This window comes from Mastigoproctus giganteus, chromosome 12 (assembly GCF_048544385.1).
Source record: "Mastigoproctus giganteus isolate SK-2022 chromosome 12, ASM4854438v1, whole genome shotgun sequence".
Classification (NCBI taxonomy): Eukaryota; Metazoa; Arthropoda; class Arachnida; order Uropygi; family Thelyphonidae; genus Mastigoproctus; species Mastigoproctus giganteus.
This window is the reverse complement of record NC_143586.1, coordinates 50,868,974-51,100,212: the sequence shown is the minus strand read 5'-3', so window position 1 is coordinate 51,100,212 and position 231,239 is coordinate 50,868,974. Positions and strand designations below refer to the sequence as shown.

Here is a 231,239-nt window from a genome sequence, read left to right as displayed (position 1 = left end):
ATGGCACCTGATCTTATTTCAATTAGTTCTTCTTGAGCTAACCAGAAAATATGGTTATATTTTAAAGAAGCAACAAATGGCATTCTTATTCAGCCAGTCTCTGTTCGCATTTAAATTTGGAAATAGATGGAGAAAAAAACTTTAATTTGGAAGTATGATCAAGTATAACCCTTTAAATTATAGTAAAAAGTGATATCATTTCACTTTCTGCTTCAATAGTAAGAAAATTGTTAATGCATACTTATGAAGTAAAAGAATCATTAAGGCATGTAAACATAGATATGTTTATATGCCAAAATGATTGTGTATCCTCACTCAAAACCTTTTCACCATGATGAAAGCTCATGTTCAAATGCCTGAATGTTACAGTTTAGGGTTAAAACATTGCTACCTCCCCACAAAGAGGAAGATTCATTGCATTTATTTTATTGCAGCTATTCATGAAATATGAACAAAAACAAGCAAATAGACCTGGTCTTGTGTTGTAAAGTAGGCAAAGTTCATTACTCTTCAAAACCTTTCCACGAGACATTATCCTACTTTGGTATGATACAGCAGTTTCACAGATAGACTCTGCATAAAGTACTAAAAAGTCTTGAATTGATAGCATGGATTTTTACAAACTTGACCAGACAGAACTGCACTTAATACTATAATGAGTTCTCTGTGCAGGAAGCTTCATTCCCAGCAGGAAGGATTGAGTATCCTTAACATTAATTCTTGCATCTGACTGCCAAGAACTCTTGGACCCCAATCTCTCTCTGCAATGCAGTGAACATTTCCAACCAGGCAAGCTTTTATCCTTTTTGCCATAAATCACAAACTCTCTCCAATCACAGCTGCAGCACTATCTTACATACATTATTATTTTGGCAGTTCAAATTCATTTGAAAGGAACTAGACTTATCTATGCCCTTTGAATGAATTTTCTGTTTATATTCTAGAAGAGTAAGTAAAATATGGGTAACATGGCCAGTAATAGGAGGGGCTGTGTTTACAGCAATGGAATATACTTAAATTGAAGAGGTGCAAGAAAAATTTGCCAATGCTACTGCAGCAGTGTTTGGAGGATAAAAAATTACTAGTTGGGGGTGGAGGATACAGAGACTAATAAATAATGGGCAACCATAAGCAGAGGTGAAATCGATTCTTGCAATAGTCCTGTTGGGACATACAGTAGCCTGGAAAGCAGGATGTGGGGGAGTGCAAGGCCTGCTGGATGAAAAGTTCTCAAGGGACAAGCAATTATATGGGCTGTGATAGGGTTATCAGCAAAAATAGGCACATCTACCCTTTTTATGAAATGTAGTACTCCAGTAATGGCATAGTGTTTGTATACCATGCAATATAAAGCAGGTTAGTATATGTATAATTCACTGTGATAATGGGTAAGATAAAAGATTTAAATGACAATCCAGCATGCTACATCTCAGAAACTGCAACTTTGCCAGGATTTTCACATGCAACTGTCTTGGGAGTATATCAAGATTAGGTCTAATAACATGTAGCCATTGGAAGCAGCTCAATGTGAGAGGCCGTGAGGCTTGTGCAGCATAACAAAGGCTAGGCAGTCAAAAACACAATAACTGGTTGTTATTTGACAAAATGGTGTCACTCCTGTCAGCAAAAATGAGATATGGTTACAATGGGCTCAGGAACACCAAAAAGTGTTGCATGTGACGAATCCTGGATCCTTGCTGTTCAAGGCTGATGGGAAGGGGAAGGCAGTACGGTGAAAATAGCATGAATTCATCCTGCCAGGTGTCAATGCAGGCTGGTGATTATAGATTATAGTGGTAAAGGATATGATCATTGATTCCTGTATTTTGGGGAAGATAATCACTTTTTTTGGACCTTTTCATCAAATTCACTCATTACACATGGCAGTTTTACCCTTATCCACCTGTATTCTATAGCATTTCTCAAGGGCCACATGTGTGCTCTCTCTCTCACACACTTGCAATCTTTTTATTTAAATGTCTAGATATTTACATTTGCTAATTTATGCTCTCAGTATTGCAAAATCAATATGTACATTACATAATTTTGAAGTACAAGGAAAAATAAAAGTAAAATGCAGTAATAAAAATGTAACACATTAAAAGAACCTGTTTATTGTCTTTGGTTTCTGTATTGCAATACAGTTAACTCAATTATGAAAATCCATAATAGGTGGCATGTATATATATTTAATCAATTTGAGTTTAAGGATGACTATTAAAACATATAAAAAAATAGACCAATTAAACTGACATCATTACTGATACTTTAACAATCTATTCCTTTTCTCACTTAAATTTGAGAGCATTAAGTAAAAGCAATATGTTAAAGATATACAAATCAAAAATATTTTATCTGAATTCTTTTTTTTTTAATTCTTGAGTTCATTAATAAAGCCATGCTTTATTTATAGCATTAATAAAGCCATTAATACTACTAAATATCTAGTCAAGCTATGGAGCCTATAACATACATTTTTTTATAACAAACGATTTAAAGCTGCAATGTATTTTTAAACTCAAGTTACATATAATATTGCACACATTAAACAATTCCATCAGTTAAAACAACTTCACATAGAATTACATTCTGCTGGTTTCCCTATCAAAATAAAGATAATATTTACTATTTCAATAATGAATTCTAAATATTTGATCAAGCTCCAAAATGATCCCAGTAGTATCCATTCATGCAAACTTGAAATTTAATTATCATAAATTAAAAATTAGGTGAATTACATGTGAATGACATTATGAAACTTATGTTTTTAAAGTCATTGTATTTACGTATGATTTTTCATTAAAATAAAAAATTACAGATAAGTACATGTAACACTGTATTGAAATTATTTAATAAATTGTAATAAATTGAATTTTAATATATGCTGAAATATTTGTTAAATTATACAACCATTTAAATTGTGTGATAAGGTGTGTTATCCTTCCATAATATACATTGCAGAATCAGACCTGTCTATAAGTTCCAAAAGGCTGAGAACCACTGCCCTAAAAAAAATTAAAAAAAAAAAAAAAGTATCAAAATTGACAAATTAAGTTAAGGTAAAACAGTTAGCAGTCATTGTGCATATTGTACATCAATGTTGATCAAAATCGAATTTGGTTAAGGGCTTCCAATTACTGAAGTTCATCAAAAATCCATTCAGCTGCTCAAACATGTGAACAGATGATACAATTAAGTGCCACAAAACACACCAACGATATAAGTGTGAATGAAACTTTAAAAACTATTGATGAGAAACTTTTACATACTGGACAATTTCATATTGGGTATGGCCGGTTGCTGTTTAATGAAACCACAAAACCATATTGTTGAAATCTTTCAACAAATATTTTGGAGGGACAACAAACATGAGAAAATGGAATGAAATTCTAAAATCAACTGGACATGAGTCAAATGCAATATACATTTATTGTGTGCTTTTAAATATCCTGTCAGATGACAAATTTTTGAAGTTTTTATGTATGCTAGCTGCTTCTAAATATAGTATCAAAATCCCTGCATTTTAATTGAACAATAACTTTTTTTTGTTAATGAAATCCTCTTTTAATGAATTTTTTTAAATATCATCTATTTCTCATTAATGCATGTTGAGTAAGTGCATGAATGGTGAAAATTTTGGGAAAGGTTGGTGCTAAACGAAAGACTAGACATGGTGAGAAACATGATTAAGTACACAGTATTAGACTGGCACAGCCAGGTAAAACAGAAAAAATAAAATAACAAATGCTATCTTCCCCTACCAAAAACTGGACATTTGAATTCTCACAATTGGGCACAAAGAATTGTGCCTATTAAAGAACACAGCTTGATATATATACTCACAAGAACAAGGTATAAAAGCAATTTTCATTCTTATTGATTTATTTTGGTTAGCAGCTAAACAAATATTCTCAATCCTATTTCACTGAGGCTAGCTTTACCAAGCAACCTAGCCTCGGGGGAATGCAGTTAACCATAGGAAAATAAACTCAAAGATTCTGTCTAGTATTTTGTGAACTGTACAAGAAAAAGGAATGATATATAAAAAATTAAACAGCTACAATTTCTTTTTAGAAAATTAGAGTAGCCATTTTTTTTTTTTTTTTTACTTGAAGAAATTAAGAAACAATTTATAAAAAAAAAAGCATATTTTGCAAAACTGTACAAGAAAAAGGAATGATATAAATAATGAAACAGCTACAATTTCACTCTTTAGAAAGTTAGAGTAGCCAGTAGGGCCCCCCCCTGCAAAAGTCTCAGAATTATAGACAGTATACAATAAAAGTATAGCCACCTTACCTTCCATTACATAATATCAATGGTGTATATATCAGAACACTAATAATGATGACATTAAGACATTTTAAAGAGTATTAGCTAAGGTCAGTTGACATATTCTTTTTCATCTGAAGAAAGCACCTTGAGGTAGCAGTAATGGCACTTGATCACTTGTTTATCAATGTTTATAAAGGTTGATATCAAATCATAACATTAAATATGGATGCACTGCTTTCTTTCAAATGATTTTTGCATTAACAAACAGTGTGCATCATTCCACATTGCTTGAAAAGAAACTATTTTTGACATCTTAAAAATGACTAGATCACAATTTGTTCATTTTAAAGTGGTAACAGAGCAAATTCCCAAGACACTTAGGATAGCTGAGGGTTAAGCATTCAGTAAAATGAAATAAACAGAAATATCTCCTTCAGCTTGTACAATATAGAAACTACAACAATTTCTTTTATTTATTTGTTTAAAATCATAATGAAGATATACTGCTATCACCCTTAAATTACAGTACATATCATAATCCTAAGTATAAGAGTAGCCAGTAGGGCCCCCCCCCCCTGCAAAAGTCTCAGAATTATAGACAGTATACAATAAAAGTATAGCCACCTTACCTTCCATCACATAATATCAATGGTGTATATATCAGAACACTAATAATGATAACATTAAGACACATTTTAAAGAGTATTAGCTAAGGTCAGTTGACATATTCCTTTTCATCTGAAGAAAGCACCTTGAGGTAGCAGTAATGGAACTTGATCACTTGTTTATCAATGAAAAGGTTGATATCAAATCATAACATTAAATATGGATGCATTGCTTTCTTTCAAATGATTTTTGCATTATCAAACAATGTGCATCATTCCACATTGCTTGAAAAGAAACTATTTTTGACATCTTAAAAATGACTAGATCACAATTTGTTCATTTTAAAGTGGTAACAGAGCAAATTCCCAAGACACTTAGGATAGCTGAGGGTTAAGCATTCAGTAAAATGAAATAAACAGAAATATCTCCTTCAGCTTGTACAATATAGAAACAATTTCTGTTATTTATTTGTTTAAAATCATAATGAAGATATACTGCTATCACCCTTAAATTACAGTACATATCATAATCTTAAGTATAAGAAATGTGTATACACATCAGAAATTAAGAAACATAATTTATAAGGATGTGACAAAAAAAAAAAAAAAAAAAAGAAAAAAAAAAAAGAGCATATTTGGAGATGTAATTTTTAAATCTAAAATTTAAGACTGAAATTTATTTTGTGATTACAAAAGGAGACATTTCAGCCGATTGGTGCTGCTTGAAATTACACGAATTATTCATGAGAACATGATGGATTGTTGCACAATACCATGGAAACATTTAAAAGGAGAATCTAGAGACCTTGTGCAAAGAAGATTTAGGGGTGCATGATTTTGCATTATGCGGAGCCATTAACAAAAAAAAAAAAAACAACCATTGTAAGAAAACATAACCTGAGATAAACAATGTCTTTAAGACAATTTTAAAAATTAAAAATTTACTGATAGCATGAGATGTCAGTTCACATATACTATCTACTCAAAATGAGTCTCTTCGCCCCCACACACACACACACTGTGGATAAAAACTGCATTCACAATTTCTTTCACCATGAAAACTACAGTCCACATAGCCTCACATTTAAATTTTAAATATAAATATATTTATAATGCTGTGAATGCTTCTACTCCAGGTGGCCTTGCTCTTGGTGAATGAGGATCTGCAATTCCATGGCCACTTATTCTTCTTTGTGGATAGAGTCTTGAACGAGGTGCATAGTATTCGGAATCAGAATGGGAGTAATGTCTTGCTGGTGAAGGTTCTGGTCTAGCAAAAAGTCTATCTCCATGGTAATGATAGGATTCAGGTGTTATACCACCTCTACCCCTGCCTCTTAGATCTCTACTTTTGTGGCTGGAGCGACTAATCCTAATAAGCTTAGTAGACTTATCTGTTGGTACTCTAAATGGCTGCAGTTTCTAGAAGAAGAAGAAGAAAAAAAAAACCATTCTGATCTTTTAGTACATCTGGAAACATATGGAGAGAGATTCATATGGCTTAGTTATGTATATATCTAAATTTTACTTACTACTACTCAGATCTTTTTTAAATATTAATTCTAAAACTAGATTACATTCAGTTATTAACACAAGTTTATTAGGAAATACCTTTTACATGCACAAGTGCTCATTCATAATTGTACTCTCAGTATGTGTTTTACTTTTTTGTGTTTATATGCATTTTACATAGTTTTGTATGTTATTTAGGGTATGTATATATATCATTTAAAGAGTTTTATAGAAATTTCTCCATAAAACAGATAACTTTTCTTGGTTAAGAAAAAAAAAATAGAAGTAACCACAAAGCAGGACAGCATGAAAATGCAACATTTGGCAGGACTGAATCAAAATTCCAGTTAGATTCAATGTCATTTAAGGCAATTAGAGTTAAAATGTCCCAATGCCTCAGCTTGTAAAATGTAAGAAGCTTATTTTATAAGTATCTTACATTTTGCCTTTGCAAAAATCTTAAACTTTTAGTTACATAAATAAACATATTAGTAAAGTAATAAGAGGAGTTTACCTTAATATAGTGCGTAGAACACTTCCGTATGGTACCCTCCAGAAATTAAAACGGAAAAATCGACAACTTACCGGTACAGTAGAGTAAAATATAAATAATTAAATAATCAATTTAACACAATTCAAATCAATTTAAAACAATTAAAAATCAAATTAACACAATTAAAAGAATCTAACGAAAATATTCAAAATGATTTTCGTTAGATTCTTTTGTGTTAATTTGATTTTTAATTGTTTTAAATTGATTTGAATTGTGTTAAATTGATTATTTAATTATTTATATTTTACTCTGATGTACTGGTAAGTTGTCGATTTTTTCGTTTTTTCAGTTTTAATTTCTGGAGGGTATCATACGGAAGTGTTCTACGCACTATATTGAGGTAAACTCCTCTTATTATTTTACTAATATTATTATCAACATAGAACATATTGAGTAGTACAGCTCTGATTCATACTATAAATAAACATAGTATTAAAGTAAAATTCTTATCAGATATATAAAAACAGCAAATTAGAAAGAAAAATTTAAAAATTCTAAAAACAATTTGAATATACAATATTATTATACTAAATATATTCTATATAATAAGCATGTTATGTTTTGCCACATCTCATGGTCATAATTCTTGTGGTAGCATTTGAGTGTATAGGTATGTGTGTGTTTTTGATAAAATATAATTAAAGTTATATTTGAAGGCTCCTGTTGATGTCAATGAGCTTTGCTACTAGTTTTATTTTAATATCAAGAAGGAATGATTCCACCAAATACAGTAATGTTACCATATCACTGATCTCTGCAAGGAAGGTCTCTTTTCTGAAGGCCAATTCTGATATATAGATCTCTCGATCTATATATCAGAATTGGCCTTAATCCTAAAATTGCTAAAACCAAATACAGTATATTCTCATTAACCCCTTCCAGGAACATTTTTTTCCCTGAAAATGTGCCATAACAGATCAACTTATTTTTATTTTACAGATTAAAAGTATGCATCATGCTAATACTCATTGTATAGTTTGTGTTTTTTATACTTTTTTAGTAGTAAATATATAAGCAGTATCCTCCCGCCACAAGCGATAATCATGAACTAACTACATTCTGACACATGGCCGCCGCAGTTAAGTGTCGCTTATGGGTGGCAGTTCAAGAGGGTGCCGAAATATTTTTTGATATTGTTTTCTTATTGGTTAACGCTTTTCAGTATTCAGCATTTAGGATGGCAAATTTTATTTTGCTTACTCGCGGCACATAAGAACGCACACTACTGTTCTGACATTGCTGTACAATAAGAAAAATGAAAGCCAGTCGTCTGCTGCCAGCCATAAGAAAATCCCGAGAAAATATGTTTCAATTGTATATTTGGAGGTAATATTGTTTTGCTTTGGGTATTATTGTATCCTGAGATATTTTGTGTGGTTCCAAATAACTTTTAAAACTAAAAAAGAGATATCGCGGGATAATCCGTGAAGGGGTTAATTCAATACTAGACTCAAAATGTGATGTATTTTGAAGTCACCATTGTAACCTGACCAATGATTAATATAGGATTTTATATACATTTTAATACAGATTATTTAAAATATGTCCACAATGAAATTTGAATTTTGAATTGGGTACTACAATTCGTAAATAGCTTGTTTAATTCAAAAAGACTGCCAAAACCAATTACAGGCAAACATTTTTACAATGAAATTGAATGGTGCTATAATGAAAAGGTATCAAGTAACTATGGGTAGCTTCCATTTATGCTTTTCTGTAAACAGCTGCTTATTTTATATGCACACACACAAAAAAATAAAATAAATAAATCATAATAATTACATACAACCAGGTTATACAGTATGTGGTATTTTAAATTTGACATTTCTATTCGCTTTGCTGAGAATTCTATGTGAATTCTTTGAGATTTCACAAAACTTGCATTACAGGTGTATGTGTAATCCACTTTGCTGGAGAGAAAGAGGGGGGGGGGAAATGACTGTAATGATACACAAAACATGCCATTACCCACCACAGGTGCTGTGCATCTTCAAGTCACTACACATACACACTCAATTTATGAGAAAATGATAATGAATTTGTTTCAGTAAAAAAAAAAAAAAAATTCATGGGAGGATTAAGAAAAAAAATTAACAATTTTTCTTAAGAATTCATGAGGAAGTACATGAAATCTCTTTCAATTTCTCAAACACATGATGACAAAGATTACTGAGTCACTTTTTCCACCAGAACAGTCATTAGGCTTGATGTATATGGGCTGTACATTAAAACAAGTGTTACGTTGTTTATTATGTATAATCACGCATACCCTCTAAAGAGAGAGAATCCATATTTTAGGATATTATTAGGAGTAACAATTCTCTCTTCTAGTACTGCAGCTCATTCAGTAAACTCTGTATCAAAGCACTATCTATTTCTGCTAATTATAGGCTATATTAGTTGGTCACAGAGCACTTTATATGAACTGATGTCTAGTTTTATGTTACTTTAGAGCAGCTGAGAGAAAGGAGAGAGTATTATTTGTGTGCAGAAATCAAGTAACTATGGCCAGCTCCATTTGCTCTTTTCTGTAAACAGCTGCTTATTTTATTTGCACCAAAAAATAAAATAAATAATAATAATTCCATACAACCAAGGTAAAATTTCGCAAATATATTTTTTTTCAGCTGTACTCAGACACTGGGCATTTCCTGTTTACCATTCTTGGCTATTTAAAAGTATTGTAAAGCTGGTAACTGGTAGTACTTAGTTATTAGGTTTACTGAAAATGATAACAAAAAAAAAGAAAGAAATGTCACCCTTTTTTGCATGGATTACAAATATTAAACAGCATAAAGCACCTACTACGGATATTCACTGTCATTCTCTCTCTCTAGCAAATATGTACAATTATACATAATAAACAATGCAATACTTATTTTAATTATATAATATCAGTGTAGATACACCATAGTTTACTCATAAATTTAGAATAAATAACAGTAGTCTCCTCTACTAGAGCAGCATTATTTATTCAAAGTAGTGCAATACTTGGTATCTCGTTGTGAAGGCAGCCACAATATGAGATAAAATTAAATGCCTTTACACTACATATGTAGTTAAATTTATGGGTAAATTACAGTGTATCTACACTGATATTATATAGTTAATTTAAACCCATATCATATTATGCCTTCATTTAATCTTCAAATACTTATTTTAATGTATTAATGTACAGCTTGTACACATTCAAAGTGTATGATTAATTAAAGCAAAAACAAAACTTTGCAATCATGTTATCACATGCAACTTATTGAATTTCTGAATAACACAATTGTTATTGTTCTCATACTGACTAAATTAATGCAAGAACTATTCATGAATGTCTACCACAACTAAAAGATTATTACTATTTTAAATGAGAATTGCAAAAATTTTGCAGTGTTGTATCTGATAAAAAATTTCTCATAGCAAATACAATTAATACAGACATGTTCTCAACATGTATTGATACTGCAAACATATCTAATTCCAAATACTGTAGTCATATTTGCTCCCATGAACGTTGAACTAATTAGGTTTTACTACAATATGGAGCATTAGCATTAGTAGAGGCATATAATGTAAGAAAGCAAACGTATGCAGTATCAGCCAAAAGAAAAAAAAAAAAAAATACCTCTCATTTCACCCCTCCATTTGTTCCAAATTCCTGTTCAGCTCAGCCTTAAATTTATTTAAGCTATCAATTTCCACAACAAAAGATGGAAGTCCATTCCACCAATCAACTACCTGCTGGCTAAAGGCAAATTTCCACACATCTATTCTACAACTATCTTTGCTCAATTTGAATCTATGCCACCTCGGGTACTTAATCTCAGCAAGAGGAAGAATCTCATCAGCATTCAGCTTGCTCAACCCATCCAAGGCCTTATACACCTCAATCAGATCACCTCACAGGTGCCTACTCTCCAGGCTCTGCAATTTGCAGAACTTAAGCCTTTCTTTGTAAGAGCACCCCTTTGTTCCCCCTCACCAATCTTGTTGCCCTTCTTTGTACTCGTTCCAGCAACTCTACATCTTTCCTAAAATGAGGCCTCCAGACCTGTACACAGTACTCTAGGTGTGGCCTGACCATTGCCTTATATAACGGGATAATACCTCCCTGTCCCTGCTAGCAAAATTCCTATATATCATTGACAAGACTCCGTGACCTGCCCTGGCAGCCCGTCTGCACTGCTCAGCGAACTTCATATTTGACTGAACAATTACCCCCCCCTGGGTCTTTTTCACTTTCCACTTCCCTGAGTGTAGCACCACACAGTTGGTACATTTCTCTTGGGTTATTGCTACCCATATGCAGTACTTTGCATTTGTCAATGTTAAACTTCAGTTGCCACTTCTCAGCAAATAAGTTGGGCAAATGAGCCCAACTTATCTAGATCCAGTTGGAGTAGCATACTGTCTTTACTGTCGTCAACAACCCTGCCAACCTTTGTATAAACTTGACCATTAATCCTGATATACCTTTATCAATATCATTGATGAATACACAAAACAACAATGGGGCCCAAGCTGCTGGAAATATTAAAGTAAACAGTTCTGCATTCATTTCTGAACGTGAAATGGACATCTGGGTTGCCATGTGAGTGCACTGAGGATAGTGAGATAAAGTGGACCAATGTCATCACCGAAGGCAACTATATTTTTATTACAGACAACCACAAAATTAAAAAATAATTTTTAGGTTGGTTTAGTTTTTAATGGCACACTGGCAGCCTAGGCTATAATGCACCAAGTCAATAAAATAAAAACATCAATGAATATGTTCAGTAGCCTGTTAACAGGTTACCAAGCCAGAAAAGGTAAATACAGTGGAACTTCTCTATTACGAACTTCTATTTAACGAATTTCTCTATATTACGAATTTTTTCGCGAAACATTGCACCTTGAAACGAAATTACATGTAAAATTAACCCCATATAACGAAGTGTTAGTCTCTCTATAACGAATTTTAAAAAAAATTAGTAAAAGCATTTTTGAAGATTTTCAAGCATTTACTGCTAAACAGCCGCTCAAATATACTGCCTCCTTCCTTCAGAAATTGCACATTAACATCCGGAATTAAATGATCATCCTTTTAGTGAACACTTGTGGCCATTGACACCCGTAGGGAGGGTTTTTGTTTCATTTTTGTTACAGTTATTAAACCAAATGGGTTTTCTTAAAAGTGGTCGTAAACTTTACAATAAATAGCGTAGATTTGTAAATTGATGTTGACTCAGGGGAAAACGAAATTCGCTGCGGTAAACCTTTAGCATGCTGCGGCGGCAATGCATAGAATGCTACCATAGTCGGTTTTTAGTAACGCCTACTGAGTGACATTCGCTTCTCACCTCAACTGTACCACGTGACCTTCTTGTCAATCATTATATGATATGTCTGTTCTCGTCTAACTGGACTCCCAGTAGATGGTTTTCATGATTTTTTTTTTTTTTTTAAATTTCGTTTGGACATAAAGAATTTAATGCGAGCACTGGGTGGCTAGATAAATTTAAGAAGCGCCACAGAATTGTGGAAAAGGTTATTTGTGGAGAAAGTGTTAATGTAAGCGAAGAAGATTGCAACAGTTGGAGGAACAATACCAGAAGCTTTTGGAAGAATATGAGCGTAAGGATGTTTCTAATGCTGACGAAATGGGTTTATTCTTTAAATGTTTACCGAATAGAACACTTGCTTTTAAGGATGATAAATGTTTTGGCGGAAAACAAAGCAAAGAAAGAATCACTGTGCTAGTTGGAGCAAATATGACAGGAAGTGAAAAATTAAGACTTTTGGTTGTCGGAATATCAAAAAACCCAAGATGTTTTAGAGGCACAAATTCTTTGGAAGTTGACTACACCTTTTAATAAAAAAGCATGGATGACAAGTGATATTTTTGAAGAATGGATATTAAAACTAGACAAGCGTATAACAAAAGAAATCGTGTTGGTAACTGACAACTATCCGGCACATCCTGCCAATATTTCTGCCAAACTTAAAAGTGCGAAGTTGTTTTTACCACCAAACGTAACATCAAAACTCCAGCCAGTGGACCAAGGCATTATTAAAAATTTTAAATTTCATTATCGAAAGAGAATAATAATGAAGATTGTCAATGCGTTATCAGAAAATAGAAACTTGGAGGTTACAATTAATCTTAGAGATTGCATCTCTGAACTGGCAAAAGTTTGGACAAATGATGTCACCGAATATACTATTCAAATTTGTTTTTCGAAAGCGGGATTTGCATTGAATACAGAAGTCGAACAACGACTGGACGAACAAGATGAACTGCCCCTTTCACAACTGAAAAACTTTTGGACATTATTAGAATCATCCGGAAACATCGAAAATGAAATAACACTGGATAGTTATGTTTATGTAGGTCACAGCAGAACATCCAAATGAAGATGAAATACTGCTGAACAGTGTTAGACGCGACCATGATCACGAAGAAATTGACGATGACGCATCAGAACAACCCGTAGAAAAGCCAACTCGCGAAGAAATGATTAACACTTGATTAACGGTTCGTATGGGTCTACAGTTTTGTGAAAATGTTCCTGATAATGTTTTTAATGCTCTGAACAAATGTGAGGTTTTCTTTGAGAATCAGACAATTTTTTAATTGTACTGTGCAAACGAAAATTACAGATTTTTTAAATTTGTGATATTTACCGGCGAAAATTGTGTAAACGTAATTTAAATAAGTATGTTTTTGAAATAAAATACATTAAAAATAAATGTAGATTCGTTTTCATTCTCTAATTAGATAACAATTTCTAATAAAAAAAGAATTTCTCTGTATAACGAATTTTTTCGCCGGATTTATCGAATTCGTTATAGGGAAGTTCGACTGTATATATAAAAAAAAAATAACAGGATAAATTCAAATAAAATATAAAAGGATAAATTCAAATAAAATATAAAAGGATAAATTCAAATAAAATATAAAAGAATAAATTCATGCATCAAGAATCTTCGGATAAAGGAACCACTAGGTGGCAGTGATCACAGTGTTCCGAAGTGGGATTTACTCAAAGAGGTAACTACGATCAAGGGTAAAGGGAAGGGTTTTTGCTTTCGTAAAGGTGACTACAGTGGTCTGAGACAGTATTTAAATTCTATACAGTGGGATCAACTGAAGATGTTAACAGCAAATTTAAAATGGGAAGCATTCAAAGAATTAATCTTGGATGCTACTAGGCTTTTCATACCAACTAAGAAATATAGTTCAAGATTTAGGCCTAAATGGATGTCAGATGAACTAATTAGACATGTGACAGAATAAAAATGCATGGGATACATATAAAATAACAGATGACACAGAAGCCTATGATAGATATAAGCTGATCTGTAACCAAGTCATAAAGGAGGATCAAAGGCTGACACAAGTAATTATAGACCCGTTAGTTTAACTTCTGCTCCAGGGAAATTAATGGAGGCACTGGTTAAAGAAGCACTGCAGGATCATCTAGATAAGACTTCAGTTACAGCTCGGACACAGCATGGTTTTGTTAAGGGGAAGTCTTGTCTGACCAATTTGATTGGATACTATGATGCAGTCACAAAAGAACTGGATGCAGGGAATAACTTTGATATTATATATTTGGATCTTAGAAAGACTTGATACTGTTGCACATGGAAGACTGCTACACAAATTGGAGCAGTGTGGCATTGGAGGCAAATTGCTGCTATGGATAAAGGGATGGTTGAGTGGGAGAAGACAGAGAGTGGTAATCAATGGACACTGCTCTTCGTGGACTAATGTTATTAGTGGAGTCCCTCAGGGTTCAGTGTTGGGTCATTTGTTGTTTTCTGTATTTATAAATGATATTGATGATGGTATATCAGGTTTAATGTCCAAGTTTGCAGACAATACAAAGGTTGGCAGGGTTGTGAAGGACACTAATGACAGTACGCTGCTGCAACAGGATCTAGAAAATTTGAGCAGATGGGCTGAGAAGTGGCAAATGAAGTTTAACATTGACAAATGTAAAGTGTTGCATATGGGAAGCAGTAATCCCAGAGTAACGTATCAACTCTGTGGTACTACACTGACAGTGGTAGAGAATAAAAAGGACTTTGGGGTAATTGTGCAGGCAGATATGAAGTTTTCTGAGCAGTGCAGACAGTCTTCAAGAGCAGCTCATGGTGTCTTGTCAATGATAAGCAGGTGATTATCCCCTTGTATAAGGCAATGGCCAGGCCACACCTTGAGTACTGTAAAAAGGTCTGGAGGTCTCATTTTAATAAGGATGTAGAGCTGTTGGAACGAGTACAGAGAAGGGCAACAAGACTAGTGAACAGAACAAAGGGTTGCTCTTACGAAGAAAGGTTTAAGTTTTGCAAATTACAGTGTCTGGAGACTAGGCACCTGCGAGGTGATCTGATTGAGGTGTATAAAGCCTTGAATGGTTTGAGCATGCTCAATGCTGATGGGATTTCTTCCTCTTGCTCAGAATAATTGCGCGAGAGGGCATAAATTCAAATTGAGGAAAGATGGTTGTAGGATAGATGTGCGGAAGTTTGTCTTTAGCCAGCGGGTGGTTGATTGGTGGAACAAGCTTCCATCTGTCGTTGTAGAAGTTGATAGCTTAAATAGATTCAAGGCAGAACTAGACAAACATTTGGAGAGAGGGGATGGGTGAAATAAGGTTTTTTTTTTTTTTTTTTTGGCTAATGCTATATAAGGTTGCTTTCTTGCAGCATGTGCCCTTGCTAATGCTAAATGTATTTGTGTAGATTAACAAACTATAAAAAGTTAAAAATGTCAGATGGAAATTTGAGAGAAGACAAAGATTAGTTGGCAAACATTCCTCTTTATCACCCAATCCTCATTAATGAGTCATTTCAGTTTAGGAGATAGTATTTTAAGTAACAAATAAAAGATTTTCCATTACTGCTGATAGCAGTAGCATATGTCACTGACATTAAACAGTAAGGCAAAAATCATCAGTGTAATTTTGCTACAGGAAACAAAGTAGTTATTACATGCACAAAAAATAGTAATAGTAATCGTGGCATGCGAAGCAAGAAAGCAAGCGTATGAGCTTGTGTAGTATCTACCAAAAAAAAAAAAAAAAAAATCCACACAAACATTCCGGTCTAAATGTTTGTCCAATTCCTCCTTAAATTAATTTAACCTATCTACTTCCACAATGACAGATGGAAGTTTGTTCCAGCAATTAACCACCCACTGACTAAAGGCAAATTTCCGCACATCTATTCTACAGCTGTCTTTCCTCGATTCGAATTTATGCCCCCTTAGGAAGGCCTCTGTAGCCGGGTGGTCAGGAGCGGGAGTGCAGTAGCACACGCTCTTTGAGTAGACTGGGGTTCAAGCCACTGACTGCTGCATACGGTCGATCTGCCAACCCGCACTGGACCAGTGTGGTAGATTATGGTCCATTTCCCTCAGCATGAATTGTCGAGGAGGCTTCCATCCTGCAGTGGGTATTGGTTGCACTTTACCTTTTTTTTTTTTTTTTTTTTTTAGGTTCGTAATCTGAATAAGTGGAAGAATCCCATCAGAATTCAGAATGCTCAACCCATTCGAGGCCTTATACACCTCAATCAGATCACCTCGAAGGTGCCTAGTATATAGCCGGTGCAATTTGTAGAACTTAAGCTTCTCTTGGTAAGAGGATCCCTTCATTCCCCTAACCAATCTTGTTGCCCTTCTCTGTACGTACTTAAGCAAATCTACATCCTTCCTAAAATGAGACCTCCAGACCTGTATGCAGTACTCAAGGTGTGGCCTGACCCTTGCCTTATACAAAGGGATAATCACCTCCTTTTCCCTGCTAGCAAAATTCCTGTATATCATTGAAAAAACCCCATGACCTGCTCTTGCAGCCTGTCTACATTGTTCAGAAAACTTCATATCTGACTGACAAAACTTCACATCTGACTTTGGTCCTTGAGGTTGTCACAGACATTCTCTCAGATATGCCAGACAAGCTGTATTTGCTACCTGGGAGTCTAAAACGCTGATGGAACTGATATTCGGGTGATATTCAAGTCAAGTGGATCCAATTTTGGTCAAGTCTGGATGGTCTGTGACAGCCAAATCCTTTGCTTGCACCTTCATGATGGTGGGACTTTTAGTAACCCTGGGTGTAATCTCCATGCACATGCACACTGTGGGTGACTACCCAGGTGTGAACCAACATAAGCAGGGGTCCAGGTGTGGCACCCACACCACATGGAGGAATGCCACCCCTCTGTGTTACCAGGCATTACTAGGTGGTAGATGACTCTCATCAACCGGTGAAATACCACCACTTTGCTTATTGGAGGCTTGAAGTGGTGGAACCCATGTTTAGTCTCCAGAGCTAAGTTGCGGTCAACCCTTTCCCATCTCTTCCATCATGCTGTATGACTGATGACGTTTGAGGTTATGATGAAAATCATGGTGAGATCCAATCTTCCTTACATTTCGAGGGTACAGCTCTAAAATGGTATTCGCAGGCCGGCCGCTAGTTAGCACACCGGACTGAACCTATTGGTAACTCTTTAGGAGACTTCCAGATCAGCTAGTGTATAATCTTGCTACCTCTACTCTGCCAGACAGTGACTGGAGGGAATTCGAGTAGTGTGTATGCGGGGGGGCATTGTCGAGGCCACGTTACGTCAAGGATCTGGGTGTATTCTTACCATGTGTACACCATATCCAAAAATTTCATTACAGCATGTTGCTCCCACTTTTTATTACTATCGAATACACCACGAATTGTCAAACTAATAGAGTAAGCTTATCTGCGAAAAGATCTAAACCTCCTTAACACTTCCTAGTTCATTTCACAAATATACGTGATCTCAATTCTAATCTCAACGATGTTCATTTCCATTTGCAGTCGGCCAAACCCCATGTACATTTCCTGACAGAATCTCTGTTGTCTCTATCGTTCTCCCAACTCCACTAATCACTTGGAGCTCTTTGACTTCCTCTCTTTGCAACTTTACTTTCTCCAGTCCAACTTTCCTAACAGTGAGGTAATTTTCCTTGGTGATTTTAATATTCACAACTCCAGCTGGCTTCCGTTTTCTAGTCACACTGACCCAGCTGGTCGAGAGGCTGAGGCTTTTGCAATTACAGTCAGTACTTGTATAGCACGATAGTTGTGTTCCTAGAAACCCTCGTGCAATATAAACAACAGGCCCTATGGGAAAAATAGGGTTAGGTGCCAACCACCCAAGATTGAACACACATTTCTAACCAAACACAATAAATAATCGTAATAAAATACGTATTTTATTACGATTATTTATTGTGTTTATACGTAATATTTTATTACATAATAAAATATTGCTACTGCTTTTGCTTCTATCATAAGCAAACTTGTTTTTTGTTTGATTTTCTATCCAAACAAATGACAGCTGTTCCATCTCTTCCAATTTTTTGTGTCTTAATCTAATGGATTTTAATTACACTTTGAGTTGTTCATGCTATGAAAGTTTTTTTCTCTGCATTCTTTGTAATTCTCGGCATTGCCTCATTTAGGCCTGTAGCACGTGCAATATCACATGGTCTTTCATTTCGCTCAAAGCATTTCACAATTTCATATTTTTTCTCTATCGACAGAGGCCGACTGGCCATAAGCCCTACCGGAGGCCGATGTTATTTTGGCCATAAACGCTAGTATGAGGCTACTACAAATTTTCCCGGGTAAGAATTTTTGACCCAGTCTGCCTCTTTTTATCGATATTGCTTTTCTTTTTCTCTCTGAATCTGTAGTGTCTTCACCAGGACGCTTCCTGTTCACACCTTTTAAGAATTTTACTGATTTTTAGGGAATAAAGAACAATTACAAAATGAAGAGGCAAGCTTGATACACAAACAAAGTTGCGCACGTGTAGCAACTGAATAAACAACACCATAAAGGCAGAGATACACTATTAACACCTCACATTTTACTAAAGCACATTTCTAGGGGTTACTACCTTAAAACAATAAAAACAATTTCCAGTTGCATTTCTGCCAGTGGAATCTGTTATAAACTGATAGTAAACTTGATCTAATTGCATTTGTGATTATACCAATAGCTGGAATTGTGTTGGTTTTTACGTTATTATGGTGAAATGTGTTTCCCCTTCACTGATATAAAAAGCAAGTAAGTCTAAGTGAGTGGTCCTTTAGGAACCTCAGATCACAACTTGGTGATTGTCTCTTCTCCAATGGAGCCTTTATCTCATGGCTATTCTCAACTTTGTATTGTTTGGAATTACAAGAATGCAAAATGGGATGACTTGCGAGATTTCTTTTCTTCTTTTCCTTGGTTGGATTACTGTTTCAAAACTTCTGATGTCAACATTTGCTCAGATCGTACCAGTGAAATTATTCTTGTAGGAATGGAATCCTTTATTCCACACTCCACTTTAAAATCGTGTCCTTTATCTAAACCTTGGTTTTCCAATAAATGTGCTAAGGCTGTTTGAGGGAAGAACGTTGCATATCGTAATTGGCTTATTTCCAAATCTTCAGCTTCATTTTCTGCATACACCAAAGCTCGCAACAATTGTAAAGCAGTTATTAATCAGTCCAAACTAGATTTTGACCAGGCTAAGAGTAGAAAACTTGCTTCTTGCCCTAATGGTAGCCGAGAATTCTAGTCTCTTGCTAAAGCTATTGGCCGCAACTTTTGCCCATCTTTGCTCCCACATCTATCAAAACCAGTTGGTTCTGTTGTCACTTCAGCCAAGAATAAAGTTGAACTGCCAACATCCCATTTTTCTTCCAACTCATGTATTAATGATCTTGGTAAAACCCCTGCCACCATTCCCAACAGACTCCATTCAATGCCTCCTGTGGTCTTCTGTCAAAAGATTATCAGAAGGATTTTGACGAATCTTGATGCTAAGAAAGCTCCAGGTCTTGATGGTATTTCTCCACTTGTTCTCAAAACCTGTGCTCCTGAACTTACTCCTGTTCTTTGCCACCTTTTTTTACTTTCTTATTCCAAAGGTGTTTTTCCTTCTGCTTGGAAATTTGCTCATATCCAGCCAGTTCCTAAAGAGGGTGACAAATCTCTCCCATTCAATTATCGTCCCATTGCAATCACTTCTACTCTTTCTAAGGTAATGGAGAAATCAATTAACCTCCAACTCTTAAACTACCGAGAAACCTTCCGTCTGATCAACGATCGTCAGTATGGATTCCATTAGTGTCGATCCACTGGTGATATTCTGGCTTATGGTACCCATTTATGGATAAATTCAATGGAAAAGTTTGGTGAACACAAGAAGTTGCTCTTGACATCTCAAAGGCTTTTGTTCGTGTTGGGCATAAAGGGCTCCTGAACAAGCTTCCATATTATGATTTGCCAACCGTTTTTTGTAATTGGTTATCCAGTTTTCTCTCTGATCACTCACTGAAGGTGATGGTAGATGACACTCTGTCTTCTAACTTTTCCACTAATGCTGGTGTCCCCCAAGGTCCAGTTCTTTCCCCCATTCTTTTCCTCTTATATATTAGTGACCTTCTTCCATTGACCGGAAATCCTATCCATAGTTTTGCTGATGATAGCACATTGCATTCCACTTTCCATTTTGAGAAACCTTGCCCTGCTCAATCAGCTTCAACTTCTCGAATATCTGCTACCAATTCCTTAAATTGCCGACCTCCAGGTAATTCTCCAGTGGGTCAAAGACAACTTAGTTGATTTCAATCCTTCTAAAACTGAGTCTTGTCTTATATCTCGCAAAAAGTATTCTTCTGCTCTTATGCTTTTCTTTGGTGACACTCCAATTTCTAGGCAAAATGATATATTTCTTTTGGGGATTACTCTGACTTCTAATCACACAAGCACATTACAAACGTTGCTTTCTCTGCATATAAAAAACTTGGTTTTCTCTTTCACTCTCGGCGTTACTTTTCTTCCAAACAGCTGTTCACTCTGTACAAATCGCAAATCTGCTCTACCATGGAATATTGTTCCCACATCTGGGGTGGTGCCCCCAAAACCTCTCTCAGGCTTCTTGATTCCGTTCAGAAGAGGGCAGTTAGGTTAATTAATGATTCATCTCTAACAGAGTCTCTCCACTCGCTGTCTCATAGATGTACTGTTTCTGCTGCATGCCTCTTCTACAGATATTTCAATGGGCGCTGTTCTTCTGAATTGGTTTCTATAATTCACACTCTGTCTTTCAATACAGTCCGAACACGTGCCGCCACCAGCCAACATCCATTTACTGTCCAACTTCAAACTCACAGAACCAACTTTTCATCTTCCTCGTTTATTCATTCAACTGCCGTTTTCTGGAACAACCTTCCTTCATACGTATTTCCTGAAAATTACAGTCTAAATGTCAACAAATATCTTCTTTTGTCTTCTCAACCTCCAACCCGAGCACGGTACTCCCAGGTCTTTTTCATTTTCTACCACACAGTTGGTATGTTCCTCTGGGGTTACTTCTACCCACAAGCAGTACGTTGCATTTGTTAATGCAAAGTACTGCATAGATGGTTCCCCCACAACTCAACTCATTTTCTGAACAATTTCCATATACACTTTACTTCTTTCTTTACTTCTTACTAAGTGGTTTTAACATCCCTATCAACTAATGTTCCTGCTGTATTTCCATTTTCATACTATTATAACAACCTCTTTTTTACAGTTATTTATATCTTTGTGACATTTTGTAATAAAAATTCTCTTGAAAATTCAGGTTGAACAAGGAAATAGATATTGAATAGTTTATTTTTGATGGACTGATTAAATACAATTAAAATGTAGTAAATTATTAGCATATATCAAGAGTGACAACAAATAAAAAATTCAAAACTAAAAACACAAATCAAAGAGAATTAGAATATATTAAAGTAATAACTAACATTGCAACAATGAAATTACTTTAATATGTAAGGGAGTGAGATTTCACAAAACATAATTTAGCCGAACAAATTAATCATAAAAAGCCTATATATAAATACCAAGTTTCCATAAAGGAATGTTGGCATTTAAATATTTACTTCAACCATTTGATGACAGTTACTTAATAATGATTACTTCCCCATTCAATGGTTAATGCATCTTGGGGCTGTGCTGCAAGGCATTGTGTGGCCCCTTTAATTCAAGATGGGGACAATCCAACAGAGCTTAGTGTTTTATAATATGCTATAGAAATTTAGGTGTACATATTGAGCTAATACACCTGATGATAGTATCACATCAATATAGTAAATTTAAAGAGGCTGGAAGCTTTGAGAAAGTGGTTTAGATTTATGTTTAGAAATCTAAAACCAATGACTGTATTTGTGAGATTCTGATATACAGGTACAAGAAAAAATTTTGATAGCTTTACCACCAGTTGGTAAACAATGCAAAACTGAGACTGACACACAATTACTCTGAATTTGCTACAATGATGTGTGTATGAAGATAAAAGAATAAAATAACCATCTACACTGTCCTGTTATTTTCAGATAGAGTGAAATTCCACATGTTAGGGATTGTAAACAAATATAACTGTCAAATTCAGGGTTCTAGTTTACTCAATAAAAACCAGAGATAGTGCTATCTTTGGTGATTTGAGTTATCATTGACTATCACTGCCAGTTTTCAAGAAAATTGTTGCAGGTCCGTCACAACAGAAAAACTTACATTCTCCACTTATAGAAAGTTGGGTTCTTTTCTTAGGAAGTATATATCATTTGATATTGTACTTCACAATAATTTAGTTTATAAGATTTCTCCAGAAATCCTATAAACTAAAGATCTTATATCTTTTATAAGAGTGACACAGTTAAATATCTTATCTTGGGTCTACTGCCATTACTTTTAAAAAATAAAAGTAAAGTAAATAACTATTTATCTTGTTACCAATTAATCAACTAAAAATAAAAACATAAAATTAATTGTTTTCACTTCCTTGTACATACTCCCCACCCAACATAATGTCCACTCATGCTTTCTTCATTATATTTTATAATGAACAGCGTGAAATGCATCATGTAGTTCAGACTCTGTGATTTAATTAATCAAACTGTCATAGTGAACTTCAACAGTTTTGTAATGCAGTTTTACTTATTTCTTGGTTTTAAATAACAACTGAAATATAAAACTTATTTAATGTTTCTGCTGTGATTAATATAATAAGCAAACAGAATAATTCATGACTTATGATTTATTAAACTGATAAAAAAGAAAAGAGCAAGAAAGCAACAACTTTCATGTACAACTTTTATGTAGCAAACACAACCAGTGCTTCAGCTGAAATATATGGTATATGGATAGCCTATGTGATATGTATATGAAAAAATGTAATATGTACAGTAGACTCGATTTTCCGGGATAGATGGTAAAAAACAAATCCTGGATAATCAATTTTCTAGTTAATCCAAAAATACAAAAGTCCCCGATATATGTTCCAGGACTTCTTACTTCGTCGAGTTTTACGTAACTCGGGAATGACTAACAACATATTGCTTACTATATTATTATTGACAAATCTGAATTCCATGCAATACTTGTTAATGTTTGGCCATTTTCATACATCCTTATTATTTTCTGATCCAAATTGATGGCTTTCCTTTTCTTGATAGATATGCTAGTAGTGCTGTCACTTATTCTCATAGTCGGCACTATGATAACGGTCAAAATGAAATTTTCTGAAAAGAACTTCACAGGGTTAAGGGGAAAACACACTATTATCACTTCATATGAACTCACATTTCTGGAAGTCACTGCCATTAAACAATTTGCACCTTCCGGGTTACTGGGCTTTTCTGTTCGTGCATCTAATTATAAACGGGTAGTAAACTCATATATATATATATATATATATATATATATATATATATGAGTTTACTACCCGTATATAACTTATATATATATATATATAAAAACCATAAATAAATTGTAAGAATCTTCTCTTCTTTCCTATTTTTTTTTGCTTGTTATTACTCCATATCTCACTTGTGCAATTTGTGCATGCCGTGATCGTCGTTATTGATCGCTTATTTTATTTATTTATTATTTTTGTTCGTTTTAAATTTCACAATCCTAAATTGAGTGAAAAAAAAATTTACGTAAATCCATAGTTGCATTAGCTGGGGACTTACCATATCGAAAAATGTTTAGCAACCTACGTAAAAAATATGACGATAGATAAAAATGAAAAAACTTACCACGCACTACTTGCGTGTCCAATACGATGCTTCCCTTTATTTTTTGCGATGTCGATTTGAAGTCTAATAGCTTTTGTATATTTTTTACGATGTCAATTTTAAATCTAATAGCTTCCCTTTATTTTTTACAATGTTGCATATGGTTTGGTCACCAACATTATGTTTCCTTAGAGATTTAACAGATGCACCGTTTTCAAACTTTTGAATAATTTCAAGTTTTTGTTTAACTGAAAATGCAACTCTTTTGGGTTTACCCATCATTTTCGTGATAAAAAAAAAATTTTACTATAAAAAAAAAATTCAGACATCCCTGACATAAATAAAGAAACAAACTTCGTCCTTTTGTGCTGCAACAGAACACAACAATCGATGCGACGCACTAAAACACACTAAACATTTGGGCTCTTTTTTTTTTTTTTTTTCTTTTCTTTGAGTGTCGGGGGTGAAGACAGCAGGGACTGCAAGATAATAGGTACACTAATCTCCCAATGACGACTTATAATGCCGCTTGTTGCTTATTTACAACTTGCAAAACATCTGTTTATATCTATTCTAGTTATTACTCGAATTTTTTTTATTTCTGGTTGATTTTTTTTTTAAAATTTGGAGTCGAAATGTCCCAGTTAATCCGATCCCGGTAAATCGAGAGTCTGCTGTATATGAAATCAATCATTCGCTTGAAAAAATTTGTTAAACAGAAATTTCGTTATAAAGAAATATGACTTTTGAACAATGAAAAGGACTGTAGTTCAACATTCAGAAATAAGTGGGAATGAATAAATTTTCTAACATTTTAAAACAATTAAGTTATTAATACATGCATATAAAGAAATGACTACTTCCATGATGCACAAAATATATTAGTACGCTTTTAAGAATTATTTTGTAAAATATTTGATTATTTTTTTTGTACATGGATTTTACTATCCATCATTCATAAAAATGTTCGCATTTATTTAAACACTCAAATGTATTTTCTGTCACATTTCCTTCACACTGAAGGCCTTGACACAAAGTTTCAAATGTTCCCAACATTTCATTAACATAGGCACATGATGCAAGAAAGCAAGCTTATATAGCATCAGCCAAACACTCCTCCCCCCCCTTATTTCACCAATCCACTCGCTCCAAATGTTTGTCAAGTTCTGCCTTGAATCTATTTAAGCTTTCAACTTCTATGACAGATGGAAGTTCGTTCCAGCAATTAACCACCTGCTGGCTAAAGGAAAACTTCCGCACATCTATCCTACAACCGTCTTTCCTCAATTTGAATTTATGCCCTCTCAGGTGATTATTCTGAGCAAAAGGAGGAATCCCATCAGCACTGAGCATGCTCAAACCATTCAATATACCTCAATCATATCACCTCGCAGATGCCTAGTCTCCAGACATTAATTTGCAAAACTTAAGCCTTTCTTTGTATTTTTTTTTTTTTTTTTTTTTTTAAGGAGCATTAGCAACTAAAGCCATATTGCTCTGGGAATATGCAGTGGTCATTCCCTGACCTTTCCACATCCTCTGTATTTGGTAGTGACGAGCCTTTCTTTGTAAGAGCAACCCTTTGTTCCATTTACTAATCTTGTTGCCCTTCTCTGTACTCCTTCCAACAGCTCTACATCCTTCTTAAAATGAGGCCTCAAGACCTGTATACAGTACTCAAGGTGTGGCCTAACCATTGCCTTATTATCACCTCCTTATCTCTGCTAGAAAAATTCCTGTATATCATTGACAAGACACCATGAGCTACTCTTGCAGACTGTCTGCACTGCTCAGAAAACTTCATATCTGCCTGCACAATTACCCCCCAGGTCCTTTTCATTCTCTACCAATGTCAGTGTAGTACCACAGAGTTGGTACGTTACTCTGAGGTTACTGCTTCCCATTTGTCAATGTTAAACTTCATTTGCCACCTCTCAGCCCATCTGCTCAACTTCTCTAGATCCTCTTGCAGCAGTGTACTGTCATTAACAGCCCTGCCAACCTTCATATCGTCTGCAAACTTGGACATTAAGCCTGTTATACCATCATCAATATCATTTATAAATACAGAAAACAACACAATGGACGCAACACTGAACCCTGAGAGACTCAACTCATATCATTAGTCCACAAAGAGCAGTGTCCATTGATTAACACTCTGTCTTCTCCCATTCAACCATCCCTTTATCCATAACAGCAATTTGCCTCCAATGACACACTGCTCCAATTTGTGCAGCAGTTTTCCATGTTCAACAGTATCAAAGGCTTTTCTAAGATCCAAATATATGATATCAAAGTTATTCTTTGCATCCAGTTCCTTTGTGACTACATCATAGTATCCAATCAAATTGGTCAGACAAGACTCCCTCTTAACAAACCCATGCTGTATCCAAGCTATAACTGAAGTCTTGCCTAGATGATCCTGCAATGCTTCTTTATACAGTGCCTCCATTAATTTCCCTGGAACAGAAGTTAAACTAACAGGTCTGTAATTACCTGTGTTTCCCTTTGATCCTCCTTTGTGGATTGGGGTCACATTTGCACATTCTAGTCCATGGGTACCTCCCGAGTCCAGGGAAGCTATCATAATTATGACTAAGAGTTTGCTTACTTCCTTTGCCACCTCTTTTCATATAACTGGATAGATTCCATCCACCCCAGGTGCCTTTCTTATGTTTATCTTCAACAATTTCTCCTCCACTTTACTCTCAGTTTTTACAAGATTATCTAGCTTACTTCCAGAATTTAATACACCTCTGGCATTCCCTTCTCTGAATAACTCCTCATGTGTGAATGTAGATGCAAAATATTCATTTAGTTTGTTAGCTACCTGAGCAGGATCATCAACAGTTGAACCATCGATATCAAGTGGACCAATCTGATTCATCCCTTCCTTCTAGAGTATACATAAGTAAAGAACTCTTTGCTGTTTATCTTTACATCCTTTGCCAAAGATTTCTTGTAATCTGCCTTCACCTGTCTAACCTCCTTTATGACTTGGTTACAGATCAGCTTATATCTATCATAGGCTTCTGTGTCACCCGTTATTTTATATGTATCCCATGCATTTTTCTTCTCTGTCACATGTCTAATTAGTTCATCTGACATCCATTTAGGCCTAAATCTTGAACAATATTTCTTAGTTGGTATGAAAAGCCTAGTAGCATCCAAGATTAATTCTTTGAATGCTTCCCATTTTGAATTTGCTGTTAACATCTTCAGTTGATCCCACCGTATAGAATTTAAATACTGTCTCAGACCACCATAGTCACCTTTACAAAAGCAAAAACCCTTCCCTTTACCCGTGATGGTAGTTACCTCTTTGACTAAATCCCACTTCAGCACACTGTGATCACTGTCACCTAGTGGTTCCTTTATCTGCAGATTCTTAAAGCATGAAGAATCACTACTGATAATCAGATCAAGAGTATTACTCCCTCTAGTTGCCTCCCAAACATGCTGATGTAGAAAATAATCATCCATTAAATCCACAAAAGCCTTGCTAGTGTGTGAGTGACCAACCTAAAAATTCCAGTCAATCTCTGGGAAATTAAAATCCCCCATTATAAGACACTCTGATTTACTGGCCCACTCTATTTCTCTGCACAACTGCTTATTATACTCATCAGATTCATTAGGCCTGTAACACTGGGAAGCATTCAAGGAACTAATCTTGGAAGCTACCATGCTTTACATACCAACCAAGAAATATTGTTCAAGGTTCAGGCCTAAATGGTTGTCAGATGAACTAATGAGACATATGGCAGAGAAGAAAAATGCATGGGATACATACAAATTAATGGGTGACATGGAAGCCTATGATAGATATAAGTTGGTCTGTAACCAAGTCACAAAGGAGATTAGGCAGGCAAAGGCAGATTATGAGAAATCTTTGGCAAAGGATGCAAAGAAAAACAGAAAAGAGTTCTTTACCTATTTAAACTCAAGAAGGAAAGGGATGAATCAGATTGGTCCACTGGATGTTGATGGTTCAACAGTTGAGGATCCTGCTCAGGTGGCTAACAATCTAAACGAGTATTTTGCATCTACATTCACACATGAGGAGTTATTCAGGAAGGGGAATGTCGTAGGTGAAGTAAACATTGGCAGTGAGCTAGATGATTTTCTAATAACTGAGAGGAAAGTGGAGGAGAAATTGTTGAGGATAAACATAAAAAAGGCACCTGGGGTGGATGGGATCTATCCAGTTATATTAAAGGAGGCAGCAAAGGAAGTAAGCAAACCCCTAGCCATAATTATGAGAGCTTCTTTGGACTCAGGGGAGGTACCCATAGACTGGAGATGTGCAAATGTAACCCCAATTCACAAAGGAGGATCAAAGGCTGACACAAGTAATTATAGACCTGTTAGTTTAACTTCGGTTCCAGGAAAATTAATGGAGGCAATGGTTAAAGAAGCATTGCAGGATCATCTGGACAAGAATTCAGTTATAGCTCAGACACAGCATGGTTTTGTTAAGGGCAGGTCTTGACTGACCAATTCGATTGGATACTATGATGTAGTAACAAAAGAACTGGATGCAGGGAATAACTTTGATATTATATATTTGGATCTTAGAAAGGCTTTTGATACTGTTGCGCATGGAAGACTGCTGCACAAATTGGAGAAGTGTGGCATTGGAGGCAAATTGCTGCTATGGATAAAGGGATGGTTGAGTGGCAGAAGACAGAGAGTGGTAATCAATGGACACTGCTCAACGTGGACTAATGTTATTAGTGGAGTTCCTCAGGGTTCAGTGTTGGGTCCATTGTTGTTTTCTGTATTTATAAATGATATTGATAATGGTGTATCAGGCTTAATGTCCAAGTTTGCAGACGATACAAAGGTTGGCAGGGTTGTTAAGGACACTACTGATGCTATGCTGCTGCAACAGGATCTGGAAAGGTTGAGCAGATGGGCTGAGAGGTGGCAAATGAAGTTTAACATTGACAAATGTAAAGTACTACATATGGGAAACAGTAACCCCAGATCAACGTATCAACTCTGTGGTACTACGCTGACAGTGGTAGAGAATGAAAAGGACCTGGGGGTAATTGTGCAGGCAGATATGAAGTTCTCTGAGCAGTGCAGACGGGCTGCAAGAGTAGCTCATGGTGTCTTATCAATGATATACAGGAATTTTTCTAGCAGGGACAGGGATGTGATCATTCCCTTGTATAAGGCATTGGTCAGGCCACACCTTGAGTACTGTATACAGGTTTGGAGGCCTCATTTCAAGAAGGATGTAGAGCTGCTGGAACGAGTACAGAGAAGGGCAAAAGATTAGTGAAAGGAACAAAGGGTTGCTCTTACGAAGAAAGGCTTAAGTTTTGCAAATTACAGAGCCTGGAGACTAGGCATCGGCGAGGTGATCTGATAGAGGTGTATAAGGCTTTGAATGGCTTGAGCATGCTCAATGCCGATGGGATTCTTCCTCTTGCTCAGAATAATCACCTGAGAGGGCATAAATTCAAATTGAGGAAGGACGGATGTCGGATAGATGTGTGGAAATTTGCCTTTAGCCAGCGGGCAGTTGGTTTGTGGAATAGACTTCCATCGCTTGTTGTTGAAGTTGATAGCCTAAACAAATTTAAGGCTCAGCTGGACAGGTATTTCGAACGAACGGAGGGGTGAAATGGGAGTAGTGGTGTTTTTTTTTTTTTTTTTGGCTGATGCTGAATAAGCTTGCTTTCTTGCATCATATGCCTCTACTAATGCTAACACACACATACTCTAATTTTTCCTTTCCCCATGCTTATATCACACCAAACAGACAACATTGCAATGTCCACCAACATCAATTGGATGCACTTCCTTAGATTTTATGTGTTTTTTAACTAACAGCATAATCCCTCCTCCCTTTCTGTCCTGTCTATCCTTTCTGTACACATTGCACTCCCCAAATTCCAATTCTGCACTGCTTATGTCTGTGTGACACCATGTCTCTGATATCCCAACAATATCTGACTTTGATGTTTTAACTAGCACTTCAAGCTCATCAAATTTATTAACTATACTCCTAGCATTGGTGTACATGCAAGTATACATGCACCTGTTTCTACTCTTAGTTACCCTAACACAGCCCATGTATTTACTTGTTCCACTATGACTCCCAGCAGTCCTGGAAATCCCCACTGCCTTGGTTTCCAGGCTGCTGCTCAATTGCATTTCAATAGAAGCAGTACAAGAATCACTTTCACCTCTGCCAGCGGCTACTATTAATCTATTAGTCCATGTATCCCACAAGCTAGCAGTTTTCCAACCCACCTAACTCTGCCTCGATAGCATCAGCAAATATTCTTGCACTCTTTCTATTTAAGTGTATCCCATCCCTGTAGAAGCAGTCTCTCCTGTTAACAAGTACAGACCAGGCTGAGAAAAATTCTACCCCTTGAGCCTTGCATAATCTCTCCAGGGCCGAATTGATCGACAAGGCTCTGATCACATACTCCCTCCTATCGTGTCTGGGAAATTCTGCCCAGACACGATATGTTTGGGAGGTTTGAATATTGTCCTCATTTTCATCCAACTAATCGTCAATATTGTCACTAGTTCTTTGAATACTCTCCAAAATGTTTGAGCCACTCAGATATTCAGCTACTATGACATCATTATCAACTCCAAAAAATTTGTCAAGAACAATTTCTCCACTGATCAAACCTCGCTTGGAATTCTTCCCAAGGTTGCTCAATATCTTGTAGTAGTTTATCGCTCTCATTGCTGTTAATTGGCATTTTAGCAAAACCTGCTTTTGCAAAACAATTCTTAATCATTGTTTCCATCACATTTTGACTCCACACTTTCACCAACTCTGATATGCACATCTGCAAATCTATAACAGAATCTATACATTGGTTGGTATTCTCAGTATTTTTTTCAGTAATTTTTCACTTTCAAATTCTTGATAATGCCTTGGTCCACTGGCTGCAGTTTAGATGAGGTAATCGGGGTTCAGAAAACAAGCTTGTAAGTTTTGAAATTACCAAGTGAGCAGGACAGTTGTCAACAATCAATGCAATTTTTCTGTGTTTCATCTTTTATTGAAATTTAAAATTCACTGTTCAAAAATTTCATTTGTCATACAAGATTTTTTGTTGTAGTCCAACTCTAATGACTTTACTCCTTTGAAACATTGTGGTTGTTTACTTTTGCTTATTATCAAGAGCTTCAGTTTTTCATTACAAGCAATATTTGCACCAAACAAGACTGTAAATCTCTCCTTACTATTTTTTCCACCTAAATATTTATCACCTTTAAAAGTCAGTGTCTTGTTCGGAAAACATTTTAAAAAATAGACTCTTCCATCAACGTTGAATATGCCTTTGGGCTCGTAGTCTTCCATAATTTTTTTTTTCAAAACTGTTTCTTTCCAGTGCATACAATCTTCTTCAATTACAACTCCACTTTCACCAAAAATAACTTTTTCAAGTAAGCCATAATGCTTTTTAAATTTGTCTAGTCAACCAGAACTTGCTTGGAATGTTTTATGCCCCAGAAAAGATGTTTACTCCATAGCCTTTTCTTTTATTAATGGTCCTGATATCAGCATGTTTTGGTCTCGAATCAACTTCATTCACTTAAAAACGGCTTCATCTACATCTTCATACAGGCAGAATTGAAACCCAGTTTTTCAGAATGGTTAGCACACTGCTGGCAGGGATACCAAGTTTTAAAGCAATTTCTATTAAGCAATCCACTTTTTCCACTTCACTCAAGGATTTCCTCTTAGACATTGTAAGGTTACTTGCACAGCAGCTAAAACAAAACTGATTTTGAGGCCACTTGTACCTAACAAGTAAACAGGTACAGATGAAATTTAGTGAAAGTGGATGACTCATATTTGTGAAACAACAGATGAATTTCTGGAATAAAAGAAAATCACTCTCTCCAGATTCTGTAATAGGGTGCTTACAGTAGAAAACAAGTTGACCAGAGCCAATGTCCGTGTCAGGAATATGCCTTAATCTTTGCCAATGGCTCTGAACACATAGATAGCAGTTGACCAGCACTACTTTGATTGTATACATTCTTATGGGCACCATTAAGTTTGTGCACTTAAGAATTAATCCTTTTAGCTCTTAATTCATGCTTTCTGCAGCATCAGTTCTATTGCCTAAAGGCCAGAGGTTCAAACAATGCATACCCAGATCTCTTGAAATCGGTTCATTATATGGAAATTTTCTTCGTTATACGGAAACTATTTTCAATGTAATGATCAAGGGGAAATAAAAAAAAAAAAAAATTCGCTATATGAAAGTTCATTAAAGAGAGGTCTGACTGTATTTCTATTGGTCTGATTTTAATGAAATTTGTAATGGCTTGACAAATCTTTCTAAAAGAGCCAGATATAAAATTTTGTGAAAAATCTATCCATTGGGAGTGAAGTTTATCACATGAAAATGTGATGGATGAACATGGTGAAGACAATACATACTTTACATGTACAGGCTAACATGCCTAAAACCATACGAACTATTGCCACTTGTATCTTGACGGTCATTACTATATCACAGATAGTATGAGATATTGTTAAAGATCCACACAGTGCTTGAGCTTGGAACAATCAGACATCACAAAAAGTTCTAAATCTGGCTTAAAAATTACTGTCATATGAAACAACTGCAGTAAAATACTTGAAACTTGTCTCTAATAACTTAAAACTCCAACAAACATTTCCAAGGCCTGGAGATTTGATAGAATCAGACTTCACGGACTTTCACTTGATACAGGAGAAACAGCTTCTGAGCATGCCTAACATAATCCTCCAAAACTCTTTAACACACATGCACTCTCTCTAAGTTTTTTTTATATAAATTAACCATTCCCTCCTCCACTCTTGTTGACAACTAATATGTACACATTAGCTAATTTCAACACTACCTTCTCCATCCAATTTTCATTAATTTATTTTATTTGAGTGCATATTATATTTCACATAGACTTAAAAAGGTAAACACGATGTGCACTCACAAGCACAGAAAAGATATGCTTTTTTTTTTTTTTTTTTTTTGCATGGAAGATATAAACAATGTGTACCTGAACATGCCAGAAAATTATGCACTTCCACAGCCTGAGGGGGGGTGTGCTAACATCCATCAGTATGATGATGCACTCACCTCCATATTTTGTGTGCCAATTACTGAATGCCCAGTTTAAGTGTAGGTGGATTAGTACAGGAAGAGAACTAATACCTTAATTTTTCTATTCACCAGATCTCAGTCCATTAGATTTCTATTTTGGGATAAAGTAATGGACAAAATGCATTATCTTCTCTTTGGATATTGCTATTGCAGCTAAAAGGAAGAATATTGGTAGCTACATTATTTAACGTTATGTTGGTGCAGACATGGCAACGGCAGATTTACAGATTGCATGTATGGTGAGCTACAAACAGAGCTCACTGAAATAACACACACGCACGCGCACACACACACACGCACGCGCACACACACACACGCACACGCACACACACACACAAATTTACAGTTATTTGTAGTTTTTTTGCCATTCTGTTTCATAACATCCAATAAATATTTTAATCTGAAATATTTATATTCTTTTTAGGGAAGCTCTCTATATAAAAATTAGTCAAATTTTACCTCTCGAGTAGTCTTTCCTCCAATAACACGCTGATATTCTTCTCTTCTCTTACGATCCTGAGAATACAAAATATGTATAAAAAAACTTAGTTAACCCAGTGTGTGCATGTGTTAAGGTTTCATTTTATTTTATTTGTAGACTGTTGTACTTTAACTAGTAGAAGGCTACAGAACTACTATAACTAGTTTACTTGTGTTCTAGATTAATTTCCACTAGCATGCTGTTTTGTAGCCCTAATAGTTGGTAAGGTAATTGTTTCTCTATAAAGAAATTAATTAGTCAACCCTGCAAAATTTAACACATTATCTGCTGCCTATATTTGAGAGGGCTTATCCATTATAATTTTCAGAATACTGAAGAGCAGCTTTAATGATGCTCCTCATAATTCCAAAAATTTGTAAATAATGGTTAAAAAAGTACAAGTCTGGAATTCATAGCTAAAAGTAAACACTTACTTTTAGGCTGAGCTGTAAATCAAACCATACCTCAATTTTATCAAAAGTTCATTCCATGTATATTTATTTCTCTAAGGCTGTTGCCACAGGAACTAACTGGAATGTATGATGCAAACATTTTTTGGACTGTTCCTGCTTCAATGTGATGAAACTTGATAAATGTGAATTGCTAAAAAGCTAATGCACAACTCTTCTTGAGAAGTGCATAAGAAATAATCCATGAAACATATGTGTTATGTATTCCAATTAGTTCTTGCATATTGCAGTGTAAATACTGGAGAAATAAAAATTGGTCTGTTAAATTCCACATGGTTAACTGCCTAATTTCCTCATGGAATTATTATTTTACCTTTGCACTATGCTGTTTCAAGGATGTGATAAGGTGACTTGTTTATTTGTAGCATTCACTTTTTCCTTTTCATTTTTGTGATGTCAGAGTGTTCCTGCTATGACATAATTCTGGTACCATGCAGGTGATACCGTATTTCCCCATGTATAAGACGCACCTTTTTTCGAAAAATTTGGGGTCTAAAAACTGGGTGCGTCTTATACAGTGGTTATAGATTTTTTTTTTACTTGCATTTCCCGCTTTTTCACGTGTGTTGTCTTTGCGCTCATTGTTTCGCACTTGTTACCGGTATATTAGGTTACATTTTGCCATGTTCTGCCTAGAAATGGCTCAGAAAAGATTTTCGTACAGTGCTGAATTCAAGTTAAAAGTGATCCAGTTTGCAATAGTGAATGGAAATCGTGCTGCTGAACGTAAGTTTGGTCCTCCTCCAACTGAGAAAACAATCCGAGACTGGCTACAGTAAGAAGAAACCCTACTGAAAATGCCACGGCAGAAGAAGGCCATTAGAGGCAAGTCAGCAAAATGACCTGATTTAGAGAGGGAATTGAAGATATGGATTGAGGAGCAAAGGGCAATTGGAATTCCTGTGTCCACAAAGATGGTTCAGCATGAGGCAAGAAGAATTGCTGATGAAAAAGCAGTTACTGATTTCAAAGGAGGACACAATTGGTGCTTCAGGTTCATGAAACGGAATGGACTAAGCATGCGTACACACACCAGACTTGCCCAAAAGATGCCTGAAAGCTATGAGCAGAAGGTCCTTGAATTTCATCATTTTGTCATTCAATGTCGGAAGACACATCAGTTTGAGTTGGGACAGATTGCAAATATGGACAAAGTCCCCCTTCAATTTGATGTCCCAAGTAACAGAACTGTTGATAAGAAGGGGTGAAAACTGTAACTGTGAAGACAAATAGACATGAAAAGAGCCATTATACAGTTGTTCTAGCTTGTTGTGCCAACGGAATCAAGCTGCCTCCTATGCTGATTTTAAAATGCAACACAATGCCAAAAAAAGACATTCCTCGAGGAGCAAAAAACAAAACTTGCTGTCATACCTGGAGGCTCGACATCCCAGCTCCCACCGCTAGATGTCAGCATTAACAAACCCTTCAAAGCTGCCATGAGAGACGAATGGAACCAATGGATGAAGTCTTCTGGGGCCAATTTGACACCAGCAGGAAGAGTGAAGAACCAACTATAGGAGAAGTTTGTACCTGGGTGAAAAGATCCTGGGATAATATCAAGATTGAGATCGTTGTCAAGTCATTTAAGAAGTGTGGCATTTCAAATGCCATAGATGGAAATGAGGACGAGGCAATATATGAAGACAGTGATTCGTCATCAGACACAGATGAGGACAAGCTGATGGATGGAAATTTTGACAGTGATGAGTTGTATGAATTTTATGATGAATAAAACTTGAGTTCAGTAACTTTATGTAATACATTTTTTTTCAAATTTTGGGCCCCAAAATTAAGGTGCGTCTTATACATGGGGAAATAAGGCATTTACTTTGTACTAGTTATTTAATTCACAATTTATACAGTACAAATTTTCAGTTTGATCATATTCATTATGTACAGTAATTATTTATGATTGGTTAGGTTCTCTCGAGTAGTTAAGCTTTAACCTCAGACAGAGCCATGACACATAAGCTTTCTTGCAGAATTTATCACAAGGAAGCAGTCACTTCTACAAACTTAAATACAGTCAGTCCTCATATAACAAGTCTTTACACTACACGAATTCGATCATACATGATTTATAAATAGGGGAACAATGTCGTAAATAACACAAACCAAATTTGCTTATGCACAATTCGCCTTTGTGTTTACAAAAAATGGCAGCCAAACGCAGGAATCACCCCAACTGAATGCAACACAATAGGAATGAATGAAGACACGATTCTGAAAATGTAAAAATCCACAGAATTCCAGCTATCTGTATTATCGCAAATGCAGTTAGATCGAGCTTACTACCCATTTATAACACATTCCACTAGCAGGAATGCAACTGGAAATTGTTTTTATTGTTTTATGGTAGTGACCTTCAGAAATGTGCTTTAATAAAATATGAGCTAGCGTGAAGTGATAATAGTGTGTTTCTGACTTTACAGTGTTGTTTATTCAGTTCCTACTCACGTGCAGCTTTGTTTATGTGCATCAAGCGCAACTCCTCATTTTTGTCCTTTTTATGCTGTAATTGTGATTTATTCCCTAAAAATTAGTAAAATACTTGAAAAAAGTGTGAAAAGGAAGAGTCCTGGTGAAAATACTACAGAGTCAGAGAGAAAAGAAAAATAATATCAATAGACCAGAGGCGGACTGGGTCAAAAATTCTTACCAGGGAAAACTTGTAGCGGCCTCATACTAGTGCTTATGGCCAAAATCACACTGGCCTCTGCCCACCAGATAGAGGAAAAATAAGAAATTGTGAAATGAAAGAATATTGTGATCATACTACAGGCCTAAATGAGGCAACACCAAAAACAATTAAAAAGAAATCAGAGAAAATAAAAGCAACTTTCATAGCAGGAACAACTCAAAGTGTAACAAAACCCATTAGATCAAGACACAAAGAATTGGAAGAGATGGAACGTCTGTCATCTGTTTGGATAAAAGATCAAACAAAGAACAAATTCACTTACAATAGAAGAAAAGCATTAGCAATATTTTATTATGTAATAATCGTGATAAAATACATAAGTATTTTATCCCTATTATTTATTGTGTTTGGTAATGTTTTGGTTAGAAATGTGTGTTCAATCTTGGGTGGTCTACACCTAACCCTATTTTTCTCATAAGGCCTGTTATTTATATTGCATGAGGGTTTCTAGGAACACAACCATTGTGTTATACAAGGATTGACTGTACACTATACATATATAACATTTTATCATTTCTCAATAGAAAAAAGAAAACAACAGTTTACAGAAATTTTTTTTAATAAAGTACAGGGCTTCCACTAGCTGTAATATGTTGTCTTCATAGAACACTTTACATAATTTTTTTACATATATTAATGAAACTATTTCTCCATTTCTGCAGCAGAATAGTTTTGATTTGGATAAAAAAATGTTGGTTTCTGACATCATTTATCCAAAGGATGAGCCTTCATGCATTTTCCAAACTCCCCCTTGGTGGCTAGTTAAATTAGGCTAGTCCATTAGTACTACATTATTCTCCCCATATGAAGCTGTTATCTACAGAGCTTTGTGACAGGAGCATTGTCCTGTGGATAACAAGTGTAATATGTTGTCTTCATAGAAGGTTCTACTACAAGGATGGTCCTACACCACAAAAATGTATCAGGGTTGAAAGGATGGCACTACTGAACATGTTAAAATATCACTCCTCCTGTGATATCATCCACAACTATCAGACTGCCATCGCCTATGCAATAATTTTCAGAATAAATGACTTGCGAGTTGCAGCTCATCTGCAGCTTCAGCATTCCAGTTACACTTGCTCCTGAGCATTATGGGACCCTGTTGGGTGATTTATTGGACAATTTTTGGCACAGTTTTTCTGGACAAAATAAACAACTGTTCAGAGATCTTATGAGATCTCTGAAATCAAAATACATTGCTTTTGTCAATGTCCAATCTTGACATGGACAAGTTTTCCAGTTATGTCTGATGTCTCATCTAAAGTCTTCAGAATGTTGAGATGCTCCTAAATCTATATCATATCATTCCACTATCTATTCACAATCAAATCTGCAGAGTTCATTTTCATGTGACTAGTCAGCCATAAATGACACCTCTCTACAACATTTGCATAAAATGTCACTTATTTATAGCGTCCCAATATAATACTTTCAGTAATAACAGGGTAAATTGCTTTTGTTATATAAAAAGAAAAGAGAAAATGCTATAATTTTCCTTGACTGTTTCTTATTTGACCCCACTTCCTTCTTTCTATAAAAAAAAGGATGCATTCAAATTAAGTGTTACTATTAAATCTATTGATAAATATAACAGGAAACAATATGCACAAATTAACATAATTTATCAGACTTTAATCACGGTATAATTATCCTAGCCTTTATTTGTCAGTAATACATTCAGAGAACACACAGTAGCCTGATAACTTACTGCTTCAAAACTAAAAAAAAATAAAAAAAAAATAATAATAAAATAAATAACGCCTACCGCATGAGCAGAACAAAAAAAAAGCATTTTTTATTCATAAAAAAATTATGCATATTACATACCACATAACTGATGAGGCAACTAGCTGGAATCCACACGATGACTGTTACAACCACAACAGTTCCAACTATGTTATCATTCAGGAATTTCACTGTAAAAATTAAAATGAAATTATGAAGTACCAGCAAGCATGACACTTAATCATATCTTCTTCTAGTATACTGCAACTGTTTAACACATCGGAATTTAGAACAGTCCAAAGCAATCCAACATTTTTCCAGATTCCAGAAATCGTGGAAAATGCCAAAACCTTAACTAGAAGGTTTTGGCATTTTTTACAAAACTGTTTTCTAGACTGGACAGCATGTACAGGGTGTCTCAAAAATATTGGTACAAACGTTTAGGGGAGGTAGGTAACATCTAAAGGAATGTGAATCGCATAGGAACCCATAACCGGAAATGTCACCGTAAGTTGGTACACGGCGCTGTTCATCAGTTCGCGAGAGGGAAAATTTCTGGTTTACTCATTCAAGCAGTAGTCGCCACATGAAGAGCATGCATCGATATACAAACTGTGAGCTGGCACACATGCAACTAGTGTATGGATTAGCAGAGGGCAATGGACGAGCCGCTCAACGAATTTATGGAGAATGCTTCCCAGACAGACATGTACCAGACCACTGTTTGTATGTGCGTGTGCATCAAAATTTGTGCGATTATGGGTCATTTAGAGGTAACAGGAGCAGTGTGGGCAGACCACGTTCGATGCGAACTCCCGCCATGGAAGAAAGTGTGTTGAATGCCTTCCAGAATAATCCTACTACCAGCACATGTGCCTTTGTCTCTGTCTTAGGAGTGTCTTGTTACAGTGTACAGCATGTCTGGCACGACGATTCCTTACACCCCTTTCATCTCCAAACGGTTCAGTTACTGCTCCCCCAAGATCATCCTGCTTGTATGGCTTTTGTGCAGTGATTTCTCCAAGAAAGTGTTCAAGACTTGAATTTTCCAGCCTATGTTTTGTTCACGGATGAGGCTTATTTCACTCGGGAAGGCTTATTCAATCAGCACAATGTTCATGTGTGGGCTCACGACAACCCACACGGTGCACCCCCAATGCAGCACAACATTGCTTCACAATAAATGCGTGGGCAGGTATGGTCGGTGACTGCTTAGTCGGCCCATACCTGTTATCATCCTGTATGAACTCTGCTAAATATTGAATCTTTCTTGAACAAGTTCTACCAGGGTTACTTGACGATGTTCCAGCAAATGTGAGACGCAACATTTGGTTTCAACATGACGGGGTGCCTGCCCATTATGGAAGGTGTGTTCGTGACCATTTTAAGAGGCATTTTGGGCGTCGATGGATTGGCCGTGGTGGACCTGTTGCCTGGTCCCCATGCTCACCTGATTTATCGAGCCTTGATTTCTTTCTGTGGGGGAGCCCTCAAATCTATCGTGTATGAATCGCCTGTGGAGATGGAAATGGATCTCATGGCGAGATTCGTCTGCGCTGCTGCTACTGTCAAAGAAACTCCAGGTGTGTTCGACAGTGTCCACCAATCCATGCTGCGTCGGTGTCATGCATGCATCACATCTCATGGTGGAACCTTCGAGCATCTGTTGTAACATCATGAAATGCATCCATCTCTTACTCCATTGTTAATATTATGTCAAATAAATGTTTGCCACTAATTACCATCTTGTGTTATTTCTGCTTCTTGTGCCTCTGCTATTATTTTCCTGTGATGTTTCCGGTTATGGGTTCCTATGCGATTCACATTCCTTTAGATGTTACCTACTTCCCCTAAACGTTTGTACCAATATTTTTGAGACATCCTGTATATTGTATGGTTACCAAAAATGATATTAGTTTTTTTAAGGTATGGTTTTTGTGGGCTGGGACTATCTCTATGAAAAATGTGACTGATCTTTAAAAAGATTTAAACACTGAAAATTGAATACAAGCAAATCTAAGTATTTCAAGATATTACAAAGGTACTAGATTAAATGCAATCAGAAAGAAAACAATAATACAGTACATTATAATAATAATAATATAACAGTATAATGGCATCTAATAATGTCAAAAACCTTATTGCTTCTCTGTCAGCTAAGACTGTATGATATACACGTGGATATGACAGCCCTGTGTGTATGTGTGTACATGCATGCAGATAATACTGAATGCAACAGTTATTATAGTGTGGAGAGCAAGCAACTTTATTCTGGACAATAGCTACTTGATGCTGAATGCCTCTTTATATCTTATTACATCTAAGTTACAAATCCAATGACGATATATTGGGGCTGTTTAAATAAACGGAAAGGAAGCTAAGGCTATGATGCACTCAAGGGCGGATCTAGGTACTTGGGACCCAGGGCTGGCATTCTTGGTGGGTCCCTTTTGGGTATTAGTATAATATGCATAGCACAACCAGTTAAATCAATGTGGTCGCTTTCTGAATAATATAATCTGTCAATTAAGAGGAGCTATTAGCTCCTCTCTCATTAATATTCCATTTGTTATTGTTGTTAGTAAAGATAATAATCACAGTGTCAATACAAAATATTTTAGGAACATATTTTAGAACATTGTGCAAACGTTGTTAGACTATGAAAAGTGGGAGCTTGGCTCTACCAGGGTCGTGTCAGAGCAAGTGTAGTATCCACTACCATTAACATTACATTCTAATCGTGAAAACCTGCAATTTGTAGAGGATTGCGGTTGAAAAGCAGCTTCAAGGTTGTAATAACCATTAATCATTTAAAAATTTCAAATGTCATGAGTGTCTGTATGTAAAAGGATGGTTGAGTGGTAGAAGACAGAGGGTGGTAATCAATGGATGCTGTTCTTCGTGGACTAATGTTACAGTCAGTCCACGTATAGCACGATAGTTGTGTTCCTAGAAACCCTCGTGCAATATAAACAACAGGCCTTATGGGGAAAATGGGGTTAGGTGCCGACCACCCAAGGTTGAACACACATTTGTAACCAAAACATTACCAAACACAATAAATAATCGTAATAAAATACTTATGCATTTTATTACGACTATTATGTAATAAAATATTGCTAATGCTTTTGCTTCTATCGTAAGCAAACTTGTTTTTTGTTTGATTTTCTATCCAAAGAGATGACAGGCGTTCCATCTCTTCCAATTCTTTGTGTCTTAATCTAATGGATTTTAATTACACTTTGAGTTGTTCCTGCCAAGAAAGTTGTTTTTATTTTCTCTGCATTCTTTCTAATTCTCGGCATTGCCTCATTTAGGTCTGTAGCACGTGCAATATCACATGGTCTTTTCACAATTTTCGTTTCACATTTTCATATTTTTTCTCCATCGACAGAAGTGGACTGGCCATAAGCCTTACCGGGGAAACCCTGGTGGGCCGGAGGCTGGTGTGATTTTGGCTATAAATGCTAGTATGAGGCCACTACAAATTTTCCCAGGTAAGAATTTTTGACCAAGTTCGCCTCTGATTATCGATATTGCTTTTATTTTTCTCTCTGAATCTGCAGTATCTTCACCAGGACGCTTCCTTTTCACACCTTTTAAGTATTTTACTCATTTTTAGGGAATAAAGCACAATTACAAAACGAGGAGGCACATTTGATACACATAAACAAAGCTGCGCGTGTGTAGCAACTGAATTAACAACACTGTAAAGGCTGAGATACACTATTAACTCCTCACATTTTACTAAAGCACATTTCTAGGGGTTACTACCATAAAACAATAAAAACAATTTCCAGTTGCGTTTTTGCTAGAGGAATCTGTTATAAACTGGTAGTAAACTCGATCCGATTGCATTTGCGATTATACCAATAGTTGGAATTGTGTTGGTTTTTACGTTATTATGGTGAAATGTGTTTCCCCTTCATTGATATAAAAAACATAAATACATTTTCAGAATCTTTTCTTCATTGCTATCGTGTTGCGTTCGGTTGGGGTGATTCTGCGTTCGAATGCCATTTCTTGTAAACACAAAGGCGAATCATGCATAAGCGAATTCGGTTCGTGTTATATAAGATATCGTTCCCCTATTTATAAATCGTGTATGATCGAATTCGTGTAGTGCAAACACGTGTTATACGAGGACTGACTGTATTAGTGGAGTTCCACAGGATTCGGTGTTGGGACCACTGTTGTTTTGTATATTTATCAATGTATATCACGCTTAGTGTAATGGCAGTATGCTACTGCAACAGGATCTAGAAAATTTGGGCAGATGGGCTGAGAAGTGGCAACTGAAGTTTAATATTGACAAATGCAAATTACTGCATATGGGTAGAAGTAACCCCAGAGGAACGTACCAACTGTGTGGTACTACACTTAGGGTTGTAGAAAATGAAAAAGACCTGGGAGTAATTGTGCAGTCAGATATGAAGTTTTCTGAGCAACGCAGACAGGCTGCAAGAACAGGTGGCACCTCCGTAGCCAGGTGGGAAGGAACAGCAGTGCGTAGCACACGCTTCTTGATTAGACCGGGGTTCGAGCCCGTCACCCCAAATACGGAGGATGCGGAAAGGTCAGGGAATGACCACCGCATATACAGGAGCAATATGGCCTTAGTTGCTAATGCTCCTAAAAACTAAATAACAAAACAAACAAACAGCAAGAGCAGGTCATGGGGTATTGTCCACGATATACAGGAATTTTGCTAGCAGGGAAAAGGAGGTGATTATCCCTTTGTATAAGGCAATGGTCAGGCCACACCTTGAGTACTGCATACAGGTCTGGAGGACTCATTTTGAGTGTATACAGAGAAGGGCAACAAGATTGGTGAGGGGAATTAGCATTAGCATTAGTAGAGGCATATGATGCAAGAAAGCAAGCTTATGCAGCATCAGCCAAAAAAAAAAACCCCTTCCACTTCACCCCTCCGTTCGTTCGAAATACCTGTCCAGCTGGGCCTTAAATTTATTTAGGCTATCAACTTCCACAACAAGGTATGAAAGTCTGTTCCACCATCCAACTACCCACTGGCCAAAGGCAAATTTTCATACATCTATCCTACATCTGTCTTCCCTCAATTTGAATTTATGCGCTCTCAGGTGATTATTCTGAGCAAGAGGCAGTATCCCATCAGCATTGAGCATGCTCAACCCATTCAAGGCTTTGTACACCTCTATCAGATCACCTCGTCGGTGCCTAGTCTCCAGACACTGTAATTTGCAAAACTTAAGCCTTTCTTCGTAAGAGCAACCCTTCGTTCCATTCACTAACCTTGTTGCCCTTCTCTGTACTCGTTCCAGCAGCTCTACATCCTTCTTGAAATGAGGCCTCCAGACCTGTATACAGTACTCAAGGTGCGGCCTGACCATTGCCTTATACAAGGGAATAATCACCTCTCTATCCCTGCTAGAAATAATTCCTGTATATCATTGATAAGACACCATGAGCTACTCTTGCAGCCCGTCTGCACTGCTCAGAGAACTTCATATCTGCCTGCACAATTACCCCAAGGTCCTTTTCATTCTCTACCACTGTCAGTGTAGTACCACAGAGTTGATACGTTGCTCTGGGGTTGCTGTTTCCCATAATGTAGTACTTTACATTTGTCAATGTTAAACTTCATTTGCCACATCTCAGCCCATCTGCTCAACCTTTCCAGATCCTGCAGCAGCATAGCGTCAGTAGCGTCCTTAACAACCCTGCCAACCTTTGTATCGTCTGCAAACTTGGACATTAAGCTTAATATACTATCATCAATATTATTTATAAATACAGAAAACAACAATGGACCCAACACTGAACCCTGAGGGACTCGACTAATAACATTAGTCCACGATGAGCAGTGTCCATTAATTACCACTCTCTGTCTTCTGCCACTCAACCATCCCTTTATCCATAGCAACAATTTGCCACCAATGCCACACTGCTCCAATTTGTGCAGCAGTCTTCCGTGTGCAACAGTATCAAAAGCCTTTCTAAGATCCAAATATATAATATCAAAGTTATTCCCTCCATCCAATTCTTTTGTGACTACATCATAGTATCCAATCAAATTGGTCAGGCAAGCCCTTCCCTTAACAAAACCATGCTGTGTCTGAGCTATAACTGAATTCTTGTCAAGATGATCCTGCAGTGCTTCTTTAACCAGTGCTTCCATTAATTTTCCTGGAACAGAAGTTAAACTCACAGGAAAATTAATGGAATGAAGGGATCCTCTTACCAAGAGAGGCTTAAGTTCTGCAAATTGCAGCAGCTGGAGACTAGGCACCTGAAGGGTGATCTGACTGAGGTGTATAAGGCCTTGAATGGGTTGAGCATGCTGAATTCTGATGGGATTCTTCCACTTGCTCAGATTACAAACCTAAGGGGGCATAAATTCAAATTGAGGAAAGTCAGTTGTAGAATCATCATCATCATCAGCCATTTTCAATCCACTGCAGGATGAAGGCCTCTCCAGCAACTTTCCAGTTCCTTCTGTTTTGGGTACTCGCCATCAGTTTTCTACCCAAAAACTCATGTATTTCATCTATCCATCTCCGCCTTTGTCTTCCAGGTTTTCTTCTAGCTCCTCTTGGGTACCATTCTGTTATTTTCTTAGTCCATCTGTCATCATGTCTTCGAGCTGTGTCCTGCCCAAGGCCATTTTAGTTCTTTAGTTTTGATAAGAATGTCCTTTACTTGAGTTTGCTGCCTAATCCATGTGTTTCTCTTCTTATCTAACAGTCTGATTCCCAATATAATTCGTTCCATTCTTTGCTGTGTAGTTCTCAGCTTCTCTTCCATTCTTTTGGTGAGTGCCCAAGTTTCACTTCCATAAGTCATGGTGGGGAGTATATATTGATTCATTATTTTACGTTTCAGATAAACTGGGATATTGCTCTTCAGTATGTGACTATATTTCCTGAATGCTATCCATCCAAAATTTATTCTTCTCTTGACTTCCAGCCATTTATCATTATTACAGCTAATAACTTGTTCCAGATAAGTATATGACTCCACCTTTTCAATTACTGCTCCTTCAATCATTATTTCCCTTTCCGTGGCATACTTGTTCATCATTACTTGTTTTAGCCATATTCATCTTTAGTCCAAAATCCTTACTAACTGTGCATAACTGATTAAGATTTTCCTCTAATTCTTTGGGATCGTGGCTTATAACCACAATGTCATCTGCGAATCGTAAATGGTTTAGGTACTCTCCGTTCACATTGACTCCTTTCTGCGACCAGTCTAATCTTCTGAAAGCTTCCTCAAGGGCAGCAGTAAACAGCTTCGGAGATATTGTGTCTCCTTGTCGAACTCCTTTCTCGATTTTAAATTTGCTACTGTCTTTGTCTAGTCTAATAAAGGAGGTAGCACTCTCATATATTTTCTTCAAAATCATAATATATGGGGTATCTATGCCTTGTCTTTCCAGTGCCCGAAACATTGCCTTATTCTGTAGGGAGTCAAATGCCTTTTCATAATCCACAAATGCCAGGCACAATGGTGTTTTATATTCATTTGCTTTCTCCATTAGCTGTGATATTACGTGAAGGTGATCCATAGTTGAGAATCCTGTCCTAAAGCCAGCTTGCTCTTTCGGTTGATTCTCCTCAAGTATTCTTTCTAATCTGTTAGTAGTGACCCTTGTGAACAACTTGTAGATGTGGGATAACAAGCTAATTGGTCTATAATTTCCAATTTCTGATTTATCTCTTTTCTTATGCAGCAAAACTATGATTGCATTATTCCACTGCTTAGGCGTCACACCTTTTCTAATGCACTTTGTGAAGAGCCTTGCCAGTTTTTGTGTTATGTCTCTTCCTCCCAACTCTACAGTAACTTCATCTTCCCCCCGGGGCTTTCCGATTCTTCATTTTCTTCAATGCATGTTCTACCTCATCAGGAAGAATATCGGGTATGTCGTATGTGTTGCTACTTTGCAATCCATCCTCCCCACTGCTGGTATCATTCCCTCGCTCCTTGTATAATTCTCTATAGTAGTCTTCTGCTATTTGAATTATGCCTTCTCTGCTGTTTATAAGTACACCATCGCTATTCTTCAGTTTCAGTATCATTTGTCTTTCTGTATTACTGCTCATGGCTACTGATTTATATCCTTTGTTTTCCCTTAATGCTTGTTCTACTTTTCTTGTGTTAAATCTTCTTATGTCCTCTCTGAGTCTCTTTCTAATGGCTTTGCATAACTCAGTATACTCAATTTTCTCCCTGTCAGTGTTTTTCTTGCTCTTCATTTGTCGTCTTCGGTTCATCATGACAAGTGTTTCTTGACTAATTTTTTCTTCTTTAGATTTCTGTTTCCCTATAGGTTTCTTGGGCTTTATCACTTTCAGAAAGTTGTAATATTCCTCTTCGATATCTTGGTCCTGAGCAGTCTGCAGAAGCTCAAACTTGTTCTTAAGTTCCAGTACATACTGCTTTTTCTCCTCCTCTGTTATCTCAAAGACTTTTGTATTATTTACTCGAGTCAGTTTTTTCCTTTCCTTTCCTACATCTATATCAAGTGTACATCTTACCATTCTGTGATCACTTCCAACATTTACCTTATTCAGGACAGTAACATCATTCACAATATATCTTCTGTTAGTGAGGATGAAGTCGATTTCATTAGTTGTTAATCCATTTGGACTCTTCCATGTCCACTTTCTGTTCACCCTTTTCTTGAAAAAATTGTTCATTACTGACAGTCCTTGAGATCTGCAAATTCCACAAGTCTTTCACCTCTTTTATTTCTTTCACCAATTCCAAAATTTCCTCTAGTTACTCTTTCTGTGCTGTTTTGCCTTTTTCCAACCTTAGCATTGAAGTCCCCCATAATAATAGTGTAGTGGGTTTTCTGCTCATCTAGAACTCTCAATTTCGGTGTACATTTCTTCAACCTCTTCATCATCATGGCTCGATGTTGGTGCATAAAATCATTATAATCTTTAGCTTGTACCTCTTAGAAATCTTGAGTATTAGTCTTGACACTCTTGGTGATGTACTTTTGAATTCCAAAATGTTGTTTTTAAAATATTTATGGACCAGAAACCCAACTCCACCTTCACTCCTTTCACTGTTTCCATTGGTGTACAGCACATTTCCACTTGATAAACTTATAAGTGATTAATTTCTTCTTCTTGTTTCAGCCAAACCGATGATATTCCAATTCACATTTTCTAATTCCTTTTCCAGCTCTAATATCCTGTCTTCACCGACGAGTGATCGTACGTTATAACAGGCCAAGTTCAGTTTCCGTGCATGGCAGCGTGGTTGTACCCAGAGATTCTTAGCACCCTCTGCTTCCACTCTGATCCTCTCGCTGCCGTAAGAGGGAGAGTGAAAACTGCTGGGGACTGAGGGCCATTTGTATTGTTGTGCTCTCATATGCTGGAGGGTTTGGTCTTTTCTTCTTCACGCTGACCAGGCGTCTTGAAGAGAACCACTCTACACGTTCGTTGCCACCTAAGTGACATAACAGGGCTTACCATCGAGAAGGTGTGCATGAGTGGATTTTAGGGAGGCAGGCCAACCGGACTTCTCCTAAATCTTCTGTAATAGAGAGATATTGGATCCATCAGTGTTTTAGGCCGAGTGTCTGATAACACACAGGATACCTGTTTCCCTCTACGCCCCGTTATAGAATAGATGTGCAGAAATTTGCCTTTAGCCAGCGGTAGTTAATTGCTGGAACAAACTTCCATCTGTCATTGTGGAAGTTGATAGTTTAAATAAATTCAAGGAGGAACTGGACAAACATTTAGAGGGAATGGTTGCGCGAATTTTTTTTTTTTTTTTTTTTTGGCTAATGCTACATAAGCTCATATGCTTGATTTCTTGACAAAACTAACAATGAAGAAACAAAACAGGAGAAAGAATATTGTCATCTCTTACCATGGTGGCTGGATGCACATAGTAAGTCTAACCATAAAAAAGAATTTAACCTAGTGGTGAGCTAAAGCTAGTTCAAAAATGTTTTGAAGAATTAAAAAAAAAAAAAAAAAAAACACAGAAACACCTTACAAACTTCACTGAATTTCATTGAAAGTAATATCACACAATAATACACTTTTCAGAATCAAAATGGACAGCTTCTAAAATTGACATGAAGTCAAACTTCATGAGCTTGAAGAGCACATGTAGCTGCAGAGGATTAACTGTTAATTGTTAATATAATTGTTAACTGAATCAAAAATCTTTTCTTCATTAATTAACACTTTCACAGCCAATTACGGAAACATAGGAGGCCCTCACAAGTTGCTTATGTGTGTTCTCTATTTTAATTCTGTGTGAAAAACCAGTTGTTAAAATTTTTGTAGCTCACCCACCGACAGTTATTCCCCATTGCTTTTTTTTTTTATGCCAAAAATTTACTTATTACAAAACAAACTGGCAAATAAATATTTTGTGCATTCTCTCATAAATTGCATTAGGAATATTCCCTTCTTTAGTTAAATTCCAATTAGGGCCTTCCTTACACACACTTTTACTTTAACATGTATCACAAGTTTGGGTCTATCAATTCGATAAATGGGTTTGGACATGCATAAGATTGTGTTACAGATTGTATATTTATTGATTTTATTTCTTCATATTCATGTAATTAACTTTCCTAGTTTCCCATATAACACACATTTGAATGTATGCTCAAACCAGAGAAGAACAATAAAAAGGAGCAAGACTACTATAAAATAAACGATATAACAATCTTGGAAAAAAAGTCTATCAGAAAACCTAGTAAGACCAAAGAAGGTAAGCCTACAAAGTGTGGATGGCATACATTCTGTTATACTTAAAAAAGGCTGCACATTAACCTAGGTGATTTCTCTCAGACAGGAGAAACACCTGTCTCCCCAGTTCACAAAGATCATCCAAAAGAGCAATGGATAACTATAGGCCAGTAAGTTTGATTTAAGATCGCAGTCTGTGGTTAACAATGCAATGCAGGATCATCTTGATAAGAATGACAAACTCATACTGTGAAACTCATACTGTGATCCATTAGGATTACAGCATGTGTTTGTGAAAGGAAAGTCTTGCCTGACCAATCTGGTTTTATATGAAATCATAAAACCAGATTAGTCAGGTAACCAAGGAAAATAAATTATAACCCATGGTAAATAATGAAGAAGAAATAACTTCAGCATTATTTATCGTGAATTTCCGTAAGCTTCTGCTATAGCTCTGCATTAAAAGCTATTTTGAAAACGAGAAAATTGGGATTACTGATCCAACAGAGATCCTTAGCTGGATCAAAGGCTAGCTAAAAGAGATTAAGAACAGGAGATAGTCACAAATGAACATTCAGGTTATATTCTGGCATGACCACATTGGTCAGAAGTTTACAATTAATCATTTTGAGAGGAATGAAGTAGTAGTAGTGGTATGTGATGCAAGAAAGCAAGTGTATGAGCTTATGCAGCATCAGCCAAAAAAAAAAAAACCACCATTCCCTCCAAATGCCTGTCCAGTTCCTCCTTAAATTTATTCAACCTATCAACTTCCACAACGACAGATGAAAGTTTGTTCCAGCAATTAACCACCCGCTGGCTAAAGGCAAATTTCCGCACATCTAGTCTACATCTGTCCTTTCTTAATTTGAATTTATGCCCCCTTAGGTTCGTAATCTGAACAAGTGGAAGGATCCCATCAGAATTCAGCATGCTCAACCCATTCAATGCCTTATACACCTCCATCAGATCACCGTGCAGGTGCCTAGTCTCCAGCCACTGTAATTTGCAGAACTTAAGTCTTAAGAGGACCCCTTCATTCCCCTCACCAATCTTGTTGCCCTTCTCTGTACACGCTCAAGCAAATCTACATCCTTCCTAAAATGAGGCCTCCAGACCTGTACGCAGTACTCAAGGCGCAGCCTGACCATTGCCTTATACAGAGGGACAATCACCTCCTTTTCCCTCCTAGCAAAATTCCTATATATCATTAAAAAAAACCCATGACCTGCCCTGGCAGCCTGTCTGCATTGCTCAGAAAACTTCATATCTGCCTGCACAATTACTCCCAGGTCTTTTTCATTTTCTACCACCTTAAGTGTAGTACCACACAGTTGGTACATTTCTCTGGGGTTACTTCTACCCATATGCAGTACTTGCATTTGCCAAGGTTAAACTTCAGTTGCCATTTCTTAGTCCATCTGCCCAAATTATCTAGATCCTGTTGCAGTAGCACAGTGCCATTGCTGTCATTAACAACCCTGCCAACCTTTGTATCATCTGAAAACTTAAATATTAAGCCTGATATACCTTCATCAATATCATTGATAAATATACAAAACAACAGTGGACCCAACACCGAACCCTCTGGGACTCCACTAATAACATTAGTCCACGAAGAGCAGCACCCATTGATTACCACCCTGTCTTCTCCCACTTAATCATCCTTTTATCCATTGTAGCAACTTACCCTTAATACCATTCTGCTCCAATTTGTACAATAGTCTTCCATACATAACAGTGTCAAAAGCTTTCCTGAAATTCAAATATATGATATCAAAATTATTTTTTGCATCCAGTTCCTTTGTGAAGATTATGACAAAAGCCTCTACATGCAAATGGAATGGGCAAGTAAGCGTCAATGCTTTATTATGGGTGATTTCAATTTGCCTCTAATTGATTGGAGTAAATGGGAATTAAACTTGACATGGGGAACAAAATTTTTAAATCAACTAGATGACTGTTATTTGTATCAACATGTCAGGGAAAGTACTAGAGAAAAGAATATCCTAGACCTCATCATCACACATGAATCAGATGACATAACAGGGCTGACAGTAGAGGAACCAGTAGCAGGAAGTGATCATGGAGTTCTACGGTGGATGATGACGAGAGAGGTAGCAGAAGTAAAAGGCAAAGGAATGGGTTTTAATTTCAGAAAAGGAAATTACGATGCCCTAAGGTACTACATGGCCTCTATTAACTGGGTAGATATCGTGCAGAAAATGAATACATTTGAACTGTGGTACGCTTTTAAAACATTAATCACAGATGCCTTGAATGCGTATATACCATTAAAAAAATACTCCACGAGGAGGGTTCCAAGTTGGATGAATAGTGAAGTTGCCACATTACTTGAGCAGAAAAAGGTGGCATGGAAAGGTTACAGAGCAATAAAAAGTACTGAAGCCTATAACAGCTACAAGGTGATGTGTAATAGAGCCACAGAAAAGGTTTGACAGGCAAAGGCAGTTTATGAGAAATCACTAGCAAACAGAGCAAAGAGGGGTGACAAAGAATTCTGCACATATATAAATGCCAAGAAGAGCAGGACAAACCAGATCGGACCTTTACGTAAGGGAAAGGGGGTAGTATTAAATACACCAGCTGCCATTGCAGATGAACTCAACAGTTATTTTGCATCGATATTTACAAATGAAAAACCTTTTGTGGCAATGGGAAATTATGGGAGCGAAGTTAAAAAATATGTAATTAATGATATTGAAATTTCGCAAGATTATTTAATGAAAAAACTTTCGAGCCTACAGACCAGTAAGACTCCTGGAGCTGATGGAATATACCCTATAATGTTAAGGGAGGCGGCAAGCGAGTGCATTGAACCATTGAGGCTAATTATGCGAGCATCGCTAGACTCTGGGGAGATTCCCTTGGATTGGAAAAGTGCAAATGCATCTCCCACACATAAGGGTGGCTCTAAAAGTGAAGTTGGAAATTATCGACCTGTCAGTCTGACTTCAGTAGTAGGGAAAATCATGGAGGCAATGATCAAGGGTGGAATTCAGGATCATTTGGATCGAATTGAAATTCTCAAGGATACTCAGCATAGTTTTGGAAAGGGAAAATCATATTTAACAAATCTGTTTCGCTATTTCGAAAAGGTCACTCACGAGCTGGATTTAGGGAATAATTTCGACATTGTTTATTTAGATTTCAGCAAAGCTTTTGACTCAGTCCCACATGAGCGGTTGCTTTATAAGCTGGAACAGGTTGGAATCACTGGGAAAATCCTTAGATGGATAGAAGGATGGCTTCAGGGCAGGAGGCAGAGGGTTATGATAAATGGCTATTCCTCAGATTGGGTTGATGTAAGAAGTGGGGTTCCCCAAAGATCAGTATTAGGGCCACTGTTGTTTTTAATTTTCATAAATGACATTGATGAAGGGATAGAGGGCATGATGTCTAAATTTTCAGTAGTTAATGATCACTGTCAAGCTGAGCTTCTTCAGAGAGACTTAGATAGACTTCAGGAATGGTCAGAAAAATGGCAGCTATGCTTTACTTGGTGGAGTTCAACAAAAACCCAGTACTGGAGGAAAGGGACTTGGGTGTTACGATACAGTCAGACATGAAATTCTCTGAGCATTGTAAACAGGTTGCAAGGAAGGCCCATGGTGTCCTATCGATGATCTATCGAACTTTTGCAAGTAGAGACAGGGACATGCTAATCCCATTATATAAGGCTTATGTTAGACCACACTTGGAATACAGTCGGTCCTCGTATAACACGTGTTTGCATTACACGAATTCGATCATACACGATTTATAAATAGGGGAACGTTATCTTATATAACACGAACCGAATTCGCTTATACACAATTCGCCTTTGTGTTTACAAGAAATGGCAGTCGAACGCAGAATCACCCCAACTGAACGCAACACGATAGGAATGAAGAGAAGATTCTGAAAATGTATTTATGTGTTTTATATCAGTGAAGGGGAAACACATTTCACCATAATAACGTAAAAACCAACACAATTCCAGCTATCGATATAATCGCAAATGCAATTAGATCGAGTTTACTAACAGTTTATAACAGATTCCACTAGCAGAACGGCAACTGGAAATTGTTTTTATTGTTTTATGGTAGTAACCTCCAAAACTGTGCTTAAGTAAAATGCGAGGTGTTAATTAATAGTGTATCTCGGCCTTTACGGTGTTGTTTATTCAGTTGCTACACGCGCGCAGCTTTGTTTATGTGTATCAAGCGTGCCTCCTCGTTTTGTAATTGTGCTTTAGTCCCTAAAAATTAGTAAAATACTTAAAAGGTGTGAAAAGGAAGCGTCCTGGCTAAGACACTGCAGATTCAGAGAGAAAAAAAAAAAAAGCAATATTGATAAACAGAGGCGGACTGGGTCAAAAATTCTTACCCGGGAAAATTTATAGTGGCCTCATACTACGGTTTATGGCCAAAATCACACCGGCCTCCGGCCCACCATGGTTTCCCCCGTAAGGCTTATGGCCAGTCCGCTTCTGTCGATAGAGAAAAAAATATGAAATTGTGAAACGCTTTGAGCGAAATGAAAGACCATGTGATATTGCACGTGCTACAGACCTAAATGAGGCAACGCAGAGAATTACAAAGAATGCGGAGAAAATAAAAACAACTTTCATAGCGGGAACAACTCAAAGTGTAATTAAAATCCATTAGATTAAGACACAAAGAATTGGAAGAGATGGAACGCCTGTCATCTCTTTGGATAGAAAATCAAACAAAAAGCAAGTTTGCTTACGATAGAAGCAAAAGCATTAGCAATATTTTATTACGACTTAGGTATTATAATTTATACTTACGTATTATAAAATACGTAAGTATTTTATTACGACTATTTTATTTAATATAATAAATTTTTTACGAATAAAATACGTATTTTATTCGTAAAAAATACTTTTTTAGTATTAAAAAATACTAAAAATACTTTATTATAATATAATATTATTTTTATTATATATTTTAATTGTTATAAAATACGTAAGTATTTTATAACGATTAAAATTACCCGATTATTTATAGTGTTTGGTAATGTTTTGGTTCCAAATGTGTGTTCAATCTTGGGTGGTCGGCACCTAACCCTTCTTTTCCCATAGGGCCTGTTGTTTATATTGCACGATTTTGCATTGCACGAGGATTTCTAGGAACGCAACTATCGTGCTATACGAGGACAGACTGTACTGTGTTCAAGTATGGAGACCGCACCTAAAGAAAGGTATCAAGCTTCTTTAAAGGGTGCAAAGACAGGTAACTCGCCTGGTGAGATCGACAAAAGGGCGTCCTTATGAAGAAAAGACTTCGAATATGTGGGTTGCAGAGTTTGGAAACTAGACACCTTAGAGGAGATTTGATTGAGGTGTTTAAGGCTCTGAGAGGCATCAGTAAAATGAATGAGGACGAAATTTTCAAGATTATAAACGATGCTAGAACTAGGGGACATAAATTCAAGTTATGGGGGGAAATGTTTAGATTGGACTGCAAGTTTTATTTTAGCCAGCGAGTTATAAATTACTGGAATAAGTTGTCTTCATGGGTGGTAGAAGCTGACAATTTGGGGAAATTCAAAGGTCATCTGGATAGTACATTCGGGTAAGGGAAGCGCATAGGATGATAGGTTTAATTTCCTTTTTTTTTTATTAATTATTATTATTTATTTATTTTTTTTTTATCATTGTTTTGTTCGGTTTTTTTTTTTTTTTTTTTTTTTGGCTGGTGCAGCATAAGCCATAGGCTTTCTTGCACCATGCGGCCATTACTAATACTAATACTAACCACATCATAATATCCTATCAAATTTGTTAGACTAGACTTTCCCTTAACAAACTCATGCTGTGTCTGAATTATTGCTGCAGTCTTGTCTAGATGATCCTGCAATGCATCTTTCACCAGTGACTCCATTATTTTACCCGGAACAGAAGTTAAACGAACTGGTCTGTAATTACTTGTGTCACCCTTCGATCCCCCTTTGTGAATTGGGGATACATTTGCACATCTCCAGTCCGTGGGAACCTCCCCCGAGTCCAAGGATGATCTCATAATTATGGCTAAGGGTTTGTTTAGTTGCTTTGCCGCCTCCTTTAATATAACTGGATAGATCCCATCCACACCAGGTGCTTTTCTTATGTTTAACTTCAACAATTTCTCCTCTATTTTGCTCTCAGTTATTACAAAATCATTAAATACCCTGCTACAATTTGATAACCTGTCATTTTCAAACCTTAATAATTCCTCACGTGTGAATGTAGATGCAAAATACTCATTCAGTTTGTTTGCTATCTGAGCAGGATCATCAACAGTCGAACCATTGATGTAAAGTGGACCAATCAGATTCATCCCCTTCCTTTTAGAGTTTATATAAGTAAAGAAATCCTTGCTGTTTTTCTTAGCATCTTTTGCCAAGGATTTCTCGTAATCTGCCTTTGCCTGCCTAACCTCCCTTGTGACCTGATTACAGACTAGCTTATATCTGCCATAGGTTTCTGAGTCGCTTGATAATTTATATACATTCCATGCATTTTTCTTCTCTATTACGAGTCTCATGCCGACCGGGCTAGCCGGGTGGGTAAAGTACCTGCCCGGCAACCCAAAGGTCGCAGGTTCGTATCCCGCCTCTGGCTTGGATCAAAGTACTGCAAAAAAAAAAAACCTTGGAAGGTGCATTATGGCCACAGATGCCAATGTGCCAACAACTACCAAAAAAAAAAAAAAAAAAGTCTCATTAGTTCATTTGATAACCATTTAGGCCTAAACCTTGAACAATATCTCTTAATAGGTATGAAATTTCTAGTAGCATCCACGATTAATTCCTTGACTGCTTCCCACTTAGAATTTACTGTTGGTAGCATCGTCAGTTGATCCCACTGTACAGAATTTAAAACCTTTCTGAGACCACTGTACTCACCTTTATGGAAGCAAAAACCCTTTCCTTTACCCCTGATGGTAATTAAATCTTTAAGTAAATCCCACATCAGTACACTGTGATCACTGCACACCTAGTGGTTCCTTTATCTGCAAATTCTTAATACACAAATGATCACTGCTGATAACCAGATCAAGAGTATTACTCTCTCTGGTTGCCTCCCGAACATGCTGCTACAGAACACAATCATCCGATAAATCCACAAAAGTCTGACTAGTGCGTGAGTGACCAACCCACAAGTTCCAGTCAATATCTGGGAAGTTAAAATCCCTCATTATAAGACATTCTGATTTACTAGCCCACTCTATTTCTCTGTACAATTGTTCATTGTACTCATTCGAGTCATTAGGCCTATAATACACTCCTACTCTTATTTTTGCTTTCACAGTGCTTATGTCACACCAACTGACTCAACAGTGCACTGTTCATCTATATCAACTGGGTGCACTTCTTTTGATTTTATGTTTTTCTTGATTAACAGCATAACACCTCCTCCCTTTCTATCCTGTCTATCCTTTCTGTACACATAGTACTCCCCAAATTCTAGTTCTGCATTCCTTATATCTGTGTGACACCATGTCTCTGTTATCCCAACAATATCCGCCTTTGATGTCTTGACCAACACTTCAAATTCATCAAATTTATTTTCTACACTTCTAGCATTGGTATACATGCAAGCATACATGCTCCTATTCCTAGTTACCCTAACACATCCCATATACCCACCTATTTCACGATGACTGCCATCCGTCCCTGAAACCCCCAACACCCCTCGCTCCAGGTCGCTACTTATTCTAATAGAAGTTGTGCAAGAATCACCTTCACCTCTGCCTGTGGCTACTGTTAAACTATTAGTCTTTGTATTCCCCCAAGCTAGCAGTTTTCCGAGCCATCTAACACTGCCTTGATAGCACAGCAAATATTCTTGCACCCTTTCTATTTAAGTGTATCCCATCCCTGTAGAAGCAGTCTCTCCTGTTAACAAGTATAGACCAGGCTGAAAAAAATTCTATCCCTTGAGCCTTGCACAATCTTTCCAGGGCCAAATTGATCGACAAGGCTCTCATCATATACTCCCTTCTATCGTGTCTGGGCAGAATTGCAGACACTTTCAAATTCAACCATAATTCCCGGCTTTTTTTCAACAGTGACTTGTGCTTGTTAAATAATTCTGCCGGTCTCCTACTCTTAATATCATTAGTGCCAACGTGTACAACTATATCACCTTTTGTGCCCTTAAAAGATGATATCCGCTCTACAACGTCATCAACCTTTGCCCCTGGCAGACATACCCTGGTCCTGTTCCACCTATCCTTTTTACAAAGCATATTCCCCGTTTATCTGACAATAGAGTCACCAACAACTACTAGTTCCTGTGGGACCAGCGCATTCTGCCTTGGGCTTGCCGCTGTGTTGCGTGATGACCAAGTGCAAGCTCTGGCGTTGATGTGGGCAGCTGAGAGCTTGATGGGCCCCTCAATTTAGATCCTCCGAGGGCATCCACCCTGTCCTTCAAGCTCTCATATAGGCCCATAACAATGCTGAGTTGTCGCCTGATTTCCTTACAACGTTCACACATAAAGACATCTCCCATGGCAATATCATGTTCCATTCCAGAGAGTTCGGCAAACATTTCACAAGTTGCACATTTTTTTAGGCTGTGATGCATTGGAGAATGTTATTATCATAAACCACATTTAGCAATCATACAGGCCCAAACTATGGTCAACTCAAATGCATGCACAACTGCACTCCTGCAGTGACTACTTGACTATGTCAGAGTTCTTCAGGGTGAGGGATATGTAATCTATGGAGTCCCTCAAGGATCAGTGCTGCCCCCTCCCTTCTGCTTCTAATATTCTTAAAATTATAATGACAGAGTGCAAGGGAAACTTCTGAAGTCTGCATTTAGAATGGTTTAAGCTAAATTGTAGGATTTTAAGATAGGAATGGAAGTAAAAGATTAGAGCTAAGCCATGTTCTTTCAAAATGATTTGATTCAGTTGCAATTATGGTCTGAAAAAATGGCAATTAAAGTTCAATGTTTCTAAATGTAAGGTTTCACAGAAGATAAATCCATGGAGTTACTTATCACACAGAGGGAGAGTAGTTATAAGTGGTTTAATGGAAAGGACTTAGGAGTTACGATACATATCAGATATTAAATTTACCATGCAGTATAAACAGGCAGCCGTGAAAGCCCATGGTGTTCTATCGATGATTTAACGATTTATGGTGGTAGTGACCACAGAGTACTGATGTGGGATTTACTTAAAGACGTAACTACCATCAGGGGGTAAAGGGAAGGGTTTTTTCTTTCATAGAATTGACTACATTGGTCTCAGACAGTTCTTAAATTCTGTACAGTAGGACCAACTGAGGTGTTACCAACAGCAAATTCTAAATGGGAAGCATTCAACGAAGTAATCGTGGAAGCTATAGGCTTTTCATACTGATTAAGAAATACTATTCAAGGTTTGGGCCTAAATGGATATATCAGATGAACTAATGAGACTCGTACCAGAGAAAAAAAAATGCATGGGATGCATATAAATTATCAGGCAACACAGAAGCCTATGGTGGATATAAGCTAGACTGTAATCAAGTCACAAAGGAAGTTAGGCAAGCGAAAGCAGATTACGAGAAATCATTGGCAAAGGATACTAAGAAAAACATCAAGAACTTCTTTAGTTATATAAACTCTAGAAGGAAGGGGATCAATCCGATTGGTCCATTTGATATCAATGGTTCAAGTGTTGATGATCCTGCTCAGATAGCTAACAATCTGAATGAGTATTTTGCATTTTTCATTCAAACATGAGGAGTTATTAAGGGAGCAGAATGCCAGAAGTTTATCAAACAGTAACAGGGTGCTTAATGATTTTCTAATAACCGGGAGCAAAGTGGAGGAGAAATTATTGAAGTTCAACATAAGAAAGGCACCCGGGGTAGATGGGATCTATTCAGTTATATTAAAGGAGGTGGCAAAGGTAGTGACCAACCCCTTAGCAATAATTATGAGAGCATCCTTGGACTCGGGAAGTCCCCATGGAGGGAGATGTGCAAATGTATCCCCAATTCACAAGGGGGAGATCTAAGGATGACACGAGTAATTACAAACCAGTTAGTTTAACTTCTGTTCCAGGGGAAAATAATGAAGTCACTGGTTAAAGATGCATTGCAGGATCATATAGACAATACAGCATGGGTTTGTTAAGAGAAAGTCTTGTCTGACAAATCTGATTGGATACTATGATGTGGTTACAAAGGAACTGGATGCAAAAAATAATAATGATATCATATACTTGGATTTCAGGAAAGCATTTGACACTGTTGTGTCATGGAAGACTACTGTACAAATTGGAGCCATATGGTATTAAGGGCAAGTTGCTACAATGGATAAAAGGTTGGTTGAACGGGAGAAGACAGAGAGTGGTAATCAATGGATGCTGCTCTTCGTGGACTAACATTATTAGTGGAGTCCCCCAGGGTTTCGTGTTGGGTCCACTGCTGTTTTGTATATTTATAAATGATATTGATGAAGGTATACCAGGCTTCATGTCAAAGTTTGCAGATGATACAAAAGTTGGCAGGGTTCTACTGAAACAGAATCTAGAAAAGTTGGGGAAATGGGCTGAGAAGTGGCAACTGAAGTTTAACATTGACAAATGCAAAGTACTGCATATGGGTAGAAGTCACCCCCGAGAAATGAACCAACTGTGTGGTACTACACTTAGGGTGGTAGAAAACGAAAAAGACCTGGGAGTAATTATGCAGTCAGATATGAAATTTTCTGAACAGTGCAGACAGGTTGCCAGAGCAGGTCATGGGGTATTGTCAATGATATACAGGAATTTTGCTAGTAGGAAAAAGGTGGTGATTATTTCCTTGTATAAGGCAATGGTCAGGTCACACCTTGAGAACTGCGTACAGGTCTGGAAGCCTCATTTTAGGAAGGATGAAGAGTTGCTTGAGCGAGTACAGAGAAGGGCAACAAGATTGGTGAGGGGAATGAAGGAGTGGTCTTACCAAGAAAGGCTTATGTTCTGCAAATTACAATGTCTGGAGACTAGCCACCTGTGAGGTGATCTGTTTGAGGTGTACAAGGCCTTGAAAGGGTTGAGCAGGCTCAATTCTAATGGGATTCTTCCTCTTGCTCAGATTACAAACCTGAAGAGGCATAAATTCAAATTGAGGAAAGACAGCTATAGAAGAGATGTGCAGAAATTTGCCTTTAGCCAGCTGGTTGTTGATTGTTGGAACAAACTTCCATTTGTCACTGTGGAAGTTGATAGCTTAAATAAATTCAAGACAGAACTGGACAAATGTTTAGAGGTAATGGATGTGTGAAATGGTTTTTTTTTTTTGGCTGATGCTACATAAGCTTGCTTTCTTGCATCATATGCCTTTACTAATGCTAATGCTTAATGATTAGAGCCAAGCCATGTTCTTTCAAAATGACGTTATTCAGTTGCAGATATGGTCTGAAAAAATGGCATTCTGTAAGGTTTCACAGAAGATAAATCCATGGAGTTACTTATCACATAGAGGGAGAGTAGTTATAAGTGGTTTTATGAAAAAGACTTATTAGTTATGATAAAATGAGATATGAAATTTATTATGCAGTATAAACAGCCTGCCAGGAAAGCCCATGATGTTCTATTAACAATTTACTGAACATTATCCTGTAGAGATAGAGATAATCACAATCCCACTATATAAGACATCCGTAAAACTGCATTTGGAATACTGTGCTCAAGTATGAAGACATCATCTGAAAAAAGAGATTGAGCTTCTTGAAAGGGTCCAAAGACAGGCAACTTGAATGGTGAGATCAACAAGAGGGCAACCGTACAAGGAAAGACTCCACTTAGGTGGGCTATAGAGCTTGGGAATCAGGCACCTTTGTAGCCCAATCAGGTCACCTAAGTGGTAACCTGATTGAAGTTTATTAGGCCCTCAGAGAAGTTAGCAAAATGAAGGAAGGAAGAATTTTCACTGTTTTAAAGAATTCCAGATCTAGGGGCCATAAATTTAAATTAAAGGGGTTGAGGTTTAGACTAAATTGTAGGAAATTTTCTTTTAGCCAGTGAGTCGTAAATTTCTGGAACAAGTTTCCCTCACAGGTGGATGAGGCTAACAGTTTGAATAAATTCAAAGGTCAACTGGATAGTTACTTGTGTGAGGAGGAAGTATATAATTTATATTTTCTTATCTACTTGTTTTTTTTTTTTTTTGCCAGCACAGCAAAAGCCTGTGGCTTCCTTGCAATACATGGCAAATACTATTACTAACTACTTTTGCAGTTTATACTTACAGACACTGTTAATATTTATATCTTCAATAATGTCCCAAAATCTTTCTACGATGTCTTGGACTGTCCTTTTACATCCTCCCTGCAATGAAAAATATGTAGCTGAAATTTTCTATTATAAGAATGAAATAAAATAAAAAATATGCACACAATAGATATATATTTATAGCAGAACTCTAACAGGGCAAAATAATAAGAGATTAAAATATGTTTGGACATTGTTTCAAATTATATGGACTAATGTTTGGAAATGCATCCTTCCTAGCCTCTGTCCTCTCCAATGTTAGCCTTGCTCTGTTCTCAAATTATTTCAGTGCCTGCACTGAAATAATTTGGTTGTTGAACCATCTAAATTACTGCTTTCTACATCAAACTGGTTAGAAGTGCCACCAGAGGACCAATATTCTTGACTTGTTCACTACTACAGAGTCATCTGCCATTAAAAATCTTTAAGACTTCATTAGTTGGCAGTGCCAAGCTGTTGGTATCGGTCATATATAGTACTGGACCCCTTATTCAGAAAGCTTGGAAACAGAGGCTTTCTGGATGTCAGGTCCTTGCCAAGAAAAATTGGAACACATGCAAAATAAATAATTAAAAATCTTATATTAAGACTTAATATATCTAAAAAGTGTTCATTAGTAAATACAAATTTTAATACTACTACAAGGGTGGTTCAATAAAGAATTGCCCTGACCTAGCTGCAGAGGTGCTAGCCTGTTGATTCTTGGCACAGGTTTTAGTCCTCTACATAGCCACCGTGCAGATTTACACATTTTCCCATCAATGGATGAGGCTATGGATACCGTTTTTGTAGAAGTGGTGAGGTTGGTCTTTGAACCATGCCTCTGTTGCAGAAATGAGTGTCTTGTCAGGGAAGTGGATCCTCCGAAGAAAACAAGAAGTCCGATGGTGCAAGATCGGGTGAGTAGGCGGCTGGATGGAGCAGTATTTCATATCCACAAGTGGCCGCTGGTGTTGTTGCAATTTCAGAAGTGTGAACTGGGGCATTGTCTTGAAGCATTCTTACACCTTTGGACAGCATACCACGCCTACATGTTTTCATTTTTTCCTGTAATTATGTGAGTAAGTTGGCATAATAGGCACCTATAATTATTCTATCTTTTGGCAGGTAATCAGTCATTATTATGCCTTTCTCATCTCAAAACACTGTCAGAAAGACCTTTCCTGCTGATGCTCGGACCCTTGCCTTCTTGGGGGTGAACCATGATGTTGCCATTCCATGGACTGATTTTTTACTTTCAGGGTCGAAATGGTTATTTTTATTTGGTTTTTTTTTTAGGAGCATTAGCAACTAAGGCCATATTGCTCCAAGATATGCAGTGGTCATTCCTTGACCTTTCCGCATCCTCCGTATTTGGTGGTGATGGGCTCGAACCCCGGTCTAATCAAGAAGCGTGTGCTATGCACTGCTGCTCCTTCCCACCTGGCTACAGAGGCGCCTCAGTTAAAATGGTGTATCCAACTTTCATCCTGAGTGATTAGATGAGAGAAAAAGTCTTCCTTATTTTTTTGGCACAGGGCTAATAACTCTTGTGATTTCTGTTGTCGATCAGCCTTCTGGAAACCAGTCAATAATTGGGGAATCCATCTTGCACTCAATTTCCGTAAATGGAATTGGTCATGAAGGACTGTTTCAACATAGCCCACACTAATCTTCACCTCCTGGGACAATTCATGCACAGATATCAGTGATCTTCCATGATTAACGACTCCACTTTTCTGATCGTGCTGTCATCAATGGCTGAATGGAAACTACCTGGAATGGGCTCAGATTCTACAGATGTCCAACCACACCTAAACTGTCTATGCCAGTGCTTCACAATGCCATAGGATGAGGCTTCATCCTTATATACAGCAGTCATCTCCTCGTGGATTTCTTTAGGAGATTTCCCCTTCAAGAACAGATACTGGATTACAGCTCTGGCTTCAACTCTGTCTATGATGCTACTTCATCACACATTCAGCTCTGTAAGAGAAAAACAAATTAAGACACAGTGCTGAAATTTTACACCTTAAGTATAGAGATATGTATGATGCTACACACAAAATATCATGATCTGCAATATGTGAAAGTAGGTGAGGGCAATTCTTTATTGAACCACCCTCGTATAATCAAATCAACCAACTAAATGACAGAATATAAAAATTAAAATAGCTAATTACAAAATAAAAATACGTACAGTACGTATAAAATCCTAAAAATTAAGTGAGATAAGTGTTAAAGTATATAATAAAAGATACTAAAACCTCAGTATGGGGATCAAAATTTTGCCCTTTCAAAATATCAGCACTTTTTACAATGAACATTAAGTACTTTAATATGAATTAAAATACAGTATGCAGCGCAACCTTGATATAATGTAGGTGTGAGGGATATCTTTTAACATCCACATTATGGCCTGAAATAAAATATCTAGTTTTTCTAATTTTTAATATGGATATATAATAGCCTAAAAACAAACACTTATTTTGAGCAATTTCATTTCAGCATGCATGCATGCATGTGTGTGGTTAATTCTCATATTTCAAGATGCTCTCTGTCTGCAGGACTGCTAAGTGGGAGCAATGAGCGCATATTGTTTTACTGCTAGCAAATGTGTGTGTAAACTCTCCATGTTAGTTACGGAATGAATACATTTGTATTTATCCCTTGTTTTCACCACCAAAAGCAAAAGATAAATCTTTTTTTATTTTCATGAAACAAGGATAATAAATTTTACTGCTATCTATATTTGTGACATGAGTCAGCTTTTGCCTGCTGTCCTCATATCACATAGCATCCCGTCAACTGCCAATATGACAGGGAATCTCACTGTAAAATAATTTGCCCTAAGTTTCATTTTTAGTCATTTTAAATGAAATACCTGTTTGCACTTGTCAACATTGTTATTCTAAGTTCTCCCTTTGTGAGGGTGGTGTGGGGGAATAATTGCTGTGTGACATCATAGCTGTTGATGACAAGGGTTGTGCAGTAGGAGCACTTGTTCCCTGACTCTTCTTTATGTTTATTGGGTGGGGATAGCAAAGACTAAATGACATACCAGACTCTTTTAAGAAGAGCGATATTCTCACTTAGCTATTGCAAGTTATTTTCATTAGCGAACACAATCAAAACTTATCTCTACATGATATTGATCATCCTTTTGATCACTACATGATATTGAAAAGTAACAAAGCTTAATTATAGAATAAAATGTATCAACATTCAATACTGCAGTTATTTTCAAAAAGACATAATTGCTATCAGCATCTTTCAATACACAAATTATATGACATATTAATGTTAAGCAGAGATGGATGGTGGTGCCTTCTGAAATTAGACTAAATGCAACGTAAAGTTCTAATTAACTTAAAATGTAACCAACAACTGCAATGTAAAATTTAAAATGTTAAAAGAAGAAGTACACATTCCCATTACAATACAAGGGGAAAAAAAAAAAAAAAAAAGTTTTGTTTCTGTCTAACAAGTACCCCTTCATTACATGAATTTCACACTTTGAATTATGCCTTTAGCAGTTTCGGCAATTTTAAATGTGATTTCAGTTTTCAAAAGGGTTATAAATCAAAAAATTTATAAATGAATATGTTGTAATGGGTAGCTCGTTTTCATTTCCCCTCTCAAAGGGGAAAATGTTTATTTGTTGCAAGTTTCCAACAGGCAGTTATCGTGTCAATGATGTCAGCTACTGCATTTTTTTTTTTTTATTGCATCTCCAATTGAAGGGGGATAGGCAAGCAGAATATTCAACATATCAATGGTCCACATTTGAAAACCACTGCATTAACTTGTTCTCGTTCTCTCTCTCTCTCTCTCTCTCTCTCTCTCTCAAGTAGTGTTTGCTGTTGATTGCAAAAATTGCATGGTTGCCATAAACAGGATTATTTTTTATATTCTTCTTCTTCTGAGACATGATCACACTGACATTATATCCAAAACTACAGAATAACAAAATTTGATATATGAGGATTGCACTGCATTTAATAGGGATGTTATGTCATAAAATCCCTCTCACACATTTTCTGGTTATCATCAGAAAAGAATTTTAAAAATAATTTTTAACCATTCATCAAGGAATAAAAATAAATGGATTTGCATTTTTTTTTGCTTGCTTTTCATTCTCCCTTTAATTTTTTTTTAATTTTAATTATTGATTTTAATAGCTAAGTGTCCCCTTGAGTCATTGATCAAAATTCGTTGGTGTGAAAAAGCAGTATCCATCATGGGAAAGAGCAGCTGAGTTGTTTTTTATAAAAAAAAAGGAAAAAAAAAAATTTTTTAACGTTTTTTATTTTAAAAAACACTAATAAAAAATAAATAAAATATAAAGCCCCAATCGAAATTAATTAAGAAGTCACATACCATTTTGAAAAATTTTTAAACAACCCAAAGGGATATACTGAGTGATTACTGAATTATGACCACCTACCTAATACGTCGTGGGTCCTCCTTTTGCCCTCAGTACAGCAGCTATCCGACATGGCATTGATTCAAGAGGATGTCGGAAGCATTCGGAAGGTATGGCCAACCAAGCTGTGTGTAATGCGGTCAGCAATGCGGGTATGGAGGAGATTGGTGTATTCAGATGCCTTTCCATAGTGTCCCACAAATGCTCTATGGGACTGAAATCGGGGGAGTTTGGAGGCCAATTGATATGCTTTAAGTCAGAACTGTGTTCCTCAAACCATTCCTACAAGAAGTGCCCAATAGCTCAGTGAACTGTCATCCTGGAAGACACCATCACCACTCGGGAAAAAGTGTAACATAGTGGGGGTGTACACTCCAAGTTCCTGCCAGTGAAACTTGCCCCACGCCATACAACTGCCTCCACAAGCCTGCACTTTTGATACCATGCATTATGGATGAAGAGCCTCACATTGTTGACACCAAAGCCGTACACAACCATCCACGGTGTGGAGTAAATAATGTGACTCATCCGACCAGCACACCTTCTTCCAGTCTTCTAACATCTAACTTGCATGCTCTTTGTACCAGGCGAGTCTTTTATGTCGCTGAACCTTGGTTAGGAGAGGTCGTCTGCTGGTATAGCCCATACGTATGAGCATGCAACACATGGTCATGCCAGATATTGTTCCGGGTTGGCCCGTGTTGTATTGGGTAGTCAACTCTTCAACAGTGCTGCGCTTGTTCACCTATACGAGCCGTCGGACCCGGCGCTCACCTCTAACACCAACCTTTCGCTGACCTTTGCAGTTTTGTAGTCGGGTCATTGTTTCACCATTTTGACACCAGTCCTGGTACACTTTAATTATGGCAGCTCTCAAACACCCTACCAGTTCAATCGTTTGGGAAATCGAGGCACCAGCTCGTTGAGTACCCACAATCTGTCCTTTATCAAGGGAGTCTGCTGACGAGGCTACTAGAGACGGTCGTTTTCAAAGCCGCTAAGTGGATTTTTCTTATTTATTGATTTGAAATTATTGTTTTTCTAAAACTTTTGATTTAAATTTAGTAGTATAACATTATTTTGTGATTTTCTGATTAATTTGGTGTATTTATTCTTTACTCGGCCTTGTAATTGCATAAAAGGATCGGTAAAGGTTTCCACGTGTTTCAACTCCGCTAACCGTTCGTAATTTTCCCGCCTTTGTGATACGATATACCGTACTAGATAGCGTTAGTTGAACTTCGTTAGCAGTTAAATTGTACGTTTAAATAAATACATATAACGACTTAGATTACAAACGTAATATAATTAATTTTATTTAACATAATTAATTATACATATAACCACTTAGGTTACGTAACATAAATAATTAGTAAAAACAAATAATTAATACATAACTTGATACGAAAGTTATATAAAGGGATTTCGCAGATAACACTCGTTACTGAAATGTAAATATTTCGTAGACAACACTCGTTACTGAAACGTAAATATTCCGTAGATAACACTCGTTACTGAAACATAAATATAGCGTTATAACTGTGTTTGGATACAAGTTTAGGATTTAATTTTGTACAGAAATTGAAATTTTATTGAAAGTAAATCTAAATCATGACTCAAACCAGAGCAGCAAAGCAAAGGGCTCAAGCTAATGGGAATGCTGTGGCCCAGGGGAGAACTGAGGGGGGCAGTTGTCCTCTGAATCACAGCCTTGTAAGATGCACTATTTGCTTGATGTTTGAGGAGCAGTCAAGTATGGGACATGATACTGCCATGGGGGATGTCTTTGTGTGTGTGCGATGCAAGGAGTGTAAGGAGATAAGGCGACAACTCAGCGTTGTTAAGGGGCCTATATGAGAGCTTGAAGGATAGGGTGGATGCCCTCGAAGGATTACAAGTGAGGGGCCCATCAAGCTCTCAGCTGCCCACACCAATGCCAGAGCTTGCACTTGGTCATCGCGGAACACAGCGGCAACCCCCAAGGCAGAATGCGCTGGTCCCAAAGGAACTAGTAGTTGTTGGTGACTCTATTGTCAGGGAAACGGGAAACATGCTTTGTAAAAAGGATAGGTGGAATAGGACCAGGGTATGTCTGCCAGGGGCAAAAGTTGATGACGTTGTAGAGCGGATATCATCTTTTAAGGGCACAAAAGGTGATATAGTTGTACACGTTGGCACTAATGACATTAAGAGTAGGAGACCGGCGGAATTACTTGACAAGTACAGGTCACTGATGAAAAAAAGCCGTGAATTAGGGTTGACATTGAAAGTATCTGCAATTCTGCCCAGACACGATAGGAGGGAGTATATGATGAGAGCCCTGTCAATCAATTCGGCCCTGGAAAGATTGTGCAGGGCTCAAAGGGTAAAATTTTTTTCAGCCTGGTCTGTACTTGTTAACAGGAGAGACTGCTTCTACAGGGATGGGATACACTTAAATAGAAAGGGTGCAAGAATGTTTGCTGATGCTATCGAGGCAATGTTAGGTGGGTCGGAAAACTGCTAGATTGGGGGGATACAAGGACTAATAGATTAACAGTAGCCACTGGCAGAGGTGAAAGTGATTCTTGCACTGCTTCTATTGGAATGAGCCGCAGCCTGGAAAATAAGATGCAGGATATTTCAGAGACTGCTGGGAATCATTGGGGTACAAGTAAACACATGGGTTGTGTTAGGGTAGCTAAGAAAAAGAACAGGTGCATGTATACTTGTGTGTACACCAATGCTAGGAGTTTAGTAAATAAATTTGATGAATTTGAGGTATTGCTCAAAACATCAAAGGCAGATATTGTGGGGATTTCAGAGACGTGGTGTCACACAGATATAAGAAATGCAGAACTGGAATTTGGGGAGTACAATGTCTACAGAAAGGATAGACAGGATAGGAAGGGAGGAGGGGTTATGCTATTAGTTAAAAAACACATAAAATCCAAGGAAGTGAAGCCAGTCGACATCGCTGGACAGTGCAGTGTCGAGTCAGTTTGGTGTGACATAAGCATTGGGAGATCAAAATTGAGAGTAGGAGTGTGCTATAGGCCTAATGACTCTGATGAGTATAATAAGAAACTGTTCGGAGAAATAGAATGGGCCAGTAAATCAGAGAGTCTTATAATGGGGGATTTTAATTTCCCAGATATTGACTGGAATTTGGGGGCTGGTCACTCACACAGTAGCAAGGCTTTTGTGGATTTATTGGATGATTGTTTTCTACATCAGCATGTTCGGGAGGCAACTAGAGGGAGTAATACTCTTGATTTGATTATCAGTAGTGATTCTTCATGCATTAAGAATCTGCAGATAAATGAACCACTTGGTGGCAGTGATCACAGTGTGCTAAAGTGGGAGTTACTCAAAGAGGTAACTACCATTAGGGGTAAAGGGAAGGGGTATTGCTTTCGTAAAGGCGACTACAATGGACTGAGACAGTATTTAAATTCTATACAGTGGGATCAACTGATGATATTGCCAACAGCAAATTCAAAATGGGAAGCATTCAAAGAACTTATCGTGGAAGCTACTAGGCTTTACATACCAACTAAGAAATATTGTTCAAGGTTTAGGCCTAAATGGTTGTCAGATGAACTAATGAGGCATATGGCAGAGAAGAAAAATGCATGGGATACATACAAATTAACACGTGACACCGACGCCTATGATAGATACAAGTTGATCTGTAACCAAGTTACAAAGGAGGTTAGGCAGGCGAAGGCAGATTACGAGAGATCCTTGGCAAGGGATGCGAAGAAAAACAGCAAAGAGTTCTTTACTTATGTAAACTCTAGAAGGAAGGGGATGAATCAGATTGGTCCACTTGAGATCGATGGGTCAACTATTGATGACCCTGCTCGGGTAGCTAACAAACTAAATGAATATTTTGCATCGACATTCACACATGAGGAGTTATTCAGCGAGGGGAATTCAACTGGAGCCAGAGGTGTATTCAACTCTAGCAGTAAGCTAGAGAATCTTGTAATAACTGAGAGCAAAGTGGAGGAGAAATTGTTGAAGATAAACACAAGAAAGGCACCTGGGGTGGATGGGATCTATCCAGTTATATTAAAGGAGGCAGCAAAGGAGGTAAGCAAACCCTTAGCCATAATTATGAGAGCTTCCTTGGACTCAGGGGAGGTACCCATTGACTGGAGATGTGCAAATGTGACCCCAATTCACAAAGGGGGATCAAAGGCTGACACAAGTAATTATAGACCTGTGAGTTTAACTTCTGTTCCCGGAAAATTAATGGAGGCACTGGTGAAAGAAGCACTGCAGGATCATCTAGACAAGACTTCAGTTATAGCTAGGACACAGCATCGTTTTGTTAAGGGCAGGTCTTGCCTGACCAATTTGATTGGATACTATGATGCAGTCACAAAAGAACTGGATGCAGGGAATAACTTTGATATTATATACTTGGATCTTAGAAAGGCTTTTGATACTGTTGCACATGGAAGACTGCTGCACAAATTGGAGCAGTGTGGCATTGGAGGCAAGTTGCTGCTATGGATAAAGGGGTGGTTGAGGGGGAGAAGACAGAGAGTGGTAATCAATGGACACTGCTCATCGTGGACTAATGTTATTAGTGGAGTCCCTCAGGGTTCAGTATTGGGGCCTTTATTGTTTTCTGTATTTATAAATGATATTGATGATGGTATATCAGGCTTAATGTCCAAGTTTGCAGACGATACGAAGGTTGGCAGGGTTGTCAAGGACACTACTGACACTATGCTGCTGCAACAGGATTTGGAAAGGTTGAGCAGATGGGCTTCGAGGTGGCAAATGAAGTTTAACATTGACAAATGTAAAGTACTACATATGGGAAACAGCAACCCCAGAGCAACGTATCAACTCTGTGGTACTACACTGACAGTGGTAGAGAATGAAAGGGACCTGGGGGTGGTGGTGCAGGCAGATATGAAGTTCTCTGAGCAGTGCAGACGAGCTGCAAGAGTAGCTCATGGTGTATTGTCAATGATATATAGGAATTTTTCTAGCAGGGATAAGGAGGTGATTATTCCCTTGTATAAGGCAATGGTCAGGCCACACCTAGAGTACTGTATACAGGCCTGGAGGCCTCATTTCAGGAAGGATGTAGAGCTGCTGGAACGAGTACAGAGAAGGGCAACTAGATTGGTGAATGGGACAAAGGGGTTCTCTTACGAAGAAAGGCTTAAGTTTTACAAATTACAGTGTCTGGAAACTAGGCACCAGCGGGGTGATCTGATAGAGGTGTACAAAGCCTTGAATGGTTTGAGCATGCTCAATGCTGATGGGATTCTTCCTCTAGCTCAGAAAAATCACCTGAGAGGGCATAAATTCAAATTGAGGAAAGACAGATGTAGGATAGATGTGCGGAAATTTGCCTTTAGCCAGCGGGTGGTTGGTGGGTGGAACAGACTTCCATCCCTTGTCGTGGAAGTTGATAGCCTAAATAAGTTTAAGGCTCAGCTGGACAGGTATTTCGAACGAACAGAGGGGTGAAGTGGAAGTGGTTATTTTTATTTATTTATGTTACTTTTTTTTTTTTTTTTGGCTGATGCTGCATAAGCTTGCTTTCTTGCATCAAATGCCTCTACTAATGCTAATGCTAATGCTAATGCTATCAAAGTCCAATAAATCCTTTCTTTTACCCATCATGCTCAGAATTTTACTACCTACTGAACCACCGACACCTTATCTATGCTACATAGGTCGACTAACTCCGCACTCTTGTACCTCATGTGGTCAACGGGTCGCATTCAGTTTTCATAGGGGTGGTCAGAATTCAGTGATCACTCAGTGTATGTTGTATAGAGGAATAGACGTTGAAAGCTTCCTATTATTCCTAATGTTAAAAATTGAACACATCACTTTTCTGTTACTGACAAGTGTAGTGAATTGCAAAAATTTGCTGTGAATCATAACACATGTGAAAGGTGAACCATTTAGGATAGAAGGAACCTTCCCCATAATCTCTATTAGTATGCTACAAAAAGCCATCAAGGAAAGGCCATAGATGGGGTGAGAGAAAGACGAGAATGACAGATAAAATTCAGTAATTTACACGTTTATTGAATGTAGTTATTGCTTTAGTAAATAAAAAGAAATGGTTGTCTACCATGTTCTTATAGACAGGTGGACAGATTAACACTATAGTAACATCAAATAATTTGATTTAAAAAAAAAAAAAATCTCATCAAACTTGGGTTTTGGGATTCCAAATATGGGGTCCCATACTGTACAAGGAAATTACAGTGAACTTTAAATTACTCAAAGAGAATCAGATTGGCTTTAGACATCAATTCAGTGGCAGCAGCTGAATTTCTTAAGGATTACACGTTAAATGAAAAATATTTCGACAACTTACATAACTTGTTTAAACAGTGGCAAATTATCTCTACTGCTATTAAATACATAAAATTAAGTTACTTCTTACCTTTTCACAATATCCATGAATACATGGGGTTCCATCTCGAAGAATTTCTATCGGTGGTATAGGACTACAAGTGGAATTTAAGTTTGGTCGACAACACCTTTTACAAGCATCTTCTTCTGTTTAAAGAAATGTAAAACTGCTCTTAGTGTACAATTCAGAGAAAAAGCTATCCGCTCTCCTATCAGTTTAAATTATACTGAACGTGTGGATCCAAAGCAACAAATTGTATTATACTTCAGCAGCATATAACATTTTGAAAACTAACTAGCTAGGAATTCTAGGAAAAAGTACACGACACTACACAATGCTGAATAAACATAACAAGGTGTAACTATAATTAAATTAACATAACATTAATAAATTCAGATATTTTGAGAACTGTTTTCCCTACATCTTCTGTGGATAATTTAACCACAGAACCACAGTTTATATAATATCTTTTTAAAATTTTAACATGATAAAAACTTAGAAGTTATAGTATGTCTTAAAGTACTGTTTTATTGGACTAAATTCAAAAAATAGCAAGGGCTTAATTTTTCAGTACTCACCTTGATCAATCTGCAATTGTTATGGTTTGAATGGCAAGAGGTGACTAGCTTTAAGGTGATTGGTTCTTAAATTAAGGGGTGGGTAAATAGTAATTATGATGGAAACGGGATTAAAATATGCACAAGGAAGTAGAAGTGCACTAACTCTGTCCTTGGTTGTCATTAAAATGGATTAAATTGGGAATCTCTAAATAGTGGATAAGCCAAAAGTCGTAATGAAGGACTTTCGTTAAAAAACGTCTTCAGTTGGTAAGTTAAATGAAAAGGGAATGCATACTATATTTAAGAAGAATTTTGCATTCCCGTGATGCACTTTGTTACTTGCAGGAATCTCAGATTGGTGAGATTCCAAACCGGAGAAAGACTGAAGGGGAGTTTCGCATTTATAATATTTAGATCAGAGTGGTGACGAAACCATTCTATAATGAGGGCTTCGAATTGTAAAATTTTGTAACTGTTTTTTAATTTTAATATGGTAATAGCTGAGTCAACTAAGGGAGTATGGTTGTTGGAGTGGGCATGTAAAGTAAGTTCAGCGCTAGATTGTCCAGTTCTGAAGCTATTGTAGTGATAGTATGCTCTGGTATTGGATGATTGGTTTGAACCAAATTTGGTTGTGGTACTACCAATGTAACAGGTGTTACAATTGTGTTGACATTTCATTAAATAAATAATATTAATATTAATAATACTAATATTATTTATTTAATAAAATGTCAACACAATTGTAACGCCTGTAGTAGTACCACAACCAAATTCGGTTCAACCCAATCATCCAATACCAGAGTCAACTAAATTCAAACCATAACAGATCTAGCATACTATCACTACAATAGCTTCAGAACTGGACAATCTAGCGCTGAACTTACTTTACGTGCCCACTCCAACAACCATACTCCCTTAGTTGACTCAGCTATTACCATATTAAAATTAAAAAACAGTTACAAAATTTTACAATTCGAAGCCCTCATTATAGAATGGTTTCGTCACCACCCTGATCTAAATATTATAAATGCGAAACTCCTCTTCAATCTTTCTCCAGTTTGGAATCTCACCAATCTGAGATTCCTGCAAGTAACAAAGTGCATCACAGGAATACAAAATTCTTCTTAAATACAGTATGCGTTCCCTTTTCATTTAACTTGCCAACTGAAGACGTTTTTTAACTAAAGTCCTTCGTTATGACTTTTGGCTTATCCACTATTTAGAGATTCCCAATTTAATCCAATTTAATGACAACCAAGGACAGAGTTAGTGCACTTCTACTTCCTTGCGCATATTTTAATCCTGTTTCCATCATAATTACTATTTACCCACCCCTTAATTTAAGAACCAATCACCTTAAAGCTAGGTGATTGGTTGCCATTCAAACCATAACAATTGCAGATCGATCAAGGTGAGTACTGAAAAATTAAGCCTTTGCTATTTTTTGAATTTAGTCATGATAAAAACTTTAAAAAATTAACTAAAATTGACACTACATGATGCTGCTTCTAACTGAAGACAAAAAGAAGTGTTAGGAATAATGAAGTCTTAAGAAAAAGGAATCTTGTGATCACAGGGAACAGTCTAATTGGTGGCCTAAGGGTTGTCCAGGAGCCATCTCCTTTGAGCTTACTAGGTGTCTGAGAAAGTGGGAAGCTGGGATGTCTGAAACTGAATCTATTGGCATAGTTGTGACTACTAATCTCTGGAACATCCAAAAATTGGTCATTGCACTCTGAGTTTGTGACCTGCACATTTGATTGCTTCCTGCAGAGTCTTCATCTGATCCTTGTCACAGCCAGTGTGTAACCATACCTCCTCCCCTCTCCAAATGTGGGGAGGAGGTATGGTTAGTTTGTTGATGCTTCTGTTAATTGTTTTTTGGTAATTATTCTGTATATGGTAGGCCTCTAGGGAAGTGCCTTCTATCATGTTGATAGGTTATACTTAGTACCTTGGGGATGAAAATATAAACTGACTATTATAGTGTGACAAGCGACATCACTTTTGGCAGTTGTTGATATATACTCATCTTTTCTTGTCTACAGTTTGCTGACCACATGCATCTGTCATAATACTTATGACATCGGTAATCCAGCCAACAGAAATCTCTCTCATTTGAAGAGAAAGAGTTTTTGCTTCAGATTTTTGTTGCTTTCGAAATGAATGTTCACACTGTGGTTTTTTGCTAGTCTGTTGACTCTTTCACCTATTTCAGGGTGGAGGGGGAAATACAAACTGGAACTGGTCTGTGAAGTGCATGTGTTTGGGCAGGTGGGTGGGGGGAATTATAAAAATTTTTTGTGTACACGATCCTATTAATTATTTGTTGGGATTACAGTTTTTGAGAGTTACTCCTAAGAACTGTTACATTAGCAATACCATCTCCCTGGTACCCTTGCCTTGAAATGTCTGCTGTAATTGGTATAAACTGCCAAGAAATACCTCTCCCTCACAGTTCTTCTACGGAAGTGAAAAAGAGAGGGGGGAGACAACCCTAGCTACCGAGGGGCTTGAACACCCTATGAGCTATAAACTGATTTTCTGCAACATTTGTTTTTTCTATATCCTCATACAAGCAACAAATACTTTGATTAGTAGTGCCATAAGAAAGCTAGCAGTAAGGGTAAGACTAGAAGAACATGAAGTAATTTTGAATTTGTCTTTTATTAGTTTCATTAGTATTTATTCAGTTTTTAAAGTCTCGAGGTTGAGTTAAACAAAATAATTTTATTTAACTCAGAGGGTGTTTATTCTTATACACATTATGAACATGCATTAAGAGTTATAGTCACTCAATTCTAAACCTTATCTTAAACAGATGTTTATACATAGTAAATACATCATGTGCACAATGTTAAAATAACAAAATTTTTAAACAATTTTTATATTATGTTGATTAACATACAATTGCATTATTAAGATTATTAACCAGAATTAAATATCAAGTAAATGTTTTTACCTCTATCACACATACAGGATAACTTTCCTAAGGTCTCACAAAAAGGAATACATTCACCATCTTGACATTTCCCTCTGGAAAAAAAAAAAAAAAAATGTTCATTTTGCAACTGCTGGAAATTAGCACGATATACATAACCAATTTCCTATATTAGCATCTATTATGGTTCTTTCATTCCCTATAGTTAAAAAAGAAATAATTTTTATTTGATATGTGTTTAAATATAAGCATTTATTAATCAAATAGAGTATTAACCATTAAGCAGGCATGTAGTTATCTGTACACAAAAAAATAAAAAAATTACAAATCTTTGTAATCCTCTTGTAGTTTCGACTTTCAATCTGAATCACTATTAGAATTCAAGAAGTATGGATATAAAAAAAACAAAAAATTACATCTTTCCCTATTGGTGTAACTTGATTTATTAAAAAAAAAAGTTAAATTACAAAAATTAAAATAATTTTTTTTAGTAATTTAATAAAGCAACAGGGCACTATTTCAACACAGGTGTTGAAATAGTTTTAGAAAATTACATTATGCTACACTGCATTCCCTCCAGTGACAGCAACAGAGATGAGGCTCAGGCTCTAGAAATTACTAGTTTATCTATGAGTCAATCTGGAGTAATTAATATTGCTTTTAATCAAATAACATCACCCAGTATGTGAATCCGTTATTCATTAAAAACTCTAAGGCACTACTGTAATCAGTTTCAGAACTAGATGGTCCTACCATCAGACAGCAGGTAACCCTCATTCAGTGACCTTGTGTCAAGTGGTCTTTAGAAGAAAAACTTCCAATCAGAAATGTACCATTCATTACAAGTAAAACAAACCCCCTATTGGTAGGTTGCATAGGGCCAATGCAACAAATTAATAAAAAAGTGGGGCACTTTCAAAAAATAAACTATTCCAGCACTTTATACACCAAAATAATTAGATAATTATAGAATTCTTAAAGTACCGTGTTGTTGGACTAAGTTTCAATAGCTAAAGCTTAATATACGGTACTCACCTTGGACGAGCTGCAATTGTTATTTGGGTGAATTGATGACTAAAAAATTTTTTTGGGGTTTGGGTAATTTAAAAATTGGTAAGTTTACGGGATGAGAATAAATTAATTTAAAACGAATTAAAATATGCACAAGGAAGCAAAAGTGCACAACTCTGTCCCTGGTTGTCATGAAGAATAAATTAATTAAAAACTCTAAGATATGTGAAACAGATGAGGCCAATAGTCATAACGATAGACTTCCGTTTTGTTAAAAACATCATCAGTTGGCAAAGTTTGGGTGAAGAACGAATGCGTGCTGTAATTTAAAAGAATTTCTATGCTCCCGTGATGCTCTTTGAGACATGCGCGAATCTCAAGTGTGTGAGATTCCAGACCAGGGAAAGGTTGGAGGGTAGTTTTGCATTTATGATGTTTAGTTTAGAGTGGTGACGGAACCATTCTTGACGAGGGCTTCGTATTGGAGAATTTTGTAACTGGTTTTAAGTTTTACTATGGTAATGGCAGAATCAACTAGGGGGTGTGGTTGTGGGTATGGGCATGTAATGTGAGCTCGGTGCTAGATTGTCCTGTTCTGAAACTGTTATAGTGATAATATGCCAGTGTATTAGAGGTTTTTTGTGGAACTGAACTTAGTTGTAGTGCTTCCAATATAGCAAGCGTTGCAATTTTGTTGGAATTTGATCAAATATACAATGTTGTTCATATCATGTTATGCAGATGATATATGTATAATAGGTAATAGAATCACAATAGGCAATCTTTTTACTAAATTCAACTCAATACATGACATATGACAGAGAAGGGCAACAAGATTAGTGAATGGAACAAAGGGGTGCTCTTACGAAGAAAGGCTTAAGTTTTGCGAATTACAGTGTCTGGAGACTAGGCAGCAGCGAGGTAATCTGATAGAGGTGTACAAAGCCTTGAATGGTTTGAGCATGCTCAATGCTGATGGGATTCTTCCTCTTGCTCAGAATAATCACCTGAGAGGGCATAAATTCAAATTGAGGAAAGACAGATGTAGGATAGATGTGCGGAAATTTGCCTTTAGCCAGCGGGTGGTTGGTAGGTGGAACAGACTTCCATCCCTTGTCGTGGAAGTTGATAGCCTAAATAAGTTTAAGGCTCGGCTGGACAGGTATTTTGAATGAACAGCGGGGTGAAGTGGAAGTGGTTATTTTTTATTTATTTATTTTACTTTAATTTTTTTGGCTGATGCTGCATAAGCTTGCTTTCTTGCATCAAATGCCTCTACTAATGCTAATGCTAAAAATATTGAAATACACACTTGAAATAGAAGTTAACAAACAAATAAACTTTCTCAATCTTACTATATACAAAACAGGCACCAAACTGGGCACCAAGATCTTTAGAAAAAATACACACACAGGGAAATATTTACACTTCGCATCACACCATCCACTTAGCACGAAAAAAGCCGTTCTTTACGGTCAAATCCATAATGCCATAAAATACAGCACTTCACAAGATGACTTATCTGCGAACTACAATACCTCACAAAAAAGTTTATGGCTAGGAACTACCCACTTCATCTAATTCAATACATTATTTCCAACGCAAAAAATAACACTAACAATTCAACCAAACACATCACAAAAGCAAATACACGTATCATCCTTCCTATCATAGTGATCTCACGGGTCAGTTCCGTCAATATTAGACTCATATTTTCCGCATACAACAAACTCGGATCCTTATTCAATACATATAAAGAAACATACAAATACCCGACAGGTGATATGAACAACATTGTATATTTGATCAAATGCCAACAAAATTGCAACGCTTGCTATATTGGAAGCACTGCAACTAAGTTGGGTTCCACAAAAACCTCTAATACACGGGCATATTATCACTATAACAGTTTTACAACAGGACAATCTAGCACCGAGCTCATATTACATGCCCATACCCACAACCACACCCCCTAGTTGATTCTGCCATTACCATAGTAAAACTTAAAACCAGTTACAAAATTCTCCAATACGAAGCCCTCATCATAGAATGGGTCCATCACCACTCTAAACTAAACATCATAAATGCAAAACTACCCTCCAACCTTTCCCCGGTCTGGAATCTCACGCACTTGAGATTCCCGTATGTCTCAAAGAGCATCACGGGAGCATAGAAATTCTTTTAAATTACAGCACGCATTCGTTCTTCACCCAAACTTTGCCAACTCAAGACGTTTTTAACAAAATGAAAGTCTATCATTATGACTATTGGCCTCATCTGTTTCACATATCTTAGAGTTTTTAATTAATTTATTCTTCATGACAACCAGGGACGGAGTTGTGCACTTCTGCTTCCTTGTGCATATTTTAATTCCGTTTTAAATTAATTTATTCTCATCCCGTAAACTTACCAATTTTTAAATTACACAAACCCCAAAAAAATTTAGTCATCAATTCACCCAAATAACAATTGCAGATTGTCCAAGGTGAGTACCGTATATTAAGCTTTAGCTATTGAAACTTACACCAAAATAAATATTTTAATAAATGAGCATCAATATTTACAAATCCTATACCAAGTTCTGTTCCTACATACAATGAACAAGGATGTAAATTTGCCTTTCTCAAACTGCTGATGTCATTTATAAGAGGCATCTCTAATCAAGTGTCTAGCATTCTCACAGCCTATTGTTCTAAAGAAGTGCCCATTCCATTACTCCCTACTTAATCTTATTGTTGAAAAGCCCATCCAATAGTTACCCTATGTTTCTCACTATAAAAAATGGAGTGGGGGTTGCTGGAGAACAATATGCTGTGAAAGTACTAGACACTCGATGTCAGCAGTTTGAGAAAGGCAAATGCATATCCTTTGTTCTTACTCTTTGTACATATGAACAAGAACCTGGTATTGGATTTATAATGTGATGTTTATTTATTAAAATATTTATTTATTTATTGTGTGGTACATAAAGTTGGATTACTATTTCAATGTAGGTATTGAAACAGTTTCAGAAAATAATACCACGCTGCATTATGTTGAAACATTTTTAAAAACATTAAATTGTTTTTTTTAAAATAATGAAGTACAAACATCTATCTTCATTTCAAATTGCTCACAAAATATATTGAACAGTGTACAATGTAAGCCACATGCTTAACCATGTAAGGTTTAAGCCAAAGATAGATGTCTTTACTGGTATTCTGTTGCAATTCAAAAAATATACCATTCACTGCAATGTTAAAATATCAAATGGCACTACAAAATACCAGTTTTACACAATTCTTAACCTTTACATTACTGATTTAGTAATTATAAAGCAGTGGCCAGCAAACTGTGTTATAATTACTAAACCAGTGGAATAAAGGTTAGAAATAAAAAAAATTCTTACTTTTTCAGTACCGGTACTACCTCCCTTGCAAGACATTTAACTATTCAATGTCCTAAAACAATATAGGTACATTATCTTATTGAATATTATTAAAATTAAACCCACAGCACTGTATACCTGAACACTACATTACTACCTCATTAACACTACACACTATGCAAATTTAATAATACTACTACACTATAGTATGTATATGTATCATGTGAATTTATAAAATGTTTATAGTATTAATTATACACCTAGAGAATTGCTTAAAATAAAATTATTTAAGAATTATACCTATCTCTAGTACTGTTCAGAATATGGAAAAAATCATCCCACTTTTAGGGCTGAAAGACTCTTGAGCTCTTAGACTTACAAAGTTCCCAGAAAAATTACTGGTAGCAATGGCTGCAAGTATATTAAGCCATAACTTTTTAAAACATTTAGATATATACAAAAATAAACAAACTGCATGATTAGGGCACTTAAAACAAACTATGCCTTTATAAAAATATTTGATATTACTTAAACAAAAAAAAGCCCCAAAATTATCACAAAAAACTATCCAATTTCAGTTTTATGACCACACTGGGTAGCCTCACTCTTCAAAATCCCAAATTCCGATGTCATGATGATTTGGTGGTCTGATGAGTTCTGATTATGTAATGTGGACTGTTAGAGAAACAAAAAAAATCTTTTGTTCTAATGGCATGCAAACAACTTAAGAGTATAGTCAATCCTCGTATAACATGATAGTTGTATTCCTAGAAACCCTTGTGCAATATAAATAACAGGCCTTATGGGAAAAATAGGTTAGGTGCCACCACCCAATATTGAACACACATTTGTAACCAAATGCAATAAATAATCGTAATAAAATACTTACGTATTTTATTACGACTATTACGTAATAAAATATTGCTAATGCTTTTGCTTCTATTGTAAGCAAACTTGCTCTTTGTTTGATCTTCTATATAAACAGATGACAGACATTCCATCTCTTCCAATTCTTTGTGTCTTGATCTAATGGATTTTGTTACACTTTGAGTTGTTCCTGCAATGAAAGTTGCTTTTATTTTCTCTGCATTCTTTCTAATTGTTCACTGTGCTGCCTCATTTAGGCCTGTAGCATGATAAATTTTCTTTTGTTTCACTCAAAGCATTTCACAATTTTGTATTTTTCCTCTATCCAGTGGGCTGGAGGCCGGTGTGATTTTGGCCATAAACACTAGTATGAGGCTGCTACAAGTTTTCCCAGGTAAGAATTTTTGACCCAGTCCACCTCTGTCTATTGATTTTATTTTTATTTGCTTTTATAAAAGCAAAGCAAAGATATTGCTTTGCTTTTATAAAAGAAAAATAAAAGCAATATCTTTGCGATATTGCTTTTTATTTTTCTCTCTGAATCTGTAGTATCTTCACCAGGACACTTCCTTTTCATACTTTTTTCAAGTATTTTACTCATTTTTAGGGAATAAAGCACAATTACAGAATAAAAAGGACAAAAACTGATACACAAACAAAGCTGCACGCTTGTAGCAACTGAATAAACAACACCCTGCTAGTGTAATCTGTCATAAATGTGTAGTAAACTCTATCTAACTGCATTTGCAATAATACCGATAGCTGGAATTCTGTGGATTTTTACATTATTATGGTGAAGTGTGTTCCCCCTTCACTGAAATCTTCAATCATTATAAAAAAACATAAATAAATGTTCAGAATCTTCTCTTCATTCCTATTGTGTTGCATTCAGTTGGGGTGATTCCTGAGTTAGACTGCCATTGCTTGTAAACACAAAGGCAAATCGTGCATAAGTGGATTCGGTTCATGCTATACACATCATTCCCCTATTTATAAATTGTGAATGATTGAATATGTGAAGTGTAAACAAGCGTTATATGAGGACGGACTGACTGTAGTTGTTTTGTATGTTTAAGAGCCATATCTCTGAGAGAGAGAGAGAGAGAGAGAGAGAGAGAGAGAGAGAGAGAGAGAGAGAGAGAGAGAGAGAGAGAGAGAGAGTGTGTGTGTGTGTGTGTGTGTGTGTGTGTGTGTGTGTGTGTGTGAGAGAGAGAGAGAGAAAGAAAATTTTACAAAAGAAAATTCTTTAAAAACTAACTATTGTAGCTTTGAACTTTACATTTAAAAGTGGGCTATTTTCTGGAAAAAAATATTTATATGCAGTTGTGTTATAAACACATTGAAAGTTATAAGTACTAAAATTCATAAATAAACTTATTACAGTTATGAATATGATATATTATTTTCTTATTCTTAGCCAAGTTATTGGCTTTCAAAGCTGCAGAGAAAAAAGAAAAAAGCCATTTTGATTAAGAAACTGCCATTTCAAAAAAGTAATTTTGTATCGGTTAATAATACTATATGGACTTCTAATGGCAAAATAACATTTTGCTATTCAAGTTCAATAGTCAAATGTTAGTAAAACTGAAGTAATATTGAACAGTATTAAAAAAAAAAAAAGGAAAAGAAATGCTGATTAGGGTTAAAGTGATCAAATGTACTACAAGAATTTAAATTATGGGGACTTACACAATACTCATAACACTCACATTACAAAAGATTACACACTTCTCTTAATGGAGTTAAAAACCATGCTTTAACCTTTCATTACAGCATTTGCACATCTTGTTAGTTAATTGCTAACAAAATAAATTAATATAAGAACAGGAAGCATTAAACTGCTGCCAACTTTCAAACATATTTCATTTTTTCCCTTATTGTAATCCCTAACCCAAGTCTGGGTGACAATGGTAATTGCTTTATTTTCCACAAGAAAAAAAAAAAAAAAAAAAGAAGCAAAAAAAAAAAAATCCCAGAACTGCCAATCTTTGTCCTAAACAATATTTCCATAACTATTACACAGATATTTTTACTTGTGAAAAAAATTAACATTTTTCAGGCAATCATACACTTTTCTTCAGTACATTAAAGGCATTTTACATAAAAATTATGCTCATTACTCCAGCATTAGTAATGGCATTACAGAATGCCCACATTACCAGCTTAACATCTTATTCAAAATTATGTTCTACTTATTCTTAAAAATTTAAGTGATGCTCAACAAGATAAAAAAATTGCATGCTAAATCAGAGTTATGTGATAAATTTTTTTATAACAAGGTTATCACCTATCTAAACATGCAGATCCATTAAACTGGTGGTCAGAAGGTGGACAGTCAGGAGATTCTCCTGTGAAAGAATATTAAGGAAAATACACAGAGAAATTCATTCAGTACACTATTCTAAACACTCAAAATATTAATATAAATCTAATTTTAGGAATTAGATTTATTTATTTATTTATTTTAGGAATTAATTAGATATAAATCTAATTTTAGAAAAGAAAGTTTAAATATTCTTCATATATAACAATTATGATGACACTAATAAGATTGGTTAAAGTCTATCTTATTCAAGCCCTGTAATTAAAATTTTTTTCTCAGAAAACTTTAATGAACAAACACATATCAAAATATAGAGAGGCAAAGAGTTATAAATGCAGAAATGATAATCCTTATTTTCCACACATATTCACAGTTTTGAAAGGATTTTCTAAAACATCAGCAAAAAGATACTGTACCAGCTTGTTTCATCTGCCAGATAAGGAATTTGAAGAGTCCAAAATTTATAAAACATTAATTGCAAGGAAACCTCAAGGCTACGCCAGCCAAAAAAAATAATAATAATAAAATCAAATTATGTGACTCCCTCCACACATAGATACCTAACAACCTATGAATTTCACCAAGTTATCAACCTGAACCACCTGCAGATGTAATTTATTCCAGAAATTAACATTTCGCTTGCTAAAAGAAATGTTCCTACAGTCTCCAATCAAACCTCTTCTCTAGTGAATTGGATAAAGGTCCCTAGCTCTAGTTTCATCTATAACTATGAAAATTTTACCTTTCTCCATTTTGCTATTCCTTTTCAGAGACTAATAGCCCTCAATCAAATCCCTCTTTAAAATTCCTAATTACCAAGCTCTATAAACCACATATTCAAAAGCCTTTTTCCCATATGGACACTCTTTTGCTGATTTCACCAGGTGCATCGCCTGCCTTTGAACCCTTTCAAGAAGCTTTATGGCTTTTTTCAGATGTGGTCTCTATACTTGGACACAGTATCCCATGTGCAGCCTTACAACTGCCTTATACATGGCGATTATAACTTCCTTTTCTGTAGAACCAAATGTTCAATTAATCACCAAGGGATGGCCCACCTTCCTTGCCACCTGTCTACAATGCACAAAAAACTTCATATCTGATATACTGTAACCTGTAAATCCTTTTCTTCATCTACTTTTTAAATTCAAATTCCACCAAGTGTATAAATTGCTTTGGGGTTGCTATTCCCCAAGTGTAAGACCTTGCTTTTGTTTAATTAAAACAGAGCTGCCACTTTTCTAACCATCCCTGAAGCTTATCTAAGTTGTGCTGGAGAAGTGCCACTTGGTACTGATCAGTAGGAAATCTGCAAATCTTGATATATGCAAATTTTGACATCATGCCTTGTATAGAACTTGGAGCTGAGTAAAAAATAAAAAGAATGATCAAAAATTAGAATATTAGAAACGACAGTTTTAAGAAAAATTAATGGAACTAACGGATGGAAGCAATGGCAGGACTATATCACAAATGAGGAAATATTTAAAAATGAAACATCCAGTCAATTGTAAGTGAAGAAAACTAAAGATGGTATAGGTATGTAGAAAGGATGGGAGAAGAAAAAATAATAGGACAAGAGGAAGGTGAATCAATGATGTCATGCAAGCATTAGATAAAGTAAGTCTCTTTATTAAAGAGACTTACTTTATCTGTTAAAAAAAAAACAAAACAAAAAAAAAAAAAAAAACAGGATAGTATTTAAGAAAATATCTAGCCAAGTATGATGAATATATCTAGTACAAATATGCTACTGAATCATTGTTCCCACTTTTCAGTACATATATTGTGTTTTTGCCAGAGCTCAAGAGTCATCTGCATTATCATTGTTCATGAATGATGGCAGATAACTCTCTAGGGATTCCTTCATGATTCTTGAGTTCCTGGGTGGGGTGTGGGAGGAAACATCTGTGCCTGACTTTGCCTAGGGTTACCTGAATTTTGTTCTCTAGAATGTTTGGAGTTGATAGTAGTCTTGCAGTCCTGGCGATAATTTCATATATGAACAAATGCAAATACTGCCAATCAATGATGACACCTATTTTTCTATTAAGAGCTGAAGCATTTTACTCTTTAATCTCTTGAATTCTCTTTTATGGTAAATCCATGGACAGGAACTTTCAGGTATTCCCACATTAAAGGGCATAGAAAGGCTAGGTCACATTTTTTAATTCTACCAAACTGTGTATCCTATTGGTTCCCTTCTATTTTGATGTTGAGATGCCAGTAGATAGATCCATATTCACAATCAGTTTTGTAAATGGATCCTATGATGTTTCTAGAGTCAGAAGAAGGAATATTTAGCAGGGTTTTATGTACTAGAATTAGAATAATATGTTGATATATTCTATCTCTTAAATTGAATATCTAAGAGATATCAATGATCCTTAGTATACTCTCAATAATTTCTGGGATGTATGGAATATTAATATGGTTTTTGATTCTGGTTTTGTTTCCTGAGATGAGTTTAACTTTTTTCTGGTATTTGACAGTACTATATAATGTGGATATCTATTCCTTTCTGTTATGAAAGAGACTTAAGCTATTTGTTCTTCAAGGTCTCTTTCACTACATCTTCTAAAGGTTTCAAGAATGAAGGAGCTTAGATTAGAATTCTTACTTTTCTAGAATGGGGATGGAAGGAAATAAAGTATGGGATTACTACTATGTCTCTGAGCATCTGATAAATTGAGGTATTTATCTGGTTGTGTCCTCTGATTAGAGAGGTATTAGAAGAAGTAATTGTTCCTCAAGCAACGCAGTCAAAGTCAGAGGAAATTGTTGCCATTTCAGAATATAGTGTGAGCTGAACTGCACATCTCTCCAGTGCCTGTGTTGTGGAAGGACGATGGAACAAAACGCAAACATCCAAGTTTTGTGTTCGACTGGGCAAAAGTGCCATGGAAACATTTAAAATGATGAAGTAAGTGTATAGAGAGAATTGTCTGTCTTGTACACGTGCGTTCGAGAGGCATAAACATTTCGTCCATGGAAAGAGAATCACTGGAAGACAATGACCATCTGGGCCCAGCAGAAATGGTTGTTCAAAAAGGTGCAGGTAATCATTACCAATGACCGATGTGCAATGCTCCAAATGATTTCAGAACTGTGCATTAATAAGAAAGGCCATTTGACAAATAATAACCCAAGATTTGAAGAAAACAAAGGTCAGTGTGCAGTTTGTTCCATGTTCGTTAACAGACGGTCAATGACAGATGCAAGTTGAACACTGCAGAGAACTCAATGAGACTGCTAAAAGCAAACCCAACTTCCCGAATTTAATCATTGAGTGACAAGACGTGGTATTTTCAGTACGACCCTGCAAAAAAGTGACAAAGTGCAGAGTGGAAGCTGGCAAACTCTCCCAAAGGTAAAAACTTTCTTAAGAAAGGTCAAAAATCAAATCCATGCTCATCACTTTCTACAACAACAAGGAAGCTGTGCACAAAGAGTTCGTGCCCAATGGCAAAAGTGTTAATGCTGCCAATTATCTGGACATTTTGAAACGTTTGCTGCAGAGAATCCATCGTGTGCAGCCTCAGTATGGAGAAAAAGGCAGTTGGTTCCTCTTGCATGACAATGCACCAAGCCACAAAACTCTGGCTGTTTGAGAATTTTGACCAGCAAAAAAGTCTGCACACTATCACACCCACAGTATTCACTAGACTTAGCCCCATGTGACTTTTCTTTTGTTCCCGAAGGTTCGTGACGTTAACACCATTCAAAGAGCTGTGACAAGAACATTGAACAGTATACCAGTCATGGCCTTCCATCAGTTGTTCCAGCCACTTTTTGATCATTGCATGCAGTGTGGCACCTCCGTAGCCAGGTGGGAAGGAGCAGCAGTGCGTACCACACGCTTCTTGATTAGACTGGGGTTCGAGCCCGTCACCACCAAATACGGAGGATGTGGAAAGGTCAGGGAATGACCACCGCATATTTCGGAGCAATATGGCCTTAGTTGCTAATGCTCCTAAAAGCCAAACAACAACAACAACAGCATGCAGTGTGTGGATGCAGGAGGAAATTAATTTGAATAAACCAAGTTTAGTTTACTCATACATGGCATCGCTTTTTTTTTTTTTGCATTAGTCTCATTTTCCAATTGCTGCATTGTGTATTTAGGATACTATGGAATCTGACGACTTCCCATTATATACAACATTTCTTTATTGTCATCTTGGTATTTTGTATTATGAACATGTTTTGCTCACTGAAATGTAATTTTTTTTCTGTCATACATTATATTAATACAGCAGCATCAACTAGAAAATGCAACACATTTGAAAATAATGCTTCCTGAATCAGTTATTCAACATTACTTCTCACATTTTAAGCAAATAATGCAATAACAACTATAACCTCAGTAATTACAAGTGCAAAAATAGTTAACCCTTTGCAGGCCATCATTACTTTGACATTTCCCCATGATGTCCAGCTCTAACAAATGAAAAATTGACTCATGTAAATGTGATTTTCAAAAATTGTATTTATTTTTGGGTTTACATGAGCTAATTTATTATATAATACCACTGTAGATACACCACAGTTAACCCAAAAAATTAAACTATGTACAAAGTGTAAAGGCATCGTTTTAATTATATCTAATATTATGGCTACCTTCACAATGAGATACCAGGTATTGCACTACTTTGAATAAGTAACACTTTTGTAGTAGAGAAGACTACTGTTACTTATTCTCAATGAGCACTACCACCCAGACGGCACTGTTTCAAAGCTTGTTGGCCTTTCATCGGTGGGTGGCAGGTATCCATGTAAACATGCCATCACAGTTGCAAAGTTAATTCCACAATATGAGAGATGCCAAATGGTGAACAGAATATACTGTATTTAAAGACTAAATGCACAAGTATAATTCAACATGGGTTTAAATTAACTATGTAATATTGGTGTAAATACACCATAGTTAACCCATAAAATTAAACTAAAAATGAGCTAATTTATAAAACAGTATGGTGAAACATTTTAAAAGTGTTAATGCAATACTTCTTCCTGGAAGAAAATATTCATGAAACTTTCCATCCAGATAATATTTTTACTTTAGGGGCTCCTACTTTGAATTCCTTTTGTTTGTCCTTTTGTGACTGGGCAGAGATGCAACATCCAAAATATCTGCAGAAATTTCTACTTACTAAATACATTCCTGAAAATATGGAATACTGTGTATCTATTCTTTAGACCAATATTTCTTTACATCAATTTTTTCATTTAGTTCCATGCATAATACACCAAAAAAAATGCCTTTAGTTTCTTCAGTGAAATCAAAACTCAGTCACATCATAGGGAACAATCTGAAATTGCCTTATTTATAGGAGTGGTCCTCCTCCCTCCCATGCTCAATTACTTCATAAGAAAGAGAAATCAAAACATTTCAGAATTTATTCATCAGAAAAGCCTTTGATATATTGACAGCATGCTTAAATACCTCACTCTGTGAAGTACTGAGGAATACTTTTGACCCTCTGTTAAACTTCTGCATGCACGCACGCACGCACAGCGCGCGCACACACACACGCGCACACACACACACACACACACACACACACACACACCTGTCTGCCGACAACTAAATATAAGCATCATTGACTTTGTTTTTTCAGATCATTTATATGAAGTACAAATGGATGGCAGTGCAGTACAGAGGGAAAACAAATTTCATAATTGGAAATGCCAATGGTCGAATGGCTGTGACATCGGACTAAAAATAAAAAATGCCATGCACCGCTGACAATTGAATGTAAACATCAAATTAGTTTATCAGGTTGTTAATATGAAGTATAAACAAATAGCAGTACAGTAAATGAACCAGAATACTGCAAGAACAAATTCATAATCAGAAGTGGTGATGGTTGTGGGAGCTGGGATTTGGAATGGAAGACTGGGGGAAAAAAAAAAAAAAACCTGTCTATTGTTAACAATGTCAGATATCATGGCTGCCACAACATCTGATAGAAAAAGGACTACAAAAAACAGTGCTGCCTGCCTTTAACAATTGATATAAACATCGATTTAGCTTTTCAGACTTTTTATATAAAACTAGAATATGCATGGCAAACATTTTGCCAAAACTTTTTCAAAGAAGAAGTAGAGATTAATATTGAAGTAATTATAAAAACCTTTCCCTCAGCTCACTTTGCTGCTTCAGTGGGATGGAATTGGGTAATAAAATATATTTAAAAAAATGACTAAAAATGCAATATGATAATTTTTTTACAAGTATGACTATACTGTCCTTTAAAAAAATTAAAATTATTGCACAGACAAAATTACAATTATTCTAGTGTACCTGTGGTGAATATTTCGCAAAAGCTAACAGAACTGTTAAAAAATAACCAAAAATTTGAAAATCAGTCAGAAAATTTTGCTGCTTGAAAATTTTTGCTTGTGCATTACTGCAAATATTTTTTTTTGTTTTTCCCTCAATTTTACTGCTAAATAAGACCTATTACAAAAGTAATCAGGTCAAAAGCCTGTTTAGTCTTTGAGTTATTTAATTTGAAAAAGTGTTCCAGACAGAAGAACATAAGCAAATTATTATACAGACTAGCATACCGATGGTGAACAGTTTGCCAAAACTGTTTCAGAGAAGAATTAAAAATATGACTTTTCCCTTATGACAGCAGCTACTGAATTAGTCTGTCAGATGGTCTATCAAGCAAAGAGGCTCAGAGAATGGCAGTTCAGACACTCTGTATCCACTGGACCACAGTTATGCTACTCTATTCCGCTCTCAATGAACTCATTGTTGTCAGCTATGGACACTTGTTGCACTGATCTGATTTGCTCCTACTCATGCATGGCTTTTGGCATTATGCTGAAGACTAACTTGATTTTGCTCACCAGTTTTGTTAGCCACTCTATTTGTGGATCTTTCTTTATCAAACTCAGATCGTCTATCTGTTTCCTCCTGTCTTGCAATCCTTTGCCTGTTTGCTTTACTTTCATCCACTTTTCTCCTTATTTGAGCTGCTTTTTTATTACTCTGCTGAACTATATAGCTGATTTTGTTATTTGAGAAGCAGTTTCTCTTGGCATTTTATAGTTTCTAAAAATTAAAAAGTAAAACAATGGAATTTTATTTTATTTTATTTCAATTTTACTGCTAAATAAAACCTATTGCAAAAGGAATCAGGTCAAAAGCTTGTTTAGTCTTTTAGTTATTGAAGTTCAAAGAGCGACACAGACAGAGAGACACAAGCAATTATATATATATATATATAAAATAAATAGGTGGCAGTAATATAACTGCACCATCACAGTGGGAAAATAAATTCCACAATCAGAAACTCGGATGGGCACAGTGGCTGCAACATCAGACTGCATAAGGTTAAATATAAATTTCCTATAACAAACTAATGGCAACTATGAAGCAAATATAAATAGGAAAATAAAATCCCTCCTGCCACATCAATTGATATGCATTTCTTGCATCAGATCAATACAGAGTGCTTAAGCATTGACTACAGCAAAAGTTACAAAAACACAGGTTGGACAGGACTTATCTTACCTAAGTGTATAATTAGAAATCCCACACATGGTACAAAGACTACAAGCAAAACTCTAAAGACTGTTCTTAGCCCTGTTATACTAATGAACAATGATAAGAGGGTCGAATATTATAACCATTAAACTAAATTTGCAAACTAACAACTAACAAAAAAAGTGAAGAGTATATACTAATAAAACCAGAGTTAACCACAACACATAACACAACATGATCATAAGTAGAGTGGATGGAAATTTTGCTAGTTTGCTGACAGATATTTATGCCTTTGTAAAAAGAGATTTCCTTTGCACTTAGATTAACCAATGGATGGGTTAAATCACTATTAAGGGTATTTACATCTTTGACAATTTTGAATTGAAAGTGATGTTCCACTTTGCTGTCAAAAGTCTGTTATTGCTCATGACTTCAATATTCTGTAGGTTCTGTATTTGAAAATGTAACACAAAGTGGCTGAAATTAACAAAAAAAGTAACTTTTTGATAAAATTGTAAAAAGGAAAGCTTTCTGTAAATTTTATGAGAAAATTTTCATAATGATGATGATGAGTTTGAGAAATGCAAAAAAAGAAGAGCACAGTTAAGGTGTAAACTATAGGCATGGATTTAATACAAACAACACTTACAAGAAAATGTTTACATTTAAGAATTTATTTCAATTCTAAACAAATATAAATAACACTGGTATTTTTAATATAAAAAAGATTTAAGTGGTTTAAAATAATTTAAACCTTGGGGTGTAATTGTTTTCATTAGAAAACTGATTTCTAATTGATTTAATTAGAAATCAATATTAAAAGGATATGAGCAAAATGCTTCTTGTTTGCAAGCACTTGGCTGAGATTCTCTACAGATTGCACGAACTGGGACTAGCCGGCAGCCACGACAACATGGCGCATTCTTGTCACTATTAAAGATATAATAACAAATATGTGTAACATAATATTAATAACCATTTATTTTCATTTCAGTTAAAGATAGGTTAATTAAACAAGCAGTAGCAATAACTTTGTGTATGGACACATCAGATCAATACAGAGTGCTTAAGTATGGCAACAGTTGTTGCCATACATAACCTTATAAACAACATGACCTTATATTATTAAATATAAGGTCATGGTGTTTGTTTGTTATTTGGTTTTTAGGAGCATTAGCAACTAAGGCCATATTACTCCGGGGATATGCAGTGGTCATTCTCTGATCTTTCTGCATCCTCCGTATTTGGTGGTCACGGGCTCAAAACCCGGTCTAATCAAGAAGCGTGTGCTACGCACTGCTGCTCCTGCCCACCTGTCTACGGAGGCACCCATTTATTTTATAAAGATGATATTCACTTAAACAGAACAGATGCAAGATATTTTGTTAAGGTCATTGAAAATGCATTAAGGATTCAGAGGAACCATTAGTTGTGACTGTTAAGAAAGTCACCAGACAAATGACTCAGGTCAGTGGTAAGGGACAAAATTAGATTTGCATCCTCTCCGAGAGTGGGTGAAAATTTGGATGTAAACCATTAATAACCTTAAAACATTGAAAGGGAAAATATAATAGAAGAAATATCCATCAGTAATCAAAGCCCACATGGAAAAATACTTTTAAGTAATTATAAGGGGTGTATCAGGGTTGTCAAAAGCAATAAAGTACAAATCTTAATTTGTTTCTATAGTAATGCCACAAGTATTTTAAATAAATTAATGAATTTGAACTTTTGATCAAGTCAACTAATGATGATATAGTCTGGCTTGCCGAGACATGGTACCATGCAGAGATTGGGGGTGAACAATTTCATTTCATTTCTGTGAACACTATATATGAGTTAAGGAAAGATAGAGAGGAATGAAGGGGTGGGGAAGCAATGCTTCTGATGAAAAACTGTCTGAAGGTGACAAGGACCTTTCCCAAGTCAGATCAAGATAATGGCAGATGGTGAGTAAGTGTGGTGTGAAATGATTTGCAGTAAAGGGAGGATGATAGCAGGAATATGTTATGGGTCAAATGACTCTGAGGAATAAGATAAAAATCTGTTTTGGCAATCTGAATGCATTAACAATCATAATTATCTCATTATTTATGGGCAACTTCAACCTACCTCTTATAGATTGGAATAGGTGGGACTGAAAATACACTTATACGGTAACAGGTTTCAGAATAAACTGGATGACTGCTACTGATCCCAGCATATTCAAAACAGTACAAGGGGCTATAATATATTAGATCAGGTTTGTTTTCATTAAGGAGCCTAACTGTATCTAAAACTTAACATTGGGGGGGGAGGGGAGAAGGGTTTGTTTGTTTGTTTGTTATTTGGTTTTTAGGAGCATTAGCAACTAAGGCCATATTGCTCCGGGATATGCGGTGGTCATTCTCGGACCTTTCCGCATCCTCCGTATTTGGTGGTGACGGGCTCGAACCCCGGTCTAATCAAGAAGCGTGTGCTACGCACTGCTGCTCCTTCCCACCTGGCTACGGAGGCGCCTGGGGGAGAAGGGAGGACCAACAGCAGATAGTGACCAAAATACCATAAAATGAATTGTATATAAAGAAATCCATACAGTTAAAAGTGAGGGATTCAATTTAAAAAGAGGAGACTACAATGGAATGATATATTTCTTGAGCTCAATTAACTGCTATATGATGTCAGATACAAATATGCTATTGGGAAATGTTCATAGTATTTATCCCCCAGAGGCACAAATGTAATCATACCAATAGTTAAATTCCATAAACATATGATGTCAAAATGGATGACAGGTGAGGTTAAGAGTTTAATGAGCAAAAGAAACAAGAATGGAACAGTTACAGACAATCGCGTGATTCCAATTTGTATCAGCATTATAAAAGAATACGTAACAAAGCCACTGATGGGGTAGAATGGACAAAAGCTGTTTATAAGAAAGCACTAGCAAAGAGAGCTAAGAACAAGGATAACAATTTCTTCTTATATGCGAACATGAGGAAGAAGAAGAGGGTGAATCTAACAGGTCTCTTAATAGGTTGCAGTCAAAGGCCCATAGAAAGCCAGAAGAAAAGCAGATGGGCTGAACAGCTACTTCTCGTCGACATCTGTGGCTGAAAGCAAGCTCAAAACTCTGGGGATGTTAAGGGATCAGATCAAACTGTTGGGATTATTAATGAGAGTGTCAGTGGACTCGAGAAGATTCCCTTGGACTTGGCTAATAAATAAATAAATTTTCAGTTTATACTCTGGGACAACCACATGGTCAGAGGAGTTCACAAGACAGAGAGAGAATACAAAAAATAGCACTGTATTTAGTAGTCACATGATCTTGAACCATGTTCACTCAATGCAGATGTGTTTATGCACTTGTTAATCGGCTACAATGGCCCACATCTCTCCAATCCACAAAGGTGTGCAAAAGAGAAGTAGGCAACTAATTATATGCCAATGAGTTTTAGTTCTGTGGTAGAAAAGATCTTTGGGCCTATGGTCAAGGATGTGATTCAGAACTGTCTCAACAACAAGAATGGTATCTTGAATAGAACCTGGCATTGGCTTATTAAGGGAGGGTCATACCTCATGCCTGACCAATCTGGTAAATTACTATGATGTAGTTATAAATCATTTACCATTCTTACATTTGTACACATTTTGTCGGTACATGTACAGCTGGGTACGTGTACATTTTGACGTTACATACCTAGACTTTAGCAAAACTTTTGATATTGCCCCTCATGGAAGGCTGCTATGTAAACTAGAAGAAGCTGGAGTTATTGGTAAGATCCTATGCTGGATCAAAAGCTGGCTAAATGATAAGAGACAGAAGTTTGTCAAAACTGGTCAAGTCTTCAGGATGAACCAGAATAGCAAGAATCCTCTCCTATTTCTAATTTTCATAAATAATACAACAAGGATATCCAAGGTAAGAAGTCAAAGTTTGCTGATGATTTGAAGGTGGGAATGGTGGTTAACATATTGAGCCAGGCAATGTTGCTTCAAAATGACTTGCATTGGTTACATATATGTTCCAAAAAAAGGTAGTTAAAAGTTTAATGCCTCTAAATGTAAGGTTATGCATTTGGTGAACAGGAATCCTAAAAAAAATATAACAGAACTTAGAGGGTTCAGAGAAGGGCAACCACATTGGTGAAAAATGCACAGTGATATGAAGTCAAAGCCTAGAAGGGTAGGCTGCAAAGTTTGACAATTACACATCTAAGGAGAAATCTAACTGAGGTGCACAAGGCACTAAGTAAAATAAATGAGGAAGGTCTTTCTTTCTCATAAGTGAGAAAAGTTTAATGCCTCTAAATGTAAGGTTATGCATTTGGTGAACAGGAATCCTAAAAAAAAATAACAGAACTTAGAGGGTTCAGAGAAGGGCAACCACATTGGTGAAAAATGCACAGTGATATGAAGTCAAAGCCTAGAAGGGTAGGCTGCAAAGTTTGACAATTACACATCTAAGGAGAAATCTAACTGAGGTGCACAAGGCACTAAGTAAAATAAATGAGGAAGGTCTTTCTTTCTCATAAGTGAGAAAAGTTTAATGCCTCTAAATGTAAGGTTATGCATTTGGTGAACAGGAATCCTAAAAAAAAATAACAGAACTTAGAGGGTTCAGAGAAGGGCAACCACATTGGTGAAAAATGCACAGTGATATGAAGTCAAAGCCTAGAAGGGTAGGCTGCAAAGTTTGACAATTACACATCTAAGGAGAAATCTAACTGAGGTGCATAAGGCACTAAGTAAAATAAATGAGGAAGGTCTTTCTTTCTCATAAGTGAGACACAAACTAGGTGACATGAATATAAAATCTCAGGGAATAACAAAAGACTGGTTCTCATGGAGTTAACCTACAGGTTGTAAATAAATTGCCTCCCAGTTTCATCATCAAGTTTTCCATCTTAAATTTTGTCAACATAACTCTAATAATGGAACCCTTTTTCCGATATCACTAATTCTTAAAACTTTGCAGTTAATCTATAAAGCAGAAAATTGACAGTCAAAATAAAGTACAAAAATTTCACCCAAAGGATGGAAAAGAAGTGCATGGTGTTCATTACCTGCATATAGCACCTGGCTTCAGACGACATTTACTATCACAACAGGGATCATTATCATCACTGTCAAGTAATCCAGCATCACATTCTTCTCCCTCTTCAACCAAGGAATTCCCACAGAAAGATTCTTCTGGTTCTGTTACCAAAGTTATATTTAAAATTCATATTTGTTATTTTTCTGGTCAAAAAGGTAACAAATAATGTATGAAAAAATAAATAATTTAAAAAAAAATACAGAGAAAAAAAAGAAACTACCCAACTTTTCCCAGGACAAGCTACAAGTTTAGCAAATTAAAAAGTGTCAAAAGTATAAAAATTCAGAACAGAAAAATTAAACATTTAATTAAACTAAACTTGACTCACTTGAGAAACACTTGCTTGCTTTGGCAAGTAACACTGCCCGAATAGATCTGATGCTACAAGGGGAAAATTTCTGAAAATAAATTTAAAAAATTTATATTCTCATTCATTTATTTTTATATTCTAAGAAATTACGAAAAAATAAATATGGGCATAATAGCTTTCAGAATATTAAACACCAACAGAGAAACTGTAATCGAATATTAAAGGGCCATCATAATAAAGATTTCTGAAGATCATTTAATGATTTACCTTATTATTAGAATCATAGCCACTAACAGAGTATGTGTACATCAAATAAGAACCTCCACGTGTTGCATCAGGTGAACATTCTGGAATATCTGGATCATGTTCACTTCCCCAGTTGTGGCCTAAAAAAATTAAATGAAATCTTGGAAGTGTTGCATGCAACTTGCAACTTTTTTTATTTTTTTTTAAAAACTGCAAATGCTAAATCATTTCCACAAAATACTTTTTTCAATATTTTATACAACTTGTACTGTTTTCACTTTCTATTTAACTGATACATCTTAGATTCATATATTAAGAAATACACACTATTGTTATTTATTTTTTAAAATATTATCTTATAAACATGTCATATATGAGAAAGAAATTTCTTGAATAAACTTTTATTACTTCCATCATCAATGTCATCAATTTACATTACATCAATTATTATGTATAAATGACCAATTCTCTACTCACCTTCTTTACTGCAATGTTATACACAATATTTTCTAAACACACAACATTTAAGAAATTATCACTTTAGTCAATCAATTTCTGTTACATATGCATGAAAATTATTATTGTGAAAAACTGTTTCATTCACCTGTTTTTTCTATAACATGTTTACATTAATAATTCAGAAAAAAGTAGGCAAGTGGAGATATACAACTTTTCACAGATAATAATTTAGATGTCCAAAAACTTCATAATAACACATTAAATAATTAGGAATACATTAGCAAGATGCCTGAAACATCACTTTAATATATAGGAGTTTAAGGCAGTTGCTTAATAAACTATATTATTAATTTCGCATAGTATACGAGTAGTATTAAATACAGTAATAATCTTAATGGAAAACAACCACATAACATCCTTCCCTAACTATATTACTTCCTTTGTTTTTTAATTAAAGATAGAATGCATATATTGTGTATATTGTGTGATCTTAAAAAATTTCTAATTATACAAAAAGTGACATTGATGCAAATATGAAAGGAAACTGCAACAGTTAAAAAAGGGTTTTTTTTTTTTTTTTTTTTTTTTAACTCAAAGAAAGCTGAAATATGTTGAATAAATCAGTTTAACAATAAAGACTAAATACATGGATTTATTTTCTTTAAACAAAATAAAATTACAAAAATGTCAAAAGAAAATACTTATACTTATCAAGAAACAAATATCACGAACATCATTAAACTGAAAAAAATCAGTTTAATGATCTTTGAGATTAGCAGTATTTAATAATAACTTTACATCCTGAATGCAAACAAAGCCAATAAGAAATATTGATCTACTTTGAATAATTAAACAACAATAACAAAAAAAGCCTTTCAATTAATAAAACTTAAAATATTAGTTCCTTTCACAAACTAGTAATTGAATCGGGCATTCCTCTGACAAAGATGGTTATGGTCTCTCTGTACTTGAACATAACATGATCTTTGTGGACACTGAATGTAATGCAGAACATTCAGTGGCCATTAAATTATGACCACCTATTTTGGGCTTGGCAAAGAGTCTGACTATATCCTATCATAAATGTTACAAGATTATAGAAGGCAACTAGAGATACTGCCAGCAATGCCAACTGCAGAGTTCATAATTATGGTCATTCAACATATTGGACCTATGCAGCCCATAAATGCAAGAATGAATTTAAGTCTCAGGAATTAATAAGGAAGTAAGGAAAATTATGGTGGAGTCATCCAAATACTCATCAAGCCATGTCTGTACAAAAAAAAAATAAATAAATAAATAAAATTTAACAAAATTGCTGCTACAGTGTGTTGTCAAAACATGTCATTGCTTTTGGAGGAAAAGAGAACCATGAATAGATTCACATGATCTGCAAGAATGTTGAGATAGTCCAGTTGCCATGCAATGGCCAACACATACCAAGTCCTAATCATATCAACAAAACAGACCCCAGACCATGGCACTACTCTCACCACCTCAAAATATGTGCAGTGTGCACAATAGGTCAGTGACTCATGTGGTTTGTATTACACATTGCCTACTGTTAGTGTGATAGGACAAAAAAAAATCTGATGAGACCAACATAAATATTACAACTACACCGATGAGCCAAAACATTATGACCACCTACCTAACTAATATGATGTTGGTCCTCCGCGTGCAGCTAAAACAGCTCGTACCTGGCAAGGCATGGATGCTACAAGATTTCTAAATGTGTCTTGTGGTATCTGGTACCAACACGTGCTAAGTTCTGTGCTTGAGACACTGCAGATCGGAGTTGCTGTTCCAACACAAACCATAGATGCTCGTGGGATTCATGTCTGGACAATTTGGAGGCCAGTGCAATATCTGGTAACCCCAGGGGCTCACATCTGGTGAGTATGGGCTTGGCACACCCAGGGTCCTCAGCTGGATATCATCATTCTTCTCTTTCTTGGTGATTCCCTTCTACCTCTCTCTCTCAGGGTAACTCGGGAAATTTTTTTTTTTTTTTTTTTTGGCTAGTGCAGCATAAGCCTCAGGCTTCCTTGCACCATGTAGCTAATACTACTAATAATAATAAATCTTTCTCATGTTCTGTGAACCAGTCTCGAACAATTCAGGCAATGTGGCATGGCGCATTATCCTGCTGAAAGACTGCATCGCCAGAAGGGAAGACCATTGCCATGAAAGGGTGTACCTGTTCAGCAATGATGTTTAGGTAGGTGGTAGACATCAGAGTGCCTGGCACATGGATGACTGGACCAAGGATATACCAGCAGAACATCGTTCGAAGCATGACACCGCTGCCACCGGCTTGTTTTCATCCCACAGTGCACCCAGGCACCATCACTTCCCCAGGTAAACAACACACACACATACCCAGCCATTTACATGGTGAAACAGGAAACATGATTCATCAGACAAGACGACCTTCTTCCAATCACTCAAGGTCCAGTTTCGATGCTTGCATGCCCATTGTAGGCACTGTCACCGGTGAACCGTGGTTAGCATGGGCACTCAAAGTGGCCTGCAGCTACACAGCCCCATTTTCAGCAGGGTTCGATGTATTGTGTGTTGTGACACATTACTCCCATCACCAGCATTCCAATTACCAGCGAGTTGCACCACAATCGCCCTTCTGTTGCCATGTACCATCCAGGAGAGAGCCTTCGCTCACCTCAAGCATCACTGAGCCGTGGTCGTCCAACACCTTGCCGGCGGTTCATGGGTTCCCCCTCCTCAGACCACTTTCGGTAGGTACTAACCAAAGCTCATCGTGAGCATTCCACCAGCTGTGCCGTTTCGGATATACTATTACAATTTTGCCTTTGTCAAACTCGCTTAAGTCCGCTGCCTTTCCCATCTGAAGAACAAGAGTAATATTGATTAACGGAGCTCAGTATCAGGTGTTTTTTATACCATGTCCTGACCCACGCGCACACATCGTAGTTCACCTGGAGTATATAAACCTTTGGCATTCCTAGCACTATGCAAGCCACAGTTGCTTGTGCCATAGGGTTAGGCAAGGGCATAAGTTCCAACTATTTTGTCTAATTCACCTGCAGTTGCTTCCATTTGCATAACAACTCGCTGGTCATAATGTTTCTGCTCATCGGTGTATAAACCTTTGGTATTCCTGGCACTATGAAAGCCATAGTTGCTTGTGCCATAGGGTTAGGTAAGAGCATAAGTTCCAACTATTTTGTCCATTAATTTTGAAAAGTAGAAGGATTTTCTCATCCTTTTGTATTGTTGTGGCTTCCAAAAAAAAAAGTACAAGAGAAGAAAAAAAAGTCCTACTTTCCCAACAAAATAACATTAGCAGTTTCATAATTTTGAAGTTCTATTTCGGCCTGGATAAGCCACTTTTTAGTTAACAGGGTCTTTATTGTGCATTATGTCTGCACAAGTTTCTATTTTGAACATTGTGCAGGCCCATAAACAAACAAAAAAAAAAAAAAAGGTAAGTGGCGAACCCATTACACATCATGCCTGAAGTGATCCATATTGCATTATACAACCCAATGTGGTTAGACAAGAAAATCTATGAAAATATTGTGTAAAATATACAGTGCTGCATTATTCGAACTTTGTGAACCATTTAAGTCTTTGAACAACATGTAGAATCTTCTTCAAAAGATGTTTTTAACATTTCATGGCTTTCTGTTACACTTTCCCTAATTTTAAACAAATTTGATGCAGATTTGCTAGTCAATAAAATCACTCATCTTAAAATGCAATGAAACACATAAAACACCTTGTCAATACATGCTAATTCTGATGGCTGCAGATAAACAGGTAATGCATGCATCACAGCATCTAGATCAGGGGTGGGCAACAGCCGGCCTGCGGGCCACATCCGGCCCGCGACGATGTTGAATCCGGCCCCCTTGGTAAATGCATAAATATAGAAAATCCATACCTGACTACACTCGCCGTAAACGTTCGGCTTAATTCGGTTCAATCGGGAATCGCGGCCAGTACAACAGTAACCAAGTGATTCTATGCAGCGTCAAAGAGTTATTTCCTAATTATTTTTGTAGCATCGATCGAACGAAGTTCCTTTGGGTTTGACTTCTTATTGAAAAAAATAATATTGGTGCGAGATATTTTATGTTTTATGCCTTTTCTAATTATTACAATTTTTAATTTAATATAATTTATAGCCCATAAAATGAGCCAATTAAAAAAAAAGAAAAATTGATGCCGAATGCCGCATTTTCAATGATAATTGAACATTCAGATATTTTTTTTTAAAAATACATTAATAATTTGGTAATTCAAGTAATATACCATTTTTTAGGTTCTGATTTTTTATTAAATCGTTCAATCTATTCCGGCCCGCATCATGATGCGAAAATTTCATTCGGCCCGCTGACGAAAAAAGTTGCCCACCCCTGATCTAGATGAATCACTAAACATGTTGCAATAAGTCACAACTTGCTACAATACAATTTAAAGATACAAATTCAGTCCCTGAATTTTTTTTTTTTTTTTATCACACTTGTGATCCCACTGTATGATCCACTGTCACTGCAAAGCAATACAGATTTCAAACTCTTACTTAAAATGTCTTTGAAAAGATACCACTCTTCTGGATTGTAATCAATACCAATTTCTTCATAAAGGCCAATCAAATCAAAACAATAGCACAAGAATTCTGCACAAGTGTGAAAATGTCCATAAGTGACATCTCTTGCTGTACGTGGAAGTTTTCTCACCAAAGTGGAATCTACTGTGATCCAGTAGATTCCACTCTTAAATGACACAAGCTCTACATTGAACTTAGTTAGACCAATGCTAAATGTCCCACATTAAGTCATCTAATGCTTGGTGATTAGAGAAATATGGCACTTTACTTGAGTATGCTTCAGAGGTGTAATCTAGATTACCTCTTCACCAGGTGCTTCATCCAATTCTGAAGTCTCTTCTCTGGAAGGTGGACTGAGAATTAAGTCAGATTGTGTGGCACTGGAGCAATAGAAAATGGTATGCTGGTACACTACAGCTTTTTAATTCACAGACATTTAAAATTTTGATATATCCACCATACCAAAAGTAGAAGTGTTCAATGATGATTTGTGAGCTCTCTCCATATTCAAGGTATCACAAAATACATACACTTATGACTACAGATAAACCATCCCTCTAGTGGTGTCCTGCAACTACCACTGCAGAAATGAAGGGCCCACAACTTATCCTGATCACTAAGGCATTTCATGGCTTCGTATACACTGCAAAACTTAGTTCCACCAATGATATGTCATGCTTCACCTGCTTCAGGCCAATATACACTGTGTGATCACTGAATTATGACCACCTACCTAAAAGCAACTGCTATTCACCTAGGCAATGACTCCACAAGAGATCTGCAGCCATGATGCATGCACGACTTTCCAGTGCTGGAATGGATGACAGTTGCATGTCCATATGCCTCACATTGCATTCCAAAACATCACACAGGTGTTCAATTGGATTGATGCCAGGTGAATTTGGAGGCCAATAAAGATGAGTGATATCTTCAGTGGGCTCCTTGAACCACTTGTGCACAGTGTGAGCCCAAAGACATGGAGCATTATTGTCTTGAAAGGTCCCATTTCTGTCGAGGAAAAAATGCAACATGAGAGGGTGAACATGGTCTCCTAAGTGCTGCCAGTAGACCTCACCAGAGAAACATTGGTCCATACACACCAGGGGTCCTAGTTCTTGCCAGCAACATGCCTCATATTAAGCAACCATCGCCACCTTCCTGGATAGTGGGTACCACCATGCATGATGGATCCACAGAATCGTGTTACTTGCACAACACAAAAAAAGGTATCCATCAGTGTCGTCATCAGTCAGCATGTTGTACCATATTTGGACTCATTTGACCAGCACACTTGTTTCCATTCCTCCAATGTCCAACCAGCATGTTATTGACAGCACAACATTTGCCGTCGATGATAATCAGTGGTGAACAGAAGGTATCTCTTGTGTCATCTGCTGTCCCATATGTGTGAACATGCAACGAATTGTCATTTAGGATATTGTTCTTGCATTTCCCATATTGTATTGTGTTATCAACTGCTGCACAGTGACCTGCCGTCAAGCTCGTACAATGTGCTGCATCCTTCAATTACTACAAACATCAAGCTTAAGTAATCCTTTGCAGTTCTCTTGGCAAGAGGTAGTTTGACCCGTTCAACACCATTTTTTGTACATCTTAACCATAGTGGGCCATGAGCAACTGACAATACATGCTATTTTCAATATGGGAGCACCTGATGCATGAGCTCACACAATCATGCCCTTTTGAAACTCCGTGATATCTTTACCATGTCCCATAACTGCTACTTTATCACATGGACTTTATCACACAATACAACCAGATGCAAATTACCACTGTTCTAGTGTAAGAAGCTGGTTTGGCTTTTTACACTGCAAGCTATATGGCATAGAACTGTCTTTATGTATTTATTTAGTCCATTACAGATGGGGTGGTCACAATTTAGTGATCATATAATATCCACAAATATAGCAGAACGATTCTGGAGATAACTTGATATTGCTAGCCATAGCAAACTATAAAAATTATTATATAAATACTACAGGCACCGATATATATCACAGTACTGGTACACATTTATGTAATACACATAAATGTTGCAAAAGCACAAAACCAAATGCCACCAAAATATTGATACTAGAGAAAAACCAATAACAGCAATGGATTTAGTTCATAAATAAGAAACAGTTAAATATAAACAAAAAAAATTTATGCATTTTTTTTTTTGAAAAAAATGTTACAATTTAAAATAATTTTAAAGCACATCAAATGCAATTTTTAATCACTTGGATTTAATAAGAAAATAATAACTAAGATATAACTTACCAAATTCTTTCACAATATAAAGAGTGTAGAGGAGATCACACCAGAAATTATTAATTATAAAAGAAATACAAAATTAGTAATGAAACCAGAAATTAAAAACAAGTATAATGAAATACAGTAACTCAAAGAAAAGCAAACTTTAAACATAAAATCTGCATAAGAACACAACTATTCAAAATTCTCAATAAAATGAATAAACTCTGTAATACATATAAATATGACATAAAACCTTTTTACTGCTGCCAAAATATTGACACTAGAGAAAAATACATGTGGTCCTGTCACACAGAGGAATAATCATGTCACCACACTGCAGAGGACCCCAAGTTTCGGGGTGGGGGCAAAGATGAGAAAGTGTTTCTAAATTACACTGGCAAAATTATAATGGGTAGCACTACATGCCTAAACATGTAGTAAAGCTGTGAATGAATCTAAATATTTATGGAGCTATGGCTGTTTGAATTTTTAAAAATGGTTATAGAGTTTGGTAAAAAATAAAGATAAGCAGACATGTACTTAGTAAAATGCTCACATTCATATGTGTCTGCTTATTCTTATTCTTCTTTTAGAGCTTTATTATTTTTTACCATAGCCATTTTTAAAAATTCAAATAGCCAGAGCTTCATAACCTTAGAATTAGCAGATATTTATTATATAAAGTTTTCAGTTCTTTTGGTATGTATAAATCTGATAATTCTGCTAGTGTAATTGAGAAACACTCTGTATATTACTATTTTATTTACAATACATAAAGACGGTTCTAAGAGAGAAGTTGGTAACTACAGACAGGTAATCTGACTTCAATGGTAGGGAAAATCTTAGAGCAAATGATTAAGAAGGCAATCTGAGGCCATTTAGATAGATATGGCATAATGAATAACACATAACATGACTTTAAGGGAAAATTATGTTTATCTAACTTAATAAGCTATTTTGACATAGTTACTCATGAGCTGGATGTAGGGAACAATTTTGACATAGTTTAATTGGATTTTAGCAAGACATTTTGACTCAGTCCCTCATAAGAGGTTATTTTTTATTTATTATTATTTTTTTTTTTTTTGTTAGTTGTTGGCGCATCGGCTTCTGTGGCCATAATGCAGCTCCCAAAGTTTTTGCATTTTACTCAGATCCAAGTCCGAGGCGGGATTCGAACCCACGACCTTTGGGTTGCCAGGCAGACACTTTACCCACCTGGCTAGCCTGGTCGGCAGAGGTTATTATATAAGCTGGAACATGTTGGGATTACTGGAAAAATTTTAAGATGGATTTCTGGGTAGCTGCAGGACAGAGGGTTGTGATTAATGGTATTCTTCAGACTGGTGTAAAGATAGAAGTGAGGTCCCCAAGGGATCGGTTCTTGGACCACTGTTGTTTCTGATTTTCATAAACAACATTGACAATGGGATAGAAGGCTTGATGTCAAAATTTGCAGATGACAAAGATTGGTAGAGTAGTAAATGATAAGTACCAAGCAGCACTCCTTCAGGATGACTTGAACAGGCTGCAAGAATAGTCAGAAAAGTGGCAGCTGTGTTTTAATGCAGCAAAATTCAAAGTCTTATACTTGGGGAATAGCAACCCCAAAATAAATTACACATTTGGTGGAGTTGAATAAAAAACAGTAGAGAAAGAAAGGGATCTGGAAGTTATAATACAGGCAGATATGAAGTTTTTTGAGCAGTGTAAACGGGCAACCAAGAAAGTCCATTTATCAAACATTATCCTGTAGATATATGGAAGTCATAGTCCCACTGTATAAGGCAATTGTAGGACCACATTTGGAATACTGTATTCAAGTATGGAAACCGCATATGAAAAAAGACAATGAACTTCTTGAAAAGGTCCAAAGACAGGCAACGCACATGGAGAGATCAGCAAATGGCGACCACATGAGGAGAGAATGAATATGTGAGCTGCAGAGCTTGGCAACCAGGCACCTCAAAGGTGACCTGATTGAGGTTTATAAGGCTCTGAGAGGGGTTAGTAAAATGAACAAAGATAGAATTTGCACTGTTATAGAGAATTCCAGAACTCATGTGCATAAATTCAAATTACAGGGGAAGAAGTTTAGACTAGATAGTAGGAAGTTTTCTATTAATCAGCAAGTCGTTGATCACTGGAGCAGGTTGCCTTCATGGGTAGTTGAGGCTGACAGTTTGAATAAATTCAAAGGCCAACTGGATAGTTACCTAAGTGAGGAGAAAGCAAAAATTTGCATTTTCTTATCTACTCAGTTTTTTTATTTTTTTCCTGGTCAGTGCAGCAAAAGCCTCTGACTTCCTTGCACTGTATGGCCATTACTATTACTATTTTTCAAATTTTCATTTGGCTCAGTTCCCTTGTGCTTATGTAACTGCATTACACCAGAGTGCTAATCGTTGCATCCCATATCAGATGGAAAATTTAAATCACAAAAAATAAAGCAACCAGTACTCTAATAGCTTCAATGAAAAAAATTTGCAACTGCTTTCACCTTCTACATTCAAAATATGAACTCTTCCAAGAGTTTGTTTTTCAAATTTTTGCAACTACATAACTTTTTTTTTTTTACAATCACATAAGGCCATAGCTAGCTTTATAGTCACTATATGCATCCTGACTAGTTATATTCAAGGCCAGTTTTAACAGTTAGTAGTAGTAGTAGTAGTGGCACTTGATGCAAGAAAGCAAGTGTAGGAGCTTATGCAGCATCAGCCAAAAAAAAAAAAAATCACACCATACCCTCCAATTGCCTGTCCAGTTCCTCCTTAAATTTATTTAACCTATCAACTTCCACAACGACAGATGGAAGTTTGTTCCAGCAATTAACCACCCGCTGGCTAAAGGCAAATTTCCGCACATCTATTCTACATCTATCCTTTCTTAATTTGAACTTATGTCCCCGTAGGTTCGTATTCTGAACAAGTGGGAGGATCCCATCAGAATTCAGCGTGCTCAACCCATTCAAGGCCTTATAGACCTCAATCAGATCACCGCGCAGGTGCCTAGTCTCCAGCCACTGCAATTTGCAGAACTTAAGCCTCTCTTGGTAAGAGGATCCCTTCATTCCCCTCACCAATCGTGTTGCTCTTCTCTGTACACGCTCAAGCAAATCTATATCCTTCCTAAAATGAGGCCTCCAGACCTGTACGCAGTACTCAAGGCGTGGCCTGACCATTGCCTTATACAGAGGGACAATCACCTCCTTTTCCCTGCTAGCAAAATTCCTATATATCATTGACAAAACCCCATGACCTGCCCTAGCAGCCTGTCTACATTGCTCAGAAAACTTCATATCTGACTGCACAATTACTCCCAGGTCTTTTTCATTTTCTACCACCTTAAGTGTAGTACCACACAGTTGGTACGTTTCTCTGGGGTTACTTCTACCCATATGCAGTACTTTGCATTTGTCAAGGTTAAACTTCAGTTGCCACTTCTTAGCCCATCTGCCCAAATTATCTAGATCCTGTTGCAGTAGCACACTGCCATTACTGTCATTAACAACCCTGCCAACCTTCGTGTCATCTGCAAACTTCGACATTAAGCCTGATATACCTTCATCAATATCATTGATAAATATACAAAACAACAGTGGACCCGACACCGAACCCTGTGGGACTCCACTAATAACATTAGTCCACGAAGAGCAGCACCCATTGATTACCACCCTCTGTCTTCTCCCACTTAACCATCCTTTTATCCATTGTAGCAACTTACCCTTAATACCATTCTGCTCCAATTTGTACAGTAGTCTTCCATGCGCAACAGTGTCAAAAGCTTTCCTGAAATCCAAGTATATGATATCAAAATTATTTTTTGCATCCAGTTCCTTTGTGACCACATCATAATAACCAATCAAATTTGTCAGACAAGACTTTCCCTTAACAAACCCATGCTGTGTCTGAATTATTGCTGCAGTCTTGTCTAGATGATCCTGCAATGCATCTTTAACCAGTGACTCCATTATTTTACCCGGAACAGAAGTTAAACTAACTGGTCTGTAATTATTCGTGTCACCCTTCGAACCTCCTTTGTGAATTGGGGATACATTTGCACATCTCCAGTCCGTGGGAACCTCCCCTAAATCCAAGGATGCTCTCATAATTATGGCTAAGGGTTTGCTTAGTTGCTTTGCCGCCTCCTTTAATATAACTGGATAGATCCCATCCGCCCCAGGTGCCTTTCTTATGTTTAACTTCAACAATTTCTCCTCCACTTTGCTCTCAGTTATTACAAAATCATTAAGCACACTGCTACAATTTGATAACCTTCTTCCATTTTCAAACTGTAATGATTCCTCACGTGTGAATGTAGATGCAAAATACTCATTCAGTTTGTTTGCTATCTGAGCAGGATCATCAACAGTCGAACCATCGATGTCAAGTGGACCAATCATATTCAGCCCCTTCCTTTTAGAGTTTATATAAGTAAAGAAATCCTTGCTGTTTTTCTTAGCATCTTTTGCCAAAAAGATGCTAAGTTTTATGAACTCCATTGAACTAAATATTATATTTTCTGGACAGCTTCTCTGGAGCTGGGGAAGGATTTGTCCACATCACCACCCTGAAGAATGAGGCCAGATAATTTCCATTAGAACATTTCTATTGACAGTTTCTTTTTTTTGCTGTTATGAATATGGCAGAAAAAAAAAAAACTATCCATAACTTCCCAAAGTGATATTTCAGATGATATGCAACTACAGTCAAAGTTGTTTATAACAAGTATCAAGGAAATGACAAAATTTCCTCGTTATAACCATTACTCACTATATCAGCGATGAGTAATGGTGCCAGCAACATGGTGCAAGGTGGTGTACTTGCATCACCTTTGGATTTCGAAGTAATAAGCAATTTTTAATATTTTCATTAATTTATTGAAACATAAGATATTGCATGTATTCGAAAATTTGGAGAACATGCACCCCTTGCAAAATATTCCGCCAGTCCCCATGGTGATGAGTTAAATCTACCTGCTATTTTTTTAAATTCTCAATAACTTGATAAAAAGATAATTAAAAATATATATATATTAGAGAGAGAAAAAATTTAGCATATACCTACATATTATATGTAACCATATAAATAAGAATAAAAGTTAAAATAAAATAATGCCAGCAGCATGGTAAGACAAGAGCGAAAATAATCAAAATTAAACCTAAATCAAACCGGGGGGGGGGGGGGAGAAGAGAAGGGCAACAAGAGTAAAAATATTGCAGTAGAAACTTTCTAAAATAATTTAGAAAATCTAAATGAAAGAATAATAATTCATTGAATTTTGAAAGCCAATTAAATAGAAATTTAGTTGTACCCCCTCTGATGGGTACCAGGTCCAAATTTATGTGAAATATCACCAACAGAGGTGTTAACCACTACAATAAAATAAAACAAAAATAAACCAAAAATAGACTGACCATTATGCCCCATCTCGACAGAGGACTACAAGGCCAATAATGGTCAGGGAATCGCTGCATTTCGATCCCTGGACAAACTGCCGCAAAGGAGAATCGATCGAAAGATCAGCCCCGCCATCCGATCCTCAGATCAAACCACCAATGCAGAAGATTTGAACAGCGGTGGTCCTGATGCAGCGAAAATTAAAAAAATAGAACAGCTACGAGCACTCCAGTGCAAAGCCACACTATTGACAAAGTAATCTCAACCAGATTATATAGACGAATAATGAACTATGGATGGCAGCACAGGCGCAGCGTTAGCAATTTGCCTACTACTGTCATGTGATATAATTATACATATATTTGAATAGCGTTTAAAATAGTTGGAAACGGAATCTTTCATAATAAAATAAAATAGTACAGCATACATCAGAGGCAGCAAAAAGCATATTCCTCTACATGATGCTTGAAATATAACCATATAAATAAGAATAAAAGTTAAAATAAAATAATGCCAGCAGTATGGTAAGACAAGAGTGAAAATAATCAAAATTAAACCTAAATCAAACTGGGGTGGGGGGAAAGAGAAGGGCAATAAGAGTAAAAATATTGCAGTAGAAACTCTCTAAAATAATTTAGAAAATCTAAATGAAAGAATAATAATTCACTGAATTTTGAAAGCCAATTAAATAGAAATTTAGCGGTACCCCCCCTCTGATGGGTACCAGGTCCAAATTTATGTGAAATATCACCAACAGAGTTGTTATTTTATTTGTATTGATACGCTTGTCTTTAGTTTTTAAATTGGTCCAGCTAACTGTTGTTACACACAAAATTGTCGCGTTCAAACTGTTTAACAAATTTTTCCGTTTCAGCCTTCAAGATTGAACTGTCTATTGAAAATCTAGCACTTCTTTGTGTAGTGCTAGATTTTCAATGTTACAAACATCGATGAAGCAATGCCTCATCGATGTTTGTAACCTCACACTTTCTTATATATATATATATATATATATATATATATATTTTTTTTTTTTTTTTTCCGGTTATGTTCTTTTCCAGTGCTGATATGTAAACATGTTTATTCTTCCACAATGTGGAAGATTTCCATGCTCGTTATAACCAAGTTTGACTGTATTTCATTTCCAATGTGTGAGTGAGAGAGAGACAGAGAGAGAGAGACAGAGAGAGAGAGACAGAGAGAGAGAGAGAGAGAGAGAGAGAGAGCGAGAGAGAGAGCGAGAGAGGTCATCTTTATTGCAACCAAGATTACTTAGAGGCTTAAGTTGCAATATACCTTTCATATACAGAGGAGCAGAAAGTCGCAATCTAGAAAAACAAAACTGAGCAGAGATACACATCATGAAATAAAAATTAAATTAACAAATTGGGCACCATTTGAATGCATTTAGAGTTACCTAAGTACTGTACGAAAAATGACAAAAACATGAGTGTGTCCTCACATGGTCTTAACAATCATGATTCTTCTCTCTCTCTCTCTCTCTCTCTCTCTCTCTCTCTCTCTCTCTCTCTCTCTCTCTCTCTCTCTCTCTCGCATGCACACACGCACAGGGTAACTCAGAAATTTGAGTTTGGCTGGTCCAGCATAAGCCTCAGGCTTCCCTGCACCGTATGGCTAATAATAATAAACTCCAGTCCTCATCTTAAAAGCCGACCAGGCTAGCCTGGTGGGTAAAGAGCCTGCCTGGCAACCCAGAGGTCGCGGGTTCGATTCCCGCCTCGGGCTTGGATCAAAGTACTGCAAAAACCTTGGGAGGTGCATCATGGCCACAGAAGCCTATGCGCCAACAACTACCAAAAAAAAAAAAAAAAAAAAAAACACCTTAAAATTTAACATGATCAAAATATTGGACAAATTTTTTTGAACTGATTTGTACTATAGCCTGCCTCTTTAAAGCAGAACCAGTGCAGCTTTAATTCTTTAGTTTAAAAGCAAGAAAGACTTGGGTTTTCAAAAACTCCATGGACACTACCAGTGGTTCACTAGCTGAAAAGAAAATGCTTGGCTTGTGAAGATGACTGGTTTCATTATCAATTCCAATTGCAAAGTCAAAAAACACAAAACAAAATCTTGAAACTTCTCCCCAAAAAAGAGTTTTGATGACTGTTCTTATCCTAATATAGAAAAGTTGTGTAGTAGAGAAGCAGAACCACTACTTATGATGATTCAGATGGTGCTGCCTTTCAATGCATACAAATCAATTTGGATTACCATGTGTGCAGAGAATTAACTTGTGGAATGTGACTAATGTCTCCAATAACTGTCCCTGCCATTCAGCCTCCTATGGATAGACTTAAGAAAAATTCCAACAAGTAATTAACAGTAATGTTTGGTATAAAAGCTATTATTTTGTCTATTAACAATATATGCTTTTTTTTGCCAAAATCAGCATTTTCTTTAGTCAATATCACTCTTAAGAATGTGAATTTTGTGCTTTCTAGTCATAAAAATTTAAACGTGTATTTATGAGCCAATAATGGGGGGGGGGTTGAAATGCACAAGCTACTATCAAAATTTACTTATGCAATCTGAGAATATGCATATATACATCCAGCCTTGCATACTGCTGTTCGATCAACGCGTTTTTCAGTTACCGCTATTTGAAAAACTTTTACGACTTTTCACTTTACACTTTACACGATGCAAATTTCCAGTTAACGAGATTTTTTTTAAGTGATAGTTGAAAAAGATTTGAATCATGCAGTAAGTTTACCGCACGTCGAATGTGCAATAAACAAGTGTTTGCCTGCTGCCTGCCTCAGTGTGTTCCATCAACTATCAGAAGCAGATGTGTTACTTGTTTGTTTCCTGCTAATAAAGTCATGTGCAGACTTGCACTTAAATTCTAATTTTTAAATGCAAAAAACCTCAAACAAAAGGTTTGAGATTCTCTGCGATACAGTACCGTATTTATTTTGCCAGGGCATATAGAAGGTTGTTGTCGGATATCGGAAATTGATTGATGAAAAAAAGAAAGCCAACATTGTTCAAACTCTGTTCAAATATTCCCGTAACAAATAGTTTTTTCACTGTGTATTTTTTACAATAAACATATAATTCTATAATTATTTTCATTATCTTTTACATGATATACAGTTAAAAAGTTACTTGAAAGGTATTTTTAAAATTCTTCATGGACATAATGAATTAAAGACTTGAAGGTCTTTATAATTTTTATTTCTCCAATTATAATTTTTTCTCTTGATTATTATATTCAATTAACACATTTCAGTTTTGAGCGATAAGCTTGTGGGACGAATTAATCGCATTAAACAAGACCAGCCTGTATGTATGTTTTCAGGGTCATTTCATACACAATTCAGATAAGTGTTTATTATTTATGTTTCCAACTAACAGCAGAATTTTAATAAGTGGCAGCACAAACACTTTTGAAAATCAAAAGAAGAGATCATGCCTGTTGACTGCTGTCTGATTTAGATATTAAAAATAGTCAAAAGTCTCAGGAATTCACATTTAGAAATTGGTGAAATTGAATTAAATGATATCTAAATAGAAGGCAATATTATTTTAGTAAAAAATAATAACTATGAATTTTTTTTACAATTTGTTAAATGTTTTTTTTTTTTTTTTTTTTTAATTTTCTGAATTTTTAAAAAATTTTGAATTCAATTTTTGGCAATAGTTTCACTCTAATGTTGGGAAATCGGATCAAAATAAAGGAAAAAAAATCATATTTAAAGGCATTAACATACAAAGAAGGTTCGGGAAGAAACTCACTCACAGCGCCACCTGCTATTGAAAATTCACTATAGGTACCCACCCACACACCCACACATTTCTGAAATGGAAAAGAAAGAACAGTAGCTGTTAAGATTTAAATAACAGAGCGGGAAATAATAATTGCATCTACAGAGATACTTCAGGAAAATTTTAAAAGAAAGGTAAATAAATTAACAATAAAAATAGGACTTAATAACTTGACAATAATAATAGAATGTTTTGGATATTGAAGTTTCATGTAACTTAAACTAAAACTTGGAACTATAAAGAATTAAACTAAAAAGTGGCTATGTTTCTGAATTTCATATTGAATTCAGTTTTTAGGAACTGAATTCAATATGAAATTTAGAAACATGGCCACTTTTTAATTTAGATATTGGTACAGGTAAGAGCAAAGTTGTAATAATTTTAACCTTTTCCCACCAATAAAGTAATTAGTATTAATAGGGGCAAATGATGCAAGAAAGCAACAAATGGCTCATACAGAATTAGACCAAAAAAAAAAAAAAAATTCCCACACCACCCATCTGACTCTTCTCATAATACTGGTCAGCAAAAAAATTTTTTTTTCGCTCCCTGTTGAAATTCAGGATGATTCTTGTAGATTTGACATTGCTGAATTTAAATATGACAACCATATTGCTGTAATACCCACCAATTTTAAGGGAGCATGGAGCATGGATCAAAACTAAGTTTCTAGTAAAAAAAAAAAATTTCACATATTTTAAGAAAATGTTACATACAGTACTAAATATTGAACAATGGGTCTATTAACCTTATTCTATTTACAAAAAAGGTTTATCTGATAATAAAACACTTACTTTGTCATTTTTTCCTTTTATAATCGTTCATTGGTGTCTTCCATATGAGATTCCAACAGTAGTTAGTTGATATGTTGTTTAAATGGCACAAGGGCTGCTAAGGCCATATTGTGCCTCCAGTAGTCTGTCAACATATTTAGACTCCATCTTCCCTGGAATCTTTTTTCCATTCGAGAAATATCTTGGTGAAACCTTTCACAGTGTTCATCAGAGACTGCTCACAGGTTTTCAGGGAAAAAAGTCTAAATGGGAATGTAAAAAATGAAGCTTAAACGACATGTCGAATCCCAACTCTCTGTATGTTAAATTGCTCATCCACAATTTCACTGTAATTTTGTGATTTCTCATTGGCTAAAAAGTTTCAGCAGATGTTTTCGAATGCCTTCCAAGCTCTTATTTCTGTAGTATTTAATCTTTTAGTGAATTCCTCATCTTGGAATAGCAGTTTGATTTGAGGACCCACAAAAATTCTCCCTTTTATCTTAGCCCACTGAATCGAGGAAATCTTTGCCTCAAACATGAAAATTCTTCTCTCTTTTTGTCCATCCTTTCACAAATATGTTTATCAAACTTAGCTTGATGTGCAATGGATTAAATAGATTACTGACTTATCCACCAAAGGAGGGTGTGCTACATTTTTCAGCCCTGGTGTAGTTTCTGAATGGTCTGGCCATTTTTCATACCCTGTAGTGGCAATCCTTTGCTAGAGGCATAAAAATCAGCATTATTTAGTGTATTCACCTTGCAACCCAGTCATCAAAACTACCACTTTTAAGTCGGTACAGATATTCCATTTGTATTCTTGATAGCATATTTTTTGCAAGAGAACCACTTATAGGTTCTCGTATATTTCCTTCATGTCAACTGCATGGGCCAATGGGATAGATGGATAATTATTTCCATTATGGAGTAAAACTGCTTTCAAACTGACCTTGGATGAATCGATGAAAAGCCTCCACTGCTTGGGGACATGCTCTAGATGTAACTCTTTCATTAATTCCTGGACATTGTTACATTAAACCAAAGCACCATCCGCAGAGTAATAGGTCATTATGTTAGATTGCTGTTTCCTATAAAAAGACACCTTGACACCGAGAGGTCAAAATCTCTGACCAAATCATTCAATTCTGCCTGAGTGATTAGGTGCCGGTTGGCAGTATCACGAGTTGAAAAGTCTGGATCTGTACTCAATCTGTGTTCTGCATCTTCTGGAAACTCATTTTCCAATCCTGAATCAGAGTCAAGTCCATAAGTTTCTGGTAGCTTTGTCACTGGCATTGTATCGTAATGAGGAACCGGGCTTAGGGCAGAAGGTATGCTGGGATACTCTACTTTTTGCTTGGATTTTCCAGAAAAATTGGCCATGCAAAACTAACAATTGTTTATGTGGTCTCAAAGTTTCCACCATATCATCGGAACAGCAAAAGGCATCCATTTAAGACTATCTCTAAGCCAGCCTGTTAATGTCCTTGAACATGAGCTACAGGAAATCTTTGGAGCCCATACTTTCTTGGCCCCCTACATTACATCCAAAATGGAGTTCATAGGCTTTGTCACAAGTTGTGACAGTGGCTTCCACTGCGATTTTAATACCACTTCTCCACAAATATAGCAAAATCTATCAGTTTTATTTTGGCAAGAACACAACATATTTCATGTATGGGTGAGGTACGTGTGCATAAGAATACAATTAAGAAATTGTAGATTTTTTGTTTCTAATTTGAATGCAGTTCACGATTTATACTTATGCAAACAACATTTGTTTACAAACACTAATTCACTAAAACCCTTGTTCATTTTATTTGTCACTCACTCTCTGAAACACATACACTTTTTGAAATACAAAAATATTGTTGCAGAACCCACTCGTATATATATATACACCAGTAGAGAAGTTTCCAGAAGACTCAACTTTTCTAGAGAACTCCACCAAAAGTTCTAGAACGAGCATTCTGGAAAATTCTCGAATGTTACAGAAAGTTCTTAAATGCTCTAAAATTCTCCCAAATGCTCTAAAATTTCCCGAATGCTCAAGAAAAAAAAATAATAAATAAAATAAATAAATAGATAAAATAAATGAAAAAGATGATTAAATAATAATAAGATTCTTTATTAACATAAATTTTATACACTAGTGATTCCTTATACAGAAAGCCAGAGGAATCTTACAATTAGTTGTTTATACAAGTGATTTTGATTTATAAAAAAAAATAATAATAATAATAATAAAAAAATAAATAAAATAATAATAATAACTAAATAATAATTAATAGATCAAAGCACAGATAATAGTCAAAATGTAAAAATGAATGAAGTAGTAATTACAGCGAAAGAGGAATACAAGTTGAGCAGAAACAAATTACATAAGTTAACTAAGATCGGCACTTACACAAATGTCCTTTACAAACAGCAAGATAGGACAAGATGCCATCTCGGTATGCCTTGTCTATCGTCCACAGGTCGATGTCGATGTTGAGCGAGTTGAGAGTGTCCAGAGTCACATTAGGGAAGTGTCTCTTGAAATTCTGTAACCGCTGGAGCCTTGAGCATAAGGAGGGAGTACTACGGAGATGTCTGCCTGGCAAACGCCAACCAACCGTGTTCCAGATGTTGATGTGATCCTGCTTAGCTAAGCAAAGATGAAGGAATGACTTTATTTTTAGCACATGGGCTCTGTGGACTACGGGCGTATATTGCAGGTTGCAGCAGAGAGTAGATTTTGATGTTGTGTAGTTCTGGTGCGACCACAAGTTGGCCCACTTCAGCACCCAGAATTCGAGGCCCCATAGTTTCCTGAGGCTGGTGGGTGGTGCCGCCGACCAAACTTCCACGGCATAGGAGAGTACACTACAGAAGTAAGTTGCAAGGTACTTCTTGATTATCTTCTTATTGTGCGTTTTGCACAGATCAATTTTCATTCCCCAGAATGCTCTTAGGGCTTTGGAATACTGTGCTTGGATTTGTTTTTTATAGGTGAGGTTGGCATCCAGGATTACTCCTAGGAATTTGACACTGTCTGTGGGAGTCAGGACATTTCCTGCCAATTCCGGAAGTAGAGAAGATGCAGTATCAGTAGAAGTGATCCGACTTGGCGTAAAGATGAGATAGTTTGACTTCTCTGGACTGACTGACAGGCCAAAAAATTTAGCATACTTACAGAATGTATTTAGGTAGCTGTTTAATGATTCAGAGGTGGTTTGTCTTTCTTGTGAAGGACCAACATTGCGTTTGCATGGCAAGTAGCAAACAATATCATCAGCATACGATAGGAACGCTGGAATTTGATCCATTAGTGGAACGAATATTGCTGCAAATAACAAGGCTGAGAGACAACCACCTTGTGGGATCCCTACTTCGACACTTTTAGTGACTTTAACGCCATCGCCTTTGAAGTGAAGCATTCTCCTAGATAGCAAATTATTGAGGATCTCGAGCATCTTTCCGGATATCCCGTAGAATCTCTCAAGTAAGGCAAGAAGGGGTGTTATTTGGACTGAGTCGAAAGCAGATTTCATGTCCAGAAAAATGGTGTGAAGATCTTCGTTGTCATTCCAGGCCTGAAGTATTTTCTGTGATAATGACTGTAGGCAGGTTACCGTAGATCTATTAGGCATGGCATAATGGGTGTGTTCTGGCCTATGCGCAAAGATTGCGAGTGCTACATCATTATAGATGCACTTCTCGAGGCATTTCAGGAAGGGAGAGGCAATTGATATTGGTCTGAAGTCAGCCGGTCTTTTCGCATGAGGCTTTTTCGGAACTGCCACGACTCTGTATGATAACCAGCTTGAAGGCACCTGTGCAAATTTGAGTACTTTGTTGTAGAGTTGAGTGAGCTCTTTGCTGATGAAATGAGAAGCAATTTTTGGACTAAACAGAGGTATTGCGTCAATTCCTATGGTGGACTTGTCAGGTAGTGAATTTATTATTTTTATTAGTCGTTCTTCGGAAATTTCTGTATTACTAGTAGGTGAAGAAATGTTAAACGCTTCGTTCCAAGGATATGCTTCAGACACACGGTGATCTCGCTTAAAATGCAGCACATGCTCACACCATTCCAGGACATCTAAAGATAGAGGGGCGCAAGTATGGCTAGTGGACCACACACGTTTTCCCCTGGATAGCCGGCCGTTCATGAAATTGTCAATAGAAAATTGTTTCCTCTTCTGGAAATCCATCCTTGCCTTGGAAAATCTGGCGTATGACTCTTGTGAAGGCAACTTCTTGTAAGAGGTATGGGCTGCCTGTTTTTCCCTAAAGGCCTTGGTCAGGAGGTCATTCCACCATGGCTTTGAGTGGGGACTAAGGATGCAAGTTTTGGACATTGCAGACCTTGCAATGAATTCCATCCATCTCGAAAGCCAGTAGGCAGCCTCATCTATGTTAAGCTCAGCCAGTATGTTCCATGGGTAAAGTTGGAAAAGGGTAGTAACTTTTCCAATGTTGATGTATTTTGGATTGTATACTCTCCTAACAGTGTTCGTAGTTTGTACTTGTGTACGTTGATCCTTAGGTGCCTGCAGAGATATCATCGCAGCAATCGGAACATGATCGGATGGGAGGAAGTTCTCAGTTATGGTCAGGGTTTCCTCTACTAAACAGTTTGAGAAGATGCGCTGCAGGGTGGCATCGCCGTGTGAGGGAGGAACATGAATAAGACCAATGCCCATTTCCGACATGTTCAATGACAGAGTATCTAGGATCTTCTTTGTGGCTGGCAGTGGAAGGTTAAAGTCTCCGAGGATGATGAGCTTTTGCCGATTATTGATTGTGGATGACAGCCGTGCTGTCAGATTAAGTACAGAATCCTCAGAAACTGGTGGAGGTAAATAAACGGCACACACAGAGATCGACAAACCAGCAATTCGGTAGATTCCAAGAACAGCTTCTATGTCACCTCCTGGATAAGTGGATGCCTTAATCAGGGGTAGTGAACTCCTTTGACAGATTGCTACACCGCCACCTCGTCTCCCAATTCTATTAGCAGCCAGCGTGTGATAGCCAAGATTTGAGGTGAAGGCAGCAATTTCCATTTCATCTCTGAGCCAGGTTTCAATCAGAATGACGAAGTCGTACTCTGAGCAGGAAAGCAAATCAAGTAGACCATCTAGCTTGTTTTTGACACTCCTGATGTTTTGTAGGAAACATCGAATTTTTACTTCGACAGAAGGTTGTACTATGGTGAGATTACTCTTGGAACAGTATTTGCTTTTCACATAATGATATGAAATCTCGTCCCAGGATCGATGTCGCGTTCGATGTGCTCTCATTCTGGATATTCTAACTGGAATGCGATCGGTCCGATGTTCGCTCGTCATCTCCACGTTAGACATCCATAAGTTGCACTCGCTCTCGGATATAATTTGGGAGACTCCGCTAGAGAGGACAGGTAGCTATGCTGGTGTAGTTATACATTGTTGTGGAATGAGGTTCGGGCTTGATAAGTTCTTGTTCTTTGGTGTCCCATAGTATGGCATTACCAACAGACCTCTGGGCCAGTATTCTGCATTGAGGTATTGTTGGTAATTAGGCCCATCAATCTGAATCCTAAAGGAAGCATAAGACGGATGCTTGGTATTGATTTTGAAAGGCTTACCGGGTATGCCTAGTTCCATCAATAGTGCCTGAATTTCTTCAACTCTTGTCAACGGATCCAGCCTGCTAATGAAGATATTTGCATGAGTATTGCTGGTGGCTTGGCAATCTCGTATTCTGAGGCTAGTGTTAACTACTCTCGTGCCAATCAAGGTGGTTTTGCTGTTTCTGGAATATCGTTGGCGCGGGGATGCTTGCTTCGGTTGAGGTCCGGGCATCTGGCCTTGCTGTGCTCCATTCATGCCTGCAATGTCAGAGTTCCGTTTCGTTGATATTAGCATGGCGCTATAGGCGCTGTCTTTAGAGAGTGTAAATGTATCAGTTTCGGGTAGTAGCGATGACTCAGGTGTGGGAGATGGGCGTTCCAGTGGGCCAGGGCAAGGGAGTCTAGTGTTCACGGGCAAGAGACCTTGTAGTACGCTCAAGAACTTTCGCTGACAATCTTCAAGCTGGCTCAGACGTTCCCTTAGCGAGCTATTTTCTGAATACAGTTTTCTTAGAATGCCTTCAATAGTTTCAAGTTTCTCAGTGTTACACCCGCAAAAAGCGCAGCTGACTTGAGCCTGTGATTCCGTTTGAGAATAATTATCAGTAACCCCAGGCAAAAACTTGCTATTCGTAGCCGGTTCACTGAGAGTGGAATTGATATGTGTGGTGACGTCATTAACAACATTCAGCATTCTAGAGGGAGAAACTGTGGGGGAAGGAGGCAGATGCACTAAGGGAGCAGCCAATATGTCAGCTGTATCTGACGAATCCCTATTTTGCTTGTGGCAGGGTACACATCTCCATTTTGATTTCCTAAGTTGTGCTGTCCGTTTTAGATCTTTAATGCCACTACAAAAATTGCAAAAAAGAAGCTGGCATGATAATGAAGAACATTTTATTAGGCAGTCGGAAAGTTTTCCGCAGCTCGAGCAGGGTTGCATATTTTTCGACGGCATTGTACCCAAAAATCGCTAAACACTACAGGGAGAGATATGGCAAGGTTGCTGACAAAGTAAAAACAGAGTACTTACTGACCCAGGAATGTTCCTTCAGGCTAGGATTAAGTAGGGTGGTGAAGAGCTGACCGCTTACTTTTCACAGTATGTGGGCTCGAACGGGTAAATGAATACACTCTACTCACAATGGCGAACAATAAGGTCCGATTCAACTTTAGCAATTCTGCCAGGAAATCCAAAATTACTGGACGAAATAGTAGCTAAAGCACTTTGATTTTCACTCTTCACGAGCTATGAATATAGATCTAAGACATTAGATGAAAATTAAGATGGTTACACTAGTTTAAGAAACTAAAACAATTGAAGTAAGCGGAGCATGTAAATAACCCGACCCGAACAATCACGCACACGCGCATTATCTGAACTACAGGTCTTAGTTTTTGGTCATTAACCTACTATATTTGAAAACTGAGGATTATGAGAACTTTTTAATCACATATCTAAGTTTTTGAACATATTTCCTAGGAGAATCTGTCAAAATTATTTCACAGACGAAATTGATGCCAACCGGTGTAATTTGTCTAGTGTCACCTTACATTTATTTAAATTACCCACTTTCACAACAAAAAATGGAAGTATGTTCCAACAATCAACTACCTGCTGGCTGAAAACAAATTTTCACATATCTATCCTTCAACCATCCTTCATCAATTTAAATCTATGACCCATCGTGTGTTATCTAAGCAAGAGGAAAGATGCCATCAGCATTTTAGCTAACTCAATCCATTCAAATTTTTAAACATCTCAATCAGATCTATTTGCAGGTACCTAGTTTCCAGATGCTGAAACTTGCAAGATTGAAGATTTTCTTTATAAGAGTATCCTTTGTTCCAGTCACTAATCTTTTGGCCTTTCTTTGCACCAATTCCAAAAGATAAACTCCCTTCCTGAAATGAAGCTTCCAGAGATGTATACAGTACTTAAGATGAGGACAAACCTTGTCCATTGCCTTATACAACTGGATAATTACTTCCTTATCCTTGCTGGCAAAATTCCTCTATGTCATTGACAAAACCATAGGAGCTGTCCTGGCAGCATATTTACATTGCTCAGGGAACTCATGCCTGATTCTTCTGCTCCTATGCTTATCTTTGGTGACACTCCGATTTCTAGGCAAAATGATATATCTCTTTTGGGGATTACCCTGACTTCTAATCTCTCTTGGCACAAGCACATTACAAATATTGCTTCCTCTGCATCTAAAAAACTTGGTTTTCTCTTTCGCTCTCAGCGTTACTTTTCTTCCAAACAGCTGCTCACTCTGTATAAATCGCAAATCAGCCCTGCCATGGAATATTGTTCCCACATTTGTGGTGGTGCCCCCAAAACCTCTCTCAGGCTTCTTGATTCCATTCAGAAGAGGGCAGTTAGGTTAATTAATGATTCATCTCTAACAGAGTCTCTCCACTCGTGTCTCATAGACGTACTGTTTCTGCTGCATGCCTCTTCTACAGATACTTCCATGGGCACTGTTCTTCTGAATTGGCTTCTATAATTCCCACCCTCTCTTTCAAAACAGTCCGAACACACGCTGCCACCAACCAACATCCATTTACTGTCCAACTTCAAACTCACAGAACCAACTTTTCATCTTCCTCATTTATTCATTCAACTGCTGTTTTCTGGAACAACCTTCCTTCACACGTATTTCCTGAAAATTACAGTCTACAGAAGTTCAAGTCTAATGTCAACAAGTATCTTCTTTCGTCTTCTCAACCTCCAACCCAAGCACGGTACTAAGTACTATAGGTTCTAATACCTCTCGTGTTTGGGGTTTTCATAAAAAAAAAAAAAAAAAAAAACAACAGGCCCAGCATTGAACCCTGAGGGACTCAATTAATAACATTAGTCCAGGAGCTGTGCCCATTGATAACAATCCTCTGCTTATGACTTATAAGGCAATGGTCAAGCCACATCTTGAGTACTACATACAAGTATGGAGGCTTCATTTTAGGAAGGATGTAGAACTGCTGGAAAGGTACAATACGATTGGTGAGGAAAACAAAGGGATGCTCTTACCAAGAAAGGCTTCAGTTTTGCAAACCTCTTACAGTTTTGCAGCATCTGGAGACAGCACCTGCAAGGTGATCTGATTGAGGTGTTTAAGGCTTTGACTGGCTTGAGCAAACTCAATGCTGATGGAATTCTTCCTCTTGCTCAGACCATGAACATGAGGAGGCATAAATTTAAACTGAGGAAAGATGGTTGCAGAATAGATGTGCTGAAGTTTGTGTTCAGCCAACGATTGATTGATTGCTGGAGCAAGCTACCATCCATTGTTGTAGAAGTGGATAGTTTGAATAAATTGAAGGAAGAACTAGACAAACTACTGGAGGGGATAGATAGGCTAAATTATTATTATTTTCTGATGCTTGCTTTCTTGCATCATTTGTCACTATTAATACTAATATTGCAACAATATCACAAATGGTGAATTCGGTGATAACATTTAAAATTAAAACACATGATAAAATGTTATTTCTTTAAATTACTAAACAGCACGGTTATTTTTTATGGGGAATGCACTGGAACCTTGTTTAAACATCAGGCACAAACATATAATGAAATATATGTTACATACTGAAGAGAGTAATATTCAAATAATAAAATATTATTATTTAGATGCATTATTATATAAATTTCTAAATAATTTCTAGATACAGCATATCCAAAATTACGATCAGGTTTGATTGTCATCTTTTATTAATACTAATTCCAACAGAAGAATGATTTTGAATTTCAGTAAAGTTAGGGTAACACCGGCATCATGTTCGACTTAATCACCGTTCTGAAGTAAACAGCCAGCTATTGTGTATTCATATTTGTCCAGGTGAAATTTGAACCTGCATCATAAATTAGCCTTTCACTAACATCATGCACTAATGAAAAACAAAATTAAATTATCACAGTATAAAAAAATGCTTTCGATTTAGTTATACATATTTAAGAACGTTAACTTACCATGCGCAGTAACAAGGTCAGCTTCTCGGGTAATCACCCGCTGACCGTAATGATTTCGAGAAGTACTAAGCCCTGAATTCAGATACAGTGTATATCCATTTTTTACATACCCTAAAAATCCAAATGAAAAGGACAATCCTTACTGCTGTTTAAAAAAAAAAATTAATGTTTAAAAAATTTAAATCAAAAATCTAAAATTAAGAAACAGATTTAGAAAATGAAACATTTTTGTATAGTAATAATATCAATTAATCTGTTCAGCCATTCAACCACCGATGAATAAATTTGGCACTATAAATATGCATTTAATACCATTCATATAAATAAATTAAACCTACCTTACTGAACATGACTTTAAAAGAGTCATTTACTTTGCAGGTTATTTCCATTAAGTGATAACTACACCCCTTGTACACTGCAGAGGCGCCTCCGTAGCCAGGTGGGCGGAGCAGCAGTGTGTAGCACACACTTCTTGATAGACCGGGGTTCGAGCCCATGCCCACCAAATACGGAAAGGTCAGGGAATGACCACCGCATATCCCCGGAGCAATATGGCCGTAGTTGCTAATGCTCCTAAAAGAAAAAAAAACACTGCAGTTACAAGGGGTGTTTGAAAAGTTTGTGGCCTGAGTATGAAGGATTTATTTGAGGAGACTGGTAACATGTTACTTTTCATAGTCCCATTTGAAGTCAATACAATTTTGCTACCATGCTGCAATGCATTCCATGCAATCCCAGCTGCAAAGAGTTTCACTTTGGCCTACACTGCAGCAATAAAACTCACTGTCAGTGAGAAAATGGAAGCTATCCAGGTATTTTTTCAAATTTGGAAATAGGGGGAAGTCCAGTGGTGCTAGATCTGATGAATATGGAGGATGGTCCAAAATTTCAAAGCCACACTGATGCAATGCAACCATGGCAATGACAGAATTAAAAGCATTCATGTTGTCCTGGTGCAACCAGACTCCTTTGTTGAGTTTTCCTTGGCATTTATCTTTAATGTTTTCATGCAAATGCCTCACAAGGTCTGCATAATATGCTCCAGTGACTGTCTGGCCTTTCTGAAGGTAATCCACTACCAAAACTCCATCAACATTCCAAAAAAACCAATGCCATCTTTTTTGTTTTGTTGAAAGTCAAGTTGATATCCTTGTTATCACAAGGACATCAACTTGACTTTCTTAAGAGGGGGAGAAGAGCTGCATTTCCTCTGTTTGGACCGATCCTTTGTCTCTGACTGAAAGTGATGGACCACATCTCATTCAAGGTCACAAACGTTGCAAGGAAATTTACTAAATCTGCTTGAAAACGATGCAAATGTTCACTTGACTTGACAAGTGTCATGTGTTTTTGATCTGCTGTCTAACTTTGGTATCCATCATGCTGATACCTTTTTCATAGCAAGAAGGTCTGTTGTTATGTGGTACACATGTTCAGATGAGATGCCCAAGACACTGACAATGTAGCAAATGTCGCTCATTTACTCATAACCCAATCACGCACACTGTCAGCAACTTCTGGAGTAATGGAGTTGCAGGTCTTCCACAGCATGAGTCACCTTCCAAGCCTTCTCTGCCCACTTCTTATCCATGGAATAGGAAAGGGCATCCTCACCCAATGTGTAACCATATCCCCATGATATACATTTGGCATTAGTCCCTTTTCCCCCCAAATATTTGATGACTGATACTGTCCATCTTTCCTCATTCACACAAACTTTGTTGATCTTAGGACCTGCAATTAAAAAACAGATTTAAAATAAAACTTCTTTTAATACTGTACCACTATCTTTTCATACTGAGGCCATGAACTTTTCAAATGCCCCTCATATTATCATGGTGTAACAGTGAATATAATTGTGCTGCTGCAATGTATTAATTAGTATTACTACACAGCTGCCAACTCTTGACTTTCAAAAAAGCTGGAGATCAGGCATTTGTAAGCGGGAGGTAAAAAGGTGAATATCGAGAGAAAAACAGATGTTTAGGAAAAAGCAGGCAGTGTTTTAAGGCCCACACTGCACTAGAAATTAGATTTCACTGAAAAATACACATTTTATATTAAACTACAGCCACAGGTTCATTTACAAATATAGTATGCTTATAAACATTAGCTCATCTAACATTTTTCTGTTTGTGGATTTCTATTTGAATATTCTATTGGATAACTGATTTTGATTGCTTCAAGAAAGACACTGTTGCAGGTTTTGCCCTCTTCAGAAATGCTGAGTCAGTTTTGTTCATTACAATGACCCTACTGTCTAGACTTGTTTGTCAGGAGCATTTCTGAAGCCTTACCAGAAAGAGACGATCTGAACTCAGTTTTTGTTTATATGACTGTGCTGAATATTCTTCAAACTCAGTATTACTATGAGGAATTGTTAAAATGACAAACCTGATTTGTTATATTTCAAGCTTCCTTGTGCACTTGTCAGTTCCCCAACCAAAGATGAATGTACATCAATTCTTTCTTCTTTTTAACAGCCTCTGGTAGCTTCTCACACTGAAACTGACAGAACTGATGCTGCAAACCTCTATAACACATCTATTTCTTTATCTTTAATGACAACCAAGAAGTACTGGAAACTTGGAAACAAAATATTTCAAATTTGAAAATGAGGCACTGCCAACTGATGAAATTTGTGACATCTCAGTATTTATGAGAACAGTTTAAGGGAAATTGTGTACTATGTAGTCACATGCAGCCATGAAGTACTATTTTAATGTACAAAAGAACAGAATCTTCTCTTGTTTTAGATTCACCACAACCTTGGTAACAGAAATACTAGAACCAAGTCAGACTCATCCTTTTGGTTTAGATCTTTAGTCTGCTATGATAATCAATTTCCAAAATGGAAGTGGAAGATTTGAAAATTGTTGGTAAAACAAATTTGCGCATAACATTCTTCAACACATCTAGGAGTAATGACCTCAGTACGGGGATGTAAGGTATGCTGGATTGAAAGATGGAAAGATTTTCAAGCATTGGCATAATATAAAAGAAACTAGCAAACTGCTTTATTCCAACCAGATGAGAGAAACATGTACAAACTCTGCGCAAGTGAGGATAATATGACTGGAAATTTCAGCTTGCTCTTTAAGATTGCTATCACAAGAAGTTTGCATTTCGGAAGTTCTTTTTGTTGAGGATTCCATTAATTTGCCTACTTTCTAAACCTCTTTTGCATCAAGAACTGGATTTGGATATGAAAAAGCGTCAATCACCGGTGATCACATGTTATACTTTTTGATTTGATTTCGATAAAAAATGAGGGCACTGACTCTTTACAAATTGAGGCTGTGAATTACAGGCTCCAAAAAAGGGATTAGTGTTCGCCGTTTTTGTTTACCTAACTGTTATATTATATTGTACTTTATAAGTAGCCTTATAGTTCTAGTTACTTTTATTTTTAATTTAGATAAGAGTTTTTGTAAGTTACTATTTAATATATGTAAAACCGTTGTTTCATTCGAATCTTGCAGCCATTGTTTTCATATACAGGAACTCCCTGACTTACATAAGGGGTGCATTCCGCGGAACGCTACACAAGTCAGATTTGACATAAGTTGGAATTTCCCTCATGCTTGTGTAGCACTTGCAACTGTGCTTGCTGAGTTGATTGAATCAAAAAAGAAATTTTCGACGAACATGTAAATAGAATTATTTATAGTATTTATTCAATTTTTTATCTTATGTGCAGGAAAAATTACAAAAGCGTGCAATTTAAAAAAATTTCAAAATTATAAAATTACAAAAAGAGAGAGAGGAGACAGGCATCGTTGCCAGAATCTACATCTTCAGCCGATAAGTACGCCGCTGCAGAGGTTGAGGGCTGTGGAGATTTAGAAGGGGTCGGCCGCTCAATCTTACGAAAGAATATATTAACGGATGACTGGATGGTGGCTTTTTTCTTTTCATTGTAGATTTCTTTGTAGCAAGCAAGCATATCATTCACCCCTCTGTTAACTTTTAAGAATTGTTCACTGTCAGGATCCATCTCTCAAAAATCACCATTGCCGATGCAATTTCACGAAATGCCATTACCATCTCTCCGGTGATGAAGCATCTTGGCTCCTCATTTGATTCGTCTTGAGCTTCACAGCATTTTTTTCTTTCACTATCGCTGCCTGCAAGTCAATATGTCCTCTGTTAGATAATTCCTTCTCTTCTTCCTCTATTAACTCCTCCACGTCTTTGGCATCAACCTCCAACTAAAGTAGCTCTGCACCCTTTACAATCTTATCTGTAACCTCTTCATATGATTCGTCTTTTTCAAATCCTTCGAAGCCTTTTACGTGCCATAGGCATATTTTCTTCCATACACAATTTAAACAACTTTTAGTAATTTCTGCCCAGGCCTTATTAATGTTCAAGATGGCATGGTAAATATTGCAAGTTTTCCAAAAGTCTCTTAAAGTAAAATTTTTCTCATCGTCTACTGCAGACAATACCTGAGCAAATTTTGTGCATAAATAGTATGCATTTAAATTCGAAAAAACACCTTGATCCACAGGTTGGATGAGTGAAGTCGTGTTTGGCAGTAGAAATATGACTCTCACGTTCGAATTGAAATCGTCTAGATGCATAGGATGTCCAGGAGCATTATATAATAGAAGTAAAATCTCAAAAGGAACATCGTTGTCTTTAATATTTTTCAACTTCAGGAATGAAGCAGCATTTAAACCAATCCTCAAAGAGAGATATTGTTATCCATGCTCTCTGGTTCGATCGGAAATGAATGGGTAGGGTGGCTTTATTGATGCCCTTAAATGCACGAGGATTTCCAGAATGGTACACAAGCAGTAGTTTTAATCTGTAATCTCCCACTGCATTAGCCCCAAGCAAGTGCGTGGCCCTATCTTTTGATGCCTTGAAACCTGGCATTGTATTTTCCTCTTTGGCAATGTATGTTCAATCCGGCATTTTTTTCCAATACAGAGCAGTCTCAGCAACGTTAAAAATTTGTTGCAGTGAATAGCGCCTTCATCAATAATTTTTTCCAACACATCACAAAATTTCTCTGCAGCTGCAGAATCGGCACTGGCAACTTCACTGCATAATTTAATGCTTTGGAAACCAGCACGATATTTGAACCTATTAAATCACCTGTTACTTGCCATGAATTTGGGGTTCGCCGTACTTATCCTTAATATCTTAATAAATACTTGTTGCTTTTGCTTGAATAGTCATTAGACTCAGGGGCACTCGCTTCTGAATCTGATTTTCCATCCATATTATTAACAGCTGTTCCATCTTTGATATAGCACCTGAACGCTGTTTTGTGCTCACTGTTGACTTTAAGTGCATTGATCCTTTGACATGTTCCTTTATATGTGCACTGTCCTTTAAAATAGTATTCACTGTTGAAGCAGCGAGACCTAATTCCCTTGCAATAGATGACAAACTTTGTCCTGCTTTCGTACTTCCTAATCATTTTCATCTTCATTTCTAAGTCAATTTTTTGTTTTGTTTCCTGGCACTACAACCACTTGCACTTTTGTTGGTCACTTTCCCTTCATCATTGTAATATGTAAATAGGAATGAAGAGAAGTTTCTGAAAATTTGTTTTTTATATGATTGAAGATTTCAGTGAAAGGGAACACATTTCACCATAACAGCGTAAAAACCCACATAATTGCAGTTATCAGTATTATCGCAAATGCAATAAGATCGAGTTTACTATCCATTTATAATTAGATTCACTAACAGAAAAGCCCAATAAACTGGAAAGTGCAAATTGTTTAAAAACAATGTGTTATTGGGTTCACATTATGATATTGTCACAATACTTCCATTTATTCCTACGGGATGCAAAAAACGTTTCCACGATTTTTTTTAAGTTGCATCAGCCAGCAAAAACTTACGTAAAGTTGAATTTCCATAAGTCAAGTATTACGTAAGTCAGGGAGTTCTGTAGAGAGTGTTAGGGAATTCAAATTTTTAATTGTGGTAAATAGGTAGCTCTAACACAAAACTAGATAGTGTAATGTGTATCACTGCATTTAGGATTCTATTAGATAGTGTAGTATTGATAATTAATTAAATTTATTGATCATATTAAATTTCAATATCATGCCCCAGACTATAGCAGCAAAGCAATGGTCACAAAGTGGCAAGAATACTGTGACTCAGGGGAGAACTGAGGGGAAAGATTCTCCAATGCATCAATCTAAAAAAAATGTGTAACTTGTGAAATGTTTGCTGGACTCTCTGAAACAAAATGTGATCTAGCCAAGGAGGATGTCTTTGTGTGTGCAGAGTGGGTCTAGAAATTAGACACCAAGTCAGCGTTCTGATGGGCATCTGTGAGAGCTTGAGGTGTAGGGTAATGCCCTCGAAGAAATTAATGAGGAGCCAATCAAGCTCTCAGCTGTCCAACTCAACGCCAGAGTTCGCTCATGTGCATCAGGCAATACAGCGGCAATCTCCTAGGCAGAATGTGCTGGTCCCACAGGAGTTAGTTACTGTCGGTGACTCTATTGTCAGGGAGACAGGCAATATATACTGTAAAAAGGATAGATGGAATAGGACCAGGGTGTGTCTGTCAGGGTCAAAAGCTGATGATATTGTAGAGCAGATATAATCTTTTAAGGGCACAAAGGTTGATACTGTGTACACTTTGCCACTAATGACATTAAGAGTAGGAGATCTGCAGATTTACTTAAGTACAGGTCAATGTTGAAAAAAAGTATTGAGTTAGGGTTAAATTTGAAAGTGTCTGCAATTCTGCCCAGACAGGATAGGAGGGAGTATATGATGAGAGTCTTGTCAATAAATTCGGCAGTTGAGGGATTGTGCAAGGCTCATGGGGTAGCATTAGGTGGGTCAGAAAACTGCTAGCTGGGGGGATTCACAGATTAAAGGTTAAAAGTAGCCACAGGTGACGGTGATTCCTGCACTACTCTATTAGAATGAGCAAAGGCCTGGAGAGTGGGGTGCTGGGGGTTTCAGGGACTGATAGCAGTCATGAAGAAACAAATAAATACATGGGCTATGTTAGAGTAACTAAGAATAAAAATAGGTGCATGTACACCAATGCTAAAAGTATAGTAAATGAATTTGAAGTGCTGGTCAAGACATCATTGTTAGGATATCAGAGACGTGGTGTCACACAGATATTAGGAATACAGAATTAGAATTTGGAGAGTACAATGTGTACAGAAAGGATAGACAGGATAGGAAGGGAGGAGGGGTTATGCAGTTAATTAAGAAAAACTAGATCATATGTATAGCTTAGCTTAAACATAAAATTTAAGAAAGTGCATCCAATTGATGTTGGTGGACAATGCAATGTTGAGTCTGTTTGGTGTGACATAACCACTGGGAAAGCAAAAAATGAGAGTAGGAGTGTGTTATAGGCCTAATGATTCTAATGAGTACAATAAACAATTGTACAGAGAAATAGAATGGGCCAGTAAATCAAATTGTGTTATAATGGGGGATTTTAACTTCCCAGATATTGACTGGAAGTTGTGGGCTGATCACTCGCACACTAGCAAGACTTTTGTTGATTTATTGGACGATTGTTTTCTGCAGCAGCACGTTCAAGAGGCAACCAGAGAAGGTTATACTCTTGATCTGGTTATCAGCAGTGATTATTCGTACATTAAGAATTTGCAGATAAAGGAACTACTAGGTGGAAGTGATCACAGTGTACTGATGTGGGATTTACTTAAAGATATAATTACCTCAGGGATAAAGGGAAGGGTTTTTGTTTCTGTAAAGGTGACTACAGTGGTCTCAAACAGTTTTTAAATTCTGTAGAGTGGGACCAACTGATGACGTTACTAACAGCAAATTCTAAGTGGGAAGCAGTCAAGGAATTAATCGTGGAAGCTACCAGGCTTTTCATCCTGATTAAAAAATATTGTTTAAGGTTTAGGCCTAAATGGATGTCAGATGAACTAATGAGACTCGTGGCAGAGGGAAAAAATGCAGGGGATGCATATAAATTATCAGACAACACAGAAACCTATGGTGGATACAAGCTAGTCTGTGGATATAACCTGGAAAGACACCTGGGGTAGATGGGATCTATTCAGTTATATTAAAGGAGGTGGCAAAGGTAGTAAGTGAACCCTTGGCCATAATTATGAGAGCATCCTTGGACTCAGGGGAAGTTCCCATGGACTGGAGATGTGCAAATGTATCACCAATTCAAAAAGGGGGATCTAATGATGACATGAGTAATTACAGACCAGATAGTTTAACTTCTGGTCTGGGTAAAATAATGGAGTCACTAGTTAAAGATGCATTGCAGGATCATCTAGACAAGATTGCAGCAATGATTCAGACACAGCATGGGTTTGTTAAGAGAAAGTCTTGTCTAACAAATATGTTTGGATACTATGATGTGGTTACAAAGGAACTAGACGCAAAAAATAATTTTGATATCATATACTTGGATTTCAGGAAAGCTTTTGACCCTGTTGTGCATGGAAGATTACTGTACAAATTGGAGCAGTATAGTAAGAAGGGTAAGTTGCTACAATCGGTAAAAGGGTGGTTGAGTAAAAGGAGAATACAGAGTAGTAATCAATGGATGCTGCTCTTTGTGAACTAATGTTATTAGTGGAGTCCCACAGGGTTCGGTGTTGGACCCACTGTTGTTTTGTATATTTATCAGTGATATTGATGAAGGTATATCAGACTTAGTGTCGAAGTTTGCTGATGATACAAAGCACGGCAGGGTTGTTTATGACAGTAATGGCAGTGTGCTATTGCAACAGGTTGTAGAAATTTTGGGCAGATGGGCTGAGAACTGGCAACTGAGGTTTAACATCGATAGATGCAAAGTATTGCATATGGGTAGAAGTAACCCCAGAGGAATGTACCAACTGTGTGGTACTACACTTAGGGTGGTAGAAAATGAAAAAGACCTGGGAGTGATTGTGCAGTCAGATATTAAGTTTTCTGAGCAATGCAGACAGGCTGCCAGAGCAGGTCATAGGGTATTGTCAATGATATACAGGAATTTTGCTAGCAGGGAAAAGGAGGTGATTATCCCTTTGTATAAGCCAATGGTCAGGCCATGCCTTGAGTACTGTGTACAGGTCTGTAGGCCTCATTTTAGGAAGGATGTAGAGTTGCTTGAGCATGTACAGAGAAGGGCAACAAGACGGTGAGGGGGGAACGAAGGGGTCCCCTTACCAAGAAAGGCTTAAGGCTGCATATTGCAGTGGCTGGAGACTAGGCATCTGTGAGGTGATCTGATTGAGCTGTATAAGGCCTTGAATGGATTGAGCACACTGAATTCTGATGGGATTCTTCCGCTTGCTCAGATTGCGAACCTAAGGGGGCATAAATTCAAATTGAGGAGAGACAGTTGTAGAATAGATGTGTGGAAATTTGCCTTTAGCCAGTGGATAGTTAATTGCTGGAACAAACTTCCATCTGTCATTGTGGAAGTTAATAGCTTAAATAAATTCAAACAGGAACTAGACAAACTTTTAGATTGGAATGGTTGTGTGAATTTTTTTTTTTTTTTTTGGCTGATGCTATAATAGCTCATATGCTTGCTTTCTTACATCACATGCCTCCATTACTACTACTACTACTCACCACTTCTAACCTCTTATTTAAATAGATTTCCCAAAGGCTACCACTGTTCTACCAGTCTTGTTATGAACTAAAGCAAAAACAGAAAATATGTATTCACATGCTTCAAAGCCTTTTTTACTTCAGTAGCATGCATCAGTTGAAATTGTTTAATGTGTCTTTTCTCTTAGAACTTCTCTCTAGATGAATAAATGTATACTAATTATTCATCTACTCTCACAGGATTACATGCAGCTGCCTTCTAGCATACAAATTAAGTAAACAAATCAACCTATTAACACCAAGTGCTCAATCCCCTCTTTTAATATACCCTTGCTGAGGTATATTAAAAATTGTTGTAGTTATTTTGTTTTTAGGAGCATTAGCAACTAAGGCCATATTGCTCTGGGATATGTGGTGGTCATTCCCTGACCTTTCCGCATCTCCGTATTTGGTGGTCACGGGCTCGAACCCCGGTCCAATCAAGAAGTGTGTGCTACACACTGCTGCTCCTGCCCACCTGGCTATGGAGGTGCCGTATATTAAAAGAGGAGATTGATTACTGCCATTTGTAACAATCAAAAATGGCCTACTGTTCAGAGCCAACAATGTCTCTTATATATATATATTTAATCTATTATGAAATATTGGAATAGATGTAAAAGGTATGTCAGATCAGATTAATGCCATCAATTGTAGATTGAACATTACATCAGTCTGTAATCTAATTACTATAGTAAGAGTATAATTAGTACTATATAGGTACTCAATGTGTATTAAAACATAGGCATAAAAGTACTCTGTGGGCCATAAGGCCAAAAGAACCTATAAAGACTAAGATAGCCTGTGCTGTACATTGCTATACCCTAGAAATAAACACATAAGTAGCAATATCATATAAAATAGAATTAAATAAAATAATGATTATGTAGCTAATTACTGATATTCGGATACATCGAATGGAACTTTTTCAAGGGCTAACCCCATTCAATACATCCCTACAATAATTAGCAAGGTTATCTGTTTCTGATTGTTATCTGCCTTTTTAAATAGATCCAAATAATAAACTTAAATGTGTTTTATGCTAGCATTAGCATTAGTAGAGGCACATGATGCAAGAAAGCAAGCATATTTAGCATCAGCCAAAAAAAAAAAAAAAACAATTTAACTCAAAAGTTTATCTAGTTCAGCCTTGAATTTATTTAAGCTGTCAACTTCCATGACAGATGGAAATTTGTTCCAGCAATCAACCACCTGTTGGCTAAAGATAAATTTCCACACATCTATTCTACAATCATCTTTCCTCAATTTGAATTTATGCCCCCTCAGGTGCGGAATCTGAGCAAAAGGAAGAATCCCATCAGCATTGAGCTTGATCATTCAAGATCTCAATCAGATCACCCTGCAGATACCTAGTCTCCAGATGCTGCAATTTGCAGAACCTAAACTTATCTTCATAACAGCAACCCTTTGTTCCACTCACTAATCCCATTGCCCTTCTCTGTACTTGTCCTAGTAGCTCAACATCTTTCCTAAAATTAGGCCTCCAGACCTGTATGCAGTACTCAAGGTGTGGCCTGACCATTTCCTCATACAAGGGGATAATCACTTCCTTATCCCTGCTAGCAAAATTCCTATATATCATTGACAAGACCCCATGAGGCTTGTGCAGCCTGTCTGCACTGCTCAGAAAACTTCATATCTGACTGTCAATTATCCCAGGTCTTTTTCATTCTCCACTATCCTGAGTATAGTATCACACAGTTGGTATGTTACTCTGGGGTTATTGCTATCCATATGCAGTACTTTGTATTTGTTAATGTTAAACTTCTGCTTTCAAGTTTAACATTGTATTTCTTTTGCATCTTACTGAAAATCATTGTTAATTAGTTTTACACTACACAAGTACTATGAAATAACTGCATATCACAGAGAATGATACTATTACCTTGTATTTCTATTTTTGCAACACAGACTACTACAGCCCACCTGATGGCAAATTCATTAAGGAAAATAAACAGAAATTCACATTTTTTTAAAGAATTCCCGGTTTAACACAGTTTTATTATTTTTTTATGAAAAGAAAAAGATGGAGAATATAGAAATAAGGTGTTGGTCTGATAAGAACAGTTTTCCTTTAGTAATGTTACATTATGTTACTTTTTAGTGAACTAGCATTACAATCTCAAATAGAAGAACTCTTTATTGCATACAAAACGCACATGCCATACACAATACCCTTCACGGCTACAAGCCAGGGGTTTGTAGCTGTGAAGGGTATTGTGAATCTCTTCTTATGGGATATATTTTTAGCTTAAATTCACTGTAACTGCTAAATCAAATGTATGGTCACGCTACAACTATAATGCATGTTAACTGCCAATTCCCAATCCATCTGCCAGAATTGGAAGACAAATCTCATGAATAGGATAATCTGGATTATATCTCAGAAGCCTGTTTAAGTAACGCACCATATTTCTCTAATTATTAAGAACTGGATGAATTAGTGGGGAAATTGGGTCTAGCTAAATCCAATGCATAACTCATGATATCTCATTTAACCTGGTGGTGGCAGCAAGTTGTGGCATAGGTTTTTTTTTTTTTTTTTTTCTGAATATTTTTTTGGCATGCTGTGAAACTTGCCAAATTTGGCAAGTTTCACAGCATGCCAAATTTGAAACAAACATATCTTACTTCCTACAGAGTAGTAGACATCTTCAGCGAATATGATATTAAGTATTCTCATCTTCATTTGTGTGAAAACAATAAACTTAAACAATTTGTGTGAGGTTAGATGACTGTATAACTAGTGGGAGAGGAAAAGCAAGTAACCTTGAGCTGTCAACAAATACTACTTTGTGAAATTCAAAATTTTGTAGCAACAGCAAATGAGATGGCCTCACCATTCTGATTTTCCCTTAGAGTAATAAAGGTATAGCACAGCATCTGACAGGTTCTCATGCTCAAGTAACTTGTGAAAACTATAAAAAAAAAAATTCAAGAGCCAATGGAATTAAAATTTGACTATATTTAGGAATGTAGAAAAAATTTCAGATTCTTAATCATTGATTAACCATTAATGCAGTCATTAATGGTTAACCCAGCAGTTGTAGCCCTGCCCCACCACAGGCTTAAAAGAGTGGTATCTACTGAATCTCAGCTGCAAAATTTCTGCATACAGAAAAAAAGAGGTTAATTATGCATATTCCCTTTACATGTTGCAGAATCCTTGTGCTATTATGTTGTGTACTGATTTGATTGACCTTTATGAAGAAACTGGTATTAGTCACACTCCAGAAGAGTGGCATCTTTTCACAGACAGTTTTCAAATAAAAGCTAGAAAGCTGTGTCACTCCATAATGGAAATATGGTAATAGGGGGAAGTGTAACTTACTGCTTCTTGAGGTGACTCATAATTAAGGATGTAGAATCAATCTGAATCAAGATCACAGTTACTCATGGTAGCTAAAATTCTACCGGATGCTGCATACACAGAAAGACAAGACTAATCAATTCACTATTTGCTTCATAAGTCATACAGCTTTTGCTATATTAAATATTTGGTATACATAAGTTTTTTACCCACATACACAAGAACACAATTTTATAAATTGTGTTTATGATGGTACATATCATTTTTAAAAAGGTGAAAGATGACGTTTAATGAACAACTACAACAAAATTTAGCTTATGTACAAGCTAAACACTGCTAAGACATACTCTTTGCATTCTCAACACCACCTTGAGAAAATACTCCAGATATGGGTATTCAGAAATATGCAGCAAAAAGTACATTAATATGCACGTCTCATTACTGTGAAGAATAAAAAAAAATTGCTTTACTACTTGATTAACTGCATTCATGTGGTAATGATGTACCCTCAATTTTAACAAAATAAGTATAATAAACATATTTCAATCAATATATAAACACTAAATCAGTGTTTCTTAACCTTTTTGAGCTGTGACTCAGATTATGGTAATAGTTTTGGTTTTGCAACCCAAGCAAAGATTAATAAAATAACACATACAGATAACAATTAAATAAATTTTATATTTTAATAATACAAAATACATTACTTATATTGGTAACAATATTAAACCTTATTAATGTGAACCTTGGCTTTGAATAAGTTTGAAAACTCATCAAATCTTGGTGTTATATCACACAGGCTGCACCTTAGGTCATCTTCAGGCTGCAGTCTGTTTCGCAATTTGGTTTTTGTTATAGTTAGAGTTGAAAACTCAGACTCACACATGTATGTTGTTGCAAAGGGCAGTAGTACTTTCAGTGCTTCATTTACTAATGTTGGCTTTTTGCTTTTTAATTTCAACCAAAATGCACACAAAGACTCAGTGCTTTTGTTAAAAGTGTAGTGAAGTGCCTCATCACTTTGTATTTCAATGAGTTGCTCTTGTAGGTTATTAATATTGACAAAATCTTTATGCAAGTCATTTACTTCAAAATTAAATGGCATCCATACCATCTGTACTTTCAGGAATATACCAATCAAATTCTACTATTAGGTTTTCTAAATGTCTGACGATAATTTCTTATATGTCAGCATCAGTGAAATTAATGTTTTTATCTTCAATAAGTTGATTAAGGGTCAGGAAAGAGGCAAGTTTCTTTTCTTCCACTTTTTTCTTCAATAATTTTAGCTTACCTTTGAAGCACGTTATCTTTTTAGCTAATTCAATAAGAGTGTGATTGCACCCTTGTGTAGATGTATTTAAGTTGTTAATTTTGTAAAAAATATCTCAAAGATAAGCTGCTTGAAGAATCCACTTTGAATCGGAGAATCTTGATACCAGAGGGTGATTTTTCTCAGTCAAAAAAATTTCAATCTCATTGCGTAATGATAAAACTCACTGAAGCACTTTTCCGCGAGACAGCCATCTGACTAGCAATATAGCAAGTGTTCGAATTTAGCGCCAAAATCTGAACACATCTGGTTAAAAATTCGACAATTGAGAGCCCTTGATTTAATAAAATTGACCACCTGAATTATCTCATTTAACATAGTGCACAACTCAGGTGACAAATTTCTTGAAGCAAGATTTTGTCTATGTAGGACGCAGTGAAAGGTTTTAACCTGCAGATTAACTTCTTTTACTCTTGCACAAAAGCCTTGCCGAGCCCCTAGCATTTCCCTAGCACTGAAACATTAATTCCAATTCAATCGCTCTTCCTTGAAAAAAGAATCTACCATTTAAAAAATATCTTCTCCTGTTGTTGTAGTGGTCATTGGTCTGCAAAATAAGATGTCATCTTCCATATCTTTTACACCTGGGTATCATACATAAACCATGAGTTGAGCGTCGTTGCTCATATCAGTCGATTCATCAAGTGGAATACTAAATATATGACCAATTTTTATAACTGCAATTAGTTGTTTAATATCTTTCGACATGTCTATGATGCACACACGAATTGTATCATTTGACAGGGGAATCTGTTGCACTTTTTTCACAATTTCATCTCCGCAGGTAATATGCACCATATCAATAGCAGCTGGTTTTATAAAATTTTCCCCAATGGTATGAGACTTCTTCTGCTTTGCAATCTGCCAAGCAATATGATGGGAAGCCAATGTAGCTTGTTGAGCAGAATATACAATACTGTTGTTTGGAGCATCCAAATGGCATCTTTTGATCTGTTCTTTTCTTTCAAAAAAACGGTGATCTTTACCAGTAAAGGTAAATGTTTTGTCTTTCGTTTCAAAATGTCTTTTAAGTTTATTTGGCTTCAATGATTCATTACTTAATACTTCACAACATAGTACACACTGTGGTTTGTCTACTCTGCGATCATTAATGCAGGTGAAACCTAGCTCTAAAAATGCTTCTTTGTATTCAACATTTTGGCATTATGGGTAGGTTAAATTTTAAGAATCTATATGTATACAAAAATAATGCTAACACTTATATAAAAGAACGTCAACGTAATCCCACAAGAAATTATTTCATCTCTGTGCACCACAGTATGGTAATGCATCGACTGAGCAGCGTTCTTTGCCGCTTGGTTCTAGACAAACACAAACCAGTTTATAACTGGCTCATGTTTATGATAAGTTTCAGTGAATTCTGAATACCGAGAAGCTGTTACTTTTGACATGCAGTGGCTCGAAAGGTTTTTAAAATGATTTTTGTGCATTTGTATGTTATTAGGTAAAAATATTGTTATTGTTGAAATATTTCACGACAGACTCAATATGCCAACCAACCCAATTTTGGGTCATGACCCATAGGTTAAGAGACCATGTACTAAATGCTGAACTTTTTCCTTTTGTTAAACATTAGCTTTACTTGTATATACTTTTATAACAAATGTTTTTATCAGAACTACAAATGGTACTTTGTAAAAAGCATACATTTTAAAATCAAATTTAATTAAATATATTCATGATTACATATAAAGTTAAATAAATAATTGAGAACTAGCTTGCCCCTCAATGTACTTTTTGGCAAACATGACTTCGAATGCCATGAGTAAACGCTATATTCCAGACGGCAAAAATTCCCTTAACCACAGTTCCTCTAAAGAAACACTACTATTACACAAATAACATCACTGAGAGGCCATTATGTTATATTTAAAATACGACACTCTTCTATATCATCGTTTTGAGACTTCCTTCTCTTTCATCAGAGAGTAACTTGCCTTGATTAGCGAATCTCTGACAACTTATGTTAATGAAGTAGTTCTATGTCATGTTACTTATTTAAAAGTGGTGCTTCTTGAGGTGACTCATAATTAAGGATTTAGAATCAATTTGAATCAAGATCATGGTTACTCATGGTAGCTAAAATTCTACCAGATGCCACATACACAGAAAGAAAAGACAGTAATCAATTCACTATTTTCTTCATAGGTCATATGCTATATTAAATATTTGGTATACATAAGTTTTTTACCCACATACACAAAACACAATTTTATAAATTGTGTTTTTGTTCACAATTCATGCATTGACTTTTAAAATGAAACTACTGCAACAAAAATGATAAATTGAAAATAAAATAAAATAAAATCAAGAATAAAATATTTTAAAGAGATCAGAGGAATGAAAAAAAAAAAAAAAAAGAGAAATTTTTCAGAAATTTAAAGAAGTAAACAGCCTTATCCTTCCAAAACCAGGAAAAAAAAAATCATGCAAAATACAGAAACCAAACCAACTATAAAATGGTATGATACATGCACATGAAGGAACAAAAGACAAAAATGAAGATAAATAAAGGAAAGAAAATACCTGAAAAGTAAGCAAAGAGCTATCTTAAGATTTGCTAACAAAAGAGAATACTTTTTTTTTTTTTTTTTTTTTTTTTTTTAATGTTAGCTAAAGGCAGAAAGTAATTTAGAAAATAAGCAGAAGATTATATTATTCATATTAGGCACATTAATGAATTACAAAACATATAAGAGTTTGGCATTATTTTGGCTTGGAATGTTCTAAGGTAATGTTTTTCTAGGGGACTGTGAAGAAATTTTTAGTGGGTTCAGAAAAGTTTTAAAACTGGTTAAAACCGTTTTAATAATTGCAAAATCAAAAAATTCAGTACACATTACTTGCATTCGATTTTGATTCTGAATAGACTTTTTGCTCTCACTGAAAACCAAGCACCAAGTACACGGTGTTAAGGCTTGGGCTTATGTTCAACTTATACACAAATACTATTATCAATTCTGCCTAAGTGTAGTCTCCATTAGCTTTTTTTTTTTTTTTTTGGTAGTTGTTGGCGCATTGGCTTCTGCGGCCATAATGCACCTCCCAAGGTTTTTGCAGTACTTTGATCCAAGCCCGAGGCGGAATTCGAACCCGCGACCTTTGGGTTGCCAGGCAGGCACTTTACCCACCCGGCTAGCCCGGTCGGCTCTCCATTAGCGAACCGGTGCTGAACTGTGAATAATGCATTTTGTCTAAAAAAGTGAATAGCAAATTGGCATACAAATTTAAAAGTATACGAACTTATGTTTGCTTTTAACCCCTAAAACTAGGTCATGTTTGTCCTATGCAGCACAATACTATAGGATTGAATGGGTATTTCAATGCAGTAGTTGAAATAAAATCAAAATTTGTATGTATTAACCTACATTTGATTTCAATCTTGAAAAGACTTTCTGCACTCAAGACTGAGTGCACTGAAGACAGAGTCAAGTATTTTGCACTAAGGTTTGGTCCAACTTAGAGACAAACACCATTATCCATAATTCTGTAATGAATGCAAAAAAGCCTACAAATTTTGATTTTGACCTTGAAATACTATGCAATCCTAGACTACTGAACTGTGTAAGCAAATGCAGTCCAATAGAGGTTAAAGGTATACACAGCAGTTGTTATGCTTTTAAATGAAACTTTTACTTCTGTACACCCATGTGGCTGTTCACTTAGACAAAATAGATTATTCACAATTCAAGATATGTTTGCTAAAAGAGACCACCCGCTGACGAAAAGCTAATCAACTCTGAAACATGTTCGGTTTGTGAAAGCGACAGAGTTTGGCCTCTTCTTTTGCTTTTTTGTCTACCATCTATCAAGGCCTTTTTTGATATTTGGAGTTTTTTTTTAATCCCAAAATTAAAACAGCTGTCCTGGTGGTGTGTGAAATTTTCAAATGTATAGTAGGTTCTCCTATGCATGTGATGCTATACAGTTTAAAAAGATATTAGCAAATTTGACATAACCACATATAACAGTATGTCTCTATGTCGAATGCCTTAGCAACAAGTGCTCTGTGCTCGATCTTCAGTGAGAGCAAAAAGACTCTCTGGGATTGAAATCAAACACAGGTAACACACACAAATTTTGATTTTGACTCCTGCAATCCTTATTTATATATATATATATATATATATATAAAATCTTATTTTATGTTTAACATAAAAAGTTTAACATAAAATAATCTTATTTTATGTTAAACTTTTAAGCCATTATTTAAATATATATATATATATATGATCAATATGTAGGCAATTAAAATATCCTTGAAGTTTACACAGGCCACATTAAAAAGTTTTCTTTTTACCTACTATCTACTGTCTCCAGAGCAGTAGGGTAGAAGGAGAAAAGGAAAAATGGGATTGAAAGATGCATATGAGATCTGACTGAAAAGTTCTAAGGTTTTATTTATTACAAAAGATGCAGTACATAAATGATGAATAAGCATAAGTGAAGAGTCATCACATCACTGGTTTCAGGTGCCTCCGTAGCCAGGTGGGCAGGAGCAGCAGCGCATAGCACACGCTTCTTGATTAGACCGGGGTTCCAGCCCATGACCACCAAATATGGAGGATGCAGAAAGGTCAGGGAATGACCACCGCATATCCCTGGAGCAATATGGCCTTAGTTGCTAATGCTCTTAAAACCAAATAACAACAACACCAGTTCCACCTGCTCCCTTGCTCCATCAAAACAGTAATGAGCAGAATATGTTAACACGTTCGCTGAATATAAACATTCAATCATAAACCAATGTGCTGTAATGCGTGTAGGTGGTCATTCTTAAGCAGTCAATATATCAGTGATGTAAAAGTAAAGGCACATGAAATGAACTGCTCAATTCTACCAGCACAGTGATCGAACTCTGGGCTATTAGTCTCAACAATTCACTTTTGTTTACAGCTTCATACACATAACATAAACTTTCAATAAAATTTTGAGTTTTGTTCTGATTTACAGCTAAGCCCAAAAGTAAGGGTTGCTTTTAGCTATGAATTCTAGACTTTTACTTTTTAACCATTATTTATGGAATTTTGAGGATTTTGGAATGTTGTTATTTTTCAACATTCTGAAAATCAGAGCACATTGAATGCACTCTCTTAAATACAGGTGGCAGCAAATATTAAAGTTCAGATGTATTTTAAGCCTCTATCACAATCATACTGGATACAAAAGTGGAAAAAGGTGTGTGTGTGTGTGTGTGTGTACACAAGTTTTATATGAAGAACACAGTATTTGGTGATATTTGTTTAGACAAGGGTCTTCTTATCAGTAGATGAAATGTTTCCAAAATGGCTAAGAAGGGACTGAAGATGACCAAAGTTCAGGTTTACTTTAATTTCAAACAGTGGTGAAATGGTTGCTGAAGAGGGTGGAAAAATTTTTTCTTATTAGTGATTAACCACTAAAAAATTACTGAGGAAAACTGAGAAAATCTCCTTTGGATTGTGCAATTTTGACTGAAAACCTTGGTAACTGCTGAATGTCAGCAAATTTGTTCTAAAACTGTCGAACAATGACCAAAAGATTTTATTCAAGGACTGCACAAGGAGCTAAAGAGAAGGGAAAAAATAGCTCATAACATCCTCAATTACTCTGTTACCAATGGATGAGCAAAAAATAATAAATAAAATAAAAAATACATAAATTCTAGTAGAAGTCATCAACCATGCCTGTCAAAAAAAAAAAAAAAAAAAAAAAAAAAATACATTTGGTCAAATGTGAAATCAATGTTGTTTGTATTTTTCTCAACATTCAGGATATTGTTCATTATGAATTTGTTCAGAATCATCAGACAGTAAACTAAGCCTATTATAAAGGGATTCTTAGTTGACTGTGGGAAAACGTTAGGAAAAAATACCACTAGCTGTTTGAAAATGGTGAATGGTTTCTCTACAACCAAAATGCTCTTACATACACACTGCACTTTCCATTTAAAACTTCTTTTTTTTTTTGTGGGGAACGAAAACTTTCCTGGAGTTTCCCACTCTCCAATTCACCTGAACTTGTCCATGTGATTTTTTTATTCTTCCACAAAATTACAATTAAGCTGAGAATGCAAAGCTTTCATGACATTCTGATCATACAGTAGAATGTGACAGTGAAACTCAACTGTCTTACAGTTTAAGACTTTAGCAATTCTTGCAGAAGTGGAATTAGGCCACTTGAATATCAAAGGAAAATAACTTTGAAGGGACCACTTACAAAAACTGGAATAAACTTCCACCTAGCATTGGGGAAATTGACAGTCTGAATAAATTCAAAGGTTTGAACAACTTATTAGAAGGAATGGGCAGATAAGGTGGGTATTTTTTTTTTTTTTTTTGGCTGGTACTGTATTAAACTGTTTCCTTGCATTATGTTGTCAATACTTATATTAATAATGAGTATATATCCTAATTTTTTTTAAGAAAAACAGTCTCTTAGAACTTTTTTTTTTTTTTTTTTTAAAATCGGACATCATATGCTACATAGCAACAAAGATAAATGGTAGAGTTACAGGAACTGAAGACACAAACAAAAGATGCACACAAATCACATTTAAATTCTCAATTGTGAATAGTCATGCAGAATGGTTACTGAGTTTACTAGAACACAATATAGCACAATATCCACCATCATTAGCACCAAGATTCACATCACAAGGACATCACATACTGGGCTAGGAAAGATGTAACCCACATGATCAGTCCTCAATGCCATGTAGACACCTCATTTGCAGAAGATTTTTGGTGCACATCACAATTTTAGGGAGGTATTTTTTGGCTTTACCCTTAGTGCTAAGTTCCTTCACACAGCCTAGATGAGCTGGGATATGTACAACATATCCCAGCTCATCTAGGCTGTATGAAGGAACAATGTGAAGGAACTGTGTGAAGGATATGTGCAACATTTCAAATGTGTAAAATGCAGTGTGTGGGGCTTTGCCTATAAAATCAGCATTTATTATATCAGAATTTTATTATTCTAATTATGTTCATAAGGTGGACAGTTCTTTCATGCACTAAGGTTCCAAATTAATTGTTAATATAATCTCAGCATGCAAGAAAGTTATTGCACAGCATTCATGCAAAGAAAAAGAATAGGAATGCAGAAAATAGGTAGATGACAATGGGTTAAAGATGGAAAAAATGTAAAACTATAAAATACCTGGACTACAAATTCCACCAACGGAATTTCGTCGTGGCGAACCAACATAAGCAAGTCCAAGAATTCCACCATCAAACTTTTGGTCAGTAAATAAATGTGCAAGGCAAAACCAACGGTGATTCAAATTGCGAGAAAATACCTACATTGGAACATATTACATATAAATATATTAAATGTTTTAAGGTGCTGGTATCAGGTGCAAAGCATCCTTTTATTTATCTGATTTGCTTATGCTGAATACCATATAATTACTTAAATATTACTTTGGAATCTTAATAAATTATTTGTAGCTATCATTTCTGAAAAAGCAATGTAATGTATGCAAACAAATGTGTGCACACAGTTTATATTACAGATAAGTATTTTAATGAAAGATTCCCTTTTCAACATAATATTTCAGTCATGTATTTTAGGTTAATCATAACAAACATGGTGCAGGGCCTGACAGGCCCACCTATTTCTTTTTTTATTTCCAAAAATAAAAATAAAAAAGTTTTAGATTTTTTAAAAATTCTGCTTGCAGTATAACCTTTTCCTAATGAATTTAAATACTTCATAAAAGTAATTACTTTTAAATTAAAATTTTTAATTGAAAAATGTGTTTTTTACATTTGTGTTCAATGAAAAACTTTTATTAAATTTTATGAGATATAAAAATAAAATACTATAAACAAAACACTATTAGTCACATCAATTTTCAAGTTCATAAAACCATTAAATGTGCAAAAATTCAAAATAATGCATATGCATGTAGTATTTTGAATTTTTTTTTTAAATTCTATTTGAATAAATTCACTACATTGCCAAGTTCACTTAATAACTGAATAAACACAACACATCACTCCCAAAATAAGATTAAAACACAACAGATTTTTTTTTCCAGGTAGGCCTGTAATACCCTGTACCACCACCTCTGGGTTAAGAACTATATCAGTCAATAAACAAAAACAGAAACTTTTTACTTTATCTACAGAGGGATAATTCATACTTGGGATTTTTAAAATTCATGCAAGAATACAAAATCTTTTTCATGAATCAATACTGAAATGTACTATATAAGACAAAATTCTTATTACCAACAAAACTTACGATACTCTTGTCAATATATATTAAGATACATATCAGAGAACAACAGGCTATAAAGTCTATTTAATATAAGAAAATTCAATTAAATCAAAGTCTATATATAAATTTTTCAAAAAAAAAAAAAAGTTACTGCAGAAAGGACTACTAACTATAAATTCCTACATATATCAAATACAAATGTAAAAAATCAATCAATAACTGTAAATGGCTAAGTTACTAATCAGCCTGAATAAGTAATGTAAAAATAATATACATCTTCAAGTAGAAAATTTTAGTAGATGTGACCAAGTTAAGAATAATTGTTGCATTAAAGAAATTCTGTAACCATTTCTAAATTTTAAAGCAGTTTTTCATATCTGAAATTTACATTATCTACCCATATATATTATTCATGAGCATTAATTTTTAGTTTCTAATCTACTGAAATTCTTGGGATATCTTATATGGCTGGCAAGCAAATAAAAGAACTGATAAGGAGAGTTACTATAAATTAAATAAACAATTCTGTTTACTTAACTTAAAATATATTCACAATAATAACTTTCAAAGAAAAACTGAAATCTTTTGCCATTCCTCCCCCACATTTACACATAAATTCACACAAACAGGGTATACAAAGGTAGGTGGATTTCAAAAAAAAAAAAAAAATATTTGTATTCACCCAGAAGCAGTTGTTTGGTTTTTAGGAGCATTAGCAACTAATGCCATATTGCTCTAGGGATATGCAGTGTCATTCCCTGACCTTTCCACATCCTCCATATTTGGTGGTCATAGGCTCCAACCCCGGCCAGAAGCAGTTGTGATAGAAGGCTGAAACAAATACCATGTATTACACTCTTTCAACAGAGTCATTAGATAAAATGACACATTTTTGCCACTTCTCAATACACTTCTGCAGGTCAATTTTGTAGAAGTCCTCTGATTGTCCTTTAAACCATGGCAGCAGAAATCACCTCATCATCAACAATAGCAAAGTGTTTTCCACAAAGAAAGGACTTCAGGGCAGGAAAGAGGAAGAAATTCAAGGATGCAAGGTCAGTGCAAGGGGAATAAGCAGGAAGCAGCAATATTTCAGTTTTCCCTGGAACATTAACAACATTTCATGTGCATATTGTGCCCTTTCCTTCTTCTGGTAAGAAATCAAAAATCTGGGAACCCATCTAGCAGGCACTTTACTCATGTGGCTGTTGATGGATGTCTCCAGAGACACTAGTTTGGAGCTCTGCAGCTAACTCTTTGATGCTAATATGGCAATCTTCCAGAATTAATGCCTTAATTTTTGCAACACTCTTCTGTTACAGCAGTTGTTGGGTGGGATTTCTTCATCATCCACTGAGGTTCTCCCACGTTTGATTTGGTTATACCAATGTGCGACAACATCGTAACCTGGGCAGTCTTCTCCATAAACAGTGGCCATTTCTTTGTGGATTGTTTTAGGTGTTTTCCCTTGCAGAAAGAGGAACCAAATCACTAATCTGTATTCCACTTCATCCATCATGACACTACTTCATTCAGCACTGCAAAGAAAAAAAAAAAAGAAAAAAAAAATTGTCAGATCAATACCAAAATTTATGTGGCTGCTATAGCGATCAAGGTATCAAACAAAAAAAATTCACCTTTATATCAACTACTTCTGGGTGAATACAAATCTTTTTTGAATCCCCCTCATATATGCAAATATCATCAACAAAACTATTGCACGTGTTCAACACATTGAAAAAGTCAACAACAGTATCTTGTATAGAAAATTCTTCAAAAATGTCTTGCCATGAGAAGATACAAATTTCTACTGTTTGTTTGTTTGGAGATTTTTTTGGCACATTGACATCTATGGCCATAGTGTACCATAAATTTCTATTTAGAGAAAAAAAATTTCTGTATCCAAAACTTCCAATTATCTGATAATTCTAGTTCAATTGTGCATACTCTCTTTTAAAGGATCAGGTGAGAATTACATTGTTATGTGTTTCCTAACAATTTTAATACTGAACTGTTCTCAGTATTATGTGGCCTGTGCATAGGAGTCTGTAAAAATCTCCATACTGGTAAAAAAAAAAAAAAAAACCACATACAGTCAGTCCTCGTATAACACTTGTTTACATTACACGAATTCGATCATACACGATTTATAAATAGGGGAACAATATCGTATATAACACGAACCAAATTCGCTTATGCACGATTCGCCTTTGCGTTTACAAGAAATGGCAGTCGGACGCGGAATCATCCCAACCGAACGCAACACGATAGGAATGAAGAGAAGATTCTGAAAATGTATTTATGTTTTTTATCAGTGAAGGGGAAACACATTTCACCATAATATCGTAAAATTCCAGCTATCGGTATTATCGCAAATGCAATTAGATAGAGTTTACTGCCAGTTTATAACAGATTTCACTAGCAGGAATGCAACTGGAAATTGTTTTTATTGTTTTATGGTAGTAACCCCCAGAAATGTGCTTTAGTAAAATGCGAGCTAGTGAGAGTTAATACAGTTGTCTCTGCCTTTACGGTGTTGTTTATTCAGTAGTTTAATTGTGTTTAATTGTGTTGTTTAATTGTGCTTTATTCCTTAAAAATGAGTAAAATACTTAGAAAGTGTGAAAAGGAAGCATTCTGGTGAAGACACTACAGATTCAGAGAGAAAAAGAAAAGCAATATCGATAAACAGAGGCGGACTGGATCAAAAATTCTTACCTGGGAAAATTTGTAGTGGCCTCACACTGGCATTTATGGCCAAAATCACACCGGCCCCCGGCCCACCGGGGTTTCCCTGATAAAGCTTATGGCCAGTCCGCCTCTATCGATAGAGAAAAAAATATGAAATTGTGAAACACTTTGAGCAAAATGAAAGACCATGTGATATTGCACGTGCTACAGGCCTAAATGAGGCAACGCTGAGAATCACAAAGAATGCAGAGAAAATAAAAACTTTCATAGCAGGAACAACTCAAAGTGTAATTAAAATCCATTAGATTAAAATACACAAAGAATTGGAAGAGATGGAACAGCTGTCATCTGTTTGGATAGAAAATCAAACAAAAAACAAGTTTGCTTACGATAGAAGCAAAAGCATTAGCAATATTTTATTACGTAATAGTCGTAATAAAATACGTAAGTATTTTATTACGATTATTTATTGTGTTTGGTTACAAATGTGTGTTCAATCTTGGGTGGTCGGCACCTAACCCTATTTTTCCCCATAGGGCCTGTTGTTTATATTGCATGATTTTGCATTGCACGATTGTTTCTAGGAACACAACAATTGTGATATACGAGGACTGACTGTATCAGGAAAACTTTGGACTCAAATGATGAGGAAGGATTTAAAGATTGTTACCACAAAAGCTTTTAAAATCTATTAAAGGGTGCCAATAAGTAACACTGAGGACAATGCAAACTACTCATCAGATGTTGGTTGTGATTTTACTGGTGCAAAAAGGACTGCAGTTATACTGCACCAAGAAAAACTCATCAGAATACAGTACTGATGCACTCACAGTAGGGAATCCTACAGATAAAAATATTATTTATATGTTTTTACATGCTCATAAGTTAGACAACTGCAGAATATTCCAAAGATGATAGCAATGCACCATCTAAAGTGGCCTGGAATCAAACTAAGTTAGCACTTGAAATCTTTATTAATTTCACAGAGACCAGAAGTGAATGTGTCATGCAGGTAATGAAAGCAAATAATTTTTATTAACAAATCCTTACAGGAAAAACTCAGTTTACGCAATTAATGTTACAAGAGTTGTTTGTAAGAGGCCTAAATTTGACTCCAATTGAAGCCAGCAATCAGTAACAACTTAACTGTTGAAAAATCTGTTTAAGCATGGGTGATGCATCTCCATCATGGCTACTATCCAGATAGTATGCAGACATCACTTAATTATACCTAATATTGTGAATACCTTCACAATGAGTTGCCTAGGTATTGCACTACTTCAAATAAGTAATGCTTCTCTGGTAGAGAAGACTACTGTTACTTATTCTCAGATGAGCACCATCACCCAGACGGCACCATTTCGAAGTTGTCACTATTGCAACAGGATACCTGCCCACCCACCAATGATAAGTCAACCAGCTTTGAAACGGTGCCGTCCGGGTGGTGGTGCCCATCTGACAATAAGTAACAGTAGTCTTCTCTACCAGAGAAGCATTACTTATTCGAAGTAGTGCAATACCTAGGCAACTCGTGAAGGTATTCATCACAATATGAGGTATAATAAAATGATACATGCATACTACCTGGGTAGTAGCTGTGATGGAGATGCATCACCCATGTTTAGACAGATTTTTCAAAATCTGACATTTCGTCAAGAAATATATATATTTAGATTAAACCATGCACACCATCAAGCACCTCTCATATTGTGAACTTCATTACTGGGTTGTCACTATTGCAACAGGGTATCTGCCCACCCACCGATGATGAAGCCAACCAGCTTTGAAACGGTGCCGTCTGGGTGGTGGTGCCCATCTGAGAATAAGTAACAGTAGTCTTCTTTACCAGAGAAATATTACTTATTCGAAGTAGTGCAATACCTAGGCAACTCATGAAGGTGTTCACAATATGAGATATAATAAAACGATGCATGCATGCTACCTGGGTAGTAGCCATGATGTAGATGCATCACCCATGGTTAAACAGATTTTTCAAAATCTGACATTTCGTCAAGAAATATATATATTTAACTTAAACTGTTGTTAGTATTTGCATTTAAGCAACTAAGACCATGAAGTGTTATGTATTGTGTCCATAAACTGTATGTATTCTATGGTCAGTTCACTTGTTTACCGGATAAAAATAAATCCAAGTTGCTGGGAAAATAAACCTGCACATGAGATCAACAAACCCAGTGTGAAAGAAGTCTATAAAAATTTCCCTGCTTTGATGGGATTAAAACCTGGCCTTCTGTGCATAGTGTAGACGAACAGTATTTGTAACCATTGTGCTAGCTATGAGGACTAACTGCCATAGAAGAAATCCGAAAAATATTAACAGCAATTCCTTTTACCACAGTCAGCCATTTAAGGATAATGACATCAACTTTTCCACTAATTCTTTGAAGTCCTGCATGGTCAAGCCAAACTTTAAACAACAGTGTGTGTGTGTGTGTGTGTGTGTGTGTTTGTGTGTGTGTGTGTGTGTGTGTGTGTGGGTGGGGAGAGTTTATAGTATTATTATTGGTTAAATTAGAGTTAGAGAAACTCTTTTCTGCACTGTCTCCATCACAATTACAGACTCATAAAGCATGTTAATGGTGCAATGTTGAGGAACAACAAATTCAAATTGTGTAGTTTACTGAAGAAAGCACAAATTCAAAAATATTAAATTGTTATTAAAATCATTATTTTGCTTTATAAAATTGTTAGTTACCAAGATATAAGATAATTTTAATCACATTAAAATGATCTTATATTTTACTTTCGGATGGAAAAATCATTTTTGCAATATAGTCATTGAAATGGGTTAAAGAATATTTTTTTAAATAACTAATGAACTCTGATGAAAAGGTTGATACACATCAGCCAACACTTGACTATAACATTATTTAGTACACTGAATGGACAGAAATCACAGAATACCTACCTAGTAATGGGTAGGCCCACCTTTCGCCCGGATAAGGGCATACACACAACAAGGCATTAAGTCCACTAGTTCACAAAAGCATTCCACAGGTATTTCCATCTATGCTTGCTGCACCGCTGTCCATAATTTCATCACATTCCTGGGTGGAGGATCCAAAGCTCGAACAGACCTTTCCACACATCCCAAAGATGCTCCACAGGGTTCATATGCCCCTGTGGAACAGGGAGGCCATTCCATGGTGGCAAAATCTGCGGAATGCTCTTCAAACCATGTTCTAGTCAACATGGCTCAGTGGGGAGGCGCATTGTCCTGCTGGAAGAGTCCATTGCCCTGTGGATGCACAATGACCATGAAGGGATGCAGATGCAGACCATGCAGGTCTTGCAGATGTACACATAATCTGGACCATTCAGAGATGCGTCTAGATGTACCAGAGATCCCAAAGTGTGCTAGTTGAACACACCCAAGACCATTATGGACAATCCATCTGCCTGAACAGTTCCTTGTTGACATGATGGGTGCATAGCTTCATTCGGTTTCTGCCAGATACGCACCCTCCCATCAACTCGAAATAACTGGAAATGGGACTCAACGGACCAGGAGACCTGTCTACAATCATCCAAGGTCCAGTGCCGATGTTCTTTTTCCCAGTTGAGGGGATATAGTCCTGTGTCGTGATGTTAGCAATGGGACCCTGGTGGAGCGACGGCTCCATAATCCATTGCGGCTAATGATCACCTGATGGTCTTGGTGGAGATGTTTCTGGCACCTCCTTCGTTGAAGTTGGTGGTGATTTGTGCCACTATCACTCTCCACTTGGCTAAAACAATGTGAGACAGACATCAACGGGCACGTTCATTCACCACCTTTCTCTGCCCACAGTGCTGTCCATGATGAGATGTTATTCTGGAAATGGTGTATTCCCGATACACTCTTGATACTGTCAAACGGGGATGGTGCAATTTCTGTACCACCTCCACGATAGAGTGACCCATGCATCAGGCACCTACTATCATTCCTCTTTCAAAGTCAGTTAACTCAACGATGTTTATCCATACTGACATCGAATTACCATCTACACGAATGCAGTGATGCAGTGTACCAATATACCTGATAAGCGGTGGGTTCGTTCAGTAGTGAGAGTGGGGTAACAGCATCATGTTGTCCAGGAACCAGGTCACCCGTGAATTCTGTCCTTTCAGTGTATAGTGAAACCGACATGGATACTGTGAATTCTTTATTTTATTAAGACAACCTCTACAAATGGGATCATTGTCCTTATCACTATCATTATGAATGCTCTAATGGTAAAATAGCTTAATAACGACTTCACTTCATTCAGAGGTTTAAATGACATCATCATCAGTACTAAGCATTCTATGAGCTACACAATGCTGTTATGTCAATATCAAATGAATTTCATAAACGTGCATTCAAATGATTAAGCTGATATAACTGAATACTATCAAAAGTGAAACAACCATTTTTAAGGTATAGCTCACATATAAAACTGTTACATAATATTTATTCAATGAATTGAATGTTTTAGAATTTCACCACCCTCATAGTGACAGCTGAAATTCAGCATTTTTGTATCAGAAAGACCTATACTTTCAACAGTAGTAATGGCAGTCTGAAAATCTCAGTTCTGCAATTCATTTGTGATTTCATTCTATATGAGAGAATTTATGCAGTCAACAAATTCAAATAAGTAGTTCTTACCTTACCAACTTTCTGGAAGTTGAGCATACTTTGAAACAAGTCTGTGAATTATTTAAATGGCTGACCTCATTGAAGAACTTATTTTATAAAAATAAAAGTTTTACTTTCCCTTATCTGTTCATTCTAGTCTCAGTTGATGTGCTTCAACAGTTACTGTCAGTAGTCTTTCAATTCAAATTGTTTTGCTTCTACTTTGTAAAACTTCATGATTGAGCCTAGTATGAGACTTTACGGTTAAGGTATTGTTTCAAGTAGCGCAAAATTTAGTCTATCCAAGCATTGCCATAACATGTATTGAACAAATCACGTCAGCAGCTTTGGGTTGATGCACAAATACATCATCATTGATCACTCATTTGATACTTATACAATTGACGACATGTGGAAAGATGTCTCAACAATTTCATTAGGCCAATGTTCTGAAAACTACAGTTGTTTTTTTTTTTTTTTTTTTTTGTATATTCACTTTTTGCATTGTTTTAACAAATATGATTTAGTTACAAGATAAAAAGTGAACAACCTAATAAGTTAAAACTGTCAACAAAAACAATTCAACTAAAAACAACTAATCAACAAACACTAATGAGTTAACATTAGTGGATAAAATGCTATGCACAGTGATGGTCATTGCACCTAACAGAAGATAACAGGAGGGAAAAAATAAACAGTTAATACATCACTAATTACTTATAAATAAGTATAGGTTATAGCTATGTGAATATATAGCATATATGTCAGTAAAAAATTATTTTTCTAATTTTACACAATGGGTTGCCTATTAACTGACTTCTATTATCTTAACCTGGTATGGAAAAATGGGTATAAAGGATCATACGAACAAGCCATTGAGTTGGTAGATGAAGAATGGTATGCTCTTTCCTGACTTTCAGTATTGGCATGAATGAGTAAAAGTATTCCAGTGAAGCTCATTTTCAGTGATGAAGTTACGTTTCACATTTGTGGTAAAATTAATCATCAGAGCATTAAATCCAGTGACTTTTGGATTTTCTGTATCCTAGACAAAGGAGGCTACTGGGAAATGTGCAGAGCCATTATTAAAACATGTTTCATGCTCTTCATTATGACAGTTTACTCTGCATCCAAGTCAAAACATCTTGTGTTATCCCTGTGATATGGTGGTAAACTGATTTGAGTTGGTTAAAAGTCATTCCTTAAACCGTACTTGAGTTGGTTAAAAGTCATTCCTTAAACCGTACTATTCTAGCAAGATATTCTCCAAACACACTAGCAAAGTTGTATCATTTCTTTGGATCAACAGCATGACAAATGATAGACTGGGTGATCTGAAAGCATCACATATTAATCTCCTACCCTAAAATCTATCAGATTTCTCCTTATAAGAAGTTATGAGGTAAACTAATAACACTTTAAATATAGCACTTTGAACACATATACTTCTGAGATGTTGGGGGGGGAATCTCATTCACATCTTTCTTATAGGGGAGATATATATACATAAAACTTGCAGGCAAACCATCACCGTCATAATAATGATTAACCTAAGACCATAGGCACAAACACACATATTCTAAAACAATAATAAAATAGTGTGAAACCCATTTCATTACATGATGAATGTAACCAAGAGATTAAATAAAATATCCAAAACGAAAGTAATACTTATGGTGAAAAAAAAAAAAAAAGATGAAGCCAATTTTTATTATTATAAATACGTAAAAAAAATACATTTTTAAAAATTAAATAATAATAATAACTGATATTTTACCTTGTTGGGTCAACCACAGGTTGAAGTACAGCTATTTTCAGATAATAAGATAATAGACCATCACAGTCAAATGCTGTAGGACAGTTGGTTAGACTGGTCAAATTTATTGGTTTTTTGTTTTTTTTTTGCCACTTTAGGGAGGTATTTTTCAGACTTTCTTTTATTTGAATATTTCTATCCATTTTGCATTCCTTTAATTTCTTGATTATTTTAATCATGTAATACATTTTATATTTCATGATTAAGTCTGTAATAAGCATAAAGTATTCAATGTTGAGTTTGATATACTATTTTATCAACATGAAAAATTTACTTTGAGATAAGTTGCTATATAAAATAAGTGCTATATAAAAGATGAATTAAATTTTTTTTTTTTTTTTAAAAGTAGATTATTCTATATTAATAGACCTGTTGAGGTTCTTAGATACAGGCGCCTCCGCAGCCAGGTGGGAAGGAGCAGCAGTGCGTAGCACACACGCTTCTTGATTAGACCGGGGTTCGAGCCCGTCACCACCAAATACGGAGGATGCGGAAAGGTCAGGGAATGACCACCGCATATTCTCGGAGCAATATGGCCTTAGTTGCTAATGCTCCTAAAAAAAAAACCAAAAAAAACCAAACCAAAAACCGTTCTTAGATACCATGATCCAAAATGAAATTTATTTCTTTTTGGAATATTTTTAATTTAAAAGCCTCAGATTTTATTAGGAAATTCTTTAATAACCATTTCAGTTCATTCAGAGGTTTAAACGACATCATCATCATCAGTACTAAGACATTCTATGCAATAAATAAAAAACAAAGAATATATAGAGCAAAAAAAAGCTCGCAGGATATTTTGTATCATTAACATCAGTGATGACAATTTGCAGAAATCATCTAGTAGTAGTAGTGGCATGTGATGCAGCATCAGCCAAAAAAAAAAAAAAAAAAAAAAAAACACACCATTCCCTCCAAATGCCTGACCAGTTCCTCCTTAAATTTAATTAACCTATCAACTTACACAACGACAGATGGAAGTTTGTTCCAGCAATTAACCACCCGTTGGCTAAAGGCAAATTTCCGCACATCTATTCTACATCTGTCTTTTCTTAATTTGAATTTATGCCCCCTTAGGTTCGTAATCTGAACAAGTGGAAGGATCCCATCAGAATTCAGCATGCCCAACGCATTCAAGGCCTTATACACCTCAATCAGATCACCGCGCAGGTGCCTAATCTCCAGTCACTGCAATTTGCAGAACTTAAGCCTCTCTTGATAAGAGGATTCCTTCATTCCCCTCACCAATCTTGTTGCCCTTCTCTGTACACGTTCAAGCAAATCTACATCCTTCCTAAAATGAGGCCTCCAGACGCAGTACTCAAGGCGCAGCCTTACCATTGCCTTATACAGAGGGACAATCACCTCCTTCTCCCTGCTAGCAAAATTCCTATATATCATTAAAAAACCCCATGACTTGCCCTGGCAGCCTGTCTGCACTGCTCAGAAAACTTCATATCTGACTGCACAATTACTCCCAGGTCTTTTTCATTTTCTACCACCTAAAGTGTAGTACCAGAGAAACGTACACAGCTGGTAAGTTTCTCTGGGATTACTTCTACCCATATGCAGTACTTTGCATTTGTCAAGGTTAAACTTCAGTTGCCACTTCTTAGCCCATCTGCCCAAATTATCTAGATCCTGTTGCAGTAGCACACTGCCATTACTGTCATTAACAATCCTGCCAACCTTTGTATCATCTGCAAACTTCAACACTAAGCCTGATATACCTTCATCAATATCATTGATAAATATACAAAACAACAGTGGACTCAAAACTGAACCCTGTGGGACTCCACTAATAACATTAGTCCACGAAGAGCAGCACCCATTAATTACCACCCTCTGTCTTCTCCCACTAAACCATCCTTTTATCCATTGTAGCAACTTACCCTTAATACCATTCTGCTCCAATTTGTACAATGGTCTTCCATGCACAACAGTGTCAAAAGCTTTCCTGAAATCCAAATATATGATATCAAAATTATATTTTTCCTTCCAGTTCCTTTGTAACAACATCATAATATCCTATCAAATTTGTTAGACAAGACTTTCCCTTAACAAATCCATGCTGTGTCTGAATTATTGCTGCAGTCTTGTCTAGATGATCCTGCAGTGCATCTTTAACCAGTGACACCATTATTTTACCCAGAACAGAAGTTAAACTAACTGGTCTGTAATTACTCGTGTCACCCTTTGATCCCCCTTTGTGAATTGGGCATGATGAGTGCTGAAACTGTGCTGTGAGTCAAATCACTTTTCCAGGTTTATATAGAATACATGACAACATATAATTATTTTAAAATTATCTAAATACTTCACTGTGAGTAACCCTTTTATCAAAACTGACAGTTTCTGCTATCAGTTTTGATAAAATTTCTGAATGAAATTTCTGCTGAAGAAAATTTATAAAAAAGTTAAAAAGTACATATCTTGCATGTTGTAAGAGATGGTTGCAATATACTGAAACATGAAATAACCTTTCACAGGTTATCACATATGGTGCTTCTCTACAAATATGCTACAAAACTTGTTGAAATTATATCTTTTCTATAAGAGACTTATCTCCAAGTTATGCTTATGTTTATATACATAAGTTACTTCAATTTTTTTTTTATTGAATGGACACCGATATAAAATAGAAAGTAAGGGTGCAAGAATATTTGCTGATGCTATCGAGGCAGAGTTAGGTGGGTCGGAAAATTGCTAGCTTGGGGGGGATACACAGACTAATAGTAGCCGCTGGCAGAGGTAAAAGTGATTCTTGCACTACTTATATTGAAATGCAATTGAGCAGCAGCCTGGAAAGAAAGGCAATGGGAATTTCCAGGACTGCTGGGAGTCTTAGTGGAACAAGTAAATACATGGGCTGTGTTAGGGTAACTAAGAGTAGAAACATGTGCATGTACACCAATGATAGGAATATAGTTAATAAATTCGATGAGCTAGACGTGCTAGTCAAGACATCAAAGGCAGATATTGTTGGGATATCACAGACATAAACGGTGCGGAACTGGAATTTGGGGAGTACAATGTGTACAGGAAGGATAGACAAGACAGGACAGGAAGGGAGGAGGGGTTATGCTGTTATCCTGAAATCCAAATATATGATATCAAAATTATATTTTTCCTTCCAGTTCCTTTGTAACAACATCATAATATCCTATCAAATTTGTTAGACAAGACTTTCCCTTAACAAATCCATGCTGTGTCTGAATTATTGCTGCAGTCTTGTCTAGATGATCCTGCAGTGCATCTTTAACCAGTGACACCATTATTTTACCCAGAACAGAAGTTAAACTAACTGGTCTGTAATTACTCGTGTCACCCTTTGATCCCCCTTTGTGAATTGGGCATGATGAGTGCTGAAACTGTGCTGTGAGTCAAATCACTTTTCCAGGTTTATATAGAATACATGACAACATATAATTATTTTAAAATTATCTAAATACTTCACTGTGAGTAACCCTTTTATCAAAACTGACAGTTTCTGCTATCAGTTTTGATAAAATTTCTGAATGAAATTTCTGCTGAAGAAAATTTATAAAAAAGTTAAAAAGTACATATCTTGCATGTTGTAAGAGATGGTTGCAATATACTGAAACATGAAATAACCTTTCACAGGTTATCACATATGGTGCTTCTCTACAAATATGCTACAAAACTTGTTGAAATTATATCTTTTCTATAAGAGACTTATCTCCAAGTTATGCTTATGTTTATATACATAAGTTACTTCAATTTTTTTTTTATTGAATGGACACCGATATAAAATAGAAAGTAAGGGTGCAAGAATATTTGCTGATGCTATCGAGGCAGAGTTAGGTGGGTCGGAAAATTGCTAGCTTGGGGGGGATACACAGACTAATAGTAGCCGCTGGCAGAGGTAAAAGTGATTCTTGCACTACTTATATTGAAATGCAATTGAGCAGCAGCCTGGAAAGAAAGGCAATGGGAATTTCCAGGACTGCTGGGAGTCTTAGTGGAACAAGTAAATACATGGGCTGTGTTAGGGTAACTAAGAGTAGAAACATGTGCATGTACACCAATGATAGGAATATAGTTAATAAATTCGATGAGCTAGACGTGCTAGTCAAGACATCAAAGGCAGATATTGTTGGGATATCACAGACATAAACGGTGCGGAACTGGAATTTGGGGAGTACAATGTGTACAGGAAGGATAGACAAGACAGGACAGGAAGGGAGGAGGGGTTATGCTGTTATCCTGAAATCCAAATATATGATATCAAAATTATATTTTTCCTTCCAGTTCCTTTGTAACAACATCATAATATCCTATCAAATTTGTTAGACAAGACTTTCCCTTAACAAATCCATGCTGTGTCTGAATTATTGCTGCAGTCTTGTCTAGATGATCCTGCAGTGCATCTTTAACCATATATATAAGGGGATAAAAGGGGATTAGTTAAGAGACACACAAAATCTAAGGAAGTGCATCCAATTGATATGGGTGGACAATGCAATGCTGAGTCTGTTTGGTGTGACCAGTGGCAGATTTCAGCACAGGCGCACGCCTGGGGCCTCAAATCTCAGGTCTCAAAAAAAAAAATAAAATTGTTTAATTTTTACACTCATCATTATTATCATTACTGAATACAACTATAATTTAACATGAGAAGTTAGTAAACTCTTATGCGAATATCCCTACATATTATATGAAATATCTATGCGAACTAAGTGAATCTGAAGTAGAATATGTATTATCATTAATGCTTAGTTGCGGCATTTTTTCATTTAAACATTAGTTAAAATATGTATGAAAGAATTGGGCAACCAAAATGATTAAAACTGCAACACCAAATCTATAGTGCGTGCTATAGTAAAAATGTACGCATATAATGTAGTGGTACCGAAAATATTTAGAGGGGGGCCTCAAAATTGAATTGCACCTGGGGCCTCGCAATTGCTAAATCCGCCACTGGGTGTGACATAAGCACTGGGAAAGGATAAATGAGAGTAGGTGTGTGTTATAGGCCTAATGAATCTGATGAGTATAATGAGCAATTGTGCAGAGAAATAGAGTGGGCCAGTAAATTAGTGTCCTATAATGGGGGATTTTAATTTCCCGGATATTGACTGGAATTTGTGGGTTGGTCACTCACACACTAGCAAGGCTTTTGTGGATTTATTGGATGATTGTTTTCTACAGCAACATGTTCGGGAGACAATTAGAGGGAGTAATACTCTTGATCTGATTATCAGTAGTGATTCTTCATGCATCAAGAATCTGCAGATAAAGGAACCACTAGGTGGCAGTGATCACAGTGTGCTCAAGTGAGACTTACTCAAAGAGGTAACTACCATCAAGGGTAAAGAGAAGGGTTTTTGCTTTCGTAGAGGAGACTACGGTGGTCTGAGACAGTATTTAAATTCTATACGGTGGAACCAACTGATGATGTTACCAACAGCAAATTCAAAATGGGAAGCATTCAAAGAATTAATCTTGGAAGCTACTAGGCTTTTCATACCAACAAAGAAATATTGTTCAAGATTTAGGCCTAAATGGATGTCAGATGAACTAAATAGACATGTGACAGAGAAGAAAAATGCATGGGATACATATAAATTAACATGTGACACAGAAGCCTATCATAAATATAAGCTGGTCTGTAATCAAGTTACAAAGAAGGTTAGGCAGGCTAAAGCAGATTACGAAAAATATTTGGCAAAGGATGCAAAGAAAAACAGCAAAGAGTTCTGTACTTATGTACACTCTAGAAGGACGGGGATGAATCAGATTGGTCCACTTGATATCGATGGTTCAACTGTTGATGATTATGCTCAGGTAGCTAACAAACTAAATGAATATTTTGCATCTACATTCACACATGAGGAGTTATTCAGAGGTGTATTCAACTCTGGCAGTAAGCTAGATAATCTTGTAATAACTGAGAGTAAAGTAGAGGAGAAATTGTTGAAGATAAACATAAGAAAGGCACCTGGGTTGGATGGAATCTATCCAGTTATATTAAAGGAGGCAGCAAAGGAAGTAAGCAAACCCTTAGCCATAATTATGAGAGCTTCCCTGGACTCAGGGGAGATACCCATGGACTGGAGATATGCAAATATGATCCCAATCAACAAAGGAGGATCAAAGGGAGGCACAGGTAATTACAGACCTGTTACTTTAACTTCTGTTCCACGGAAATTAATGGAGGCACTGGTTAAATTGTTGTTGTTTTTGGTTTTTAGGAGCATTAGCAACTAAGGCCATATTGCTCCGGGATATGCGGTGGTCATTCCCTGACCTCTCCGCATCCTCCATATTTGGTGGTGACGGGCTCGAACCCCGGTCTAATCAAGAAGCGTGTGCTACGCACTGCTGCTCCTTCCCACCTGGCTACGGAGGCGCCTGCACTGGTTAAAGAAGCATTGCAGGATCATCTAGACAAGACTTCAGTTATAGCTAAGAAAACACAGCATGGGTTTGTTAAGGGGAAGTCTTGTCTGACAAATCTGTTTCAATACTATGATGTAGTCACAAAGGAACTGGATGCAAAGAATAACTTTGATATCATATATTTGGATCTTGGAAAGGCCTTTGATACTGTTGCACATGGAAGACTACTGCACAAATTGGAGCATTGTGGCATTGGAGGCAAATTGCTGCTATGGATAAAGGGGATGGTTGAGTGGGAGAAGACAGAGAGTGGTAATCAATGGACACTGCTCTTCATGAACTAATGTTATTAGTGGAGTCCCTCAGGGTTCAGTGTTGGGTCCATTGTTGTTTTCTGTATTTATAAATGATATTGATGATGGTATATCAAGCTTAATGTCCAAGTTTGCAGACGATACGAAGGTTGGCAGGGTTGTTAATGACACTAATGACAGTACACTGCAACAGGATCTAGAAAAGTTGAGCAGATCGGCTGAGAGGTGGCAAATGAAGTTTAACATTGACAAACGTAAAGTACTATATATGGGAAGCAGTAATCCTAGAGTAACGTATCAACTCTGTGGTACCACACTAACAGTGGTAGAGAATGAAAAGGACCTGGGGGTAATTGTGCAGGCAGATATGAAGTTTTCCAAGCAGTGCAGACGGTCTGAAAGAGTAGCTCATGGTGTCTTGTCAATGATATACAGGAATTTTTCTAGCAGGGATAAGCAGGTGATTATCCCCTTGTATAAGGCAATGGTCAGGCCACACCTTGAGTACTGTATACAGGTCTGGAGGCCTCATTTCAAGAAGGATGTAGAGCTTCTGGAACGAGCACAGAGAAGGGCAACAAGATTAGTGAATGGAACAAAGGGTTGCTCTTACAAAGAAAGGCTTAAGTTTTGCAAATTACAGTGTCTGGAGACTAGGCACCTGTGAGGTGATCTGACTGAGGTGTATAAAGCCTTGAATGGTATGAGTATGCTCAATGCGGATGTGATTCTTACTCTTGCTCAGAATAATCGCCTGAGAGGGCATAAATTCAAACCGAGGAAAGACGGTTGTAGGATAGATGTGCGGAAGTTTGCCTTTAGCTAGCGGGTGGTTGATTGCTGGAACAAACTTCCATCTGTCGTTGTAGAAGTTGATAGCTTAAATAGATTCAAGGCAGAACTTGACAAACATTTGGAGTGAGTGGATGGGTGAAATAAGGGGTTTTTTTTTTTTTTTTTTTTTTTTGGCTGATGCTATATAAGTTTGCTTTCTTGCATCATGTGCCTTTGCTAATGCTAATGATATTTCAACAATTTAACATATCAAACTCAGATACAGATATTTGAAGAAATCATAATGATTCTTATGATAATAACATAATTATAAATTTAAATGGCAATGCTTATTACAAGGAAAAAAAATTACCCATATATTATAAACATCTTCAAAAAGAAAAAAAAATGGAAGGAGATGTATCCAAAAAGGTGTTTTTTTTTTACTTTTTTTTTATCAAATGACAAAAAATAAATAAAAAACTAAGTCAGTTTAATCATTAGTCCCTTCAGAGGTTGACTGTGATGATCTATTATCTAAAAGTAGCTATATTCTGAATGATATTTCTGCGGAAGAAAATTTATAAAAAAGTAAATCCTTGGATAGCCTAACAAAGTAAAATATTAAAAATTTTCAATAATTTGGATTATTCTTAGATGATTACTGTTAAAGATACTACATAATTACTAAAAACAAAAATGTTTCTTCATTTCTTGCCGCAACTTAACAAAATTATTTAAGCATTCATGTTTATTACACAAATATTTACCACACACACACTTTCTGCTGTAGTAGCATAACACCTACCACACCATACTGATTATTGAAATAAACAGAGACCTGGACTACAAACACCACCAGGCTTCTGCCGGTCAGTTGAGGCAACGTAACCAAGCCCTAGAATGTTACCATCTGGGAAGGATTGGTGTGTAAACAGGTGACAGAGACAGGTAGTACTGTTACAGCGACGGGCAAATACCTATGGAACAGATGTTACTTGTTATCCAGTGTTCTAATACATTATTTAAGAGTGTGTTTTCCAATTTTATGGAAAGTTGTCAATCTAAAGATGATCGTCGTTAATTCAAATAAGGTAATCTTAGTGTAAACTCGACTTTGGGTTTTATATTTACTCAACATGTTTTATTCTGGGAATATACAAGATAGATCAATTTTTTAAAAAAAAAAGTACTTTATAAAGGAAGGCCACTAAACATAAAATGATCTTTACAAATATATAAGGGGTTATTGAAAAGTTCGTAGCATCACTATGAAGCAGTGGGCTCGCACCAGTGGTTTTATTATTATTATTTTTTTTTTTTCTATAAGTCTCCGTGGGGCTGTACACTTATTCCAGTAATGCTACAGTTACCACATTCATGTTTATTCAAGAGATGATGCTTCTATGGCTGATGAAACCTCTTCATTTATTTTGAATTTTTGTCCAGACAAGTGAAATTTATGTTAGAGAAACAAAAAGATGATTAAAAATAATAATAATAAATAAATAACAAGAGAGGGTCTGATGGGACCAGATCTGGTGAATAAGTTGGCTGTGGTGACAATTTTCTATCTATACTAATGAATTTAAATCACTGAAATTGCTGATGTGTGAGAAGGGAAGTCTTGATGAAACAAGACCTTTCCAGCATCCTTTTTTTTAAACTTGATAGCTTCTTGAAATCAATAAACTGGCTAGCAAAGTATACTTCTGTTAAGGTTTCACCTGCTGGAACAAAGTCTTCCATTATTATTTCTTTGGAATCCCAAAAGATGCTGTCAACCTTTCTAATTGATGGAACTATTTTTACCTTCTCTGAAGGCAGTGAATGCTGGTGTTTCCATTGTTTGGACTGCTGCTTTGTCTCAGGCTGATAGTAGTGGATCCATGTTTCATTCACAGTTACAAATCTTGCCAGAAAAATATTCTGGATCTGCTTCTTAACATGACAAAAATTCTGAGGAAGTCCTGGAGCCATGTTTTTGATCAAGTATCAAAAGCCATGGAACCCATCCTGCAAAACACTTAGATAAATCCAAGAGATAAATCATTAGTTCATATCAGATGGCTATAGCTTGCACTATTTCTTGGATTAATAATTGCCAATCTGCTATATCTTGTATTGCAAAATTTTATCAGCAATTAGCAATTGTTGGTCAATTCACTATGAGAGTCAACTTGGATCTCTCATTTTAATTCTGCTACCAATGTTTTTCACCAGAACAATGGAGCAGATATACCCAAGGCATGTATGGGCTTCTTTTGATGTTTAATGCTTCTCCAGGTTTCTGATGACAGTATGATGTTCAAATTTGTTTAAAAAAAAAAAAAAAAGACCATTAAGTTCAATGGGTTTCTCAAGCAAAACAATAAAAGTTATGAAGCTGTCATTTTACATTTATTTATGCAAAGGACCAAACATTGTATTCACAAATTTTATTTTCTTATTTCTATAGGATGTTAAGATGCTTTCCAATTCCCCCCCTAGTCAAATTTCAACTTTTATAAATCCATATTAATTGATACATTCCCATAAATAGACTGCTAACTGCACAGCTCTAGTGTTTAATGGATGAATATTTAAATCCACACAGATTAATATAATTGATGAATATTTAATGCATAGTACATTCCCAGAATAAGTAAATGTATCATTTACTGATATGAAAGAGCATTTCTAAAACAAAACAAATTTATTTCAAGTTTAGAGTTATGTTATTTCTAATTAACAAGTAACAATGTATGAACTGCAGTCAATTATTATTAATAACTTTAGATTAAATATGTTTTAGAATATGTAGGCAATTAAACTAGCACTAAGAGTGGTAAACAAAGTATATGAGTGAGCCCATAAAATTAAAATAAATATGCTGTTTAGACAATGAATAAGTTATTATTAAAACAAATAAGAAATGCATAACACCAACAATAACTAAAAAAACAAAAAGAAAAATAATAATAATGTAAAAACAAATTATATAATTCAATTGATTTTTATAAATGAAAAATAAATATTTTAATGTCATACAAATGCAAACAAAAATAAATTTTAAAAACAAAATAAAAACTTGTAAGAGAAATATGCTTGAGTATGGAAAAAATAACATTGCATTTAAAATAACATTTAAAAAAATAATAATACCTGTACGAAGTTTGGCAGCTGGCTTGTATAACGGTACTTAATTATGTTATTGTGTGAAATAATTTTTTTTACAACATATTAAGTAAATGATGTTGCCATCTTATGGGAGGAATGAATAACAAATAATTAGAAGGTAATTTCAAACATGATGCTTCAGAAATTTTCTTATTCCTGGTTATATACAATATCTGTAAACATGGAACCCAAATTTGGAGTTCAACATGGTTGAAATGTTTTAACTTTTTCTTATTCAAAAAATTTTCTACCTTCAGCTAAAAATCTTATTTTTAATGGTTAAAATTCAAATGTATGCAGTTCTTAACAGGATAATGAAAAATGACATTATCTTAAATATTATTTGTAACCCAGAAAAAATTTTTTTTACAGTGAATCAAAGGAAATAAAAAAAAATATATATTAAGAAATGGTAAAACAGTTCTATAAGTGCAAAATGTGTAGCTAGAAAAAAATAGCACAGTTTTTAAAAAGCATTACATACTTCAAAAATATATGAATTAAAAATTACAAAATAATCTGCTATTTCACTGTACATCACTACAATACAAAAGTTCTCTAAAAATTTGAGAAAGAAATTAAATGCACATTCTGCTGACATTCTTTTTCAAAATAGTTACAAAAGTTTTATAGAGAAAAAAAAAAAAATTTTCCTCTGGCAATATCACATTTGCCTCACTTTGATAAAGAAAATACTAGTCTGGTAAATTGCTTGTTATTATATTTGGACTAGGCTTTTAAAACAAATATATTTTATTACTATTATAGCTATTTATTTAAATTCTGATATAACTATGCAATTAAAAAAGAAAAATCAATTTGAGCAGAAAGAGCTTTCTTTAAATATTTCCAGTATAAAATCTCAAGGCAACCTAAAAAAAATTTTTACATATTATCAAGGATAGTTGCTCAATTGGAGAAATTCACAGAAAAAGCTTTACTGCAAAAGTAAAGGCTTAATATATGAATATGATTCATATATTAAGTTTAAATTAAAAGCTTAATATATGAATCATATTCAAAGATGATACAATAATAAAATTATTATACCTATACAGTACGATAAAAAAATAACAAAAATTATTCTCCCTGTCAAAATATTTAAATTTACCTCTAAAAGATCACGAACATTCCATGGAGTATCTGCCATATTATAATGGATATCACCTCCATTAACTGGGGTAGATTCAGTATGAACCATCACCTCCTGGATTACAAATCCCATGCCCCGAAATCCAGCTTGTTTTTCAGTGTCTTTCCATTCTGTTTCCAGAAATATTTTATTTACCCGGTCAATAAGTGATATCTAAATTTAGTAAAATAAAATAATCAGAGTATGTTTATAATCATTAAACCACATCAGTCAAAAGTATTATGAATTTGTTCTGCATTTTTATAAACTTTTTCTATTCTAAAACAATTTTTTATATTGATTTGTATATTTTAATTACAATTTTTTATTTTTAAATTTCCTCTTTCATAAGATAATATTCTTTGCATTCTTAATAAATTTGTCTCAATTGCCTCCTCTTCCCATTGAATGAAAAAATAACAGTGAACTATGACGCAACTGTTAACCATATAATAAATATGCAAAAGAACTACAAATATTAGCTTAAGAACATTTTATTCATTCGCAAAACTACTCTTCTTTACATAGAGAATAAAAATCTTGCCCAGGTGTATTGCTTAGTAGGAAGTAATAAAATAAAATTTGTAAAATAAAGTGAAACGATCCCACATTTCTAACTTTCAGTATTGGATTAAAAAAGGGTTTGAGATTATTCTTTAAAATAATGAATAGTTACAAATAATTAATGGTACCACCATAAGTATATTATTTTTAAAAATTAATCTGAAATTCATTTTGGATGTCTTAATGCATTCAAAAAGCAAAAATATGTAAGAACAGTTGTGAATGCTTAATTGCCCATTCACTAAAGCAAACTTGATTTAACCAAATAACAACAATGACAATAATGTAATAATTAATATTTTTAATAAAAGTTTAAATCTTTTATAAAATTTGTTCCAAAATGTTTTAATTGTTCCAAAAGTTAAAAAAAAAAAAGAGGACTTTAGGGAGTACTGTTTACTGTCTGATCCAGACCAAATTTGGAGTACACGTTTTACAGTAAACCAGCATTTCCCAAACCGGGGTCCCTAGACCACTTTCAGGGGGTCCACAAAACATTCAGATGGTATCAAGTAATGTGCTTATTGTCTTAAAAAATTTTGAAGACTAAATGCACAAGGCATAATATGTTATGGGTAAAATTAACTACATAATATTGGTGTAAATCAGGGGTGGGCAACAGCCAGCCCGCGGGCTACATCCGGCCCGCGACGATGTTGAATCCGGCCCCCTCGGTAAATGCATAAATATAGAAAATCCATACCTGACTACACTTGCCATAAACGTTCGGCTTAATTCGGTTCAATCGGGAATCGTGGCCAGTACAACAGTAACCAAGTGATTCTACGCAGCGTCAAAAAGTTATTTCCTAATTATTATTGTAGCATCGATCGAACGAAGTTCCTTTGGATTTGACTTCTTATTGAAAAAAATAATATTGGTGCGAGATGTTTTATGCCTTTTCTAATTATTACAATTTTTAATTTAATATAATTTATAGCCCATAAAATGAGCCAATTAAAAAAAAAAGAAAAATTGATGCCGAATGCCGCATTTTCAATGATAATTGGACATTCAGATATTTTTTTTAAAAATACATTAATAATTTGGTAATTCAAGTAATATAACATTTTTTAGGTTCTGATTTTTTTTATTAAATCGTTCAATCTATTCCGGCCCGCATCATGATGCGAAAATTTCATTCGGCCCGCATCATGATACGAAAATTTCATTCGGCCCGCATCATGATACGAAAATTTCATTCGGCCCGCATCATGATACGAAAAAAGTTGCCCACCCCTGGTGTAAATACACCATAGTTGAGCCAACAAGCTCCAAGTGGGTGGTGGTGCCCACTGAGAATAAATAACAGTAGTCTCTTCTACTAGATAAGCATTATTTATTCGAAGTAGTGCAGTACCTGGTATCTCATTGTGAAGGTAGCCACAATATAAGATATAATCAAACGATGCCGTTACACTACTTATATAGTTAAATTTATGGGTAAACTATGGTGTATTTACACAGATATTATATATGTCTTAAAAAATATACTGATAGAATCACAACTGATAGATCCAAAATATAACAGAAGAATATAAAAAGATCTATTTCTGTCTTAAAACTACATTGGTAACCTTTAAATGCTGTTATATTTAAAATCTGTTATCTGTACATGCAGATACTTTTCTTATTTAGTTTGAAACATATTTTCAAATAATGCTATTATCTGTCATAAATTATAAGATTATCAACTTTGGGTGGAGGGGGAGTCTAATTTCAATAACGGTATTGAAGTCTATCTGATGTTCCTTAAATACTTACCAGAAAATTTATTGTTCCTTTAAGATTACTACCACCCATATTTGCATAAAATCGATAATCAGCCACTAACAATAGCGAACATCTGGTCTGGACTGGTTCCCAGTTATAAGGATCAAAGGCTTGTCGTTTTACTATTTTATTTTCATAGCTCGAAAACTCCTCTTCATCTTCATTGGCTGATGAATTTCCTTCCTCTTTAACATAGCTACAAAATTTTGTGCTGAAAAACAGAAGCAATTACTTAATATATTTAAAATGATGATAACATAACTCAAAATAAGAATACATTTAAGACTTACATGTTAAATTTAAAATAATTGCATTTTTATCATGATCTGCAAAAAAGTACATTTATGTTGTCTACCACAAACATAAAATAGTTGTATCTAAGCAATATACCTAGCTATACAAAAAAAATTTTTAAATTTATTGGTAACTTTAAAATTAAAAAAGAATAATAATTAATGATTCGAACTAAGATTTAAAGAGCATTCTTAATAATTAATATTGCTTTCATGGATGAAATAAACCACTAACTTAAGTCTTTAAAATTAAGATTACAAGATGTCCCCCAGATCTTACTGACTGAAGTTACCCGAAATCATTTGTTCTCGGTTTTTAAAAAGTGTCCCAGGAAAGATTATGCTAAACAACTTTTTCCCAGGTTAATATTCTTCACACAATTAGCTGTTTCAAAATGGTCAATGTTGGTGTATTTGCTTACTAATATTATGGCTGCATCATTGTGAATGTGAGTGGCAATAGCAAATGTGGCTGTGAAACACAGAAAGTATGCCTTCACAATGAGTTGCCTGTGTTATACTGCTTTCAAACACATCTGTTTTTAAACTATTGGGTAATTAACCTTTTAGAGATAACATTACATTGCCAAAAAGTAATCTGCTATTTAGCCACTCTCTCTTCTTTTAAATAAATACGATGTTATTTTCAGTGCAACTCGTTACAATGGTAAAGTTTGTTCTCTGTCAGCATTAAATGCTGACAGAGAATTTATTCACTATACTCCTAGCATTGGTGTACATGTAGGTGGTAGATGACTTTCATCAACCGGTGAAATACCACCACTTTGCTTACTGGAGGCTTGAAAGTGGTGAAACCCATGTTTACTCTCTAGAGCAAAGTTTCCGGCATCCCCCTCCCCCCATACTCCTCCTTCAACCCATGCACAGTACTAAGTACTATAGGTTTTGATACCTTTCGTGTTTGGGGTTTTCATAAAAAAAAAAAACAAAAAGGAGCTTAAATCCTGCTGACCACAAAAAAAATATATAAATAAATAAATAAAAATAAGAGGACAGATTATTCCTCCTAACTCCATATAATTTTATTATAAAATTATAAATTAATTAAATTAAATTATAAATTAATTTAATTATATTTAATTTTTCATAACTTTTTAATATTAAAATTACTATAATCATTTCTTTATTAATTAAATAAATTCATATTTTAATTTATTTAATAACAATAATTATTTAATTTCTGTCCACAGAAATACAAAATGGTATTTGTTTATTTTCCACATTCTTTATGGTGAAACCAGTTTTGTCCACAGATTTAACAAGAAAAAAATGGTAACCCTACTTTAAATCAACTTATACCATTTTTATTAACACATAATTGTAGAACTGATACATTTTTAACTTAGTGCTAGCTTTGTGTATAACTGTGTTAGTTTTATTGTGGTATTAAATTCTTTGCCCACTAGACAAAAAAGCATTTTGCATAAATAAAAATCCTCCCTGATGTATCAATCGGCTATCTGACCTATACACACCTGTCTTGCTATTGCTGTTATAGGGTTTTAGGTGCATCAGTGACTCAGACCATACTGTGTTGTTTGTTGTTTGGTTTTTAGGAGCATTAGCAACTAAGGCCATATTGCTCCGGGGATATGCGGTGGTCATTCCCTGACCTTTCCGCATCCTATATATTTGGTGGTCACGGGCTCGAACCCCCGGTCTAATCACCACCATACTGTGCTATCTGTACAAGTTTTATTTTTATGTCTGTACAAGTGTGCATTCACAGGATGATTTGTGTTGTGTGGATTAAAAAACTTTTACTCCCTCTGCATGAGATTGGCTAACAACAACACCAAGTGAAGAAGCTTTTAGAAATTCCTCTGGCCTATAATGCAATTCAAAACCAGACCTCTCCAAACAACCATACTGTCAAGAGAACCTCTGTCTAGTGGCAGTTCTGTTAAAAGCATTTTACTTAATTGTCATTATCCAGTTTGATGATATTACACCTTCACTATAAGAAACTTAAGAGAATTCTCAATGCTCAATATTCTCAATATAGCCTGCAGAATCCAAATTTTTCTTTCTGCCAGATGAAGGCAATATCATTATTAAGTGTTAAATATTTTTACCCAAAACCTGCAGGTTTTGGGTAAAAATAATTCAGCTTCAATATAAATCTAATACCCATGAGGAATATCTTTCCTAAGCTTCCATGGGAGAGGTACACCAAGTTTTGCCAAATTAAAACTTGAAAAAAAAAAAAAAAAAAAAAAAAAAATGTTGCTCTCAAAAGGGGAAGGTTAAGAAGGTTGTGAGAAATAATGCATGTGCACGTGCTTTCAGCCATCCACGGGCCTTTCACAATATCTAGAGAATTATAGGATAAACTATCAATCGAGAACAACTGTCATATTATAATATAATTATAACCTAATAAATTTCATTTAGACTCAAAAATGGATCAAAAATAGGCAAATCTATAATTTTTAAAATAATTTTGTACTTAGATTCTTGTAGTTTTAATTATCACTATTATTACTATTTTTTTTTTTCCAAAACATAATTGGCCCAAAGGGGAAAGGTATTATTGAAAAGCTATTATCTGATTCTTAATGATATTACACAGGAACTAGTAACTAACAAACAATAACTCTAACAAGGTTTACTGTGTCTTAATAATATCCTACATTTTCCCACTGAGTCATCCTGACAGTGGGAATCTGTTCTTCAAATAGGCCTCTGGGGTTGGGTATACTCATACTATAATTTTTAGTGTTTTCCACCAACCATGGAATAAAACGAAAGACGAAAAACCCAAATTTTTAAAATATTTAATATTTACAATAAATGATTTACAAACAAAATATTACTGATAGTAATTTTAAAATAAAATAAAACAACTGTGATATACAGGATAATAATAAAATGCCGAATTTAAAATGCAATAAAATATACTGGGTTAAAAGAGCTAAAATACTAACTGAAGCTTTCAAAGGCTTCTGCCTTCTTTCTCAACAGTGTGAGAAAGAAGGCAGAAGCCTTTGAAAGCTTCAGTTAGTATTTTAGCGCTTTTAACCCAGTATATTTTATTGCATTTTAAATTCGGCATTTTATTATTATCCTGTATATCACAGTTGTTTTATTTTATTTTAAAATTACTATCAGTAATATTTTGTTTGTAAATCATTTATTGTAAATATTAAATATTTTAAAAATTTGGGTTTTTCTTCTTTCGTTTTATTCCATGGTTGGTGGAAAACACTAAAAATTATAGAGTGGGAATCTGTATTGCAATTTTTGAAACATCAGTGAATGAAATTTTATTTGCATCCAACATAGCATACAGCAGGCCCCTGTTATAACGCGGTTCGCGCTGATTCGCTACAACGCTGTTTTTACAAAGGGTACTAGGAACGTTTTGCAATATGACGCAACAATGAATCACAGGAAGCTGCTTGTTGCTGCATGTTGAGACATGTTCATACGTGCATAGTAGCCGCCGCGCCAAGTCGATGGGCTCAGTTATTCATTAGTAGTGAGAGTGTAAAGTGCTTGCGATGGCATCGTGGTCACGAAATGAGATAAGGACAGTTTTGCGGTATAATTTCGTGCGTGGTTTAACCATAGACCAGTGCTTAGAAGAAATGACTCTTGCACTAGATGATGATTGTCCACATCGTACAACGATATTCAGGTGGTATAGAGAATTCCAAAGGGGAAATTTCACTCTGGAGGATTCTGAGAGGCCGGGAAGGCCACGAACGTCAATTACGGAGGAAAACGTTACTGCTGTGAGGAAAATGCTTGACGAAAACAGGCGAGTGACCTACCAACAGATAGAGGATACTTTGGGCCTAAATGCACCAGCAATTCGTTCGATTCTGCAAGATCATTTGCACGTGAAGAAACTTTGTTCTCTCTGGGTGCCGCATCAACTGACTGAAGAGCAGATGACACGACGTGTGACTTGGTGCCGGGAGATGTTAAAAAAGTTTGATAAGGGACAATCTCGGTATGTGAACAACATTGTGACAGGTGATGAGACTTGGCTGTACTATTACGATCTGCCGACCAAGGCTCAAAACAAAGTTTGGGTCTTTGATGATGACGACACACCCGTAATTGTCAGAAAATCCCGATCTGTAAAGAAGAAAATGATAGCTGTATTTTTCAAATCGAGTGGAATTGTGGAACGTGTCGTTTTGGACACGCAGAAGACAGTCACAGCTAAGTGGTATACTGAACAATGCCTGCCTAAAGTCATTGGATCTATGAAGAACCTGCGGCCAAAGTCAAGAATGGACACCTGGTACCTCCATCACGATAATGCTCCAGCTCACCACGCCAAAGCCTGCACCGAATATTTGACCACGACAGGACTGAAACTTCTCGAGCACCCTCCCTACAGTCCAGACCTTGCTCCCTGCGACTTTGCACTGTTCCCGCATGTGAAAATGAAGCTAAAAGGGAGGCGGTTCTCCAGTGATGAGGACCTTCTACGGGCTTGGGACAACGAGTGTGCTTTACTCCCTAGTGAAACTTGGCAGAACTGGTTTAAAGATTGGTTTCGGAGGATGGAGAGGTGTATTGAATGTAGAGGAAATTACTTTGAAAAAATTAAATAAACAAAGCTGTATTGCAAAACTTTCCTAGTACCCTTTGTATATTATAACCCGTATCTGACTATAACACTGTCACAGATCACTATAATGCTCTTTTACAGATTGCATTTTTGGCATATTTAACGAAATCGTTTCATTTGATGGAGTTGATAGCTTGAAAAATGAATAGCAAAACAGCATTAAAAAGTTTCCCACGCCGACTTGAGAAATTTTCTCGCATGCTAATTTAATTGCAGTACAGTGATTTGTTACGTAGTTCCGAAATCAACATTTAAAAAATGATCAAGTATATTGCTTGTAATATTTGCGTTATATGCATTTATCCGAAATCTAGTCATCACTCAGTACCGTATTAGACGTGCGAAACGGACAGTTTACTTGAACATTGTATCATAATTAATGCAACCAACGCAGTTACATTTTCTAAGAGTTAATAATGGCTGTTAAGAATGAAAAAGCAACAACATCTGAGCGCAGTATGAAGACTACAAATGTAAGAAAAAGCCTGAATTTGAAAATTAAATTAGACGTTTTGAAGCTAATCGATTCCAGTCAAAGACAAGCAGATGTGTGCCATAATTTAGGACTTGCAAGTTTAACTGTAAGAACAATTATAAAAAAAATAAAGAATTAATTTTAGCAGCGGGACCTAGCCCAAGCAACTAGGGCTAGGTGAGCTATTAGGATTGAAATGGAAAGACTTTAACTAATTTTATTGAAAATAATATCCAATACAAAATACAGTTAAGTTAAATATTATTAAAAAAAAAACAGAGAAAGAGATTAGCCAATATGATGATCTGAAGAAAAAACTCACCTAAAAAAAAAAAAAAAAAAAAAAAAATGTGGAACCATTTAAAACTAGTAAGGGCTGGGTTGAATATATTTAAAATCCAGGGAGAAGCCGCAAGTGCAGAAGGAGCCGAAACTTTCAAAAAAGAACTTGTTAAAATTATTGGAGAGGGATATTATGTGTTATACTGTACTTCTCAACAAGTTTTTAACATAGATGAAGCAGGACTTTTGTGGAAACGAATGCCTAAAAGAAGTTTCATATTGAAAGAATAAAAAAACATGCCAGGTTTCAAAGCGGCGAAGGATCGGTTGACTTTATTGTTGGGTGGTAATTAAACTGCAGAGGATTTAAAATTAATACCCCTTTTAGTTTATTTGGAAGAGGGCCAAAGTTCAACCCAAAATCGACACATTTTTCATGATTAAATTCATCAATTTAGATCAATTAAATTCATGATTTTAATTGGAATTTTAAGTTTAATTTTGATATGTAAGTAGTTACCACAATTATATACGTATGTAACGCAGAATATTTTATATGTACAAATATTTGAATATTAAATATTTTGACATTTGTGCATCTTTTCACTACCGTTTATTATTGATTAGGAAATATCCTATGGCACCGACAGCAACTCACAAACACATATGTTACCTTATGGGAATGCGGTGCTTGCTTAGCGCGGATTCACTTAGCACTCTGTTTTTATGGAATTAATTATCAGCGTTAAGCGGGGATCACCTGTATATTGTATTAATTGTTTTTTAGTTATTATTAAAGGATATTTCAGACCAGAGAAACATAAAACTTTTTTATGTTGCTTACTTTAATGTTTTTAACAATTATTTTTATAAAGCCTGAAATTTAAAGTATATTATATCATATTAGTAAATTGATAAGAGGAGTTTACCTCAATATAGTACGTGGAACACTTCCGTATGATACCCTCCAGAAATTAAAACAAAAAAACCGACAACTTACCGGTACATTAAAGTAAAATATAAATAATTAAAGTGAAATATAAATAATTAAATAATCAATTTAACACAATTCAAAATCAATTCAAAACAATTAAAATTCAAATTAACGCAATTAAAAGAATCTAACGAAAATATTCAAAACGATTTTCCTTCCTTATTTTCGTTAGATTCTTTTAATTGCGTTAATTTGAATTTTAATTGTTTTGAATTGATTTTGAATTGATTATTTAATTATTTATATTTCACTTTAATTATTTATATTTTACTTTAATGTACCGGTAAGTTGTCGATTTTTTCGTTTTAATTTCTGGAGGGTATCATACGGAAGTGTTCCACGTACTATATTGAGGTAAACTCCTCTTATCAATTTACTAATATTATTACCAACGTAGAACATATTGAGTAGTACAGCTCTGATTCATACTATCTAATTATATCATATAAAAATAATGGTTTTTAAACATATGACCATCGCTAAGCATTGCATGTCAAAGGAATGCCTTTTTGCTATCTAATCATTGCTTCAGGTGAGGTTGAAGCATTCCAAACAAAATGGCAAGACAACTAAGTAAGAAGCATCAGTATGCTGTGTCTATAATTGTGTATATTCCAGGTTTACCTGTTTTGCAGGCTAAAAACCTAAGTTACCACAAAGGAAAAATCTACACCTGTGTCCAATACCAAATAACTTTGATGAATTTGAGGTATTACTCAAAACATCAAAGGCAGATATTGTTGGGATATCAGAGACGTGGTGTCACACAGATATAAGGAATGCAGAACTGGAATTTGGGGAATACAATGTGTACAGAAAGGATAGACAGGATAGGAAGGGAGGAGGGGTTATGCTAATTAGTTAAGAAACACATAAAATCCAAGGAAGCAAAGCCAGTCAGTTTGGTGTGACATAAGCATTGGGAGATCAAGATTGAGAGTAGGAGTGTGCTATAGGCCTAATGACTCTGATGAGTATAATAAAACACTGTACAGGGAAATAGAGTGGGCCAGTAAATCAGAGAGTCTTATAATGGGGGATTTTAATTTCCCAGATATTGACTGGAATTTGTGGGTTGGTCACTCACACACCAGCAAGGCTTTTGTGGATTTATTGGATGATTGTTTTCTACATCAGCATGTTCGGGAGGCAACTAGAGGGAGTAATACTCTTGATTTGATTATCAGTAGTGATTCTTCATGCATTAAGAATCTGCAGATAAAGGAACAACTAGGTGACAGTGATCACAGTGTGCTGAAGTGAGATTTACTCAAAGAGGTAACGACCATTAGGGGTAAAGGGAAGGGTTCTTGCTTTCGTAAAGGCGACTACGATGGTCTGAGACAGTATTTAAATTCTATACAGTGGGAACAACTGATGATGTTACCAATGGCAAATTCAAAATGGGAAGCATTCAAAGAACTTATCTTGGAAGCTACTAGGCTTTACACACCAACTAAGAAATATTGTTCAAGGTTTAAGCCTAAATGGATGTCCAATGAACTAATGAGACATATGGCAGAGAAGAAAAATGTATGGGATACATATAAATTAACATGTGACACAAAAGCCTATGACAGATATAAGTTGATCTGTAATCAAGTTACAAAGGAGGTTAGGCAGGCGAAGGCAGATTACAAGAAATCTTTGACAAGGGATGCAAAGAAAAACAGCAAAGAGTTCTTTACTTATGTAAACTCTAGAAGGAAGGGGATGAATCAGATTGGTCCACTTGATATTGATGATTCAACTGCTGATGATCCTGCTCAGGTAGCTAACAAACTAAATAAATATTTTGCATCGACATTCACACATGAGGAGTTATTCAGCGAGGGGAATGCCAGAGGTGTAATCAACTCTGACAGTAAGCTAGATAATCTTGTAATAACTGAGAGTAAAGTGGAGGAGAAATTATTGAAGATAAACACAAGAAAGGCACCTGGGGTGGATGGAATCTATCCAGTTATATTAAAGGAGGTGGCGAAGCAAGAAAGCAAACCCTTAGCCATAATTATGAGAGCTTGCCTGGACTCAGGGGAGGTACCCATGGACTGGAGATGTGCAAATGTGACCCCAATTCACAAATGAGGATCAAAGGCTGACACAAGTAATTACAGACCTGTGAGTTTAACTTTGGTTCCAGGAAAATTAATGGAGGCACTGGTTAAAGAAGCACTGCAGGATCATCTAGACAAGACTTCAGTTATAGCTCGGACACAGCATGGTTTTGTTAAGGGGAAAGTCTTGCCTGACCAATTTGATTGGATACTACGATGCAGTCAAAAAAGAACTGGACGCAGGGAATAACTTTGATATTCTATACTTGGATCTTAGAAAGGCTTTTGATACTGTTGCACATGGAAGACTGCTGCACAAATTGGAGCAGTGTGGCATTGGAGGAAAATTGCTGCTATGGATAAAGGGGTGGTTGAGGGGGAGAGGACAGAGTGGTAACCAATGGACACTGCTCTTCGTGGACTAATGCTATTAGTCGAGTCCCTCAGGGTTCAGTGTTGGGCCCATTACTGTTTTCTGTATTTATAAATAATATTGATGGTATATCAAGCTTAATGTCCAAGTTTGCAGACTATACAAAGGTTAGCAGGGTTGTTAAGGACACTACTGATGCTACGCTGCTACAACAGAATCTGGAAAGGTTGAGCAGATGGGCTGAGAGGTGGCAAATGAAGTTTAACATTGACAAATGTAAAGTACTACATATGGGAAACAGCAACCCCAGGGCAACGTATCAACTCTGTGGTACTACACTGACAGTGGTAGAGAATGAAAAGGACCTGGGGGTAATTGTGCAGGCAGATATGAAGTTCTCTGACAGTGCAGACGAGCTGCAAGTGTAGCTCATGGTGTCTTATCAATGATATACAGGAATTTTTTTTAGCAGGGATAAGCAGGTGATTATTTCCTTGATTAAGGCAATGGTCAGGCCACACCTTGAGTACTGTATACAGGTCTGGAGGCCTCATTTCAAGGAGGATGTAGAGCTGCTGGAACGAGTACAGAGAAGGGCAATAAGATTAGTGAATGGAACAAAGCGTTGCTCTTACGAAGAAAGGCTTAAGTTCTGCAAATTACAGTGTCTGGAGACTAGGCACCGGTGAGATGATCTCATAGAGGTGTATAAAGCCTTGAATGGTTTGAGCATGCTCAATGCCGATGAGATACTTCCTCTTGCTCAGAATAATCACCTGAGAGGGCATAAATTCAGATTGAGTAAAGACAGATGTAGGATAGATGTGCGGAAATTTGCCTTTAGCTAGCGGGTAGTTGGTTGGTGGAACAAACTTCCATCCCTTGTTGTGGAAGTTGATAGCCTAAATAAATTTAAGGTTTAGCTGGACAGGTATTTCAAACGAACGGAGGGGTCAAGTGGAAATGTTTTTTTTTTTTTTTTTTTTTTGGCTGATGCTGCATAAGTTTGCTTTCTTGCATCATATGCCTCTACTAATGCTAATGCTAACTCGGCCATTGCTTCAAAGGCCTTTTAAAATGAATGTCACTATCTACAGATGGAGGGAAAACCTTTCCTGATGATAGGCAAATGTCACAGCCACTACACTGTTTTCATTTCTATTTTTTCAACGAGTTCTCCCAGTTATTGTACTACTTCAAATAAATGGCACTTACCAAAAATATGGCATTATTTACTTAAAAAGGTGTCACTACATATTTCCATAGTATTCATTTTTCCCGCTGCTCACCTATATTTAATTTTGTAGTTGCAAATTTTGTGCACCACATGGCATCTCTCATAAATCCACTTTACCTCATAAACTGTTTAAAAAATTTGTGAAAACAGGTGTCCACCACTCTCTGATAAGATGGCAATACCATCAAAACAGAGAGCAACAATACAGTCTTTTAAATTAATGACAAAATACTTCTCTTTTTGGGTGCTATCTATTTGAAAGTAGCTCAGTAGCATGGAAGGTTGGCTCTAAGTGCAAGAATTAAGACCATGTTAAAAAACGTCCATCTTTTTCTTTCAGCCTAGATCAGAAATAAGATATTACTTACTTTAATTTTTGAATTTTAATGAGTTTTTTTTTACAAAGAATAAAGAAAATTATTCATCCAAATAGGATTTACAAATCTTGGAGAGGAACTCTCAGTCTTAGATGAATAAGATTTATTTATATATCTTTATACTTCCAAACATCTACAAGAAACTGCATTACCAGGGCAGAATAAAAAGTAATGCCTTAGTTCATAACCTCAGTGCTAGGTGGCACAGTAAGTACCAACTATTTTCCATAGTTAGTACTTCCTAGTTGTATGTGTCAGTAGCATTTCTGTTTAGTTGTTCATTTACAAGTTACACTGTTTTAAATGGAAGCATCTTTGCTTTGAACACAGTTCAAACAACACACAGTTATTGAGTTTTTGACAGCTGAAACTGTCAGATTGGAAAACTCCAAATGAATCCTGGACTTAGAGACAATCCAAAGAATTTCACCTTAAAACATCTCAACATCCAAAAGAATTCAAAATCCAAGCATTGACTATTTTAATGGATTCAGTGTTAACCACACAGAATTTTTGAAAAGGGACTACAATCAATTCAGTGCAGCATAACAAGACACTAAAAAAGCTTAAAAAAGAATCAAGTAAAGCCAGCCTAGCAACACAGCAATGGTGCTTCAACATGGCAAAGTGAAACAGCGGCAAGTATTTGTCACTGTGATTTGAAGTTGTTGCAACTTTTTTTTGTTGCCAAAGCTTAAAGAACATCTTACAGGCAACAGATATGACTCAGCCAAAATAATTTTACTTGTATGACATTTTTTATTAATATCTATTCATATGAGTTATACAATATGAGGCATTACTTTTAAGCACACAATTGTAAAAATAAAAAACCCGATATAGTTTTCTTTGTTATCACTAATTTCTAGAATTTTCTATTTTCATCACTACTCATTAGATCTTACATCATTATGTGAGCTGCTCTCCTTATACTCTCCAAATTGAAGTATTCACACCATTTTTACAAGCTAGCACTTATTTAAAGCCTTCAAAAATATTACATTTATATATTACATTAAGAGAAGCAAAATACCATTATGAAACAAAGAGAAGTGGTCTATTACAAAAGATGAAATGTAGTTAATCAGAAACAGTCAATCTCACTGCTCATCCCATCTCATCTACAAAAGCTAAGCGAAAAATTTTCATATGCTAATATGACTTTTCCTGTGATTATCACCACATTATTTTATCACTAAAGAAACACAAATTATCATATCAACTAACTATACAAAAGAAATAAGTAGAAATATTAATGTAGAATTTTTTTATCTATATATTAACATCAATGAAAATTCCACATTTTATACAACATAATACTATTTTTCTAACAACTTACGGCAAGCCATCATTTGATAATGATTCCCAACTGTATTTGACATCAGAACCTCTATAGACAATCATAGTTGCATTATCTTCATTTGGCAGATGTCTCCATGAAGGTTCAACAATATAAGTATCTTCAGCAGTGCGAATGGCAGCAGTAAGAACTCCATCATCTATGTGGGCACTGACATCTGAATTTTTCTCTCCTTACGAGCAAAATAAAGAGTATAAAAAAATTAAATTTGCTGTTAATATTTGACAACTAGATTGTATGTATAGCTTAGCTTAGCTTATTTGACAACATATAAAATTTTAATTTTTACAAATTATATACAGTCCATTCTGGTTATTTGGGACACATCGGGACTAGTGCATTTTGGCCTGATTAAGTGGCTGCCCCAATTATCCGAAGTTTCACATAAATAGTTAAAAATACAATGTACCCCCCCCCCCCTTTACAATTGGTTCATTGTACAATCAAATCACGTTACAACAAACTCAACATAGTAAAGTATCGTTCACTATACGATGTGCAGTAAGCGCCAGTCATTGTGATCACGTTTGTGAATCGAATTTTAATTCTATTAAACAGCAATTCTAATTAGCGAAAATAGAAGGAATATTATCCACAGGCTATAAAAGCAAAGATATATTAAGCACAAATTTACCCTTTATTACCTTACCAATTAAAAAAATTAAATGATACGTGAAAATCAGAAGAATATATGTGATAATCGGAATAATTAATATGTACTGTAATATGTACATACGAACTAGTTGACATTTCTGTTCACTGACATTTGTGGGTGGGGGTTAAAATTTAAAACAATAAAAAGATAAGCAATCAATAACAAAGAACACGGCACACACAAATTGCAAGTAACACAATATGCGCAAGTGAGAATGGAGTAACGAGTTACAAAGTTTTAAAAATAGGAATAAAGAGAAGAGCTGAAAATTAATTTTTTTATATGATTGCAGATTTCATGGAAGTGTAAACACATTTCACCACAAAAACCCACAGAATTCCAGCTGTCGGTATTATCACAAATTCAATAAGATCGAGTTTACTGTCCATTTATGATAGATTTCACTAACAGAAAAGCCCAATAAACAGGTGACTACTAATTGTTTTATTGTTTTATGGTTGTGACCTCCAGAATTTCGACCGAACCACGTGGTACCGTCGGAGACAATCGTAGGGTAATCTCCAGTGCTGCGGTCTCCTGCCCCGATTAAACAGCATGCTGTCCCAATCAAGCGAAGTAAACCCTGGCTATTTTCTCAATTGGTTTCTGTTTTTTAAGATTTTCCCCAAATAAACGGCTGCCCCGATTAAACGTTGGCCCAAATTTATTTATTTTTTTTTTATGTGAACCCCAAACACAAGAGGTATTAGAACCTATAATACTTAGTACCGTGCTTGGGATGGAGGTTGGGAAGACAAAAGAAGATATTTGTTGACATTGGACTTGAACTTCTGTAGATTGTAATTTTCAGGAAATACGTATGAAGGAAGGTTGTTCCAGAAAACGGCAGTTGAATGAATAAATGAGGAAGATGAAAAGTTGGTTCTGTGGGTTTGAAGTTGGACAGTATATCGATGTTGGCTGGTGGTGGCACGTGTTCGGACTGTTTTGAAAGAGAGCAGGAATTATAGAAGCCAATTCAGAAGAACAGTGCCCAAGGAAGTATCTGTAGAAGAGGCATGCAGCAGAAACAATACGTCTATGAGAAAGCAAGTGGAGAGACTCTGTTAGAGATGAATCATTAATAAACCTAACTGCCCTCTTCTGAATCGAATCAAGAAGCCTGAGAGAGGTTTTGAGGGCACCACCCCAGATGTGGGAACAATATTCCATGGCAGGGCGGATTTGCGATTTATACAGAGTGAGCAGCTGTTTAGAAGAAAATTAACGCCGAGAGCGAAAGAGAAAACCAAGTTTTTTAGATGCAGAGGAAGCAATATTTGTAATGTGCTTGTGCCAAGAGAGAGATTAGAAGTCAGGGTAATCCCCAAAAGAGATATATCATTTTGCCTAGAAATCGGAGTGTCACTAAAGATAAGCATAGGAGCAGAAGAATCCTTTTTGCGAGATATAAGACAAGACTGAGTTTTAGAAGGGTTGAAATCAACTAAGTTGTCTTTGCCCCACTGGAGAATTACCTGAAGATCGGCATTTAAGGAATTGGCAGCAGATTTTCGAGAACTTGAAGCTGATTGAGCTGGACAAGGTTTCTCAAAGTGGAAAGTGGAATGCAATGTGCTATCATCGGCAAAACTATGGATAGGATTTTCAGTCAATGGAAGAAGGTCATTAATATACAAGAGGAAAAGAGTGGGGGAAAGAACTGAACCTTGGGGGACACCGGCATTAGTGGAGAAGTTAGAAGATAGAGAGCCATCTACCATCACCTTCAGGGAGCAATCAGAGAGAAAACTGGATAACCAATTACTAAAAACAGTTGGCAAACCATAAGACGGAAGCTTGTTTAGAAGACCTTTATGCCAAGCACGATCAAAAGCCTTTGAGATGTCAAGAGCAACTACTTATGTTTCACCGAATCTTTCCATTGAATTAGTCCATAAATGGGTAATATAAGCCAGAATATCACCAGTGGATCGACACTGATGGAATCCATACTGCCAATCGTTGATCAGACGGAAGGTTTCTATGTAGTTTAAGAGTTGGTGGTTAATTGATTTCTCCATTACTTTAGAAAGAGTAGAAATAATTGCAATGGGACGATAATTGGATGGGAGGGATTTGTCACCCTTTTTAGGAACTGGCTGGATATGAGAAAATTTCCAAGCAGAAGGAAAAACACCTTTGGAATAAGAAAGTAAAAAAAGGCGGCAAAGAATAGGAGTAAGTTCAGGAGCACAGGTTTTGAGAACAAGTGGAGAAATACCATCAGGACCTTGAGCTTTCTTAGCATCAAGATTCATCAAAATCCTTCTGACGGAAGACCACAGGAGGCATTGAATTGAGCGTGTTGGGAATGGTGGGAGGTGTTTTACCAAGATCGTTAATACATGAGCTGGAAGAAAAATGGGATGCTAACAGGTCAGCTTTATCCTTGGCTGAAGTGACAACAGAAACATCTGGTTTGGACATAGGTGGGAGCAGAGATGGGCAAAAGTTGTGGCCAATAGCTTTGGCAAGAGACCAGAATGCTCGGCTACCATTAGGGCAAGAAGCAAGTTAGAGCCTGTTCAAACTCTAGTTTGGACTGATTAATAACTGCTTTACAATTGTTGCGAGCTTTGGTGTAGGCAGAAAATGAAACTGAAGAATTAGAAACAAGCCAATTACGATATGCAACATTCTTCTCATGAACAGTCTTAGCACATTTATTGGAAAACCAAGGTTTAGATAAAGGACGAGATTTTAAAGTGGAGTGTGGGATAAAGGATTCCATTCCTGCAAGAAGAACTTCAATGACATGATCTGAGCAAACGTTGACATTAGAAGTTTTGAAACAGTAATCCGACCAAGGAAAAGAAGAAAAGAAGTCTCTCAGGTCATCCCATTTTGCATTCTTGTAATGCCAAACAACACGAGGTTGGGAATAGCCATGAGATAAAGGTTCCATTGGAGAAGAGACAATAACCAAGTTGTGATCTGAAGTGCCTAAAGGATCTCTCACTTAGACCGTGTACTTAGAAGGGTTGTTTGTGAGAAAAAGATCAAGCGTATTGGCTGTATGATTAGGATTGTCCGGTATTCTTGAAGATAAATGAACAATCAGTGCAAGGTCATTAGTAATTGCAAAAGCCTCAGCATCTCGACCTGCTGGGTCGGTGTGACTAGAAAACGGAAGCCAGCTGGAGTTGTGAACATTAAAATCACCAAGGAAATTTACCTCACTGTTAGGAAAGTTGGACTGGAGAAAGTCAAATTGCAAAGAGAGGACGTCAAAGAGCTCCAAGTGATTAGTGGAGTTGGGAGAACGGTAGAGACAACAGATGAATTTTACACAATGAGGTAGAGAGATTTTAAGCCAGAGGAGATCAAAGAGAGGAGATTCCAAATTGCCAAGTCTCTGACAGGGAATATCAGAACGGACATATGCACAAGTACCACTTTTGAGGCGAAAGGAATCATACAGCAAATAATTTGGGCATCTGAGATGAGCAGTAGTTGAATCAACCGATAACTGAGATTCTGTCAGAAAAAGTACATGGGGTTTGGCAGACTGCAAGTGGAAATGGACATCATTGAGATTAGAATTGAGACCACGTATATTTGTGAAATGAATTAGGAAGTGCTTGGGAGGTTTAGATCTTTTCGCAGATAAGCTTACTCTATTAGTTTGACAATTCATGGTGTATTCAATAGTAAGAAAAAGTGGGTGGGACATGCTGTATGAAGTAATGAAATATTTGGATATGGCGTACATATGGGAAGAATATACCCAGATCCTTGACATAACATGGCCTCGACAATGCTCCCTGCATACACACTACTCGACTCCCTCCGGTCACTATCTGACAGAGTAGAGGTAGCAAGATTATACACTAGCTGATCCGGAAGCCTCCTAGAGAGTTACCAATAGGTTCGGTCCAGTGTACTAACTAGCGGCCGGCCTGCGAACACTGTTTTAGAGCTGTACCCTCGAAATGTAAGGAATATTGGATCTCGCCACGACGTTCATCATAACCTCAAAAGTCATCAATCATACTGCATGATGGAAGAGATAGGGAAGGGTTGACCGGAACTCAGCTCTACAGACTAAACATGAGTTCCACCACTTCAAGCCTCCAATAAGCAAAGTGGTGGTATTTCACCGGTTGATGAGAGTCATCTACCACCTAGTACTGCCTGGTAACATAGAGGGGCAGCGTTCCTCCATGATTCCAAATAACCGGAATCCACTGTATACCAGCATTAAAAACACTCAAACTTACCAAACACTCTTCCTTCAAAAAACTGATCCTTGTTAACCCACACTGGTTGTTTGTTACCTGATCCATCAACTGTAAAAGCTTTAAAACGAGGAGAGAGTAATCCTTGAGCAGGATTTAAAATTAGACGAAACTGCCTAAAAAAAAAAAAAAAAAAACATATTTCAAAGAACTGGATAGTGGAGGTGTCAAAACGATGAAACAATTAACAAAAATTGTTTGTTTGTCAGCATAATCAAAATTTTTTTTAGAAAATCTCAAAATTATGAAAATAAGTTTAAATCAAAAGAAACAATCAAAATAAACTAAAAAAGGATTTTTAATATAAATCTTTGTCTAAAAATTATTAATTTACATGTAGAAAAAATTAATAAAAATAATTATCTAGTAATCAATATTACATATCTAGAAGAATATATCAGCTGATGGTTAACAGACACTGTTCTTATGTTGGTTTTTACTAAACAAAGAAAGTTACCTTCAGGAAAATAGTGAAAAAAAAGTGCCACACTTCTAAAGATAACTGAAGAACATTTTGGATGCTGGTGGTCAGGGCAATGAAGGGAGTGGGAAGGGAATACAGTGGCTGTGAGGCACCCACACTCCAGCAAAAAAGGGTATCCCTAAACATTTGTTTAATTGTTATAATAATTTTATAAATGTTTTGTTATAAATAATTAATAAAAAGAAGAGACTTCTAAAACTATGTGGACTCCAAGATAACACTGCATGGCTGTGATTGATGGCACATGTACTGAAAATGCATTTGCATGATTTCCACACTCTGTGAATATTGTGAAAGTAAGAGACATTAAATACACTAATATACATGCCGTGCAATTTAGTGAATAAAGTAGAGAGTCAGTTCTCCAGAATAATTAATGTCAGTCCTCTTCTGGATAGCAAAATTTTCTGGATAATTGAGCATAAAGTCAAATTAAACAAATTCTGTTATAAGGTATTAAGGTAAAGGAAAAAGACTTTAAATAGTGTGAAAAAAACGAATTTATTTAATTTAAAAAAATAACAACTTATACATAAAAATTCACACATTTACATATGCATATTATAGGTATATGTATAGGTATTTTACTGCAAATTTTATGTGGAAAAAATTTAGAGTAATTTTTTAAAATAATGTTCGATTGTTTTTTGTTTCGTTTGCTATGACCTATTTTTTTGTTCCTAAATCTCTCAAGTTCCTTGATAATATCAATTTTATTATATCGTATTCTTGGTTTTCTGCTCATTTCAGTGCCGTTTCTTTTCATTGACATTTTACCGTAAAACAACTGAGAAAAATAATAAATCTTACAATTTTGGGCCGATATTATTCTTAGCAAATCTGGAGCTAAACTAAACATAATATGAAACAAAAAAAAACTAAACATAATATGAAGAGAACAAAATATGTCATGGAAAATTGGGTTCATGGAAGCAAATGACTAAACTCTATATATCACTCATGGTTTCCGAGAAAACCCATCAGTCCTAATCCAACATTTTGCCAGATATGACATAAACAGACAGAAATACTCTCATAGCATAATAAACATTTGTCTCAAATACTACCATTAATAAAAAAAAAAAAAAAAAAGAGAAGAAAAATCAGCCCTTCAAATTATTCCAGATAACCAACGTTCTACTATATATTCAATTATGGCCAACTATCATACTAGGCCGGGAAACTATACGTCCCAGTTTTCTGGGATTTTTCCTGTTTTCAATGTTTTGTTCCAGTGTCCTTAAATTTTTTTTTTTTTTTTGCGACCTATAAATGACCTGGTTTTCTGAATTTTAAATGTAATGACAGTTTTTATTCAAAGTTTAAACGTTTTTATTTCAATCTCAAACGGGGTCTACCAAACATGACTTCATAAAAGGCATTCATATTTCTCAGCATAATGCAATACAGTCAGAAGCTGAGAGATTGTCTTGCAATGTGGAAGAAGTCATAACAAAAAAAACTGTCACTTTGCAAACCACTCGGTATACACTGAACAACTGAGAAATTTTTTTCTTTAGCTGTAATATATAACAATTATTGATGATTCAAAAACTTTATGGTTAAGCTTATACCAAATGGTAAGTATTAAAATCAAGTATTAAAACTTTTCAATACTGAAGGCATTTTAAATAAAATTTATAAGACAAACCAGTTAGTGCAAACTTGTTCATAACAAATCACCAAAATGGCATCATTTCATTACATTTCATATTGTGAATGCCTTCAGAATGAGTTGCCTGTTATTTATTGCACTACCTTGAATAAGCAATGCTTCACCAGTAGGAGAAGACTATAATGATACTTATTCTCCATAGATACCACCACCCAGATGGCACTGTTTCAAAGCTTGTTGGCCTCTCATCACTGGGTGGGTAGGTACCCCAGTGATACAATGAGTGATAACCCAGTTATGAAGTTTGACTCCATAATATGAGAGAGGTCAGACAATGTGCTCTAATAAAGTACTAAAAAGAGTCTAATAAAAAAAAAAAAAACTAACAAGACTAAAAACCTTGCTTTTGTTTCTTTTGGTGTTAAAAAGTAGAGTTGAGTGTTTAATTTCCCATCAATATTGCTCAAATCAATCTATTTTCCAGTAAAATAAAGACATAAAAAAGCAAAGAAAAGCAGCCATTTCTTAATTCAAGAAGTAATTCAATTTACCTTCCTAATGCTCTAAAAGATACTTCTTTTATGGTATTAAATCTATGTCGACTAGGTACCGCACCTCTTTTCGTAACTGTGTGGCTGATATCAGCTGCTTTTAGAGTCTCAAAATAGTTAAGTTGTTTAAAGATGGAAGCTGAAAGAAAAGAAAAATTAATAAAATTATATTTATGATTTGGCACTTCAATTCAACATTTAAAATATTTGCATGATTTCTACTATCATTTTTGTTTTTACTGCATATGCAGAATGCACAGTCATATGGTGTATATTTGAGGAACAGTTGACAAAAGAAAATAAGTTACAAAAAGTGAGAAAGATAGAAATTAATGGATAAATAGCAAGCCAAGTAAGAACATTATAAACTGTACATAAATAATAATTAATTATTAAAACAAAACATTCCTGCTAAATAATTATGGTAGTAAACCAAGCCAATCATCCTTTGATTTAAAAACTGATACTCTGATGTACACTAAAGAAAATGCAGGAATTCTGAACATTGCAACAGCTAACATTCTATTAAAAACCCCGGGGGGGCTCACATCTGGTGAGTATGGGCTTAGCACACCCAGGGTCCTGAGCTGGATATCATCATCATTCTTCTCTTTCTTGGTGATATTCTCTCTCTCTCTCTCTCTCACACACACACACACACGGTTACTCGGGAACTTTTTTTTTCCTGGTGCAGCATAAGCCTCAAGCTTCCTTGCATCATATGGATATTAATAATAATAATAAAAATAATAATAAATACAATTAACAGGCTATTTACACTAAGGGAGCAAATTAATAATAGGAAACATGACAAGTAGATATCATAAAAAATTTCCCCTTTGTTTAATCATCTTCTGTCACCAAAAGGAAAAACCTAAAGTTTCTCATTAAAGCTGTAACATATTCCATTGCAGTGAAAAACAATAAACATTAAAAAAAAAAAAAAAAAAAAATTCATACAAACACACTCAAAACTGGTGCAGAAGCCTCATTTGCAGAAGGATGTGGATCTGTTTGAGCAGATGCAGAGAAGAGCAGCAGATTAGTGAGGGGAACAAAAGGGTGCTTTTACCATGAAAGGCTTAAGTTCTGCAAATTACAGTCTGGGGACTAATCACATGGGAGGAAATTTGATTGAGGTATTTAAGACTAAATTAGCATTAGCAGAGGCATACGATGCAAGAAAGCAAGCTTAGGCAGCATCAGCCAAAAAGAAAAAAAAAAAAACCCTCCCATATCACCCCTCCATTCATTCCAAATGCCTGTCCAGCTCAGCATTAAATTTATTTAGGCTATTAGCTTCCACAACAAAAGATGGAAGCCTGTTCCACCAATCAACTACCTGCTGGCTAAAAGCAAATTTCCACACACTACAACTATCTTTCCTCAATTTGAAACTGTGTCCCCTCAGGTTCTTAGTCTGAGCAAGACGAAGAATCCCATCAGCATTCAGCTTGCTCAACCCATTCAAGGCCTTATACACCTCCATCAGATAACCTCGAAGGTGCCAGGTCTCCAGGCGCTGCAATTTTCAGAATTTAGGCCTTTCTTCATAAGAGCACCCCTTTGTTCCCCTCACCAATCTTGTTGCCCTCTGTACTCATTCTAGCAACTCTACATCCTTCCTATAATGAGGCCTCCAGACCTGTACACAATACTCTAGGTGTGGCCTGACCATTGCCTTGTATAACTGGATAATCACCTCCTTGTCCCTGCTAGCAAAATTCCTATATATTATTGACAAGACTCCATGACCTGCCCTGGCAGCCCGCCTGCACTGCTCAGCAAACTTCATATTTGACTGCACAATTACCCCCAGGTCTTTTTCACTTTCCACTTCCCTGTGCAGTGTAGTACCACGCAGTTGGTACATTTCTCTTCGGTTATTGCTACCCATATGCAGTACTTTGCATTTGTCAATGTTAAACTTCAGTTGCCACTTCTCAGCCCATTTTTACAACTTATCTAGATCCAGTTGGAGTAGTATACTGTCTTTACTGTCGTTAACAACCCTGCCAACCTTTGTATCATCTGCAAATTTAGACATTAAACCCGATACACCTTCATCAATTTGGGTAGATGGGCTAAGAAGTGACAACTGAAGTTTAACCTTGACAAATGCAAAGTACTGCATATGGGTAGAAGTAACCCCAGAGAAACGTACCAACTGTGTGGTGCTACACTTAAGGTGGTAGAAAATGAAAGACCTGGGAGTAATTGTGCAGTCAGATATGAAATTTTCTGAGCAATGTAGACAGGCTGCCAGGGCAGGTCATGGGGTTTTGTCAATGATATATAGGAATTTTGCTAGCAGGGAGAAGGAGGTGATTGTCCCTCTGTATAAGCCAATGGTCAGGCCACGCCTTGAGTACTGGGTACAGGTCTGGAGGCCTCATTTTAGGAAGGATACAGATTTACTTGAGCATGTACAGAGAAGGGCAACAAGATTGGTGAGGGGAATGAAGGGATCCTCTTACCAAGAGAGGCTTAAGTTCTGCAAATTGCAGAGGCTGGAGACTAGGCACCTGCGTGGTGATCTGATTGAGGTGTATAAGGCCTTGAATGGGTTGGGCACGCTGAATTCTGATGGGATCTTTCCACTTGTTGAAAAAAAACTGTTGAAAAAAAGTCACTGTTGAAAAAAAGCCGTGAATTAGGGTTGAATTTGAAAGTGTCTGCAATTCTGCCCAGACACGATAGGAGGGAGTATATGATGAGAGCCTTGTCGATCAATTCGGCCCTGGAGGGATTGTGCAAGGCTCAAGGGGTAGAATTTTTTTCAGCCTGGACTGTACTTGTTAACAGGAGAGATTGCTTCTACAGGGATGGGATACAATTAAATAGAAAGGGTGCAAGAATTTTTGCTGATGCTGTCGAGGCAGAGTTAGGTGGGTCGGAAAACTGCTAGTTGGGGGGGGGGGGATACAAGGACTAATAGATTAACAGTAGCCACTGGCAGAGGTGGAAGTGATTCTTGCACTGCTTCTATTGAAATGAGCAGAAGCCTGATGCAGGATATTTCAGAGACTGCTGGGAGTCATTGCGGTACAAGTAAACACATGGGTTGTGTTAGGGTAGCCAAGAATAGAAACAGGTGCATGTATACCTGCGTGTACACCAATGCTAGGAGTTTGGTAAATAAATTTGATGAATTTGAGGTATTGCTCAAAACATCAAAGGCAGATATTGTTGGGATATCAGAGACGTGGTGTCACACAGATATAAAGAATGTGGAACTGGAATTTGGGGAATACAATGTGTATAGAAAGGATAGACAGGACAGGAGGGGAGGAGGGGTTATGCTATTAGTTAAGAAACACATAAAATCCAAGGAAGTGAAGCCAGTCGACATCGATGGACAGGGCAGTGTCGAGTCAGTTTGGTGTGACATCAGCATAGGGAAATCAAAATTGAGAGTAGGAGTGTGCTATAGGCCTAATGACTCTGATGAGTATAATAAGATATTGTACAGGAAAATAGAGTGGGCCAGTAAATCAGAGAGTCTTATAATGGGGGATTTTAATTTCCCAGATATTGACTGGAATTTGTGGGTTGGTCACTCGCACACTAGCAAGGCTTTTGTGGATTTATTGGATGATTGTTTTCTACATCAGCATGTTCGTGAGGCAACAAGAGGGAGCAATACTCTTGATCTGATTATCAGTAGTGATTCTTCATGCATTAAGAATCTGCAGATAAATGAACCACTAGGTGGCAGTGATCACAGTGTGTTGAAGTGGGATTTACTCAACGAGGTAACTACCATCAGAGGTAAAGGGAAGGGTTTTTGTTTTCGTAAAGGCGACTATGATGGTCTGAGACAGTATTTAAATTCTATACAGTGGGACCAACTGATGATGTTACCAACAGCAAACTCAAAATGGGAAGCATTCAAGGAACTAATCTTGGAGGCTACCAGGCTTTACATACCAACTAAGAAATATTTTTCAAGGTTTAGGCGTAAATGGTTGTCAGATGAACTAATGAGACATGTGGCAGAGAAGAAAAATGCATGGGATACATACAAATTAATGGGTGACATGGAAGCCTATGATAGATATAAGTTGGTCTGTAACCAAGTCACAAAGGAGATTAGGCAGGCAAAGGCAGACTACAAAAAATCCTTGGCATCCTTTGCCAAGGATTTTTTGTAGTAAAATAAAAACAAAAAAGAGTTCTTTACCTATTTAAACTCAAGAAGGAAAGGGATGAATCAGATTGGTCCACTGGATATTGATGGTTCAACAGTTGAGGATCCTGCTCAGCTGGCTAACAATCTAAACGAGTATTTTGCATCTACATTCACGCATGAGGAGTTATTCAGGAAGGAGAATGATGTAGGTAAAGTAAACATTGGCAGTGAGTTGGATGATTTTGTAATAACTGAGAGGAAAGTGGAGGAAAGATTGTTGAGGATAAACACAAGAAAGGCACCCGGGGTAGATGGGATCTATCCAGTTATATTAAAGGAGGCAGCAAAGGAAGTAAGCAAACCCCTAGCCATAATTATGAGAGCTTCTTTGGACTCAGGGGAGGTACCCATAGACAGGAGATGTGCAAATGTAACCCCAATTCACAAAGGAGGATCAAAGGCTGACACAAGTAATTATAGACCTGTTAGTTTAACTTCTGTTCCAGGTAAATTAATGGAGGCACTGGTTAAAGAAGCACTGCAGGATCATCTAGACAAGAATTCAGTTATAGCTCAGACGCAGCATGGTTTTGTTAAGGGCAGATCTTGCCTGACCAATTTGATTGGATACTATGATGTAGTCACAAAAGAACTGGATGCAGGGAATAACTTTGATATTATATATTTGGATCTTAGAAAGGCTTTTGATACTGTTGCACATGGAAGACTGCTGCACAAATTGGAGCAGTGTGGCATTGGAGGCAAATTGCTGCTATGGATAAGGGGATGGTTGAGTGGCAGAAGACAGAGTGGTAATCAATGGACACTGCTCAACGTGGACTAATGTTATTAGTGGAGTTCCTCAGGGTTCAGTGTTGGGTCCGTTGTTGTTTTCGGTGTTTATGAATGATATTGATGATGGGATATCAAGTTTAATGTCCAAGTTTGCAGATGATACAAAGGTTGGCAGGGTTGTTAAGGATACCACTGACGCCATGCTGCTGCAACAGGATCTGGAAAGGTTGAACAGATGGGCTGAGAGGTGGCAAATGAAGTTTAACATTGACAAATGTAAAGTACTACATATGGGAAACAGTAACCCCAGAGTAATGTATCAACTCTGCGGTACTACACTGACAGTGGTGGAGAATGAAAAGGACCTGGGGGTAATTGTGCAGGCAGATATGAAGTTCTCTGAGCAGTGCAGACGAGCTGCAAGAGTAGCTCATGGTGTCTTGTCAATGATATACAGGAATTTTTCTAGCAGGGATAAGGAGGTGATTATTCCCTTGTATAAGGCAATGGTTAGGCCACATCTTGAGTACTGTATACAGGTCTGGAGGCCTCATTTCAAGAAGGATGTAGAGCTGCTGGAACGGGTACAGAGAAGGGCAACAAGATTAGTGAATGGAACAAAGGGTTGCTCTTACGAAGAAAGGCTTAAGTTTTGCAAATTACAGAGTATGGAGACTAGGTGCCGGCGAGGTGATCTGATAGAGGTGTATAAGGCTTTGAATGGTTTGAGCATGCTCAATGCCAATGGGATTCTTTATCTTGCTCAGAATAATCAGCTCAGAGGGCATAAATTCAAATTGAGGAAGGACGGATGTCGGATAGATGTGCGGAAATTTGCCTTTGGCCAGCGGGTGGTTGGTTGGTGGAACCGACTTCCATCACTTGTTGTTGAAGTTGATAGCCTAAACAAATTTAAGGCTCAACTGGACAGGTATTTCGAGCGAACAGAGGGGTGAAATGGGAGTGGTGTGTTTTTTTTTTTTTTTTTTTTTTGGCTGATGCTGAATAAGCTTGCTTTCTTGCATCATATGCCTCTACTAATGCTAATGCTTGTTCAGATTACAAACCTAAGGGGGCATAAATTAAAATTAAGAGAAGACAGATGTAGAATAGATGTGCGGAAATTTGCCTTTAGCCAGCGGGTAGTTAATTGCTGGAACAAACTTCCATCTGTCGTTGTGGAAGTTGACAGGTTAAATAAATTTAAGGAGGAACTGGACAGGCATTTGGAGGGAATGGTGTGATTTTTTTTTTTTTTTTTTTGGCTGATGCTGCATAAGCTCATACACTTGCTTTCTTGCATCATATGCCACTACTACTACTACTACTATCAATATCATTAATAAATACACAAAACAACAATGGGCCCAACACCGAACCCTGGGGAACTCCACTAATAACATTTGTCCTCGAAGAGCAGTATCCACTGATTGCCACTCTCTGTCGTCTCCCACTCAACCATCCCTTTATCCATTGTAGCAACTTACCCTTAATGCCATACCTCTCCAATTTGTACAGCAGTCTTCCATGTGCAACTGTATCAAAAGCCTTTCTAAGATCCAAATATATGATATCAAAGTTATTCCCTGCATCCAGTTCCTTTGTGACCACATCATAGTATCCAATCAAATTGGTCAGACAAGACTTCCCCTTAAGAAAACCATGCTGTGTCCGAGCTATAACTGAAGTCTTATCTAGATGATCCTGCAGTGCTTCTTTAACCAGTGCCTCCATTAATTTCCCTGGAACAGATGTTAAACTAACAGGTCTATAATTAATTGTGTCAGCCTTTGATCCTCCTTTGTTAATTGGGGTCACATTTGCACATCTCCAGTCAATGGGTACCTCCGCTGAGTCCAAGGAAGCTCTCATAATTATGACTAAGGGTTTGCTTACTTTCTTTGCTGCCTCCTTTAATATAACTGGATAGATCCCATCCATCCCAGGTGCCTTCCTTATGTTTAACTTCAACAATTTCTCCTCCACTTTGCCCTAGTTATTACAAAATCACTTAGCTCCCTGTTAGCATTTGATAAACTTCTGGCACTCCCCTTATTAAATAACTCCTCATGTGTGAATGTAGATGCAAAATAATCATTGAGTTTATCAGCTACCTGAGCATGAACATCAATAGTCAGCCCATCTATATTAAGTGGTCCTATCTGATTCATCCCTTTCCTTCTAGAGTTAACATAAGTAAAGAACTCTTTGCTGTTTTTCTTTGCATCCTTTGCCAAAGATTTCTCGTAATCTGCCTTCGCCTGCCTAACCTCCTTTATGACTTAATTACAGACAAGTTTATACCTTCCATAGGCTTCTGTGTCACCTGATACTTTATATACATCCCTTACGTTCTTCTTCTCTGCCACAAGCCTCATTAATTCATCTGACATCCATTTAGGTCTAAAGAGATCTCTGTAGTCACCTTTACGAAAGAAAAAGCCCTTCCCTTTAGCCTTAATGGTAGTTACATCTTTAAGTAATTCCCACATCAATACATTGTGATCACTGTTACCCAGTGGTTCCTTTATATGCAAATTCTTAATGAATGAATAATCACTGCTGATAATCATATCAAGAGTATTACTCCCTCTGGTTGCCTCCCGAACATGCTGCTGTAGAAAACAGTCATCGAATAAATCCACAAAAGTCTTGCTAGTGTGTGAGTGACCAACCCACAAATTCCAGTCAATCTCTAGGAAATTAAAATCCCCCATTATAAGATACTCTGATTTACTGGCCCACTCTATTTCTCTGCACAACTGCTAATTATACTCATTAGATTCATTAGGCCTATAACACACACCTACTCTCATTTTTCCTTTTCCAGTGCTTATGTCACACCAAACATACAACACTACATCGTCCATCAAAATCAATTGGAGCACTTCCTTAGACTTTGTGTTTCGTGGCTAACAGCATAACCCCTCCTCCCTTCCTGTCCTGTCTATCGTTCCTGTACACACTGTACTCCCCAAATTCCAATTCTGCACTGATTATGTCTGTGTGACACCACGTCTCTGATATCCCAACAATATCTGCCTTTGATGTCTTGACTAACACTTCAAGCTCATCAAATTTATTCACTATACTCCTAGCATTGGTGTACATGTAGGTGATAGATGACTTTCATCAACCGGTGAAATACCACCACTTTGCTTATTGGAGACTTGAAGTGGTGAAACCCATGTTTAGTCTCTAGAGCAAAGTTTCCGGCATCCCCCCCCCATACTTCTCCAACCCATGCATGGTACTAAGTACTATAGGTTTTGATACCTTTCGTGTTTGGGGTTTTCATAAAAAAAAAAAAAACATGCAAGTATGCATGCACCTGTTCCTACTCTTAGTTACCCTAACACAGCCCATGTATTTACTTGTTCCGCTATGACTCCCAGCAGTCCTGGAAATCTCCATTACCAACCAGGCTGCTGCTCATTCTAATAGAAGCAGTGCAAGAATCACTTCTGCCTCTGCCTGCAGCTACTGATAACCTTTTAATCTGTGTATCTCCCAAGGTTTTCCAACATGCCTAACACTACCACGATAGCATCAGCAAATATTCTTGCGCTCTATCTATTTAAGTGTATCCCATCCCTGTACAAGCAGTCTCTCCTGTCAACAAGCACAGACCAGGCTGAAAAAAATTCTACCCCTTGAGCCTTGTACAATCACTCCAGGGCAGAATTTATCAACAAGGCTCTAATCATATACTCCCTCCTATTGTGTCTGGGTAGATTTGAAGACACTTTCACATTCAACCCTAACTTGCGATTTTTTTTCAACACCGGCCTGTACTTAGCATTCGCATTATTAGAGGCATGTGATGCAAGAAAGCAAGCTTATGCAGCATTAGCCAAAAAAAAAACCATTCGCATTTCACACCTCCCTTCGTTCCAAATACTGTCCAGCTCAGCTTTAAATTTATTTAGGCTATCAACTTCCACAACAAAAGATGGAAGTCTGTTCCACCAATCAACTACCCACTGGCTAAAGATAAACTTCCGCACATCTATCCTACAACTGTCTTTCCTCAATTTGAATTTATGCCCTCTCAGGTGATTATTCTGAGCAACAGGAAGAATCCCATCCACACTGAACATGCTCAAACCACTCAAGGCTTTATACACCTCAATCAGATCATCTCGCAGGTACCTAGTCTCCAGACACTGTAATTTGCAGAACTTAAGCCTTTCTTCGTAAGAGCAACCCTTTGTTCCATTCACTAATCTTATTGCCCTTCTCTGTACTTGTTCCAACAGCTCTACATCCTTCTTAAAATGAGGCCTCCAGACCTGTATACAGTACTCAAGGTGTGGCCTGACCATTGCCTTACACAAGGGGATAATCCCGTGCTTATCCCTGCTAGAAAAATTCCTGTATATCATTGACAAGACACCGTGGGCTACTCTTGCAGACAGTCTGCACTGCTCAGAAAACTTCATGTCTGCCTGCACAATTACCCACAGGTCCTTTTCATTCTCTACCACTGTCAGTGTAGTACCACAGAGTTGATATGTTACTCTGGAGTTACTGCTTCCCATATGTAGTACTTTACATTTGTCAATGTTAAACTTCATTTGTCACCTCTCAGCCGATCTGCTCAACTTTTCTAGATCCTGTTGCAGCAGCATACTGTCACTGGTGTCCTTAACAACCCTGCCAACCTTCGTATCATCTGCAAATGTGGACATTAAGCCTGATATACCATCATCAATATCATTTATAAATACAGAAAACAACAATGGACCCAACACTGAACCCTGAGGGACTCCACTAATAACATTAGTCCACAAAGAGCAGTGTCCATTGATTACCACTCTCTGTCTTCTCCCACTCAACCATCCTTTATCCATAGCAGCAATTTGCCTCCAATGCCACACTGCTCCAATTTGTGCAGCAGTCTTCCATGTGCAACAGTATCAAAGGCTTTTCTAAGATCCAAATATATGATATCAAATTTATTCTTTGCATCCAGTTCCTTTGCGACTACATCGTAGTATTCAACGAAATTAGTCAGACAAGACTTTCCCTTAACAAACCCATGCTGTGTCTGAGCTATAACTGAAGTCTTGTTTAGATGATCCTGCAGTGCTTCTTTAACCAGTGCCTCCATTAATTTCCCTGGAACAGAAGTTAAACTAACAGGTCTGTAATTATCTGTGTCTCACTTTGATCCTCCTTTGTGGATTGGGGTCACATTTGCACATCTCCAGTCCATGGGTACCTCCCCTAATTTCTCTATTTCTCTGCACAATTGCTCATTATACTCATCAGATTCATTAGGCCTATAACACACACCTACTCTCATTTTCCCTTTCCCAGTGCTTATGTCACACCAAACAGACTCAACATTGCATTGTCCATCCACATCAATTGGATGCACTTCCTTAGATTTTACGTGTTTCTTAACTAACAGCATAACCCCTCCTCCCTTCCTGTCCTGCCTATCCTTTTTGTACACATTGCACTCCACAAATTCCAGTTCTGCACTGCTTATGTCTGTGTGACATCATGTCTCTGATATCCCAACAATATCTGCCTTTGATGTCTTGACTAGCACTTCAAACTCATCAAATTTATTAACTATACTCCTAGCATTGGTGTACATGCAAGTATACATGCACCTGTTTCTACTCTTAGTTACCCTAACACAGTCCATGTATTTACTTGTTCCACTATGACTCCCAGCAGTCCTGGAAATGCTCATTGCCTTGCTTTCCAGGCTGCTGCTCAATTGCATTTCAATAGAAGCAGTACAAGAATCACTTTCACCTCTGCCAGTGCCTACTGTTTATCTATTAGTCCGTATATCCCCACAACAGTTAAATTCTGATTACAATTTCCAAAACGAAAAACTATATAAAAAACACCCAAGTTATATCTGTTTTTCAAGGAGGGGAGGGGAGAGCCAATGCAGTTAATACACAAACAGCATTACATTTCAAGCACACCAGCAATAATTTATGATTCATAATAAACATACAAGCAAAAAGCAATGACTTTTATATGCAAACCAAGAACATTTAGTTTCTGTGTATCCCATGTTACCCATTCATTCCTCCAATCAGTGCATGGCAATGAACATAAATATCCAGTGCTTCAGCTACAATATAAGGTATATGGATAGCCTATGTGACATATATGAAAAAAAGAAAATTTCTGTATTTCTATTGATACAATTTTAACAAAATTTTGGATATAACTTGACAAATCACAATAAAAGTAAAATATGAAATTTCAAAAAATTCATCAACTGTGTAAAGTTATTACATGCAAATGGACAGACAAAAAAAATAATTGCTAAATTTCTATTACTCCAAATTTTATTGAAATTTGGGATGGTCCGATAACTCTTTCTAAAAGAGCTGAATATAAGATTTTATGAAAATTCATCCACTAGGAGTTTTTGAAATGAATAATGCAATTCACTCGCTAATATTTCCAGGGGGATTTTTGCAAAAATATTGTTCCTGAAAACAATTACAAAAAATGGAAGTTCTCACCAGACAAAAATCGGCTTTACCGTAGGACTTAGATGTCCTATAGTGAAGCTGACTTATTAGCATCTGTTGTGAAACTGAATGCAATAAAGAAATAGATTTATTAGAACTTCCATATCCACAATGAAACTGACTAATTAAAACTTCAGCATCTGAGATGAAAGTTACAGCTCTGAACCTTTGACAATCTCCTGGCCTTCTCCCCACCAAAAAATTACTTTTACCCACTCTCTCTTGTCTGACTGGAAAGAGTGAACTCCCTCCCATAAGGAGTTTTTCCTCCAAGTGAATGAAGGGAACTGGAAGTTTCAGGAAGATGAATCCTGTTTTCCTTCATTCGGCGAACATTTTCTCTGTCAGTGCAAGAGAAGTGAAATTACATTTGCAGCTCAGAATGGAATTTAAGCATCGAAACATATGACACTTTGGCTGAATTTTTCGGGAGTGTGTGTGATAATGAAAAATTTTTGATGGTATCGAGGAAATATCGAAGTATTCAGTAACAATTACTTACAATACGAGTAACGGATTATTCTCGCAATCCGTTACTCATAGCCCATTTTTTTTTTTTTTTCGTTTGCACACCAGGTGAGATACATGCAAAGTTCCTTGGACATCACTTTTTGAAGTTTATAACGCAGCTATGAATAGAAATATTTTCTTGACATTTCGTAAGATCAGATATACATCCATGAAACTGCTGTTCCGATTTAGTCCTCCAAAAACAATTACAATAAGGCGAACTTTTTTTTTTTTTTTTTATGAAATGCAAATTGTGGTGATCAGTTTTACGACAGTTTTTTTTTTCTTTCTTTTGTTTTCCTTCAGTTTCCAGTATGGGCTTCCAATAGATGAATTTCCTTGATTTTTTGTTAGTAGATACAATACATACTGAAGAAAAGAACGAAGTTATTTTTGTTCTTCAAAACCAATTCGTTGCAATTCTTTCGTACAACAGTTATGAAAAGCAGTAAAGCAAACTGTTGTGAGAGAGCCATGCAAATTAGTGTTCACAAGTAATGATGCTCAACTGTTTGTTTTCCACGAAAGTCGTTTACATTTTTATTTTCTCCTTGGATCACCTTGGTAACGCTAATGACATAAGCTTGATCAGTCAATTATCTCTCCGCTTGTGTTGATTCGTTTTAGCCAGAGGCGTCCAGATGACACGCAAATTTTTGAACTAATGATATAACTCGTTTTATTTTCAAAGCTTGGATCTTGTTTGGCCGACATCAAAATTTAATAAATTGAAATGTGATCGTACATTTTTGCTGTTTTAGAGTGAATTAATAGTTTTTGCTGAGCGCTAAAGGTAGGAAATCAAAGAATATACTTCTGTTTATGTATATTCAGAGTTTCAATTTTGTAAATTGAGTAGAAATTATGGAAATTATTTGTTTTTTTCAGGAGAGGCAACTTTCAAGTTAGGGTTAAAGTAGGTTTAAAAAAAAATGGGACCGATTCAGGGTTAAAATGATAATTGATAATTATAAACATTAAAAAAACAAAAATCGTAATTTTCATTTAACTTACATTGGAAAAGCTATGTCAATGGTGGTGTGGTGATGGAGCTGGAAGAGAATCTTTTACCATGAAGATATCAGGATGACTTTCAGGGTTTGGTGTTCTTTCCAATCGCTGCCTCTTGCTACTTATGGTATAAAGACTGTCCAAAGTGGTTTGCTTTTGGTGCTTTCTCTGAAGGTTCTTGAAATAACTTAACGCCTGATCTTCAAATTTGCAGATCATCGATATCTGGTTTTTTTTCTTATTGTCCTCTTCACAATATCTCACACAGCAAACGTGTCCTTAATTTCTTGAGTTGTTGCTACATGGTCATCCTCCTCATTTCCACTGTCATGCTCGCTCATCTGCTCTAATTCCTGGAGCTTCTCTGTTGTCAACTCCCTTCCGTGGTCTGCAATTTACTCCTCCACATCCGCTGCATCAATCTCTAGAGCTAAGGACTTCATTCCAAGAACTGACAGTCATTTGAACACAGTCTAAGATGCTAAACTTGTTCTTCAGAATTCCTTTAAGGTGATGGCTCTGTCTCCTGAAGTCTCTTCAAGGCACTTCCCAAGCATCTTCTTTGTGTAAATTTTTTAAAGTTGGCAATCACTTTCTGATCTATCGGCTGAAGCAGAGGGATGGTATTAGGTGGGAGAAATTTGACAGTAACAAAGTTAAATTGCTCCTCCAGAGATCAGTTAAGTTGGGGATCATGACCTGGAGCATTATCCAAAATTAACAGTACCTTTAAAGAAAGTTTGTTTTTTTCTAAGTAACCTTTGACCGAAGGACAAAACACTTCAAATACCCATTCATTGAAGAGGTGTCTTGTCACACAGACCTTCTTGTTACACCACCAGAAGACACCCAACCTGCTTTTGATGACCTTTTGCTGTTTAAATGCTCTGGAAGTTTCTGAGTGGTAAACTAACATTGGCTTAAGTTTAAAATCACCAGAGGCATTGGACCCCAATAGCAGAGTAAGCCTATCCTTCATAGGCTTATGTCCAAGCAACGAGGCCTCTTCTTTTGTGATATATGTTCGCCTATGCATTCTTTTCCAAAAGAGGCCCATTTCGCTTGTATTAAAGACATGTTGAGGAAGGTAATCCTCCTTCTCAATGAACTCTTGAAACTCTACCTTAAAGTTTTCAGCTGCTTCCTGATCAGCACCGCAAGCCTCTCCAGGCCTTATGACACCTTTAATATCGGACCTTTTTCTAAAACGGTTGAACCAACCTTAGCTGGCTTTAAAGTTCCCATATCGTGTATCACTAGTTGAAGGTGTTTAAGTCTTTAAGCCCTCAAAAATCTACTTTGCACATTTGTCCAGGAACTGCATCGCCCTTCATTTGTTTTTCTTTTATCCACAACAACAAAAGCCTTTCCATTTCTACAATCAGTTCTCTGCCTTTTTTGGACTGTGTTAGATTCATCACTTACTTTTTTAAGGTTTTCTTTTTTTCACTATGGTAGAAATGGTTGACTGTGAAAAAACCATATTCGTGCACCAATGAACTAATTTTAGCACCATCATCATGTTTTTTCACTATTTCTTGTTTAATTTTAATTGAAATTTTCTTCTTACTGCACTCTTTTGGGGTCATATTATGCAATGTTGTACATTCAAGAATTCAATACAGTAAATTTATGGAAAGTAAGCACAACACAAAAAAATCACTTGAACTAAAGGATATGAAAACAAAACTCATGCCCAACACATTTAAAAATGCTGCTATTGGCTGACACAAAGGACCACGTGGTCCGGTCGGAGACAATCGTAAGCTATTGCAGAGTGAAGTAGGCACCAGTGATCACTGGTTAGTAGAATCAGCCACTTAAATCATTAAAATGTGCTACACTTTCACCATTTATTGCTATGTTTTGTTATAAGAATAAATCTTGAACACATTTGTGATATTTTTCTAAAGGGCATTTTGGAGGTCATGACCATAAAACAATAAAAACAATATGCGCTTTCTGGTTTATTGGGCTTTTCTGTTAGTGCAATCTAATTATAAATGGGTAGTAAACTTGATCTTATTGCATTTGCGATAATACCAATAACTGGAATTCTGTGGGTTTTTACCATATTATGGTGAAACGTGTTTCCCCCTTCACTGAAATCATATAAAAAACAAAAATAAATTTTCAGAATCTTCTCTTCATTCCTATTTTTTAAGCTTCATTTAATAGAATTAATTAATTAAAATAGAATTAAAATTCAATTTGCAAACGTGATGACAATGTCCCGCACTTACTACATATTGTATAGTGAAAGGTATTTTATTATGGAGAGTCCATCATAAAGTGATTTGATCATATAGAGAACCCATCGTAAAGTGATTTGATCGTATAGTGAACCCATCATAAAGTGGGGGTCCACTGTATACAGAAATCCAGCAATTATTATTATTTTTTTTATACATATCACACAGACTATCCATCAAAATTTTGATGACCTGAAGCAATCGGTTTGTGATCTTGCTGTTCAAACTAACCATCACGAGCAGCATCCTCCGGACGAACACTTTCACGCGAAACCGAGAGCTCCTACCTAAACCACCCCATCTTTATTACCACATGACCCCTCTCCATCCCCCATTCTTACAACATGTGAGTCTGAAGTTGTGTGCCCTGAAAGTAGCACTAGACCAGTATATGCTGAAATCACAGCAGATGCCAATGGATACTCAGGAAATACTGCCTCACAAAAGACCCAAAGAATTCATCAGGAGCAGAATCTGCCAAATCGCACCTATTCGCGATCACAAAACTCACATATGGGGTCCTCGCGCCCGAAACCGGATAATGCTTTGGCTGCTGAAGTACATCGCAATTGTGGCTCCGCCTCAAAGAACGTCAGAGGTAACCATTATACAGGGACTACGACTGTATCTAATGTAAAGACCCATAGAGACACTACAACGTATGCAATGATTGCAAGCCAACAAACAAAAGAACAAACACTGAACCGTAATCCAACTCTTAAGGAACTGAGCCCCAATCTTAAAGTTATTGGAACCAATTTGCACTTCAGCAAGATGCAAATTGCGAACACTGGAATGATGAGCAAGCGGATCCGTAATGTCTTCATTAGTAGGCTCTCCCCTGCTACCACAGCTGATGATGTGGAAAACCTTCTTGCTGCATTCAAAATGAATGGTAGAGTCACCAAGCTATCCACAAAATATCCCACCTACGCCTCCTTTAAGATCGATGTAGCTGATGCAGATTTTGAAGCACTCTTCAATCCTGAAATCTGGCCTGCTGGAGCTCTTGTTATGCCATATCTCGGGCATAAAGGGCAGCGATATAGAAGTAATGGAAAGGACTCCCAGCAATGGTACCCTGATTCATAGCAATCCCAGATCTCGTTACCGCAACCAGAACCACAGACACGGAACACCAATATGCCGATCCCTGTGCTCATCAGTCCTAGACACACCCTGCTGAATCGAGTAGTGCCATGTCAGAGACCACCCGTCCGTATCAAAGTACCTAGAGTACCTGCCTGCACCATATTTTATCAGAATGTGCATAGTCTTAGGAACAAGCTTGACACTATGGAGCAAATTCTGCTCCCCGGATATTTTGACCTGCTCGCCATCACCGAAACCTGGCTCAATGATGCTGAAGAATTTGTGGCAGCAGCTGCCCCAGCTGATTATGGGGTCTTATTCACATCTCAGATTGCACGCAAGGGTGGAGGCGTCGCAATATTTTACAAGAAATCCGCTTTCAAGCTATTGGATAATAAATCCAGTAACTCCCCTAACTATGAAGCAATCCTCGTTACGTTAGGATACAACTTCATGACGTTTGACATCTGTGTGCTGTACATACCTCCAACGCCTTCCCAGCAAATCATCCTTGAAGTTTCCAACTGGATAATCAATCAGCTGCATCCCACAGCTTCTCACTTAGTTTGTGGTGATTTCAATTTACCTCCTCAGCTATCTAATCTGAAAAAAAATCTTCTGGCACACTTGAGATGTGCTGATCTACAACTTATTAATGAAGCTCCAACCAGGGGGAATAACCTCTTAGATCTAGTTCTAGCCTCTATCCCTTGCACCCTTGATTACATTGCAGAACGTCATTTGACTCTGATCATGTCCCAATACATGTGACTGCATATCTGCCAGCCCCCAAATTAGAAACCAGAAGGACAACAAAAAAGGTTGACATCACTAGTCCCAACTTACTTGATATAGATAAGTGCATCAGAGCTGCCTCTCTCATTCCCTGGGTGACCTTAGAAACTTGTGATCCAGAGCTAGCTGTGAACATTCTCACAAACTGGATCAGCACAGTTGCCAAATATGCTGCCTCTAAAAAAAATCACAATCAGTCCATATACAAGACTTTGGTGGAATTCAGAACTCAAAATGAGTTTCCAGCTGAAGCAACAGCTCCATCGCACATGGAAAAAGTCGCAAAATGTCAATGATCGCATCATTTATTCAAGGGCACGGGCTCAATTTAATCACCTGAAATCTGAGGCAATCAAATTATACGTTAACCGAGATCTGGCTAAAGGAAAAATTCCATACAAGAAAGTGAACCTTCATTTTCCTTTGCAATTTGATCCTGAATTGTGGCTCGATTTCGTCACAAGATTTAATCGTAATCCTATGCCAAACTCAGATCTGGCTCTACTAACAGAGCCCACCCAGCAAGAAGTGTTGAACACCATTCAGATCACAAAACAACAGCTGATCGTCGCCATCAATTCTCTACCTGCCTCGTCAACCACTGGTGATGATGGAGTTCCCCAATTCATGCTCAAATGCCTAAGTCCGTACATTATTCAGCCACTTTTAATTATCTTCAACCAGTTACCCTCGAACCAGATTTTCCCACAGCAATGGGAAAACTATCTCATCAAACCTTTAGTCAAAGTTCAGTCGCCATCGAAACCTAAACACTTCCGACCCATCTCCAACTCCTCTAGCCTGCTGAAGCTCCTGGAGAAGACCTTAGTCCCCATCCTCACCAAGCAGATCTTGCCCAGTAATCCAGCCCAAATTCACTATTCCCTTCCAAACAGATCAACAATCACAAATCTGCTAGCCACCATGAATACTATCTTGTCAGCATTCGAGAAAAGGCACGAACTAGCTGTTACTTACTTAGACATTGAGGCTGCATTTGATGCCGTCCAAGTAAACCAACTACTCACTCTCCTGGAATGCCACTTCCAGATCACAGGAAACATATTATGCTTTCTCTCCTCTTTTCTGAATAACAGAGTTATAAAGCTTCATACAGGAGATCGCACCCTTACTAGATCCGTCACTGCAGGAGTCCCACAAGGAGGGGTCCTTTCCGGCCTTCTGTTCTCATCTATTATCTTCCCACTGGTTGCACATTCTCGATGTCTACTGAGCTATGCAGATGATATCAAGATACTTACTCCCATCATCCCTGGTCAAGACCTTGATCTGGTTAAAACGGAAATTAACAACACTCTCACTGCAGTCACATCTTACCTCTGCCAGTTCAGGCTCAAGATCAATCCTGCTAAGTCCAAATTCATGGTGTATTCATTGAAGCAAACTCCTTCTCTCCAGCCTTCAGTCGGCAACACCCTCATCCCAATTGTATCCAGCCATCGTGATCTGGGCGTTGTATTTGACTCCAAACTTCGATTCAACACCCACATAGACATGCTCCTCAGCATCTCCTTCATATCAGAGATAAAAAGACAACCGTGATGGGCATCTCTCTCTCTCTCTCTCTCTCTCTCTCTCTCTCTCTCTCAGCTGAAACACTGGATATTATGTTCACTGTTCAGTACTCATTGGAAGAATGAATGAGCAATGAGGTGGAGAGGCAAAACAGAATGTTTTCAGTTTAAAAATTGTGCATATCAAAGTTTGTTTTTTGAAGAGATCATGTTTTTGTTATCAGTTTACTCAATATACAAATCATGAATTATTAGTTGCTTATTTTATTAATTACAGTAGAAATGTAAAATACATGTTATATTTCAATTGTTATTAAATTCATCAGGAAATAAAATAATTTTTTGTATTTATAAAGTATAATTTTGTATTAATATTTGTTCAAATTTTTGTAATTACAGTATTGCAAAAAGTTGAGTGAATATTAATTGTGAGGTATGTGCAGTAAAGTGGAAACAATTGTTTTTATATATTATTAGTTAGTAATTAATTGGTAACATGATAATTACTTTACTTTTCACTTTTATTAATCACAAAAAAAAGGAAAAATCAATTCATTTAAGAAATAAAAATCAAATGTACCACACTGCATACATTGCCAAACTTGTTTTTATTATGGGTGGAGGCCTCAAAAGCTGGAGGTGGTCAAGCCTCTCTGGACCTCTGAGAGTGTCTATATAGTTCACTACAATCATTTTAAGACCTTCATATTAAGATCTGGTCCCTCGAATTCAAAAGAAAACACTAAACATTGCGTTGTGTTCGGTGTTTCCTTTCCAATTCTAAGTTGACAGATATTATAAAGACCGGCAGGGTAGTCAAACACAGTAATTGGGGTATGCTACTGCAACAATATCTAGAAAGTATTGTGCACATGGGCTGAGACGTGGCAATTAAAGTTTAATATTTACAAATGCATGGTACTTCATATGAAGGAGCAGTCATCCTGGGTTAACGTACCAGCTATGGTACCACATTCAGGGCAGCAGAGAATGAAAAAGACGTGGAGGCAATTGTGCAGTCAGATATCAAGTTCTCTGAGCAGTGCAGACAAGCTGCCAGGTCAGCTCATGAAGTTTTGTCAAAGACATACAGGAATTTTGCCAGCAGGGATAAGGAAGTAATTATCCAGTTGTATAATGCAGTGGTTAGGCCACATCTTAAGTATTGTATACAGTACTGAAAGCCTCATTTCAGAAAGGTAGTTGATCTGTTGGAATGGGTGCAGAGAAGGGCAATATGATTAGTGAAGAGAACGATGGGATACTCTTACAAAGAAAAGCTTCAATGCTGCAAGTTGCAGCATCTGGAAACTAGGCACCCGCAAGGGGATCTGATTGAGATGTTTAAGGCTTTGAATTGACTGAGTAAGCTAAATGCTGATGGCATCCTTTTCTTACTCAGACTACACACACACACACGTGTGCGCAAGGAAACATAAATTCAATTTGAGGAAAGATGGTTGCAGGTTGGATGCGCAGAAATCTGCCTTTATGCTTTTTTGCATCATTTGCCATCACTACTATTAACAATAATAATTTTTTTCTTACCTGTGCAATATTTCAAAAATCATATGTAATTAAGCTCTGCTTAGCATCCATCCCATTGAAAAACAAGTTATGTCAGTGTTTTCCAAAACAGTGGTTCATGAGCTTCCTAGAATTCACAAGAAAATTCTGGAGATTTGTGGGAAAATTTTGTAATGGTGACTTTTCAATTCCTGATTCCAGAGGTCTTGCCATCATTTTAGTTTTCCCATCTACTACTGAAAACTAGATTCTTTCTTCTGTTAAACCAAACTTTAAAGCATACTGCATTGTTATTTTCAGAAGTCTCATTAGTTTCTGGTAAATGGTACTGTTTTATTCCTGTTTTTTTTTTATTATGGTTCAAGAATTACATTTCAATATTACTATGTACCTAACTACAAAATGATGAAAATATCAGACATTCAGATTTTACTGTAAACGTGTTGCATACTATCCATTACAGAAGCTTTATTTTTAATAAATTCAATATGTTCAAGCAGTTATTTTATTTTAAAGCTTTATTAACCATTAAAAGGAATTCACTGCAAAAACTATTATTACTCATGGGACTCGTTTGTCAAAAGAGAAAAACGATGGAACCACTGAGTTAAGTAATATGTTGAATAGTTATATTCCAGATTATGAGTACAACTCTGGAGAAAGTGGCTTTTTTTACTTGAATCCATTCTGAATTTCTGGCATAAACTAACCTAACATTTTTTTACTAGCCAAAAATGAAAGTCTGTTAAAAAACCTACACCACTTTTTCTTGAATCCATCCCAAATTTGGCCATATGTATCATGTGAACTTCTCTGACCATGTGCCTGAGCATAAACAGATTTATTTTTTATGAAAGTTAAAAAATAATAATAAATTGATGGATTTTAATTAACCTTTGACTGTTTCAGCAAGTGTTTCTAAAAGAGCCAAATATAAAATTTCAAGACAATTCATTCATCGAGAGTTTATTTGTTACATATGGAAGGGCGGATGTGCTGAAGGTAAGAGCCACTTGTACATTTGTGAACAGGACTAAAGTGATCACAGCTTTAGCTGAAAAACAAAAAACTGTGCAGAAATTTAACTCTGCAGCATTTTTTAAAAAGTTCAATTTTTTTTTTTTTTTTTTTTTTGTAAATTAGCAGCGTCGTAATCATCTTCAGAATCACTGTCTTTGGCGGCTTAAGTAAAAATTTTAACAAAGCATGGCACTATTAAATAATGAGAAGCAGGTATGATTGCATGTTTATTCATAGCCTCAAGATTACCATCAAGCAGCACAACTATAAGTAGGCGAGGAATGGGTACAACAAGATATACATGAAAATCATTTCATATGAAACATTTTCCAATTTATAAAAGTAAATGGTTTTCTTTATTATGTCGGGGGGGGGGGGGGGAATTTGAATGTATCTCTTACTGATTTCGCAACTGCTCCTCCCGACCTTTTTTAATACAATCAACGAAATTTTAAAAAAAATCTTACCTTCGGCAGTAAATGTAAGTATAATAGTAAACATACACTGAAACGTTTGCCGTACTTCCATATTCGATTACTTTCATTTTCAGTTACGTGAACCCACTATAAAGGGAACTAAAAGGAGAAGGAAATAAAATATCGCACGACACATTGAAAAAATTCATGTTGACACATGTGAACCGACACCACGCTGCTATTACATTTGGTTTCATGACGTCATCGACCAAAACATTAAGCAGACTGCGATTCCAGAGCCATCTATATATATACGGTGTTGGATCCGTGGCGCCACAAACACTGATGATGTTTGCACGCCACGGATCCACAAGTTAGAATTTAGTGAGTTGGTGTGGTGCGAACAGTTCAAGATGTTAATTGTACTGCTCGACAAAATTAACAGAACAAGTAAAAATCGTGGTGTAACTCGTGCAGAATAACCATGAAATGAAGAGACAGCAAGAAACTTCGGACAAGTATAAGGAACATTTACAGCGGTTGTATAAGAATTACCAAAAAGGTTACATTACAGAAGTCGATACAAGATGCTCGAAAATATAGCCCTAGGGGCTGGCTTTCTCTCTCTCTCTCGGGTTCCGTCTTGCTGTTACCAGATGGCGGTCTCTTCTGGTTGACGTATCCCTCGAACGACCTTGGCTAGCTCTTCTTGTAATGGTTTCTGTCTCCTGAAACCGCTTCCATAACGCCTAGACTACACTGCGTGACACATTAAGCCAACGTTCCACCTCCGCCTGCGACTGCCCGACTTCAAGTCGTCCAACGGCCTACCATCTCAAATAATCATTTAAAGGACAATGACTTGCCATCCCGAGTACTGGCGGTGTGGCTGTACCACTGAGCTAACCAAAAAAACTGGAATGAAGTGATGTGGTTGCAACCCTTGTTTTTATAGGCGTGAATAATTTGCTTAATGTGCGGATAGGTAGATCGATTTCTCTTGGATACTCAGAATTTGCATGCCAGGATGCCTATTATATCAAATATTCGCCTTCGACAACACTGTTCATAATGAAATATTCATCAAAAACAATTTGTTCTGTTAATTTTGTCGAATAGCGCATATAGATTACGTGCTCCAACCATGGGTCGAAAATTATTTTTGACGAATAGAACAAAAAAATGTGGGCTCATATACTCTAAACAAGTGTATTCCCAGCATATCAATAATATTACCCCAGGGGCTCACATCTGGTGAGTATGGGCTTGGCACACCCAGGGTCCTGAGCTGAATATCATCATTCTTCTATTTCTTGGTGATTCCTTTTTACTTCTGAGCTCTCGGCTAACTCGGAAATTTTTTTTTGGCTGTTGCAGCATAAGCCTCAGGCTTCCTTGAATCATATGTCTAATAATAAATATATAAAATTTTCTGTTTATACTCCGGGACGACCAAACGGTCAGAGGAGTTCACAAGATAGACAGAATACAAGAAACAGAACCGTATTTAGTAGTCACAGGCTTGAACCCCGGTCACTCAAGGCACGTGTACTTATGCACCCGCGCGCCTGACCACTAGGCTACGGCGGCCTTAATAATAATATTTCCAATATAATTAGCTTTTGTTATTCAGAAAACTGTCTACACTGTTTTTAAGCAAACGAGCTATCACTATCTTTCCCCCCGTCTCTCTTTCTTCCACAATCACATACATAAACTCACACGCTATCTGTGCGTGCCCAGATAGCGTCATAAATGCCCGATTTTGGATTTTTTTTAGCTTGAGTGACGCAATGTATTGTGAAAAATGTAGTATATACTGTATATTGTATTTGAATGAAGGGCTTCCCACATTTTCACCAGGCATAGCATGTTTTCCGCTGTTTATTAAATAAATGAACTATTCCTTAACTTTCATTTTCCTCAATGGGGGGGGAACTGAGAGAACACAAGCAATTTACAGACATAATATAAAATGGATGTATCAACATCTCTATACTCAATTTATAGTTTGAATCAGAGCTGTACTACTCAATATGTTCTACGTTGATAATAATATTAGTAAAGTAATAAGAGGAGTCTACCTCAATATAGTGTGTAGAACACTTCCGTATGATACCCTCCAGAAATTAAAACGGAAAAAACGAAAAAATCGACAACTTACCGGTACATTAGAGTAAAATATAAATAATCAATTTAACACAATTCAAATCAATTTAAAACAATTAAAAATCAAATTAACGCAATTAAAGAATCTAACGAAAATATTCAAAACGAATGAGGTTATGAAGGCATTAGTTTTTTTTTCCCAAATGAAATTGGTTTACATTTATTTCAGAAGTACACTTAGCATTTTTAGATCGAACCAAGGACTATGACCAACTTTCCTATTGAGTAGAAAGCAGTTGATTAGGCAGAATTTAAATTTAGAAATCGTAAAATCTAAACAGTAATAACATGGGAATTGAAATGCACAGGTAACAGGAAGTATAAAAGATAGAACACTACTGTGTTGAAGTTTGATGTAAAAAAATTTATTGAATGGTAATTGCCACTCTTTGAAGTACAGGCAGAATAATGATGCATTAAACTATATACAAAATAGTAAACAGAACTGAAATAAGGAAAAGAAAATAGAATAAAATAAACAAGAAGGTAAGCATAGGGGGAATTACTGTATGTTATGCCCTTCAGAAGATTTTGGAGGGGGGTTAGTCTAAAAAAACTTCACAGGACATATTTATTTTCCAAGAAATACTTAATTGACAGCAGCAACAAACAGATATAGGAGGAAGATTGTGATTGGTCTTTACTTGTGGCAGACATCTATAGGAGCTGAAGGGTACTTTCCAGCAATTACTGTTTCCAGGAGTTATTGGAGGCTGTGGACATCTTGTGATTTCTGTCATAGTTCCAGGAGAAAGCTGTTATGCTTTTTTCTTACATTCTTTAGGGCCCTACACAATCTCTCAGTGATTGTGTGAGCCCTAGAGAATTTCAGAAGAAGGCTGCTGAGGTGGAATAAAAAACGAGATTGAATAAGGAACTGATTAGTTTGATAGGACAAAAAGAGCTTGGAGCAGTTATAGAGCAGTGAAATGCTCTGAAGCATTTTAGGTGTGCTGCTGGCAGCATTTATCTGCCAGCAGCACACCTACAGATGCCAGAAGCCTAATGGACACATACATACGTACATAAATCATTATGATTCACAGGGACACCACCAGAAGGAAAATATGGACTGCCTCAACTAAGGAAATACCTGCTTGTACATATACTTCACGTTTTATCCAGCACTTTTGATCAAATATTATCTTGCTTAATTAGGGATACTACGGTATTCCACAATTTTCAAGTATGTAATTAAAGAATTCTGTAAATACTGTTCCTTTCAGGTTAAGCACACATGTGGTTCCTTGTAACCCAAGGCACATGTCCCTGCCTTAACCTGTGAATGTAATAATCACCCCCTCCATAGCTTACTGCTCTCCAGGGGTTGGCTCTAGAGCAGAGCAATAAACAGATATTAATAATAATATATAATCATCATTCTTCTCTTTCTTGATGATTCCCTTCTACTTCTCTCTTTCTTGGTGATTCCCTTCTACTTCTCTCTTTCTTGGTGATTCCCTTCTACTTCTCTCTTTCTTGGTGATTCCCTTCTACTTCTCTCTCTCTCTCTCTCTCTCTCTCTCTCTCTCTCTCTCAGGATGACTCAAAAATTTTTTTTTTTTTTTTTTGGCTGGTGCAGCATAAGTCTCAAGCTTCCTTGCACCATATGGCTCATGTATAATAAATAATAATTTTCCTTCCTGAAGCTGACAACGCTTTTCGACCGTATGTCGTGATCACAGGAATGAAAATTACCGAATCGGGTTAAACCTGATACTTAAATAGAGATTATTTGTCTTCGCGCATGCGCGTAAAGGTCCACGCATCGGAGATCAAATATGGCCGCCGAACATTAACAGAATTCTCGTGTAATTTAATTTCAACGGTTTCTGCAATTAATAGTCGCGTATAATTACGTTGAACGTTAAGTATTTTGGCCTCGTTAAATAAAAAAGTATGTTTTTCGTTAATGGCATGAAAGGCTAATTCTGACGCTGCTGAACGAGAAGCACGAACTGAGGCTTCGTGTTGATTTACACGAATATTAAGAGAAAATCAGGTCGAACCTTGATAAGACGAGTCGCAATCACCGCAAGAAATGTTGTATACCAGATCATTAATTTGTGGTGCGAACGCTGAAAGAACCGAGCGATTGTTCAGTATAGTGTGTAACTTCCGTATTGGCCTAGCTACAATTTTAAATTCGGTATCTTTAAAGAATCTGTTAAGCTGTTTGTGCCACTGTTTACCAATTTGGTCAATCAATACAATAAAATGTTAACCACGTATCGAAAAAACGACTACATTACTATGGTTCAGTTAAAGGAATTGAAGTCCAGAACATACAATATTCCTGCACTTATCGGTCAGGTAAAATTACACAAGACTGGGTTTCCTATTCGACCTATTGTTTCCTACAGGAACTAGGCATTTTCATTCTTAGCCACACATGTATATAGCATTATAAAACCCTTTAGACAGGTAATAGAATTCGGGATTAAGAACTACGATACATTATTTAATAAGCTTAAAGACTGTAGACTCGGCGACAATGACAATTTATTCTCACTAGATATTACCTCATTATATACGAATGTAAACGTTGAATACACATTAGATATTATTTGGGATATGTTAAATAAAAACTCGACACCGATTAATTACACGAAGCTACCTATTAAGGAAATTTTTCACTTAATTAAACTGTTAGTTGGGGCTAGCTACATCACCTTTCGAGACAAGGTGTACAAACAAATTTTTGGATTACCAAAGAGTTTGAGCCTGAGTGGCTTAATGTCAGAGATCTATCTCTCAACGATTGAGCAGATACATTTGACACCTTTTCGAACCGTATCACATACTATGGGAGGTATTTAGACGATGTTCTAGTTATTACCGATAGTAATACTATCCAAGACATTTTACATTCGTTTAATAATATTCATTCTAGACTCAAATTTACATTGGAAAGGGAAGATACGGATACAAAGTCATTAAACTTTCTAAATTTCACGCTTACCCGGGACTCGAATAAAATACAATTTAGCATCTATCGAAAACCTACAAACACCGGTATGCTTCTACATTATAATAGCTATCACCCGTTCACCTACAAAAGATCGATTATCTTTAATCAATTTCTTAATGCCTATAAATATTCAACTACGGATTCTGCTTTGTACTCAGAAATACAAATATTAACTAGCAGATTCTTAAACAGGGGTTATTCCATTACCACAATAAACCGAATTAGGGTACAAGCTAAGGATAGGATACAAAATACTACACCGATCAACAATAGTAATATCAAAAAATACTTTATTCCTGTCCCATATGTTGAACAGTGGCACAAACAGCTTAACAGATTCTTTAAAGATAGCGAATTTAAAATTGTAGCTAGGCCAATACGGAAGTTACACACTATACTGAACAATCGCTCGGTTCTTTCAGCGTTCGCACCACAAATTAATGATCTGGTATACAACATTTCTTGCGGTGATTGCGACTCGTCTTATCAAGGTTCGACCTGATTTTCTCTTAATATTCGTGTAAATCAACACGAAGCCTCAGTTCGTGCTTCTCGTTCAGCAGCGTCAGAATTAGCCTTTCATGCCATTAACGAAAAACATACTTTTTTATTTAACGAGGCCAAAATACTTAACGTTCAACGTAATTATACGCGACTATTAATTGCAGAAACCGTTGAAATTAAATTACACGAGAATTCTGTTAATGTTCGGCGGCCATATTTGATCTCCGATGCGTGGACCTTTACGCGCATGCGCGAAGACAAATAATCTCTATTTAAGTATCAGGTTTAACCCGATTCGGTAATTTTCATTCCTGTGATCACGACATACGGTCGAAAAGCGTTGTCAGCTTCAGGAAGGAAAATCGTTTTGAATATTTTCGTTAGATTCTTTTAATTGCGTTAATTTGATTTTTAATTGTTTTAAATTGATTTGAATTGTGTTAAATTGATTATTTAATTATGTATATTTTACTCTAATGTACCGGTAAGTTGTCGATTTTTTCGTTTTTTTCCGTTTTAATTTCTGGAGGGTATCATACGGAAGTGTTCTACACACTATATTGAGGTAGACTCCTCTTATTACTATACTAATACTCAATTTATAAACTGGGTCTCACGTCTCTGCATTAAGCTCGATCTTGATTTTCAAGCTACACTTTAAAGAATAGATTAAAAGTCAATCTATTCTTCTTATTAACTTTGTACTTATTTTACTTTTCTTAACTCTTGCATCAGTACTTAACTCAGACATGCATGCAGACCATCATATCTACCACAGTACCATGGAGACATCATTTAATAACAAAATAAACATAAACCGGCCCCACTTTTAATAAATTTCGTTTTTGTCTTTTTTTAGATAAAGCACCAAAGCAGTTAATGCGTGATGACAACGTATTATATTTGTAAAGCGCATGTAATCTATGACTGGTTTGTTTGTTTTTTTTTTTGGATGAAAATATGATGTTCCTCAGTTGCTTTGGTGAAAAAACAAGACAAAAAGCAGAAACAGCCAGGGCAGTTAGTATAATTAAACACTTATAGTTATAAGAAATAATATTATTCTGGTTGGCCAGAGAACTAATTAAAAAATAAGTAAATCAATTGTCTAAATTTGTCGCATTTTCTTTTTAATGAAGATTTTAAATCTTATTACAATATTTTATACAACATAATTTTTAAATCAACATTTGTTTATTATTTTAATTATAAATAGAGTGTAGTGTGGAATATTTATTCAAAACGAATATCAGTTATTACACGCAAAGAAAAAAAAAATTCTGATAAAAATTCGCTTCCATGAAAGAAATGCTGCAAAATCAGTTTGCTGAACGAGTGCGATTGTCAACATCTAGGTTTCATCAACAATGACAGTTTTCCTTATTGTAACGTCATGAAATTATTACGCAACTTTAAATAATTTAATTAGGAGCTGTTTATATCCAAAAGCTAGTCTAACTCTTTTAGTAGTTAGAGTACCCCTACAAATTCAGGGCCTCAGAACATCCCAGTTCGGTTCTAATCACCATGCCCTTTACCGGGTATCGGCTTAAAAAACAACAGCCAAAATTCTCACAATGAAAGATGGCAGAAAATGCTCCAAATAAAAACTCTTTACGTCCCGTTCTTAAAGAAGAAAACCAGAAGAACAAAAAGAAAGCAAAAAAAATCTCGAGAAAATCTGACGAAAGAGTTTTGAAAGCGCAAGGATATACGTTGGGAAAAGAAATTGGTAGCGGCACGTTTGCTAAGGTAAAGATAGCGGAATTTAAAGATGATAAAGAGAAAAAGCAGTTAGCGGTAAAAATAATTAATCGCCTTAAAGCTTCTAAAGACTTTGTTGAAAAGTTTATGCCGAGAGAAATGAGTATTTGGCCACAGTTGAAACACAGTAATATAATTCAGGTCAGTGATGCTATTTTTATAATTCTTATAAGAAAATAATTTAACTACTTTGATAATAAAACACTTAGAATTCGGAATTGAACAGTGAAGTGCGTAAATTCAAAATTTCTACTCTTTTATCTAGCGGAAAAACCTCAAATTCTGTCCGTGCACAACGTGATTTTCGCCACATCTCCTTAATATAAGTTAAACATAAAAAAAAAAAAACATCTGGGCTGGATGGGATTTATCCAGTTATATTAAAGGAGACGGCGAAGGAACTAAGCAAACCCTTAGCCATAATTATGAGCGCATCCTTGGACTCAGGGGAACTCCCCACGGATTGGAGATGTGCAAATGTATCCCCAATTCACAAAGGAGGATCTAAGGAGGACACTTTAACTACGGTGGCTCTCGAACACCCCACCAATTCAGCGGTTTAGGAAATCGAGGCACCAGCCCGTCGAGCACCCATAATCTGTCCTTTATCAAAGTCCGATAAATCCTTCCTTTTACCCATCACGCTGGGAATTTTACTACCTATTGAACCACTGACGCCTTATCTATGCTAAATAGGTCGACTAACTCCGCACTCTCGTACCTCATGTGGTAAACGGGTCGCATTCAGTTTTCATTCGGGTGGTCATAATTCAGTATTCACTCAGTGTAAAAGGGACAGAAGTAGGAAAAAATACACTCATCAATCATTAGCATATGAATAATTTTAATGTTAATATTTTAATACTCATCAAGCACTACCATATGAAGATTTTAATGCTAATAGTAATGTGGAATCGACGTCCTGCAACATTATTTTCCAGTCTTCCAAAATCATAAAAATCGCAAGACAACAGGTCCGGACTGTACGGTAAATGCGCAAATCACCCTCCAGTGCAGTTTCTAGTTAGTTTCCATAGAGAACTGAGCCGGGTGTGTTATCGTTCATTGTCATGTAACAAATTAATACTGTCAGTCAAACTTGTTTTTAATGATATGTCTCAGACCAGTTTGAGAATTCGTTAATTACACTGTGAGTTTGCTTTATCACCTCTACTGTGAAATGGCACCATCCCTATGAGTTAGCGTTCAGCAGAAGTAACCTTCCGATTGCTATCGAAAATATGAATGTCTTCGTTCGTGGTGTTGATTGATGTTTCCACTGTATGCTGTCATTTGCACTCTGATTCAAAATGCCTGACCCATGTCTCATCCACATTCACTATGCAATGCAAGAAGTCATTTTCTTCCTCTTCATTTCTGTTCATCGTTAAGCGTCTGCGCATATAGCACAATGTTTATGATCACTCCTCCCCACACTGGTCGAAAAGGCCCAGGTTTGAATCCTGTTAATGACGAGATGAACTTTTATGGGCTTTTTTACACTCCGTGGCTGAGTTAGTCGGCCAGAGGAATGGATGGACAGTAAGGGTTTTCCACTGAAAGTCAGGTTTTTCTACGGATAAAAGGAAAATCGAACAGAGAACACGCACGCAATTTATGGACATAAGACATGTGGGTAGATAAGATGGTTCTCGCGTCGTCTTAATATGACAGTTTTTTTTTGTTCTTCATTGATACACTGGAGATCTTATTTCGTGAAGACCTTTCTTTACAGTATGCTGCCATGAATACTGGTATACGCAGATTCACGCCTGATATTTACCTGTCTGACCACAACATCAACTGTGATAGGCGTATCAATCTTGATCACGTTGCCCAACAAGAAAACATTATCTTTTGTTACAGTTTGGGTGAGATCGTCCTGGTTGATTTGTCCAGTCGTGCAGTAGTGGGGGTGATATACAGGTGTCGACGTAATCTTTTCTACGCTCCGATAAATTTCTATTGAATTGTCCAGCGCCGTTTTGACATTGCGAAATACCACTCTGAAAATCCTTTTAAATTACTAAATAGCTAATAGCGAAAATATATGTTATCGTAAATTAACTCCTCTTTTTATATTCCGCAGGTTCATTCCATCATAACCATTAGAGAAAAGATCTACATATTCACCGATCTAGCGGAAAATGGTGACATGATTGAATATCTCCAGCACAATGGATCTGTACCAGAACCCCAAGCTCAGAAGTGGTTTGGCCAACTCGTGCGCGCACTTAAATACTGCCACCGAAAGGGAGTAGCCCACAGAGATGTAAAATGTGAGAACTTACTTTTAGACAAAGAAATGAACATCAAGCTGGCCGATTTCGGTTTTTGCCGATTTTGTATTGACCATGCTAGCCATAGACGAATTCTAAGTGAAACATACTGCGGCAGCGCCGCCTATGCTGCTCCCGAAGTTCTTAGAGGTAAACCGTACAACCCACTAATGTCCGATGTGTGGAGCATCGGTATTTGCCTATTTGTCATGTTGAACAATGCCATGCCTTTCGATGATAGCGATCTTAAGAAGTTATTCGAAGTCCAAACCTCAAGGAAGTGGCATTTTCGTTCAAGTCTTGACCCCGTCCTTAGTGACGCTGTAAAACAGTTAGTTCGTAAAATGCTCGAACCCGATATCTTCCGACGATTGAATTTGGAACAGGTTTCTAGATCGCCGTGGATGAACGAGTCAAAAACATCCTAAGATAACACCGGAGGATGTTTTTGTGAAAGTTATATCAAAAAATAAAAGAAAGGAATTGTAGAATTACGTCTAGGCTGAAGGAATAAACACTATGGAAGTTTTAAAGGAAACTTTGTATTGTTATCAATGAAACCTGTAAATAGGCAAAAAATACTGACCGATGTTTTTTTCCATCAAAACAAAATTCTTTTTGCCAACAAATCTAATTATTTCTTTTATTGACATAGAATTATTGGGATAAACAAGCATTTCGTATACATATCGGTATATCTAGGTATTCACACATTACTCATAAACATGGGGTGATGCTCATAAAGCCTGGAGTAAGCAGAGACATTTCCTCCTTAGTTTCAGTATTTTTTTTTTTTTTTTATCTTTAATTTCGATTTTTGCAACCCCACAATCGGAAAATGTTTATGTGTACCAATGTTCGCTAGTTATTTTCGAGAAATTTTTAAATATTCCTTACAGATTGCATCAGATAAGATTGACATGCGTAAGTGATGACGTAATATTTCATCGGCTGTTACTTTCAGCTATATAAGCACGCTCTGCAAGAGTTACAATCATTCCTTGCTAGTGTCAAGATGGTGAGTAACGTGCAGTTGACGCCACGAAGGAAGAGTGCTAGTGTTGCTTTATGTGAGGAAGGATGTTCTTCCCGTCATATTGCTTATAGTGTCTTGTAATCAGTCGACAGTGTGTAGATTTCTTTCCAAACTCAAGAATACTGGTTCTGCTGATAGGAAAAAAGGAACCGGACGCAAACGAGTCTCTACGCCAAAACAGGACAGCGTTTTGAAGTGCTTATGCTTTAAAATCCCGAAAGCTTCTTCTTCGTCTGAGCTGAAAAGAGAATGGGAAGAACATACATGAATGGTGGCAAGTGCAGTAATAGTCAGAAGACGCCTCTTCAAAAATGGACTTGTAGCCTAAGCAGCCCCTCCTCACACAAAAAATGAAAAAGGCTCGATTAATTTGGTGTAAGGAGCATGTAAATTGTGAAAGTCAGTTTTTTTTTCTCGGATGAGAAGAAATTCAACCTGCACGGCTCTGATAGGAGACAAACGATTCGCTGTAGACATAGACATGGTGAAGAATACCATCCAGACTGTATGGTGTCTACAGTGAAATTCGCCACCAGCCAAATGATATGGGGGGTGCATTTCGTATCGCGGAGTAGGTCTCCTGCAGTTTATAAAAGGTTCCGTAAATGCCAATGGATACCTGGCTATATTGGAAGGCAAATTGCTGTCACCCATTACAGACCATTTCAACCTGCCAAGTAACTGCATCTTTCAGGACGACTCCGCTCTTTGTCATCGGGCGAAAAGTGTAAGTAGGCTCTTCTGTGGTTACTTTAACTTCATTTCTGCATGAGAGGTAATGTGTTTACATTTGTTACAGGTGAAAAAATGATTGGAAGAGCGGTCCATTACAACTCTTAGCTGGCCAGGAAACAGCCCGGCCGGACCTGAATCCTATAGAGAACTGTTGGCATCGTGTGGAATCTGCAGTTGCCAGAAAGAAACCAAAAGGCGCTGCATGAAGTTCAGGAAGGCATAATTCGTGTTTGAAACCACGAACTATCAGTTCATTGTCGTCAGAAATCGATCTTATCAATGCCTCGACGTGTACTGCTGTCATTAGGGTCAGAGGCGGTTCAACTAAATATTACTTTGCACCTGGTGAACTTTTCATTTTGTTTTCCATTTAAAATGATGAACTGAAGCAAATTGAGGGCTTCTGATAACATTTCAGCCATAATTGTATTATTTACCAAAACCGTTGTATAAAGGTTGCAAATGGTTATTTTGAGAGCACTTGTCAAATATTACTTAGCTTTTCCTTAACTATTAATAAATATCTTTTGTTTATATTTCTATTTGTGATGCTAGTCCATCGCGAAAAAAGGTATGTATATATATATATATATATATATATATATATATATACAGTAAATATTTTTATTCTGAGTAAAAAAGTTCATATATAAACATGTATCCAATTCTCAATGGATACGGAGATACAGCTGTTTGAAACTGGTGCGCGCAGCTCCCTGAATCATATGTGACCAAGAAGCAGTTATAACCTGACGCTGTTTGATGTCAGAAGTGTTGTTAAGAATGCCGCACATCTTGAGACATGCTGCATATGACGTTTATTTACGGTTTTTGTGGTGGAAGTGCTACTGCTGCTTGTAGAGAATACCGTCGACCGTTTTCTAACCGCAGAATACCTAGGGACAGGGAGGTGATTATCCCGTTATACAAGGCAATGGTCAGGCCACGCCTAGAGTACTGTGTGCAGGTCTAGAAGCCTCATTTTAGGAAGGATGTAGAGTTGCTAGAACGAGTACAAAGGGCAACAAGCTTGGTGAGGGGAACAAAGGAGTGCTCTTATGAAGAAAGGCTTAAATTCTGCAAATTGCAGCGCCTGGAGACTAGGCACCTGCGAGGTTATCTGATGGAGGTGTATAAGGCCTTGAATGGGTTGAGCAAGCTGAATGCTGATGGGATTCTTCCTCTTGCTCAGACTAAGAACCTGAGGGAGCACAGTTTCAAATTGAAAAAAGATAGTTGTAGAATAGAGGTGAGGAAATTTGCCTTTAGCCAGCGGGTAATTGATTGGTGGAACAGGCTTCCATCCTTTGTTGTGTAATAGCCTAAATAAATTTATGGCTGAGCTGTACAGGCATTTGGAACGGATGGAGGGGTGAAATGGGAGGGTTTTTTTTTTTTTTTTTGGCTGATGCTGCATAAGCTTGCATCATATGCCTCTACTAATGCTGATGCTAAAGTAATACAAGAGCGTTTACTAGTGTTTACCCCAAACTGCGTGAGATTGGTATAGTTCCCAGTGCTCATATTTCTTCTGAACGTGAAAATTAACAAAATGTGGATGAAATAGGACATATTCTTCAGTCGGTAGAACGTAGTCCTAGTATTAGCACACAAAGAAATTCTACGCGTATCGGTGTTCCACAGACAAGAGTATGGCGAACATTACATAAGCACGGATTGTATCCGTTTCACATACAGCGGGTGCAACACCTTCAACCGGGAGAAGAAGACCAGCGATTGGAATTTTGTTGGTGGGCAAATGCTAATCGCCGATTAATTCCATTAATACTCTTCAGCGAGCTACTTTCACCCGTGACTGTATCAACAACACCCGTAGCTCTCATAGGTGGTCAGACGAAAATCCACATGCCACTGTAGAAACTAATTTTCAACATCGCTTCTCTTTAAATGTGTCGTGCTGTGTCATCGACAATCAGTTGATTGGCCCTGTTGTGTTACAAAATCGTCTTAACAGATCCCATTTACCCAGAATTTCTGCAAAACGAACTTCCACTACTATTGGAGGATGTTTTCTTGGCTACAAGCATTTTTATGTACTTTCAACATGACGGAGCTCCTGCACATTACATCCGTCTGGTGATACATAACATAATGGAACTTTCCCTGAACGATGGATCGGCCGCGATGGTCCCGTTCATTGGTCACCAAGATCTCCATACCTCACTCCGTTAGATTTTTATTTGTGGGGTTGGATGAAAACCGCAGTATACAAAAATCTGGTGGGGTCTTTCCCCCAACTGTCCTCTTTGGGATCGCCTTCCCTATCGCTCTCATATTTCTATCTTCCCCCAGCCTTCAGTCTCCTCCCACTCTAACTATTCCGACAGCGCACACCCCTAATTTAACCAGCTAAATTCCACTAGTGTTCAAACTCAACTTCACCTTGGTTTCAACGTCAACGTTCATTTTTTTATAGGCCTATACAGCGGGTAGTAGGTGGCAGGTCTGCCAGAGTACTAATAATATAAACTTCTACTGGGTACCTGACCTGCCTTCTCGTAGCAAGGTGTGGGCAACGGGGTTTCCGAACAGGGGCCCAACGGCTAAAAGGTCAGAGAAACAACATACCACGACATTACACAACAGAACAATACCCCTATACTTTTTGAAAAATCTCTTGCTTTGACAGAGGTCTGTGACTCAGAAACAGAGTACATAACGCGGAGATGGGGGAAATCCCTGGTGCCGTTAACCCTAAACATTTTACACTTTATACAAAAAAAAAAAAAAAAAAGTTAATACAAGAGAGAAATTGCTCGCTCGCATTTTGGATACTGCTGCGCTCATAAAGGAACGCCAAAACGACCTCAGAAGAACACATCATATTACCACAAGAGTTGCAAAGTGCATTGAGGTTGGCGGTGGGATTTTCGAAAATTTATTGTGAACTGTAAAAAATGTGTCAATTATTTGTGTTTTGAATCCTTCAAAAAGTCAATAAATACGAACAATAAGTCATTTATTGTAATAGCTCTCATAATGGCTTCGTGCACTTCAGTTTCAAACAGGAGTATCTCCGTATCCATTGAGAATTGGACATATTTATATGCACTTTTTTACTCAGAATAATCGATACTATAACCATCCAAAATATTTACTATTCCTCCTGAATTACCCTGTGTATATATATATATATGAAATACGAAATATAATAATGGGTTAAAACGAGAAGCGGCAGTGGAGAGAGAGAGATAAAAATAAATAGGATATGACAAATGCACCTGAGCGCGCAAAGCAGCAAAAGTTTATATATGCAAGGTGAAATTAATAAGTCAGATAAAAGTGTGAAGATGGAAGCGTAAATTACACAAAATGCCAAAAGCTAATAGGAAAAGGATAGCAGAAATTGAAGATATTGCAGATGTGAAAAAGAATGTGAATATCCTACATGTTATAATGAATTAAGCAAAATTATAGATTGAACTGAAAAGCCAATTTAGAGCGGAGGGACCTGTAAAGTAAAAATGATTAAGTCAAAATGATTAAATTAATAAAAGGAATAGTAGCCAGCATCAGATATGGGTGAGCAAATTTCGCTACAAGTCGAAAAAAGGGGGGGTAGAGCAAATATGCAATCAAATCTGATGTTAGCAAGAGTAAATATTGATACATGATCAGGTATGTCATTATTATTATTATTATTATTATTATTATTATTATTATTACTAGCCATATAGTGCAAGGAAGCCTGAGGTTTATGCTGCACCAGCTAAAAAAGAAAAAAAAATCCAAGTTACCCAGAGAGAGAGAGAGAGAGAGAAGTAGAAGGGAATCACCAAGAAGAGAAAAATTATGATATCCAGCTCAGGACCCTGGGTGTGCCAAGCCCATACTCACCAGATGTGAGCCCCTGGGGTTGGAACTACACCTGATCGTGTGTCAAAGGACTGCGTTTCTATACTTATTCATACCTGTGGAAGAGAAGCAAATTAGGAATAAAACTAAGTGGGATTAAAAGGGAACAGCAGTATAACTTTCACAAAATATAGACAAGATAGTCCCAACGCAGTGTATGTTATATAATAAAATAAATTAAGGTGAATTAAGAAGTAAAGTAGAAATAAAATTAAATAAAAATATGTGTTTACAGTGTAACCAAGATGTAAAATGATTTAGAATAAATTAAAGGAGAATAAAATTTAGGTAGCATATATAAAAATAGAAAATTGATTAATGTAAATAGAGGTTTGGTAGAATATGTAAATAGAATTTGGTAGAATATGTAAATAGAATTTAGTGCAAGCAAATAGAGTAAGGCTTGGGAGTGAATTGAGGATAGGGAAGGTTTAAGTGTAGCTAAAGAAAGGCGAAAATAGCGAGAGATTAAGGATAGTAGGAGCGTTCGTATCACCCTGGTATTGCACAAATAACTTTACGAACAGGAAAGAAGTTGAAAGTATAAAGATAAAAAGTTAAGATACCTGATCATGTATCAATATTTACTTTTGCTAACATCAGATTTATAGCCACCCATATCTGATGCTGGCTACTATTCCTTTATTAATTTATTCATTTTGACTTAATCATTTTTACTTCCCAGGTCCCTCCGCTCTAAGTGGCTTTTCAATTCAGCCTATAATTTTGCTTAATTCGTTATAACATATAGGATATTCCCAGTCTTTCTTTTTCAGACCTACAATATCTTCCATTTCTGCTATCCTTTTCCTGTTAGCTTTTGGCGTTTTGTGTAATTTACGCTTCCATCTTCACACTGTTATCTGACTTGTTAATTCCACCTTGCATATACATATATAACTAAAATTGTACAGTAATAAGTAAATTAAACACATAATACAATTTCGGCTTACAAAATTTACCAGCAGCATAGAAAAGTTTTGAGATTGGTTACAGTTTGGCTCTGTAAGAGGCTGTAGTGATGGCAGAAGTAAGGATTCTGATTTAGTATGCAATGTTTGTTGTTAAACCTAGTTGTTTGTGTTTATAATGGCGTTGAAAGTAAAGTACGTTACACTGTGGTGGAAGCCGGAAAATGGCAGAGCCTAATCAGCTTCAAAGCAATCAAGTGGAAATATAAAGATTCTTTTCCATTGAAAAAATTTGGTGGGGAGGAACCTTTATGTTTCCACTTGATTCCGTGGCTGAATTAGTTGGTCTCAGGCATAAATAACAAAGTTTTTATCAAGCAGAAATTCCAGTTTTTTTGTCCAGCAAAATTGGGAAATTGACTACAGAACGCACGCAATTATAGACATGGGCAGAAGAGTTGCACTCGCGTAGCCCTGATATGTCAGTTTTTCTATTGCCTTCTAGACAGCGCTGGTAGCACAGCGGTCATAATATATTCCCTTTATATGTCTCACCACCTCAAATATACTAGGTGTGTCAGACCGCTCACATAACGAAGTTACTTAGGGTTCCTAATAGCCCTACCAAAGTAAAGGTACAAGCAGAGGATTTGGTTATCGCAGAACTATGGGACTTCACTGAAATTAGGTGTGACGATTAATATTGATCAGATATACAGTACTCATAAGTGGAGCCTGAATACCTGAATATCAGTTCTATCAGTGTCTTACACGTGTAAGTAGCAAGTTCCAGTTACACACGTGTGAGTAACAAGTTCATACCTGGAAGAACATCTGTGGCAAGCTTTACAGACCAAATAACGTAATAACTTCTACTAAATTTTGCACTCAGAATTATAAGCTGCATCAACATTTAAAATGAAACCTTTCAGTAGAAAATATCATTAAAAAATTCCTAAAAATTGCAGCTTAAAAGAACACTGAACTTTTTAGGATTGCCTTTATCGTGGAAATTTCAATGGTGTTGTTGTAGAGTTTTAGACGCATCAGCAAGTTTGGCAATATTGCGTCATATCTAATATGTCAGTAAATTGCGTGTTTTCCGTGATCGATTTCCGTTTGCTGGAGGAAAAACCGAGCTTCCGGAAGAAAAACCATGCTATCCTTGCTGTTATTGTTGTTGTTGTAAAGTTTTAGGAATATCAGCCATATTGCTTCGTGTATATCGTCTATAAATTGCATATATTCTGAGGTCGATTTTCTGTTCGCTGGACGAGAAACCGCAGTTTCGGGGAGAAAAAAAAAAAAGAAAAAACCATGCTACCCTCGCCTGAGAACGACTAACTCAGCCATGTTGACGCCATAATCGGCGGGACAAGAATTCTTTCCCACCCGGTGTGGGGGGGAGCGATCCTACCAACTGTGCTCTTGCCTGAGACAGATTAACTCAGCTACGTTGCGAAAAAAAGCCCATATAAATCCTCGCGTCATTGACGGGATTCTTATGCAGATCTCTTTCAGCCCGTGAGGGGAGGACGGTGATTATGCTAACTGTGCTACTCACGAGGGCACACGGAAATTCAAAATTTACTCCATAATCGAAGTAGCTTATCGTCATATATATGCATATAAAAACTATTACATTAGGGTCACCCAGTAAGTTATCACATATACCCATGTGTATTGTGTCTGTAAATTGCATGTATTCTCTGGTCGGTTTGCCTGTTTTACTGGACGAAAAACACCAATTTCTGGGGGGAAAAACTTTGTTATCTACGCCTGGGATCGACTAACTCAGCCACGGAGTGAAAAAAGCCCATAAAAGTTCTTTGTATCATCGACAGGATTCCAAACGGGGCCTTTCCCATCTGTGGGGAGGACGGTGACGATTCCACTGTGCTACACACACAGACTATATACATATAAATGTGTGTGTGTTGTCTTAAGTAAGGCGGCCCCTAAATGTTAGTTCATCTTCATCATGGTTTTCTTTGATGATATACAAAACTCTGTACAATGACCAGAAATGAGCGGAGTGCTGTTTGTGTAGTGTGTTGTGCTAAAGTGCATGTTCTTTTAACTTGAAAAATAATAATCAATATTTAGAGTTTGAAACCAAAGCTTAAAATTGGGGGATGCCAGTGGATGCAGCTCCCTTTTCTCAAGTATATTCATTTCTTTTGTAGCAGAATTCCCTGAAGGGATTTAATTTTTTTCCCGTTCCTTCCTGGCCAATTGCGCAAAAACGAGAGAGTTTCCTGCAGTTGCATTGCTGAACTGGAAATTAATTCTTGTTCTGCACAGCAGCTAGCAAAAATTTGTAAAATTAATTGCATGTATATATGAATTAATTTTTCATTCCTTTTTTAATTTTTTTATTAATTATTTGTGTGTTATTTTTATTTATTTTAATTTAAAACTAGTTATACTGGACTATTACTGAGACATTTAGAAAATTTAATACAAATTATCTTAATATGCATTTTATTATTTTTTATTTATTTTATTTTAGTTTATTTATTTATTTTTTTTTTTTTTTGTGGGTAGAAACAATGCAGGTTTAATATAATGAACCAGAGGACTCTGCTGTATACAAAATATCGTTTGCAATTACAAATCTTTTAGGCATAATGCCAATAATTTTGTGTCCTACTTATACAATATAATCTTAACGTATCTACACTTGATAACCCTCAATAACTGTGTAAAGAGGTATTTATTTATACAACTCTTGAGATTTATCTACTTTACGTTTCTTTAGCTTTCTACTATAAGTAGGAGATTCATTTTTTGTGATTTTCTCGTTCGACATTTGGTGCGTTGCTATAGTCCTAGAGTAGGACTAATATTGAATAACTTTTTTAATTAAGTGTTTTTGATTTATGTTTATTTGCCAAAATTTCCCATGATTTATGTGATACATCTTTTATAGAGAATCAACATATTAAAACTGCTTATTTTAATGCGTCTGTACAACTTCCAAAGGAGGAAATAATACAAATTCATTATGGCGTATATTTTAGGATATTTTCCGATCCAAAATTCAAAATGAAGTGATGAAATCACTCCATTCAAATAAATAAAATAAAATAAAAAGATATATAATAAAAGTAAAAAAAATGAAAAATAAAAAAGTACTGTAATATAATTCGCATATTCCTAAAACCCAGTGGATTCAAGAATGAGAAGTCAGTAAACAAACGAACGGTCCCACATTATTTAAACATATATTATTGTCATTTAAATATAAATATTATTGTGACGTTATTTTGTTCCTTTCCCTTTGTGCAGGGAAAGGTTAGTTGTGGGAAAGAAGAAACATGATTAATTCACAAAATTAAATTGGCTTCAACTAAGTTTTTTGCCATTTTTCTCTATTTTTTGATATTTTAACTGTCTAAATTTACAGCCATTATGGCTTATACCAAAAGAACGAAAGATGCCATTTACAAGTCAGGAGACAATTTCAAGAAAGTAAAATACAGCAGAAACTCGACACCAAAGTTTATTTCTGATGAAACAGTGCTCAGAGAGAGAGGATACTTTATAGGTAGGCGAATTAACAAAGGAACGTTTGCCATTGTCTGCTTAGCAGAATGGAAGGAAGGAAACAAGAAGAGACCACTGGCAGTGAAAATAATCGACAAATCAAAGGCGAATAAGACATTTGTGGAAAAATTCCTACCGCGAGAGCTATCTATTTTGCCCGAACTTCGTCACAGCAACATTATCCAAGTGCAGGACATTATCAACATTAATTGCCTCACTTACATATTCATGGAGTTAGCGGAGAAGGGAGCAGTTATTGAATATCTTCAAGTGAACGGTCCCCTTCCTGAGAGTTTGGCCAAAAAATGGTTCCTACAACTTGTGAGAGCCCTAAAATACTGCCATCGCAAAGGAATAGCTCACCGCGATGTCAAATGCGACAACCTATTGCTTGACAGAAATATGAACATAAAGTTAGCCGATTTTGGATTTTCGCGATATTGTATTGAGCCAGGAAGCCACCGTCGCTTGTTGAGTCAAACTTATTGTGGAAGTGCAGCATACGTAGCCCCTGAAGTGATTCAAGGGTCCCCTTATAATCCTCTTATGTCCGATGTATGGAGTGCTGGCATTTGTCTGTATGTAATGGTGAACAATGCCATGCCTTTCGATGATTCCAGCATCCCCAAATTACTGAAGCATCAGACAAATCGGGAGTGGACCTTTGATCCTCAAGTGGAAAAGATTCTTAGTAAGGGCGTCAAGGAATTGATTCGTAAGCTAATCGAGCCTGACTTATTGCGTCGTGCCACTTTGGACCAGGTAACGAATGCTGGATGGTTAAAGGGCTGCTGATTTATTAATGAATTCCTGTACTCTTCTTTAGTTAATTTAGATTATGTAAATCACCACCTAACTTAATTAAAGATACTCAGACAACGTGCTATTTTTGTAACAGAAAATTTATTAAACACTGCCGTTATTGATCATCTGCCCAGGGACCTGAGCTGGATATCATCATTCTTCTCTTCCTTGGTGATTCCCTTCTAATTTTGACTCTCTCTCTCTCTCTCTCTCTCTCTCTCTCTCTCTCTGAGTAACTCAGGAATTTTTTTTTTTTTTTTTTTGGCTGGTGCAGCATAAGCCTCAGGCTTCCTTGCACCATATGGCTAATAATAATAATTTATTTTATAAACTTATTATTACTTACCATAATATTTGAACCGCATATT

At 36.4% G+C, this 231,239-nt stretch overlaps 3 protein-coding genes across 3 annotated transcripts; 2 read left to right on the top strand and 1 right to left on the bottom strand.

The window, feature by feature from the left end:
• Nucleotides 1-5,743: 5,743 nt before the first annotated feature.
• On the bottom strand, nucleotides 5,744-210,429 carry Tace (ADAM 17-like protease Tace). The gene is made up of 20 exons (XM_090385593.1): nucleotides 210,325-210,429; nucleotides 188,677-188,815; nucleotides 186,009-186,142; nucleotides 181,110-181,302; nucleotides 169,065-169,284; nucleotides 166,716-166,910; nucleotides 144,802-144,940; nucleotides 123,395-123,505; nucleotides 103,874-103,879; nucleotides 96,559-96,677; nucleotides 96,310-96,379; nucleotides 95,950-96,082; nucleotides 91,731-91,831; nucleotides 83,365-83,428; nucleotides 75,854-75,927; nucleotides 72,359-72,474; nucleotides 61,520-61,598; nucleotides 38,660-38,748; nucleotides 33,634-33,690; nucleotides 5,744-6,302 (listed from the first exon to the last, which is right to left on the bottom strand). The coding sequence occupies exons 1-20, from the start codon at nucleotides 210,383-210,385 to the stop codon at nucleotides 5,988-5,990; spliced, it is 2,415 nt and encodes an 804-aa protein (XP_090241719.1). The 5' UTR covers nucleotides 210,386-210,429; the 3' UTR covers nucleotides 5,744-5,987.
• A 7,072-nt stretch (nucleotides 210,430-217,501) lies between these two features.
• LOC150077046 (testis-specific serine/threonine-protein kinase 3-like) lies at nucleotides 217,502-220,388 on the top strand. Its single transcript, XM_090385770.1, has 2 exons — nucleotides 217,502-217,822; nucleotides 219,771-220,388. Exons 1-2 carry the CDS (start codon nucleotides 217,502-217,504, stop codon nucleotides 220,386-220,388), a joined length of 939 nt encoding a protein of 312 aa, XP_090241896.1.
• A 9,544-nt stretch (nucleotides 220,389-229,932) lies between these two features.
• On the top strand, nucleotides 229,933-230,862 carry LOC150077045 (testis-specific serine/threonine-protein kinase 3-like). Its single transcript, XM_090385769.1, has one exon. The coding sequence runs from the start codon at nucleotides 229,933-229,935 to the stop codon at nucleotides 230,860-230,862; it is 930 nt and encodes a 309-aa protein (XP_090241895.1).
• Nucleotides 230,863-231,239: the final 377 nt, after the last annotated feature.

Excerpts from the sequence above, each read along its gene's own strand:
- Tace (XM_090385593.1), bottom strand. The coding sequence starts at position 210,385 with ATGGAAGTACGGCAAACGTTTCAGTGTATGTTTACTATTATACTTACA. Across the intron at positions 181,303-186,008 it reads TTTTGAAGGAAGAGTGTTTG|GAGAGAAAAATTCAGATGTC; the intron begins GTAAGTTTGAGT and ends TTTGCTCGTAAG. Across the intron at positions 33,691-38,659 it reads GTTGCCTCATCAGTTATGTG|GATCGTAAGAGAAGAGAAGA; the intron begins GTATGTAATATG and ends TTGTATTCTCAG.
- LOC150077046 (XM_090385770.1), top strand. The coding sequence starts at position 217,502 with ATGGCAGAAAATGCTCCAAATAAAAACTCTTTACGTCCCGTTCTTAAA. Across the intron at positions 217,823-219,770 it reads AACACAGTAATATAATTCAG|GTTCATTCCATCATAACCAT; the intron begins GTCAGTGATGCT and ends TATATTCCGCAG.
- LOC150077045 (XM_090385769.1), top strand. The coding sequence starts at position 229,933 with ATGGCTTATACCAAAAGAACGAAAGATGCCATTTACAAGTCAGGAGAC.